This window comes from Vanessa tameamea, chromosome 2 (assembly GCF_037043105.1).
Source record: "Vanessa tameamea isolate UH-Manoa-2023 chromosome 2, ilVanTame1 primary haplotype, whole genome shotgun sequence".
NCBI classification, from domain to species: domain Eukaryota; kingdom Metazoa; phylum Arthropoda; class Insecta; order Lepidoptera; family Nymphalidae; genus Vanessa; species Vanessa tameamea.
In genome coordinates, this window is record NC_087310.1 from 7,846,684 (window position 1) to 8,135,041 (window position 288,358).

General features: G+C 31.4%; 14 protein-coding genes across 26 annotated transcripts; 7 read left to right on the top strand and 7 right to left on the bottom strand.

Moving 5' to 3' along the window:
• Nucleotides 1-584: 584 nt before the first annotated feature.
• LOC113398989 (sphingomyelin phosphodiesterase) lies at nt 585-20,607 on the bottom strand. Of its 3 annotated transcripts, XM_026637976.2 has the most exons (13): nt 20,267-20,607; nt 7,575-7,664; nt 6,782-7,263; nt 6,452-6,683; nt 6,211-6,371; nt 5,827-5,999; nt 4,257-4,451; nt 3,763-4,016; nt 3,579-3,688; nt 3,283-3,467; nt 2,025-2,216; nt 1,393-1,451; nt 585-912 (listed from the first exon to the last, which is right to left on the bottom strand). In XM_026637976.2, the coding sequence occupies exons 2-12, from the start codon at nt 7,636-7,638 to the stop codon at nt 1,430-1,432; spliced, it is 2,070 nt and encodes a 689-aa protein (XP_026493761.1). In that variant the 5' UTR covers nt 7,639-7,664; nt 20,267-20,607; the 3' UTR covers nt 585-912; nt 1,393-1,429. The 3 variants fall into 3 exon arrangements, with proteins under 3 accessions (XP_026493761.1, XP_026493760.1, XP_026493762.1); XM_026637975.2 differs by lacking the exon at nt 1,393-1,451; XM_026637977.2 differs by lacking the exons at nt 585-912; nt 1,393-1,451 and having other exon boundaries at nt 2,021-2,216.
• Nucleotides 20,608-22,912: 2,305 nt separating this feature from the next.
• On the top strand, nt 22,913-25,734 carry LOC113398990 (atrial natriuretic peptide-converting enzyme-like). The gene is made up of 4 exons (XM_026637978.2): nt 22,913-24,009; nt 24,534-24,734; nt 24,841-24,960; nt 25,394-25,734. Exons 1-4 carry the CDS (start codon nt 22,953-22,955, stop codon nt 25,621-25,623), a joined length of 1,608 nt encoding a protein of 535 aa, XP_026493763.2. The 5' UTR covers nt 22,913-22,952; the 3' UTR covers nt 25,624-25,734.
• A 1,208-nt stretch (nt 25,735-26,942) lies between these two features.
• LOC113398988 (serrate RNA effector molecule homolog) lies at nt 26,943-36,391 on the top strand. Of its 3 annotated transcripts, none has more exons than XM_026637970.2 (16): nt 26,943-27,228; nt 27,778-28,029; nt 28,256-28,441; nt 29,213-29,279; nt 29,516-29,705; nt 29,958-30,043; nt 30,125-30,278; nt 30,810-31,132; nt 31,311-31,451; nt 31,858-32,067; nt 32,241-32,528; nt 32,633-32,746; nt 32,833-32,976; nt 33,145-33,269; nt 33,343-33,444; nt 36,132-36,390. In XM_026637970.2, exons 1-16 carry the CDS (start codon nt 27,089-27,091, stop codon nt 36,208-36,210), a joined length of 2,601 nt encoding a protein of 866 aa, XP_026493755.1. In that variant the 5' UTR covers nt 26,943-27,088; the 3' UTR covers nt 36,211-36,390. The 3 variants fall into 3 exon arrangements, with proteins under 3 accessions (XP_026493755.1, XP_026493756.1, XP_026493757.1); XM_026637971.2 differs by lacking the exon at nt 36,132-36,390 and adding an exon at nt 35,553-35,982; XM_026637972.2 differs by lacking the exons at nt 26,943-27,228; nt 27,778-28,029; nt 28,256-28,441 and adding an exon at nt 28,760-28,928 and having other exon boundaries at nt 36,132-36,391.
• Nucleotides 36,392-40,440: 4,049 nt separating this feature from the next.
• Nucleotides 40,441-45,574, top strand: LOC113398939 (collagen alpha-2(I) chain-like). The gene is made up of 3 exons (XM_064220901.1): nt 40,441-40,663; nt 41,566-44,979; nt 45,364-45,574. The coding sequence occupies exons 1-3, from the start codon at nt 40,570-40,572 to the stop codon at nt 45,375-45,377; spliced, it is 3,522 nt and encodes a 1,173-aa protein (XP_064076971.1). The 5' UTR covers nt 40,441-40,569; the 3' UTR covers nt 45,378-45,574.
• Nucleotides 45,575-55,290: 9,716 nt separating this feature from the next.
• Nucleotides 55,291-64,520, bottom strand: LOC113398978 (uncharacterized). 2 transcript variants are annotated; one of them, XM_026637951.2, is made up of 4 exons: nt 64,305-64,520; nt 62,149-62,325; nt 60,003-60,105; nt 55,291-55,589 (listed from the first exon to the last, which is right to left on the bottom strand). In XM_026637951.2, the coding sequence occupies exons 1-4, from the start codon at nt 64,420-64,422 to the stop codon at nt 55,463-55,465; spliced, it is 525 nt and encodes a 174-aa protein (XP_026493736.1). In that variant the 5' UTR covers nt 64,423-64,520; the 3' UTR covers nt 55,291-55,462. The 2 variants fall into 2 exon arrangements, with proteins under 2 accessions (XP_026493736.1, XP_064072779.1); XM_064216709.1 differs by having other exon boundaries at nt 62,149-62,322; nt 64,305-64,428.
• A 5,646-nt stretch (nt 64,521-70,166) lies between these two features.
• On the bottom strand, nt 70,167-73,608 carry LOC113398977 (translocating chain-associated membrane protein 1). The gene is made up of 9 exons (XM_026637950.2): nt 73,449-73,608; nt 73,197-73,352; nt 72,925-73,113; nt 72,691-72,844; nt 72,339-72,516; nt 72,084-72,199; nt 71,664-71,809; nt 71,292-71,406; nt 70,167-71,216 (listed from the first exon to the last, which is right to left on the bottom strand). The coding sequence occupies exons 2-9, from the start codon at nt 73,329-73,331 to the stop codon at nt 71,116-71,118; spliced, it is 1,134 nt and encodes a 377-aa protein (XP_026493735.1). The 5' UTR covers nt 73,332-73,352; nt 73,449-73,608; the 3' UTR covers nt 70,167-71,115.
• A 1,814-nt stretch (nt 73,609-75,422) lies between these two features.
• LOC113398975 (ATP-dependent 6-phosphofructokinase) lies at nt 75,423-83,746 on the bottom strand. 3 transcript variants are annotated; one of them, XM_026637945.2, is made up of 15 exons: nt 83,612-83,746; nt 83,185-83,497; nt 82,890-83,094; nt 82,516-82,670; nt 81,687-81,795; nt 80,470-80,658; nt 79,976-80,119; nt 79,742-79,876; nt 79,035-79,198; nt 78,032-78,173; nt 77,769-77,951; nt 77,608-77,677; nt 77,173-77,397; nt 76,263-76,464; nt 75,423-75,846 (listed from the first exon to the last, which is right to left on the bottom strand). In XM_026637945.2, the coding sequence occupies exons 2-15, from the start codon at nt 83,466-83,468 to the stop codon at nt 75,705-75,707; spliced, it is 2,349 nt and encodes a 782-aa protein (XP_026493730.1). In that variant the 5' UTR covers nt 83,469-83,497; nt 83,612-83,746; the 3' UTR covers nt 75,423-75,704. The 3 variants fall into 3 exon arrangements, with proteins under 3 accessions (XP_026493730.1, XP_026493733.1, XP_026493731.1); XM_026637948.2 differs by lacking the exon at nt 81,687-81,795 and adding an exon at nt 82,039-82,147; XM_026637946.2 differs by lacking the exon at nt 81,687-81,795 and adding an exon at nt 82,260-82,368.
• Nucleotides 83,747-84,045: 299 nt separating this feature from the next.
• LOC113398976 (potential E3 ubiquitin-protein ligase ariadne-2) lies at nt 84,046-89,446 on the top strand. The gene is made up of 8 exons (XM_026637949.2): nt 84,046-84,468; nt 84,553-84,799; nt 84,939-85,114; nt 87,349-87,534; nt 87,880-88,065; nt 88,583-88,699; nt 88,860-89,012; nt 89,141-89,446. The coding sequence occupies exons 1-8, from the start codon at nt 84,247-84,249 to the stop codon at nt 89,309-89,311; spliced, it is 1,458 nt and encodes a 485-aa protein (XP_026493734.1). The 5' UTR covers nt 84,046-84,246; the 3' UTR covers nt 89,312-89,446.
• A 3,883-nt stretch (nt 89,447-93,329) lies between these two features.
• LOC113399000 (DNA-directed RNA polymerase II subunit RPB1) lies at nt 93,330-102,228 on the top strand. The gene is made up of 7 exons (XM_026637991.2): nt 93,330-93,471; nt 93,755-94,024; nt 94,110-94,416; nt 96,350-96,641; nt 96,719-100,146; nt 100,305-100,496; nt 100,589-102,228. The coding sequence occupies exons 1-7, from the start codon at nt 93,391-93,393 to the stop codon at nt 101,692-101,694; spliced, it is 5,676 nt and encodes a 1,891-aa protein (XP_026493776.1). The 5' UTR covers nt 93,330-93,390; the 3' UTR covers nt 101,695-102,228.
• Nucleotides 102,229-105,756: 3,528 nt separating this feature from the next.
• LOC113398972 (acetylcholine receptor subunit beta-like 1) lies at nt 105,757-110,401 on the bottom strand. Its single transcript, XM_026637943.2, has 9 exons — nt 110,314-110,401; nt 109,319-109,455; nt 108,946-109,100; nt 108,706-108,796; nt 108,221-108,568; nt 107,858-108,051; nt 107,620-107,778; nt 107,242-107,506; nt 105,757-107,170 (listed from the first exon to the last, which is right to left on the bottom strand). Exons 1-9 carry the CDS (start codon nt 110,399-110,401, stop codon nt 107,006-107,008), a joined length of 1,602 nt encoding a protein of 533 aa, XP_026493728.1. The 3' UTR covers nt 105,757-107,005.
• A 779-nt stretch (nt 110,402-111,180) lies between these two features.
• Nucleotides 111,181-118,482, bottom strand: Nachralpha7 (nicotinic Acetylcholine Receptor alpha7). 2 transcript variants are annotated; one of them, XM_026637919.2, is made up of 11 exons: nt 118,048-118,482; nt 116,093-116,232; nt 115,563-115,607; nt 115,322-115,431; nt 114,786-114,966; nt 114,534-114,609; nt 114,252-114,446; nt 113,972-114,168; nt 113,641-113,852; nt 113,243-113,345; nt 111,181-113,155 (listed from the first exon to the last, which is right to left on the bottom strand). In XM_026637919.2, the coding sequence occupies exons 1-11, from the start codon at nt 118,124-118,126 to the stop codon at nt 113,003-113,005; spliced, it is 1,491 nt and encodes a 496-aa protein (XP_026493704.1). In that variant the 5' UTR covers nt 118,127-118,482; the 3' UTR covers nt 111,181-113,002. The 2 variants fall into 2 exon arrangements, with proteins under 2 accessions (XP_026493704.1, XP_026493703.1); XM_026637918.2 differs by having other exon boundaries at nt 113,608-113,852.
• Nucleotides 118,483-128,384: 9,902 nt separating this feature from the next.
• On the top strand, nt 128,385-163,429 carry Bbg (big bang). Of its 3 annotated transcripts, XM_026637876.2 has the most exons (9): nt 133,879-133,900; nt 135,456-136,286; nt 136,362-137,214; nt 151,499-151,563; nt 159,204-161,506; nt 161,595-161,720; nt 161,895-161,976; nt 162,089-162,268; nt 162,405-163,429. In XM_026637876.2, exons 1-9 carry the CDS (start codon nt 133,891-133,893, stop codon nt 162,557-162,559), a joined length of 4,605 nt encoding a protein of 1,534 aa, XP_026493661.2. In that variant the 5' UTR covers nt 133,879-133,890; the 3' UTR covers nt 162,560-163,429. The 3 variants fall into 3 exon arrangements, with proteins under 3 accessions (XP_026493660.2, XP_026493661.2, XP_026493658.2); XM_026637875.2 differs by lacking the exon at nt 133,879-133,900 and adding an exon at nt 128,385-128,804 and having other exon boundaries at nt 135,456-137,214; XM_026637873.2 differs by having other exon boundaries at nt 135,456-137,214.
• A 2,811-nt stretch (nt 163,430-166,240) lies between these two features.
• Nucleotides 166,241-184,629, bottom strand: LOC113398961 (serine/arginine repetitive matrix protein 1-like). The gene is made up of 5 exons (XM_026637927.2): nt 184,400-184,629; nt 169,791-169,950; nt 168,257-169,083; nt 167,339-167,483; nt 166,241-166,494 (listed from the first exon to the last, which is right to left on the bottom strand). The coding sequence occupies exons 2-5, from the start codon at nt 169,942-169,944 to the stop codon at nt 166,364-166,366; spliced, it is 1,257 nt and encodes a 418-aa protein (XP_026493712.2). The 5' UTR covers nt 169,945-169,950; nt 184,400-184,629; the 3' UTR covers nt 166,241-166,363.
• An 18,399-nt stretch (nt 184,630-203,028) lies between these two features.
• LOC113398955 (uncharacterized protein) lies at nt 203,029-238,894 on the top strand. Of its 3 annotated transcripts, none has more exons than XM_026637915.2 (21): nt 203,029-203,366; nt 214,834-214,942; nt 219,168-219,272; nt 219,716-219,837; nt 222,756-222,853; nt 229,484-229,604; nt 230,027-230,114; nt 230,196-230,348; nt 231,086-231,240; nt 231,330-231,427; nt 231,765-231,840; nt 232,558-232,749; nt 232,969-233,118; nt 234,245-234,320; nt 234,430-234,515; nt 234,917-235,099; nt 235,256-235,396; nt 235,675-235,914; nt 236,678-236,948; nt 237,744-237,964; nt 238,319-238,894. In XM_026637915.2, the coding sequence occupies exons 2-21, from the start codon at nt 214,856-214,858 to the stop codon at nt 238,332-238,334; spliced, it is 2,679 nt and encodes an 892-aa protein (XP_026493700.2). In that variant the 5' UTR covers nt 203,029-203,366; nt 214,834-214,855; the 3' UTR covers nt 238,335-238,894. The 3 variants fall into 3 exon arrangements, with proteins under 3 accessions (XP_026493700.2, XP_026493701.2, XP_026493702.2); XM_026637916.2 differs by having other exon boundaries at nt 203,030-203,366; nt 236,678-236,723; nt 238,319-238,893; XM_026637917.2 differs by lacking the exon at nt 237,744-237,964 and having other exon boundaries at nt 203,030-203,366; nt 236,678-236,723; nt 238,319-238,893.
• The last annotated feature ends 49,464 nt before the right edge of the window (nt 238,895-288,358 follow it).

The following is a 288,358-nucleotide window of genomic DNA, read 5'->3' on the forward strand; positions in this document are numbered from 1 at the left end:
ATTTTGTAGTAATATATTTTATTAATTGTTCATTCCAATTATGATGCCATGAGAATTGTCAGTGCCTTTAGTGTGAAAAGCATTTATTATAATTTTTTTAGATGTGCAACGTTTGTCTACCTGTCTAATTTCAAATATTTTGATTTGTAAAGACCTATTTCATGTACATAGATATGTAACTCTTCTACCGAACCCGTTGCTCATGTAAACTTATTTTAATTATTCCAATAGTAAATTTAAAAAGGCACCTTAAAATTAGCAGTTTACTTGTTTTTAAACATTGTCACGAGCATTTTCATTTTAAAATAAGTTTATAATGTAACGTTCGGACACTCATAACGTTCGAATTTTATTGTAGTAATTGATCGGGTATTTTAATTTATTCTGAATATAATAATATTCATATTTGATAATGAACACTGATGTTGCCTCAATTTTTGTATTATTTTTCCTAAATGTATCTCTTTTTAATTTTAATTGCTTAAAATGTTTGTACATGACATTTAATTTTATTTGAATGCAATTAAATATGAATTGCTTAAGAAGCTCTCTTATATATTTTAATTAAAAAAATAAAAGAAAAGTTTCATTTGTATTTTTTATTAAGAAGATATAAAGTTCCTACAGAAAAAAAAATAATTACACAATTTACAGAAGATATTTACAGAAACTTATCGATGACATTTTAGTTTTGAAACTAGTTACAGACTAAATATATTATATGGTTAAGTTAGACTAACTTTTGTTTTTTTATAAAATTAAATATGTACTTGAACGTCTTTGTTCTAGTACAATCCAGTGGCGTGGAGACTATTAGCCTTAAAATTTTATTTACTTAATTTTCAACCGAGACCCATTACAAACTTTGGTATTTGATAAGCAACTTGTGGTATTTGCATCAACATCGATACTCTGTAATAAATAAAAATTAAAGGTTAATTTTATTGAGTTTAAAAAATACAGATAATAGCACGAACATTGGGATAATTTGATAGACCAGTGACGGAGTTGGACATTACCTATGGGCAGTTACGATACGACATGAAATATTGAAATGAATAGAATTTTTATTTAAGATTTATGTTCAAATAAGACCGATAACTATTAGTCGAATTTGTGCACAAAAAAAACCATCACCAAACAAATAAGCATCATTATACTAGCATCTAACTCCACAATTGGTAGGGTCGTCGTAGCGATGGAACTTACCATGCCCTAGCTTCAAGATAAGCATTGGTGTTTTTTAGATTTATTAGATATTTGTACAACAGAAGTTTTTAAAACGTAATTAGCAAAAAGAAAAAGCTGTAGGCGTTGTTCGTTTGTTTATTGTATTACACCAGTTTGCTATAAGACAATATGTATTTTTATAAAAAACCTCGACCCACCAACCTTTGTCCGAGCAGCATCTAAAATATTTCCACCACCTTTAAACTTGCTGTACACTAGGTCTGTGAGATATAAAAATAATGATTACATAGCAGGAATATTAAAAGCAATCATAAGCGTAGCGTTTTATTTTATAACTAAAAGTACCATCAGATCTAAACCATAAGCGAACTGAGAGAGATCAGTAGAGTACGGTAAATGGTCATGCAGAAGTCCAGAAACGAAGAGAAACTGGAATATTAGTCATAGGTTAAGCATTATTCTTTAAAGTAAAATTAATGCGAATAATCTGAATATAATTCAATAGCTTCCCAATAAACCTGTGCGACGTAGACATAAATGAAACTAAGTACTATTTAGGTAATAATTTTCAATATCAAAAATATTTTTATTAAAGAAAATGCAATAGTTACTTATAACATATTCACAAAATTTATCAACAAGTGACAGGTGATATGTGAATTTAACGTTTATGAAGTGATTCGAACGCGATGGGAGTCAAATTTTAAAATTGAATTATACTGCAAGACAATGTCTCTGACGCAGTTTTACTTTTTGTCCGTTTGTTGAAGCTGATGAATTAAAGTAAATAGAATGACAGGAATGTAATTGGCGAGTTAGTGTTAGCAACTCACGAGACGGACAGGCCATTGTAGAGCCAGGCGCGCCACGTCTGCGGCGTCGGTGCGGCGCCGTCGATTCGCGCCTCGATGTGTCCGCACAGTGCGCGTCGGTCGTGCGATCGTCCGGAACGCGCATCGCAGATGAGGCGCTTGCGACATTCCCCGTCGCATGTCCCACGGCGCGGACTATTTTTCCAGTAATGTCTGGATAGCAAAGGCAACTTTTTATATGACCATATACCTAATATTCAAAAATATATATTTTGTTTTTTCGTCTTCTGGACATCTAATTTTTAATAAGTTTGTATATTTAACTGTAAAAACATTAAAGAATGAATGATTTTTTTTATTAAATTTTTTATATATTTTTTTGTCATTCTATATGGAATAAATATTGAGTCATTGGCCCGGATTTTTGTCATGCCGTGTACCAAAATACGAGTTTGCAATTACAATTACAAAAATCTTTTTAAAAATATCGTAGCTTAGTTTTATAAGAAATTTTTTTTAGAATACATATAGGCTTAAACATAACTTAAAAATGTTGATAATGACAAATTCAACGGTGGCCATTACCATCAGAGACTAGACGACTGCGCAGGAGATATTGTGCGAAAAAATAATTTCACTCTATTACTACCGACACGACCAGAGAGAGTTCAGGTACTTTTCGAGGCTCGGCAGTTTAAATACATCGAAATTCCAGCCTGATAACTTTTTTACAGAAATACATCAGTACCAGGTCAGGTATAGGCATGTAGCAGGGATATGAACGCAGAACTTGCTAGTAACTAAAACGTGCCATTCAAGGCAAATTAATGCTATTGTAAGCTCATAAAATCAGAATAATAATATCCAATGAAAATTATCATGAATTAATGATTTAAAATCATTCGATTGGTTTCGCTTTTTCTAAGGTTTCCTAATAAAATAATTGAAAATATCAATTTTTATTAATAAAATTAGTAATATAATCGTTAAATATTGTGTATGAATAATTGTTTCTCTACATTCCCTCTACGATAGATTTAACGAAGTTGTCTACGTAATATTAATACAATGTTATGTATTGTGTAAATACTAGTAACGCTAAAACATAAAATTATAATATAATAATGACAACACGTACAAAATGCATTTTTTTTAAAATTATATGCACGTGTCAAAAATCAAAATAAGGCACCTCTCATTATTTCAGTTACGTCACAAATATTTCCGGTAGCCTCAATATATATAAGTATTAACCTAAATAATAGGTAGGTGTTCTTACTTGTGATATAAGTTAAATACATCTTCTTTTGAAGTCATGTCGTCTATAAACTTGTCCCAATCCTGTGGGCGAAGTGATGGCATCATGTAGGCTGACCGCGTTGAGTATAATTTATACCATATTGGATAGCCAAATAGATTAGCTTCCTTTAAATTCATGATCCAGGTTTCGTGATCAACTACTAACTGAAATGTAAAAATGCGACAATTATTGTTTAAGATTTTTTAACTAAAGTATTTGTTAGAAAATAATTAATGGCAGGTATTGAACCCAATATATTTTAAATAAATACTCACTCTAGTTGTAGCATCGTGATCACCATCAACATAATATATTCTATATCCTAAGTTTAAGTCATAGTATGGTGATACAGAAGGTCCCACATAAGCTATACTCGTTGCTCTCCCTGTGATAAAATAACATATTAATGTATACTTATTAACTATCAAAACTATTTTATTGCTTCGAGATTATACACACCTAAATCATTTGGATCGTAAAACACTTCAAATTCATCGAAGTGCGTATGGCCAAAGAACTGAGCGGTTATTGTTGACTCATATCTATTAATTATAGCGTAATAATTTCTGCTCCACACCTTAAGACAATCGGAATGTCCGGGTGGGATGTGGCCAATTATGTGGACCTTTTCACCGTTAAATTCAGCCGATTGTAATTCATAAATAAACCACTGCAATTCTGTAGCCGGGTCTGTACTGTTTAGTAAGAGCCACCTGAAAACAAAAATTGTCACTCAATTATTGTGTCAGAGACAATGAGTGTTTACGCCTTGCGTACGTCGAAGAGTGGAAATAATTCATTGTTTTAAATTTTCTTAAACTTTGAATCATCATCATAATTAACTTACGTCGGACAACATAAATTAAAACATTTGATGCACCAAAAGGCAGTGGCTGCCTTTGTCTAACAGTAAAATATTTACAGCTTTATTCTGTTTGTTGTATAATAATTACCAGTTTTTGTTATTGCAATAGTTCATGTTAAGCGATATAATGCGGAAGCCGGGTCGGACGAGCACGGAGTAGAAGGCACCACGACGGACGGTGTGGGACACGCCGGCGGGCAACCAGCGCCGCCACTGTGCGTCCAGTTCATTATACAACCACGCGATATTCGATTCTGAAGACGAGATGTACGGTGGAGGGAAACTGGAAAACAATTATTCGCTATCTATATATCTAGAAATAATTAAGAATATGATTAAATAAATTAATGGGCCGAATCCAAGTACCGATTAAATATAATTTAGATTGATTATTTTTTTAATCAATTTGTTTTTGGGGCTTCGAAAACCATTCCAAGAAATCTCAGAAAAAAATCTTGATTTTAAAGATTATTACATGTTGTACTTTTATATTGTTAGTGGTTATTGCTCGAAAAGTACAATAGTAATTTCACACAATTGTACACAATTGAATTTAAACGAAACCCACCTTCTTCACAACGTAGTTACTAAAATTACTCGAAATGAGGGCTTTTGCTATCAATTGACTCATGACAAACTGCTACCCGCATTTTGTATAATTTTTCATATACATATATCATCAATGTAGTTATTTATTATTGCAAACATAGCCTTAAAAATGTGCGGGCTTTTTCAAATTATAATAGCTGTGTTTTTATGACTAGTTGTGATTTCAATTAATTTATTTTATTTCTTTTCACATTGTATTTATAACGCGAGACATATTTATATTTTTATTATTGGTACAGTGACATCCTCGTTGCGCTATAAGCGTTTATGGGTACTGGGTCGGGCCAATAAAAAGTTTTTGAGTGTTTCTGTTGAGATTTCTCAGTAGCTGCCCGAGTCAGAGTTAGTAGTTTTTTCCAAAAAAGCGAATTAAATACTAAATAATGTATACATGACTTTAATAATGGCCCGGTGGCTAGTATATATGTATAGGCAAACACCAACAAGTTTCCATGTGCTTATTTTAGGTATATAATTCGGCATCGAACTTTGTGAGGAACCTGCATGAGTCAAATGAAATTCTGCCAAACGTGCATTTACCTATCCACTGTCCCGCATAGGAACAACATGGTGGAATAAGCTCTAAACCTTCTCCTCAAATGGAGAGTTGGGGTTTGCCCAACATAGGGCCATATAGGGAAAAATCCCCGCCACTTAGGTTCATTAGTAATACTCATACGGAAAAATACTAGATCTGTTGTATTTCTTTGTATTTAACCTCAAGACCGTAATAAATAATAAGTAAAAAATTCAAACCGGAAACAATAGTTACTAGGTATAATTATATCTACAGATTCATAATGTTTCTATAATAACAAACTGTTTTTAAATTCATTTACCTTTCGTTATTTTATTCAACAAATAATATTACGATATAAAAAGTTTGTTATTTTTATATTGAAAATCTTAACTTCCATCTTGATTCAACATTACATTAACAAAGTTTTAACTTATTATAGTGTTATTAACAAATTTAAGTTTATTTATAAGAGTAACATTTTTATTTAAAACATAAGAAATAAAAAATATACTTGTAATAATGTAAATACCTGTTAACCGGTGAAGATTCGTGATTACCAAGGGCAGGAAAGATCGGTACACCAGGGAACATATCTGACATTTGAGCAACAGTTTCTTGAAGAACTTTAAGATTTTCTTCCTTCGTTTGGTTCCATACATCGTGAGGTGGTAGATCCCCGGTCCATAATATGTAGTCTATGTCCTAAAGTGGGAATATTTTTATGTTACAAAACGATGAAATAACTTACGTAAATAGATAAATATTATAATTCAAACAAAATTATAAAAAGTATTTATAACGTCGTCGTTATATTATTAAACATCGACATTTATATACATATTAACATATTAGTTAGATGAACACTTTCAACTTTTATTTTAAGTAGAATAACTAGTAATTAAGTTTAGCTTACGGTATGTGTATCAGCTATATGTTTTAACATATGGTCGATGGTGCGTTTAGGCGTATCACACTTGCGGTAGTCGCCCCAACGGCCTGCTCCACCTCCCGGGGTCAATGCGGGACCGCTAGACGCACGACAGCAAAGAGGCTCATTGCATTCGGCGTTTGCACCTACGAGTAAAAATTAGCAAATAAATAATGTTATTATAGATTAAATAATTGTATATGCACACATACTTCAAATAAATTACCTTCAGCGTAGTATGGGTCAAAGTGAGTATCAGAAATTTGCAGAACTTTGAAGGTTGGAGCCTTTTCAATTGGTGCTTCGAGGGGACGCACTGCCGGCTTCGGTACCGGAGGGAAGGCCACCTCCCATTCGTGATAGGGATTATAAACGTCACCACAAGCATCTCCAATAACAAAGCTGCATATTTCGTCCGGACCGATTGTGATTCTTTTTAACACGTAAACTACTTCACTCTACATTGAAGAAAAATATTGTAAAGAATAGTATAAAAAGTTTAACAAATTATAATTATTTAGTAGCGTTAATTTCACAATCATCATTTTCTACTCACCCCAAATAGTCTCGTGATTCCTTCACAAACTCTTGCAGACTGAATATTTAATGAGACACAGAATTGATATATCATTTTATTGATTTCTTCTTTGCTTTTACCGAGTCTCATGTAATGCTGCAATAACCCAGCGCCAGCTTTGCATGCAGTGCAGGACACTTTTGACATAACGGAATGTTCGACTTCATAGTAAACTTGTTTTAAATTAAGCAATTTTAATGCTTTATCTACGAAGAGGGGTAAATTTGAACTTTTGTCGCTATCCCATAAAAGTCGGGAGTAATTTCGTTTTAAGGCTGCCATATGAGCAATCAATTCTGTTTCATTAGCAGATGGAGGTAGTTTGTGTGTGAAGTTTGATGGCTTGAAAAATGGTTCATCGTTACGAGGTGTCTCGGTCCAATTCCAAGTATCCATAGGTGGTCTCCATTTTATAACAGGTTTAATATTTCTGCCCGATTGCTGCAGAAACAGGGGATTACCTGTGGAAATTAAAATAATATTGAAGTTTCAAGTTCATAAATAATCAGCAATAAATAAAGAGATATTAAAAATATTTTAGATTTGTCTCATTCTAGTTCTACTTTCATGAATGACTTAATAACAAAGACCCGATACAGTGCCGATCGTACCAACCAACCATGTAGCGCTATTATCAACTATGCAGCTCAGTAATATGAATAATTTAATATTTGGTTTTGTCCTTAAATTCTTTTAAAAAGGACGTGTAAAATTGCTTTGATCGAGGCTATTAGATTAAAGACTTGTTTACGTAAATGTATGTATCACCTACCTGATATCGTCGAAATTAAAAAAGCGATTACTATTTGTAAACGCCATGGTATTCTTATTATCATCACTGAAATTAATGGAGAAAGATGATCTGTAAAGAAAAAAATATTTAAAGAAAGAGTATACATGCATGATATTATGTAATGTATTGGTAAGTTCATCTATACTTCTATACTGCCTGTTTATATGTTACGCTTTCAAGGCTAAACCACTGAACCGATTTTGTTGATATTTGGTATGCAATAAACTGGAACTCCAAGTACATAGGCTTTTTTATTTTAACCTTCAAAGGGTGTAAAATTGGGGAGCACGAATTATATAAATGAGTATATATGTATGTACAACAGGCTATTGAAAAAAGTTACATACGGGATAGAGAAAGAGTAGCGCCGCATATGATGTTGTCACATTTTATTCAGAAATAAATTTGCACACATTAGTGTATATTAATTCAGACTTTTCAGTACGAATAACAAACATAGATAAAATAGGCTTTAAATAGAGAATTGGGACGAAACTTAATAAATTAAGTACTTACTTAAAATTAATTTATGAAGATAGTAATGTGTAAACTACTTTATTTACCTCATTCTTCATCATTTATATAGTATCTAAGCAGATATGATACGTGATTTAAAAGTTTGTGTCAATTTCACCCTTAATATTTAAACGTGATAATATAAGTTAGTATGGATGTAAGTTAGTATGAAGTTTTCTTTGTATCAAATAAAAATTTTTGAACAATTATAAATATTTAAATTATTTTTTGTAAACAATTAAAATAATTAAATATATCAGCAATGGCCTATTCTTAGAATTGGAACAGTGAGGCCATAATCCACCACACTGGCCAAGTGCTGGTTGAAGGCAAGGGATCGATTTTTTGCGTTGCAGACCAACCGTCTGCACACTAGACTAATGCTGCATCCTAATAATTTACATATATATATATATATATATACACATATATAATTCAATTCAACGCGAGTGAAGTACTTAATATTCAGAATAAAATATAATAGCTATAAAACCTTAAAAATAATAAATACATACAAAGTTTCACTGTATTTAATGCATTATAATGATCTTTCACTTCAAGAATGTCCAGTTGTAAACAGTCTAATACTGTCCACATTAAAATATTATCCATAATAAAGATTGTCATAAACTTATTGCCTTTCACGTGAGATACGTAATAAAAATCTCATAAAGAGATTTTTTTTCTATAATCATTTAAAGTATTAAATTCGTCAAGAACAAAAATCCTAGAGAAAGTAGGTCAAATTGATGATAGTTGGCTTAAAAGATAATCATAAATAAGACGAGAGTTAGTTACGATATATCAATATAGATTTGATACATATGGAAATTGGCTTTTGTTGAATTTCATAAGCACACATTATTTTACATGGAATATTAATTTAGTCGAGAAAAAATAAATGACAGTATTTTTTAATTATTAATATACACTAATATTTTATAAATTTTATCAAATTGCTGCATGTCAAAATAATGAGATCCAGTAATAATAAATCGTTACGATTGTATTCAAGCCATTGTTGTTTATTTTAAAAATCAAGAAATTTGTTTTAATCTTTTCAATAGATGGTGAAAAATAATCAATAAATTTCAATACACGAGTGGTACTTCTGATACATTGTAGGTATATATAACTTATGACTCGATATAGAAATTAGCTCTATTTCTCAAACACTTTTCTAACCAATAATGTAACAGATGACATAATTACACGATATTATTTAAAAATATAAAATACTATTGTTTTAAATGGATACAGCTTTTTTTTAAATTTTAATTTTAGAATCTTATTCAAATGCTTGACAATAAAAAAATCATGAGTACATTAGTATGGTAGTTAAATAAAATAGTAAATACTTTGGATACAACAATCATATAAACAAATTGAATTCTAATCCAGAATTACCGATCGAACAAATGCCTATATACCGAGGTAACTAGTTATCTAAAGTTTGATGTAGGTATATTCAATTTTAAACTTTAATATTTTTTATTTTATAAATATAACTATTATTATTACGTGTCATTTCTTTTACTTCGTACAAGGAGTGTGAGTCAGCGGTTTTTACAGATACTACGAGTATACGGACGTGGAGGTCGCCACTTTCTCCTCGCTTCATTGACTTTACTGGAAAGAAAGTGACGGTGGTATCGCACACACGTTTTGCACTTCGTAAAATATCTGCACAGAAATCGCTGTAGCCAAAATTTTAACCGAGCTTAATCATGATACGAAGACGCTTCGTGTGCTCTTTCACATTGTTGTGACCATTAAATTATGTCGAACGTTTAGCATATAAAAACTTATGCGTTCCAACTTCACAAAATTACAACAAACGGTTCACTTCGATGTATTTATATAATAGCTATGAAGCCAAGGAATCTCTTTGCCTGTAGTCACTAAGATAGCGTAGCCATTTAGCGCACATCCTTTTTTTTTCTTACCTTTTTAAGCATCTTGCAAACTGTGTTTATTAGCATTTTTTTATTTCTATACAATTAGTATGACTATTTCTTTATACTTCATTGTGTCTAATAATTATTAATTTATTTTTCAATCCCACTAGAATTCAGATATAATGTAATAGATGAGAGTTGTATGTTTTTAAAAATAATATTAGTTAGGAAAACACTCGTCTATAGAAAACTTGTACAGTGTTCATGATATAATGAATTATTAAATTATTAAACCTATACGGTAAATAGTAATATGTTTCATTGTTATTTCTAATCAAACGATTTAATTTTACATATTCCTTGTTTGCGACCAGAGAATAATAAATATACTTTTGCACGTGTTTATTGTTAAATAGCCATTATAATACAAATATTTTTAAAAAGGTGCGAATTAAAAATGACCGGACATAAAGAAGATTACAAAAGCCTTACATCACATTTGTAACTAGACAGAACCATTCATTCAAACCACTTTCATTCGGCAGCTTGCCAGCTAAGATACCAAATCGTTTCATCTTGTCCACTTTCACTGGGTTACATGTTGTCCTGTACTTTAATTTACCGAGATATCATTCGCTCTTATTTCATTCACGTATCATAATGATAAATAATTTTATTATTAATTAATTAACACTGATAACGCTAATTAATAATTAATATGATTTTTTTATGGCGTTATCCTTTTCTTGGTTGGTGTTTTTCTTACTAATTACCCAAAGAGTGCACAATATTCTTTATTAGTGACCTGTCCTTCTAGTGTCTATGATTCGGATTTCTAGTGAAAAGAGGTCCGATGTTTTCGCTTCCTATTCTAGTTTAGATTTCTAAAATAGGTTCTTGAGCAAAAACTGGTTTTCAATAATATCACTTATAGGCGAGTTTTGAGAGAACTACAGTTAACCGGATATATGTTTCTATTGCCATAATCAAACTATTTTTGTACATACATACTCTTAATCATTTTTTTTTAAATATTTAAATCAATATTTACAATAATGAAAATTATAAGAAATTAAATAGTATAGTATTACTTAATAATATTTTATAAAGAACGGTATTTTTACAATCAAAGTCAAGTAAGACATCCATAAAAGGGGTCAAATCGCAGAATAACGGACAAGGCTGCAACGAATGTTTTTGTAGACCTTTGGCTGCCTTCAAGCCGACTAAGGTTTAGCCAGTATATAAATATAACTTCCATTATCGGTAGTTGAGTTCAAAACAATATTAAGCATTATTTGCTTAGTACAAACGTAATTGTTTAAATATAATTCCTAAGAAATAAACAAATAGATCAGATACTATTAAATAACATAATGTGTCTTTGAAACACGTATCTTGGATAAAGCATTGGATTCTGAATAACACTTCAGTCTCGTCAGATAATTATAGTGTAACTGTTTGTTGTATTTTATCGTTTAATAGTAATTTATTTTGCATTATTTTTGAGTCAATTTTAAAATAATTACTAAAGGAAATCAGCCTATAAAATAACAGTTTTGACTTTTATTTTAAAACTCCTTTTGAGTACCTAAATAAATGATTATTACGTAACTAGCTAAGTACCGGTTCCGTCTTCGCGCTTTTATCTAAAATTAATTTTATCTAATTATATTTTATTAAATCATGACATTTGATAAAATATAATAGCACCATGGTTTGTGATGTAAATAATATATACAATCATATATATAACGCTGCACCAATAACACTCAAAATCTATGATTGTAACACTGGTGCGTGAATGCGTGAAATTATTCAGCACTGCGATGGAAGACGTCTACAAGACATTACAAGGCTTTATTACACCCCTTCGATTTGTTGATGATATCATCGTAATTTCAGAGATCAACAAATAGCCGATATGATGAGTAGCCTTAACGTATCTCACCGGTCTAGGTCGATATAAACTTGAATAAGATCAAGGTCCTGTTCATCAGTCATGTCGTACTGGGACCGACGTCAAACTAAAGTACGTCTACTAACCGTACTTAGTGTATTTTTGAATTATTCTGAGGAGAATTATAATTGAGTTGAGTAGAGTAGAGTGCGTATGATAAAGGATCGATGACTGTTAAAGCAGACGAGGGCAAGAGTAACAGACCAGAAGCGATAGATGTACCTCACGACTTTTAGCCAAATGGACCGATTACACCCGGCTGGATGCAAATACAAGTTTGCTATGTATCTATTTAAACCCTTTCAATCTCCCGGGAGAAAAAACAAATGGGCTATATTATGCCAAGATTGAAAATTTATAGTTTTAATATTGGTGGTTCGTTTTTTTCCTCAAAATTGTCTATCTAATTTTACACTTTCAATGCAGATTACTTTGTGTAGCGATTAAAAGGTTGTCCAGTCAAAGATATTCAAAATTTACATTAACAAAACTGAGAAGACCGGAACTTAAAAAAGGTTACTAAAGACATGTTACGAAGTCGTATTTAGTACGAAAATTAAAATGTAGTAAAAACGTTCTTACCGCGCATCGGTTACCTTTTGATTATATTTCTCACCATAAATCATAAATTAAAAACCTCTTTTATCGTTGATCCCTATATGTGTTATATGTGTATAGCTAGTGATCCAGGTGGATATATATGTACTTTCGTTTGGTTCATCGAACTCACTTTCACCTTACAAAACAACCATTGTCGTTTGCTCTCATCGGAATGCACTTCTATTATATTCGTTAGCAGCTTCCACATGTTTCCTAATGTTGAATACAAAACGTCACAAAACACCATTCAACATACGTATATTTTTTTCCAAGCTATAAACTTTCCTAAGCCATAAAATGTAAATATGATATCGACGGCCCTAAAATGACCTATATGTTATATTTACAAATATTTCTTTTAACTAAAATTTGTAAGTATTTGAGAAAGAACTTCATGGCCGAATAATACTGCTTAAGAAACCAATAGTAGCGTTTTAATTTTTCTTAACAAATAGAGGACATCGAAGTGTTTTTCTTATAAGCACATATATAATAGTTGTTTAGAATACCTACGCTTTAATAGACTTGGTAAGGGGCAAGGCTGGTCACTGAACGTACGTAGATTTTCTCATTTGATATTCACTGCTCAGGACGGTCTGTGCAATCTATCTATAACATTTGCCACTCGCGTATTAATAGTGTTAGTTCCCGCTCTGGACGCCAAGGAAAATTTTAGTTTCATAAAATTATTAAACTCATCATACAAATATTAGATAATAGTGAAATAATGACGTGCTAATAAAATATACTATGATCCGAATGTTATGGTAAGTTGTCCTTTATCAAATAGACAGAAATAACGAGTCCGCTTCGAACACAATAACTAATAACACACTGCCGCATTCCCTTTAAGGACGAAGTATTGTTTCATTATAGAGCGTGATATTATTAATTTATGTTCAATTCTACTTATAATATATTCAAATGTAATACTTTCACTGAGTAAATCTTATAACATCGAAATATTCCTGTAGCAATTCCTCAAATAATAAATATATTAAATAGATATTAGATTAGGTACTTGCCTAAAGAACCAAAAATATTTTAACAAGGCGCATTACCCGTATCACTTTTTAATTTGAACTAATTATTAATATGAAGCGCAAAACATACAAATATTAAACGACCGCACTTACGTATATATGGTAAAATCGCGCTCATATAAATACGAGCAATAATTGAATAATACTCATGACGCTCTAAGAATATGAGACGATAATTGACCCAAGTGGCCTGTATAATTGATAAAAGAATATTGGCCTCGAAATATCTATAAGCTAGCTAAGCATTAATTCACAAAAATATTTTTAATCTTATTATTTTATTTGCTCGGATTATATTAATTTAAAAACGATTAAAACAATATCGCTTTGACGAATACACTTAAGATGATTCTTATTTTCGAAATGTAAATAGTATATAATATGTTTTTGATTAGTATAAACAATTTAATATAGAGCAGTATGTCATTCTAATGAATTAAACATCAATATAACAAACTACTAATTAAATTATAATGTGGGATTAGTTTAATTATCGAAGTATTTTTCCATAGTTATTACTCTCTGAGGTATGTGCTATAAAGTATTTTTCGTAGGTAGCTAAAGCATATGTATGTAATATATCCATTGTAAGATAACATTTTATGTTACTACTGATTACGGAAATAAATAAATCATTGCTTCTGGTTTTTAATATTTAATAATATATTTAATTATTATTCAATAATAATTTATTATTGAATAACTGTTAAGTTTATACAGAAAATATATAATACTACTTTTATATTGCTATCTTATTATAGATTAAACTGGTTAGTTACAAATAAATAAATACATTGTCTAGCGTAATGTGTGATGATTTGAGATAAATAACATAGCTAAATTTGAATATCAGTGGCGGGTTAACAAAAGACAAAGAGCTGAGTGGGTCCTTCTAGAGCGCTGCTCAGGACGCTTTCAGTGACCATATTTTAAACCATATATTAAATAAGTGTATTCACACGTACAAATTATTATTGTTTAAATACAATCGGTAGTATAATATAGACACAACAGCATTCTCAATATACTTATATTTCTATAAGTATTATATTTATATATCAGTATTATTATTAAAATTTTGATTTCGTTGTGCAATAGAGAAAATATGATCGAAATCCGCTTGAAAGTATTGCGTGATGAATAATCACACGAAATTTATGTGTTTACTCAGCAAGTTTTCCTTTCTTTTTAGAAACAACAATAAGAAATCTCTTGACACTGTAACTATTCTTACTATTTCAAGATATGCACGACTATAATTAAGATTTTGTAATGATTCTACAAACAATAGAAGATTGTAACAAAACAATGAAATACAATTATCAAAGTATATACCTAAAAGTGTTCAAATAAGTTGAACTTTCGACTTCCTCTTGTAGCAAGTTTAACGCGATAGTTCTCGTAAAAGTGTGTTAGTGCATAGATCTCCGATTTCAGTATTAATGGTCCGCGACCATTAACATAATATACTTGTGATCTTAATAACGCTTGACCTCCGAGACGCTTTCCTTTTGCCGGCGACGTGTTACATAAGATAAGTTTATTAAAGAAACCTTTTATGTTCCACTGTTCGTCGTATATGACGATCGATTACGTTTTATATGTGCAATCATGCAACCATATACATATAAACGTCTTCATGCATATTTAGCTTTAAATTGTCGTAAACTAATTGTAGCTATATCAGTAGTGTATTATATTTGACAACACCTAAAATAGTTGACTCGTTGGTCTAATGGCTAGCTTCTTCATTACAAGATAACACTGTAAATTTTTAGCTTTTGGATTCAAACACCGATTTCTATTTCCTATCAAAAAATGTCTCAAGCTGTCTAAAGTTTGAAATCTGTTCACACATATTATGTACCTGTTTGCACACCTGTGCCTCGAAAAGCGTATAAAGCCGTTGATGCTACGCCTGAACTCTATCCGATCGCGACGGATGGTATCGGATTATGAGAACAAGTGAATAGAGTATGCACAACGTAGTCAGGACTGTGCTCAAACAAAAAAATCTCCTGCGCACTGGCCTCTCAAGACTACACTCCGTTGAATAGTCGCACGGAATGACGAAATCGGTCAGGAGAGCATCACGCTACACGATAGATTGCACACTAGATTTTACATAGAGTAATTTTTCTGCTAGTTCAGAACATGACAAATCCCACGTTCATTGCGTACATATTTATAAATAACCTTATAAATTAATCAATCGCCTCCAGTTTCATTAATATATTAAAAATAGTAATATTAAACGAATCGCGGTTCCTTTATGGATAGTTTTTCTCAGGCCTGGCTGTTTTATTATACAAATCACTAGACGTTTTGACTCGGATTTACAATTAAAAAGGATAAAGGAAAATAATAATAATGCTTTAGTTAAATTACTATTGACTTATTACCCTAGACTCTAAATGATGATGAATAACGATTTCTACTAAAATCCACTAAGACAGTTGCAGTTCGTGACGCTCTTATACATGTGACTTCATTATTGAATAACAACCTCTGTTTTTCAGTATACAGAGTACAATAATTGGAAGTAACGCGAGCGACAATGTAGATTTTTTTTCAAAATAATCAATCGTAATTCATAGTTTGAAAATATGTGACAGAAACCAGCCAATAGCCAAGTATCCGACTCAGTCTGAATGACATATAAACAACTATTACTTGTTGATTATAATGACTAACGACATTAGCCTTGTGATAGTTGATATTATTTGTAAAGGAAGACATTTACGATTTAAAATGTTCTCAAGAGATAGTCAACAGTGCATTTTTAATTCCAATGTCGCCGTAAACTGTTTTGCTTTCAAACACAAAAAGATATATAACAACATAATAATAAATACTTTGAACTATCAGTCTACGTGCTTCACCAATTTGATGCGATATATATGTATGTATAACTTAAAGTCAATTCCTAGTTGAAATTCTGTAGTCATCGAAAATCGCCGTTAACCTCCTTTGTTCTGCCAAAGAAAGTAGGTTCGCTTAAGGATGGCACAATAAAAAACACTTTAGGCTACTTGAAAAAGATTATTTAAAAAAAAAAATTAGTATTGTTTCAATATAATATATAAGTATACTTAAAGAACTTGAATACGAAGTCGAAGTAGCACATTCGACATTCACCGTTGGCTACAGGTTTCTGGATGAGAACAACTTGAATTGAATTTAAAAATAAATGCAAATTTCATAATTTTGCAGCGTAACAGCTCGACACCGATGAACTTAATTGATCCTTTACGAAACAGTTAATAAGTACCTAATAAAGAACAAGGTTTAATCTTTATCTCAGTGCAAAATATAAATGTGAACATAATACTTTATTATACGAGCCAGACACTTACATATATTTTATAAAGTAAGAATACAAATTATTTATAAAAGACATCCTTAATTCTCCCAATGCATCCGAGAAATACATTATACATACAGAAGTAAAGAAAAGTTAACTTCAAGGACTACATTTTTTAATGCTTTAATTCCTTTATAAAACTATACAATTTAACTTGTTTACGCAACGTCGATATGTCCAATATTAATTATGTATTTTATTTGACTACATACTTTGTTTTCATATTTAAGTAAGTGGTCGTATATAATTAAAGTTAGTATGGGACAGTTGCTATTATTGAGAAAAAAAAACATGTAGAAACCCTATACTAAATAATGTAGTTGGATTTGGATATTTTATTTAAAACATACAAGGTAAGAAAAGGTAATTTATCCCTTCTAGTCTGAGCAGATATTCTCATTACCTACTTAATCAATCTAGTTCCTTAAATATCATATTTTATTTTTCACATTTGATACATAAAATTACAACGTGGTCTCATTTGTTTTTGACGCATATAGAGTTGTTTTAAGCACTTACATTTTATAAATTGAATATAATTAAAAAATATATAAACAGATTTTTTTTACTTAGTTATAATGTTAAATGTTTTTAAAGGCAACATAAATATTTTAACCACTCAAACTGGCTTTATCTACTGTAATAGTAACTATTCAAGGCACTTTTTTATATATATTTATTAAAAACTATCCAAAAACTAAAACTTTGATCAAAAACAAAAAAAAATGTAAGACAAAAATTATGAATTTGTATTACTCAGTTCAAAAATATAGAAACTGATTTATGACTCCATAAATATTAGAAAATTATGTCTAATTTTCGATTAACCTTGTAAGTACCCAGATGTCGAAAGTAAAATTTCATATTATTAACTTGTTTTCAATTTAATATTCTAATACAAGTATGATTACAAAATAATACCAGTTATATTAAAAAAATATTTTTCATTAAAATTTTCAAAATTATGAAAAATACGTGTCAATTAATATGAGTTTCAAAATAAACGAATACTTTTAACTTCATTGATAAAGTTGCTGCACGTGCATCATGCGCCCGCATGTTTGTGTGAGGATATTTATAATAAATCGGAACTGCTCTAATTTTTTTTAATTGCTCTTTATTCGTTTATCTGGGTTAATGTATGATAAATTGCTAGTAAAGTGCCTTATTTTTGTGCTACTCTTATCTATTGACAAATTAGGTTGTACATATTTTCAATGATTTAATCAATATCTTCAACATTATTTTCTTTGTTATAATATATTGCAATAACACCGAGTAATTGCAATTTATGCAATAGCATTTAGTTTATCTTGATGATATAGCGGAAACAATTTACTCGTACGAACAAAAGCATTCCCAACGAGGGATATTAATAAGGATGAGTGAATGATTATAATATGTCATTTGTCTTTATATTCATACGTGAACATATCCCGCTTTAAAATATTACGGCTTTTCTTTTTACTACATAGCGCAAAATATTATGTATTATGTGATTTGTAATATAAATGTAATATAAAAGACAGAAAACAAAACATTTAAATTAATCAAAGATTTATATTAGACAAAAAGAAGTTTTAAGTTTATTTGCATACAAAGGTTTAACGAATTTCGCAATTTTCTGCCTATGGAAATTTCAAATCCGCAACATTTTCGCAGCTTTTTCACTATTTGAGTAAGGACACCAAAATTAAGCATTTCTAGGAAAACTACGTTTAACGTCAACTTAAGATGAAAATACAAAAATTTACCGTGTGTCTCATTATTTAAAATACAAAATTGAAGTTTTAAGTCTACGTAGTGAGAAGTTTATGATGACTTTAATGTTTTATTATGATCAATGTTGAAAGTTTAATGAGGCTAGAATCCCTTTAAGTGCCCTGCTCCTGAAATGGTCTTCTGATATAGACTGGTAACCGAGCAGCACAAAATTGCAGGCTCTCATCAAAACTGATGATAAGTAGAGAAGAGTATCTACCTACTCTTCATTGGGGAATTCTACTGTCTCTTAAGCCCTATGAAGGAACGAAGGAAGGAAGCTACGCTCCGTATCATATTATTAGAAAAGATTTAAGAAGGAAGGTAAGTAGAAGTAATGGAATAATTAAGCATTTGCATAGACGCCCGCACGAAGCTACAAATCGGAGAAAATAGGTTCCTGACTGTGGCACGGTACGTACCTACCGGTTATTTAGAAGAGATTTGTACCTTTCGTAATAATATATAAAAATTATTTCTTTTCATTTATTATAACAATCGACTCCAAAATCACTAAGTTCGCTATAAGGGATGTATCAATACAAATGATTTAGTGACCAGTCCGGCAGAGCTTGTTTTGAAGACACGTTAAACAAAGTAATCCAGTGTCCGAAAACACAAGAGACCTTGAAAGTTGATGGTGTTAATAAGGTTAGATTTGTGAGCAATTTCAATACACTCAAATAAAGCAGTCTTTTTTTAGCCTTCCTCTATATGTCAAGGAGTTTCGGCGTAATAATATAAATAAAGAAGAAACAATAAAATATGATTAGAAATCGCATAAAAAACCCTAGTGTATAAAATAAAAATATTAAACATTATTACTGTGATGAAGGCTGTGACAATAACCATGGTTTAATTGTAGTTCACCGTCATAATAAAAAAAAATATTGAATAACATCAGGCAATAAACGGACACGGAAAGCCTTCACTTCGACACTTGATGTCGTTTCGATTAGTATCAAAAGTAGGACATAACTCTACTGGCCTACTCGCACATTGATGACACTTTATTTTTTAAATATATGCACAAAATATTAATATCAAAATATCCTTTTTTTAACATTTACATAACATATCTAATAAATAAAAGTTTGTTTTAAAAGTAAGGAATTTTTTTTTAAATATTAATTATTTAATTTATTTACTTTTATTATTTACATAATCAAAATGTATTTATTGTTATTACAATTAGTGGATAATTCTAAGTAATTTTAAGATTTTTAATATCTGGGTCTTTAACATATTTTTACTCCAAATATAATATACAATACTGATGTACCTATTTCTATTTAAAAAACATGTATGCACACAAAATCATGTTATATAACATAAATTTATGTTGTATAACATACATTTTTAAAAAACTACCATAAAACTCAACTCAACTCGAAAATATATATATATTAAATAAAATAGTCAGCTACTTACTTAACTATAAAGTATCTCGACAATCACGGTCACGACAATTGCCTGTAGGCTCAGTTAAGTGAAATTACAAATTACTTTATGAAATCTATTATGCTCACCTCACTTTAGCAAATTATAAACAAGCAATTATCTCCTCATGAAGGCTGTTCGAAATCGTAGAGAAGTAATAAAAGTGTAGATTAGTACGCCAACAACAACATTTCACTGATTTTCGTGTAGAACAAATAAAAAAAATAGCATTCACATACTAATTTCGAGAGAAATTTTGCGCGGTTTACGAAGTTACGCGCATGCAGATGGCTGTGTGCCAGAACACTGACTTTATTAAGCGACAAACTGAAGAAGTGTGAGCGAGCGTCCACAACCGCACGCGGCGCGCGCAGTGAGAGTTGTGCCTTCCTCCGGTTACGTGTCGTAGACACCGACGCACCAGTCGCAATACAGTGATGGAGACTGCGGCTGCATCCACGGGATGCATAACGCAGAGGCACCTGTGCCACGGTGGTACCTCGTGGCAATAACAAACTAAGATATGCGTGTTTGGCACGCAAATGAAATCAGATAGAATACCTAGATAAATAATTCAGCATCTTGATGCCCAAGGCTCATCATACCTAAAAGTATCAGTACGTAACACTGCGATAATTCCTTATTTACTTCTATTACAAAAAGCATGTACATAGTAGTTAGAAAATCACATATTAGAAATATACACGAATTAAATCTACAGATCTAGCAGATATTCCAATTTTTATTATTATTTTGTATTGAAAAATAAAAGATAAGGAACTTATTCAAATTTATTAAAGCTAATAAAAACTACATGTTTTTCTACAAATTTTACCATAGTTAAAATTTAAAAAATAACATGTTACATCCGATTCGGATCACTATATTATAACAAAAATACATTTAAATATTTTATATTTATAATATAAATAAATAAAATATATATTTTCCAATTACTATATTACAAAACATATTTCACAAAAGCTCAAGTTGGCGAGCTTACATGTTTTAGAATATTTCTGATTATAAATTGATTTATTATTTTTTCTTGCATACTTTTATTAAAATGCTTCACCTTGAGGACAAATTGTGTTAGTTACACGCTATTTTCCATAGTAAATAACCACCACTACTACTACTACACTACATGAGTGTACAAGAGCATAAAGAAGGGTTGTGAAGGGAACAGATGTTCGTTCAGTTACAAACTGTTACTCTTGGGTGAACACGGGAGGACTTCAAGCGCACCATACGCTGTTAACCCTATTATTTTTCTTTATCTAACTAATAATGTATTATATTTACGTCTCTTTTACACAACGGTTACGGTACTCAGGGTGCTGGTGTTGGTTCAAAGTTGTTTAGACGTTGTCAGCGGCAACGGTAGTCCGATACATGGCACATCGCTACCCAGCACTTAGACGTGTTGAAAGTTTTCTTCCTGTAAAACGTTTATATAAGTTAATAAATGTTCATATTGTGAATTGACAACCCATCATCCTTATGCAAGTAAGTTTTGAAAATGTTTTCCAGTTTAATTAGGTAGGTTTAATTTTTTTGTAAACTTTAGATGTATTTAATATCTTAATTTTTATATGACCTAGAAAGATTTCAGAATATTGCGGTTACTACAATTGACTTGCGACGTTGATTAGTATACAATTTTATTTTATTGATATATGTATTATGTAATTGTTGTAATAATATAAGCAACATAATTTAAAAATAATATTATATACATACTCGTTACTTAGTTCAAATTATTAACATAATATATGAACAAATTTAATTTAGGTAATACTTAGGTATTATTAAAATTATTTAGATGTACACTTTATTTTATCTGAAACAATCTAAGCTGTGTACCACGCATATAGGTATTAGTCTAAGCATTTTTTTATCATCAAAACCAATATTTTATATCCGTAATAAAATATTATCCTAACGCTCTCAAAGAAAAACAAATATATCCCTTGAACAATTTAAACTCTTTTGAATATTTACTAAGTTAGCATGCTTTACTGCTTGGTACTAAACCGTGCAATAAAAAATCCCCTTTCAAGTTATCTTTTACTTCTTGCATTTTTATTAAACCGATTTTTATATAAGAGTGACTAGCTAATTTTAAAATCTTAATATCTATGAGAATAACTCAGACGTCAAAACATGCTTAAAGACTTATAAATACGTTTAATTGAAATTGTAAAGATCAAATTACGAACAGTAGACACGCAAAGTGAAACAAATGGTCGTTTACCTTTTATGAGGACGATATCAAGTAGCCGCGTGCGATAAATATATTATTTAAATAGATAAAATTGTTGTTACAAGTTAGCATTACAGTACGATTTTCCTATTTGACTCGTCGAAAATAAAATAATAAATTACACGATATTTTTTTAATAATTTAGATTAATAAAAAAAGAATCACTTTAAAACAAAGATTTTAAGTTTCAGCGGTTCACAAGCATCCTAACAATAAAGGTTTGACCCTGATAAATTGACCTATACTAGACTAAGCTGTAAGCCTAGTTAAAGTAGAAATAGATTATATTAGTATTGACTTAAAAACAGGCGGTACACGAGTTTGGTTTTTTTAGGAGGAAATTGCGTGTACAACATTATTTCATTTATGTCTTCGACTTTTACCTTTTTTAATTGAATACGTTTCAAAATATCAAATATGTATAATTGTGATCAGTATATTAGTAATCCATAATTTTGTTTTACAGGTAGAAAATAATACGGAAAAATGATTCCATTTATTTAGAAATAATGACTTTAACGAGTAATTTTGGTGAAAATACGACTCAATCGAATTGTGCGCTTGATGAATCTTCAAACTGGAATACACTTTATTGTTCGCATCTTTGGGCAAATAGTAATCTTAGGCAAGCCATAATAAATGCACCTTGTAAGGATAATAAAATAAGAAAATATTGCTACACTTGTAGAGGCAAGATAAGAAGTTATGGTATTACGCCCCCAGAAAATAGTTTCTTACCGAATAATTACTCTACACCAAAATTAGAGGCACAACCAGCAAGGTCAGAAATTCAGAGAAACAATATTTATAAGAGTTATATAGATGATTCTAATAATTTAGGCAACTGTTCCAATATAAAAGCATCAGTTAATGATATAAGCATAAATAATGATGATTTTATACAACATATTCCAACTATATCTAGACAAATCGATACTAATTTTCGCCATAAGTATACAAGTACTCAACCTGATATAAGTACTACAAATGTAAATCAAAGAAGACTGAGAAAGAGCCTGAAAGGCATTGGGTGTGTAGTTAACTGGTCTTTGACTGGAAGTCCAAAAAAAAGGAGGACACAAATACAAGCCTGCTCAATAAGTGTGATGATAATAGCAATAGTAATCATAAGTTTGGTTTTAGTCAATTTTACTACATTAAATTTCACTCAAGTGAAAAATGATACCAGTACAATTCTAGTGCCAAGAGATACTATAGAAATTAATGAAAATGAAAATTCGTCGGCCGTTGTGAACTTTTACACAGACCTATTTGTACCTCGCGATACGGAAGAAAATGAAGAAATGTACACGACTCAAGCATCCCTATTGTCAGCAACAAAAAATAGTTCTATTATAAGCAATATTATCTTAAAAATACGAAAAAATATTAAAACGTACCCGAAGGACGTTCAAAAGTTAAAAGAAAGAAGTAGCGAGAAAGAAATCTTAAACAGAAATATATCAAATAGTTTTTGTTCGTGCCAAACAAATGAAGTATGTATGTTAGACGAAATCAGTGGAAAATCGATTTGCAAACGGGCTATTGATATGGATGATCCAACAGGTAATAAAAAGATAATCTCGTACTCCTAATATTTATGCAATCACTCTTAAATTAAATAAGTCCTGTCTTAAATTATAACTAAATGTCAAAATATGTATACGAAAATAAACGGTTGGGTTTGTCTTAAAATGTCTTAACATGACAAGATACATTATTAACATTTTTTTAATAAATTCTTATAAAAAAGGAATATTTTTTTAAATTTTCATTAATTTTCACAACTATGTATTTTACTTGTGGTGAACTTTGTTAAGGGGGTACCTGACTGAGGGGCTACCATCCACTTAGATTACACTTTTTTTGACCCAACAGTCATAATTTGTAATATGTTCAGTGTTACGTTTTGAAAAAAGAGCGTGCCAGCGATTTAATAAGCTAACAAGGACAATGGACATCAAATCTTAGGTTACGTGGTTGGGGACTAAGAAATATTAAAAACAAAAGAAATTAAACATTATCAATACTAATAATTCCCTTTAGGGTAATGTGTGTTTTAGTATTATTCAAATTCGATTTTACCTAAGGTTGTGGTGGATTGTGTGCAATGGAAACAGAAGCTTGCCAACTAGTTGATAAAAGTCGTGGAGTCCGTGTTTGCCGTTTACTAACTCAAGTATCATGTTCGCCGCAAGATTGGCGATGTCGGAATGGTTTTTGCGTATCTTCAGAAGCGCGATGCGATGGATCTATACAATGTTACGACCGTTCTGATGAAATGCATTGTGGTATACGAATCTAAACTTATTAATGAATATAAATAAAAAAGATAAATGATTATTTAATTAATACCATCTTACTTTATGACTACATATGTATTATTTTCGTTTCCAGAATGTGATTTAACAAAACAATTCCGATGCGGACATTCAATTTCTTGCTTCCCGAAAAAAAAAAAATGCGACGGTTTTATTGATTGTTGGGATGGATACGACGAACTGAATTGTACTATGGGTGCGAATATTTTAATTTTTTTAACTCTAACTGATATTTTTAAGTAAAAAGTGTCCCATAAAAAACGAATATACTTAGTATTGTCAAATAACAATATATACTAATAAGTTTTGTGATTATTATATGATACAAAAAAGTCTGCTATTAGGGTATATGACATGGATTCACTATTCTTTACATTAAGTATTTGTAATAAACATAATAAATAATATCTAATAGTGTGTCATTTTATGAATCTTGAATTCAACATGTAATGTAAATCATTGTAATACCGTTCAGTAGCCCACAAAACTGGGTTACGAATGTGCTCGCTCACCTAACGGGGCTTTTTATTTGCTACTTCCTATACAATTGATAAATATAGAAATAAAAATTTAAAAACCCCATTAAAATCTTTGAAGCAAATAAATACAATTATTATTTTGTTTTTTAGAATGTCCAGAAGATCAATTTACATGTACAGACGGACAGTGTATACTGTCATCAAGGTTTTGTGATGGCTTGGCAGATTGTGCTGATGAAAGCGATGAACCGCAGGGGTGCGATATTTCTTGTAGAACTCATGAAATGCAATGTAAAAATCGACGGTGTGTACCACTTGGGGCTAAGTGCGATGGCCGCGACGACTGCGGAGATGATAGTGACGAAATACATTGTTCTTGATACGAACAAGTTGTTTACTTTAAGCTAGTTGCTATTGATTCTGTATTTCTTTCAAAGATAATTCATATATTTATTACAGTTTTTATATTCAAATTAAAAGAAATTAACACATTTCAAAGTTTTTTTTTTAAATTATATTTATTATTATACTTAGGATGTGCCTACATCGTATCGGTGTAATTGTAAAATAAGACAAGATTAATTACTATTTTTATATACTTTTATTATTTACTATTTATTAATTACTATTTAATGACTATATTTATTGTAGTAAAAACATTGAATCCATATTTATCGACATAAATAACATATAGTTGAAAAATCCGTTAACGCTACTTTAAAAAAAATAATTATTAAATTGCAAAACCTTATGTCACACCCAACATTATTTAATGTCTTGATTGCCATAAAAGTTTGAAAAATCAAGATTTTCTTTTGAATGCTAGTAAAGAATAACTTATTTTTTTAAATATTATTCAACGTGGTATCTTTACAACAATATTTAATAGTTACATTTAAACTGTCCTAACAATTAATACATACTTGGCATTTCCTCATTTTAAAACTTGCCGCCCTATATAAAAACTAATAAAAGGCGCGTACAGTGGAGAGGTAACGAGAAGGAGATCTGTGTGAATAAAAAAAGTGCCTCAAAATGTGTGAAATTTAGATAACGCTGTTGGAACTAGAAAGTGAAATAGTGATATTTGAACGAATAAGTACACAGGTAAAACTGGTTTGTATAGATGAAGATAGACAACCGCCTTGAAAAGGTCATTTTTAAATTATTCTGTTAATTATAAATTCCAATAAATGTTAATTTTAGTCCCTTAATTTCAGACCCTTATTTTATTATTACATTATATATTATACACCACACTCTTTCAAGTGTCTTTTATACGTCATACTTAATAAAATATAAACAAATTGATATAGATCAAATAGTTTTTTAATAAAATATTTACAAATATCATAACAGTACAAGTGTTTAATCCAATTTTATTTTATTTGCTTAATATAGATTATGTTTAATCCGTTTGTACAAATATATAAGTGATCAATTCAGTAATTAGAACATTATACTGAGCTATTTTTAATTGAATATATGATTAGTATTAAAGTTTATAACTATTATGACGTGCACGTGTAACACTGCAAATAAATCAAATTAAAATGTATTAGAATAATGACACTGCAACGTACATTTCATTTGCCGAATAGTGTGTACATTGCCTTATGTTGTATAGCATCGTCAATTGTCTATGACACTAATCTCACAGTAATACAGCATCAAGTGTTTTATCTATGCCCAATTGCCCATAACTTTCTTCGTATTGCACGTATGCGTTTCGTGACGAATCACGATTTTTGTAAAATTTATATATTACTTACTTGTGATAAATAATAATACATTTTTGTAGAGTCTTTGTTTTAAATTAATAAAGCCAACCATAAATTTATATTAATGGCTGACAGTGATGATGAATACGATCGCAAGAGGCGCGACAAATTTCGTGGTGAGAGAGGTGCTGCTGAAGGAAGCAGTTACAGAAGTAGTGACAGGCGGGAAGAGAGAAGTAGGGGTCGAGAGGAATGGTCGGAGAGGTAATTATTAATTCTAAATTTTAACAGTTTGTAATATAGCTATTCCCAATTTGCCATGTACCTATTCCATGCTACACTATTAAATGAGAAACAAAACCCTTTTCCAGATCCCATCCTCAACCCTTTGAATCTTCCACATTTCCTAGCCAAGTCAATAAAAACATGAAACGAGGCTCATTTGCATTTAACATGAGGTACAAAGTTGCTTTAAAAATAGGTATCTAATTTTATAATATCAAGAATACAGCATTTACTGATTTCTTAATATCTATTATCAATTAAAATTGCATTATATATCTCTTTATTATCTCATTAATTATCTATACTATATACAATAATGTACAGCATAGCTTACAAAATTATTCTTAATCTTATAAAATAATATTTTATTCTAGGACATCTTTCAATGAGACACAATCTGTATGTATTATCTTATTACATATGTAAAATTAATAAAAAATATAAATGCATCAACGAAAACTTAAATGTTTTTATAGTGTCATACATTAATATTTTTAAATATAACATTGCAATTTTTGGCCATTATAGGTCCCGTGGTGGCCGTTCTGGTCCCGACTATAGAGACTATCGTGGAGGTGCCAGTGCCAGCAGAGGATATTCACCAGTTAGGGGTGAAGGTCCACCCAGTAAACGTATCAGACCTGATTGGCCTGTAGATGATCGAAGATATGGAGGAATGCCACATGATTCATATGGATCATATGGTTGGGCGCATGACCACTTTGGTCCTCATCCAACTCACCAAGGCTATGGTCAACCAATGCCTCCAGTACCAGCAAGGTAATATATAATCTATATTTATATTTTAGTAAAAATATATTTTTTTAAATACAAATATCATTTTTAAATAGTACATTTGAAAAAATTTTATGTTCCAACATAATGTACACATATTTACTTTATAGCAACTAATTTATCAAGAATTTTTAAAGCCGAAATTTTATCTTATTTAAAATAAGAATATAGTGGGCTCTGAAATGTAATCATTAAAACTTTATAACATCAGAGATGCTGTGCTGCCAATGGGTCCAACAGATGGTCCTCCTACTATGATGACCTTCAAGGCATTCTTAGCAGCTCAAGATGACTCCATTACTGTAGATGATGCAATTCAAAAATATAATGAATACAAGCTTGAGTTCAGAAGGCAGCAATTGAATGAATTTTTTGTTGCTCATAAAGAAGAAGAGTGGTAAGATACATTCAGTTATGTTTCTTCTATATTTCTTCATTATTTTTTAGAAGAGTGAATAATCTTATTTAGAATACAATTAAAATTGAACAACTGTAATAAATATAAAAAAACTTGTCATGGTTAAAATTTGTTCAAAAGTATTGATGGTCATTTTATAACATCCAGTTTCAATGATTTGCTAATAATTAAAAGATTCTATGCCATAGAAGAAAACAACTAGAATAAATGCAACAAATGCAGAAAGTTATCGATAGTAGACTATGCTTAGAATCTTTTAAATATGCAAATTTTAATAGAAAACTTTTTTCCCTACAGTCTACAGCGTATGGAATTGCTGGACGTCGTTAAGAAAATATTCGAACTTTATGCAAATGTTAAAATGCTGTGTGTAGCTAGTTAAATTCGCGTTGACCCGTAGCGCGCAATGCTACGGGTTTCGTTACTGTTAGGGGTAGGGTTTTGTTATTCCACAAATGTGGAGCAGGTGAGACTATGAAGCTTTTTAAATATTACATAAGCAATTTTTATTTTTGTACCAATTTTGGAAGGTTTATTTAGACAGGTATGTTGGCCCAAATTCCGAACTCCATAATAAAGACATCATTTTATATTACTTGAACTATCCTTGCTATTGGAGAGAAAAAGACATCAAATATTTGATGGAATATTTTTCGTAGAAATTGGTCTATCTTACATGGATTATTGTTCTTAGAACATACTTCATTGCTATATAAGATTAATACTATGCTTTTTTTTTTTGTTATGTAGGTTCAAGATAAAATATCACCCTGAAGAATCAGTGAAGCGTAAAGAAGAACAGTTAGCTGCTTTAAAGGTAAGATTCCTTTTTTTTTTAACTTAAAATTTCCCCTTTGGCATGAAATCGAAAAACTTTCTTAATCTATCAGTATATCTGATAAAAAAAAATCAGTAGTGGAACTGGTGGTATTACGATAAGGTCCTAAAAAAAAATGTAGAAAGAATAAATAGATTTTATAACATTATTTGTATAAGTTGTGAAATATAACTAACTAATAATATAATGTAATATATTAAGTGTATAATTTTCAGAATCGTCTCAATGTATTTCTTGAGCTTCTAGAGCAAGGTGAACTAGACAAGGTCAGTGTGGATGTAGACAAATCTGAAAAACTGATACGATTACTAGATACTGTGGTCATAAAACTGGAAGGTGGAACTGAAGAAGATTTAAAAGCTCTTGATGACCCAGCACCTGTCGAAATTACTAATGACAAGCCAGGTAAGTTATTCTTCAAAACATCTATTTAAGTTCCTTTAAAATATTTGTCAATATTTACTACCTTAACCTTATTGAAAAGTACATTACATATAGCTTTAGATATATAGGCATATGGAAATCTAAATGCTTATAACTGATAGAATATTTATAGTATATTTAATATAAACTATCTAAATTTATACTTATAGGTTTTGACTTAAACATTTGTGGAAAAAATATAAACCATATTATAGAAAAATATTTTAATTTTAGATAAAAACGATTCTGACAAAGGCCTTGTTATTGATGTCGACGAAATTAAAGTCAAAGATGAAACGGAGAACCCGGTGAATGATAAGGTTAATTTCAATTTTTAATTTTTATAAATGTAGTTTTAAAATTATCTTTATAAGACATATTGATATACTAATTTGATTTAGGAGCAAAAGTCAGATTCTCCAAAGCCAACAGCCCCACTTACTATGGAGATTGATCCCCACCTCCGCCAACTACAAGAACAAGCTAAATTATTTTGTCGTTACAACTCTGCTCCTGGAACAGAACCTGATCAAGAAGTACCAGAAAAAGAACCTCGTAAGCATATTACACAAATTTATAAAATTTAATTACTATTCATATAAATTTCAGTGGCACTAAATAGATTTTTATCCTTATTCAACCCGTTACTTAAGAGTTACCCTTATGCTATTCGATTTAACTTTGATTGTTGAAAATTAGTTTACTTTTAAGAACATGCAGAAAATCTAACATTGCAAATTATAATTTTAGTCAATTGTTAGCATTAGAACTGATAAAAAAAAGCTGAAACATTTGTGATTAAATAGTTATTCTACTGTAATGTGGTGCCCTAAGAGAGGAATGAAAGCCGAGACTGCTGAGTAGATACTGACTTTATTTGCAATAGATCATACGTTAAATAGGTACAAAAGTAGGTTACATAATGTATAATGGTTAATAAGTATATTTAGTTAATATAATCTATTCACTACATCTCACTACATTCCTATATAAATATAATAAAAATTATATACTATAAACTAATACAATCAACTCAGTGATTCTGAAATTTTGTATCTCAGGCATAATTCATTAATTATTTGACAGCACCACCTGGATCTTCTTCAAGTTCCTCGTCGTCAAGTTCTTCTTCATCGAGCTCAGAAGACGAAGGTGAAACGAACAATCGGCGTCAAAAGTCAAAGTCGAAATCAAAAACACCTGAAAAATCTCCAAAACAAAAAGAACGATCCAAGTCACCAGTTGAAAAAATCGACGATAATAAAGAAAAAGACGAAAACAATGACAACAAATCTGACACAGCTAATGATGTCATTATAGAGAAGAAAGAATCCCGTGCTTTACACAAAACAACTTCAATATTCTTAAGAAATTTGGCACCAACTATAACAAAGGCAGAAGTGGAAGCTGTAAGTATGGCAGCAGACTATTGAAACTCAATTTAAATCATAGAAAGTTCCTTTGGTGAATCTTTCCAAAAATATTTTTTGTATAACTATATAACATATTAAAAAATGTTGCATTCTTATTTATTATATTTTACTTGTTCTATTCAGATAAAAGGTTGTGTTTTATTTATCTCCGTAGATGTGCAAGCGTTATGGTGGATTCCTACGTGTCGCATTGGCTGACCCGTTACCCGAGCGACGCTGGTTCCGTCGTGGCTGGGTCACCTTCCGCAGAGAAGTCAATATTAAAGACATCTGTTGGAACCTTAATAATATACGGGTAATGTTTACTACAATTTCGGTAGGGGGTGTATTTCGGTAGTGACTTATCTTAATAAAATGAGGGGTCTAGTATAATCTAATATAAATTAAGTTATTCCAATCCATGAAACAGCTAAAAAAGTAAATGACTAAGCTCATTGATGGTTCGGGTGAATAAAAATAAAAATGAAATTATTTTTAATCCCTAATTTTTGTGTAATTATTTTCATATGAATGCAAAAAAGCCTTGTCTAACTCCCAACAAAGACTCGGCCTGACGTTGTTTGAAACGAGCAAAACTCAACCAATTAAAAACTAAATACATATAGAATCTGGCTGTTTAAATCATTTATACTACTCGCGTATATAATATTCGTCACTGATTTTAAGAACATACATAACGTACCATATTATGTTCTATCCAGTTGCGCGAGTGCGAACTTGGCGCGATCGTGAACCGCGACCTCCAGCGGCGAATCCGCGCGGTGTCGGGCGTGACGCTGGAGCGCGCCGTGCTGCGCGCCGACGCGCGCCTGGCCGCGCGCCTGGCGCACCACCTCGACACGCGCACGCGGCTGTGGCGCGACGCGCGCCCCGACGGAGCCGACGACGCCGACGCCGATCGCCCCGACGAGGTCTCTACTCAGTTTTAGATTTGAACGATCGCATTCATTAGTCACTTTTTCGTGTACACACTGTGTTCTTTCTTCGCACCCTCGCGAATATAAATGTGCAAACGAACACTACTTTGCAAACGCAACGTTTACGTTTAAATGTTAATAATCTAAAAGTAAAACATCATTTACAGAACTTTAGCCTGAACTCCAAAAATCCTGTACTTCATAAAATCACAGAACACTTGATAGAAGAAGCCTCCACTGAAGAGGAGGAGTTGCTGGGCTTGGAAGCTTCCTCTGAATCAACAACACAGGACCAACAGGACCCTGAATTGATTCGAGTGTTGGATCGCCTTGTGTTATACCTGCGCATTGTGCACTCAGTGGACTATTACAACCATTGCGAGTACCCATATGAAGATGAGATGCCAAACCGTTGCGGTATTATGCACGCGCGTTCGGGACCACCTGCTAATAAGGTTTAATTGCTGTTTTTTAATACTGAATATTGTGAGAAATAAATTAAAAAGTATTGTCTTTATCATAACAGCAATAATTATAAACTAAATCTATTTGTTTACAGCCTACTCAGCAAGAAATTCAAGATTATATCAAGACCTTCGAAGGGAAAATGTCTGCTTTTCTCCAAGATGTCAAACCACTTAGTGAAGAAGAATTGCATAAACTTGGTATCAAAGTAAGAGCAACAAATAACAATTTATCTTACGGGTAATAACATATAACATAAACATATATCATTAAATTCCTATTATAACTAAACAGGATCCAGATGCTGAGGTAGAAAAATTCATACAAGCTAATACGCAAGAGCTATCTAAAGATAAATGGCTATGCCCGCTCAGTGGAAAAAAATTCAAGGGACCAGATTTTATAAGAAAGCATATCTTCAACAAACACGGAGAAAAGGTAAATTTAATATAATTATTTATTAAAGTTGTATATTTTTGATAAATATAGAATTATTGTTTAAAAAAAACCCTTCCAAATGTTTCGCTTCCCATGATAAGTAAATCTCAACATCGATGATATACTCAAGTAATAAGTAGAGAGTAATGATAATTATCGTACCCGCAGGTGGACGAGGTGCGCCACGAGGTGTCGTACTTCAACGCGTACGTGCGCGACGTGCGGCGCCCGCAGCAGCCCGAGCCGCCCGCGCGCGCCGCGCCGCCCGCCGCGCACGCGCCGCCGCCGCACCCGTGCGTGTCGCTGCGCGCTGTGTCACGCTTCGGCGGGGCTCCTTGTCACTCTAATGGTATCGTTTCCGTGCAGGTACGGCGGCTCGGGCGGAGGAGGCGCGCGCGGCTGGGGCTGGGGTGGATGGGCGCCGCCGCAGCCCTACGCGCCGCGACACCCGCGCTTCTCGCGACCCAGGTGACCCACGAGACCGGGCGGCCGTGGTGGTGGCGCGAACTTTGAGTGCTTTCCTTTTTTTAATTTGAATATCAGTATCATAAATACGAAAGGACTAACTCATGTGGAAATCACCATCTTACATGTATGCCTAGAATATGATGTTCAGTTGCTGAAATTTTGTGACGATTACTTGATTCTAAGCTCGTTTGTGCTAAACGAGAAGCTGAAAGAGTACGTTTTTATCCTTTTGAATGAAAACTGTAATTTAAATGATATTCAAATTAAAGAAAGTGTATCTAAAATAGCCGAGCACCGAAACTCCTACGGCCGCCACTTTATCAATATAAAGATATTTACGAATAAACGGAGCACGTAACGTAAGATATAAGAATTTACACCAAGCGATTATTTTACAAAAGACAACATGTCGTGATATTGACAATATAAGAAATAGTTTGTACTTCTTGTACGGCACATGTATTTATTATGCATGGGTTGGTAGATGGGCCTTAGCATTTAGAAAATTACAACTTCCCATCCTCTTCCACCTTTATAATATACGAACAAATATTGTGGGAACGCAATCTTATATTTTACGTTATTTGCTTCGCTACATTAAATATGTGTTTTTTTAAATATATTTTTAGGTGCCTTATAAAGCACCTAGCACATTTTAATATTTAAACTATATGTGTTCATAGCTAGCACACTTTATGCCTTTTACATCGATAAATTATATACATTTAAAATTATAAGCAATTGTACCATTAAATAAATACAATGTTTTTTTTTAAATAATACCGTTATGTACTTTAACTGTGACCATTTTCTACGACAATACGCACAGACACACATAGTATGAAATGTATAACATTAAAATCGATGCAGAAGGTTGCGCATATATTCACAATATTTCCGTGATTAATTGTAACTAAGTATATTTTATAATATCTTCATTTTATCCTTTTTATATTTAATATATCATATCCCTTATCCTTCCTACTATTTTTTTATTAAAAACAACAAAGAACACTATTTTCGGTGTTTTAGAATATTATAAATAAAACAATATAAACTTCTTCGCCTTAATTACTGACATCTTAACAGAAAATATTACAACCAAGTGAATTTTTCATCTATAAACACATCTGAAGTAATATGTATTATTAAGCTTTTTTATTTAATCTCTACGGAAGCTTCTATGCCTTTTTAGTTTGGCCACAATTAAACTAATAATTTTTGAATTTACATTAAAATACTATTAACTATACGATTTAAGTTAGAACATGTAATTAAAATACTTCAATGCCTGTTCCTCTTTTGTATTATTAGAATGTTGTTAAGACAGAAAACTCGTTTGGTGTAAGTAAAGCTGCCGAGCATGTATGACGCATTTTATATGTGTATTTAACTCATTCTGTCGCGGCAAACTGGCAGAATAATAACAATATTACACGTTCTCGACGTTCTTTAACACATTATTCCACATGTATTTTTCATACAGAACATATATAAATAGGCAGACAAAATACTTCATTACCATTTATTTAAAAAAAAAAAAAAAGTTTTTTTATGGTTACATGCAAATTCGTGTTTTCCTCAAATTTTCAATAATGATCACTAGTTTTTATAAATACAGAAATAGAAATCTAAAATCCACTTATTTGTAATAGGACTCGTTTATAAGAAAATAATAATATAAAAAATTAGAGAATTCTGAATAAATATCTAATTTATTTTAAGTTTATTAATTATATGCATCAAGAGCATATATCGTTTAAAGAAAAAAAAAATGTTGCAATTAACGAGAAAATTTATTGGAACAATAAAATAACATTTATTTTATCCTTTATCCTAACTTGCATATTTTGCATGGCGGTCGTCAGCCAGTCCCACCCAACTCTCGTGACCTGCTTCAAACGACCGCTTATTCTTATTTGTATCGCATGACCTTAACATTTGCTTAATCAGATGTATTGTTTATGCACTAAACACTTTATGCTATTTAGATGAATATATGGAGTATTTATAATGTTTTATGAATTATATAATAGATTTACTGATGTTATTTTTTTTTAAATATTCTGTCGAAAACAAAATTTTGAGTTGAAGGAATAAATTTGCAGGGAAAACGTGGATCGGTCCCGGCCTATTATTGCTTACAACGATCTCGACTTCCCGGATAGCGGTGATATTTTTTAAGTTTTATTGTAACGACATCATTTACATTGTAAAACAATTGTAAAATAATCATTCGGACATAATAGTTAAATGAGTACAGAACAGTTGTTGAAATCATTGTAATTTACAAAACAGTAATAGCTCATATTAGAATGGATTTTATTGATAAAATGGGAATTGTTACAAAATATTCTATCTTTATTGTAAATTGTATTTTTTTATTTCAATAAGTTCTCTTTACATTTGTAATAAGTATAACTAAGAATAAATATAATTAAACCTATCTTTTAAACATTTCTTGCTAATATGAATCCCAACTCAATAGATACATAATGTATTAATAATAACTTATCAAATAAAGTGTCCGAAAATGAACATACGAATTTTCTTCAATTTTCCTCATAGAAGCCCTACAAACAAGTCTCCCGGGAAGCTGAGATTATATTCGCAGTAAAGATTCGTGTGGCAAGTGTTAGTGCCCCTTTGTGAAACGTCGCCACTAACGTGGGTGTTGATTGTTAAAGGGGCGGCGGCGCCGAGTTCCGTCCGGTCATACACTACCGAGACTTGGACGCCCCGAGAGAACCTGACGAGTTCGTTTAACCTGGACTCGCAGCTTGCCGATGAAGTGTACTTATTATTGTCATAGTAGACCAATACGACACTTGTAAATATGTTACTAAAGTAACTTCACTTTTTGCTTAGTTTTAATTAGAGTATTTTAGGTTCCGAGCCGCTAGAAACGATATATATTTTAGTAACTTTATAAAGTAACCCTTAATAAAGATTTATTATTACATTGGTAGTTTAACTTCGTATACACTATCACAATATTTTAAAGTAACATTTTCCTTTTATATAACAATGTGTATGTACGCTGAATACACATGATTTAGATTCAAATATAAAAAAAAGCTTATTTGCGTATAGAACTTTATTCCTAAAAGAAAAACCTACAGCAACACAAAAAAATTACACTTATGTATGTATGATGGACGTGCAAGAATTTTAAATGGTTTTGCCTTACCAATAAAAAGATGTACTGGGTATTTTCGAACTAGCGAGGAAGTGTTAGATCCCTATTGTTAAAGAAAACTCAAGTTTTACTTCATTTAGAGTAAGGAAAAACAATCATAAATTATTTTTAGTGCTGACAACGAAGTCTTCATAAGGGATTTTACTAGTTCATCGCAATATCGTTTTGTGGTTGTTATTAATTTCGTATAACTTTAGAATCGTGCAATCCTTTCTATTAGTGAGTAACAAACAACCTTGTATTGAGTTCTCCGAAATTATCTTTAGGAATAAATAGAGGTAAATATTATGACTAACATTTCTAATATTTGGTGTTTATTACATTTAAGAAATACAAAGTTCAGTTCATTAATGGCTTAAGGGTAAGGCTATAACGAGATATTGTAAAATGACTGCATAAATAATGTCATATCCTATACAAGGCAGGTAGTTACGAATCCTTGACCTCTAAAATGAACGTATAGCTTAAGTTACGTTCCGTCTGCAAGTAATCATTGTTATTATTGATAATATAAATTTGTCATATATTTTCCTACCTAACTGCTAACTCAACTACCGCTCAGGTAGTTAATATAATATATAACTATGCTCAATACTTTATAAAGTGGAAAATTGTGCTAATATTTTATAGTAGGTAATCAAGCCGTTTAAGTGAATATCAGGTTCATGATGTATCTCTTTGAGCACTTATATAATGGAATGTGGAGATTAAACCGATGTGTTACCCGGATGTAGGTACATATGCATCCAATGTGTTTTTTTATAAACATTGTGGTCTCACGACATATATGTTACCATACACGCAACATATCGGATCTAATAGTTAATATGGTTTTCCGTTTAAAATTTGCATTGTGCATACGTAATGACACGTCCTTACGATACTTACTCGGTGAATAAAATAATTTTACTCTGGACGAAAGAAGTATTTTGTTTTACTAATACTAATCGTAACTATCACAAATTAAAAATTATATTAATAATAAACATGTAGCTTATATATTATATTAATAATAAACTAAGGAGTGCAGTGGCTATTAACATGCGAATGATGAAATTATTTTGGTCATTTTGATTATGATGTTTTCAAGTTACCTACTTAATATTTTTACAATTTATTATCGATTAATTATTAACATATAAAATCTCCTTATTTGTTTTTAACGGATTCACACAAAAATACTAATCCGACATATTATAGGTTAGAAAGTCAGGACTGTTTATTATCACTATAAATTTAATGTGTTGTTTAATTACTAATTATTAGTACCGAGCCCTCCGGCATACACATTGCTCTAACATAGCCTTACCAACATGGCGTACCCTACTGTCAAACATTATTATATTTTATAACAATGAAATTTAGACATAGACAATTTTACTAGTTGTTATATTCCTGACTATAAGTTGTGTATTTTTTAAGATACACTTCTATTATAAATACCAAGATAAGCGCTATCCAGACCTATACCAGGTATAATTTAAAAGATTCTGTAAGTGTGTTTGAAAATGTGATTTCTTATAGATGAGACAGTTTTTGCTTAAAAAATAAGTAAACTAACAATTATAACTACATCATACCAATTTACTTGTCACAGTGTAATATATTACAAAATTTGAAGCTTTGCCTGTAAATATTAAAATTCCTACTAGTTACTAAATAATGAAAGGATTAACAAGTCTCAATATATAGATTAGAAGTTGTAAAAATTACAAGTTGAACAAACGCATGGAAAAAAAGACAAATAGTATTAGCTAATGTCAATATTAATTAAAAAACATGTTGAAAACCTGACTAAGATTGCGAATCCTGGAACATAAATGGGATACCAGTCACAAATTTTACATATAACCCTAAACACCACATTCACCTGGGTGTAATATTTATTGAATCCCAAACTAAGTATATCAAAATAGATAGATATAATATGTGGTTAATCGAACGAAATAAAAAAAAATATTTCATGAAACCTATAGACTGCTTAATGCTCATTTAAATAATCGAAAATATATTAAATAAAATTCATATATCGCTGTCATATACATAATATAAAACCAGCTTTATATATTTAGTATTTTCCAAACCTAGGTAGTCACTGGATCCAGGTATAATAAATAATGTATATTTTGATTTAATCTAGAATACATAAATGAAATAAAGTGATTAAAAAAAGCAATCGATAACGATAGGTCAGAACATTCGGTAACATTTACTTATTTTTAAAAAGTATAAAAAAGACTTAAAATCGCGCTCCTAATTTTGCTGCAATCTTTTTTTTCCGTTTATATACCGTCTTAATTAATGCGTGCATCTTAACCGACGATCTTTATTAAGCAAAGCCTCGGACTGGGGCCGGCTATACCTTGTCCAATTCAACCACAAAAAGAAACAAGTTTGCGCGTTAACCGCTAAAAAATCATCATTTGTCTTATCTTCACACTTTGAGAACATCCCCTTGTTGCCACAGCCAGTAACGGAATACTTGGCGTTGATATTTCCGCGGTCAATTAAAAGGTAATTCCAAATTGGCATCTAAAACTCACCTCTGGGCGGGAACTTTCCAGTACCAGCTTCTTCCATTTGAAAGTATTCAACGCAGAGCGACTCAAATTATCGATAATCAAGCCCTTTCCGAACCGCTTGACCCTTTGGCTTTGCATAAAGATGTACATCACTGCATCTTCTACTGCTTTTTCACGGGAAATGTTCCGAGGAATTGATTGTATTATTGCATGTTGCTTCTCTTACCTTCGGACATTTCGTCAGTATTCCAAGTTTCATCCGCACTATAAAAAAGCGATTTTTAAGGCATTTTCTGCCTCACTCAAAGACTGGCGGTTTTTCGGAATCGATACGACTTGGAAACCTTAAAGAAAAGAGTACACATTTCTCTAACGCCAGTAACACACCTGCAAGCCTCCCGTGTTGATGTCCATGGGCCGTGATATCCATCAGTGAACCTTCTGCTCGTTTGCCACCTATACAATAAAAAACACATACATATATAATATTATGTTAAGGTTGATATCTGCTTTTAAAAAAGATATAATATCCGTGGGTTTTTACCCTTATACTTAAAAGAGAGACCATCCATTTTAATGTTTTTCCTTATTTATTTTTGTAAATCACCATTTACGAGTTTCAATTTCTTTTAACGCAGTATAATTCCTTACTTCAATAAATGATCTTAATATTTCAATAATAGGTAATAGTAAAAAAGGAATTTTATAGGCATAAAAATGGGAATGTCACATTCTATTTAATGGTTGTTCAAGTTGGCTAGGTAGATGAATAATAAAACATGACAGGGTACAATATTTTAGTATAATATTAACAGAATGCTAAATAAAAGACCAGGATTAAAACTTACACATGCAAAGTCGGGGCCGACGTAAATATCTACGAGTTATTTACAGCTGTCATTAAAGCGAAGCCATAAAATATTAATTTAAAACTGAAATTAGAACCAAGATTTCGGCAAAATATAATATACCTATCTACAACATTATAAAAAAACTTGGCAACAAACCTAATATTTAAGAATATAAAAAAATATTGTATTCGTATTACAATCACATATAATATACGTCAATATTATTATACCGCTGTTAATACCATTCCGGATATACGAAACGGACATAGTATATTCCAATGAGTGTCTAAAACTTGAGTGAATATTAAAAGGCGTGAGTAATAAGTTTTGGCGGTTCCTCTCATGTTTCGTGTTCCATTGCTATGTATGAGTTGTAAAGCACTTGTATTACGAGTACGGGAAACAACGTCAGCTACTTACATTAGCACAAGTTCAAATTCACAGTAAACGACAACAGGTTTTTGTTTAATATACGACTGTCTATTTGTGTTTCGCTTTATAAAGGCTAAGCGTTCGCAAAACAATAACATTGTGACCGGTAAGCTTCACTGAGATGGAGGTCTCGGGTGTTTTCGTGCTAGCCCTTGTGAGCTTTGTGACAGGAACACCACATGGATATGGTGTGAAAAGTGGAGCAGTGGCAAAAGGTCGGTATTTAAATCATAATTTGTTGTAAAGAGATTACTTATTTAGAATGGCATAGTGATATTTTTATTAAAAAAAGCTCTATAAAAGAGTACTATAATTTATATTTCATAAAATAGAATTATTTAAAAACAAGCAACCGAAATAGACGCTCTTCATATAATATTTTTGTTAACGTTGTACAATATTTTAGACATTTAATAAGTCATTCATTAAGTATTTTTGAGATATCCATTATTTATTTTTTGTTAGATTAGTAATGCAAATTACGAAATTCATAATTCAGGAACACACTATTTAATTAAAATAAAATTGTTTAAAGTTAATTGCGGTCAAATATTTATGTTGTTGTACATGATAAAAAATCTTCGATCTTTTAAGGTTAAGGTGCGTATTTACGTATTTAGGGTTCCGTACGTATGTATGTCTCTAGTTAATGCTTATTGAAAATAGTTTATAACGATTTGGTCATATTAAGTCATTAGTGTGACGATACCTTTAAATCTTATTAGTTAAGGATAAAGTAATGTATAAAATAATATTTTATGTTCATAAAATTATATAATATCAATTTAAAACCAAATCATATCTCGAAGAAATTCACTTTAAATACAATATCATACGTTGATCTCTATACGTCTCTAATTTAATGTTGTAACTAGGGTTTTTATTTTTTTATTTAAAGGTTATTTAATTATTAATTAAAATATATCAATCAATATTTATTCTTAACGGGACTTTGTATATTATTATGTTATGATTAATTGTAACACTAAAAAAATGTTTTATTGCGAACGATGATAGAAATAATATACTCACAATTGCTATTTAATAAAATCACTATTTGTTTAACATAAAATTTATAATAAATATTAATTAATTTAGTCTTTTTTTTTCATTTTAGCTGAAGCAAACGCTGCAGCGGGTGCATTCGGCGTTCATCCTGCTTTGCCCTTAAGTATACCCAGTGGTAGTGGCTTTTCCGGTAGTTTTTCTAAATCATCATCGTCAAGTTTTGCTTCGGCGAGTTCAAGTGCAAGCTCAAGTTCCAGCTCCTATACTTTTAGTGGTAGTGGTACCAACGGAATTGCTGGATTTGGTTGTCCCACTAACAATTGCAAACAGAGTGGAAATTCTGTGGGCATCCATCCACCTAGCAGCGCAGCTCAAAACAACGCTATCACAAACGGAAATGGAGCCAGTGCCGGAATAATTCCTTACTCAAATAATGGTGATAGTACACCTTGCACAGGAAACCAATGTAACGGTTATAGTAACAAAAAATGTTCGACGGGTGATTGTAATGGCATAACTGGAAATCAACAAGATGCGCCTTACGGTAAACCTTCCTCTAATGATAATTATAATACAGGTACAGAATTACAAAATGGGAAACACCCAAATGGATACGAAAATAAATGTATTTCGGGAAATTGTTCTCCAACTTCTGACACGGACTCCACAAGAAATTCTTATGGTTATGATGGAGACTCTACTGGTAAAACACAATCTAAGTCGACGTATGATTCGAATTATGATAAACCTAATTTAGACAGTAACAGCGGTAACGGCCATTCACAGTCGGACGACTGTTTTCAAGGCAAATGTGGACCTAATCCATCGTCTAGTGAACATGATATTTTTATTCCTCTCACACCTTCTGCTAATGGAGGAAGGCCGACTTATCCTAAGCCCGATACACATTTAAATACTCCTAATCTAGGCCCAGCTTGTACGAGTCACAGTTGCAATATACCCGCTAGCGGTCCAGATTCGATTAACGGAAAATTACCAACAAGCTACAATGTCCCAATACTTGGTACGAACCCAAGTGCAACATACTCTGGCCCTGGTACTAACAGTAATCCTACAGGAAATTTATACAGTTTACCAAGAGATACTAGCATAAGCAATTGTGGTTCTGGCGTTTGTCCCACTGATAGTGCATCCCCAGTAAATACCGCATCAATTACGCCAAAACCATCAATCCACTCTCATGGAAATTATCCATCCCAAGTTGCACCTGTTGTATCTCCAAGTTGTACTGGTCCTTTTTGCAAATCGCTGAATACACCAGATTCTGAAATACCCACCTATCAAACTAATAAACCATCAAGTTGTAATACTCCTAATTGTGCCTATTATCCAGGTGTTGGCAGTAGCGCTTCAGGACAACCTTCAAATTTTGATTCATCAAAACCTTATGCCGGTCCACCATCTCCACCAGAGTCAATTAAAGCTTCAGTACCTACTTCAAAACTAGATCCAAATCATTATCCCTATCAGAATACCTTTCCTGGATACGAAGGCACACCAGGAAAACCAGGGCATAGCAATGTAAGTCCGATTAATGCTGGTGGTTATACGACAAATACGGGTTCTTATAACGCTGGAGCCGACCTTGGGTCCTTTGATGCTAAATTTAAGACCTCTAGTCAAAATTTACCGACACATTTTGAGGTAAGCTCTACTACCCAAAACACTCCTATATATACCGGTGGTTTTGGTGGATCACCGGGTTCATTTGAAACAGGCGCTCCAATTGGTACACAGTTTGCATCAAAACCAACTCAGGAAAAAGCACCATCTACTAATAATTTGCCTCATACTAGTGGTATTAGTGGACCATCAGGTTCAGCTGGAGAGAATCCAAAACCTAATTCATATCCCGGCTTAAATGGAATATCCAAACCAAGTGGCAATCTTGTTCCTCCTCATCACAATATTCCAACAGGACCTGGAACCTTGGTCGCATCACATGCTCCATCTGTTTTGCAGACGGGATCAACAAATTCACCAAAACCAATAGACGATAAAACCAAGTTACCCCTATATACAGGTGGATTCGGTGGATCACCGGGATCGTTTGATACAAGTTCTGCAATTGGCACACAATTTGCATCAAAACCTAGCCATGAAAAAGCACCATCTTCTAATACTTTCCCTCATACTAGTGGTATTAGTGGTCCAACTGGTACAGAAGGAGTGAGTTCTGGATCTAATTCATATCCCGGCTTAAATGGCTTATCCAAACCAAGTGGTAGTGTTGTTCCTCCTCATCACAATATTCCAACAGGCCCTGGAGCCTTTGTCGAACCACATGGACCATCTGTTTTGCAGACAGGATCAACAAGTTTACCAAACCCAATAAACGATAAAACTAAGTTACCTCTGTATACAGGTGGATTCGGCGGATCACCGGGATCAATAGATACAAGTTCTGCAATTGGTGTACAGTTTGCATCAAAACCAAGCCATGAAAAAGCACCATCTTCTAGTACTTTCCCTCATACTAATGGTATTAGTGGTCCAACTGGTGCAACAGGAGTTAATTCAGGATCTAACCCTAATCCCGGCTTAAATGGCTTATCCAAACCAAGTGGTAGTCCGGTTCCTCCTACTCAAAATATTCCAACAGGTTCTGGAACCTTTGTCGACTCACATGGATCAACTACTGTTTTACAAACGGGATCTGGAAGCTTACCAAAACCAACAGATAAAACTACATTACCTCCATATACAGGTGGATTTGGGGGACCAACAGGAATTTTAAAACCTAATGAATATGAAAACCCAAAATCACCTGCATCACCTTCAAATAATTATACTCCTTCCTCATGCATTACGGGTCGTTGTAATGCAAAAGAAGTAAAAAATGTTAATGGTGCTCACCAAACGACAAATGGAGTGTCCGGAATAACAAGTACTTCGATTGATGCTAAAGCCGTTGCTTACTCTGGAGGTTTTGGTGGTCCATCAGGATTCTTAAAACCATTTGATGATGGAAAGCAGTCAAAAAGTGGAAATGAAGGAAAAGAACAAACTGGCCATGATTATTTTGCTACCAGTGTTGGGTCTAAACACAAACCCACTGGTGACTTTAACCAAGCAAATTCCGGTGCACTGGCTAATACCGGCGCAAATTCCATTGCAGGAGCACAGGCTATTGCCGGAGCACAGGCTATTGCCGGAGCACAGGCTATTGCCGGAGCACAGGCTATTGCCGGAGCACAGGCTATTGCTGGAGCACAGGCTAATGCTAATACTTTTGCTAGCTCTGGTAGTTTTGGAACAAATCAGGGTGCAGGAACAGGTTGCAAAAGCGGTTGTGAAGCTAATTATAACCCTGGAACCGGTCAAAATTTGGCCACTAGTAGGAGTTTAGGTATTTCGCAATCAGGTGGTTTTGGCGATTTACATAATAGTGGCACTGGCGCTGTAGCATCTGCAAAGAGTATTGCTGGCGCAGGTGCCGGTGTACATGGAGCAAGTCATAGTTTTGCCAGCAGTTCAGCTGTAGCTCATTCATCTGCAGGAGGTAATTTTTCAGTTTTCATAATATTATATAATGTATGATAATTATTTTTTATAAAATTCTTACTTTTTTTATTTTTTACAATAATTTTTAAAATAAAACATCTCATTAAAGACTCAAACAATTGATTATTTAGCATAATATTATATATGTTTTTAAACTTAACTAACTAACCGGATTTGGTTACTAATTGGCACTCTACATTAAGGCACGTTCTTACACTCCGGAGAGAGATTGTCACAATAGCGCTTTTGCTACCAATAATTTTCTTACCTTTTCGAAGCATGAATTTTTTTTTCATAGATATAGCATACTTAAATCAGTACCTTAGTGAAAAGAAAATATTTATGTATACTAAACACTAATTCCATTTTACTTTCGTTTCAGGTTATGGACGATGAACTTCGCCCGAAATGAAAAAAAAAAAAACGTAAACCGTCCGATTAAACCAGATCTTGTGAGATCTAAAACGAAACAAGACTTTTTAATTTTGCTGCAATATGATCTACTTATGTGTGATATTTTTAATGTGAGAATATAGTAAGTTAATATACAATTTAATATGAAAAAAATATATTTTATTTTTAACAACTCGAAATTTATTTTGACAATTTTATTCTATTCGTAACAACTCAGTAATAACGAAAAGAAAAGATTAAAAAAGGCTGAAAAAGCAAGAATAATGAAAATATACTACTCTCTACTACTACTCATCATGTTCAATTTTCCGATTCATTTGAAAACCTTTATTTAAATTAAGCAATAACAGACGCCAGACCAAATTAGCTTTAAAGTTTCCCAAATCTATAAATAGTCTTGGAAATTTTATAAATAATAATAATTAGCATATTTTATATCGTGTCAATCAAAATGAACTCACGCGATTGAAGGATCATTCGGCTGTATATTATAAATTTCATACTTCTATTATGATTCAAATATATGTTAATTTGTTAAAGCGTCTAGTCGCCTACGATTGCATTCAAAAACAATAGCCTTCAGCGATTCAAGTCATAATGTATGTGAGATAGAACTGATCAAATTTTGTTAAGTCATGTTTTTATCTTTGTTCTTAAGTATATAACAAATTAAATTATGAGTAATAGGATATAAAAAAAAGGAATTATGATTAGAAGATATTTTAATACTTACTTTTATCATATCATATGTAAAGCGGAATTTTGATAGCACTTAAATTGGTCATAACTATATAACCTTATATTAATATAAGTTACCTTGAACGTCTTGAGTTAAGGAAACATAAACAGCGTTATAATTTATATTTTTGTCAAACCAAAAAACCACCTACACATACCATATACTCGATCGTTTTAAAGATTCTCCGCTATAAAAATGCAAGTTTATTATCTTAAGACATAGCGATTTTTATTTGAGGAAAACATTTATAAAAACTTATTAAGTCTTTAAACATTGAACCATGAATATTTTTCTAGAAGTATCATCAACGGATATATTATAAAGACAGTCAACTACATACCAGTAAGCATTATGTGAGCTATGAAATAAATTATACGATCTGTAACGGTCCTGAGTCAGCTTACATCCGTGTTCCGTATCACTCACCACTCAATGTCAATAATGACGATCATATGGATTTTATTTTCACCTTAGATTGATATTATTAGTTTTTGAACTCCTGCTGAACTTACTTGCATTTTATTAAGCTTTTTATTCATACCATCTATGATGTGAATCGGTTTGTTGATTACAACATGAAGTCACTTTGGCTATAATATTTATAAAATGATTTTTTTTTTTAAAAAGAATACCATGTTTTTATTAAATTTGTCGTAGAATACCTATGAATCACTAACGTTTAACAGTTTAATTTAAGCAACTATTCGTCAGTATAGATATTTTTATAAGCTTGGTGGAACATTTGGTTGGTAAGGTTTATTTATGTGCTTTGCGAATAAATAATTGAGTGCACACGCACGATATGTCATCCGAACTGTATTCAAATTTAGAATACCAATACAAAATTAGTACTATTTGTATGCATAACCTGTTTTATGCGATGAGATGACGATATCGTATCAACGAATCTAAAAATCCATTCAACGTATAATTTCTCATAATTCTTTTCGCAAAATTTCATTTAACATTATAAAATATCTATCTAATGAATGTCTCTAGATTTCTTTGTTTGTCATGTGTTTTATATACTTACAGTTTAACGCTATTTAATATTTACAATTATTCATGAAATCGCCTAGTAAGGACTTACTATGTCGTCCTGTACACTTGTCGTATCCGTAAATCAGTCAGGTTAGCTCATAAATGCAGATAAAATCATTCATCACCTCCAGTCTCATCGCATCTATTGTTGTAACAGTATGATGTAACTCGTCACCTACGCCACAATAACAGCTAGTCTAATCATGTTAAATATAATGTTATATTTATAATAAGATTATTTACGAGTTAAGAGATCCCTGAATACGGTTCTATTGTATTGCACCAAAACTATAAAATACATATAACAGATTAGAAAGCATACAGAAAATATCACATAGCGCGGAGTCAGACTATCGAACGTTTAAATTTATTGTCACTGATAGAAAACTGATTAGAGACCAAGCGTTTTTATTTAAATTAACAAGAAATGTTGTAGACTTGTGTTAGTTTCAGATATCCTAGAATAAAGGCACGCAAGCATTTACAATTAAGACATCCGTTATCTAAAGCAAGTATGCGCAAAACATTTTTGTCAATTGAGCCTACACTATCTATAATAAATAAATAAATATCTATAATACTATCTATAATAGGTTAGTAAGGTTATTTTTTTTCTAGTATAAATGTCGATAGTCTTATAAATTATATAATTCTAATTGTAATTGATTTCCGATCTTATTAGTATTCTATAATTTTTATGATTGTATGATCAAGTGTTATTTTATGTTAACTTTATATTTTTATTTTACGGTTTAATTGAAATTATTTGATGAAATTGTATTCTCTCTCTCTCTCTCTCTCCACTGGTTTGACTTTTGTATTATTTTTGAATGCAAACTTTTTTGGTTGGTTTATGTCCTAGAATTAATTGATTTATTTAATGTGGTACTATACTGTTTGTTTCCCTAGTAAAAACAACATAAAAAAGGCAATGGTGCTTAAAGTTAACCATGGCCTTAAAACATATTTTTCTCTTCGTGACATCTATTATGAATGGTCCTGTATTGTTATACACACATACACTAATACTTAGTTTCTTATATAAACCTTCGCGTCTGTGAATACTTAATTGATCAATTACGTAAACTCGAAGTTCACGTACAATAGGAAACATCGAAATTATGTTTTCTGGGGTATTGTGTATGGAACTGGTACATTATTTGTGTATTTCGAAATAAATAATTTCTTCATATTCGTTTTATCCTACTATACTATATTGGCTTTTTTGTTATATTTACCAATAATTATTTAACCTTGGTATTATTTGTTAAGCTTTACAACACAAACAAATGATTGGAATATTAGAATTACGAACTACTTGAATGCTTAAAATATTATCCCACGCATTGTTATGGAATTTTATAAGAATCTATCTACTATTAATGACATTAATAGCAATAGACCCTCATTATAACATTTGAAGATTCGATATTAATTAGAAGACTTGTTTATATACATTTAGAAGCATATCTCCAATCACACCTCCGCATATTTCTGCCGATTTTTTCCGAGCTATGTTTTCCAAGCAGATAACTCGTATGACAACGTCAATTTACTAAATTGCGTTTTTTACGATATTTTTAGATAAAAGGCGTATCACTTTTTGCATCACTGGCTTTTAATAACGATTGTATTTGAACCTTTAGTTCCGGACGTCGAACGAAGTACAAAAATATGTGCTTAATAGGTATTTGTAATTATTTATAAGTACTTTTTTATTTATAGTGAAAGTCGCTGGTATGATCCAGATTCCATAGGATATTGTCGTTCATCCCCTCCTGACACAAGCTTCACGCTTAAATAGACGGGAAAAAAAACTATTGGAAATTCCTTGGCAATTAAATATAAAGAGGCATTGACTTGACTGACTGTCAACATACGGCCAAAACTACGGAGCCTAGGAAGATGAAATTTGAAACATAAGTTTATTTTATAACGTCGGTAGGGTATATACGGGTATTATACGGTAGAGGTACGTAGGTACTATGTTAGAGATGTTTTTGGATATTTCAACTTTAAGGACAGGTAACGGGAGTGGGATGTAACTTTAAGTGAAATCGTTTTGTATTACAGCTGGTATTTCATAAATAACATAATGAGTAAACTAGCAATAGATAGGAGGATGTTAAAGTGTGTTTGTACTAGCCTTAAACATTAATAACCATTGCTTTAAAACAGTATTATTAAAAAAAACTAACTGGTTCGTGTAAATCGGATACGTTTTTGCTTTATTCTGAAAATTAAATAAACTTTATAACATACGTATGACAACGTATTAACAATCCAATCATTGATATCAATAATACTAATGTATTTGTCATTGTCTACTAAAATACATTTCAAGTTACGTCATGTAAAATCCCAGTCAGTATATTGCTTCGATATTACTTTTTGAATGTTAAGTATATTTATTTAAATGTCATATTTTATTCATTTCAATTAAAATGTAGAGTTGATTGAGGCTTGGGATTTTTTGCGTCCGTTTATAATTACATTTTGACACATTAATTGCTAGGTAATAAGTTATCTATGAGGAGTTAATTAACAAGTTATTATATTCACAAACAACATTTAAACTTTATTCCTCCTCGTTTTGAGGGATAAAAAGTAACTAAGTAAATACATAATATAGGAGATACTGTAGGTTGTTAATAAAACTCAGAGGAATTTACAGTTAACCAACTTACAACTATTTCTTTAAGCATGTATGTAACATAAAAAAACTCGTAGTATTTTTTACTTTATTCCTGTGTAAAAGAAGAATAAACCAACAAACACAATTTCGCGTTTCTAAAACAATTAAGAATGGATGGACACTTTTCGAATAAAAACATTTACAAATTAATATAATAAATCTACCCATTTTATTCCTTCAAATATATCAAAAATCCATCTGAAATTTGGTATGTAATATAACATATGACATCAACAGCAATTATAAATAATCGTGCTTGAAGGGTCCGTACCATTTATATTACATACCATTCCGGCAAAAAAATATGTCTGTTGTATGGTAGCCCCATTAAATATTTATTTTATTCCGTTTATTAGTTGTTATTTGTTGTTATAGCGGCAACAGATATAAATAAAATTTCAAGTGCCTATCTATCACGGTTCGTGAGATACAGCCTGGTGATAGACTGATAGACAGACAGACGGACAAACAGCGAAGTTTTAGTAATACCGTCCGTTTTATCATTTGGGCACGGAACCCTAAAAACAGCCAAACAGGTTAAACTAAAAAGTTTTATTGTACCATTTATTTATTTTTGTAACTTTTCAAGGAATGGAGTAACTTGTTTCAGCTTTAATATTATATTATAACAACGAACTGGATATTCTTAGAAGCATTTGAGCAATTTGCAACTTATTTTGTACGTAACTTGTCCGAAGACCTTAAAAAATAAGTAGTTTATATATTATCATTGTATTAATCATAATTAAAATTGTTATAACAAACACAGTTATATTCAAATATAATCTGTAAATAATACTATAAATAAACCCCTCTTTGTTGTCTGTTTCATTTATTCCTATTATTAAAATAATTATTTATGTTTAAAAATATTAAAATTACAGTGATTACACATCATCTCATAAATATCATAAACCGTTGGCATGTAATATACATTTTATTTTAATATATATTTTATTGTTCGCAGTTATTATAACAATATTTAAAAATAAATAAAAAAAATATTTAATGTAAGTGTGTGTGACGCCCGTGTTTATACACAAATATACTTTACTTGGTGGCAGGGCCAAAGCCCTGCACAAATGCCTTGCACAAATGCAAGCCCGCCTGGATACCACCCACTCATCAGATATTCTACAGGCATAAGGTCCATAACATCTTAGTTCCCAAGGATGGTGGCGCATTGATGTAATGTAAGGAATGGTTATTATTTCAATGTCTATGGCGACTTTCGTTCGCGATCAACGTTGGCGGCCACTTACCACCAGATGGCCTGGTGGCATTTGCCCGTCCGCTTACCTATAACATAAAAAAAACTTATATAGCTAAGTACGTTGTATCAAAAATTGTACTCAAAGAAATAAGTTACGATTTTGATGCTTAGTATCTAAAACTATTTTTTGATGATATGATGAATCTTTTATATCGAAGCGCGGGAAAGATGAGGTAAAATATACTATAAAACTATAATAATTAATGAGAGTTAGACGACGAAGTGACATCCATGCTGCTCGTTTATGCTAAACGATATATTCATAAATGGTGTCTTTATATCGCCTATTCATAATGACCAAGCAAATTCATTTTTAATAAGCACGGCTAAGAATTTTAAGCCAGGGTACTGCTAACTGAAGCCATATAAGCTACTCACTTAATCAACAAAAAATACTATAAGTCCGAATAAAATACTCACTAAGTCAACAAATAATAATATTTTATTTCACTCAAACATGCACGGATATATTCAAAAAAAGAATAAGACAAATAACACATTTACGAGCTAGTTGTAAATAAATTTCTAGTTTGAATAAAAATAAAAAAACGCTCAAACAAATACCTTTATTATATTATTACATTATTGTCGGTTTTGTTTTCTAAGTTTTTTTACGGTTTCAGATTTATTTATGAATGTGGGTATCATTAATGGACTTAATTGCACTGACGGGTTATCTTTTTTTCTCTGCTACGTTACACTTTTGCACATAGAGACCATCTCGTTCCAGCACCTCTCATGGCGGTTATCACGCTCGGCAACGAGAGGTATCCGTCGACTATCGCCGCCAAGCAATGTCTCTGGAGCTCCCAAACGGCACACCCCATCAGGGTTACCTTTGCCTCAAGCAAAATAAAACTACCAACAATTTAAAATTAATTCTTTTACTTTTTAATTAATTTATATATTTTCTACAAATATGACGATTTGAGTGTTCTCCTATAATTTATATTTAAAAGTAACATAATTAGTTCACTTGCCAGTTCTATAAATCCGTGTTATATATATAACATGGAGAGGTAATAATAATGAGGGACTAGAATAAAATACAGATACTTACCTAACTTTAATTTAAGTATTTTTAAAGTAAATATAATGTTAATTAAATTTTAAAGTAAATATATGTTTTTGAAGTAAATATAAGCTTTTATTTAGTGTCATCTTTTAGTATTTAGGTCAAATCTTGCACACCAATTCAATGTTAGCATACTAGATGCTAAACTTGTTATGTTAAACTCATTTAAATTTTATAAATAATAATTAATAATAAGACTTCATTCACACATTTAAGCTAAATACACATCTTAATTTGACTGGTTAAAAATCAATCAATTAGTTGATAAATTTAAAAAATTGACAAACTTGTCGATAAATAATAGCATAATAAATTGCTTATAAAAGTGCTTCTATATTATATATATACAGTTTTAAGTTTTACAATATATAAATACGTTTTAATTAAAGTTAATAACACTATTTTATTCGTAAGAAAGAAAACTTCGGTACCTACAAGCTATACTGCTCCTGTCGAAACGATGTTTTATTAACGTCGTGTACCTGTTTTTTAACTCATGGAGATGTACATTAAAACAACTATTGCATAATGAACGGATTGATACATTGCAAATATTTTCTGGACTTAATAACTCATAAATATGCAGCTGGCAACTTACGCAGTTGAAACTCGCTTATTTTACACATTACACAAAGTGCATAAAATTATTATCATATGCAGCTTTTTAAATATCCGATATTGTTACTGGTAATGTTAAGTAATCTTTCATACTTAATTGAAACTTATTTTTTAGCATTGAACTTTCGATCAAAAAGCAATACACTGCCATACTAAAGCCAAGCTCAAGTATTTAAATGATCTAATTTATTTAGACTCTGTAATGAATTTTAATAAGTTGTATCAAAAAAACTTTAAATAAGATGGTAATACTGATGTTTTGGTGACCACACCCTGACTTAAATTACCGCATATGTCAGCGGGTCAATAATTATTTAAGGTGAAAATATGACATAAACGGAACATTTAATATTAATTAAAATAATCTCATTAGTCTCTTAACTTTCTTTTTTCAATAATTTAAAGCCATGGGCCGCTATTAATGTTAATGTGAATACTCTAATATTAATTTTATTGACGCAATACGTCGAATAGAAATAAATAATTAATTAATGAGTAATATCTGGTCATTTTTGTATTCAATTTGTTGTAATGTCACGTTAAACAAGTCGAAGATTGACCTATTGACCATTTTCCTAATTTGTTAATCAAATTGAACTTTAAGCTAGATCTTAAGATAAATTCTGATTAATGAGTTCCAAATGTATTCAAATAAAAATATCGTAATATATAAATAATATTAATATGTTTTTCTTTATGTAATACAATTTTATACTATATTTACATAATTGTTATAGTTCTACGCGCTAAATACGATTTGTGTAAAGCTATATTGATGATTAATTCTCAATATGATTAATTGATACCATTTTCCATTGATTACTTTGAGTAAAGCTCTGGTATTGAGCAACGTTTTGCAAAACGCTTCTGTGCTACGTAAGACAATACCGTGACAGCTATCGAAGACAAATACTTGTTATCTTATGAATAATGCCGATTATGTTGAGTAAACACGCACGAACGCGTTTGAGTGAATTTTTCACAAATAGTTATCGTATACAGCATGTGCGGCAAACGTTAATAAGTAAATAATAATATTTAATTTATAATACAGACAGATTTATTTGAATGCATTAAATTTTTATTCCGTTTATAACAATAAATATATTTTACGTTGGAAGATCTGTGTAGCATTATATCAGAATTTTCTATATATACAAATTCGCATAGTAAATAGCAGGTTGTAAATTCATGACCTACATACATATACCTAATTATGTATTGAAATGTAATCTTACGTAAGTTACGAAACTGGTCCTCTCCGTTTTTATTATGTACATGACAGCTTCTGCGTATCGATCACGAAAAGTGTATTTTGGTCACAGCCTGTGCATGCCGACGGCGCACGAGTCACCTAGATGTCGCGCCTATTGTCCACGGCGTGCCATCCGCCGGCCGCTGGGTGAGCCGCTACCTCACCATGCATTACCTCATACTTTCAATATTGGGTTACGAGAATTTTTCTTCAAGGCCCTCTTTTAGGAGTAAACAGAGCCAGTATAAAGGCCATCACCGGCAACAATGACACACAGTCGAGGTTCAGTAAATCGTGCGAAAATGAATGCATCTGCCATCATTTTGTTCTGTAGTCTCTTAGGTATGTATACGTTAAACTCTATTAAATTATTGTTTGGAAATTAATAATCTTATTTTTTGTCATTTTTTGTATTTAAGTAATTATATTATTTTTAACATTTAATTATAATCATTAAATTGGTTTTTATTGTTTTATTTTAGGAAGCGTTGTAAGTTACAACGTACAAAGAGAACTAGTCTACAATACAGGACCTAATGATCCATACTTTGTGGAAGTCAACCCAAATTTTGGATTGGAACCATCACAGCGTATTTTTTGGGGCAGTGGAAGTGGAAGTAATCAAGTCGGTGGAAACGGCTGGTGGTCCAAAATTACTAATAAATTTCCATTTTTAGAAAACATGTTCGGACGCATGAAGCTGCCAGCTCAATACGGAATACCGAATGTTCAACAACAATATGGAGTTCCAGACAATTATCAGCAACAATTCTATAATGGTCAATACCATCAGCAGCTGTTGCCTTCTGGACGTGATATTAGTTTTACAGACGATGCTGTGATTGTGACACCACCTCACGTGCCCATTGTCCCTCAGCCGATAGGACAACCTTCTTCTGATCATTCAACTGGATACAATTACAATAAACCACAGTACAGATTAGAATTACCGCGCAAGTAATTTTATCTTCATTATAATATGTTAAGCTTCCCAGATAAACGTCGCTACGTACTTTCGTATTAATTTTATTTAATGTGACCGATATTTTGCGTCATGTGTGCTCACTCTCATAACAACATTGACAGCACAATAAGAAAATTATATCATTTTTTATTTATTTATTACGGGTATGTTTTAGAGGCTCTCTTACCAGTATTAGTTGCACTGTAATTTTAGCTAAAATAAAAGGATACATAAAAATACATTTTGTTTTATTTAATCAATAAATAACATCCATCCAGATTTTATATTTATAACAGATAATTATAAATTAGTAATAAAAACATGCAAAGATATGAATTTAAATGTATTTTAAGGCACAGCTACAGTTGTCTTAGGAACTCTAAAATAGTGTATTACTGAGTATTCCTTTAATTGGTAACAGATGTATACTGGTCATAATATCCCTTGCCTGAGGAATCGAGACCTACAGAGGAGCTAGCACTTACTGAGCGTCCGTTCAATATAGGACCATATTGACGTTGAGTTTCTCCAGCCCTGGAACAAAAGTATAGTTATTATTCTTTTATAAATTCAAGGTACTTTGTTACAAAAATACTTTTAATGTCTACATATTTATATTTTTACACATCATTTGAAAAATCTTTTATTCGTTGTATCATAAGAATATATTACGAGCCGAGATGGCCTAGTGGTTAGAACGCGTGCATCTTAACAGATGATTTCAGGTTCAAAACCAGGCAGGCACCACTGAATTTTCATGTGCTTAATTTGTGTTTATAATTAATCTTGTGCTCGGCGGTGAAGGAAAACATCGTGAGGAAACCTGCATGTGTCTAATTTCTGCCGCATGTGCATTCCGCCAACCCGCATTGGAGCAGCGTGGTGGAATATGCTCCAAACCTTCTCCTCAAAGGGAGAGGAGGCCTTTAGCCCAGCAGTGGGAAATTTACAGGCTGCTAATGCTAAAAAAAAAGATTATATTTCGCCATTCCACAAGAATAATCTAATGCATTACTGCCCGTTCGCAACTTAAAGTTATGATAATTTATATAGCACCGCTATTGTTACGGCAATTTTTACATCTGAAGAGCATTTATTAGTTAAAATGTCGTAGTAATGTATATATGTATGTTCTAAAAATGTTGTGTAATTAAGTATGCATTCCAATTTTATCATTTTAGTCGAGTACAAACCACAATATAATACAAATAATGCATAATAATATATACATATTGATATTTTTTTAGCTTCAAATATTTAGGTCATTGACGTCAAAGTTATTGATAGTGGTCTTAAGCATAACAAGCGCCCGGATGCAAGCATTCTTCTGGTGACTTCACTCCTCCCCAAAAAATATTTTTAAGAGAACTTCCAGGACAACAACTCGTTTATGGTCCAAAGCTTGACCATTAACAGTGAGGCGTCCCCAAACCCGCGGTGCTCCGGGTTTTTAAAACGCCCTGCACCTTGGGTTAAGACCAACCAGGACTAACTTAATTGAATAAAGATATTAGAATATGAAATAAAAATTGTAAATTTTATTTAATCTTATAGTATTCAGTATATTTTATATTCTTACAATAATGTCATTAATTTCATATAAAAATTCTGTAGTCTTTCAATTTAGACGGAAATTTATCAACGATGGCTCGATACGTACACGAATTTCAGGCAATGTAGTCATTCCTAAAAATGACTAGACTGCTACGAACGAGACTTATTAAATACATATACCAAACGATGATTTGTTTAACATAAGTTAAACAATTCTTAGATTTAAATATTTTTTGCAATTTTCAATTCTGCTATGTTTTGCAGTTTTTGATTAATATATTTTTAGGGTTTACATATACTACAACACTATACAACTTCGCCCACAATTCGCCACTTTTTCGCGAATACATAGTTAATATCATCAATTATTCAATATCTCGATCAATGCAATCACAATCTCTTGGTGAACATAGGCATCTCGATAAATGCTTCAAAGCTCCCGGTTCCGATACTTCCGCAACTAGTCGGGTCCCACCACCTTGTTCTCGCTTCAGCTGCGTTTGCTGTACGCGGTCTCCACTCTAGAACACTTCTGCTCCAACGACCATACCACAGCCAATTCAGTCTTCTAATCATGCAAGCTGTCTTGGTAACTCCGGTTCTTCTTCGGATAACCTAATGTCCAATTTTATCCTTCAAAGATACTCCAAGCATAGTTCGCTCCATAGCACGCTGAGCAACTTGAATTTGTTTCATGCAGCTAGTCTCCATGTTTCGACGGCGCATGTCATGGCAGAATGTCATTACAATAATATCCTGTCATTATTATTCATCATATTTTCTTGTGGACTTACGTCTCTGGCTCGCTAAATGTTCAAAACCAAATGACAGCAACACTGTATTGCAATTATTATTGATATTTCGCGGTAGAATAGCTGGTAATTTTAACTTCGACTAATAATAAGTATGTATAACGCTTTTAACGCTTTATTTCTAATTTCCTTAATTTGAAAGTACTCTCTGTACTCACAAGTAAGTCACTACTCTTTTGCTTTATCTTTATATGCATCGTTAAATATATCATAAAAAGATTATATAAGGTGGATGGACCATGGAAGGCCACGCTCATTTGAAGGCCAACTATTGAAAATTCGTAGTTATTGACATGTAAAGACATATTCCTTCTGCTATACACTAAGATGCATCAAAATCAAGGCCACAGATGCAGCGGCAAGTCGCATGCGCCACTACTGTGGCTGTGCGATCTCATGCTTCGTAGACTTTGTCGTCGACGTTACAATTGTTAATCGCGCGCACAGGAAAACAAAGGTTTTTAGTTTAATAACGTATTATTATCTCATATTTGTTACTGTAAATTATCGTATAAGGATATGTTTATGGTATTTCAGAAAAATAAAATAGTTTTGCCTCGATATATGTTAAAATATTGGTAGTGTTTTTAGGAAAGTCGTTGGTTCCTTATAAGGCCAATCAAAAGTTTGACGTTGTTGGACGGTTGGCCTTGCTAGGGCCCATGGGCCTTACAAGGAACTTCTACAAACTATATAACATATGAACAGTTACTTTTTAGTTATAAATACGTACCGTTACATTTTATATTTATAATATTTTTATTTATAAGGTTTATTAATTTTTTAAGTCATATTGAATAGACTCTTTTTCAAATTTATTTTGACAATTAGAAGAGGATTTATCATAGCGAATCAAACGTTTTGCAAAACTGGGTGTACCGCTTACGCCTAAATTGATCAGGAAACAAGCCTTTTTATTTTTTAAGAGGTTTAAAATCAAGAAAGTTTTCAATATGTATGAACAAGAATGCTCGGACACAAATGGCTCAATATGTTTTTGGCTCGAAACCCATCTATTTCAAAAAGAAAACCCCAGCTAATGAATCCAGCTAGAGCTCAAAAAATAAATAAGCCCATTGTACAACATCAATTTGAAGAATCTCACTTTTTAAAAAAGTAATTGATAATTATTGTTAGGTTGGCCTTCTTAGGAACATTTTGGCCTTACAAAGAACGGACCCATAAGAAGGCCATTATAGGTAAAAAAAAATTAAATATTATTATAAAACGCGTTAGCAAGTCATTTGATATCAATATAATACTCATTAATACTATTTTTAAATAATTCCCATTAATATATTCTTAGTTATAAGATGGTGTTCAAGTAATGTTCGTTGAGTTTTTTATAGATGATAAAAACGTATTGAGCATTTAATATTTCGCTTAGATGAAAGAGCTTATTATGTAATTTTAGTAAAAGCAGATATATCAATGTTTACAATTCTATTTTTAAGTTAAACGACTGATGTATAATATTGGCCTTGTTTGGAGCCGTGTTCCTTGCAAGGCCATTTGGAAGAGCTTAATAAAACTTAATTTTAATAAAAAGTGATTAAAGCTAGCTTAAAAAGAAGTGATTTATATGGTACACAATAAAACAAAGTATTACTTGAAAATTTGGTACCGTCATTTATCCAGTTAATAAACGAATAAAAAGTGTTTGTTCGTTAAAGTGGCCTACCATGGTCCACCCACCTTATATGCCAAATCTATCTAGAAAATTCTCTAATATCTCTTACAAAATTTTAAACGACTACGACCTTTACCTATATATCTTTTTTCAATTACGCCTCTTTCGTGGAGCCCGTAGCAGCCTAATTTTAAATTATGTAAAAATATCTTATACAAATAATAAAGTCATACATAAGAGTACTTTAAGCTTATGGTTTTATTATTATTGTATCTAGCAACGATAACATTGTATTATATTTACTAAAACAATATACATGTTAGTTACTACTCCGACCGAGGTAATAATTATTAGCACTGATGTATTTATTATATTGTTTCGAAGACGATTGAGATGAAAATAAAGAATGCTGTGTAACAATTAAAACACCTTTATTAGTACAGAATATTAAATACAATAAATAGATCTTCCGGCAGTTGCACGGCGATGCGCAGGCCGAAGGCGGCGCGCGCTTGCAACTGATGGAAAATACGTCTGGATGGATGAGCCGACACCGTGTAGTTAGTTTGTTCTTTATATCATTTTCAGTTAGTGCCTATGAAAGACAAAAATTGTTAGTGAGGTAATATACTCCTATTAATAAAACATTTATCGGTTTTTATTGTTACAAGAGAATTACTTTAGAATTTTACGAAAATATATTATTTACGATCTATTACAACACATGTGACATTAAAATATTTTTAACAAAAGCTAGAACAAAATGATGATAAAAAATCGTGTAGATTTTATTGTAAAACAGAATAAGTGCCAAACCAGATGTTACGCCCAAACTATGTGAAGAGGTTTTTATAGTTTCTTAACTGTCTTTTTATTGTTTAATATATTTTTGCGTATATAAAGGAAATAACTAATAAACGAATATTTTTAAATTAATAATATAGCATTAACCTGAGAGCATTGGGATTTCCAGAGCCGTAAGCCCAAGTAGGTAGTTGCCATCCACCAGTGGCGCGAGCGTTGGCATTTGCGTTAGCATTTGCGGTAGCTCCCGCTGAAAAAAAAAATTAAATAAAAATCTATATTGAAATAGCTTGAATGAATTTTAAAGCAAAATAAAAATAACAATTAAAAATTATTATCACAAAATATTTGCCAAATGAACTACATAAACAATAATGTTTCAAAATCAATATTATTGTTTATGTACTTATTTCCAAAATTAGTAATGTATGACTATGGCTCATTTTTATTTTTAATAGATCGTTAATAAGATCTAAAAGTTCAAAAAACCTTCTTTACATTCATATAAATTCACACGATTTATAAATTGGTTACTTTTGCAGATATTTCAGTTGTGCATTAAATATTTTGTAAATTATAACTAAATAATATACCAAATTGTAAGTTATTAATTTTCGCCATCGATAATAATGTTTTAAATCAGTTTTTTCTTCAGATATATAGCTATAGAATGTCTAATAACAACGATATCAATACGCTGGTCTACTTTAAACGAGAGCAAAACACTTTTTATGCAGGCCATAGATTTAATAAGCGGCGATCGGTGATGTCGAACCGTTAGTCGAACGGAGACGGTCGTCGCCGGCGGCAATTGAACTTGCTCTCCACGTTCTATTCTACTGTTACTGGAAACCTCAGAACACAGTGTAATGGAATTGTCATATGCACTAGCATGCAATTGTTAACTTCACAACTCTAATCTAAGACTCTGTAATTACAAATTCAATTGAAAATATCTAAGTAGAAAATGGTATTGTTCTACTGTTTCCATATTACAAACAAATTGATGTATTGAATACTTATTCTATACGTTTGTTTCCAATTATTCCACATTAATATTCTTGATAACATTTCTAAGGTACATATTTATATTCGAAGTTGTGAACTGCTCCATTATACAGCGTTTCAAGCGACAACTCAAACACGAATACGAATGCGTTACCATGAATTGCAACTACTGCATTCTATATATAAACTTAAAAGCTGTCTTCACGCCATGTTCTGAGAAATGCGTGGTATGCGTAATTAGTTTTATAGAAAAACTGAACGTGTTTGTTAATTAAGTTGATTATATTTTATTATTCAATTTTTGATAATTTTTATTAAACTAAAAAGTTACCTACTAAGAAAAACTACTCAAGCTTTTCGCTTGTCATTTCCTGTAATTAACAAACTTAACGGAAATGATTTTGTACTTGAAAACCATTGTCTAAGTAAAACAACACAAGTAGAGTCAGATGAGCGATGTACCATAACAAACACGGAAGTATATATTTTATAAATTATTTTTTGTATTGTAAAAACGCGATTGGTATCACGATGAACACAAATATATGCGTCAAACAACCAATTATCAATTAGTTACAGAAATAATGTTGGAAAAATGATGGAATCAATTCTACGGTTTATTACAATTAAAATACATCTATGTTCAATAAAAGAGTAATAAAGCTATTTTTATACCGTTAAGATGTTATTCCTATTAGTTCAAGTATTATTTATCTTTATCAATCATTTACGAACATAGATATTATCATAATCATTTATCATTTTTATCTCTGATGCCTATCAAACAATTTCATGTTCTGAGAGTGGAATTCTTGTAGCTTATTAACACCCAACGGGAACATAAACTTGAGTGAATGGACACTTACATGACTTCTAGCAGAGTGGATTGCAAACATGCATAATATGTACTCTAGGTCCAAATGCCAAAGGCATACGAACAAATGTACGAGAGACTGAGAGATTCATCATGAAAATAAAATTTTTCATGTGATAAATAAGTTATAAATTTTATTATTGGTCAGATATTTTTCTGTGTTTAATACCGTAATAATTACGAATAATTATCAGTATACAATTTTAGTAACTAATTTTTAGTTTTTTAAATTTGATATAATTTTTCTGGATTTGCTTGCTGGACTTGCTAATTAAAAATAGGTTTATAATAAAATATTTATTTAAATTAAAATGAATTATAAATCATCATTGGATGTCTGATGGCTTGCAAATTAAGTTCGAATAGTAAACTAATTTTATTGAGTGTTATAAAAATATAATCTATACTTACAGCCATTAGAGTCAGCGCGAGCGTTCGCGTTTGCATTCGCGTTGGCACTGCTACCGCCACCGTAGGGGTACGGGTAGGGGTTCAGGGAACGACGTAACCTGCGCAGGGGCACCGGGGCAGACGCGTGACCCTCAGCATCTATTACGTAGTAAGATCGGGGAACATAGTACTGCCCTGCTGTAATACATAAATACGTCATTTATACATATTCCATTTTTTCGCGATAAAGTTCCATATTTTTACAATATAAAACCGTAGATATCTAGTATAATTTTAGTAACAGAAACTTTAGAAATTATAATGAATTATTATGATAGGTTACCTACGCTTATGCGAGAACAATTAAATAGATTTTTTTCAAAAAAATGTATATTAGGTACTGATAAATCTTAGTTTTTCTCTAATAAAATTATCTTGACAATTTTACGTATGAGAATTAATTTTATTAGTTTTGAGTTAATCTTAATTAATGAAAGCAACTATTAAATTAAACTTTATCGTATAAATCTTTACTGAATGTTTGACGGTTTCGAATTAGGATAAATACTTAGACGGCTTAGAATTTTCTTGTACCAAATTTATGAACAGGATTATATTCATGAGTTCATCGCTCAATAGACACACCGTAAAGAAACCTGCATATTAGTTAGAAGAAATTCTTAGAAACATTATACTCACCAACTGTAGGATAGTGTAATTACTCTTCGACTGTTATACGATGTAAACAAATTTCAAAATAACATACATGATTTGATGAAAGAGAATTTGAATAGATTCATAATACACACTTTATTATTATTTTATAAATACCCATCCAAGGATGTGCTAATCAGTAAAGCCATTGAGATCATCACTAACTTAACAACAGGCAATTCGTGAGGTTCAATATAATGACCTTACGTCTATAACGACTTCACCGGTGAATCGATATCCAATTATATTTAATTAATAATATTATTTGAAATATTCGCTGCTACATCTAAATTGTCCTCAGCGCCCAAAATACTATGTATTTAATTTAGAAACTTTCATATAAATTACCAAAGCAGTTTACCGAAAATTATTGAACGGAAGGTTAAAAAATAAAGTCATAATTGACAAAATTATCTATAAAGTTAACAAATTATATTGAGTTCTATCTATAATTATATATAGTTACTGTTAAAACAGTTTATTTGCTAAAACAAATCAGTACCAGCAGCCTATACCTACTTTATTAACATGATAATTATATACGTAGTTACTTAAATTAGTATATTTTAATCAAAATTAAGAATTACCCCGTAGAATCGCAATTCCTATTCTCTGGATGAAAATAATAGCAGTCCTCCAGGCAATAGAGATGTATTGTTTAAAATAACTGTATTATTTAATCAACACAATCATTAATATTAATCACACGCTTAACTTACTATTTGGGTTTTCTCAATTTATGTATAATTTTTATATACTAAAACGGAAATTTCAAAAGAAAAGAAAAGAAAATATAGATAGTAATGTAACCTTCTATAAAATTAGGCAATTTTTAACATAATAATATTTGATGTAAGTGTTGTCTTTTTAAAATCATATGTGAATTTCCAAACAAAACTTAATTAATAACTAAACATTACAATTTCAATTATCTTTCTTTTCGTCATCGGAAGCTACCAATAAGATAACTGCATCAAATAATATGTCCTCCTAAAATGAATGTCTCAGCACCCAGACGGTGTCCCGCAAAATCAATGCCATTGAACTTACAAATATAATTCTCTTTGTCTGCTTTTTCAATAAAATAAAATATTGAAAACGTTGATTTTTTGCCTAATATATAGTTTAATTATGCTTTGAAATTAGTAATTACTTAATTTTTAATTTATAATATTGCCTATTTATACTTAATTTACTAACTGGTAAGATAAATGAGTATATAGCTTATCTGAAAATACGGAACTCATAAGCTAAGCTTAACGTAGCAGCTTAATGTTAAGTAAATACGTCAAACATGATTATTCAATAATTATTCAATAAAAAGTTAATGAAAAGGGATATATACACAGATTACAATAGCCTTAACTAAACTAAATCGGATATTACTCATATAAATTCCAAATAAAAAGGAAAACACAACCATTGAGTCAGCCAGAGTGATAGAAAAACTGGGGGGCACTAACCTGCCATAGCCATGGCCACGATGGCTGCGAACACAAACAGAGTGATGCGTTGCATGTTGACGTTGTACTTCCACAGATGCCGGGATAAAACTGGCTTTTTCGAGTCCATACTTAGCATTTATATACTTTACCTACCAACTTTGAAGTCATGTGCGCGGATGCGAACATTTTCGTAAGTACGCGTGATAACGGTCCGAGCTAGTAAGAGCTAATATCTAATTTATAAAAAATGTAGAGCTCAATAAAGTAAATTAACTAGTACACCAATTTCTATAAATATAATCAATTTCTTCCGTATTATATTATGATACATAGTACTATATAAAATTTTATTTATTATCGTTCAATTGCATTTAAAAAAAAGAAATACTATAACACCTTTTTGTTAAGTTTCCAGTAAGTAATTAAAAAATGGCTATAACAGAAATATCAATATGAAAAATCAAAATGATGTCTAAGCCGATAAACGAAATAAATTATTTTACTTTAAAATTAATAAAACATACATTTTACTACTCTGTTAATAAAGGACTAGTTTATGTGTAATAAAACTGATTATCTATTATCTTGAGCGATACGAGAAGATATATTATTTATTATTATTTATTTATAATTTAATTTATGTGTATGGTAAATGAACACCTGGTTGTAAGTGATCACCATCACCCATAGACGATGACGCCGTAAGAAATATTACCAATTCCTAAAAAAAACAATGCACTAACAAGCTTGTGCACTAAGATTTTTCTGATATTTTATGACCCTTGTGCCTGCAATTGCAGTGGCTCAGTCACCCTTCAAACCCGTAAATAACAACATTGAATATCGGCGGTAGACTATGTGATGAGTGGGTGATGCCTACCCAGATAGGCTTGCACAAAGCCCTACGACCAATTAAGGTATATTTTCTTGTCATTTATGAAAACCTTATTAAGGAGGGGCCGTATTTGAACAGGTATAATTATATTATCTTTCTACTATATATTTATAAATCTAAATTTGTGCCAAACTTTCGTGATTTCCGAACGTTTAAACAAACATAACATTAAAAAGCAACTTTAATTACTTTATCACATATTCTGAAAACTTATAAAAAAATTATGAATAATTGTGTAAACTTTAACAATCCGCAGCAATTAGAATGAGAAAAAACTTCATATAATTTTTCGATTAAGGAAAGATAAACTTCTAGTTCAGAGTACATAAAAAATGTTCAAATCATATAATAATTATGTTTTTTAATTTATTTATTAGTTTTTGATTACATTAACAATATTAAAACTATAACAAATAATATTGTATAGTTAGTCCGTAGTCCGTACATTAATATTGATAATAAACCTACGTCCTTACGTATTAATACCAATGCCTATACTTGAATTATAACTATATATTATATATGTAAAGACTTAAAATAGGCCAATATTGACACATCACTTCTGCTATACACTCTTCTCTAAAGCAAAACACCTTCGAATAAGGAAATAGATTAAACGTTCAGATATGTTTTTATAAACGACCTTTAACTATTAGTTAAAAGAGAGAAAACCGTCTTGGTCATAATTGATATAATGTAAAAGATGAATTATTCTCAAATATAAAAACGCCTACAGATTAGGCTTGTTATGCTTTTTCTGGTTCGAGGTACATATATAGTTTTTATTATTTTTATTTTACAATATATGAAGCGGGCGGTCACGTGGGCCACCTCTTAGTAACGACCATAGACATTAGCATCGTAAGAAACGTTTAACCACAACTTGCTTACGAGAACAATATGAAGCTTTTATTGTTTTAGCTATTGGGATCATTTTGGACATATTTGCCAATTGATCAGAATTCCCTGCAAATAACTTTTAAAAGGAGCCGAGATGGCTCAGTGGTTATAACGCGTGCATCTTAACAGATGATTCCGGGTTCAAACCCAGGCAGGCACCACTGAATTTTCATGTGCTTAATTTGTGTTTATAATTCATCTTGTGCTCGGCGATGAAGGAAAGCATGTGTCTAATTTCTGCAACATATGTATTCCGCCAACCTTCATTGGAGCAGCGTGGTGGAATATGCTCCAAACCTTCTCCTCAAAGGGAGAGGAGGCCTTAGCCCAGCAGTGGGAAATTTACAGGCTGCTAATGTAAAATATGTAATGTAATGTGACTTTTAAAGGTATGCAAGGTAATAATGTAATTTTTATTAATGTCGCTCGAAAAACGTATTATCATGCTTGCCCAACATGAAGTAAGTGGGACTCGACAGTGTTGAGTATACCGGAACACCCACTAAAACTCAACTAGTCCACTCCGTCTTTTCAGGGGCCAAACAAAACCAAGAGAGCTGGATACCCGGAGTTCAGAGAACCCCTAAGACACTAGGCGGGGGAAGAAGGAGCTCATAACGCCGACGCCCACCCCTAAAAGGTGAGGATGATCGCTGTCGCTAACCAAAAAGTTAGACGAGGATGTGGTTAATTTGATGTCATATTGTATTCAACTGCAAAAAAAAATTTGTAGTATATATTTTTTTTAATTAATTGAAATTATATGGTATGTTTTTTACAAAATTTATATTTTGTAAAAAACATTATATCTTCGCAACTTAGTGGCTTGACAAATAGGCCACAAACCTAGCGGCAAATTAGGTACCTACTACTACTACTACTAACTAAATGAATAGATTTTTTTCTCAGTTTTCTGAAATGTACACTTAGTAAATATAAAAAGTATTGTTTTATGAATATTTAAGAATAATCAACTTGGCTATAACTGTAAAACAATGAACTATAAAATTAAACAGTTCTAATAATTAACATGAAAAAGATAAAGTTACTTGTCTCGTAAAAATAAGTAGGTATATGCATGAGTAAAATAGTTACTTTAATTTAGGTATTATAAAAAATAACATGTATTGCTTACATATGAATATATACAAATATGAATTAAAAATACATAGTTACTGTATAAATTTTGACCGTGTGGAATGGCGGCAAAATGCTAGCATAAATTACGATAGGATTTAGGTTTTGTAGGAGACTTAACTTAAGTAGCCCATGAGTAGGTATATAGTATTTATAAAATAAAAAAATATATTTTTATCTCGGTTTTAAGTTCGTTCATCCATCATCAATACTCAAAAGGTTTGTTGTAATTAAAAAACGCAGCGCTCGCTCGCTTGGAATTCAGTTTGTTACGAAAATCCTTGAAAACCGAAAAAAAACATCGTTTCATTGTAATGTTTGGCTATTATTATAGTTTAATAAAAATATATATTTAAATTATAATATAAAACTACAGTCAAAATCTCTTATAACGACATTGAAGGGACTACTCATATTTAGTCGTAAAAACCGATAGTCGTAACAACCGGTGATGCTTATTTTTTTATTATTGAACGTGTAGGTCATAGGTATTAATAGGCTAAATATGTATATTAATGTATGAAATTAAATTATATTTCGTTTATTTCAATCAAAACATATACGTATTAAGAAAGAACAATGTCATTTTCCTGTATGCATAAAATCTGTAATTTTAGTTTGTTTGGAACACTTCTGTCTTGTATACACATTTTGTAATTCACTTTGGAGTTTAATCAGCGTATCGTTATAATGCATGTGAAACTGTTCATTAAAAAGAACAATCTTGCGTAATACACTAACAGCATTGAGACCATCATTCAAAGTTGCCACTGTAAATTGTTCATCAGTTCGTCTTTTTCTTCTTGAACTTCTCGTACAATATCATCTTTCGTAGCCGGTGCACAAATCGCATTAGACCTATCTACATCAACGCACTCGTCTGCTTCAGTAGTAATTGTTTACAATACGACTCAGCTGATTGTTCTACAAATATAATTCTCAAAAAACATTAGCCAAACGTTTAATGCGGTATTTCGTAGTAAGCAATGTCGTACAAAGCAATATTTTTGATAAGACAGTTATATAGCATTCAGCCGGGACCTTTGATTTTGGTCAATATAACCGATATGTTGTTCTAAACGATGTCGCCATAAACGGTTTTAACTGTATTTACATTATTAGGAAGCAACGATATAGGCTGCTGTTGAGATTGTTGGACTGAAAGGCATAAGATCCTAAAACACGCACTTCGGACTTTTCGTTATGGTTCGAATTCATATCTGTAAAAACTATGAAAACCTTGTACTAACTTACATCCACCTCTGAGATGTCTGTAAGCCACCCTCAGAGCACATACTCTATGAACATTTTCAACTTCAAAATTGAGGAACTTATTGTAACCCATTATTACATCCTAATTATTTTTTCTAGAATAAAATAAAATTCTAAATAAAGTAATTTTAAAGATCTAAGCATACATAAGAAGAGACAGCGGTAAGCGACTAAACATATAAATCACATGCAAGAAAGATGCACTAGTGGCGGCCTTATGACTAAAAGAGCGATCTCTTCGAGGCAACCTTAAGGCAGAAGAAACAGAGGTAAGAAAACGTAGGGGTATACATAGCATTGATAAATATATTCTATGAATACATTACAATAAAATAATAATATCTAAAAAAAATATATTAATGCACATTAATTAATGTATATAATATTAATGAACCTAGATACAATTTATGTATCAAATTAAATGAAATTCTCGCGAAACATACAGCAATAAAGTGCAAGATACTCTTGTTTTAAGATGGTTTAAATGAAACATGTGATTTTGCATTTCTACTTCAACAGGAAAAACATTCCACGTACAAAAAGCTTGAAAGGTATAGGAATTGGTATAATATAAAGTCGAATGAGGAGGGATTTTTAAAAGTAAATTATCTTCAGAACAAAGAGTTCGATTATGAGTAGAACTTAAAAATTCAAAAGAAGATGGAGAATATTAGCAACGAGTGATTCCTGCGAGAGCGAGTTGGGACCCAATTGAACTTTTTACGAAAGTCGGACATGTGACCATATTTACGAATACCAAATATAAATAGCACAGATTTTGAAGACACTCAAGCTTGTTTAACTGTTCCTCTTTTAAGTCAACATAACAAATGTTAGCATAGCCGTGAATTGGTAATGTGAGGCTCTGTGTTAATTAAAATTTGATAGAAATTGGTTAAAAAAATCGCAACCATCGGAGCGACCCTACTGCAGAAAATATTTTTTTACTCTAATTATTTATCTGCGCTGCCACGATAAGTGTCGATCAAGTGAAGTAGGAATAAACCTTAGATAAACGTATTTTCTGCGATTTGCTCTAAACTCTTCTACATTGTGCACTACTAAGAGTTTATGATTATTATCTACTTTAATTTTACTTCCAAAATTCCGGTAACAGTTTCGTCGACGTTTAAAACGTCATTTTTTCGCAAATCCATAGTGAATATCATAGATTAATCAAGTTCTCGACCAATGATATTGCGTCAATCTGCTTGGACCTTGGAATATTAGTGCAAAAAGGTTCATTATTAGTATTACACCGCGCCTTATCACAAGTGGAGGCACCACTTGTGACAAGAGGGCAGGTTCATTTTTTGCTTAGAGGATCGGATTTGCAGAAATACTGCTAGCATTCTTGCCACCGACGCGTTCATGATTTATATAGTAATTCATTTTGTATAAAATTAAGGACTAAATATTAATAATTTTTATGTGAATAAAAATTGTAATTAGTAAGTTTTAATTTCTTATTTGTTATGAATAAAATAACGAATGAATTAAGTAAAAAATATTTAATTTTGAATCCAGTATTGTGGATCAGAATAGAAAAAGTTGATAGCACAATAATATTATATCACTAAACCATTGCTTATATTATAATTTGTATTAATAAGGACATTATTGAATACGGATAACATAAGATATGCAACGCTTCCTTATTAAAATCAAAACAACCATTTTGTTACCAAATTTTATTCAGAAATAAAAGTAACATCAAGCTTTTAAAAATTGACATTCCTCGTGGAAATTTTATAATAATTTATGAGCACAATTTAATTTTAAGAAGAATAATTACATAAACGTCTAATTCAGTTACGAGTATAACAACAATCATGGATTCACTCTCACAGTTTAAAATTAATTCATCTCTAAAATAACTGCATGCATTAGGTCCTGAATTATCGTTGACTAAATATATAAACAGTATATATTAAAATTGTTAAGTATAATAGACGAAAAAAGCACCGAAATATCATTGTGAAGTGCAATAGAAAATTTCTATTGTCATAGAAAAATAGATATGGTCAAGATATCGAAGTATAAAGTCTATAAAAAATAAAATATAAAGTATATAAAAACAACATATTGGAATTCAAGATAAAAAATATTAATAAAAATGCACAAATTATAACATGGAATTTTAGTTTTTTTATGTGTACAAACACAGTACTGTAAATTTCTTATCAATATATTCATATAAACAACATTTTAACCTATACTTTAAGATTTTTTTACATTTTAAAGAGATATTTTTTACAACCCTGTTTCCACTACACATAATGACAATAGTGCGCTTTATAGTCTAATGACAGTTTCAATTATCTCGACACCGCATTACATTCATACAACTGTTACTATAGGGTGGTTAAATCAATTGTCATGAACTCAGACATGCATTTAAAATAATATAATTACCAATCTCAGAGAAAAATTTCATTAGACGTTTTTAGGATGTCTTTTTCTAGGTATTGTTATTATAGACACATATTATAATACACAGTTCCCTTTGTGCATAGACATTCAAGGAAGTTTAAACTAAAAATATTTGGGAAGAACAAATGTGTATTTAAAGTCTGAAGGGGACCACCTATATTATTCCTAAGTTGACGGGTACAATATGCGCGTTTACTTAGTCTTGGCAGTAGCAGCTTGCCGTTGTCGAAGAGTTTTATTTGTGTTTTGATCAACCTCGGGCAGGTCTGAATCCTCGTTGTGGATTTTTTTTACTGCAAATATATAAATGTTAGCCACATTATAATTAAGTATTGTAAACAATTGTCTTTAAAGTGAAGAAAACATACCCTTTTCTTTCTTAGGTTTTTCCTTTTTCTCCTTCTTTGGCCTGGCCTGACCAAGCTGACGAGCCTCTTGGCGTTCCTTAATAGCTTCCGAAATGAAATTGAACATCAAGTAAACCTGTAACAATTACATTCATTTGTTATTCAATAAATTTATCATATTTTCATTTTAGTGACAATTTTCTTTAGTTAAACTGACATATATTTTTTAAAAACTTTATGTATATTAATCTGGTATATCAAACAGAAAACAATTCTACCACCTATAATACAAATAATTGGTAGAGTACCTCTTTACCCTCTGACAGGTACAGAGATTCAAGTAACAATTGTTACTTATTGTGTTATTGGATATTAAATATGATAAATAAATACCTGGAATGAGACAAGAACTGATAGAGCACCAACACGTAGCAATAATGGTGCCGCACCAGCCACTCCAAAGTAGAATGTCAACACTCCGAGAACCAGAGAGCAAAGACGAACAACAACAAATACAATGCCGTTTAATAACCCCATGACTAAAACAAAAAAAAATTTGCATTCACATTTGATTAACTTCAACCATGACCATGTGCATTATTACTTTACACATTTCAATAAATCCTATACTGTAATATTTTCAAATTGTATGAACAAGATGTAACCTAAGCTATATAATTTAATATATTACTTTCTAGTGCAATATAATTTATGTATGTATAAATTATGGTTAGGCTTAGATAATTCAATAAATAGAAAGATGATTAATATGATAAAACTTGTAAGAAACATTGAAATGATGTAATAACTTACTTTTGTCTAGATAGTCTTCTTTTTCACCTCGGAGGATGTTGTTGAGGCGGTAGGTGTGGCTAACAAACTCAGATAGTGAATGCAACACAACCAGACAAACACCAACCCTCTGGAATCTGAATTTAAAGAGAATATTTTAGTAAATAATTACAATATTGAACACATTAAAAACAAAAAGCTAATTTTTTTAACAATGATATTAGTGTTATTATTTAGTATATATATAATATTTTAGTAAGTAACAATAATACTCACTGGAAACAATATGCCATAGCTAAAAATGCAAATGCTACAATAGCGTGTCTAATGCGTCCCGACCATTCATCCTTCTTGATACGCAGGAAGTACAATTCTGGGATTGTATGAATCCAGTAAGATGCTTGGACTATCCACCATAACTTCAAAAGGAAGCTCATTGGATGGTTTGGGTAACCTGAAAAAAATTTGAATAGTAATCTTCTATTTATACAACATACAATTTTAATTTCAAGATTAACCTAAATCATTTCAAGCAAGCATTCATCCAAATCAATCATCAATATCTGAAAGTATTACTTATTCATAAAACATTCGAAAATGACCTAGATTAGAAATTTTTCATTCTTACCATCCCACAGAAGTGAAATATTGAATATAAATCCTTCCCGAAGGATTGCATCTCCACCCCAAACCAAAGTCATAAGTTGAAATATAATAAGTTGACCTGATTCATTGAGAGCAGACAATCTTGACTTTGACAAATGAAATTTCTTTGATATTTTCTGAAAACAATATGTTACATTTCTAAGTTAATAAAAACATAACTTTATTTACCATGTAATAATTCTTTGTTATTACTTACGTCTAATAAGTACTCCTGGAGTATAGCATGCATAACGATGCAAACCAAGGAGTAAAAGAATATAGCACAAGCATCTTTCCAACCAGTTTCGTATAAGAAAGGTTCTCCTCTTGGTGTTTCACGTGACGGTTCTACCCCAGTAACATTATGGTGCAGGCTGATAAATAAACTTGCGACTGGACTTGTCGACTGCAAAGTAATTAATAAAAATATATAAATTAAGGAATTTCCCTAACGACAAGATAATTACGTGGCATTCACTTGAAACATACCTGCACCATTAATCCCACAAGAAACACCATCACTACACATGAAACAATATCGGCATGATTTTGAATCACGAAATCGTGACTGAAAAATGGGGGGTTCTTGTTAGATTTTCTTCCAATTGCAGGTTTTACACCCATCTTCCCGGTTTTAACCTAAAACTAAAAATAATGTTTGAACAATATATACTTTAATTATGTCTACGATAGTTTATTAACTACTAGTTCGAATATTTATAAAATAAAATATTAATTTACCAGAACTTTAAATTAAAATGCAGCCAACAAATATAAAGACTATCAGGAATCTGACAGTATTTCGACTGACGTGACACTTTCACTTGCTACGCGGTCAAACGTCAACATATATGAAAATAAGATTCTTGTTTGTTGATAGTTGTGTTGGCACTGAAGAAGTCAAGTAAGTTCCGTAAAATAAATAATAATCTTATTTTTGTCTGTTAAAACAGTATATAAAAAAGTAATAAAAAGTAAATAATTATTTTTGATTTTATACTTTCTTAAATCTCATCATTAATTTTTCAAATTTACAATTTAATTTAGTAATTGTATTGTTGAACCGGAAAATCTAGGCCTGTTGACTGCAATTTGAGATTTAAAAAATATATACCGTAGACGATACTTCCGATAGTATAAAGCTCCGGTCACACGGGCTAAAAACTATACAGGTTATACTACCATTTTGATGTATGAATGCCAGTAATAGATTTATAAAATGTAAATTAAAGCATTAAAGCGTGCGTTACTTCATGTTAAATTAAAAAATAAGCACAATCCAATTCAAATTAATCGCTGTTGATACAAATGAGGATGCATACATAAGATAGTAATAGCTATTACGATTTTAATTGATACTGATAACCTATTAAAATCATATTAGTATATTTGATATTATAACCAAATTATTTAATTTAGTAAAAGTTTTTTAGTAAGATAAAAAATCATTCTGCTATACCGAAGACAGAGTTATTCATTTGCCTTGGCTCCGAGTATCATGGAAATGGAGAATTTACAACTCGTTTTGCAAGAAAACAGAAGAGGGACATTTATTTTGTTATTTAGTAAAAAATATTTTGACGTAATATGATACAATACCATTTATATTTTTAGTACAAATAGAAATAAGTACTTATACTTCCATTTAAATAGCGATCTCTTCAAGATGATTTTAAATTTATTATTGTAATGGAATTGAATCCTGATTGCACCTCGATCCCTTCCTCCCTTAGGAGGGATCCCGTGATCCGTCCTGCCTGCAAATTTCCTCCTCCCCCACAGAAGAAAAAGCTCTGAGCGAACTAAAACGATTCCCTGAGATACTCGAGAAAACGACTTACGACGACTGAACATGATTTCCGATGCCCCAATATAAAGGCGACAAAGAGCTTTGACGGAGAAAAATCAAGAATCAAGCGTTCGTTCGCAAGTTGGTCAGGCCTCGATTAATGCAACAAAAGCTTCATGCGCGCTAAAATTTAAGACGGTCGTTACCTGCCTGAGATTGTGAGGGAAGTCCTTTTTATAGGCAGTTGTAACGAGCGCATCCCTATTACGCAAGTAATAACTCTGGAGTAGGTGCGGTTGTATTTTTTTAAGTAATTGTAGATTTTTCAAAAACAACTTCATAAATGAATAGATTTTTTTTGTTCGGCCATCAAACCTAGTAGATTTAAACCATCACACGTGATGTACAGAACAGTTAAAAGGTGAATATAAATTATTTACGAAAATTAACTATATTCCACATGCCAGCAAATAAAAAGACAGGGTTACCACATAAAATAATTAAAAAATAAAATATAGCAAAAAATAGTTTAATAAACATTATAAAAACATGTCTACATTGATTTACAATACAATACAGTAATAGCTACTACTTTGTATTTGAATACAGGATTAAAAATATATCAACCGGGGCAGTACACATTTTTTTATGTCGTAAGGATAACAAAAATTAGCAACTTACTAGTTATAAAATAGGTAAAGATGCAATAACTATAAATATTAAAAAGCACAGTTATTATAACAATTTTTTATTTATTGAATCCTCTATAAGTAAAATATAGATAAGAAAAGCTATTCAATGATTTAATTGATTATTACTTGTATTTATTATTACCAAAATAAAATACTGCTAGTCTGATATCACTACATTGGTGTTGAAAAGGTTCCAATTAAAATAATAAGTATAAGTAATATATGTCTGGTAAATCTCTAAAACATCAGTATAATCTCAAAATATTTATAGATATAAAATCAGCTTGCACAGCCCCATTACAATAATATAACTTACGAGAGTTTATCTATATACTAATAATGAATACATTTTATTCACTACTCAATAAAAATAATTTAGTAAACTAACTACTCTTTGAATACTAATATAATGTATTTATCTTAAAATGGTTGTCAATAATATTTTAATAGCTTTTATATTTAAGCATGGCAACATTAAAATATAGTTGTATGAATGCAACAAGTAAAGGACTAGAATTAAATGACATGTTCTGAGTCAATCTCTCCTTGTTCCACTGTCATGTACATGCCCTCTTCTTCATATGTGGAGTCGTGCTTGGCTAGAATACGCAGGAGAGGACGAAGTTTCATCCACCATTGCTGCTTGGGTATTCTTTGCCTGAAATATTATGATAAATTTATACGATTATATAATTATGATTTTACAATATTATACTTACCATCACCATATTATAATTTGGCCTGTGCTTAAGGCAATTTAACATATATAATGAAGTATACTTTTTGTTTATATAACTTTCGACTATGTATGTGATGACTTACATACTTGATAATTCATATTCTTATGGTTTCCTTTACACCTGATATTAAACATAAGTAAGTCTCTTGTGCCTATAAAGTCCTACCTATATCTTATTCCAACTACAACAGAATTGATGAAATATCATTTGTCTCGCACGGAATACGTAAATTTAAGGTTTGGTTATCTTTATTTCGTCTTCAATTGGAATGGGCTCTACCATATAACAAAGAGTATGTTTAAGTGTAAAACCGTTACTATTTTTCTGTACTCACGCAAAGTTCGTTTGAGCTTTGAGATCTTCAAGTGGTGTGAATTTGTATTGTCTCTTGACGACACCAAGTAGACAGGCGGAATCTGGACCATTTGCTGAGCCTTTTCGAATACTCTCGACAAGCCAGTGCAAGCATTTAGCGGCTGTTTTAGTTCCCATGTTTCTATCGAACGGGGTCGGGGAGCCACCTTGTTGCATATGACCTGTAAAATTATTTAATTTTATTAGTATTTTTCGACAAAGAACGGCTTTATATTTCAAAGTTTACAAGTTGAAAGTACTATTATAAAATATATTATAATCCATACTAATCAGCAATATTATCCTATAGGCTAAGGTCCGGACCTAGAGCAACAGAATTAGGGCCCGACAAAACTTCTTGAGATTTTTATTTTAGTAATCGTGTTATCCCACGTGTCAACATTTAAAAACTCGAAAAAGAGGCATCGCAAAAATTACTCCTATGTATGTATATGTATAGTCTATACCAACCACGAGAGGAACAACCTTGGACATCGAATTAACGCAATATCATCGAGGGCCTGAATAATTTATAATGTTCATTATGGTTTTAAAAAAAAAAGTGTTTTGAACGTCGACGAGACTGCTATCGGAACTTTGAGAGTAAAATTAAAGTGGATATAAGTATGTAGTTTAATGGAATAGTGTTGAATTATAAATAAAGATATATTAGTCAGGAACTGTTTGTAATGCACAATGTAGCTGAGCTATAAGAAAATCACGTGGAAAATTAATTTAATTATTAAATTCAAGATAACTTTCAATTAAGTAGGGGGACGGCATAGGCCTAGGGCAGCCGAGGTATTAAATCTGTCATTAAGTCTTGAAGTAACAAAATTTGTCATAATAATTAGTGATCCTTTTGTAATGAAAGTCATGTAATAACTTACCAAGAACATTCATTCTAGCTGTAAAGAGACCCTTGCCTTCTTCAGAATATAAACGATAAATGAAATCAGTGTTGTAGTTTTCATTGGCTTTCTCATTACGAAGGATAAGCCCTCGCTGGATACCTCCTGTCATTTTTGAAGCCATATGATATACGTCCTGTTGTAAGTCCTTAATGGAGAATTTCTCTTCGTAAATATAGGCAGCATCGGCACCTCCGGCTAACCCTGTAAATTTTATCTATTTTAGTATTTCCCTTTGCACACGGGTCTTTGTTATTTAAAATAAAGTTATAGTCTGCATATGGCAAAATTCCAAGATTTGCAGATTATTAAATGTAGCAGATTTTCGTCCAACTTCATTTTTACTAGGTCATCTCATATCTATATTAAAATTAATTAATATTGCTATAGTATAACTAATTACAATTTTTTTACCTGCCAAAGTTGCTAAGTAGCCGCAATATCCACCCATAGTCTCAACAACAAACACACGACGCTTAGTACCCTGCAAAAAGAAATACATGTTTTTATTAGAGAAGTTTTTGAGTATATTGTGAGTACTATGAAAATAAATCTAGAAGTATTTATTTACTTACCTGAGCAGACTGTCGGATGCGGTCGCAGATCTCGGTGATCTCATTAAGCGCAGTGTCAGTGCCCAGGGAGAAGTCTGTTCCGGGCACGTTGTTACTGATCGTGGCTGGAACGACTACTAGAGGAATACAGAATTCTGGGAACTGAGCGCGTGACTCGTACAGTTCAAGTCCTGCTTGGTAGGCCTAAAAATAAATTATCCAAATAGATGAATTAGATAATATAGATATCAATGGACATATTTAAAAATCTAAAGTACAGGCACCTCAAATCCTCCAATGATAAGTAGTCCCTGGATATTGAATTGTTTGATTCGTGCGGCGATTTCGCCTTTCTTATCCCCGGGGAGAGTTCGCTTGGTTCCAAGGAACGCACCGCCTTGAGCCACCCAACCGGTTACGTCCGACCTTTAATATTATTCAAGGTCAAAATACATATAGTTTGTATGAATCACTATATATTATAAAACAAACTCAAAAATTACCGAACAGATTTTCATACGTTTTTTACTAATTGGCGGAGTGATTCATAAGAAAACTCAAGTTGTATGATTTATTTTTTACTTAACTGTCGTTCACCGTAGTTTATGCTACCAGTGAATGGACGGGCAGCTTGTTGGATATAATTTTAACATTTACAATTAACATAAAAACGATGATCATTAATTAAATTAATGACTTATCGTTGTTAATTCCATTATTTAAGACAGTGTAAAATACATATAAGTCCTATGAGTATAAACATTTTTAACGATTGTGTTTTACTCTATGCATCATACTATAACATCCTAAAAACTCCAAATACAGTGCTGGTAATATTTACCAAAACTGTCTTCTAAAATACATCCAAGCAAGGTTTAAACGTGAACCATTGATGTAATTGTTACCATTAAAGTTTCTGTATAACCCGATAAACGAAAGGAACTAATCATCACTAAAGCTTGGGGGAACACGAAGACTATTCACGTCCCGATAACAATGACGATTGGATCACAATAGCCAACGCTATATCAGTAAAGGCGAGACTGAAACAGACACTAAAATGATATCAAAATCAAAATATACTTTATTCAAATAGGCTTTTGAATCGTCATTTAACAAACTGTATTAAATTAAGCTATGCGTCGTCGCTATGATCCCGGCTCGTTCTGTCTGGCGCCTCCTACATTCCGGTCACCGTTCTAAATCGATGTGTTTTTCATCTCTCTGAGAACTCAACCGAAGTGACCTTTGCCTAGTCGGAAAATAATTAGAAAAAAAATACGAGACCATTCCATCTTGACGATGTTCCCGCTGATGAACCCCTCCATGCCGTCGTGGATGCCGAGCACGGTGTCCCCGCGGTAGATGCAGTTGCGCACGAACGAGCGCACGGCCGCGTTCATGCCGCACGCGGGCGCGCCCACGTGCATCACGGCCAGCGTCAGCCCCTCCTGCGGACAGCGTCACGCCTGACTCTCTTGCCGAACTTACCTACACTCGGGGGAATCTACATTCAAAATTAAATTACTGAAAATATTTAACAGCAAGGGCGGCTACGTCATTGTAATAATGGATTCCATGTGTGGCCGCAATTACTGATCTGTAGTTTTAAGATTTTCACGATATATCCTTATGTATTTGTACGTATTTTTTACCTTTCGGTTCGTACTGGTTTACCTAAGAACCGAGAGAGCTAAATAGAAACATGGTATGGATCTCAACATAAGGTAGCAGATTTTATTCCAAGAAAACTGATCACATGTATTTTCGATATACTTTACGCTTAGCAGTAGACTATTGCAAAGAGGCTTATAACGGGTGAAATTCTGCCACATGCCACAGAACACTTCTGGGTAGAATATGTTCCAAAACTTTTCCTTAAAAGGATGCTATTCCAATCTCTTAGGAGGACAGGCTGTTGTTTAATGTTTAATCATGATTGATGATGAATCATGATTAAATTAAATACCTCTATTATTCAATTATATACTAACTGCAGGTTTTCCAGATGCATCGAAAGCTTCCTTAGGAGGCTTAAGGCGAGTCAACATCTTGTATGTTTCCAAGTTCCTCGCAAAACTACGCCCGCGCAGTTGCACTGCGAGGTCCCAATTTTTGTCTGCCATAGCCTAAAACATTTCATCGATTTTATGGTTATTGTATTAAATATACATTCTGTTTAGTTTAACGTTAGTGCTTAGTATTGATTCTTTACGTCATTTTCTTACCTGAGCGACCGCCTTAGTACGACGCACACATTCCATAAGCGGTAGTCGTACTGCTTGATTTCCATCTAAGGTTACCACACACGGCTCTGTTTCAGGTGTGGCCTCCATTAGAGCCATTACAGCTTCGGCCCCCATTCGACATCCCTGTGAAATTATACCACAGGTATAAGTAGTATTACAAAAACACATAAGCTTAGCTTAAGCTTAAAAATTTGTTTTCAAAATCTACATTAGTCAAATAGTAAATATTAAGGACTTGTAGATGTCAAATCTCAATAAACTAAATAACATAACAACAAAATGAGAAATATTACTTATTTAGTAATATTTCTCTGAATTATTATTGTAATCTTTATTTTGTTGAAGTATTTTTAATTTTTAATCAAACAAGACACAGAAAATAATCTTCCTATCAATAGGAGAGGAGGTCTGTACCTAGACTTGCATTTATAGGCTGTTACTTTTGAATTTTACAGAAAATATATATGTCTTACCAAAATTCTATCAAAAGCAGAAGGTGATCCTCCACGCTGCACGTGACCGAGGACCGTGATGCGGGTGTCCTGCTGAAGGTTTTCCACCACCACCTTCTTCACTAGCTCCGCAGTGATCGGCTTACCTTCGCGGTCAATCGCTCCCTCCGCGACGATGATAATGTTCAAACGTTGACCAGATTTACGTTCCTTTTACATAAAAAAATATTCTTTTTTAACATTATACAAAAAAATCGTTCATATTTCATAATGTATTCTCACGTATTATGTATGTACTATGTTCTAGCTCTAAAATTAAGTACATAGTTATAAACACCTCATGCAATTAGTAAATTCCACTTTTTAAGAGCGTTTATGCCGGTTTGGCCGGTTTCACAGATTTTCTAAAACAAATATTTATGAGTGAGATAAACAAAAAATACTATACAATATATAAGAGACTGAAAGTCTTTTATTAATATAATTTATTGAAAAATTCCTAAGCAAAGGTATATATTTTATTTAATTTAGACGGCAAAATGTGAAAATAAAATTAGTCAAGAGCACCGTAAAATTTACTATATGCGACAATCGATTTTAATATAGTGTGTATATCCGATATATTATAAATATTTCAGTAATTTATTATTTAATTCAGATTCAGTGTGATGTTATTTTATTTTCTATACAATAAAAAAAATATAGACGGAATAGGTAATGTAACATCATCACGATGTTTTTTATCGATTGATTTGACTTTATTAGTTGTGATCATACACAAATACGCAATCACACGCAAACAAGCTGAAGAATCACAAAAAATTACAAGCAGCAATTGGGATAAACACTCTTAATAAATTACCACAGAATTACTACATAGGCTCATTGTATTAAAAAATAATGCAATTCTATTCGAAAGAAATATTAATGAATACAAACCATATTATCTTAATTATTTAATTAAGAAGAAACAATAATGTGCTTAAACTAATGAGGAAGTATAAAAGGGGAAAAGATGAAGAAGATGCAACTAACTACAATATGAAAACAATTGGCATACATTCAACATAGAACCAATCCACTTCTGTAAAAGCATGTTTAAAGCGAGTCGTAATATTAATTGCTCAATTAAGGAATTATGAATCATTGTATTTTGTGATGTGAAACTTATTTTTAGAATGCTGCTTTAATAGAGATTGTCTTATTGTTATCATTGCTACTCAATCCAGTCAGCATACCTGTTGCAAGCGTTTGCAAAGTTTTTCAACCCAATTATTGGGAACAGGGTCTTCGGGAATGAAAACTTGATCAGCTTCGCTCGCCAGAGCGGCCACTAATGCCAGATAGCTGCAACAAGCAGCACCCAAACGTAATGGACCATGGAAATGACACCAAATTTCGTATTTAAATTTTTACAGAAAAAAGATGAGCTCTTTACATATCCAAAGTTAGATAGATTTTAAAATGCCAATTCAATTTTCAGGTAAATGAAGGTAAAGTATTAATTGTCAAATTATTTTGCCAATTAAAAATGAAGTGAAAAGTATAAAGTTATCCTGCTCCCATATGGTAATAGAATTAAATTCTTGCCTCTTTTATTTTTTCACATAATTTTTTATCCCAATTGGGAGGTGCTGGCTCTTCACAAATAAAATTATAGGTAGCATCCGTACTGAGTGCCGTGAATACTGCAAGAAAACTAATGAGGTGTTTAAATTAAGCACTAAAGAAGTAACACTAAATGTGAAAAGAGGAAAGGTAATTCAAACCGGGCAGGTAAAGGCAAAATGTATGAGATCAATAGCGCTTGCCTGTTCTAACTTATCACAAAGCTTATCTTTCCAATCCACTGATGGTGGGGCCTCTGGGATAAACACATAATCTGCTTCAGATGACAAGGCTGTGACCACAGCAAGATATCTATACCAACAAACTATTAATTATCAATATATATTTTGACATAATTATAACATGAATTGGCTTTTTTTTCTTATTAATTATGTTCATTATAAAATGATAGTATCATTAATATTTAATTAAAAAATGTTTTTTTTTTCTTCTTCTTACCCACAATGTCTGCCCATAACTTCCATGATAAAAGTCCTTTGATGAGAATATGCGGTACTAACAATTGCATCAATAGCTTCAATAATACGATGCAATGCTGAATCTGTACCGATTGTCATATCTGTTCCACAGAAATCATTATCGATTGATCCAACCTAATAAAACACAACAATATAAAGTATCATATTTAAACTATATATGAACACACCAATTACAAGAAAGTTTATTTTTATTAAATTTCTTGTTTGTAAATTTGTCAATAAAAGTGTGATAAAGTTTTTTATACATTAAGTTACTGTAATATCAATTTATGAAACCTGTGGAGCAGAATGTTATAAAATCATTAAAGTATCTTATTTAGTTAAAAAGATTACCATTCCCGCAATATGTAAGAACTTATATTTTTCTCTTTGATCTTTAGTGATTCTATTGTTTTGTAGCAATTCATCAAGCAAGCTGGACCACTCTTGTCGGAATAGATTGGCTCCAGTAAGTGAACCATCACCTCCAATTACTACCAAATTAGTAATACCTCTTGTTACTAAGTTGTAAGCAGCACTAAGACGTCCCTCTCGTTTTCTGCAATAAAGTTTGGTTGTTATTAGTTTTAGTTGCTGTTGTAACTAAATATATTTATAAAAAAAAACAAAGTATTGGATGATTACTAACATAAAATCCATACATCTAGCTGATCCAATGATGGTACCACCTTTATGAATAATTGAGCTAACTGATGACCAATTAGCTTCTTCAATGTTGTCTCCACCATCAACCATACCTTGATAGCCCTCACGAATAAAATATACTTTACATCCTAAATAGATGCCCATTCGCACTACAGAACGCACAGCGGCGTTCATTCCCTGTGAATCGCCACCGCTTGTAAAAACTGCGAGACCCTTCCCTTTATGAGAGCCTCGCTCAATAAATCTTTGAGTGGATGATCCATCCATTTTTCTTGAAATTTAGATCACCAAAACACCTAAAGTTTATAAAAACAAAATGTATTTAATAGAAAAATTATGTAATACTTCACTCATAAATTCGTTACGGAATTCCAGTTTAAATTTAAGTTAACATACAAAATCTAACTCACTTTATAAGTAATATTTAAATTTTCAAACAATTGTTACTCTTTATGTTTGAATGCCGGAGAAGGTGAACTTTATCAAGGTGACCTTTAAGTTTGACACAGTTTGACATCTTGACAACTGACAGTAAAACTCAATGTACTTTTAGATCTAAAATTGAGTGAACAGCGTGATTAAGATCGCTTTATCTTCTATTTATTATCTTTAAAAATATTTTAGATAGCATAGCTTACCAAAACGTTTTTTTATTAAATATTTAAAGTGTTACAAATGAAGGTGGCACTTTTATTTTTATAAAGTTAAATTGTTATTAAATTTAATAAAATATAAATTTATTTTTTAATTTTACATAATATGCTATTCGAAATAAAAAATAGGTATATTTATAAGCTATTTCTATAATAATTATTATCTGCTATTCCAACAAGGTCTGACAGTTAAATCGTTTTTTTTTATCTGTATTTTATGTTTTTCCGAAATAAATAATTTGATATTTTCGAAACATTAGATTTATTTCATATTTTGTTCATTCCAATCAAAATATTTTTATATTTGTGGTTGTAACAATAAACTTCTCATTTGTGAATCACTGTAAATAATTCCTCCATAAAGACACAAAAACTGCTAAATCAGCGTCAAAATGTCTGCTGAATCTGATATGGAATATTCGGATAATGATGGAGATGACTATGACTACTACGGCGGACAAGATGATTGCGATATGGAAGCTGTTGATCGTAGTAAATCTGATCCCGAGTTTTTTTTATTCTCATGTCTACGAGTGGAAGAAGTAGAGAAGTTGTTAAATGAATCGATTGAGTTACTTAGCAATAGCCTTCAAATAACGCCCTCGCTCGCTAAGGTAAAATAACTTATATTTTGTATTTAGTCTATTATTTTTGATTTTGATATTGTCTAATATAAAGTTACGTGATATTCTTTTTAGGTAATGCTACACGCATATGAATGGAATGCTCAAGAAATTATAAAAAAATATAAGGAAAACGCTAATGAAGTTTTGGTATACAGTCGCGTAAAACCTCGTATGTCATCAGTACAGGGAAATTCAAGTCGCTCTATTTGTGCAGTGTGTGCAAGTACCCCACCATTACAAAAATATAGTGCACTAGCTTGTGGACACTACTTTTGTAATGATTGCTGGGCAATGCACTTTGAAGTACAAATTATGCAAGGTAATAATCTGAAAACTGTAATAAGTGGTCATATTCAATAATTTAATCAATATTTATTAATTATTAACTTTTCACATACAACTATAGTATCTCAGTATATATATTAATTTAATAAAAGAGACAATCTTATTGATTGTAGGTGTATCGAACACTATACAGTGTATGGCTCAAGAATGTGAAGTAAGAGCACCTGAAGATTTTGTGTTATCTCATGTGACAAAACCAGCTTTAAGAGAACGTTATCAACAGTTTATGTTTAAGGATCATGTGAAATCTCATCCCGAACTCAGGTTTTGTCCAGGACCTAATTGCCAAGTATGAAATGAAATATTATGAAACTAGCCCAAATATTTAGTGCAGTCTAATTATATGTAGTTGAATACTAAACTTCTTAAAAACACTGAAAAAATATTAAATATTTTTGAATTAATCTGAATGTTAAAACTACTTAATGAAATACATTTGCACAACTTTTAATTTGGAGTATCAGTGAAAAAGCATTTCCCATTTACATGGTATTTTATTGTCGCCAATAGTGACAGGAAGGCTTAATATTTTTTTTTAGCCCAATAAATTAACATATTTCAACAGAGAAGCATTTGTGCATCATGTGATCATGATTTGTACAAAAGTTTTGTTTCAACCCGATGTGTATATATACAGGGTTATTGGTAATTCGACGTATTCCCGTTAGGAGGTGATAGGGGTAAATATTTGCGATAATTTTAACTCTCATATGCATGATACAAAAGTGAACCATTTTTGAGTTATCACGTTTTCTAGATTTTTTCAAAATAAGTCAGAATTGCAACTTCAAAAATTTATTAAAAAAAAAGTTTCGATTAAAATCTGCTTTTTTCTTCTGATTTATAAAAACGATTAAACACTGGATATTTTTCAATGTTTAAACAATAATTATCGATCCAAATTTAAATATTCGAGATGGAAAACGATGTCAATATTTTTTTTATTTTTTTCCCTCAAATGTGCCTGAAAAACAAAAAAATCATTATGAAACTTGTTCTGCAGATTATTTTAAAAACATAATCGTTTAATTAGCTTTCCGAAAATATATAAAAACTAGGAATTTATTTCAAAGCAACCGAAATTAAATGATCAGAAAGGACGCTGGTGGAAATTCGTATTCGAACATGACCGAATTCGTACTAAAGGTCGCTCTTTAAAATTCCCACAAAATTGATTTAAAATAATAAACAATGTAAAAAAACTTACTTATTTACTTAACTTACTTACTTAATACAAATTTAAAATAAAATTTAGATACGTACACATTTCAGTAGCTAAGTTACAATTAAGATATTTTGTATTATCATTTTAATCCTGTGCACGTTAATTACGAAGAGGATGCTGAAAGAAGAGTTGCTTTCTGTAGATTCATGCTTAATAAGGATTTAGATGATGCATCTTTTTTTAAAAAATCCTCTGGACCGACAAATTCAAATTTGATCAAGATGGTATTACTAACTACCACAATAAACATTATTGGAGTGAAAAAAATACTGCAGCTTACGAAGATTTTTTGGCAAAAAAAATGTTTGGCCTCCTCGAAGACGTACCTTTGGCTACTAGGCAAAATATGATATACCAGCAAGACAGATGTCCTGCACATTTTGGTATCAATGCTAGGCGATAGCTTGATAGCCATTTTCCTAATCGTTGGATAGGCCGAAGTGGACCCATCCCGTGGCCCGCGAGGAGTCCGGACTTAACGCCGGTTGATTTCTATATTTGGGGTCACATTAAATCCCTAGTTAACGACGTCTCGCCTGTGTTATCCGCGGAAGAAATCAAAATAAGAATTATGAACGCTTCAAATACAATGCGAAATAATTTGACTAGTTCGGTAGTTAAGTCACAACTTAGAAAAAGAATGCGACTTTGCGTTCGCAATAGGGGAAGTCACTTCGAGCAAGAACTAGGCTAAATTACAAAATATCTTAATTGTAACTTAGCTACTGAACTGTTTATGTATCTAAATTTTATTTTAAATCAATTTTGTGGGAATTTTAAAGAGCGACCTTTAGTACGAATTCGGTCATGTTCGAATACGAATTTCCACCAGCGTCCTTACTGATCATTTTATTTCGGTTGCTTTGAAATAAATTCCTAGTTTTTATACATTTTCGGAAAGCTAATAAAACGATTATGTTTTTAAAATAATCTGCAGAACAAGTTTCATAATATTTTTTTTTGTTTTTTAAGCATATTTGAGGGAAAAAAATAAAAAAAAGTATTGAAATATCGTTTTCCGTCTCGCATTTTTAAATTTGGACCGATAATTATTGTTTAAATATTGAAAAATATCCAGTGTTTAATCGTTTTTATAAATCAGAAGAAAAAAGTACATTTTAATCGAAACATTTTTTTAATAAATTTTTGAATTTGCAATTTTGACTTATTTCTTCTAACGGGAATACGTCGAATTACCAATAACCCTGTGTATTAAACTCTCTATTGTAAATAATTCTCATTTCAAAAAATATATTACTTTAAAAGGAAAATATTATTCTGCCTATATATAATTCCAGTGGATTTATCAAGCATGGGTTAGAGAAGGTGCACGTCGTGTTGAGTGTCAAGGCTGTGAATTATTAACTTGTTTTTCTTGTGGTGCACCGCACCATGCACCAACTGACTGTTCGACAATTCGTCGTTGGCTTACTAAATGTGCTGATGATTCAGAAACAGCCAACTACATTAGTGCTCATACAAAGGTAACATTCCCTACATTTTCAAGGCCTTTTATTGGGAAGCTTGATAAATGTATTATACATTAGAGGCACTTCCATTTATTTTGCTAGCTTTAAACTTTATATTTTTATATGTGTGAGTAATCTTGCAACTGAGTTTTAATTCTACCCTTTTATTTACCCAATTAAGCAAATTTAATTCATTCTAACTGTTAAAAATTTTGCTATTGTACTAAATATAGCAATTTATTTTAAGTTTCTACCAAATATAAGTTATGTTTTAAAAAGTTTTTTATTAATTAATTTAAAATTTTATTATAACTTCAAAAGATTAAAATTTATTGAATATGAATATTTATTTCTTTACAGGACTGCCCTAAATGCCAGATTTGCATTGAAAAGAATGGAGGTTGCAATCATATGCAATGTGGTGCTTGCAGGCATGACTTTTGTTGGGTATGCTTAGGTGATTGGAAAAATCATGGTTCTGAATATTATGAATGCAGCCGTTACAAAGAAGATCCAAATTTAGCTAATGATAGTCAACATGCACAGGTAAACAAAAATAATTTGACAATTGTTTAATCCAACAGATGTTTTAGAAACTATTACACCTGTGTTGTATAAATACATTGAATATCTTTTGGTTTCTTCATCAAAGTCATTACAATCAATTCAAAAATAGTAAATGTTAGGGGAGATTGTAAAAAATAATAAGTTTTATGGTTATTAATTAAGGCAACATGCATTTCTAACCTGTTTTTACAGACATAATGCTTGTACTAAACACCTATATATTGCTTTATTTTTAATTACTTATACATATTTTCAATAACAACAATTCAGATCTTAATAACTGACGTGATACCCAAAAGTAAAGACAAAATGAATTCATTTAACAAAGTAATGTGCTTATTACAATAGCAACAAAATGTGTTTATAATTAAGATGGTATTCTGATCAATAATATCAATTTTCCTCTTTACCATACATTATCCAAAGTTGATTATGTTTTATAGATGTTTTTTTTTTTAAATTATATTTAAATGCTTTAAATATATTACTTTTAAAGGCAAGAGAAGCTCTGAAAAAATATTTGCATTATTATGAAAGATGGGAAAATCATGCAAGATCATTGAAATTGGAAGAACAAACCCTTGCAAGTTTAAAGAGTCGTATTAATCAGAAGGTACACTGAAATTATCTGACTAATTTTAAAGTGAGAGTATTATTAGTGTAATTAAGTTAAGCAAAGTTGGAATTAATATTTTTAAGAATATTCAGCTAAAATTCAATAGTTTCATCCTGAACAATGTATAATATATACAATTCCATTTAAAAAATACTAGGTTATGGCTGGTGAGGGTACATGGATTGATTGGCAGTACCTCTGGGATGCAGCTAGACTATTGAAGCGTTGCAGATATACACTCCAATACACATATCCTTTTGCTTATTATATGGATGTTGGACCGAGGAAAGAACTCTTTGAATATCAACAGGTATTTCATTAAAAATTATTGCTGCTAACCTCACATTAATACTATCCAATTATATTGTTAAATTAAAAGAAAACATTTATTCTATATAAAATTATACATTCAATATTTTGCTTTGGTTTTTCTTAAAGGCACAATTAGAAGCAGAAATAGAAAACTTATCATGGAAAGTAGAGAGAGCTGAGACAACAGACAGGGGTGATTTAGAAAATCAAATGGATATAGCGGAAAAAAGACGAACAACATTGCTCAAAGACTTTTTAGAATTTAATATTAATAGCGCCTCCAGTAGTAAAATATAAAACAAATGGTAACATCGAATGAAAAATCAATAAAATAAAGGAAGTAAGCACCTTTGTATAACTTCAGCTAGGTATTTTCTTTTGCCAAAGTATATTTATTAACAAGACTTTGCAATAAAATAGTTGAAAATGAAAGTTGAGTTTTCTTTATGCAAGGCTCAGACCAATTAAAAATACTGGTATGCGCCCAGTGGTCTAACATCTATTCGTTATTGAAAATTTGAATAAATATATTGTACAAATTAGCATGTTTTGAATATTTGTTCTCTTATTTCTAATTTTTTTTATTGATATTGCTCAAACTCCAAACCAAATCTATCAAACAAAAAAGAAATTGGCTGACAAACAGAGGAAAAGATTATGTTATAGACAGCTGTTGTATGCAATTACGATAGTAAGGACCCTACCAAGTTACAACCGCGCTATCTCAATATAGTATTTCAGGCGTTTTGCTACAGTTCCCAAGAATGAATGGTCTTTGTATTATATTAATTAATAATATAAAATTATTTGTTAATTTATGCATATATTGGTTATTTGTAATTAAAGAAAATTTAATTGAAAAAGTGTTTATGAAATTTATTATTTTCACAATGCCAATAAGCTTCAGCTTTGCTTTCAAGCAACATTGACTTTGAATTGACATGGTTGATATCTTGAATAATGTTATTAGATTCATTTTTCATCATCAAAAAATGGCGTTATGAATGTTGGCGAAGTTGTTAAAGAAACAAGAATTAAAAATTAAATCGAATGGAATATTAAGTCCAAGGTTTGTAAAGTTTGTATATATTTACTTCAAAGATTATTATCCAACAAAAGGCACATAAAAGTGTCAGTTTCAAATTTTAACTACCAGTGATATCGAACTGACTAAACGACCAATGTTGGATGACCAAATCTGAAACTATATAAATACCAGTAATTAGCCTAAAATTCAACCTACTTATAGGTACTTATGTAATGTTCTATGTTCAAACTTTAGATAAGAATAATGTTTAGTACAAATTTAAATAAATAAATAAAACTTATATTATTTTTATAAAGATTCGATGATCTGTGACAATTTTGTTTTGATTTTGAAGAGTAATTGATCTTCTTTTTTATAGTATTAAGTGTATGGAATATCATTTCTTACTGAAATAATAACAAACCTCTATATTTTTTATATACAATTAAAATAAAGTAATGATAATAATATGAAATAAAAATTAACAAAAAACTAGAGGTGTCACCCGATTAGAACCATGTATATTATGTGTTAAATAACAGACAAAATAAAGAAATTAACAATGTTTAAGAATAATTATGCAATTACAAAATTGTTATTAAAAGTCCCGTGGATATTAAAACATTAAAAAATAAGTTAAAATAATTTGTATAAACCATATAAAATAGGAAGAGACAGAGAGAAGTAGATAAAGTCGGGCGGAGGGCGCATCACTTTCTATATGACAATTTCTGCCATTTCACTTTACTTTACAGGACTTTATTCTAACAATATCGAAAAATTGATATTGTTTTGCTATAACAATTAGATCAATGATATCGAAAATGGGAAAACATCCCAAATATTTTTAGACCCACCTTAAAAAAAATCTGTAATGCATTTAAATGATATTAAGGCTACTGAAGTAAAATTCATTTGTGAATTATTTAGGAATCTCTTTTCCTCGATATACGCTATTGATGATAGCGTGTCTCATTACCTTGATTTCAATATTACTTGTCCATACAATGAAATTGGAGATTTTAAAATTACGTGAGAGGATGTCTATAATAAAATAAAAAGACTTGATATAGCCAAAAGACCTGGACCTGATAATATTCCTGCAATATTTCTAGTTAATTGTGCAAAGGCAATATGTTTGCCACTATCAATAATTTATAACAGATCATTAGAAACTGGACAATTTCCTGAAGTTTGGAAAGAAACACGCATTGTTCCTATATATCAATGTGGTAAACATGAGTTAATTGCTAATTATCGCCCAATTTCAATAATTTGTAGTATGGTTAAAGTTTTCGAATCCCTAATTTATACACATATATATAATCACGTCAAAAATTATATAAATGATAATCAGCATGGATTTATAAATAAACGCTCTACTTTGAGCAATCTGTCGCTTCATGTTTCTAATATTTCTGAATGTATTGATAGTGGCCTTCAAATGGATGCCATATATACAGATTTCTCAAAGGCCTTCGACAAGGTTAATCACTGCATTCTTTTAAATAATTTGAAATCATATGGTATTTCAGATCGACTGCTGGAGTGGTGCAAAACTTACTTAATGGGTAGAATCTCAAGAGTGGTAATCCATGGACACCACTCTAAACCATTCGTTGCTTCCTCGGGAGTCCCACAAGGATCGAATTTAGGGCCATTTTTCAATATATTTATTAATGATATTGTACCAATATTTAAAGATTGTCACGTGAGTTTATAAGCTAAGCATCTAAAATTAACTAGAGTAATAAAACAATTTTCTGATGTTGTTTTATTACAGGAAAATCTATGCAAATTAATTGAATGGTGTATGTAATATGATGATGAATATTGACTAATGTTATCACATAAAATTTACTCGTAAAAAAAAAATTATACCATCCAAATATTATATAAAAAAATATAGAATTAAAGGAAGTTGACAGGATGACTTAGGCATCATATTGGATAATAAATTGAATTTCAAACTGCATATAGATAAAGCTCTTGATATAGCAAACAAATCACTAGGCTTTGTTCTAAGATGCTCCAAAGACTTGAAAATGAGTGAAACTGTCTTAAGTCTCTCTAATTATTTCGTGCGTAGCAGATTAGAATATTATTGCTTAATTTGGTCACTGTGTCAAAAATTGCACATTAATAGAGTCAAGAATATACAAAAAAAGTTTCTTCGTCAACTATCATATAGATTTAGGATAAATTCAAAGTCTTATAATGAAAGATGCAATCTGTTCAATATACAAAGTCTGGAAAATAGATGAAAAATATTGTCAATGAAATTTTTATTTAATTTATTTAATAATAATATTGACTGTCCGAAACTTTTATCAAAATTCTATTTAAACGTCCCTCACATTAATTCCCGTAATATGAGCCATTTCTTTTATACCCGATTATATAAAACGCAACTAGGTAGGAATTCCATCATATCAAAATTATCATTATTATACATCACCATCAGTATTAAAAAGTTTTAGACATATGTCACGATAGGTGACCTCAATTCAATCGAAAAATAAAGAATTTTATTTGTGCCCAATTCTAATCATATGGTTTATCTTATTAATTATTATTTATTATATAATAGTTTAAAAAATGTATTGTATTTCTTATTTTTAATTATTATGCGTATGTTTAATTCATATTTTCAATAATTACATTGTATAATATGTTAATGCATGGTGAGACTACCTGTAAGTAGTAGAACTTTTGCCTTCATAGTTTTGAAATGTATTTTTTTTATTTTGGATGTGATATTGTATCTACTGTTGGTTGTCCTAATGAAAATAAAATAAAATAAACATTTCCTACATTTAGCGTAGCGATTCTGATAGGTTTATTTGTTGTCTTGATCTCGCTCTCTCCATTTGTATGAATGCTAATGTAAGCATGTTAGCGTCTTTTTATTTATTATTTTAATCTCATAATAATAATCTTATTACTAAAATAATAGTACAATTATAAATCTCTAATAGTAGTAGCAAATCAAGAGCAAAAATCCATACTAACAATTAAGTAACAACTTTTCTTGAGTCGTTGACGCGAGTGTGGCGACGCTACTAGTAATGGGCGGATAGCGCGTTTCAGAGTTCGAACTTCCAAAAAGATACTTAAAGTGAGGTATTTTCCTATCAAAATGTCGTGTAAAGAGAAGCGTTTCATATTAGTCTTCAACCGAAAAAGCATCCATGAAGTATCAAAATCCATAAACAAGAGAAAAATATCTTTGGCTGTTTAACTCAATTGTTTATACACTCTGTGGTTTAACTTGTCGTTGAACACAAAGCTACAATTTAGTTAAAATGCTGCGATTGTCAAACGTTGTCATTATCATTAGTCGTCCAAAATGGCGACCACGAACGATTCTAAGGCGCCTTTGCGCCAAGTTAAAAGAGTACAATTTGGTATATTATCCCCAGATGAAATCGTAAGTTTAATTTGTAATATGCTTGTGTATGAAATCGAACTAAAATATGTGGAAACAAAGTATGCTTAAAATATGTTGTGCAAGTGTGCACCTTTGACGACTGCGTTGTGTTTTTCTGGTTGTGTTACTTTCAAAAAGGTTGTTGAAATAACTTTAAGTCTTTTTATTTTTAAATATACTCTACAAACAATATAAAGATTTTGTAAACTGAATGAAGTATTTTTAAATCCTTAAAATTTGACTGCATTATTGTGTTTCATTGCATTATGGTGTTCTGTTATAGCGACGGATGTCAGTCACAGAGGGAGGCATTCGCTTTCCAGAAACTATGGAAGGTGGAAGGCCCAAGCTTGGTGGGCTTATGGATCCTCGACAAGGGGTAATTGACAGAAGTTCCAGATGTCAGACCTGTGCAGGAAATATGACAGAATGTCCAGGACACTTTGGACACATAGATTTAGCAAAACCAGTTTTTCACATCGGTTTTATAACAAAAACAATAAAAGTTTTGAGATGTGTTTGTTTTTATTGTTCAAAGCTGCTAGTCAGTCCGGTAATTATCCATTTAGTTTATATAAATATTGAAATGCACTTGGTATGTAATAATAGTTGCACTATATATTAATTTTATATTACAGACAAATCCAAAGATAAAAGAAGTGGTCATGAAATCAAAAGGACAGCCACGTAAAAGATTGACATATGTGTATGATTTATGCAAAGGTAAAAATATATGTGAGGGGGGAGAGGATATGGATATTGGAAAAGAAGGCGAAGAAGGTAAAAGGGGATCAGGTCATGGAGGTTGTGGACACTATCAGCCATCTATTAGACGACAAGGTTTAGACCTGACTGCAGAATGGAAACATGCTAATGAAGATACACAAGATAAGAAAATAATTATTACAGCAGAAAGAGTTTATGAAATATTGAAACATATTACAGGTATTTGAAAAGTTTTGATCAGTATATAGAATTAAAATATTTTTGATGAGAAAAGATATTCTGAGGAAGAAGATAAAGGATCACAGTGTAATGTTATCATTTAAATGTAATTTTGGATTTATTTTCTACATTTATGATATATTAATTATCAGTGTGTATCCATTATTTTCGAGAAATCATATTAATGATCAGCATGTATCCACATTGTACATGATATTAGCATAATTATTTTGGAGAGGTAAATTTTGTTTGTAAATTGTATTTTTTAAATTCATGTCATTATTAAAATATAATAATATTTCAAGAAAGACATGCCATTATGTTATATTAGAAATAAAAGGGGTTGAAACAACTTTCCAACTCAATTTTTAGGAAGCCCTCATGTGAAGTAAGTTTGTTGTGTAATCATCCTTGTCCAAGTACTTTTTTAAAGAAGCTTTATGTGGAATCTCATCAATTTCCTACAAGAATCCAAAATTATTTTATTAATGATTTCGTCATAAGGCTTCAATAGCTTAACACAATGCTGTCATATGAAATTATTGAAAGTGTCTAGTGCTGTAATTCTGACAATCTTAACTTCGTGAATTGCATCATCTTTGTTCAACAATTGAAACTTGTCAGTATGTTTCTATTTTAAATCAGAAGTATCTGATGAAACATAAAGAAAATTAGAAACTCAAGTAAAACAATGCCTGTAAGGAAATCAGTGGAAATTGGCCGACCATTACTGGGGTACTGAACAGTATCATACAGCAGTATAACCATTTACTTTAACTTAAGTTTTAGTGTTTTATCATTATCAAATTTTCAGTGTGTCAGGGCTATATTTAACTCTTACTATAAAAAAATATGTACATACTGTATTATATTATTTGTAATATTATACATATTAAAGAAAAGCAAAAAAAGGAATTGTATTTCAAAAATATACCTATATAAATATATAATAATATAAATATTTTTACTTTAGCTAATTTTCGAATAATAACATGGTATGAGAAAAACAAAACTTTAAGTTTTTACTAATACTGATTAACTAAAATTTGAAGACAGTACATTGGACTGGAGCTGTTGGACGATTTTAATCTTCCATCATCTTACCATGCAGCCAAATGTCCTATATTTGACAAAACAACTACCTGTTTCATCTTTATTAATATAGAAAAAACTAGAGCAGATATAACAAAATTTCATGTAAAACAATACACAAATAAATTTAGTAAATAGTTTCAGTACTGGGTAGAGATAAAAGAAAACTTAGCTTTTAAATATTGTTGTAATATTTTTAGGTTTAAAGAGAATTTCTCAAAAAACATGGTTTCTTGAAAGAGAAACTTAATTAATTGACAAATAATGTAAATGTTTCCTTACAATGCTTAAATTTCTTTATATGAACAATAGTTTATTGTACATCCAGACTCCCTCAAATAATTTTGCATGTGTGCTTTAGAGGTCTCATTAATCCTTTTGATGAGTCTTTAGTCAGTTTTGTTGCACTTAGATTTGTAATTTAGTTGTGACTCTGTTGGGAATAGCAATTATATTCTTTGGTCAAGGAACTTTCTACAAAGATATTACTTGAAATGGACAGTGTAATATTTGACATTAATCAATTATAATCACTAATATGTGAATTTCATATTTATTTCATATTACATTAGTTGAATGTGCTTAATCTGTAATAAGTTATAAATGAAGTGGTTTTATCAATTTGCATGATTTCTTATTTCTGTTACTCACAAGCTATATAGTTTTCGAGCCTTTTGTTTACAGAATAAAAGTCTGCTATGTACTTACTTTTTGAGTTATACAAATATGTTTATAGTGATATTACTGAGGTTGTGCTTATTTCAAATTCATAATATATATTATAGTTTAGAATAAAAATAATGCTGTGTGGATAATGTTTTTATACCATTAATTGTTTCAGATGAGGAGTCATTTATCTTGGGTATGGACCCTAAGTTTGCCCGGCCTGACTGGATGATTGTAACAGTTCTTCCAGTTCCACCATTAGCTGTAAGACCAGCTGTTGTAATGTTTGGTTCGGCAAAAAACCAGGATGATTTGACCCACAAACTTGCAGATATTATCAAAGCAAATAATGAGTTAATGAGAAATGAACAATCAGGGGCAGCTGCTCACGTTCTTACAGATAATATAAGAATGTTACAATTTCATGTGGCTACATTTGTAGATAATGATATGCCTGGAATGCCAAAGTAAGTAAACATTGTGTAGTGAAGATTGTGGTCCACTAGAAAAATATTTTGGTATTTAACTGTATATTTACTTTCAGAGCTATGCAAAAGTCTGGGAAACCACTTAAAGCAATTAAAGCTCGTTTAAAAGGTAAAGAAGGAAGAATTAGAGGAAATCTTATGGGAAAGCGTGTCGACTTTTCTGCCAGGACTGTCATCACTCCTGATCCTAATTTGCGTATTGATCAAGTGGGAGTTCCGAGATCCATTGCACAAAATTTAACATTCCCAGAATTAGTGACACCTTTCAATATAGATAGGATGCAAGAGTTAGTTAGACGTGGTAATGCTCAATATCCAGGAGCTAAATATATAGTGCGGGATAATGGAGAAAGAATAGATTTACGATTCCACCCTAAACCCTCAGATTTACATTTACAATATGGATATAAAGTAGAACGTCATTTGAGAGATGATGATTTGGTTATTTTTAATCGGCAACCAACTTTACACAAAATGAGTATGATGGGTCACAGGGTTAAGGTATTACCATGGTCAACATTTCGGATGAATTTGAGTTGCACTTCCCCATACAATGCTGATTTTGATGGAGATGAAATGAATTTACATGTCCCGCAGTCTATGGAAACACGTGCAGAGGTAGAGAATATACATATAACCCCCCGGCAGATTATCACCCCACAAGCAAACAAACCTGTTATGGGTATTGTACAGGACACATTGACTGCTGTAAGAAAAATGACAAAAAGAGATGTGTTTTTGACTAAAGAACAAGTTATGAATCTACTTATGTTCTTGCCAACATGGGATGGTAAAATACCACAACCATGTATTTTAAAACCACAACCACTTTGGACTGGAAAGCAAATATTTACTCTAATCATTCCTGGAAATGTAAATATGGTTCGAACTCATTCCACACATCCAGACGAAGAAGATGATGGACCATATAATTGGATTTCTCCTGGAGATACAAAAGTTGTAGTGGAACATGGCGAGTTGCTGAAGGGTATTTTATGTAAAAAATCATTGGGTGCATCAGCAGGTTCCTTGCTTCATATTTGTATGTTAGAACTGGGCCATGAAACTGCTGGAAGATTTTATGGAAATATTCAAACTGTGATTAATAACTGGCTCTTATTGGAAGGTCACTCCATTGGTATTGGTGACACTATTGCTGATCCGCAAACATACCAAGAAATTCAGCGCGCTATAGTCAAAGCTAAAGATGATGTCATAGAGGTTATTCAAAAGGCGCATAACATGGAGCTAGAGCCAACACCTGGTAACACACTTAGGCAAACATTCGAGAACCAAGTAAACCGTATCTTAAACGATGCTCGTGACAAAACTGGAGGTTCTGCTAAGAAATCTCTAACAGAATACAACAATCTCAAGGCTATGGTGGTTGCAGGTTCCAAAGGATCGAATATTAATATTTCTCAGGTTATTGCTTGTGTCGGTCAACAAAACGTAGAGGGAAAGCGTATTCCATTTGGTTTCCGTAAAAGAACATTGCCTCATTTCATTAAAGACGATTATGGTCCTGAATCAAGAGGTTTCGTAGAAAATTCGTACCTTGCCGGTTTGACGCCTTCAGAATTCTATTTCCATGCTATGGGTGGTCGTGAAGGTCTTATTGATACGGCTGTAAAAACAGCTGAGACAGGATATATTCAGCGACGTCTAATAAAAGCTATGGAGTCCGTCATGGTTCACTATGATGGCACCGTCCGTAACTCTGTGGGTCAGTTGATTCAGTTGAGATATGGTGAAGATGGATTAGCAGGAGAAACAGTAGAATTCCAAAATCTACCAACAGTGAAACTGTCTAATAAAGCATTTGAAAAGAAATTTAAATTTGACCCAACAAATGAAAGATATTTAAAGAGAATCTTCAATGAAGATATAATAAAAGAATTGACGGAATCAGGTTATGTCATTGGTGATCTTGAAAGTGAGTGGGAACAGTTGTGTAAAGATAGAGAAGTACTTCGTCAAATTTTCCCCAGTGGAGAATCTAAAGTTGTACTGCCTTGCAATTTCAAGAGAATGATCTGGAATGTACAAAAAATTTTCCATATTAATAAAAGATTGCAAACTGATTTGAGTCCAATCAAAGTTATACAAGGTGTTAAAGATCTTTTAAATAAATGTGTTATAGTAGCTGGTGATGATCGATTATCTAAACAAGCCAATGAAAATGCAACTCTACTTTTCCAATGTTTAGTCAGATCTACACTTTGTACAAAGTTTGTTTCAGAAGATTACAGACTTTCCAGCGAAGCCTTTGAATGGTTGATCGGAGAAATAGAAACACGTTTCCAACAGGCCCAAGTTAATCCGGGTGAAATGGTTGGAGCTTTAGCTGCTCAATCACTTGGAGAGCCTGCTACTCAGATGACATTGAATACTTTCCACTTTGCTGGTGTGTCATCTAAAAACGTAACACTTGGTGTTCCTCGTCTAAAAGAAATTATTAATATTTCAAAGAAACCAAAAGCTCCTTCACTAACTGTTTTTCTTACTGGAGGTGCAGCTAGAGATGCTGAAAAAGCTAAAAATGTATTATGTCGATTGGAACACACTACTTTACGAAAAGTTACTGCAAACACGGCTATTTATTACGATCCCGATCCACAAAATACAGTTATTGCTGAAGATCAAGAATTTGTTAATGTCTACTACGAAATGCCCGACTTTGACCCTACAAAGATTTCTCCGTGGTTGTTACGTATTGAATTAGATCGTAAAAGAATGACAGATAAGAAATTGACTATGGAACAAATTGCAGAAAAGATAAATGCAGGATTTGGAGACGATTTGAATTGCATCTTCAATGACGATAATGCAGAGAAACTAGTATTACGTATCCGAATTATGAATAATGAGGAGAGCAAATTTCAAGATAATGACGAAGAAACTGTTGACAAAATGGAAGATGATATGTTCCTTAGATGTATTGAAGCTAACATGTTATCTGATATGACATTACAAGGTATAGAAGCCATAGCAAAAGTGTACATGCACTTACCACAAACCGAAGCCAAAAAACGTATTATCATTACTGATCAAGGTGAATTCAAAGCTATTGCAGAGTGGTTGTTAGAAACTGATGGTACTTCATTAATGAAAGTACTTTCGGAACGGGACGTGGATCCAATAAGAACGTTCAGTAACGACATTTGCGAAATATTCCAAGTGCTAGGTATTGAAGCTGTGCGTAAGTCTGTCGAAAAGGAAATGAATGCTGTATTACAGTTCTACGGTTTATACGTGAACTATCGCCACCTTGCCTTACTTTGTGACGTAATGACTGCTAAAGGTCATCTTATGGCTATTACTCGACATGGTATCAATAGACAAGATACAGGAGCTCTCATGAGATGCTCATTCGAGGAAACGGTAGATGTTTTACTTGACGCCGCAAGTCACGCTGAGGTTGATCCAATGAGAGGTGTATCTGAGAACATAATTATGGGTCAGCTACCCAGGATGGGAACTGGTAAGCATGATAATATACTATTTTATTTTTTAAGGTCTATAGTTATTCATCCCGTATTTGCCTTACACAAAAGATCTTTTTAACATTATGGTATTTTTTTTTATAGAAATATGTTGAGGATGAGATTGATTTATTGTATTTACTAAATATTTTTTTAGGCTGTTTCGACTTATTACTTGATGCTGAAAAATGCAAACATGGAATGGAAATGGGAGGTCTCGGTGTAGGCATGGGCGTTGGAGTTGGAATATACTTCGGAGTTGGAACTCCATCTATGACTCCGTTAATGACTCCGTGGTCTAATCAAAATACCCCTGGATATGGAGCATCTGTTTGGTCCCCTGGTCAAGGTAATTTTTTTCGTAAAATACTGAAATCAAAATTAGTAAGTTTTATTGATTCATAATTAATTTAATCTAACTTTTCTTTTAAATGTTTACAGTCGGCAGCAGCATGACTCCTGGGCCATCCTTTTCGCCGTCAGGTGCATCGGACGCTTCTGGATTGTCACCAGCTTACAGTAGTTCATGGTCACCACAACCCGGTTCACCTGGTTCTCCTGGCGCTCCTTTGTCTCCTTACGCTTCACCTGCAGGTGCATCTCCGTCATATTCACCAACTAGTCCAGTCTATGCGGCCCCATCACCGAGCCTTACTTCTATTTCCCCTCATTATTCACCTACCGGTCCTTCCTATTCTCCAACATCTCCAAACTATTCACCAACATCTATTTATTCTCCAACTTCTCCAAGTTATTCTCCGACTTCGCCAGGCTATTCTCCTACGTCCCCGTCATATTCCCCGACATCGCCCAGTTATTCGCCAACTTCGCCAAGCTATTCTCCGACGAGCCCAGCATACTCGCCAACATCTCCAAGCTATTCAGCCACTTCTAGTTATTCGCCTACAAGTCCGACCTATTCACCAACCAGCCCCTCATATTCACCAACAAGTGCGGCATACTCTCCAACATCTCCGGGATATTGTTCATCGCCTAATTATTCTCCGACATCTCTTGTTTACAGTCCAGGTTCTCATAGTTATTCCCCATCGTCACCAAATTATACAGCAACACCTGCTCAATACTCACCTACAAGTCCTTCTTATTCCCAAACATCAGCTTATTCTCCAGCCTCGCAGAGTTACTCGCCGTCAACACTCAAGTACTCTCCATCTCCAAACTATTCCCCTACCTCGCCATCACTGGCAGGGAGTCCCAGCAGTCCGCAGTATTTACCTAAAAGTCCACAGTACTCACCTTCGAGCACAGCATATTCTCCTTCATCGCCCCAACATCCTGGAAGTACACAATACTCACCTTCCTCATCGAACTATTCTCCATCTTCACCAAATTACTCCTCTACTTCACCAGGCTATTCGCCTTCTTCTACTAAATATTCTCCGACATCACCGACATATACGTCTACATCTACAAATTATTCACCCACGTCACTAGCATATTCGCCATCTTCGGCTGGCCCATCGTACTCACCCACAACACCAAACTATTCCGCAACATCACCCACACATGATGATGATGACGATTAAAGTAAAACAAAGATAGTTTTAATATAAGTTTAGAAAGTAAGATACATTAAATGTAAAAAAATATTTTTATAATTAAGTAAATGTTTGTTCGTGGAAAGTATAGGATTTACATAATATTTGTTCATATTTTTTTCCACTTTTTCTTTTGAACATTACCATTGTTATACTGATCAAGTTATTTTAGCTATTTGCTTGTATTACATAAAATATTTTATAATATTAGAACACGAATGGCAAGTAAGTGTGTATAGTGGCCAATAAATAAAGTATTTATAAATGGCTGAGGGTACTTATGTTAACATGTGCAAAATATGTTTTTTTTATTTATTGCTGATTAAGCTCACTATTTCAGTTACATAGAATAAATAAATTTAACTACCTATATTCATTGTAATGTAAAATACTTATTTAGTGCTTATTCTGGCGTTACTAAGTTGTGAATTAAATAAAATAAAAACATCATTATCAAAACAAAATATTAAAGAATTTATTAGCACATTTGAGTATGTAATGTTGCTGTAAATACTTGCAATTGGATTTCTCCGACATTTATAAATCTTTATCTTTATTCGTTCCTATCAAATTAATAATTGGTTCTTTATTGGTTATATGATTAACATTTAAAAGATATTACTACTGAAAGCTACATGTCAAAGATCATAATCTTTGACATGTAGCTTTCAGTAAGTAAATTTTTCAGTTTTAGTAATTAAATATGATTATTAGAAACAGACTTTATATTTTGTATTAATTGTATCATAAGTCCTTTGTATGATTGGATTCTTACCAATTGTTTTTAAACTATAGTAAGATACACGAAATAAATATGATTCAAAATAAATTATTTATTTTCTTTTAAAACGAAATAATGTTACTTCTTTATTAAGTACTTATTAAAAGTTTAGTTGCCTAAGAATGGAGTAAATATATTCAATGAAATCCGAGTAAAAAATGTACTCACAGAAATTTCTATTGATGGCCGATGCATTTTAACATGCTGATCATGTTGGGAGCAGTAGCATCATAAAAATGTAAGGTTTCATTAAATAAAAATGTTTGTAGTCTAAAGACAGTTAAATATTGTTAAGGAAAAATAATTATATTAAGCTCTTATATAAGGAGCACTCGTCATTATATTTTGGAGCAATCCTTGCTTGATCTTTTAATAAGATTAATTCATGTAAGTAAATTTGATAAGTTCTGTGTTTTTAATTATCTTAAATCATAGAAGGAAACCCAATTGTTTCATAATTTATTGGATTATTATAAAAAAAGATATATTTAAAATCATTTTAAATTTACAATGACTTCGTCAGAATATAATAACTATATATGATATAATTATAAAATTTAAACTTACGAGCTCCAATAGCCAATAACTGAAGCATTTAATATCAATCGCCCCAAAAAACAGTAAAGATAAATACAATGTAATGTAGGATTTAAGTTGCCCTAAATGTATAAATATTCTTTTAATATGATATCAATAAAAGCATAAAACAACTAATAGCGAGTTTTACTTAAACGTTTTTGTGACATGTTGAATATCGATTTACGGTGATACGATACTTTATTAAAGCTAATGACGACTTCGGTGAAATCTTTAGCCGAAGTCGAAGGTTTCTTGTGAGTAAAATTTCGCTGAATATCTTTCGTCTATTCTTCTTACATCTGAAGTATTTCTTTCCGTGTCGTCGTTTCTCTACGTTGCCAATGTGATGGGGCTTGTCCGTTTTAATTATTTTTAGGGGTATGACGATAAAGCTACTCACGCTTGATTGGCTTAAGATGAGAATACAGACCAAGAGAGATACAACCCAAGCCAAGGTGGAACAGCATACGCCAAGGGCTCCATATCTAAAGTGGGGCTAAGTCCTAAGTTTAGAGATAAGGGGACCTCTAATTTCATTTAGCCTTATCACAGTGAACGCGGGAATTTGCTTGGATTGACTGTTAAATCCCTAGCTACTCGTGGGAATAATATGATAAAAATAAAATATGCAGGCAAATGTGCCATGGTTAGCAGAACAGATCTCACAGATTTACTTATTCTCCATATCTTTATTTCCATCAATTCCATCTTCAGCGCCATTTTGTGTGCATCTTCGTCACACTCATAATTATTCGGTGCACAACAAACGAATGTTGCACAGGAGATAAATATTGTCAACGAACTCGTGCCCACCATCAGTATCGTAAAAACCGTAAAAAATGTAGTCCAGAATTGAATGAGTTTATCCCACTTACCTACCTCTATCTTACAAATTTAGAAACAGATACAAACTTATATCTTTCCTCATTACATGTCAAATTTATAGTCAAATATCTACATATGGAAGAAAGCAGACAGAGAATTGGCGACCAGCGTTTAGCTATTATACAAAAAAAAAAAAAATAGCACAAGACACAATAGATCAGATTTACGATGAAATTTGAATATTGTTGTAAACATATTACATATTGTGAAGCAGCTGTAAGTATATCCACTATATTAAAAACATCCCGAAGGGAGGCTCGAGCTCCTAGATTGTAAATAGACCTAACAACTCCTTTTTGCAGTATGAAAACAGTTTTACTTTCAATATCCGCAGCGTTATCCCGAAGTAAAATGTCGTAACAGATAAAGTAAGCAAATTAAACTAATGGAGCAGTATCAACATCTGCTAGTTGTCTAACTTTTTTAACTGCGCATGCTGCGGAGCTGAGTCTACCCGTCAAGGATGATATATAAGGATTCCACTGAAGTTTTGAATCTAAAGTGATTCCTAGAAATAAGAAAATTTCTGACGAATGCTAATACGTTAGATATTTATTAATATTTCATGTAATGTTATTTCATTTAATTTTTTTAAAACTCTGTGTTCATTGAATGGTTTATTGATGATTTGAATTGTCGAAGTCCATACTGAAATGGGGAAATGTTTATTTGTTTCTATATATCATCTATTTATTTTACTTAAATTTTTTCTAATATTTTGCAAAGGTTTCATGCATACATATATCCCTAGATATAGGTCAATAACTTAGGTTTTTAGGCTTTTTACTTTGTTAGACTTTAATGTTGGCTCAAGTAAGGTTTTTTCCAGCTATCTGGAAATACCTTTTTTCTCATATAAGTATAATTGTAAAATTTAAGTAAATACTCAAGTCCATTGACGTGCAAGTGACAGGTTAGATATATTATCTGGTCCTGGATTAGCGTCCTGGACTAGCGGTAGTGTTGTTTAACAACAGTTCGTGCATTGATAATAATCTTTATTAATTGGATTTGAGTTACCTATCATAAATATCGAAATTCATTTAGTTTTTTTTTAATTTTATTTTCTGTATTTTTATGACAATTAAAGTGATCATCATAATTATCATAATAATTATATCAAAAGGCTGTAGTTGATAAACAGAAGCGTATATGTACCGAGCGAATATTTCTGAATAGATTACGATGTTGGATGATACCCAATTTTCCTAAAACCTCTCTCTACTGTCTTTGAGGAGACTTCATAGTAAGTTATCTTTTTCTTATATTCAATTTTGTATATTGAAGTCGAGTCATTCTTTAAAAAGTTTTAGAGCCTTTTTCACAATAACAGATTCAAATTAGATGTTTAATTACTTAAGAAGACGATCATCATTATATATACAAATGTATTTTAATATAAACATGCTTTTCTTGTATCTAAAGTTATTAGTCAAGGTTTTTTTTATTATATAAAAGTTTTCAGAATAACAATTCCATTTTCAGAAGTATGAAAATATATAAAATTATTCTAACAATTATTAGAAAGATAATATAATACAATAAACGCAGATGCCCATGTGGGGGTAGACTTTTTCGGATTACGAGGTCTTTCGTGCCCAAGGAGTTCAGGTAGACTTTTCCGCGACGGTACTCTTATGATACAATATAAAGGGGTCTTTCCACCATCTCAATTCTAAATATAAAATATTTTTAATTAACAATGTTTTGTATTGGTTCAGATATTAACTGTATTTATCCTATTTTACTATGTATAGGAAAATCAAAGATACGTTTGACGCAGCTCAATAAAAAAAAACAACGTATTAAAGTTATTTTATCTATTGTTAATTTATAAAACAATGTTCGTAATGTGTTTGTTAATTTATTTATAAATAAGAACAAGCCTTTCAACATTCTCAACGAATACTGTGAATTCGTATTGAAATATATTTTAAATGGTGTCTACTTACATATATATCAATAAATTATTTGGAAGATTCTTCTCACAACAAATTATTCTAGACATAGACTAGATATAAGTTTTTTATTACAACACAGTCACCATATCTGTACACCTCGCTGGAATGTAGGTATTCATTTAAAAAATAATATAATTTGTAAATAAGATTGTGTTATTTATTTTCCATCAAATATTCATTACAAAACAATATTTCTAGTTATGTTTGTTTCTCGCAACGCACCAGAACGTCGATATGACGTCATCGACGCCGGGTGCACAGATGCTGTGACCGGGTTGTACATTTACATTGGCATATAGGTAGTCGTATAATATGCTTCATTAATTTTATATGATTTTTTAATTAAGTTAACATTATTAAGTCGAAGATTAACGACGACTTGTGTATAAAATAAAATAACTTAAGAGTAATTAGTTCCTAGTATTGTATAATTTTGTCGATCGAATTGAATTTTGAAATTTATAAAACGAATATATAGAATTCATAGTAAGGGGCAATCAATTGAAGAATTTAATGTGATCAATTTAAGAATCTGGTATTACCTATACATTTGTGATTAAATTATCCTAGGACTTAGGGTAATTACTTAAGAATACAGAATTTAGTCGCTGATGATATACAAAATTACATAAAAATTCATTTATTTCATTAATATTGTGCTTTTATAAACATCGAACACAGCCATTTTATAATTCTATCAGTAGGTATTTCTTAATTTAAGCTACGATTCATTAAGGTTATAGCATATTTTCTAAAATCTAAGACTCTAATACAGTAGTCATGTCTCAACTTCTGTTTTTTATTTAGCTGAGCAATATATGAGCCAAGAAGACCTTATATTAATGGTAAATATTGAACCCTCTAATTTTTTTTTATTACTATGTTTTTATTTAAGCCTCGTAAACCGCCTTTGAACATGATGTTAAAAGCAGTATCTAGTACGCTAAATCGTAATTCGTATTATATTCGTAATAAATATTTATGATTTGAACAGTGTCTGTAATATTTAACCTTGTTAGGAAATAATTGTTTTAGAAAGATTATAGGTAAATCATATTTCTATCATTCACAATCTATAGATGTGCAGTAAAGCTTATTTTCCTCTGTATATTTCAATAATCCTATCTTGATCGACATATTCAAAGATATGAGGCGCGTCCATCAAAATCCCAACAGTTCCAGCAGTAGTTACAAAAAAGAAAATGTAAAGCTGCAGTCGGTCGATCACCATAGCTACGTATTTCCAATCTTCTCGGGTCTGAAAACAATTTACATTAATAAAATATATTACAAAATGGGACACTACTCGCCGTTGAATAAAGTTTTTACCTGAATATAAAGATCTTCATTTCGTAAGTGTTCTGCTATAAATTCCACTGCTTCGGTAGCCTTTGCTGCTTCGGGAGACAACAGTAAAGAATCAGAACTTTCTGATTCTCGTCTTTCACCAAGTCCGAGACCGCCAAGGGCTCCTAGTCCACCCAGTGCGCCAACCTCACCCCCTCCACCAGATGCTCGATTTATTTTGCAGTTAGGGTGATGCAGATCAGATAGTTCCATTGCCTCCATTTTACTTTGTTTAGCTCCAATCGCACTGTTTTAATATATAAAATATAATTATTAAACATATTATTTTAAAAAGGGTTTCGATATTAATACATTAAACAAATTGTTATCGATTGCTTTATATTGGTAACTTAATCGTACCTTATATGTTTTGGTAAATCGTGAGGAGCCGCTGCATGTGGTGGAGCTCCCATTCCTGGCATTTCCATCATCCAACGCAGACGAGTTTTACGTGGTCGACGCATGAGTAGCGCCGCTGGTAAATAGTGCAAAAAAACACTTCGGATCCAAAGTGGCATTCTAAAAACATATAAATAAGACCATAGACTAACTAAGTACATCTGAGATTTTATACGTGACGTGATAAAGAAAGTAATACCTATGTGTCCTAGGTCCTCTGAAGTTCCAGTTAATTATTATAACAGTTACAAGAATACTGACGGTATTCATTATGAATGTAAACAGGAGATATTTTGCGATGAGTGGCAGCACCAGAGATGTCGGTGGAAGAATTTTTGATACCAGAAGTAGAAATACGACCAGTGACAGCAAAATGCTTATGCCTAATGTTACCTGAAATGATAAAGACTGACTGTCTTAAAAAAAAAGATGAATGTATAAATCCAAATCTTAAAACTAAGTATTGATACAATTATATATGTATATAGTGTAAAAATATACTGAAGGAGTAATATGTTTTAGGAATAATATTGGAAAATAAGGGGACTTAAAATTTACTTACTTTTTCACCAGCTTCAGCGGGCAAGTAGAAGACAAGAACACAAAGGAATGATATCAAAACAGTTGGTAAGATTAAATTAACGGTGTAAAACAAAGTTTTCCGTCGAATAATTATGTAAAAGGTTATATCCGTTTCAGTGGGGTGGTTTCCTTCATATATATTCAAATACGCTGGTACTTCGATGATGTCCCAAGTACCAGATTTCCAATAATCTGACAGATCAACAAAGTTTTTGTTATTGTACAATGCAAGCGATACTTGATCACCATTGAAAGTCCACGATCCAAACTTCATGATGCATGTTTGTTGGTCAAACGGAAAATATGTTACGTCGATGGTACATGAACTCTGTAAATGACATTGTTTTATGAATAGTATGCTTTACTCTTAGAATATTAAAAAATACTATAATTCAAAATCCCTTGACGTAACGTTTTATTATATAATTATAATTAAGTAAAAATTTCCAATATATTATTTTATACCTGATAAATGGCTGGCGGAACCCAAAGAACTTCTCCGTTTGGATAAATTAAAACATTAGATTTGTATCGTACTTCATAATTGCCATCAGCGCTGTGAAATTGTAACAATTGATTATTATGTACTTTGAGAAATATAATTTATAAGCTTTTGTTTATAAAAAAGAGTAGAAGTTTCAATGCATTAATAACTATTTAATAATTGATTAATGAAAAATAATATATGTAAAAATGGACGTTTACTTGTTAAAGAGCACGATGTCTGGTTTCCAAACTTTGTCAGGGGGAAGTCTTAGCACGCCTATGCCTCCATAATCTGCCTCGTCCCACATGAGCTGATAATCCATCCAAACAAGCCGTAACCATACGTTCGATTTCATAATTTGATTTTTTTCGTTCTGAAAATAGCATAAAATTAAAAACCTCCACGAATTAAATTATTAGATACTAAAGTAAATTAATAATTTATATCCGTGAGTTAAAACTATATTCATATTTAGAACCAAAATTATATAAAACCATCATTGGTAAGCGTTTTCAAAAAAAATTGCATATCTGTATTGAAACCAAATTTTAGTATATCAATTTAGAAAATGTAATTATTATTTTAACTTACGACATTAATAAGCTGTACAAAGGCTAGACCAAATCGAACATCGACTTTTTGTGTCATATTTTGTACAGGTCGGATGAGTTTGTTGTAACCTCGGAACAGGTCTCGGACTAATCGCTCTTCGTCTTCTGAACACCATCCTATATAATACAAATAAACTTTTATAGTAACAAGAAATTAAAATAATATTAATGAGTTAATTTGTTATTATTTATGATTATAAATTATATGACGTATCACAAAAAATCTACGTTGCATTAGCATCTATGTCAAATAAAAATACTCGCTATTTGTTTATGCGCTCCTCAAGCAAAATGTCTTGAATGAGAGATACGGCTTTTTAATTTCTTTGTAGGTTCATTGATTATTTTAAACTGTATCTTATAAAAACTGAAAGTTAACCCACTATACAATAAAAGATAAACAATTGTTGCATATAGTCGTGGTTATAGCCACGCAAACGAATACACACATTAAAAGATAAGCCACACCTTTTAGGAACATCAAATTTAATCTATATTCTAATGTTTGATTCTTCAGACAAGCGCTAGGTAGGTACTACGCTGATGCTGCAGCCGCGATCAATAAGGACCACTTCGCGAGATAAGCTTTATAATATATTTATATTCATCGCATCATCGAAAAATGATTAAGATTAAATTAAAATCGTCAATTTTGGCGATTTAAAAACATCTTTGGATTCAATTACTAAATTGACTAAATTAATGCAAAAAATAAATTAAAAAAAAACAAACACTGTTGTTACCATGCATTCTATATTTAAATGAAGTAGACAGAACTTTACAAATTTGATAAAAATATATTGCATTTTTTGAAATATACAATTATAAAATATTTTTTTAATTATATTATTGTGAGATTTTTTTTTCAATTAAAGACAAATTATCACTTGATCGATCGTCGAAAAATGTTTATTACAGATAATATTTTACATGAAATATATTTTTTGCGGTTATTAAGTAATTTTTATCGCGTACCTGAATAAAGTGCTGCAAATAGAGCGATGGCTAACAGGGGTGCGCGCGACCCTGCCGTCATGGCGGCGGCCACTGCCGCACGCGGCATGCATGGCCCCGCGCCGCGCCTCACGCCCGCGCCCTACGCCCGAGCCGCCACCGCCCGCCCCACACAACTTTACTTTTAAGAACACATTCAAACTCAGTGCCTATATTTTGTCATTTACGATATCAATATTTTCAATATTAAATTATTGTAATATAGAAGCATACAAATCAATCCCTTCTAACACAGCTTGAATATGTTACTAATTGCTTTACTTTTGCGTAATTACTAATATTGATTTAAAATTTTGAACAGTAAATGTAAAACATATTACATGCCTAAATTGAACATAATATGTTATTAATGAACTAAACTTTCTTATTTATTATATGCCTATAATATTTTCATTTTATATACCAATAATATTTAATTATATATCATATTTTTTATCTTATAAATCAGTATCAGTATAGAATTCGATCATGGATGGATTTGCAGTGTAATTTATAAAGAAATGTTATTTGTTTATGTATAATAAATTTTAGTTATTTTTGTCATATAATTGGATTTTTAAAGAAAAGTAATCATTTTGTCAAGGGACAAATATTAAAATCCCTCAGAGTCTAGTGTAGTAGTCGCAGAGAAATATGCCTTAGTCGCTTCAGCAGTCTCAATGTGCGCATGTGCAAGTATCCCTCGGGATATCATCGATTGTCTACAACTACTCAGGCTGCTCCCAAAAATCCGACTAGGAATATATAGGTCAGGGCGTATTTGCGCATATTGACTTAGTAATAAGAACTGTAAAGGTAACTAGAAGAAGTTTAAATAAAAAACATATATTTTCATTCGTTTATATTTAATAAACAAAGTGCAATTCAGAGTATTAACCCTAACAATTGAACAAATTACGGGGACAAACATCGTCCCAACGCCGACGTGGATGCGGCGCATTACTGCACTATCCAGTACAAAGATAGTTACTGCAACCAACAATTAGATAAATAATGCGCCTTATCCTCCGCACGGCACTCCACGACCATAAGATTGAGGAGATCAGGTCGTATAACAATAAATAAATAAAGATAATTTAGAAAACACTGGCGAATAATCACATCCGCTCCGCAACTTCCAAAGGAACGTCTCTGATTATTAAAAAGCATAACCTCAGACAAGGAAATCATCATCTAAAGGAGGACTGCGAGGGTACAATCGACACGGTTTATGAGTGTATCCGCGCAGCTCCAGCAATTCGTTTTATGTTTTCCTTTTAGGAGGTGTACAATGTTTTCGAAAACAATAGTAATAAGTAAGACATTAAATGATTGATATAAATTGGATGACATGATATAATAAATTAACTTACAGTGATTCTATCAAATCGACTGGTTTTAGGGCCTTAACTTTTGAGAGGTAACTTAATAATTGAGATTTGTAAAAAATCGATGTTTGGTATTTTTCTGTCGCTGGTATAAAGACATCTCAGTATAATAAAAATCACAAACGGATATATTCCGATTTTTTGTAGATAACCTTGAGAAGTGATCAAAATAATGTGAGATATGAATCCATTGTTCATCGTCTATTTTAAAGTATGGATACCTATATACTCTTTTGTATACTTTTTAACTGAGAAGCTTTAAAAAGCTACATCGTTTCAGTGTTATGATTGTATCGATAGAAGTACAAGGTACAAACGTGATATCACCATGTAATGTAATAATGTAATTATTTGTATAAGTTATTCCGAAAGACCAAAGTATGATTTTAATAAAATAATACTTTAACTACAACTTTTAACGAACGTTTTATTAAGCTATAGCTTTGGATATTTTACCATTTATAACAATATCGACCCGTTCACAACGAGGCATATCACAACCTGTACCAATTGAATCAACATTGTTTGTAAAGTTCTATACTAGCTACTGACTCAAATACATCTGAAAATAAAGTTAGGGATCATAACCACGATTCACGGAATCGAACAAGAAGGAAAGAAAGGGCGATTGCTCCACTGCCCAAATCCTAAACTGTACATAAATTTTAAGATTTGAGAAAGATCTAACAGAGTTTAAATTTTAAATGCGACAGGTCGTTCAACGGTAAGAAGGAAGACGTTTTTGTGCTACAAATTTCAGAATTAACCACAATCATAAATTCTAGACCAAAATGGCGACTATTCTAGCGTGGATTACTATAATAAGCCCGGTCAAGTGCCAGTGTCATACCACATTTATTGCAATGTTAGTCATTTAAATACAATTTTTCTTACGAAAAATGTACCAACGTTTAATACAATTTATTTTAACTGAAAATTAATGTTTTGACTTGCATATTAATAGTGACTGTATGAGACAAGATGTTATAGCGTCTCTAAGTAAATTTATCAGTCGTTAATTTTTGGAAGAGCAAAGACTAAGCCGCTGAAAGAGAGGCCTCAAAGATAAAAGGACAAGAGACAGAATAGGCAGTATTTGGTTCATGCACAGGGATGGCAGTCAGCGGTAACTTATCACTATAGGGGGGCGTGGGCGACGAGGCAAGCGGCGGCAACTCCAACGTCGCAGCGTCGGCGCCCAAACCTCTTCACACATCACAACTTAATTTATATTCGCGGTATCACAGAACGTTACGCATGCGTAGCCGCAAGCGGGCGGGTCGCTACGACACCATGATGTGGGGTGCGGACAGTAGCACGGCTAGCGTGGCAATGATTGTGAACAGGGTAAAGATAATAAGGCACAGTCTGTCCACGACCATGGCAGCGAATTTCCAGTCGCGCGAAATGTCCGCATCTTCGTCTTGCTTGCGCATCTAAAACAAACATACATTTAGTATTATTTCTATTTGGAAATAATTCTGTAATGAAAAGGAATATGTTATATATTTCAAAATATGCACCTGATCTGTGATGACTCGAAGCTCTTTAAGTATGAGAGAGAGCTCGTAGTCGACACCGAAGCAGCTATGCGCCGCTAGACCCGCGCCATTTTCTTCGCCACTCCTACGAAATTAAGACTTTGTACTCTCTAAAAATATTTGCAATCTAATCTACGGGTTCGGCAAAGGGAGTATTGGGCGCTACGGGAATAATGCTGATTCGTGTCAAGAAAAGACCCAAGACTCAGAGAATTTATCTAAATTAAAAAATATGTGAATTAAATTGTGAACTTAGATGAGTTTAATGATGTTTTTGAAGCTGTTCGGCCGGGTTTGACTGCGGAACGTTCGAGGCAGGGGTGTAATATTGTAACCGTGCTATTTACGGCGAGTAGTGTTCGTGTAGATCGTCGAGGGACCTGTAGTATCGGCAGCAAGGCGGCTGCTGCGCGTGGGTATGTCGAAAGTCGTCGTCGATGTCGAGCACGTTAGCTAGTAGCGATTTCGAAGAACGCTCGCGCAATTCCAGATCTGGAGGAGGAGGGGCGCGAGCGGGTGGCGGCGTGGCCGCGTCACCTGGTCGTGACATACGAAGGATCCAAGGCAGCCAGTAGAGGAATACACATCGGATCTACGCAATTTAGAATAAAATTAATACGAGTTATAAGCTAATTAAAACGTGTTATAAGCTATATAAAAAAATATAATCCCTTAAATATGTATGTATAGATATTAGTAGTTGATACATACCCAATCGCTCATCACGTGTGTATCTGAGTGTCGGTGGTGGTAATTAAGAATAAGGATCGTGGATACGACCGAAGAAGCCACCATAAACATAATGCAATTAAAATATGTGCCCAATAGTGGAACAGCATCTGATGTCGCTGGCATGGTTTCCGCTACCATATTCAGAAACACAGTTAGGGACAGCAGAATTGTAACACCTGTTCAAAATGAATGAATTAGTCAGTTTTCGAGTTGGATGTTATATATGTACATATATAGTAAGGTTACAAATAATGCATACCTAATGAAAGCTTTTCTCCGGAGTCAGGTGGTAAAGTAAAACCCAGTAACGCCATTGAGGCAATGAGCACGCATGGTACGATAAGATTGAAAAAGTAGTATAAAGTTTTTCGCCGAATTACCACCGCGAACGTTATATCGATGTACGGCTCGGGACAACAGTTATAGTATATTTCGTTACGCTTCCCTGGTACTCCTGTATAGAAATGAGTCATTCATATAAATATTTATAAAGTTAGTTCCTATTAAATCATTAAATATTCATCATTATAGCGAACAGTACCTATAAGTTCCCATTCTCCATTTGTAACAAAACTACTTATATCTCCACCTCCTTCGTCTTGTAGTTGAAGATCCAGCTAAAACAAGAAAAACTGTAAGGCAAGAATTTTACATTTCTTTGTCGGATCGTAAATGTTTTATTCGATAAATATCAAGACCTGATAAATGTAGTAAACTTTATTGGATATCTCTAAGAATGGAACAACAAAATAATTTAATATATTTCGATAAAGAATTAAAAAGTAACTCTTACTTGGTAACCATCGTAAGTCCAGCTTCCAAACTTCATTTCACATCTTTGATCGTCGAAAGGAAACCAGGTGATATCTATTTTACAAGTACTTTTAAATATTCCAGGTGGTACGTATAGACATGAGCCGTTGTTTCGCACAACCACGTTGGTGGGGTAAGTACTGTCGAAGCCTTCATCTGCACTGTTTTATTAAAAACATGTTTTTTTTTAAATTGCAACATTTGTATTATATTATATCATATGTATATTTGTACAAAATATTGTTATTGTTGTATTATGATCTTTTAAAACGTTAGCTACCGTTGTAGTTGGTATAAATATGTGACAAATGAAACCAAAGGGAAAAGACTAAACAACCATCTTGCGTATCTTGTATCGTCGTGGCCAATAACAAATAAAACACTTCGTGTGGGCACACGTATTACATCAGAGGTTACTTCCAATACGGTGGGCAGTGATTGTTGTTTCCAATTACAGCTGACATTTTTAGATTAAATTGTAATATTTCTAATTTAAATTGTCTATCCTTTATTTACCTGTTGTACATAAGAACATCTGGTTTCCATAATCTATGTGGCGGAACTCTTAAATCTTTGACTCCGCCGAAGTCTGAAGTGTTCCATCTTAAGTTCATATCATTCCATTCCTAAACAAAATAAGTTATATTTTTTTTCGGTTGTAAATATTTATTGGATTTATATGATATATTTTATTTATATTTAAAGTTTTATTAGCACGACTTTATTTATAGGATGAGTTTATGGCCACAATACTTACTAGTTTAAGCCAGATGTTAGTTATAAGTAGCTGGTTCTTTTCATCCTGTGAAAGATTATTTAATTAGAAGATTTTAAGTTTAGCATTAGTTTATTATTTAGACATGAAGCACGCTTAATTATTTTATAAATATTTACTGCATTAGGCGAGGTAATAAAAGGAATAAAAATACATTTACTCAAAGAAATACATACATATTATTACAAAAACAATACGCTAAACTTTATTTTTAAAAGCATTTTGTACGGGTTGGATAAAATTAAATATTATGATTTGTATATTACGAACCATTTTATTTTTATAGTATGTATGCAATGGTGGTTTGATTTCAAATTTAAACAACTCACATACATGTGAGGATATTTAAATGTTTTATTTTATTTATCGTGTAACATTATGTGTGTGATAATTATGATTAGAAAATATACCAATTTGTATTAAAGATGTTTACTTTAATCTGTAAATGATTATTTAGAGGATTATACGTATTAGGAAATGTATATATATACATATATGTATAAATATTTTACCACGTCTATGATCTGCATGAGCGTGAGGCCGAAGGAGAGCTGGAGCGGATCGCTCTCGTTAACCACGGGCCGCTCCAGCACGTTGTAGTGGTCTAACAGATGGTGTAGCAGCCGCTTCTCGTGGTAGCCACAGCGAGCCTCTAAAAATGCATAACGCTTTAGAGACACTGAATATTAACTGATCAAATATAAACAATACATGTAATCGATATACGCAATTTATTGCACATCTATTTCGAATGATATATGGTTTTTCTTTGTCCTGTATAATGAATATTAAAATGTACATACCAAAATGTTCAGTTTTAATTTTGAAAAAACAAAAAAGATTTAACCTGACATTGAATTATTTGTTCCAATCTTGCTTAATAGCAATCCATTTTTGTTAATACAAAAATGGATAGATCAATAAAGAAATAAAGGATATGCCGTAAAAATATCACTGAATAAATGACTGTGCTGTATGTGTTAGTCAGACATAAAACAAGCAACTTTTAAACGGAAATTGGAAACTGCTCTATACAAGGTGAAAGAAAACGCTTTGCTATCTTTGACTTGACCGGTTTTATAACATGTTTCATGTAAAATGTAGAAAAGACAAATCGGAATACAACAATGTACATTGGTTTTTCCGTTCTGCTTTCTTAGTAAAAATGAAACAACGATATTTTAAATAAAAACAAACTTTATGACTTTTTTTAAAAAAAATAAATGTTGTAAGTTGGTTTTCACGAAATTCAACTTTTATTTTCATTTTAAAATGGTATAAGACAATTTTGGTATAATTATACTAAATAAAATTACGACCAATTGTAAAAAACCCGCATTTAATTGTAAAGATAATAAATAAATCATACTAGAAAATATTCTTATACGTCTATAAAGAAAAGCATGCAATAAGTAATTCAAATGGTTTGTTCCATATCAATAATTTTTTTATTAACATTATTATTAAAAAAATAACAATAATTTAATGTTTAAAAAAAAATTAAATTAGTCGCGTGATTTATATTTCTATATATTAATATGTATATTATTTATTGCTTTAACATTAAATAACTTTTGTGGACATGATAAAACAATTTCAATTATAAAAAGTGCCATTATTGACGCTAGTTGGGGCCACTATTAACCCCAAGGTACGTACATCGTTACTCGAGCGATCTCGCGAACTCTCTCATACATGTTACGTTATCAGACGATAAACGCTCTCGAGATTGCCTCCAATAAAATGCCACCGCTTAAAAGCACATTCTTTTGTGTGGAATTTTCCCCTCTTATGTTTCAACGGGCAGAGATCTTTCATGGTTTTTCGGTACTCGACTAAGCGTTTGTAGGCGGACTTAAATGTGCTAGACGTGGGTGTAGAAAATTCTAACACGAATAGATAAAATGGGATACTTTATTCGTCTTTGAAGAACGTGCATTAATTATTGTCTATACATAGCAAAGTTTTACCTAAACTGATCTGGTCTTATTTTTTTTTATTATTCATTTATGCTTACTGTCGAAGTTACTAAGCTTATAAAATATTTTATATAGGCATATTAAATAATTGAAATTAAAGACTGATTTTTATTACGTTACGTGATTTTTATTATTTATCTTGAAATTATTTAGTAACTTAAAAGTTTTTAAAAAAAATGAAATAAAATATTCATAAATACATCACATAAATAAGTTATATTTCTCTATAATAATAGATCTGTTTAAATTTTTTACATTTCTATAGTGACTAATGTAAATAATGATTGCAAATATAATGGAAGGATAGCAGCAACATAAAATAATTGTGTTGAAAACTGTTTTTGCTTATTTAGTAATTTACTTTTATATATTTTTGTTTTAAAACGAAAGTTTTAATATTTTAAAGGTGCAATTATTAATAAACTACATGAATATGGGAATAAAATACTCGTGGAGGCGGATCGTGGAGGGTAGGCATTGAGGCTTACCCCTCGGCCACAGCAGGCCTAGCAGCAGCAGCAGGCCCGCGGGCGCCGCCAGCAGCGAGCGGCGCGCCCGGCCGGCCATGTCAGCGCCGCGAGCCCGCGCCGCGCGCCGCTGCGCCGCCGCGCCGCGCCATCATCCGCCCGAGCCTCGATCCGCGACACCCGCGACACCGGCCCCCGCCTCCCTTCGCCGCACTCCTGCCCCTCTATTCCGATCCGTCGAATACGATCAGCTTAAAAAATAATTCTGTTGTGGTTTTCATAAATCAAATTTTCTTCAGGACCGCTCGCCGACGGCCACGCGTGCCGTCCGATCCTCGAGCATTGCCGACTACGCCGCCGCTGGGTCTGTCGAGTTACGTTGTGTTTTTAAGCATTGTTGTTCAGCGGAGTGCGGCCGACCGTGGGGCAGCGGAGCCGCCGGTGTGCGGACTGGCGGAGGTGCCGCAGGCGCGCAGTCGCATCGCCGCGCCGCCGCCGCCGCCCATTCACGCGCTGCGCGCCTCGCTCCCGTCGCCCGCCCGCCCTTAGCCGTTTCTTGCAGCCGCAGCCCACACGCCTGCACGCTTGTTCCAACACTCCTTTCGGCCTCAATCTAATTATGTAAATTTTGTCCCTTTTCGGAATCTGTCTGCTTGTTTTGGGGTTTGGCATTGAAGTGAATAGAATTATATTTTAGTGATACATTGTATTATATTTTTATCGAAAAGTCAACCGCAGAGTTTTAAACTGAGATCCATTACCTTCCTTATTTCTTTCAATAACTTGTTTGAGCCCTTATTGACTTTTTAAATAAGTAAATTTATCAATGATCATTTATTTAAAGTAATAAATATAGGTAGTATATAGATAGGTATTATTATTGTCCGCGAAACTTTGTTATTTATTTTAAAACTAAAACTTAATTTTAATTTAATTTTTCTTAAAATTAAAAGTATATGTATATATAAATATTAATTTTAATAACTATACAATAAATATAGAATCATTGTCACAGTAGTAATAAATATAACGCTTACTATAAGTTTTGTTAATTATAATATAATTTTACACAAAAATATGTTTACGCATATAAAATTATGAAGGTACTCAATGAGGCCCATACTTTTTAACAGAACGTTAAAGCTTCTAGGTATTTTGAACCTCGTTAAGATGCCTAGTAAAAATGAAAACCGTAAACCACATTCATTCCAATCAGTCACGACTTTAATGGGGTTAAGAATGAGATGAGCTTTCGAATTCCGACGATTGCAATTTCGAGTGTTGAATTTTGTGGTTGTGTCGAGCGGAGAATGCGGGGCCGCGGTGCGGGGATGCTGCGCGGCTTGCGATCAATGAGGGACACTGCCCTACCTCGCTCCCTTCTCCCCTCATCCCCTTTCTGCAACCTAGTACCACGAACCGACTTTACTAATTCGCACATTGACTCTAAGTTCGCTTTACCATCGCAAATATTATTATCATGATATTCATTCATCAATGAATAACAATCTTATACACAATCTTTATCTATTATTTTTTTAATTGTGAGTCTTTGTTAAATATTAATCGCAACTTAACATTAGAAATACCAAAAACATTTTAACCATTACTTTTGTAACGTGGCGAATAAACTAAAAACAAAATGTATGTGAGAGGTACATAACTTTGCTTAAATCTTCTACACTATGCCTAAAAGTACCGACGGTAAAATTGATCAAGTACACCAACTTACAGTGACGTATACGAGGCGTGATGATTTAAAAATATCATGATTTTCGATCATAATAATTAATTCATGAATTATATGAGAAACGAATATATTTATATTCTGTGACTGGCTATGAAATTGTGCGGTATAATAGCTACCTATACCATGCGATTCCATTAATGGTAATGTCGGCAATAATTAATTAAATCTGCTTTCAATGAGGAGTAGAACAATGCTATATTCGGTTCACGATCTAGTTCAAAGCTTATTGGGCGGTTTGAATATGGTATAATATGGTAAATGTGTTAAACCAGGAAGTTTACGAAACTCAGTGAAAGCGATCTAGGAGTATGCTGAATAGAGTACTAAGAACAAAGGAAGTTCATTTACTAGAAACTAGGCGGAATAAAGAACACCTATAAGTGAAATGGCAAAGTTGACGTTAAGATTTAACTATACGAAATCTCCTTAATAGTTGCGCGTGGGCACGAACAAATGACAAAGTATATTATTTTTTAACTTTCACACAAAAAATATCTTGCATATTATCGTATTATATTATAATATCTTTGTTAAATTATTTTGGATCCATATGGCGCGCCATCTGACACGGTGTGATGGAATGTGCCACATAAGTTTTTCAGAAGCATAATCTAGGTTTAATTTCCATATTTTGAGATGATTTCTGTCAATAAATTTTTAATAGTAGCCCGGAATTCGGGATGCCCTATAAGTAAAGGAAAAGAGACTGCACTTGTGCGCCTGCGCACAAACTTTTTTGCTTTAATAATTTCTGCGTAGTACGCCAAACGACATTAAATCCTTATCATATTATTTTTCTTTTAGTCTAAGGGAAACTCGGGAGTAGCAAGTAATCCCTGTGACTTGTACTAATTTCGTTTTACTTTTCACTACGACTGCGTTGCCACAGTCACAGTCTGTATGACATGGATTCGTTCTTTGACAGTTGTTCCTAGCAAGGCAGCTAGCGCCAGCTATACGTGTACAGCTTCCTTCTCTTAACAACTTTCAAAGTTACCAGTTTATTCTCAGTTTTAACAATCTTAGCATTCAGTAGAATAGATCCTGAAATAATGCATAGGATAGATAGATGTTTTAATTCCAATTCCAACCCATTAAACTTATTCCAAAATAGAACCAAACAAACGTACCAACGAAATGAATGAACGAAATTGCTTATTATTTATTTATATACAAATATACAGATACGTAAAGTCAATCTGCAATGTTGTGGAATTAATTACAACACGTCTACATTCACAATAATGTATGTCATAATTCAATTAAATGAAAGGTAACTTTATACGAGAGTATTATAAGGACTTCTTAGTTAATAATATACGTTTGATATTTTGTAATAATAACAGTTTTGTGAAGTTTAGATTTAAGCATTTCATAACTTTAAAAAAAACGTACTGTATTATGGTTCATTTTTAAATAACAGTTTATTACATTGGGTGTTAATTTGTTTCATTAGTTAATATACCTTTCCACAACAGCTAGTGCCATTGTAAATAAGTTTTAAATAAATGGAATGAGTTTTAGTGTTAAAGACTTTGGCAACCCCTCTGGCAGTGCATAAATTTAAATGCAAATTGCAAATCATCGCAGAGAGCAACTAGAATTTTCATACGGTGAAGTATTGTTGCACTAGTGTAGTAACTAAAATAGTGCAATTTACTATTTAAATATTTTACATTTTACAATAATTGGGCTGTTATAATATAATAATAACAAAAAAAATAACTTTATCATAATTAGAGATTAAACATAGTTATTTTTGTAAAATAGGTTTATGTGTAAAATAATTTCCGATAAAAATGGACTAGGTAGTTTGTTTGAAATATTCTAAATATAAAAAAAATATATCTACAGAGTAATTTAAAAATATTAAAAGAAGCATCTGTGAGAGATAGATCTCTGTACATAGCATATTGATAACGATGCCTTGATAAGGATTTTTAACATTAAGTATTTTATTGTAAAAAAAACTCTCAATCTTGGTAATGAGAACTCTTTTAAGCTTTGGATAATTTAGTTATTAGATAATATAATTTCGAAGATTTTAATAATATGTTTATAAATCTGTCCAGTTTATTTTTGTAGGATCATCGGATTGCAAACTATTTGTCGTAAATATTTAAAATCCAACCAAATGAAATTGTGAAAAGACAGAAAAAAAATAAACGGTCGTATTTTAAATTATTCGTATGATTGATTTGAGAAATTTGTACATTATATGAAAACTTGTAATTGTATCAATTTATCATTTTATCAATTTTGATTAGATTGTAAAAGTTTCATATATTAGTAGATTTCAGAAAAAAATCTATTATGGTCGGCACAGTCAGGTTAGAATTAAATATAACACATCCATATCTCTATTCAGTATAAAGTAAAAAAGAAATCCCAACGCTGGGCTAAATTTTGAAGCTACTGCAATGCGGATAGGTGGATATACATATCACCTCAGCATATAGGTGTTTTGAAAGTTTTTTTTTTTTTTTTCGCGGCTGAACGAGATATATGTAGGTAATGAAATAGATATAAACACAAATTAGGCACATGAAAATTCACCGATATATGGATTTTCTAATTTTTGATTAAGATTCACGAGTTCTAACCGTTTGTTCTAAATGTTTGTTTATTATTTTTAAATTAGTTTTAGTGATTTTAAAGAATAAATATTTTATATTGCGATGGCATCGACGTTAAACCGAAGCGCGGCCATCGCGTGACTATAGCATTCTCACTCGCAAATTGCATATTACACGCTGTCCAACTGCAATCGATCATTATTAGTACATTTCCACCGATTACTACACTTCGAAATTAACCATTAAAATTGTAACGCCGATTTTTATATTTGTCGAAATCTAAATTAATATCGAAATTTTTAGATATCTTACTCAAGCTGTCACAAATTGTACTAATAAAAAATTAATGATGACTGTCTGATTAACAAAGGAAACTAAAAAAAAATTTTAACAATTTAATAAAATAATGATTATGAAGAATTGTTCTAAATTAGGTAATTGAGCATAGTATGTTGATTCAGAACGTGCTACATATCGTAAATTTAGAACATTCGCCACGTATATTATTCATTTTATATATGATGTCTGGTTTTAACCACGAGTCAGCTCGTGGCTACGACAGATGGAACTCTGTCGGGAAAAACAATAAAAAAGGTACGATCGTGGTTAAAACCCCGTCTAATATATAAAAAAGGCCGATAAGATAGACGGCAAAGATATACAGATCGAAATTAAAAATAGCTTTTTTATAAATCTTGGCTTCGTGAAATGATGACAAGAATATTAGCAATAATCCCCATTTTAATCGGAATTCCGATTGGCGATAACCTGGGCGAAAAATGAGCCCTCGTGTCAACTCGTAAAAGTAATAAGACAGGGTGCTATTACGTCTATAAAATGTATAAAACATGTCATAGTATTCATATAAAACGTATATACTATTCAAGGAATGTCAAGTGATTGATAATCAAGGACACTGATTACAAGTTGACGACCATCCATTACCGCTCGAGTATAATATTTAACCTAAATATTGTTAGTGATTGAAACAAATTCGTTTTGTAATGGTTTTTCTTGGGTCGTTTTACGTTTGTAAATTGTATTCCGTAGTAATTCAAAGTATAAATTAATGCATTTTTTTTGACGTACATTACAAACATTTGTAATGCGGGATATAATAATAAAATGAGTATTAAAAAATTAATTATTTGATCGTAAGTTTTGTCGATTATATGATGCTAATGATATTTATGAAAAGCATTTAAGCAGAAACGGTTTTATCATTTATATTAACGCACTAAAATTATGAAACAGTAACATCTGGAGACATTTTTGACTTTTACTGAATTCTTATAAAGATTTCAAAAAAATAAGACATATAAATCAATGACTTTTTACTTTTCGTTGGTGTAAGAAAGTAAAGATTTTTAGAATACACGAAATACTATTCATATTTGATAATTAACTAGATCAAACTTAACTTTTAAAATAACGTATGGTATACTGTATAGAGAGTATTTGATTTGGCTTTTGTGATAACTAGCTGAGTACCGACAGTATATTGTTAAGAAGAATATATTCTTAACTTTCTAGAGGTAATTAAAAATTCCTAACAGTAATCTTGATTTTTGTACGCTATAAGTATTGCGCAATGCCATATTTATAAAATACTTATAAGTTCAAATTCATATCACCAGATTAAGGCTGTTTTGTAAGGCGCGTCTAGCTTTAATAGAAATTAATACGTTGATAAGGCGAATATGTAACCCTTTGTGCCCTTTCCACTTGGCGTACCCTGTGAGTTACATCATTGCTCTAGCACTTTAACATACTACGTCTATTTCTGGCGATATTATGTAGAGGCGTTATTTTAATTTTTGTTAAAAATTGCGTTTAGAAGCAATATATATTAACGTTTTATAAACTAATAGTATATACTATAGCTAAGTTGTAATTTTTTTGTGCTCTCTTTTCCGTTGCCGACATAAATATCTGTTTAGCCTGAATGTTTACTATCCGAAAGTATATCTGTATAGCATTATGTCTACCGGCTGTACTTTACAATTGTTTGAAGTCAATAAAGTTAAATAAATTAGTACCTTTCCAACTTTATTTTTCAAAAAATACTAATAATTTTTAGACATTTGTATTAAGCATGGAAGTTCTGAAGCAAAAATAAAACACTACGAAATACAGTACTAATATTAAAAATGCATGTTAAAGGGCAAAAATTGCAAAAATCTTCAGGCGCACTGGTTTTTCTTTGGAACGCAAAATATAATCACGCATTTAATTTTACCGCAGTAAATTCAGTCACTAGTAATTATTAAAAAATACTCATCACAATGTTGAATCTATACACTAAGTAGTAAGTTTAATCTTTGCCTTTAGGTCATAAATATGCGCCGACACGCTCACATAAGATCTTTAGAATTATTAATTTAATAAATATTTATTTACATAAAATATATCGTTCCTCTCGGCTACTACAATGATTTTCTATGAAAATTGGGTCACGTTTTTTACGTCATTGGACTTGCAAATATAAGTGATTTTAAGTGGTCACTACTGACTATAGACATCGGTAGTAAGATATAATCATCATTCCCTTATAATACCAATGTGACATAAACCGTGGTGAATTAGATGTTATATTCCTTGTGCCTGTAGTTAAATTGGCACACTCACCCTTTTAGCCGGAACATAACACTACCTGAATATCGCTATTCAGTAGTATCTTCGCCCAGGTCTTGCACAAAGAACTGCCAACTAAGTAAAACCACTTGGAGGGAACAAACGATAGCTTAATGTTGTTGAGTATTTAATACAATTTAAATTGCTAGTAGTAAAAGTCAATAAAAATACTTATTTGAAAAGAATGTACTGGAAAATCGGTACATAATTTTTTTCACATTAATTTAAGAGATAATTTACGACCGTTTTACTTGACGTAAAAGGTTTTGTTATGTTTGTAGTTGAAGTCTCGCAGTGAGACGAGTTTACGACTCGTTACCTTACCAGGTAATTAAGTGAACTTCTTGTTCTCCGGTTATGGATGAAAGCGGTGATTTTCATTAACCCGAAATGTAAAAAATGTTGTTCACCATACATTTAACAACTATTTAGTGGTACTTGTACTTGTTACTGCAAGTTTTAATTAGATAATTGTTATATTTAATCATCTATACTAATATTATAAAGAGGAAAGAATTGTTTGCTTGTAAGTGATAATCTCTAAAACTAATGAACCGATTTTAATAATTAGTTCACCATCAGAAAGTTACTCTATCCAGAAATATCGCCTGAATTAATGAATAAGCGCTACTGAACTGCTATATCCGTGTGCGCGTGTGTACTCGTAGGTGTGTACGAATTCTTATAGTCACAAACTGAATTTATCATTAAATTCTTAAACATTTAAATGAAAACTGATCAACAGCCGTTTAGATATATCTACTAATATTTTAGCTGACTTCAAAAATAAAAGTTATCTATTCTCTTTCTATTTTCTTAGTATCGATATACATATGTTGCGATTCCGTAACATGTCGATAGAATCAAATCAATTATTTATTGAATGTTGATGAATTGTACTCATTAATTGCCAAATTAACCACTACCACGGGTTCGGAAAAGAAAATAACCTGGCCTTAGATGAACCGACTTTTTTTATTTTAAATGTACTAAAATTTAAGACTTAGATTGATATCCGAAGAATTCCAATGTCTTATATTTTTGTTGCTTACGTAATATCTTCATTCTTTTATTTTATTGATATTTATTAAATGAATGATTATTAAATGACATCATATCACATGTTTTGTCTGTATCTGATTTTGAGCCATAGATTGTCTCTGATTTATATCTTTTTTCGAGTACCTAGATCATGTATACAGTTTTTTTGATAGACTATTCTTCTGTATAAATTCAGCGAATATTTCTTTTGGAACAGTTTGTCATCTCTTGCCTGATTCTTTAATTCCAAAATTAGATAGATATATACTTCAAGTCGTAGTGCATAATTAATTCAGTTATTGCTTTTTTGTAACATTTTAAAGAAAAACGATGTCAGTATGCTATTTTAAAAGCGTATTCTAAGGTCATTTACTTAAAACAAATTTCACGGTGACACAACTATACCGTATAGCCCACGATGTCAACTCTTAATACCTGTCATGTGCCGTTTAGTGTTCTATGAATAAATGGCCACGTGCGTACTGCATTAAAAACGACAATTGCAAGCGACTGACGTAAATTGTTTTGTCGGGCTAATGCTACCTTTTATGTTAGTGTTCTTTTGCCCTTCTAATCTTCTGCGTTATTTGACATCCTTTTTCCATGTCTTTGTACCTCCTGAATTATTTTTCTAGTATATTTGCCAGACTCTATATTATTGTTTACTTATTATAAATTATAGTCCAGTCAATAAAGCCCAAAATCCCTAACAAATTCGTAACAAATACTAACAATACCCAATTCGTGAAAGCAATGACGATTAAAACCTTTTTGCGAAGAAGAAAAAAATCTTTAAAGCTTACATGAAATAGATTATTTGGTAACAATCCGTGAATAGTTAACTAAATTTTGACGTCGTTCTTCGTTCTTTATTTATATCTGAATGTAATATATAACATTATATTTTTAAATGCATCCTGAATTATATATTTTTACTATCTCAATTACGTTTTGGGGTTTGAAAAATCATTATTATAAAGATTCAAGTGCAATATATCAAGATATGCTTTACCCCAATTCTATTAACAAAGAATTAGTTTTAAAGTAGGAAGTTCTTATTGTACCTATTTATTTTCAAAATCTTCTTGGCAAGATCTTCTTTATTTTGACATTTGTTTCACACTTGAGTTACTATATATGGAGGGTCTAATATCAATCGTTGGTTCAATATTGGTTTCACCCAAATCAATTGTTTTTTTGCCTTGATTCAAGTGTATTACAACTACTGGAACATATTCGTTTTTATTCATATGAGGTTTTTCTAAATTGTTATCTTTGATATTACAGGTCCAAATCGCGAAGTGTATAATTTTTTTTACAGAATATGTTATTCATTACGAGGATAGCTTTAAAAATTGCATCTATTTAAGCAAAATTTACTTTTACTAACCCCTATATTCATATAAAAAAAATTTTTCATATATTTGTCATGGCATTTGATTAATAAACATTAATCAACAATTTACTTCAGACATTGTCCGATAAGTTATATCCAAAAACATAAATATTGACTATCTGTGTGCTTTTTATGCCTTAAATATAGAATCTGTCATAACATGAATGTTTCATATCAAACTAATACATGTTTTTTTGTATCCTTTTGGAAATAACAAACAAACAACCACTTCTTTATAATATTAGTTTAAAATGATATGCGTTATGCGATATATTTGAGTGTTTATTTTATTGTGTATTCATTCGTTTAGAAGATCATTCTTGGGAAAATGAAACTTATATAATATGGAAGATATTGTGCCGTAGAGGAAAGCAAACATATAAAATATACAAACAATATTACAACAGTGGAGTTTAAGTCTTATAGTATAATAATAACGAAACACCGAACGAAATAGTGATTACCTACTTATTATACGTAATGATTCATGATAAGTGAACTCATTCACACTTATGTTGAGATTAATGCATCATCATGATAATGCCATGTCCGATATACACGTGATTTTAATCATATACATATACTGCTTGGTGTTTTAGAACTTAAAAACATTATTGGAATATATCTGTAACAATAAACTGTATTTTAATTAATGTCGATTGTTTTGTATGACGTGAGTGACCATCAATTCAAATATTATCTCCCCGCTTATACAAGTACGGAGATATCATAATTTAGTACTTTCACTTTGCCTCCTTTCGATACTCGCTAAATTGCTAAGAAATCAGGTGCATACATCTACATCGTGTTCGATAAATTTTAAATCAATACGCAGAAAATCTCTACTGAGACCATACGAAGCCAAATAGGTAAGACCTATGGAATTACCTAATTCAATTATAATTGCTTAGTCGGCTTCGTGAAGAGAAATGGCGCCAGTCGTATTCGATCGTCGCATGGAAGCCGAGAGTACTCTTTGATTTCTGAATATCTTATTGAAGTTAAACGTAAATGACATAGAAACGGAACTTTCTTCAAGATCGCACATAAGAACGCGGTGTCAAGTGCGATTATAGTGAATATTGTGGCAGGGCGGCCGAGTTGGTGAGAGCGCGGCCCGGTTGCGACCGGTCGGCCCCACCGCCAGCGCGCGCGCACACGCCGCTCTGCGCCGCCGACGTCGCGACGCACCCGTGTGCAACACACCGAACCGTACCGCTGCTATCATTTAACAATATTTTATTATATCGTAAATTCGCGGATACATATATGTGAAGAAAACAAACATGTTATAATCAGTGTTCTTGGACTCATTAAAGTGATTTAGTATTCGTGAATTTATATATTCAAGCTGAGATTTGAGAGCTCCCTATAAATTAGGGTGAGTATTCGCAATATATTAAGGTAAAATTTGAGTCGCCGGATGATATAAACAATAGCAAGGTGAGCCAGGCATTATGCGGGTTCCCATGTCAGAAAGCGGGCTAAGGTCGAGGTAGGCGCCGCGTGCGTGTAATGAGATTAGGGGCGGGTGTGAGGCTGCGCCGCGTCCCGGGCGTCCCGGGTGCGCTCCACTCCCCGCCCTACTTGCCCTCGCCTCGCACATTCAAACGCTGCTGTTTCCCGCGCCATATGCGCTTACTGGTTTCCTATTTTCTTTTTCCGCCCGCCTTGACGCGCGCGGCAATTAATATTTGTTGAATTTATAAGCTTTTCTATAAAAACATAAATGATAATAAATTTTGTAATAATAATACATTTTGCTCTTATATATTAATAAAATTTGTTATCAAACATCGCAAATAGCATAGTAAATAGTCAAAAGAAACAAGAGCAAAGCAATCGCTTAATATTTTTAAAATTAGCATCTGTAAAAATATTTAAATACGGTTCCACTGTGTTTTTGTAATGACGGCAAGTGAAATCATTATCTAGTTGATTTCATACGGAAGTACCATCTGGGCTTTGATTATTATTAAGCACTAGAACGGAGGTACTGATAATTGCCTCAGTCGATTAAATCTTTCGAAAGGTCTACGATTATATGTAACGCAGTTCCGCCTTGCCGACATCTATCAATGTACATGTACAAGCATATAACATTATATTAAAATCTATACAACTGTTGTTCTTAAAATAATTAAGTCAATTCTGTTATATTATAACTGTATTAGGTAATATAATACATTGATATAATAATAACGTATGTTTTGTTACGACTAAAATATGTTTAATGCAACTGATGAGACTTATACTCAGAAAAGAGAAAGTATATTTACAAAAAAGGTTCACATGTGAATCTTATTTTCAAATAATAATTCCAAAAAGTATACAATTCATTTATTTTGAAAATAAACGGTATGCTTATAAGAATGGAAGAACTATATTAAAGTTAATTGCTATGTTCGTAGGTTTTATTTCAAGTTTTTAAAAATAGGTAGATAGGTACTAAAACAACAATAAACATCAAATAAAATATTATTACCGCAAGATAATAAACAAACTTGTACCGTTGTTTTAGGCAATAAACTTTTTGCTCGCTAGATTTCTGCATTTACCTAATAGTTTTTATCATTTTGCTGCATCGATAAAATTTCTCTATGAAGCGATGATCTTGTGACTATAACTCTGGAAGTAAACGAGGAGAATTTGCATTTAGTTTTTGGATATAAAATTTACGGTTACAATATGTATATATTTAAATTTAAAAAACAAATTTAAAACTATCATATCATTCATGGACACCAAAACCAGATATTCAAATGGTTTCGTCTGACATAACGTGATAGAAGGCAATAATTTGGCGTCCACCTGGCTTTTTATTGTTATTAGATTTTGAAATTGATCTTATTGGTCAGACACGGAAGGATGTTCACCTCCCTGCGGCGCGACCGTGGCAAACGTTGTCTGATGTCATGCTTATAACGCCCACTTCGCCTCATAATTTGGATTCGTTTTTTTCAATAAACCCTATTCGTAAAACCATCACTTCTTCAGAGATTTATATTACATTACCAAAATCGATATTTTAAAAGGATTTCGAATTAATTTTCTGCAAAACGATCTTCCAATGAGGCGTCAAATCGTCTTATGCTAAAATGATAAATGAGTTAAAATGAAAGAGGAAGTTGAATAAATGAAATTGGTATGCTCGTAATTTTCAATCAAATTTAGTTCTCAGATTATTATGAACATCGTTTTATTTTTTTAATTTGATAGCTAATGAAATTCCGTTTCTTATCATCACAACATATAAACTTGCTCCTATTATTTATACGATATGATGGGTTTTAGTTGTGATGTTATTTTTGGAAATATATATATTGTAGTAATTCTTCTTTATATTTTAATAGTTCCGATAAGTATCCGTCAGCCATTAAAAATAAAATAAAGATATTTTTTTTCTATCGAATATAACACATGGTTCGAAAATACAAGGACAAGTTCGAACTCTGTAAGCTAATTTATAATGCAATATCTCTCTTCTCTTTCTACATATCTAGAGCGGGAGATTAAATTGAAAAATAGTCACATAGAACTCAACTTCATTTCACAAGACCTTTTTTAACCTCGCACCACGAAACTCGATGGAGTGAGTAATAAAAATTTTCACCCTCAACTTAACATATGGAGGATGAATTAATGTTGACTTAACACGCGTATAACATATATTTATATTTAAAATTATTATATATTGTTTATAAATTTATTGGAAACCATTTTTTATACCATTTGGAGAATTTTATTTATACTGTTTTAAAACGGTTTAATAAAGTAACTAAGCGCTCATGTTAAGAGTATAAACGCACGATGTTTGCCTGGATACTTTCATTAAAGGTTTATGTTATTTTATTAGATTTAATAAAATACAAATAATTAAGTTACATGGTTTTTCACTAAAAATATCTGGTAAACTTACTTAATAAAATAAATATATATATCGTACTAACAAAGCAGAATGATACGCTTTTTAATTAAAATTTGGTATCTGATCGTGAGGTTCGTTATCGCTTTCTTTCCTTTATTCGGAGACACTCTACGTAGATAGAGTCGGGAGCACTCGTTCGGCCACTGCACATCAAAGCCAGTTTATAGTCGCTAGACGGACCCAAATTACTGCAAAATAATTACGAAAAAACTTGTTTTACATTTTTCACTTACCTAATTAGAATTTATCCGATGAGATAATGACATATGTTTCCGTTCGTAAATTTGCAACTATTAAAGTTTTAATATGAAGTAATTTATACATATGTAGAACTCGTTAAGTATTATTTGATTGGAATGACCTTCATTAAAAGTTTTATCGTGGGTGACGTCGATAATATGTATCAAAGTATAGATTATTAGGTGACAATATTTTGATCTTTTGATTGTTACCAGCTATGACGAGACTTACCGCGCTATGTAAATGTCGCATGCCAATAGAGTCATGGGTTCGAAAGCTAATAAATTGCAAAACGTTTAGAAAACAGGATATTTTACATAATAACGGATGTGGCAATGTATTCTCGAGTCATTTCTTAAAATACATTATGAATTTTGTACGTAAACAGCGATAAGGCGAAAGGAGTTATGAGATTTGACCTTGCACCCGAGAATATTAATTGATATTTATATAAAACGAACTGCACATCCCAACTTTGTCCGGGTGAAATAAGAATATTATTCCCGAACAATCAAAACCATACAGGTTCCTGTTCAGATACACACAAAAATCATCGAAATCGGTCTAACAGTTACATACACTCGTATAGAAGATTTATAGATATAAAGATAAATCTTATTTTTTTAATTTTAATACATTTCTAAGGATTTATCCATTCAGTGACCAACGTTTGATTTAAAATGATTCTTAATTTTTTTTATTAACTAACGGTTGTTCGCCTTTAACACACACATTTAAGTATTTACACACATGTAAGTCAAGTTTGGATTATGCTAGCCTGTTTTATTATACAATATTATATATTTGTGGTTTTTATAGTTACTGCTCCGCTTCTTAAATTTATAGCATTTATTTATATAGCTTATAACCTTCTTCAATAATCGGACTATTTAAAGCAAGAATTAGTATTAAAACTAGACCGCTATTCTTGAAATTTACGCGTTCAATCATATGATCGCCACTAACTTTAGCTTTATAATATAAACTAGCTGCTCTACGATAATTCACCCATATTAACCGTTGCTACTGCCCTGTGGACCGTAGCGTGATTTTATATAGCCTATAACTTTTCTCAATAAACGGACTATATAACGCTTACATATATTTTCAAACAGGACTTGATCAGAAAAACGGATTGCATCCTCGATAGTATTCGATTGTTTTACTTATTGTGTATAAATTATATTGATTATAGATACTATACAGGTACAAATACGCAATATTAAAATCATATCGATTATTAGGGCATGGTCTAATTATATTTGAAGAACCAGTAGCTACACCTACGAGTACGTTACAAGTAAAATCGCATGTTATGAGTACATTGGCTCGTGGCAGGTTTGCAGGTTAGTATGCTGCTTGCACAAGCGCTGTACAAGGATGGTTTAATTAGTCGTGCTACACCGATCCGCTACTATTTACTACGAAAATTATGCCACGTTACTCGCTGGTATTTTATTATGCACGAAAATGTAGGATGCATTGCGCATAAATATTACTAGGTACCTCCCTAGTTCTTTTTTATGGTTACTTTGGTTAATTTATAGTTTAAATAAATAATATTTAAACATAAAAAATGCTGTATCACGTGAGCCCAACGATACTCTTATAAGATTTTGTTTGCCAATTAAGTCACGTTAATGAAAATGGACCATTTAAATTTGTATTTTACCAATTTGTTATTTGACCATTTAAAATTGACTCTTTAATTGGTATCATAAATTTTAAAGACATTCATTTTTTTTTAAATAATGCATGCATATAGTTTTTTTGGCATATTATGTATTTATTTTAAACTTGTATTATTTACTTATTTAGAAAATGAGAATGTGAAAAGAGAGATAAGATTAACATAATTTTACGTTTAGATTTATTAATAGTAATGTACTATTTCATGTTTTTCTGCTTCTTTTGTACGTATCTGTAAAAGTTATAATTAGCTACCTTCATATTATTTACGTAATTTTGCACTGTTAGTTTAAATAATAAATAATTAAGTAAATACAGTAGAAGTAAGTGCTCAAAATATATGCATCTTCATATTTAGAGTATTTGGGATTATTCGATTTGAGACAATCACCGATAAGAGCATGATGTATTTGATAGCCGTGATATCAATATTTGCATCTTTGATCAGTACAATAAAAGTGTTATTGTTAATATGGCATGTGTGTTTTGTATTACATTCTAGTTTGAAATTAGTGAAATTGTATATAAAAAAGGTAATTAAACTTATTTATTCAAAATGGGTAATTGATACTATTTACGTAGTTGGAACTGCTGGTAAAGTTGAAGATGAATGATGTCAGGTAATCAGTAACTGGGACGTTTTAAAGTCAATGGCTTATCTTTTCACACATAATGAAAACGTGTAATCAATCTCTCTATGTTTAGTCGTCGCTTTACACGTACAGAGACACAAGTCGACTCCATTTTGTTCTTTTTTAGTGATCATCAATTGTTTCTCGAATCGTAAAATGTTGATTTAGGTACAACTTTTATTACTTAAATTATTTATGATCACATAAAACCCTTTTTTTTCAAATTATTTGGCTAGTATAGTATATTTAAGATGTTAATGGGACGCAATATTTAGGGAATATTGCATGTAATAAAATCGAATTCAGGTTTTATCAGTTTTATTTTTAAAATCCATATGTGACCTCTTAATAATATAACGTTAATTTACTCCAATCATGTTAATTACGTTAAAAGGTTATCAAGAATATTCATGGTTAATGTTACAACGGTACAGTACAAACGGTTAAAAATTTAAGACGGTCTTAAAATTATAAATAGTAATTTTTAAACTTCAAAAACGGATAAGTTTATAAATGTGTAAATACAATCTTTCGTATTATACTTCGTAGGTTACGGTGTGAAGATTCAATTATGTGATATCGCAGAACAATACTATACGCATATTGTGCGGCGTTTTTTTTCTTTGTTTACTTGATAACAACTAACGTCTAACAAAAACATTCGCTCTCTTTTTCGAACGAAACCAACCGAGGTCAACCATGATCTGTAATGGTCTACCGAACAGCGATTCCTTTCGAAATCATTGTAGAGTAATTATTAGTGTACATTTGAAGATGTGTTATTAAGATAAGTATGACTTATGAGCAACGATATTCGCCATAATGAATGAACTATTGGTGTTTTCATTGGTATTGGTAATGTAAAGCCACACCTGAAAATCCATACTTTTTTATTGTTAAGTAATTGAAAAAAACTTTATTATGTGCCAAAGGCAATTTCGAATATAGCGTTTTACATGAAATTGTCGAGAAACGTGAGAATGATAGGCCCTTAAACGGAACTCGGGAGTAACGGGTCGCAGCCCCGGGCGTTATGCTAATTCGTCGATCTTCGTAGACGTGCGCGAGCTCCAACGCTGTCTTTGGTGCCACTAACCCACATCTCTGCCATCCAACGATGCGACTGCTTGTTTCCGAGGCGTTCTCGAACACGCTCGTTATACTTTCATATTGATCTACGAAAGTACGCAGAGATCGTGAGTTGGAAATAAGCGTCTATTGGATTTGTTAATCGTTAAGAATTATGTTACTTACTTTTTCAAAATACATTATTACTTAATTGATATATGCAACAGGATATACAGATATAACGTAACATAAATGTTAAATGGTAAATACAACGTAAGTATTTAACATCAAACTGCGACTTAAAGGTTATTTAATGAGATTATGATGTGATACTTGCTCATCTGCAGTTTTGATTGAAGCGCAACGGTGAAAGAGAGAGGCTTTGCGCAGTTTACGCGTATCTTTCATCGACTGCGCAGCGTTAACCATTATTGCATTTAAATTACAAAGACTTATATATACTTTTTGTTGACAGATTCCAACCCGACAGCGGTTATTAAAACTGCACGGGAAGGCGTTGTACGCGGTATGGAGACAGGCGCGACTGTCGAGGAGTTCATCACAATAGTTCCGGTGGGCGAAAATAAGCCTGCCGTTCATGATCCTGCCTTTGTAACAGTACTCAACGTGGGTCCTGAAAGTGGCGGTGTAGAAGTTACAGTACGGAGGCCTCGTGGAGCTCGTTTAGGGTTAGGGCTCAAATTTGAAGGTGGTTCTGCTGCTGCAGAGAAAGTAAGGAGACTTCTGGTGCAATCATGTGCAGAGGATAGCCCTGCTGCTAAAGCCTCTACCCCTTGGGGTAAACTTATACCTGGAGATGAAATTTTAGCCATAGATGGAGTGTCTGTTTCTGAATTAACAAGAATCGAATGCGTTCGTCGCTTAAAAGATTCTGATGAATCTTTATTACTTGTAGTACGACATTTGGATACCGATAATAGTTCGGAACAAATCAATATGGAGTCTAAAGATGCTAGTGCGGATGTAAAGCTTATTACAGAGTTGAGTAGACCGACAACGTTACCTCCACCAGTTCCTCCAAGAAAGCTAGGTAAGAAACATTCTTTTAAAGATAAAACTATTCTTCAAACACTTGGTGAACAAAATGCCCTTGTTAATATTGATTCATCGAAAGACTTTGATAATGTTAAGGAAACACAACATCAAATTATTTCAACTATGAATAAGTTATCAAGAAAGTCATCCTTCGATTCTCATATACATCGCCAAAACAAGGAGAGCTTTGCATATTTGAGGAAAGGATCACCTGAAGAAGTTCGACGTTTGGTACGACGATTATCAGATGGTAAGGCTATGCCCCCAGAAGCTGATATTTACATAGATTTGCTCTCTAATGAATGGGAACGTTGTCTCGTTTTAGCAGATGCAGAATCAGACGACACTGGTAGTTCTATTTCAACAGTAGTCGATAGGTTAGGATCAATGGCAAGTTCTGTTGAAAACAGCATCCCATCTACACCTATAATGCAACCGAAATCTATAGACATTCAAAAAGTATTAAATAGTATTGAAAATATCGATACAAATATATATAAAGACATGCAAAATAGTTCAAAGTATTTGGATAAATCAAAAGAAGTTAGTAAAGATAATAAAACGGAACAAAAAAAGGTAATTTCTAATGTAGTAAAAAATCAAGATATAATTATTCAAAACACTGTAGTATCAGAAAATACAAAACCATCCTTAAAAAATGTAGAACATAATGACAAAAACAATAATATTACTGAAATATCAAAAAGAAAGACAGAGGCAAACGAACCAATTAAAAATAATGATAAAGTAATAAAACAAGAAATTGTGCCTGAAAAGCCTAAACCTATGCCAAGAAACACAAAAGTCGAACGATCAGCTAGTGAAAAGAAACGACGGCCTATTCCAATTCCAGAATTACCTTCAGCACCAGTACCCGAACCATTATTAACACCAACAAAAAAAACATGCATCGAATCATGGTTGCAGCGATCTGAAGCAGAAATGAATAATAAGTTAGAAGATAAGTTGGAAGAAAAATCTGTCCCAGAGGTACTACCACGTCTTATTGACTTCGTGCCTAAAACACAATATAAAGAAAGCGGTACAGAATCAACAGCATGTATACGGCCTACGGCTCCACCACCACCACCACCCGCAGAAACAAGAGAAGATGGTTCGGGGGCATCACTTGACACCATTGGTGAACTAGATGAATCTTGTGACGTCACTGATAATGCGTGAGTACTTTTACCATAATTAATATTAATTAAATTAGTGGTTGTGGGTAATCTTTGTGTCAAGCTTAAGATTGCTTGATGAAGATATATTATTAAATATCCAAAGATTATTTGTGATACAGACAACAATATTTAATTGTACTTCTCAATAAATGAGCGAACAATTTCCATAAGTGCAAGTGACAATAAATGTTCCATAAATTTTAAATGTGTGACAAAAACATTAAAATTAATCAAATAAATGAAAAATTGGACTAGCCATATTTATCAAGAGATTATAAACATTATTCAAACATCATGAATGCTCTTTAACAATGCAGCCTATTTACCTAAAGTCTAAGTGCTAAGATAAGACCTAGCTATTTAAATAATACGCGAGTACGTTACCCTTTCGCTCCTTTTGCAATTACTGCAATAAAGTGACTTACCACAAAAGCATTTTCTAGTGTTCTTAGTATTTATTAAGAAATTTAAAATCACGCATTTGATTAAAATTACGTAGACTTAAAATTTGTTAGTTATTTTTTTCTACGAAAAATTAACTAATTAATTTTAATTGTGTCACCCTACATCCCTACAGTGGGTATATGACAAAGTGGACATTAATGACAAAAATTTGTACTCTTTTTTGTTTTATCATTAAAATACAATATAAATAAATATAATTCATCAATTACAATTATAAATAAATGGAAAATTTATGAAGTTATCTGAGTCAAACTTTACATCCAAGAAGTATTCGAAATTGATTTTTTTTCAATTTTATACAGAATATAGTATATTGATCTATTAACTCGCGATAACTTACTAGGCTTCATTATTAGTGCTTACAAGAAAGCAAAAAAATTACAAATTAGATTATATTTGTTAAATTTATTTATATTAAAAAAAATTTAACCTAACGTGGGCCTTCGTGTATCAATTGATCCATAGGACCAAATTAATTACAAACTCAGTGCTCAGCATACTATTAGCCAAATAATAAAACATCAAATTGAACTAAATTACTTAAAAATTATTATTCAAATTATATCCAAAATATATATATCCAAAAGAGATAGTTTGGATACCGTTGGATGGATGGTGTTTTTTTCAATGGATTGTCATGACCTGGATCGTATCGTCGGATGATTGTCATTCCGAAATGTATAGGGAATAAACATTACAATCATAATATTTTTTTAAATTGTAGCTTGAAACCTGGAAGTACGAATTATGTTATTTTTCGTGTTTCACGTAGTATTTACTTTCTATTTAGAATTTATTGTAATAGATCTTATTTTCGAAAAAGTCGTTTTAAGTGCCTTTAGTTTGGTTTTATAAGTTGTAGGGAGATTTGTTTTTATTTGAATGTTTATAGGTACGTAAAACGGTTATATAATAAATTTCGTGACATAAATAAATATGTACAGCAGAGTACGTTAATTCTACAAGATTTAAATTCGCGGATTAAATTTCAGTAGGTGCATAAATGTTTCAATCTTGCGAAATCGTCGAGTTTAATATTTTGGAACAGCTCCAATACAAAATCTCATTTCAGTGATAATAACAATTTGGGCACATATAATAAATATACAGCAGATTTTTTAAAGCTTTTTCAACCTTGATTTTTAAAGTTAAACCTTATAATTACCGGAAGAACCTTCAATACAATTTAAGGCTTAATTGTTTATTGACAAAACCTTAATTATAAAGATAAGATACTTGACCAGAGTAAAATAAAATCCAAAAAAGTTCCATTGTCTCTTCTTTTGAGAAGAAGGTTTGGACTTCCAATACGCTGCTCCAATGCGGTAAACCATACTTGTAAAAAATATAGTTAATTAAATCTACATATAAACATCAACGAAGGAAAATTAAACGAAGTTCCTTATCAAGTTTGTCTGTCTGAATGCTATCAACTAAAAAAATATCGAACATATTTTCATACGGTTTTTATCAAAGGATGAAGTCATTCATAAGGATTTTTGGTGTTTAAATACATAATTTAATTATAGTTTTAATATTATAATAAATAGTAAATTGTTCGAAATATTACGGTGATTGTTGAAGATGTCGAAAAAATCATGCTGCCTGGTGGTTTTACTAATGGGCGTCTCATAAACCAATAGAATTATATATATTATGATTAAAACTTTTTTATATTCTCATTCTATCCGTGCGAAGCCGGGACGCGTAGCTAGTTATCATAATAAAAAATAGAAGGAGCATTGCCTTAGTTGATAAACGTAACTAGTTACACAACGTGTGCATTGTTTTTAAACAGATAATACTTTTACTAGTTGCATGGGAGTAACGACTATAAAGAAAGAAAAGAATATTTTATTTTCTAGTATTTTCAAGCAAACTAACGTAACAATGGCAAGCAGCGAGGACGGGTGGATAACGGCCAACTTCACCCCCGCTCTCGCCCTCGCCGCTCACCCTGAAAATGCATCGGCCTGTACAACCTATTGTGTAAACTCTCTGACACGTATAGACATTGCATGTATGTATGAACTATTCTGATAGCGAGAGCTTTGAACTCGTCAACTTTTCATTTTAAAGAATAAGAAAGAGAAATAGTTGTATGTTCAATAATAACAATAATAATATTAATTGATTAACATTTTTGTTACGTTCAATTATAAGTTGATATAAATACAATTAGCTTCGTTTAATATGTTTTAATCAAATAACCGTTATAATCTTTGAACTAAAATTTATTATGACTATCATTCAGTTTCGAACCAAATGATTGACATCTGAACTTCCTGACCTGCTCGACAGGGACTGTTAGGATAAGGTTGTAAATAACAGTTACAGTAGCTGCGAGTGACGAGATTGTTATTTGCAAAAAGCGGTACTAACCAAGAGCTTTGAAGCATGAAGAAATGTTATGCCATAGAGTTATGAATTCATCTAAGTGACGTTGAGTCACGTCAGCGTAATTTTTCAACAATGACTCAGATGTGTCATAATATGGAACATATTAATATAAACATTTTGTCATTTTACAATTATATTTTTATTTCTTTCATCTTTACCTAGCAAGTTCTTTGTTTATATTAGTATGTTTCACATCGCGCAATAATAAGAAACATTTTCGTATGGTTTTCTCTGCAAAATAAGCGTTGTGAATTAAAGTAAATATATTTAAGGCAAAAAATATAAAAAAATATTATTTCATGCGATTTACTTTAGTAGTATACTAATGTGACACATCCACAATATAAATATTATTTAAGCTTAATGTTTTTATTGCAAAAATAAATACGTACGTCATTTTAGTAATTGAGGTTATCTTGAAAGTATTTTTGTCTCATGAATCCTATTGATAAAAGACGGTAGCAAAAAAGATCAGCATAAGTAAAAAGACCGTTGAAATATAACACTAACATTCCTTGTTACATTAATACGATTTTTTTAAAATTTAATTTAAACAGAGTATTGACTCTGCTCATACCAACCAAATTTATATTAATTAAATTTTAATACAAAAATATGTAATTTAATTAATATGTAAAATAATAAGAATAATTTCGCATTTAACAGATGAAATGATTTATATATTTTCTTACAAATTCAATTTAGTGATACTATTGATAACCTAAAAATGAAAGGCTAATCTTGGTGAATTTTTGCCGATTGCGTTTGACAAACAAGCGAAGATGATAGATAACAAATGGCCCAGAGACATAATGAACTATTATGAAGTGCAAGACATGTCCGAGCTGAATAATATATTATAATGTTTGTAGCATCATCTCATTGTTAGTACATCAGTATGATTAATGAAGCTGCATTTTTCATTAATAACGTACCTAGTATATTGCTACATTTTACATTATTTCGTAAAATATTTACTATGTATTATGAAACAATTTTCTTAGTAGTAGAAGTAGTAGTTAAACTAGATTTTCGAATCAGTTATTCTATGTTGTGAATTTTGTTAGTGTTAGTACACGTAATGTAAATATTTTTTAAATTCTATTTTAAGTATTTTAAAGTTCAACTTATAATTTAATCAAGCAAAGTTCAAGTTTCAATTTATTATTTATAATTCATTAAACTTTGTCATTTTTGTAAACGAATGTCAATAAAGGATTTGCTAATAGTTAAATAATACTATCTTAAAAATCTGTCACAGTAAATTGGAATAAGCATATGTAAAATTTTTTAATCTAAAAATACGATAACGTTATAAGTTTAAATACATTTATCACACTTTATAATTATTTTTCAAAAACTTCGATTCAAATGAATACCTATAATAATGTTTTTATAAATATTAATTAAAATAACTTAAATAATATTTCTTATTAAACATTTACTAATATCGTTAAAATCGAAACTTAATTGGAGCAAAAAAAAAAAAATACAAATCAAAGCAATCACTGATGCTTTGATTTGTTAGAATAAAATCCACAATCGTAGATAATGTCGCAATATTGAGCTCCACCAAATAAAAATAAAAAACATGGTAAATATCCCGTTTTAAATACTGTTAGTAATAAAAATAACCATGTTAATTTAAAATCTTATATAAAATCCATAAATACTGGAAATTCTCCTTTAAAGTAAGACTTTATTAATTAAGTCTGATCTTTTAAATATGTTAAAGGAGATTTCCAATATCAATCGATTAAATTGATGTTTATTATACAAGTTCAGTACAACATCGCCTCGAATTGAAGTAGTTTACAAGTAGATCAATAGATCAATTAGCTTCTTGTAGCATAGCATTCCAATTATTTAGGTCACCGATATACACACCAGACTGCTATAATTGCTATATTTGAAAACGAATAATCATTATCAATTAAAGAACACAAATTCTGAGCCAATTAAATTTCATTTATGTCTTTCGTCGACTATAATTATGATACTAAAGTATCTCTTATAAACACGTACTATTATCGTATATCGCTTAGCAGATATTAGTATAATAGTTCCAAGTGAATGTGTCTCTTGGCATTTCTAATTGCCACCGTGTTACACCCACTCGGCAACTGTACATATATACTATAGGACCGGAACAAACGTTGACCGTATGTTCTACAACAAAGGCCTACTTTCAACTTCGGGCGTTTTAAATAATTACTTTTATTATAAAATCGTCTATAACATAAAGGTGAATATCGAATACAGTTTAGACTTTCTTAAACGGTAATTTTTTCATTAAATTTAATGTTTACAATGTGATATGTGAAAGTATGCCGATACAATCGTAAACATATGATTTTAATTGGTTAATATCAAAAGACGTTGTTTTTTTGAAAAATAATCCAGGTCAATTATAAATAAAGTTTGTTATCAATAATGTTTATTGAAATTCAATATTCTGTATCACCGTCATTCTAGCCAAAAGATATTAGTTTACACTCACTTATTTGTTCGTGATACTATTGCATAATTCTAGCGCTTCTACAGCGATCAGTGCCAAATTGCATTCGAATTAAATCTTTATAGAGTCAGAGAATTCCACTTTAGTTATATAACGACGGAATCAAATTTGGAGCCACAGTTTAAAATTAAATAAATAAAAGTGTTGAACGATTTTGAGCCATTTCTTTTAGATTTTCAAACTAATTATTACAGAGTCGAAACAAGAATTTGATAAGTAGCTCACCTTTACTACAGAGCGAAATTACAGGCTGATTTAATTACTGCAGTGTCTTTTGACAATTTAATTAAACATGTTTATTTTTGTTTGAAAACAATAATTAATAATTGTTATTTAAATTGAGAGAATGTAACGTAAAACCAGCTATAAACATGTTTTACACTTGATTTTAAAAGCACTTGTTTTCATTTATTTTGTTACCTAATAAAATTGTAATTTATTGCGAAGTTTCTCAAAACGATATATGTACATATAAACATTCAGAACAAGAACACTTACAACGAGCATTTAAATGTTCGTATTGCAAATTATAATCGAATTCAATACAGTCGTTTATTTGTACATACATAAACGTTTTCAAGACAAAGTCAGACCATTCTTTTATCCAATAGCAAAACAACTGCCTTAAACTTTTCTTAAAGCAATTACATATGGTCGAATTTCGTTAGTAAATATCTTTACACATTAATTTGCTTTATATATTGTGTTGTTGCTTGAATATTAGCTAACTTTTAGTTTATGAAACGGTAAAGTCCGTAAATACGCTTAACTATTATCGCTGACCGCATCTGTTGCAGTAGCACATTTTCGTTCAAGATAATCAAAGTAATAACGTTCACGCTGTGATTGTGACCCACATTCCGATTTTCGAAAGAGAAAACGTGACTTATATGAAACACTACAATATCGATATTAGTATCCATGTAACCCTCTTCTTAGCAAACAGATATAATGCAATTGATCGTTTTGTAAACACTGAAGCTTTTTCATATAATTGCTAGGCTTGGTCGTTTATTTTCATTCTCGTTTCAATTATGACAATTTAGCAAGGTTGCCTATTGAACCAAGATGCAAGTCATCTGAGCCGAGACATGGTTGCAATTTTCGAGGTCACATACTGATGTTCTCAATAACGGAACGCCTTCTCAGCTGTGTTGATATATTCTATGTGCGTACGTGAAAGACTTTGGCATTAGTTGCGATGGTTTGCCAAGAAGCAGTTCATGACTCTATATTTTTCTAGGACATATCGTATGTTGTTATCGTTTGTGAATTCCGTGAAATTTGCTTACGAGTCCATTGCTTATCAAGTCTTAATTTAGTTAATAAATATTTCGGTTTTTAATGCGATTTTAAAGATTCATGTGTAGATACTGATATTGTAATTCTTCAATGAGTTTATTGAACAAAATTTTTACAAAATAGATGAAAGACTCAATAACTATTTTTTTACGAATTCCTTTAAATTTTTTGGTTGTGAACACACTCGATGTGTAAATCATTCAATCGAGAGTTTAATGTTATTCGACATGATTTGAAGATTATCTCGAGACTAAGTGGCCTGATCGTGTCGCCAGCGCTGGCGGCATGCGGCGAGCTTCGGCCGCTAACGGTACCCTTGCGCTAGCGCCGATTGGCCCTGCAACTCGCGGACGTTGTCTCAGCGATCCGATACATCTAATACTGTTATTAAATTTATGCATGTACCAATCTGATCGTACTTTCTCCCGTTCATTATAATCATAAGCATCAGTCATGACGATCGTATCGTTGGCTTGTTTTGGGTGTGTAAGATTATTTTGACACCTACAGCAAGTAGTATTATTTTCGTCTATAAAATATAATGTCATGTAGTTGTCTCTTCTAAAAGTAAAGGTGGCGGTGCAGCTTTACGTTCACACTAATTAAATACTTAGGTGGAAAGCTTGCGAAATTGCAATAATGCGGCTACAGATCCGCAAACCAGTAAAATTGTGTTTCGACGCATAGAATTCCACACGTAAGAGGCGGAAGCGGAGAACAGGGCCTTGATCTTGACTGTACTTATGTATGTGTTCACATATTATGTGAACAAATGTATATATAAAAAGCATATGTCGCGAAGTGGTAAAGAGAGAGACGTAGTGACAATAGCACGTTTGACCCTGTTCGCACGCTCGTCCCTTTCCCGAGTTATTGACTAGTCGACCGCCCCGCTTATGAGAGGCGATTTAGCTATTTGCACATTTACATAGATTGTAGTTCAAACAAAATTCCTGTCTAATAGGCTATTTACCTAATGTGCTTACTCGGCGAAATTGCATTAGTGTGTAGACCTATAACGGTTGCGAATACAGCTACTTAAATACGTGCTATATAATTATTTGAACTTTAAAAAAAAACAAATAGAGATAAAAATATTTTTATTAAAATATCTATGTGAAGGATTCACTTGTGTTTTTTTTTTAATTTTTGGTTTATTTGCCTTGGTGTACAAATTATATTTATAATACTTTTATGCTTATTTATATATTATACAATTTTATACACACGCTGTAAGAACGATATAAACGTTGTGATAAAGAAATTAGGAAAAGTATTTCAAAATCGAAGATTATGTAAATTATATTGAATTAAACTTGAATTAGAATTTTTAATTTCAACTTATAAATATAATATTATATTCCTCTCAGACTTCTGTAACATGAATTATCACCTGAAATTAACATCTTCTTATATGTAACTTAATAGAGGATATTTATTAAAAAATAAATTATTCACATCCTATAATTTATTTTCGAATTGATCGATTTGTTTAAATGAAAGTAAACCTTATCCCATATAAAACAAAACTTAATTTATGTAGGTTGTGTCGTGTTGGGTAAGCTTAAAGTCGAAATGATTAAAACTCATTGGGACAAAAAAATATATAACAAGCAACGGTACAGCGAGTTCCAGAGATAAAATACAAGCACATTATATTATATATATGTACGTATAAGGGTGTAACAAGAATGTTACCGTACGTTGCCGGGCAGAAACATGTAGTGTGGGAGCGAACATATTTTTTGCAGTGGATCTGCAGATAAGCCAGGCTATAGGTAATGAACGATGCGAGGTTCTGCGAAGTGTCGCCCTCTAACGGTATTCGCTGCGGACAACACGGACGAAAACCGTACAATATCATATCGATTTTTTTATAGTGAAAATAAAAAGTAGTTCAATTATATTTTATCTTATTAGTCTGCTTTTATTTTCCATTTTCAAAACTCGTATAACATGTTGTTTTATTGATATAGATTGAAGCATATTATTGCTATGATTGAATTTCGTTTTAAAATGTCGTGAGAAGATTTTTATTAAAATTGAAGACATATCATTTCTATTTAAGAAATTGTTACGTTGTAATTCAATTTCGAAAATCAGTAGTGATTAATTTTAGTATGCTTGTAATTATTAGATTGTATAGGAAATAATTTATGATAGTATTTTATAACATATTATAGTTACTTCTAAGCTTAAACCAAATAAACAGTTTCCATTTAAATTGACATCATAGTTTCAATTCTGGGAATATTGACAAAATATACATTATTTAATAGCTATATTGGAATCAAGCAGAGCTAATTTCACGCACGAAGTCAAGTAAGCAACCATTTCGGTTTAATATAATTGTAAATGTTTTACTTTTTATAATATAGAAATGGATCTATTTCTATGAGAAACGTAGTTATTTCCTTGAGAACGTTTCGAATTTTAAATATAGGCAAATTAATTGTAATTCAAATTAAGTTTAAAAGAATTATTTTCTTTTTATTCATTTTCAAATAACTCCGTTTAACACAATGATATTCTAATAAACTAGAACTTCATTGATTTAACGATTATAAAATCGAATAATTGACTTTACCATAACTTTTATATTGTTTTCTAATAAAGCGTTGTATTCACTTATTGTATAAAAAATAGTATATGTTACATTATACAAAAATCTGATACAAACAATGAGGTAATAATAAATTAAATGAATTTTAGTGTAGTAGATTGTTTTGCCGCTAGCACCCATTGTGTGTGAAATTTCTAGCTCAATCGGTTGAGTGGAACTAGCTTAAAATTCATTTGTAACATTCGACCATAACACTAACAGGTGATGTTAAATAAAAGCTTGTAAAAAATAAACAAACACTATGAAAAATGTTTGTTTTTAAAGCCGTTTTTTTGTATCAAAAATGGCGGGTTGTAAACAATAACAACAAGTATTCTATAAAACAAATACGCTATTTACGGAGCAGATAAATAGACAAAAAGACTAAATAATAACCAGTGTAGAACTGACAGGCTCCGAAAGACATGAAAAAAAACTGGTGACTGTGGTTGCTATTTATAACTAAGAGGTGAACTAAAAGGGAATGTTGCACGATCAATGCTATCTACATACGATTATATAAACTGGACTACGACCAGTTACTCTTAATAAGGTATTTTATGATAGCATATTAATTTGTTTGCGGCCTGACAGTATAATCGTTAAATATAAAATTCCTTTATTTTGATATTAGGTTGTTAAAATAGTAAATATATTATTTATATAAGTTTATGGTAATGGGCCAAAAAGGTTTTAAGATAGTATTATTACTTATGACGTCATGAAATATGCTTTTCATATATCTTTGGACTTTAAAAAAAAGCTATGAGAGTTAAAGAGAGATAGTAAGAGAGCCAGAGAATAAGAAATTTTAATCTGAACGAAGAAATTTCAATTCTTTGTTTATATATTGTGATACATAAAGTAACAATTTTAGTAATTTTTAAACAAATTGATTTTACTTTTGGAGGGCTAAATGCAGGGTCTGGTTAGATAAAAAAATAACATATGTAGACAACTTTGTATGCAATGATCGTGATCTGAGAGATGTTTTCGTCCACACACGGACGAAAACATGATGATGAAGTACAAAAAGTGATATTACATTTAATTGTTTTGTGTTGAAATAAACATAATATATTTAAACTTTATTCTATCACTTTAACAAAAGCAGTTAAAATCTTAATATTAAACAATAGAAGCGTCAACTTGCTTATGGTAAATTGATTATCAAAACCCTACCGTTGGTCGAATAATATTACATTTTGTTTAACAATATAGTTATGTGATTTCAAATTATAAAATAGTAAGATATGTACATGTTCATATTTAAGTACATCACACCTTTCAGCTATAATTTGAACAATTAAATGCTCTACAAATGTTTACAAATCGAAGCAGAGCCTCAAGGATCAATTAGCTTTATTTAAACGTAGTGTTTTACATGATTCATGGCAATGATGTATTAATTAAATATTTTTACACCTAAAATCATATGTTGTCGTACTGAAATAACGCTAAAATTCGATGTATTCCGCCCTCGGTTGCCTTAACCTCAAACTTGATTATATATTCCACAAAAACTAGTCTTGGCTTAAAAGGCATATTGTATATTTCTATATGAATAGGCAGTAGACATTCGCGTCCAAGTTTAAAAGTACGTTTTGTTAGTAATTTTGTGAGTTTAATAAATGAAATCTTCTCTTAGACAATACCTAATTAAAATTTGTTAGTCATTGTTTGTTTGTTTTTAGTTGTTACTACTATGATATACATATATAAATAATACTGCAAGAAATAGTTATAATGACATTTTCGTAACTGGCCATTCACGAGAATGAAATACGAGGATTTTAAATGAAGGCTGTTTAAAGCCAGTAGCATTAAGTTTGTTTTGTTTTTATACTCTTTTTAAAATTAAACTTATTGGGTAATATGAGAGTAAAATTTGAAGGTCGAATCTGTGTGCAACGTTTCTGTAACGTTTCTTACGCATTAAGAAATTTCGATCGTGGTCTTTGCTCATTGAATTTTAATATATTTTTTCCTATTCTTTGGCAAATTTGGATATCCTTCAATATAAACTTATATCAATTCACATCAAATGTATATTATCTTTTTTTCAGAAATACATATTTTCCGAAAACTAATCAAATACATTTTTCTTGAATAGATAATACAAGGAACCATTTCTCAAGACATAAAAGAGTTTTAGTTAATATGTTTTTCATTACTAATAATATAATACCTTTCTGAATATGTATAAGACTGCCATTTCAAACCATCGCATTAGATAATGTAAACTAAATTGAATTAAAACTTAAAACATGCATTCCAAAGCGAATATCCGTATTGCATTGAAAATACGGTATTAGGGTCTGACGACTGTTACGAGATCACTGCAGCAAAATAGTTCCGTAATAACTTTTCTATTTACACTGCAAGTGAATTATATTATTTTCATTAAAATTAGAGGAAATGGGTTACCATAACAGTATAATATACAGAAGTGCTGGTATGGTCGTAGGATATTATAGATTTAAAACATTACAATAAGATATTCTTTCCGTTACGACTTTCGCTCCATAATTGGTTATAAAGAATTTAAAAGGTTAAATGAGACATGCATTGTTCCTTTAATATGAAGAAACTTTGATCCAATATCGACTATCGATGTAACTGAATATAATCGTGAAGGTTTTCCGGTGAGCGACGGGCGACTCTACAAACTGAGCAGGCGCATGAGGCGCGAGGGGGGTGGAAGGGGGGTCACGACGTGGTTAACCTAGGTTACACCACGCTCTAAAATGCTAACTTTCGCGCGTCACTTTGAATTCCCCTGTAATTTTTATTTCGTTTGTGTCTTTGTTCGCGTGGCATGCTGACACCAAAACTTCTTTTCGATTCCGACGTTTATATCGACATTCACAAAATATCAAATTGTTGCTACATGCAAAAAAAAACGACTTGACCAATAAAAGTTTCGTTCGCATATTCAAAGCAGGCAGTGTTTACACAGAAAAACATTAATAAATAATTGTGATAATCTTAATGTTATGTGTAATGCTCGATATTGTACAGCTTCAAGGCTTCGTTGCGCTTATTGGATAGGTATTTCAAATTGTGAGGTATTCAAGCTTCGGTAGAGTATGTTGGAATTCTGATTGTTGTTGTTGCTAGTTTATGCGCGGACCCTGACATTTTGATAAAGGCAGCTGACAGGTTTCGCTGTTATTGGATTCATTTAGGTGACAAAATTACTTAGTCCTATATACTTCAACAAAAAAACAGATTATATTGAGTGTCTTATTTCATAAATCAAGCATTTAATCGTTCATGTAGCATTTTTTTTTATTAAAAGCATTTTTGTTCATTCGTACGCATTTTTTAAAAGTGTTGATTCGCAGAACATACTTCGTAATGGCTTATACTTATAAAAATATTTTGCTTGCATAAAAGGAACTGACTTAGAGCTAATTAAAAATAAAACAATTTCATACTAAGCTTCGTGTATTTGTCTGACTCTATTACATTATAATTACTCATTAAATACAATAAACAATGAGTGGAAACATCTCATATTAGAGAATTTTCCTTAAGTATTCGTAATTACGTATCTCTCTGTTTGTGTATGTGTTTTTCGGTAAAATTTAAAACATAAAGCATTATGAATTTATTAGGCTTATAAAACTTAGGTATTAACGTTATTATAAAATCAAAAGATTTATAGAGCCTTTGAAAATGAAATCCTGTTAAAGTGAAACAAAGTCAGGTGCGATTGGCAGATGACTTAGTCTTTACGTGTATCGAAATTAGCAATTTAGCAGAAGCAGAATAATTATACTTTTTATCTTGCTAATAATGATATTTGAAATTAGTACTACTTGATTGTCTAACACATTTTCGTGTGAAATGACACAAACTCAAGGTTGAAATATGTAAACATGAATGTGTCATAAATGCTCAGAGGCTACGAACAAACTTTATTAATCGTCCTTTTGACTACGGAAATATAAAAATTCGTGAGATCTTAAAAGTTCTATAAAATAGTTAATTGTTAGTCACGTTAGCACCACTGAATTATTGTGCTTAAGTGTGTTGTAAATAATTGTCTGCATGTATCGAAGAAATTCGGCCACAGATGTAACCTATCCGCATTGGACCCTTTGCCCAGCAGTGGGATATTGACGTTCTCTTACTTTATTTAGTAAAACCTCGTAGCCGTGCTTTTTGATAAATGAAGACTAGACTCATTAAGTGCTCCGAATAAATATTCGTACTTATATATTTTTATTCGGCTATTATCGTTAGTATAAATACAAATAATTATTAATTAAGTTATCTGAACAATAAAACAGCCTAATAATAGAGAATAGAATATTCTAGAACGATTTCGTTTAAATTTATAACTCACGGATTTCAAGATGCACTATATTGTGAATCATACGGACTTGCACATGAGACGCGTACAGATGTCAAGGATATTTGAAATATTCAAACGAATCAGAAGTTTCGAAAGGTTTTTTAGGTGAAGGTAAGGCGTGTTTAATCATTTAAAATAGCTATATTCCTAGAAACGATGTTAATGACCATAAAAATTGACGCGGTTAGCTATGCTCCTCATATGTCACTAGTTCACCTTTGAATAAGTCGAACTACAAAACTTTTTTAATTATGCTACAATTTGAATTTTGTAACGTCGTCTGATCTTAATCTATATTTGAATCAATTTATGATATAGTTTTATATACAAACATTGTACGGAATGAAATGTTTAATTTTAGTATAGCGTTATTTATACTTAAGTCCATTTATCTATTGTTTGGTCTACTGCGGTAATTTCGAATAGACCTCGGATAGACCATTCACTAATAATTGTACTACCAAAAATATGCTAATCAAATAGTATTTAGATAATTTGCGCAATAGTACATTGTTTATGTAAAGATAATACGTTTTCATTAAAATTGTGATTGTAAAATTATTTGAATTAGTTAAATCATAAATAAATCGAATAATTCAATACTTAAATCAATATTTATTTAATTTTACAGGAAGCCACCGATTGAAAACGAACCGAATAAACGAAAATCTTTGTTCGAGAGAAATTTCTGGGATGGTAAGTTTTATTTAATAATAATCTTCGCATGTTATTTAATTTTAGTATAATAATAATTGATGGCAGGACTTTGTGCAAGACCTTGTTGATAGTAACATCTACTCATTAGTTATTCTACAGTCTAAACAACGAGAGGTACTTTGATTTGTTGTGTTTGAAAGATGTTCCCGTCGATTTCGGCCACGTCGGCCGATATCAAGAGATAAGCTAACTACCCAAGACATATTATAGTGCACAAATGTATGTGCAGATACAGGTCCACTCTCTATTCCCTCACTGTTATAATCCGATGGGACGGCAAATCCGACACGACCGCAAACAGTTCAGGCGCTCACATCCAACTTGCATACTTCGGGCTGTTACTAAGATTTTTTTTAAAGAAAACTCCAATAAGTTTTTGTTGGCAATAACGGGTACAAGAGATATAATTTAAATCTTAGATTTCAAGTACGGAGTAAGGAATATTACAATTTCTTGCCATTGAAATGTCTGTAGGAGTTGGAGACCGTTTCTACTAGTATGCTTTCCTGCAATATTTTTTAATGTACTTAATCGTATCTCTATTTTTAAATTATATTATATAATTATATTAATGCAATTATAGTAAGCGAGATATTTGAAATATTCATTTTATTTTAAGCGAGTACTTAAGAATCGTTGAGCGAGAAATATAATTTCATAATTAATGAATGATTACGTCTTTACAATCTACTTTAAAACTATTTATTGCGTAATAACTAATATAATAAATGGTCAATGCAAAATCACGTTTGGATATGCAAATTACCTAGCGGACCAAGAGTTAGAGAGAAATTTATTTTGATCATAGTCCTGAATCGATATTATAATATTGGCATTAGGTAGGAAACCTTACGTGTTCAAAGTCGTGAAAGTGCACCTTGCACGAACGCCCGCTTTGTCGCACCTGTTCATTCCTTGCACATGGCGTAATAGTTAGATTCGATGCAACGGTCATTTCCGGTGCGTCGAAATTGTTTTTGTTACGAGAATTATATCACATCGATTATATTAAAAATTTAAAATATTTTTGCACATAGAAATCGCAAATAGAATAAATAACAATCATTTAACTGCAGTTTTAAGAATAGTTTCGGCTGATAAAGTGCTATTTCATTAAACTGAATGGAAATTATCACGACGTTCAATGGTAATTTTACACAAATAGGTTTTTTTTGTAGCGGTCAACATTTCGCAATTCCAAAACGATGTAAAGAACTGTCTTATAAACAAATTTATTTGTTTAACAAAAATTCCACGCACGACACCTTAATTCTGTGAACATAATATATTACGTAAGACATTGAATAAAACCACACGATAAGCAAAATTAAACCAGTCTCACATAAAATTATTATATGAATGAATAAAATGATCTTTAATTACATCGTTCTCATGATGGCGAGAATGAAAGCTTTGTTTTCTTAAACGAAAATTCCAATTATAAAATGTGCACACAAATGAATTCCCCCGAGGAAAGTAAGGTGAGCTGGAATCCCGCTGCACGACCATTAAGGTAACGACCGCGACCTGCCCGTCAGCTTTCATTGTTCAGGCAGCACTTTGCATGCTGCGACTACAATTTCATGCAGCCATTTTATGATTGAAAGTGATTGCCGATTCTTTACATTCGCAAGACCTCTAACACACATCCTTAAACGTAAAACAAAATATCAACGTAATCACAATAGGATGTAAGAAAATGTACATAAAAAGTTTCAATGATTTGACATTTAGCCAACCGGCTTCCATACAAAATTGAAGTCTTGGAATTTCCTGTAAGAAACGACAAAAAGCTTTGCGATTTCAACAATGTCTTAGTAAGTAAAAGATACAGAGTCGACATTTAAACATCCGTCGAGATAGAGGCTTGCAACGTTTAATATAATACATTTTGGCAAATTCCGGAGCAGGTTTGCTTTCAGTTTGCTTACATACCATCAGAGGAGCGTTTTATTCGACATGCAAGCAACACATAATTTTGTCACATCTTATATTTACCATTTACAAACGGACAATAGTTAAGCGATTTCTTATAAAAGGATAGCTTTTTCTTAGGCTCATGTTTCATGTTATATTGATATTCTTCGTGATTTTAAAGGTAACTGTGAATATGTAGTTGTACTTTTGTAGTAGGTAAGAGTATTACATTGATATTATTTATAATAGAGAGTGATTATAGTGCGTGGATTTTGCCCGATGACCTTTAGATCGAAGCAAGATATAAATATTTCTGTTTTGATCGTTTTATCTTTTAGATATTACATAAGGCATGTCACTGGAGAAAGTTAAATTAGTTTTGAAAGTGAAATCGATTACACTTTCTTTTACTTTATCCATTTCATAGACCGATTCGGGGTTTGCATTATTTGTATAATAGATGAATCCAACAAGTCACCTTTTAATAGTTTATTTATTAACGAAGACTAAACATAACGCAGACAATAAGATAAATGATTAAATATCTCTCCGTGAAAGAAACAAAAAATATGATTTTTCGAAAATGTAATTTTTTTTGCAAATCTCTTTTACATTTACTATTTCATCATTCAGTATTGAATGTTTAATTATTTTTCACTTGTATATGTATATATAATGGTAAAAGATTTGTCGAATAAAATTGCATTTTTAATCACAGATAATATAAAATTTGTAACTTATCCCGGAGTCCTGATGCTACAGAAGTTAATAAAAGAGGGGAATGTAAAAAAATGTGCAAACAACTTCACAAACACGTCGGAGCGGTTTAAAGGCCGCGTCCGGATTGTGAGGGGCGACGGCGGAGGGCACCGGCAGCATTCCAGCCTCTGCGGCCGCGGCGACGTCACTATGAACATTCCCAGGCTCTGTTGGTTCTATGCCTGTACATACAACAAGTATGATCTTGCAGAGCTTTGTGAAGTCGCCTGTATTGCAAAGATGTTGTTAATGTTTTATTGAAACATTATAAGCATTTAGTGCATTTCAATATATAGCATTAATTGAAGCTATAATTTTTCACGAAGGCGTTTATCGATAATGATGTAACATTTTCCGCAACCTTAACTGTTGTAGTAAAAGGTTCGTATATAACTTTTAAGTACGGTCGGCGCCCTCTAACGCCTTTATACGCCTAAAAATAGCCTAAGATAAAATCGCTCTTTGTATATCTTCGTAGTCAGCTTCGATATTCAAACGTGATTGATAGTGAAATCGGAACAGTTAGTTGCGTGATCTTTCCATCGGAATGTTTTGTGCTTTTACTTAGTTTATAGTAACTAATCAAATTTAAATAAATTAATAAATTAAACATTCGATGTAAGCGTTCCATTATATTTTATCTAATATAGCGAAAGTGTTTTTAAATTGAATATAAAAGTTTTCTATGCGAAGTGAAGTGACTTAATTATAACCTATTTATTATGAAATATTTTGGCATACAATAAAACATAGATGTAGTTAAAATCCAGACCTACAAAGGGGTCTGCAAGGCGTTTGACGGGTTGAGGGATGCGGGGAAGTCGCGTGCGCAGCTCGTTGTCCGTCCCTGCCTCGGAGCAACGCCCCCGTCAAGGGCGGCGACGCTGCAAAATTCTGCAAGTCCGAAGCGATTCAGTGCATCGCGCCCCGCCGCGGCGGCTCCGCGCACGCCGCTCGCTGCTTGAGAGTTCGCACGCTGCGCCGGCGCCGTGGTTGCACACAGCACACGCACCGTCCTATGTTAAATAACTGTTATTTCGGTCTTTAATACCAATGTTCCGCATTCTTAAACCGATACTCATTCATGTCAATTTGTTACATCAATTCGCTTACTCAAGTGGTTAGCCTTTTGTTCTCGTAACGAATATTGTGAAAATGTTTTAACTTTTTTTGTTTTAAACGATGAAAGTAAACGTATTATGAATGAGCGGTTGCCCAAAACTGGTTTTATAAATGTAAGTGTAGTGTTTTGGATTTGTACACATGATGTTAAACATGGGAACTGATCAAAAATACTTTACGATGCTGGACACACGGAAGCTGCCCAGACGCTCTATCTCACTCATCGGTCCGTAAACAATCAAATGTATTTTTAATCGCTTTAATTGCATAAATTACTTCATTAAGTAAATTTATATTTTTAATTGAAATTGAAAGTTTGGTATTGTAAGATAATTATGTATGTCGTAGAAAATAAAAATTCATAAAATTATTTTCTAACATTTAGAAATCAGATGGAATAATTTTCTTCAATCTAATGTATGTAAAATTAGAAAATATTCAAAATTGATATTATGTGTACACAAACGAATATTTAAACTGTTTAAATGTATTATGTTTATATCCATACATACCATACTCAACCATAATATATTTTATACTAATATTTAGATTTTGATATGAAAAAAAAAAAAGATTTAATCAAACGGTTTCCATTACTTAAAGGTTATATTTAATTGAATAGGTTATTTTGAGGTTTTCTTCTTACAAGCGGCAACTTCGTTTCATCATGGGCATCCCTACTTAAATACAAACCCTACGTTTTCTTAATTGGAAGCCTTCTGCTAAGGCGACATATTATTGCCATATTAACAAACCCATCATATAATAATATTAGCTTGTTTTTTTTTTTATTATAATTAGTAGGTTACATAAAAATAATAGAGTATTTTTTATGAGTACTTACTAATCTGCTTCGTCCGTCTAGTAATCACTAGACCGAAGCAGCTAATCAGCTTATAAGGTTACAGAAGTCGAGATTCTGAATTCAAATTCCAGACTGGCCCAATAACAGTCATTGAGTTTTTTATTAAGAATTTTCTATAATAGCTTATTTAGGAAGTTGGCAATGTTTCGTTTCGTTCAATCAATGTCCTAACTTTAGAATCACATTTATGAATTCACACTAAATTAAGGTGCTATATTTATAGTTACCAATCGTAAGAGTAAATCGTCAATTATGTGAATTTGTAAAACGACGATCCAATCCGATCCAGGAGTATATTTTGATAAATTAAATGATTCAAATATATACATGTTCAAGGGGAAGTTCTAAAAAGGAGTTTTTTGTACATACCAAATACTAGTGGTTAAAAAAATGTAATTTGTATTTGGTGATACTTACGGTGGTAATTCAGAATATTATTCAATACTTAGCTTAAAATTTCAAGGCTTTTTAATAACGATAATATGAATAGTGCTTAACGAATTAGTAAAAACTGAGTTCGTTTATGGAAATGGAGGAGAAAAATCCTTTTTTTTATGCAAAAAAATATTTTGTATATTTACTCAAGATGCCTTTATTAATCGCATCAAATTGGTAATAAATGAGAAAATGGGATATACTGTACCATTCAAATTAGTACCTAACTGGATAAGAACTACCTAAAATAAAAGCGTTTATCTTATTAACTTAACGACTTCTTTAGCAATATTTTTATAAGTAAGTGACAATTTCTTCCAAGTCCGTTTTTTTAAGGAAAGAGCTGAAAGCCCTTTATTCTCAAACTATAAACAGAAGCGATTGGAATCTATCATTTTAGCTCATACGAACTTTAAAATGTAACATCAAATCTAGTATCAAGTAATAAGGTTTATATGGAATTTATTTTTTAAACAAATTTAAACCATTAAAATATAGTACTTATAGAAAAGTAACCAGAAAGATTTGAGAGAACTATTCCACCATATTTTAATATCATCAATAACTATACACATAAGTCTTACTTACTTCACTAATCAAAGACTATGAGATTTAGACAAAGACAATTTAACAACTTTTTAATGATATAATATATTATATTCCTAACACACCATAAGTTATTTTCAAATATATTACTCTATCGATTTAAAGTTTGCGCCATTGAAGTTGCGAGACGGAATTTTTGCCTACTTATTCGGTGAATACCATTCTAATTAGTTTAACTAATTTGCGCAAAGTATTCTCAAATGCCATAACATAATTAATTTATTTATAATCAATTGGTGAATATTCGGACAATAGTTCCGGAGTTTATTGCATTCATACATACATGCATCAATAACTAAAAAATATTAACTTTGTCTCAAACATTAAAAAACATATTTTCATTCAACTTTGTATAGCACAATTTTAAGTACATTTCTCTTATTACAAAAACACATAATCCTTTTTTGATTTTGACTAACTTATATTAATTATATGCAGTCTTAATTTGCTTTCAACTAAGTAAATAATTTCAATGTTATTCCAAATAAAATATCTACTTTTGAGAAGGACACTTTAACACCAATCGGATTACACAGCGAGTTTTCAGTGGTCTCCACAGTTGTGCAAATACGCTGAAGCGTGCCATGGCTGTATAAAGTTGACGTTATTCGTGAATACACACTGTATATTATATATTTACAGAATTTAATAATTTTTTGCAGTTTAAATTCGATTATCTTTCCGTGTGTTTCTATAAGCGTATTTTTGTAGTTGTGATGTATACACAAAGAGTTCTTGTAACTGACACGAAATTTTATAGCCTTATCAAAATTCGACATTCTCGTTTGTTGCACTCAATTGATGAAGAAGGTATTTAGAATAAACCTTTGCAAATTTGAAGAGATTTTTTAAAAATAATTTATTGTATATCCGTTATTAGTGATCTTGTTACGTTTAACTTTGTTTAGTATTTCGATTGTGTATGTGATGTAGGTACGTATATATATACTTATATGTATTTGCTGGACTTACCTTATATAAAGGCGTTTCTATTGGTACCTCATATTGTTATAATACCATGTAATGTAGTTTTTTGTTTTCAATAGTGGTTTAAAGAGTGTGTAATACAAAATTGTACAAATATAACATAGGCAGCACACACCCATACAAAACCAACGTTTTAACGATCAAATGTATTATTTTTGTACACAGCATAATTAAAATTAAATGTATAATTTAATTAGATAAGCGAATAATGAACCCCAATACCCACAGGAGTTAGGAATAAAATGTTTAAAACGGTTATACAGCGGAATAGATTATCTGAGTGACCCAGTGTTGTTGCACATGGTATATAAACATCTTAATTCCAAAAATTTGTGGCACGTTGGTGATTTGAGAAATGATATATATTTCTTATAAATCTATAAGTAATTAATTTATAAGTACCAATGTCGAGAGGCAGTAGTGATCATTTTAACTATAAGATTGCCCATTTGCCAGTCAACCTAACAATATGACATAAAAAAATTTTTAGATACGAAATTTCTAAGTTATGAACGTATTTTAACTGATAGATCAAAAAAATCGCTAGGATAACTTATAGCTCTACTTCTAATGATAAAGTTTCGTCACTTTTATTAAAAATCACTTAAACTTTAATAAATTCTTGATAGAAAATTGTCTTTTGTAACCTTACTTGTTTTATAACTGTTAAAAGAGTTATTGTCAGGTTTTCGAAAAATAAATGAACGTCAATATAATCTTATTTAAGCTTAATCGCGTCATGTTTTAATGTATGTCCGTTGCAATTGTGAGTTACAACCGCTGTTAACTATTCTTTTAACATACGAGATTAATATATTTAAAATGATATTACTGTGTAGAATAAAAGCTTTACGAAACTATTAAAATCTACTTACTTAATTAAACAATGTTTTTTTTTTTAATAACACAATTTATTTATTTTTTTCAGATCGAGTCAACAAGAGTGATGCTGAAGACAAGAGTCTTTCAAATGATGAGACACCAATGCCATCCTGTCCGCGACAACCTCCTGACGGAGTTGAGACACCATCAGATGCTATTGAAAAAACTCCTGATTTACCTACTAGACTACCACCCCGAATTTCATCCGGCTGGTCTACCAATCGTTCTCGGTATTCATACTCATCGCGAACACAAGATGCGAGAAGTGAAGCAAGTGTAAAGGATAAAATTGCTATGTTTTCTGTTGATCTTGCGAATTCTTCAGATCGTCTGGACAAATGTGGAACTCTACCAGTGAGATCACATTCAACTATAAGAAAGAATTCAATTCCTTATACCAGTAGTTACGAAGTATCGTCTTTAGATAGACGTTTAACGAAATCTCAGGATAATTTGGATGAAACACCTCGATCATTTCAGCGAAATTCTGATAGACCTGAAGTTCTTGGCGCCTTGGAAAATACAAATACTGAGATAAGAAATAATAGATTTAATCAAACCGAAATAAAGAATAAACCATTATTTTATGGAAGTACCACAACTCTGCCCTCCGATACTTCTTTTACGCGACCAACGTATCATATGCGAAGTGTGAGTGACGATAATAGCAATAAAAATATTTCAACACATAAATCTAATCTAGAGTATTTAATAGAACAGAGAAAGAAATCTATGTCAAAGCTGAGAGGTTTAGTTATTCCTGAAGTTCAAGCTCCAATTGTTGATTTGCCAGAAATTAAAGTCCATGATCCGGTATCTAAAACATTTCTGCATAATTCATTAAACAAAGAAATTAAAAAAGACAGTAAAGTTAGCAATTCCAGTGCTTTTACAGATAACAAATGGAAAACAAACTTTTTACCGAATAACATACCTAAATATTCTCCAGCCTTTAAGCGTAAGTCATTACAAGTTTATACTCCATCTTCATTATCTAAGGAATCTACTCCAGAACGCAAATTTATAGAAAAAATTGAAACACTATCTAGAGTTAATAATTACAATAATCATATCACATCTAAACCTATAAAAAGTTTATTTGAATTTTCAAAAACTTCTACGTCAAAATGTGCCCCGGTGTTCAATCGCGATTTGCATAAAAGGAATTTCAATGGCAATATACAAGATTTTAAGAACGTTGAAATTAAAATATGTACAACAACAGATATAGTGGACAGCGATAATGATTCTGCTATGAGTTCAACACAATCTAGCTATCGCTCGTCAGCTTCTTCACCGATGCATATTATTGACAACAATATCGAATCGGACAACTCCAGGCTATCTCCCAGAATTTCGCATTACAACTCTTACTCACGTATTAAGTCTGAAATACCAAACAAGTCTATTACTGAAAAGAATTGCGAACAATACGTTAAGAGGAGTGTTTTTCGATCTGTTTCTTCGGATACGAACATATCACTCAGTTCTTCTGCAGGCTCCGCAGCTACATCAGGATCCCAAGCAAGTTGCAGTTCATTAGAGAGTTCTGTGGCTGACTCAGATAAGAGGAAAGTTTCGAAAATATACAATGTTGACAATATTAACAGGAGAAATATCGTCGCTTCGGCGAAATGCAGAAGCGGTAGAGATGTTAAACTAGAGTCACCGGTTGTAGAAACGAAATTCTCACATGAGTCTTACAACAGATCTCCCAGTCCAATACAAAAAGCGTCTGATCGCCTTTCTACGCTCACACCAGCAGTGAGTGCAATAGCGGCTAAAGGTGAAAACAGACGACGTAATAAAATAGTTGTTGACACCGATTCTGATTCAGATGCTGAGATGAATGTTCGACAGCGAAAACCAGATTATAAAAATCCGAGACTAAAACGCAACTCTAGTACATCAAATAAAGTTAAAAATAACGAGGTCCATCAAGAAATTGAGAAGGTAGAAAAGACATCAGTGCTTGTTAAAGATGATAAACAAAAAGATATTCCTGTAAAATACTTGGAAAATCAAGAAAGGGTTAAAAGTGCAACATTACATAAAAAAAATAGTTTCAATGGTAATAAAATAAATAAAGATATTAATTCTGAAAGGCTGAAAGAAAAAAACAGTGGAATTGTATCAATTGAAAGCAAAAGGGAGGTAGTCAATGTTTCTAACAACATTAAGTCGGTGGTTGATACCAATAGAGATGTAAAGAATTCTTCTAAAAACAATACATCACGCGATGAACCTGTGAAAGTTTCAACAGAAATATTCCAACTTAAGAAAGGCACTGGGTCAGGCGTAGGCCTTATATTAGCTGGAGGTGTTGATTGTGAAGCTAAAGATGTCACTGTAAGATTTTTTTAGTATTTGCATTTAGAGATTTATTATTGTATTTATGAAAAATATTGAGATTATTTTTACATCATTTATTTTTTAGGTTCATCGCGTTTTGGACGATGGCATAGCAGCTAAAGCTGGAATAAAAAGAGGTTCCAAAGTGATTAGCATAAATAACCACTCAATGTCAGGACTAACGCATGCACAATCTGTTTCCATTCTTAAAGTAAGTAATTATTATTTTCGCCTATTTATTTTTAAATATGAAAATGTAAATTAATCAGTTTCTTATATATATATATATTTTATAATATTGAAATTAATTACATAAATAATATTTGATAGTTATAAAATAATGTATTCTATGTAAATGTTTATTATATCACTTTTAATAATTTAGGAGCAGCGCTGTGAAGTTGTTATTGAAATAGAAAATGAAGTAAAAGAAAATAGAGGAAATACAAAATGCGGCTCTGAACATGGTATGAATTTAGAATTTTTTTTTTTTAATTAACAATGTTGTATAAGAAATAAATTTAAAAAATATGTTAACTAGTATTTGCTATTGAATTTAAAATGCTTTTTATTTTTCAGCGGAGTCGAAAGGACATCAAGTTGATGAAGTCAAGTATACAAAGGACAAAATAGGCTGTTCGATAGTTACTGTATTATTAGAGAAAGCTGGCGGAGGTGCTGGCTTAGGTTTTGGCTTAGATGGAGGTCGTGATTCTCCTCAGGGAGACCGACCGTTAACTATTAAGAAACTTTTTGCAGGTAATATTTTTTTCAATCCTCTCAAACTCCAGTAAATTAATTATTAAAAGTAATTCTATATAAAACCTCAAAGATGGATATAATGTATTAATTTCTGTTTTTAAATATGTTGATTTATATCTAAAATAAATTTTAGGCGGAGCTGCTGCACAAAGTGGTCGCATTGTTGTTGGTGCAGAACTACTATCCGCTGGTGGACAATCTATGGAAGGATTTACACGTACCCAGGCATGGGCTGCTTTGAAAGCGTTGCCAGCTGGTCAAGTTGCTTTAGTTCTTAGAAATCCATAAAAGTAATACAAAATCGTTCATATAATGTACAGAGGATCAAAACTCCATTTATTAAATAAATGGGAGAATATTAAAAAAAATATATGATCAATCAATGAATTTAAAAAAAAAGAAAGTCGAAATTATTTTATAAAAATATCTTGATGTTAATTTATTTTTGTCGGAATGTATTTTTGTAAGTATTACGGATCTTCTATTTACTCTTATTAGTCAGCATTGGTTAGATGCATTGTACATAGTATTTTAATAACAATATCATTGATTAAGGTGGTGTAGTGTATATTGTGCTTGGCATATAAGCTATAAAGACTGTATTCCGATTTGCTTAAAATTATAATTTATTATTTTAAAAAGTAACTAGTCTCGACGACAAGTGTAAGGAAGTTGGATAGTATGTTAGTCTATAATATTATGCGTATCTGTATTGGTGTCAATTATAAAATAAATTTTCATTCGAGTGCCATTTAAAAATTACATTACAAACAAATTTCGTCTTCATGAAATAGTATTAAAACGTTGGATTAAATTTATATAAGTAAAAAAGCTAAACAAAATGGCTTATTTTCTCTCAATACAATTTATAAAAGTTCTCAATAAAAACATTAATGTACTTCACAAATCTAAGTTCATATTTAACTAAAATGTATTACTATATTTTTACATTTTTTATCCTGGTAACTTGCCATGTTTTCTATTAATGCCATTACCACTAATTTCTAGATTAAGGAGTTTGTATATATCTTTTTTTTGTTATTATTAATATTACTAATTAATATATTCGTATTACTTGCTATTTATGAATACTCTAAGTATTCATTAAAGCTATTTATAAACACGTATATTGTAGTAAGCTTACAAAATATATTCTTTTACATTATTGGGCATTTTATTTTTCCTCCTTAGATTAATAATATTTAAGTTATTCAGAAATTTAATTATTATAATAAATTTGTAATAGATAAGATATAAGAAGGCCTTATGTATATATACAATAAAATAATGTAAATAAAAAAAGGCTATTGACGATAGTCGCGGCAGGAAATGCTAAAACTAATTAATTTCAATTTATTTAGCTGTGCCATTTACGGGTGAAACTAATGAAACTTGAAGTAATGGTGCACAAACATTTCAATATGATTCTACTTAATGATACTGGCTAGCACATTTTTTGTTCAGAAAAACGGATTTGCGATCAAATGATGGTAGAATTCCTACCTCCTTTCCACAGTAATTATTAGGTACATAGTTGGAAATAACCAATTAGCGAACATCACAACAAAACAGCTACTTTATAACTAAAAAAGGAATTGTCATTTATTCATTAGAAAATGAATACGGATTGAAATAATAAAAAGAAACTATCTGACTAATTTTACATTTTATTAAACAAAATCGCTTATATTTTGTACAAAAATGCAAAAATACTTTATATTTTTTGTTTTACACCACAATACATTCAAAATTAGAAGCCAAGAATAACTTTTTATACGTCACAATTTTATGAAAAATACAAATTGGCGCTCCATATATTATTATAGTATATAAAATATTTTAGCTTCAGTGTAAGAAATTATTAACATTTATTCGGAATTCCATTTTTGATTGCCAATTCATATACATAACATTAAAAATATTTACAAAATATTGATCTATTTATTTAATGTTGCTTCGGATATTCGTCACACATTTAAATATATTTTTCTATTTATCGCGTGTTACTTATAAAACTAGTTAAAAAGTCTATGAACGTTATAATATTATTAGTTTCTCCTAAATTCATATACATTTGTAAGTCTAATATCGATGCATGTACAGGCGCTATAACAATATTATTTATTTATAGGCGTATATTCGCTTTTTAATCTGAAATAATCAGCCACATATAATGCTTGCCAGTAAAGTTAGTTCATTCCTAATAATTACAATCCTATTATTTGAATTAATAATATTTTTTTTTAAATAAATAGTGTTTTTCCGGCAGGGAAGAACCCACTTCAACGTTGTAGACGTTGTAAGACCTATTGTGTGCTAAACGCTAGTTTTGTAATTCTGTTACTGGTTTGCGCCTAAACAGTTCGCGATGATGGTGATGATGAAAAACTTATTTAATGTTATTCTCAATAAATTTCAAAAACATTTCATCGCCTCTAATTATTTCTGTAAACCGAAATTTATTAAGGAATAATAGACATGGAAACTCAAATAAATCTCCAACTCAAATTAAACCTGAAACGTGAATGAGAGATCCTAATGAAGAAATACCGATACATATTATCATTTTGTTATCACTTTTAATCTGTCTGTTAGATTTCCTTGGATTAAATCTATAACTATATATTTCACAGGCCGGCAAAGAGGGACGGAAAAAAATGATTATTGGATAAAGTTAACAGTGTTCTAAGATATGGGCACGAAAACAATTTATGGTTTATCATAAATTTTAAATGTCCAAGTTATATTATGTATGCAGAATAATTAATTAAATATATTTATAAGAATAGCATATACTGTACAGCATGAAATAAATGATAAAATAACATTGAGTTCGTATTCGTATCGTATTCTTATATTTTTGGATTAACGAAAAAAAATTAATATACAATCTTTGTTCTTCACTTCATAACCGTATCTAATATCCCAACCGATGGTAGCTTTACCTTATAAATCTTGTAAAATGCGATTTCAAAAGTTCTTCAAAGAGCCCAATTGAATTAAGTATAATTTAGTTACACACGATTATATAATATAAACGCATTTTATTGTTGATTTATATATCTTGGTTATTATAAAGTTTATATTATTATAAAATACATACAAATTTAATTATTTCATTAATTATTAATCATCCGATTGAGTTTTTTTATACGGATTGACTTGCTTGACGGTTTCTATCAAAAATCAAAGTATATATATGTATTGCACGAGTCATATGCGACAATTGTTACATGCTAGGTGGTATATATTCTAAGTATGAAAATATTTGTTTAACTTATTTTCATCAGTCATTACAATTAAGTAAGATATATTTTAGGATGATAACTGTTAATAGTAACATTATACTTGTTTAGTAAATACAAAACTTGCCGCACAACTTGAACAGCAAGTGTTGCCTTAAAAAAATCGAAGGTATATTTGAAACGATAAAACCTCATATCGAGGCATACATAACAAATTGATTTCTACATGTTGACTGCCCTTATCTGTTTTTGTATTACTTTTCATCTTATTCCGTCCGTCTTAAAATAACATGATAATTTATTAGCATACAACTATTCTAAATGAATTTTTAAATACATATAATTTTTTACATTCTTACAGAAATTTTAAAAATAGAATAAATAAAAGCTAGTTAGTAGCCAGTGAATTTTAACTTTCGTCATGAATCATATTATCACAGACTAATATTTTTGTCTTCTTTAATAATTACATATATATTAAATATAATAAAATGTGCTTTTGTGACAGCAATAATAAAAATTAAAAGCATTCTATTTTTAAATAATGTTCTTAAGCAAAAAGTGCATAATATTACAAACCTAGGAATAGTGTAGACGTTTGGTCTTGCATGTTGTCATGTAAACTTTTTAGTATCCATCTTTGGATTAAGTTAATGAATTTATGTTAACTACAAGAAATACTTAAGTTTACAATGCAAATAACAATTTACTAAAGTCAAAAGTCTGCTTAAGCATCGGGCATCACATTATTTTACAATATAAAATACACAGTAATTATTTACAAAGTGGAGTAGGATGAGACGTTAGTTTGCGCCTGAAGCGGATCACCGCAACAGGCGCAAGGCAGTCAGCGCGCGGGCGCCCGTCTTGTTACCCGCAGGATTACAGGACCAGCACGCACATCTTTAAAGAGTCTGATTGCTTCACTATGTGTCAAACCAGCTGTGCCTCGCCCATTCACTGACAATATTTCATCTCCTGAAATGTACAATATTTGTCATTAGTTTATTTAAGGAAGACGAGCGAATGGACCAGATGACAATATGTGGTCAACTTGGTCCATGGATGCTAAATTAATAATAAATATAAACCACTTGTCACATCAGCAATGCACCATAACCACGGGGTCTAAGATGTCATCATTTGTTCGTCATTAATTTAATAGACGATGCCAGTTTAAATCTTAAATAATTGTATTACAACAATGTAAAATGAATTTATCAATAATTTTAATAATTATATATAACTATTCTCGAGCGACAATGAGTCGTTTAGAAACTTTAAGAATCTTTATTACAATTTTTAATTTATACAAAAAAATATATTCTGCAACTACATAATTGTATTTTTTATTAAGCTAAGCTATTTTCAAGTACCGAGAATTATGTAACCTTTAAACAAGAGCATTGCATGTCGCAGGTGAATAGAAGTCATTTTTTATTGCGCACAGCTGTTATTAAACCGTTGCAAGGGAACATTAGTGTCTATAGTACCGTTAAAATGTAAGTACAATTAAAACGTATTTTGTAACGTAAATAATCTTACAATTTTTATTTATAACAAAAAAAAACTTTTAGTATATCGATCAAACGTATGTACAGTAACTTTTCGTTTAGAAAGTATATCCACACAAGGGAACTTTAGTTTTAATCCCTTCAAAGAGCTGTAGTTAGTTATTTATAAAATAGGTATAAATATGACCTAAATTATGAATATTGCTCGTTTGATGTCGGTTGATCTAATGGTTGATTTTATGCTGTAAACTTTGAAAGTTTAGGTTAACGTTTAAAGTAGTAGGTATATAAAAGTAAATGAAATGTACCTTCACGAAGTAATCCAGATTCTGCTGCTTGTCCATTATTGAAAATAGTTTTGACGAAGATACCCATGTCTCCTCGCGGAGAATCACGTCCGCCGACAATACTAAAGCCAAGTCCTTTGCCTCCGGCTGATTTAGTAAAACGTACCTGGAATTAAACATAATGACATCAGAAAGAATTAATCAATGGTTTTGTTAATATAATAACATTTATAATAAATTATTAAGAGTTTTTCAACGGTTCTTTTCAGGTCAGGGTATTTTCTTTTCCGAACCGGTGGTAGTGTTTAATTTAACAATCAATAAGTAAGTGAAATGCTATTTGTATATTGAATAAAGGAATTTGATTTGATTTGATCATTGTAATGTTGGTCACTACACTTAAAAAGCTATTGAAAGTATCTCTTAGGAGCCATTAATTTATTACGTAAGACGATTTAGGAGGGGAGGGGGCTCGACCATGTCTTATGTATTCTTACAAGGGGGTGGGAAGGAGTCTCGATAGTTCTTACGTAAGATAAAAAAAATGCAAAAAGTTAAAATTATTTGAAAAAGGTTCGATTGTCGAGGTTCGCTCGGGTGCGTATAGGTATAAAACTATATTTTTATTTCCGTGGCAACGGGCCGATCAAAAAAATAAAGATGATTAGTACCTTTGAAATTACGAATAAAAAAATCATAAAATTGATTCTTTGAAACATAAATTAAAGTAAATCAAACGTGTATTCATTTTTTCCTTTAGAGTGTTACGTAATAAATATTAAAGAGGGGGGCAGGGGTCCGCCTATTCTTATTTTTTCTTATAATAGGGGAGGACGGCGTCAAAAACAAGCGAAAATAGTCTTACGTAATAAATGAATGGCCCCTTAATAAGTGACAATATGGTTATATCTAAAATAAACAAGAAATTAAATTGTTTACCTCGAAAGTGTGGGTATCACGTGGTTCAGGTGCAGGTGGTTTTTTATTAGTTTTTGGAGTCGAGCCAGGTGGCGCAGGAGGGGGGCGAGCAGATCGAGGAGTAGAGCTTACTCTTAACTCAGCTACAGATTTACGCAGTTGTTGTATAGGTTCTTGGCGCGCATGGACGCGAGGTAGTCTGTAGGGCTCTTCCCAAACCCTATCTGCAGTTTCTGATGTCAATCGGTTAAAGCCGTTTCTGTATATATTTTCTACTTCAACATTTTCACTGTATGGTCTACTTCTAATTTCTTTAGATTTTTTTTTACGCTCTAACCCATAACTATAATCAACAACATCACGACTTTCATCATCTTGATTTATGAGAGGTGTTCGATCGCGAGGACTATCTTTCGTTCTGTAAACGTTAGGAGAGCTGCATCGCCTATTTAATGTGGCACTTTGCCGAGGCGGCGATGGCGAAGATGGTGTTCTTCCATTGCTTGGACTAGGAACGTAAAAAGTCGAAGGTTGCTGCGGTGGTGGTGCAAGAACATCGTGAGCTGATAAAGCTCGTCTTCGTAATCCACCACCTAATTTTCCCAACGCTCGAAGTAAATCTGGTGCCCCACTAGTCACACGTAGAGATGCTGTGGTATATACTTTACCACGATGTCTGAAAGACAGCTTTGAAGGCGGTGCGGGTGAGCAGTGTGGAGGTGGTCGCGGGGGCGACGGTGAACATCGTACAGGGCTGGGCTCGCGATTACCGGATCCGGGCCGCAATCGCGAACATCGACGTCTTAACTTTCTCCATCTCTGAGATAAATTTGCGTTCCAGCTTTCTTCTGAAAAAATGTTTTGTATGTTAAAATTTAACGTGTTTGGTAACAGTGCTTAAACCGGTATATGATTTTAAATTTCGCTGACATCAAATTGAATATTATACTACAGAATTAAACATAATAAAAGTTTTGGCCATTATAAATTAAGGTCAACAATGGTTCTACGAATAATACATATGTTAAATCTTAAATCTATCAATCTTTTGTTGTTAAACTTAGAATTACAATTTGGCGTTTTTAATTAATAGACAACAATTTGAAAAAGCCATGATACTTTTATATAGATTTATATTTTTAAGTTAACAATATAATTATTAATTAATAATCCGTAAATGTCCCACAACCATTCCAACGCATGTTGGCGGAGTAACCATGTGTCAGAACATCATCCGACATATGCTGGAGACCTCAACATTGTGAGGAGTGACGATATTTTACTTTACCACCGTAGAATTTGGCGATTGATTAAAATAAACACATGAAATTTTACCGGTAATTGCCCGGGTTTAAAAATTTTCAGTTAAAATCCACTCTACTAGGCCAAGTGTGCCGAGCTAATTAGTGTATGCACTAATCCAAACTTTTTAGTGCCGGATATAGCTATTGTTGGCATTTTAATTTAAGACTTTATTTTAGAAATTAGTGATATTATTTTATTTTGTTAATGAATTATTTACATACTTTTGTTATTTACACAGTTTTGTTAGTACCTTTTTTATTGGTATCGGCATCAGATGCATAGTCGTGTGTACGAGGCGGTTGCGCGGGCGGCGTGGCGGGTGCAGCAAAACTGTGACGTAGGGGCGTCATTCGCAGCAACCGCGGTCGGTCGCCACCGCGGGACCCCCACGCAGGTGCTCCCATTGTTTACTGAAATAGTATCAATAGCTATATTAATCATTAATATATTATTGTTACCTAATCATTTGTTTCACAATTGTGATATAATAAATTTAAGCTTAGCTGACGGTCGTTTATTTGTAATAATAATGAAAGGTATACGTACAAACTTTGTATACTAAATATATTCTGCTTAGTACATAAAAAAATGGTTTATCCTTAATTTTTATATAATAACTATACATATGTATACTATATACAAGTTACAATTGTCATTACAGACAAATGCCACTTTTTCATTATTTATTTAAAGTGAACAACCGAACAAAGCGATATAAATAAATAATATAATCGGAAAATACAAATAAGCAGACGTCTAGGCACATGTAAAGAAGGTTAAGCACCTCGCTTATCTCTTAATGTTACTTCGCGTTGATAACAAAATTTTATGTTATAGAAGTACCCAATTGTTTTGCAATATTTAACCGAAATAACTATATAACTAGAGGACTGCATAAGTTGAACTCATCATGTCATTTGGTTTTTTTTTAAGCGATCGGTAGGCTGACGTTCATAAGGTAAGTGGTCACCACTGCCTTTAGACATTGACATCGAATAAAATTTTAGCCATTTTGGAAACTGAGATCCCTTATGCCTGTAGTTACACTGGCAATGTATTACTGCTTATCAGTAGAATATATGATAAGTGGTACCTACCCAGATGGGCTTGCAGAAAACTCTACCACAAAATGACTTAAAAATTAATGTGAAGAAATATTAATAATCATAATGTATTCCAGATTTTATTAGAAATACATTGTATTATGTTCGAAATTTTTATCTGAAAATATTTTAATGATTCAATTTGTGTCCGGTTCAGTTGAGTGACCAGCATGGTCTCATCTCAATTTTAATGGTACTGGACATTGTTAAGTTATATCTGAAGCATACAATTTGGTGCGAAATTTTTTAAGACTATATTTTCTTAATTTTAAGTATTTATTATCGATGAAAATCAATTCTATTATATAACTAAACTAAACAGCAGTCGTATCACTTGTAGGAATAATTATAAACAAATGGTACTTAAGAGTTGAAAGGGTTCCTATTATTAGCCGAGTGTGGTTTGCCGGGTTAGTTCTAGATATGTGCTTTAAATGTGAAGTACTTCGGCGTATGAATACAAAAATAAATTTCCCTTAAATAACATTTCCTAATACTTTTATATATTAAATAAGTTAATTAAAAATACTTGAACGTTAAATCTACATTATGAAATGATAACGTCAGTTCTTTTGATTAATCTTATAAAATGAAGATTTAAACTGTATATAAGAGTTTACTTGAATGAAGAAAGTTTCGTTGGTTTTTTGAAAAAAAAAATATCACCAACATAAAGTGTTTTAAGCCATTGTTAGCACAAAAGTAATTTAAAAATGTATGCCTTAAACGTTTAAGTTCAGCAAATCAGTCGTGGTACTAAACAACGTTGTTAATGTCTTTAGCCTAATATAGTTCTTATAGTAATTGTAATAAATTTTAAAATAAGCTGCTTTTGTTTACTTCGCTAAGTGACCAAATAGAGATTGACCACCATAACACCCACTCGGCGTGGGCTTAGGTAGGGCAAACAACTAACATCCGGAGATCATCGGGTACCTTATATCTTAGTCGGTCAGAACTTTGGCTTTTCGTAACATTGCATGACAACGATGTTGGTTCGAATAAATAATATGTTGTAGTTACGTAACAATCGTAATTTCCCTTAATTTTACAATACAGGTTTTCATTTCGTTTAATGACGATTATCTTATAGATTGTCGCCTTTGTCTTTATGTATACGAAGAACTTGGAATATTATTTTTTCTTAAAATCAAAATGATCGTAAAATAGAATCTCCACAGACGGTGCGTCAAATATTCCGCGCCGCCGCCGGTGCGTTACGGATATCCGGCCGAGAAACGGCTGCGTTCTCCCCATACTGAACACGTTCATTATCCTATACATAACTATTATACATCTGGCCATGAAAATTAAGAATCTTACTAGGCCTTGAGCGGTAGGGATCGCGTGTTCGGAATAAATAAAGTCCGGAATGTTTTAAATGAACGCTTTATTACTCTTTTAAAGCGATAGTTGTTTGAGCATTAGAAATTTTAGTGTTTTTAAAAAATATTAAATATACATGTTTTTTTTAACGGGGTTAATCGTACGTGCTAATGAAACTTAAAATACCGGAAAAAAAGTATTTATATGAGTTCTAATATTCAAAAATTCTATGAGAGATGTCTAATAAAATGAGCCTAAAAATACTTTTATCAATAATTAAATTACCTGTAACATCTACTAATACAATAACGGATATATGTATATGTAAGTTAAAATATATTCAACATTAAAATTTAGCTCTTAATATTATTATTTTAATTCGGTTGATTGGCCCAAGTGAAATAAATTGACAGTAACGAACCAAATGTGGGACAGTATGTCGTTAGGATGTAGGATAATGGCGCCGATTAATATTAATTCTATGGCAAGAGTTACCAACCGTAAAAAATATTACTGGTTACAGAACTGTGGTCACCAGGGAGAAATAAATACAGATGTGTAATTAAATTCCCGCTATACCTAAACAGGGGCGATCTTTAATATCCAATGGCCCTGCGGTTGAATTTTAGTAGGGAGGAAAGATTTATTGCTAGTGGCAAGGAATGCCTACCATTGGTTCTGTACAAATAATATTATACTTCCCACAAAATGATTGCGATTAAATCTATTTTCTTTTCTTGTTTTTTGATTTTGTTATACTCTATTTATCGACATTAAATAAAAATTATGTTAAGCCGTTTGATTTCGAACAATTAATTATGCATTTTTTCTAATATAAGAGCTGTTTAAACTTTTTTGTAATAATAATATACTTCGCAAATGTTTAAAGTATATTGCTGTTGTCTATCAGTGTAATGGTGATAAATATTAGATTGTGTTTCTATGATATTAAAGCAAGAATCAGAGTAGCCGGTCTGAAAGCATTGTTAATTTGCGCCGGTCGGTACCGTTGTGAGCCGAATTCGGCCGTCGGTGGTCACTGCTCTTCCGGCCAACAGTTTATGCAAGTCTAGCATTTCCCGCTAGTCTAAATGAAGAATTAAAATGATACTAGGTATTGATATTTGTCTAGAATTGTTCTTTTTAAATAAATGTTTCTACCTTTTTTTTCAGAGTCCATCGTTTTATTTAACAAATTTTTAATTTTGAGTCACTAGCATTTTATACATGTGATCTTTGTTAACGTCTAGTCCATTTTATGATTTTCATTTTATTTACTCAATGTGGTCTTTTTAATATTGCTTGCATCTTACTTTGTGAAAGCACTGTCACAAATCTGACAATAATGTCAGATAAAATAAACACTAAGTCCAAATCCCAACAAACCTATTTATAAGAAATTGTTGTTTTACAAAAGCAGTAGTAGTTTAGTTTTTGAAAGAACCTCAACACGACCGCCAGATGTGTTGAATGTTGAATTTGTAACATCTGTATTTGATCACATCGATTGGATATCTTATACTGTGGCTACTAAGCCAACATCTAGTATTCAACATTTTACGATGTAAGGTCAAAAAACTTATAATATTTCTAACGCCATTAAATTCGTCTTTATAAAATTTTTATATAATATATTTATACTTGATTGATGATTTACAGTAATTAATATTACCATATTTAGATCAGCTCTAAATGAGGTTCGTTTACCTCATTTCCCATAATAAAATGTGTGAATTAGTTAAGAGAACAGGGCTTCCGTTATTTGTGAGCTAATTAACAATGCCCAGAAGGGCGTTCGCAGGTGTTAAAAACTTTTAATCATCATTATTAGTGCACCTACTTTGTTATTGCATAAAGATGATAACTAAAACTTCGGAATATGAACTTTTTGAAAACTGGACCCATTTTGTAAAAACATATTTTTGCTGACTACCTCACTGGTATAGTAACTAGGCTGAAGATCCTATGGTCCCGATGTCTAGATTCAAACCCAGATAATCTCAGTAGCGTACCAACGAAGCTGTTGGTTATGGAAGTTGGAAGGGTTAGTACTGTCGTGCCTCGGGTAGCAAATTAATCCCTAGGCCTTATGCCTGAATTATTCCAGTCGTTTCGAATTCCAATCACAATATAAGATTGCGGAAATAGATATTGTACTTGTGTTTGCACACACATTTATGGAGAAAATCCTAGCCTGCGCAGAGAGCTCCGATTAAGATGAGAATGCCCGAGAGTCGGTTAAAAGCACAACAATATCGTGCACGAATAAATAACATTATTTAAAATTATTTAATCGTAACCACAAAGTGTGGTCATTACAAATCTTGCTGATGACATTCATTAAGCTTACAATTACGAACACAATGAGTATATCACAAACCACAATAATATTTGTCATGCGTTTTTGTTACCTACAGCCACGGCGTTAAAATACCAAGTAAATGCTGAATATTAAGACATTTGATAATAGTAAAGTTAAATAAGTATTTATGTTGCGTGTAACGGGTTCGTGTCTATACAGCGCCCACACTTATTAACGAAACTGAGATTTATGCGTAGCTACGAGGGCGATAGTGGTACAACAGGGCCTGTGGAATGTGGCCCAAGTTTAGTATTGTTTGTGTAGACACATTCGAAAGATTCACACTTTTATTTGTATATAAATTTAATGCACCAGCTTATAAATATTACATTGCTGGGCTTGGTCTACTCCCCTTGAGAGGAGGTTTAACGCTTATTTCAACACGCTGCAAAGCACGTGGAGGGTTCCTCACGATGTTTGGCTTCACCGCGCAGCTCGTATTGGGTTATAAACAAAATATTAAGCAAATGAAAATTCAGATACGCTTGCTTTCAATTTTGATAAGATCACTGGGCCATGGAGTTCATAGTAGTAATTCATTTTTATTAATCGGTATTTAATGTTACAGATATCATTCGGGTTGATCTAACACACCCAGTAGCGGCATGGTGAAATAATCTCCAACAAACATGTGTTAGCCTTATCAATTTTTTTGTGAATATCAAGCATTTCACTGAAAAAATTGCGAACAAACAAACAAGTGATAAGTGAAGTGAAGGAAAGCTACAATATTATAAAAATCAACGAGTCAAACAATGTACTAAAGCATATGATATGTACATATATATAGTATTATAAGGTCTTCTGTAAAATATATACCTATTATAATGTGAAAGTGCCATATCAATCCGATTAGTATTTTTTGCACAAATACGCAAAAAATAAAAAAACAAACCTCTTAAAATATAACCAAGAAAATAATACTTATGTGATATGTTTTGTCTGAGTAAAAAGTTTATTTGAATATACTATTGAAACTAAACTTAATGAATGTCAACATTTGTAGGTCTTTTAGAACGAAGCGAGATATAGCTACTAATTATTTCTACCTTCTTTCATAGTGTTATATGTTTTCTTAGCGTAAGTAGGACGAACACGGTACAATTGTCACAGCAAACTCGCAGCGATCGCACATTAGGTAATTTTTCTTAGCTTTGACTTATACTATCTCAGATTCATCGCTATTATTTTGTTACCCATAAATACACGCTTTTATGTAAACAGGTACGCATTAGGTTATTTGAGACTAGTTTTCGCATGCGACTTCGCTCGCGTTTTAGGTGTTAGGCATAAAAAAGTAGCTCCTATGCCCTTGCAGTTCAAGCTTGCTTCTACCAAACGTCATCAAATTTATTTTAGTAGTTTGGCCGTGAGTAAGCAACAGAAAGACAGAATCGATTTCGAATTTTTAATATTTGTCTAGATAAACAATAATCTCACTGATAAATCCACAATGTGCAGTTAAAGTACACGCAATGCTGTATAGCATCTTTTCATCACCGATGTTCTAGATCTCATTCAACGTATCTGAGAAATGATGGTTTGTTCTTGCCATTATGTTGTTCAGTCACCTTTATTAATTTTTTCTCAGGTGAAATCGTTTGTTCTAGTTATACCAACATTTATTTTTTAATAAGAAAGTACGATGCTATTGTGTTTAAAGTTACTGAAATAGTATACCAAGAATAGTACTTTATGTAATAAACACAGTGGTGGCAAAATCGAATGTAACCTGATTAAGAAGCCCACCACAGGGCCAGATAAAACCCAGTAGTGATCATTTAACTGAGGTCCCGACACTTTGGAATGGAAATAGTTACTGGGTATAATTAAACTTTTCTAAATGAGATTTCAATGGTCACATTTATTTATCTCAAAATAATTGGCACTTTGTAGCTTTATTATTTTGAATATTTGTCTGGAGAGGTTGCGATTCGTTTGACTACAAATATTTGAATTTCTTGTGTATTTATTTGTTCTGCTCTTCTTTTATAGACGACATTACATAAAAGTTATATTTGCCAGGATTTGTTTAGTCAGTTGCTTGCTATAGCATTGACTTTTTTAGATCGTAAGTTTCATTTGGGAGACTGGGTGAATAAAAAACCTCTTTTAGTAATGAAAAATCCTAGGGCCCCTGAGATCCCAGTTATCCAGCTTACACTGTGTAACAATATTTGAGTATTTTTGTAGTATCTACTTACCATTCAAATAAAACTATATAAAGTTATACTTATATGTGAAATTAGATTAATAGATATCTGAAATTTTATTAGTCCACATTTAATTTAGTTTTCTTTATAATAATTTAAATTCTGTAAGTCAAAGTAAACAATATCACAAAAACAAATCATACTGAGAAATATATATACTGTATTTTTTAAATAAAGTGCGTGTGTAAATTGAAAATCGAGGCGTATATAGACTATGTTGGGTAACTATTTAAACAATGATGTAAGGGTCTTCATTGGAACAGATAGTATAAAGCATACGACTATGAATGCGGTGCGTTTAATCAACGTTTGAACTGTATACGTTGTGATTAATATAAAACAATGTTTTATTTCGAAATTGTACGTGTATTTTACTAACATCATTGATTCGTTTACAAACAGTGCATCACGAAAAATAGGAAGATTGTGAGTATTTCGAATGTTACTGGAAAATTACACAGAACTTTATTGCAGACTAATGAAATTTAAAAACAGAATATAGACCAGTAATATGTTCAATGGGCCTTGTCGCTAAAGCGACATTTAGCCTTAAGGTATAAAAATAGGAAAATAACCAATACGAAGAATTAAAATATTAATTTCGAAATCATCTGTAGGCAAGCTTTGACTTTGACATGTCGCTATTGGGATTTGCGAGTGAATGAATTAAATGGTAAGAGCTTTCATTCCACCAGATGCATATCTCGTATGCTTTATAAAGCCCTTAGAAAATCAGATAGTATCTGTATAATGTTTGCGTACTTTCTCTTGATAAATGTTTAAGAATTTAATTAATGAGAAATAAACTATTCAGTATATTCAGTAATTTTTTTAAATATTATATATACAAACAATTTAATTGAAAACCGTTTGAAAATAGGTTTTTTTTTGGATGATGTCGCAACGTACAAACATGATTGAATTACTAAATAATTCGAAACTTAGTTACAGCACATTCATAAAAATGTATTAAAATATAAATACAACTTCATAGGTCACTATTATATAATATGATTCAATTCAAATTAGTTTCTTATATGTAAAAAGAAAAACCTCCATTTAATTATTGCAAATAGCACAGTATACAAATGATTTTATTTGAAATATAAAAACTTCTTTTGTAATATCTGTCAATCAATAAGCAAAGGAAAGTAATATCGAGAACTAACTTTCTAGTTATTATTACAGCAGTCTATTTCTGACTGATTTGCGCCGTTGGTATTTTATTGTGATTTTAATTATAAACAAACATATTAGTTTATGTTTAATGGTTATTTTCTATATACGAGGTTGATTATACACATCAGCCCGCATTCGTCCACTGCTGGACATAGGCCTCTCCAAATGCACGCCACTGTGGTCTTTCTTCGGCAACTCGCATCCAGCTCCTGCCAGCCGTCTTGCGCAAATCGTCACTCCACCGTGCCTGAGGACGTCCTACACTACGTTTGCCGAGACGCGGTCTCCACTCTAGAACACGTTTTCCCCAACGGTTATCGGTTCTACGACAAATATGGCCAGCCCACTGCCACTTCAGCTTACTAATCCGGTGGGCTATGTCGATGACCTTGGTTCTCTGACGGATCACCTCATTTCTGATGCGATCCCTCAGAGATACTCCGAGCATAGCCCTTTCCATAGCACGCTGAGCGACTTTAACCCGGTGGACCAGCTTTGTCGTGAGTGTCCACGTTTCGGCTCCGTATGTCATGACGGGTAGGACGCACTGGTTGAAGACTTTCGTCTTAAGGCACTGTGGGATCGACGATGTGAAGATTCGTCGTAGCTTCCCAAATGCTGCCCAACCTAGCTGAATTCTTCTATTCAACTCATCCTCAAAGTTGTTTCTACCTAATCGCAATGTCTGCCCGAGGTAGACATATTTTTGAACAACTTCGAGGACGGTACCGTGTATCGCAATCGGTTCCGGTAGAACATGTTCATTGAACATGACCTTGGTTTTATCCAAGTTCATCCGTAGGCCGATGCGCATAGAAGAATCAGCCAGCTCATTCAGCATCTGTTGCAGGTCCTGCAGCGTTTCTGCCATGATGACGATGTCGTCTGCGAATCTCAAGTGAGAGATGTACTCGCCATTGATGTTGATGCCACGCCCTTTCCAGTTTAGCGTCTTGAACATGTCCTCCATTGCATTAGTGAACAATTTGGGGGAAATAACGTCCCCTTGTCTCACTCCTCGATGCAATGGTATGGGATTCGTTTGACGACTCTGTACTTGGACGGACATGGTGGCGGCCTTGTAGAGACATCTCATCACTTGGATGTATCGCCAATCAACTTGGCAACGCTGCAGGGACTCCAGAACAGCCCAGATTTCAACCGAATCAAACGCCTTCTCATAGTCCACGAATGCAAGACACAGGGGCCGATTATACTCATGGGACTTCTGTATAATCTGCCGCACTGTGTGGATGTGGTCTATGGTGCCGTATCCGCTCCGAAATCCGGCCTGTTCCGGGGGTTGGAATTCGTCGAATCTTCGCGCAAGACGGTTCGTGATCACTCTTGAAAACAGCTTATAGATGTGGCTCATTAGGGATATGGGTCGATAGTTCTTCAGCAGGGTCTTGTCTCCCTTTTTGAAGAACAGGACGACCACACTCCTACTCCACGCCTCCGGAGTTCTCCCTTCGAAGAGGACAGAGTTATAAAGCTTCTGGAGCTCCCTCAGTACGGGTTTACCTCCTGCTTTCAATAGCTCTGTTGTAACGCCGTCCTCTCCAGGGGCTTTTCCATTTTTAAGCTGTTTAAGAGCAATCTCAATTTCGCCAATACTGACTTCTGGCAGGTCTTCGGTGAAATGGCGTGTTAATGTAGCTCTAGGATCCTCATTTTCGGGATCAGGTCAGGTTGATTATAGTTTTATATAAATTATAACATATACATACATATAATACATAAAAATAAAATAATGATAGAACCGTACGCAAAATAAACGAAATAAAATAATGTGTCGAATAAATATTAAATAAATTACTTGTCAACGTGGTGTCTACGGCTCAAAAAATCTTTACAAAGAACAGCTTTGTCGAGTGCCGGTTCAGGAATTCTTCATCTATTCAGTACTGTCGTTGACCGTCCTCTTATATATCTCGATACATAAAGAAACCATTGTCCGCATGCGGGCTTCATTATCGGACGTGGGAGACCTAACATATTAGTTTTCTCGTATATTACAATGTACTTGTATCTATCTTTTTTATCTAAAGACAATGAATTTCAATTATATTAAATATAGTTGTTAATTGGTATCTTCCACGTTTTATTTTTTTCTTTACTCTAGTTTTTAGTTGTATTGGGTAATTTTATCAATCCTTCGTAATATATTTTTTTGCGCATGCTTTTGAGACTTTCAAAATGTTATTATTTAAAAATTTAAAAAAATATGAGTTAATTTAAAAATAAGTTTTACAACTTGTCTAAAAGTTTATTTTGATGTAAAAATTGAGATGTGAAGGATTGTTTGAGTATCAATAATGTAAGAATCAAGTCAGAATTACAGATTTATATGATATTAATCAGGCTTGAATCTTAAGCTTGCTAAGCAGTTCTTTATAACCTTTATGAATAATCAAAGTGAATTTATAAATAAGTAACACTAAGACATGGCAACATATTATACAAACATACCATGAGCCTTGAATTCTTGTTAGTAGGTACAATAAATATAAACATATAATATTATGTTAAGATGGCTAACGCCTGTGGCTTTGTATGGAAATGTATTATTTTTTATTTATTTACGAAAATTAAGGTTATATAGCAAAAAAATTGTAATGATTATAAATGTTTTTTTTTTTTTAAGATCTGTTCACTCTAAAAGGCGCGCCCACGATAATTTTTCGTCTTGCATTAACAAATAATATAATCCAATTTGTTTTTTTTTGTCTATTCTTAGTCTCACGCACACTAAGGCAGCTTGTAGGTACGAGCGTCACTCCAAAGCACGCCGATACTTAAGCGTGGAGGGGCGCACCTTCGTCGGTGAATAGATCTATACACTGTGTTACAGTTTTTAACGCCAATATCTGTTGTTTAAAGTCAATTTAACTACATCACTTAAATATTATTGACAAAGATAGCACAGAATACGAAAAATTAAATTTATGAAGACCACGTAGATTTTTATTATTAATTTCGATATATTTATTTTATGCTTGTTAAGGATTTGAGATTTAATCAATAAGTATTCAGAAAATGTTCAATGAACAAAAAGGATAAGAAAATAGTTAAATCTATTATTGCGACTCAAACTTTTTTGTAAGAAAAATGACAATTAACTTGTCCTTCAAATAGTCAACTAAAATTTAGTGCAAGAAAGACATCAAATAAGTAAATAATTGTTCGCGACCCTCAAGAAATAAATGAAATGAAATGTCCAGTTTGTGGGAAGTTTCGCGATGCGGTTCTTATTAAGAAAAAGAATTCTTCTTTTTTAGAATTGAGCAGAACTACCTAAAAATTAAGATTTAGCTGGCTTAAAGGAAACATAATTAATTACAGAAATTGGTAATTAAAGTGACAGCACTTTTGACGTATTTAACAAATAGACGCGTCGTATCGCACTTCAAATCACACAAATCAATCATACTTTTGTATTATAATTTGAGATTAATTAAGGTAAAATAGGCCAAAAACACTTGCCCCCAAAGTTGATATCTCAAGAGTCAATAACTTTTTAATTATTAGAAAATTAGACAGAATGCTCGGCACTTTAGCCAATGTTTTAGTTGGCCTAAGCTAAAAGAACGTAAATCTTCGGGGGGCGTACATTTAATTATTATATAAGTAATATTATGTTATCCTCTTTCTATGAATTTAAAAAATATAATCAAGTTTATTTTTGGTATGTGGCAATATTATAACTTTAAATTTTACAATAATAACTGTATTGCTATAAACTGGATATTAGTGCAGTCTTTTAGTGTTGAGTGTCGTGACTTGTAATAACGTGAAAGGTTGCAGAATGTAGATACACGTCAAATGTTATCTTGGTTGTTATAGATCAAGGACTTCGCTGATTTGGAATAAAGCTGAACCCAACATCAAATTTTCGATATTTATTAAGTTATGTCATCAGCGAGTCTAAAACAGATCACATATAATCTTTTTTTCAATTATTTTATTTCGTAACAGATAAAATGATGGTGGTCTTGATGCAGATAGAACGATTATAATACATACTTCCTTTAAATAATTCTATACCTTATGATGAAGCATTGTATTAAATAATAATAATTTCGTTTAAAACATGCCAAGTGTAAGGAAAAATATACACACGGATAAATACTTTTAAACTCAGTAAATATGACGACTACGGAACATGCGATTTACGAATAATAATTTGAAGACATTGACATTTGACAAATGAAAAACAAAACAATGTCATTATAATTTGCATTTGCAATTTTCCAATGATCAAAATACTTATATATAGCCTATTCCAATCGAAGTAGGAATAAAGATAAACAAACCTTAGATTTACGTATTTCATTCGATTTCCTAATAAGTCAGCTAAACTGTTCACTACTAAGAGTTTATCATTAATATTGTTAGTATAAAATACTATTACACTTACCTACTTATATCCATTTTAATTTTATAGATATATAACAGTTTCGTCGACGTTCAAAACGCTATTATTGCGCAAATCCATAGTGAATATCATAGATTAATGAAGCTCTCGACCAATGATATTGCCTCAAATTACTGTCAATTGTTGTTTATTTGGTTTATCTCCTCTAGTGGTTGGAAAAGAGTAGGTATATGAATATATTAAGTTTACTACAAAATGATATAACTAAAAGTTTAAATGTCATTTGGAATATATATATCATGGTATCAACATGTAAATGTATCTTCTTCTAGAAATAGAGGAATTGTTGTTTAACTAAACACCCTCAAAATAACGTTTATAAGTAACGCCGTTACGTGAAAACAGATGTTTAAGTTACTTTAACAAATATTTTTTCTTGTTGAGCTTCAATTAGTTTGCTTACTTATTGCGCCTAGCAACACTAGTCTGCCTTTTTATATTCATAAAATATGCCTAGGTCAGGTTTTTCTTTTATTAAAATAATTCTTTTATTAATACATGCAATTGTAATTTATCAAAATATTAAACGACGATACAAGAAAATAACAGAAAAATAATTTAGGCGAATGAATTTTGTCCGGCTCCTTTTAGAAACATTTTAACTAAATTATCATACTTATGTACTTACTTACTATTAAATAATACAACTCGCAAAAAAATAAAACTATTTTTACTTGTATAGAGGTGTACATATATTCAAAATGTCATGACTTTTTAATTCACGGAACAGTTTTTGGTGTTGGATCACGGAACAACTTTAATTTAGTCGCTATATGTTTAATGTGCAAATAATAGGGCCATAGATAATTAGATATACCTACTGAATAAAGCGTTGTCTGGTTGTATTCAAATCTGCTCAATAACAGAAACATTTGTTAATAGCTAAACCCACACATTGCCATAATTGGTGGATCTTGTTTATGTGTTGTGGTAATGACCTAACGCCTTCTTTTCAATAAGGAACATATTATGTTAAATTATAAGCAAGGATATGAAAATGACTCATATTTAAATTTAATTAAAAACGATATTTTACGATCTACGACAGCCTCGATGGTCTAGTGGCTAGGTTATAGTGGTTACAGACCTCGAGGTTCTGATTACAAAACCCGGGTAGGGTCAATAAAAAGTTACTAAATTTATTTCTCAGAAAGAGCTTCTATGTTGGTACTAAATGCCTGGAATGGAAATTGGCAATGCTTACAGCTCCATACCTCGAATAGTATTTAAAGACTGGCAGAAACTTTGCCAGTCGTGTTAGTTTCCGTCCGATTTTAAATGTGAATGAATTGAAAGTGCACCTACTCGTATGTTTCAAATCAAAATATTGCACGCATACTTATGAACTAACGTATGCACAGTTGTTTCATCTTAAACGAGATTAGCTACCGAAATCGGTCTCAATTAAATTATCATAAACATAATCAGAAGATTCAAACTGTCTTTAATTTATCATAGCAGATAAAATACTGTAATATTATGTTTGTTAGGTAAGTGGTTAGGTAATCCGCAAGACATCATTTGCACAACAAAGGGTGTTATAACAATACTATGCATTGATCGTCTAATGGATTGATGTGTGTTACAATAGGTACCGCAATATGCATGCTGTATAGGTAATAAACTGAGGGTGTTGGATGAATACACTGCGAGCTGACTGATACTTCCATGGCCCAGTACAAAGGATTATATCCTTTATATTATTGTAATAAGAGAACAGTAGGTGCAGACGGAATTTTGGTACAATTGTCTACCGGAGTGTGGAGACTGTGAGGGGCCAAGTTATAAGGGGACGAATTACCCCAATGCTATGCACTTTCGCTAGACATGTTTTTTAAAACATTTACGTATCAGTTTTCCAGCTGACTGAAGAGTACGTTAAATTTCATTGATTGAGAATGAATCGAATATGTACAACGCACTATGTATTAAAGTATTTCATACATAAAGAAGTATGTATAATTGTAAAGTATTGAGATTAAGTATTTTAACTCATAATGTATGCATTAGCAATAAGTATGAATTTATATAGATAAACATTATTTGTTAATTTTGTTTTAAATTAAAACAAATATTTCTCAACGAGATTGTGATTTGAAAATAGCCGTTACATTCAAATTGAAATTTATAATTAAGTTAATAGTTTAACAAAATCGATAAAAACAATACTATGGTATTTGAGACAGTTCATTTAAATAATATTCCAATAGTAAGTTTATATATATAATAATAACATACCAAACAAATATTTAACACTGTGATGAAATCCAATACAACGATTAACTTTTCTCTGGGATCCACTGTCATTCCGATATGTTCAATATCGTATTAATTTCTCGGTTCAAACTTCGTTCGAAGCACAGATGCACTCAACTTTACGCGTATCGATCCTACGGAACCGATGCACGCGATAGTGACACCCGTCAACACGTTCGTCTCCACCAACGGCTGAATTAATACTAGCATAACCTTAAAAATTACGCAGCTACGCGACCGTTGAAGAAATTGTTTATACTCAGTACGGTTGTAAATAGGGCGTTAGAACCGAGACGAAAATATTATGACTCATAGTAAGGAAAAGGACGACGATATGTTATGGTAAATATAGGTAGAGCCCATTCGTATAACTGATAAATAATACTTTGAATTAAAGTCTAATTTTGGTGTAAAATTGATTAAGCATATTACGAAAATTGTTGCCATGTTATGTCAAATTAAAAGTAAATGATAAGACTCTACGCATACGAGATTATTTATACCAACAAATTGGATGATATAAACTTATTTTGGTGCACGTACTACTTTAAGAAACTTGTTTTAAATTTAATCACAACATATAACAGCTTTCGTATATCTTGAAATAATGTTAATTACATACATCAGTGGAAAATATGTATATTTACTAAGTTTTGAAAAGTAAACCATAAGAGAAGAAATGGAATTAACAGTTTCTTCTATAATTATCTTCATAGTTTTAACTGATTTGTTGAAAAGAGGTTTGAAAAAGTATCGTATAAAAATCTTTCCTAGTATTATAAAAACACCGTTTTATTTTTTCATTTATCTATGCGAAAATAGAGCAGCAACAGGTACTCAAGAATGTCTCGTCTTTGTCTATGAAAAAAAATTGTTAATAAGAAGACTGTGTACCTGCGCAACGTATCCCTAGGACCCTTTTATCGTATGAGGAACCGCTTAAAGGAATGAATGATTTTAAACAGCTAACAAAAACCTGCTTTGAATTCTTGCCACTTGTCGTACGTTTGATACTGTTTGCTTTTAAATAAAATTTGTATAAGTATTTAACACATTCTTGTTAGGGTTCGGTACACGATATTATCTTTATTTAGTGTCATTCATAAAGTTAAGTTAAAGATGATCTTAGTCAAATTTAAATAATACGTAAATCGTCTCTACATTAGCGATATTTAAACGGTTCAATTATATCCAAGTTGATTTGGTTATTATTAAATTACAAGGGACTTAATATATTCGTTTATTTTTATAAGAGTTAGTAATTCTTATAGTGCCAATTACCATGGGCGATGGCGGTCACTTACTGTAAGGTGGCCTATTTGAAAGTCTATTTACCTACATTCAATTTAAAAAGAGATATTTTTTTATTTCACGATCAAAATGTGACCAAGGTATGTATTATACATGAGTCATACATCAGTGCTCAATCGAAGAAATGCACTGCAGTTCATATTTAAGGCACGCATTCGCATACTCGTATATTTCATTTTAGCTGATACACTATGAAGTAGTGATGTTATATTACGTTCATAAAATTTTAAGCTTATCGATACTTTTCGCTTTTTTAAATTTAGAAAATGTTTATTTAATTATATTATTTACATAAATCTAAAGTAAATAATATTTATTCAATAATGGCATTACAATCCACGATATAAACAATAACTTTTAGTGCGTATAAATCTAAATATTGCTGCATACGAGAAGCAATTGCTTGACATATAATAAGTCTATTATAATATCGAATGCTGTCAAGGTTCATAGGTATAGTATATAATCGTACCGTCTGGCGCCCAAGCTGGCGTCTGCAAGGCTGCCGTTAAAATTTCCATACCGAAATTCCTGTTTTATTCATGCTATCAATATTATTTAGATTTCAGTAAGTTTCGATTTCAGATTTGTATAATTGAACATAGCATTACTTTATCTTCATAACTTTACATTTTAGCTCAAATTTTTATGAACAAAATTTTAATCCTTTAAATTAATAATTATTATAATTACAAGCGGTATTTTATTTTAAAAATTAATCTCAATTTATATAAAACTAAGTTAAAGATTTGCAATTTAGTTTTTTAACCGCTCTTTAAATACGAATATAATTTTATTACTTCTAAGGAATATATCAATGTATAAGACTTGATATTTGTAGTAATATAAATGACATCTATGTTATCACAATTCTATTTATATATAAGATGGCTTGTTCTACAAACTTTTTAAGGCGTTTGTCAAGTCCATAACTGCATGGGGCAAACGGTCGTGGGTTAGCGGCGCGTGTTTCCTGCGCGTGCGCAGTCTGGAAGGGGCACGCGCACGACTCTTGTGTGTGAAGTTAGGTATGTTATACTGTGGTTTAACCATATCATATACAGGCTGGACACAAATAGCGTTAGCGATTATAAATTAATATGACCTGATGGTAGAGCTATTTGCAAGCCCGTCTGGTTTTGGCTTGAGGTTATGTAGGTTAATGTAAATAAAGACACAGGGGTCATAGCATATTAAATTCCATGGTTGTAACGCATCGATACTGTAAGTGATGGTTGAAATATTTCAAATGATGCGACTATGTTCTAAAATAAAACAAAATTAATATTTTATACACATTTAATATTACAAAATTCAATCAAAATAACAATACTTTTTATAACTGTAGTTTCACTATAAAATGGCTGACGGTTTACATTTAGTCAACTTCCAAAAAGTTACACATTCTTTTGTGTATATAAAATTTTATAATTTATTTGTTAACTATATTAGCATGTTGTAAATTCCATTGATTTTTTTTAAATACTACGTGATAATACACAATGCTATCTTTTGTAGTTAGATCTTTTTGTAACTAAATTCTGATAAGGGGAAATTAAAACAAAGGTATTCCTAATCTGTAACGATCTTTAAAGATAAGAATAATCCTATCAATAGAAAATTGTGATCCTTGGTACCTCAAATAATATACCTAAAATATAAAATAAGGGCATAATATACCAAGATACTCCTATTCCAGATTAAACTTCTATATTTTGTCCAGTACCTACTAATTTCTTAATGTATTAAATGTTTTTATAAATAAAATGAAACGAAAAAGTTATCTAAATTAAGAATGACTATATAATCGTACTGTATCGTCCCGTATTTCGGTCTGGCACATGATTATAATAGGTGTGTACGTTTGTTTTGTTTTGGTTGAACTCTAGCTAACGACTTTTGAGAAGCCTCGCTGGCATGTGAAAGGTATATGCAATATCAAAAAATAAATATTTATTGCTTAATTAATACGAAATGACGAACGTAACACAAATGTTTATTTATACGATAAATAATGCGACTTAAACCATCACTCAATGTGATCAAGAATATTTTTATTGAAAGAAGAAGACACTTAAAAATATATATGTATATATGGCCGAAAGTCGCCTTTTATCGCCAATGGTTTAAAATATTAATTATATAAAATAATAATTATATATTGTCAATTATCATTTTAATGTTTATATTTTACTATGTAAATTTCTAAACACTATTATTCAATAAGTAAAACTTAATTTGGATTCGTCTTGCAGCGCCACCTGTAATGTGTCATAACGGACTATGTAAAAAAAAAAAAAATTAATTAAGAGCTATATTTAATAATAAGAATCTAATAGATATTCATTTTTAATATTAAACTATATTTTAAGAATGAATTTTCAGTAATTGCATTAATTTATTATAAAAAGTTGTAGTTGTGAATATCCGTTTGATTTATTCGAAGAGGACGCGTTAGAAACGGGCATTGTTATAGCAACGCCATATTGCATTGACACATTTTTTTAAAATCCAATAAAGTGTTAACATAAGGAATAAAGATTATTTAAATTGATTGCGTTTCACTGCGATGGAAGTTGTAAACCCAACTACTTCTCCGACATATACATAAAAAAATATATTTTTTATAGAGACTGACAAATGCTAATTTGTTATTTATACTTACTAGCTATAAGCTCCTCAGAATTAGAAATCTAGTCGTATTTATATAGGTACAGTGCTTTCCAAGATTAGTCCTAATAAAGAAATTGAAGCTGTGGAACTTTAGGTCACGTTATAAACTATAATAAAAATAAAGTAAGCATACATTTTGGGGAGAGTATTTGCGTATATTTGTTTTGTTATATCTAGAGAATTATCTATGAATGTATTATTTATGTAGTATGTTGAAAATAAAGATTTTCAACATACAACGGCCATATCAAGGTAGGAATATATTAATTATATACAATTTATAAAAAAAAAGTTATCATAAAATGTAAGTATTGCAATTTAATTTTAAACAAGTTTCACTTAACCGAGAACCCAATTTAGCTGAAATTGTGCACACACTTGGCACGTCGAGCTAATAACAATACAATCTATTATTGAGTCCATTTTATTCCAGTACATGGATTAAATAGGCTTTCTCTTAATTTAATCAACCACTGTTGAAATAAATTGTATTGTGTGGTGGTTCTTGATTGCCATAACTCGCCAGCTACCGTTCATGCTATTGGCAACTATAAATGAAAAAAATCATATTGTTCTTGTAGCTGTTTATGTTATGTATACAAAACGAATGATATAATATATATACATACAATACACTTTGGAATTAAAATTGAAATTTATAGTGACCTAGTCTGATATAGATCTTGTATATAGACTGTTGTGTAAATTTACTTATTGTTTAATTTTTTAAGCTTCAATATTTGTTTAAATCAAAAGGTTTACTGCGATACTGTGGTATGTTATTGTTCTGGCTGGCTGCGCAGTGCGGAAGCAGTTTGGAATTATAATAACAGTTCACACAACGGACTCACGGCTTAGGTATAGAAACGAATGATTCGTTGAACTTGTTATTATTATATTAAATTGTTAACTCTTTTTATTGTATTCATGTACGTCCTATAAAAACATATAAGTGTATTATTTTAAATAATAATACATTTTTGTTGGCAATATAACCAAACAATTGGGCGAATTTTTTTTTATTGTAATAGTACGTAAATGATGTTGGGCAAATACTTTTTATCTTAACTCTTATTAAATTTGGATCTTATTCCAAGACGTTTGCGAATCGGTGGATCTACGTATGGCTAGATTTCATCCCACTTTTCAAGAAGATTATTGTATTAATTCACGAGATGAATTATTAGACATACAAAATGAACACTAGAAATTTTATTTATGTTTACCATGGATTGAAATCACGGTTTTTGATTAAGCCCCAAGCGATATGTCCGATCTACTATGTAGTCAAATATACATATAAACAAACCTAATATTGTAAAGTGCTTACGAGGAATCTCTTGCTGGTTGCTTTATTTAACGGTCTATTTTAAAAGTTAAATTGATTTTTATTATTTTATATTTGATTGTAAAGTTTTCACTATTATGAGTATCTCCAAAGGCAAAACTACATTTCCATATTAATAAACGAAAAATATTTCAAATGCAAACATCCATGACAGTCTCATCACCACAGCTCTTGAACTCCCGTTCATTACACCTTTCTTTCTCATAAGAGTTGTAACAACAACAAAGGGTTCCTTATACAAACATCTGAGTTCAAGTTCTGAGAACGACACGCCTTTTGCCACTCCCGTGGAATGTGCAATTACTAGTCAGAAATAACTATACTTGCAATAGATTCGGTTCGCAGTACATATTGTACAAGAATTTATATTGCTTATATACGAATACACATTACATAATATATCATCTTATATTATAAATGAGAAAATGTGTCTGTTAATTAATTACGCTTTCACGTCTTAACTCATGTAACTCACTAATATTATCATTTTATACCTCCCCCCCAGCACGCAGACGAAGCCGCAATCAGAATATAGTAATACAACGACTTAAATTATAGTTACTACTCTTTTAAACACATAAACCTCTGGTGACGAGGTAATGACTATTTTTTTTATTAATTGTTATTTAAATTGCAAAATCTATCTCTATTATTTACGTTTCAGTGACTATCTTTACCGTCCGATAAAATATACGTATGTTAGTAAAGTATTTAATACTATATAGGTATGTATATAGAAGAATATGTAATCCTACATACAGTCGAATTCGTACTCAAAAGTACTAAGTATTATATAATAGCAATCAATGTGAATTTAATTTATTACTCTTTACAAAGGAAGCGAGTTCCTCATTCAAGGTTACAATATTGTTACATGACCTTCACGCTGCCTGACGGACTATTTTCAATCCGTGGATGATAGAATTGCAATCAAATGAATACTTCAATGTATATCATTAGACTATTCAATTAAACGTGAGATCCAATTTGAAGCAAATTTATAACGTCCAATTTAACTTTATTGTTATCATGTGGCAAGATCCTCTGTTTTTTGACAAAGATATAATTTAATAGCAATATTGTTGTAGATCACATGAGATCGATTCTAGTTTTTATACAAAAGTATTACATCATAACTAATTTAAATACCTACTATACGTACAAAACAATTTATTCTGTGACTATCAATGCACGCTAAAACGACTGATTGTAATAAGTTGAAATTTGGAACATAAGCCTTACAATTTCCGCTAAGAAAATGTTTTTGGTCGTAACAGCAGGCGTAACTTTGTATGAATTTTAATATGTATAAAAAGGTATGTTTTCTTTGTTTAATATGTTCGGATTGATGCGAAAAATTAATAATGTTAAACTTATACGTGTAATTTCATTTGGTTAAAAGAGTATAGGACTTTGCAAGCCTGTCTAGGCTACCTACTTATCAGATACTTTACCGCCAAACAACAATACTCAGTACTGTTGTTTTTAGGTTTGTGGGGTGGTAATAAACGAAAATTAAATAATGCAAAAACGGCACAAGCAGGCTTTCTCGCGAAGTTTTTCTTCACCGCCGAGCAAAAGATGAATTATAAACCCAAATTAAACACATAGTAGAAGCATAGTGGTGCTTGCCCGGATTTTAATCCCAAATTTACTTAAATTGTTAACTTATTACAATAATTTAGGTAATTTTGACCAGTATCCAAGATATTTGAATAAATGCAATAGAAAACATATATATGTGGTGTTAGTTAAGTTTATACATGTAGCCATCTATATGTAAATATGCGAGGTTCTCGCCGTTTCTTCTTGCTTTAGGTTGCTTTCTGTAACGGCGATATTGTTGAAATATTGCTGCATCTAACATGCTTGATTGTAAAGTGTACTTGAAAAAAATACATTTGATTTGACTTATTCTATCTCAGTGTAACAAAAAAAATGAGGTAAAATCTAAAATTAAATTTCTGTAGCAAGACAAGATGGTGACATCAGGATTTAAAAATGTATATAAAATAGTATTCGTATAGATTTTTGTAATATGTCACTATATGTGTGCTGTTTATTGTAATCTTCGTTCTTCGTGTGTCTGTATTTTTAATTAAAGTTATTAATGTGAAGTTAATCTTATACCATAATTATTAATTACATAATTGTTAGTATTTGTATAAAACATTTAATTTACTTTAATCAAGTATAATGTTGTTGTTGTATGTTAAGTTGTTATTGTAATAAGATTAAAATTAGTAATTTTAATAAAGTTCCTTTATATTTAATCTTTATTAAGATTTATTAGCTGTAACGTTGTCCCAAACCATTCAAAATTTTTGGTATTTTGTAAAACTGTAAAAATAAAAAGAGTTTGAACTTATTTTTATTTTTTTTTAAATATCAAATTTAAACACATACTCGTATATAGATAGCACCTTATTACCGTCATATATAATATAAAATTTACTAATATTAAATTTAAGTTGTAATATGTTAACCAGGAAATTTATTAAGAGTGTTTATCCCACGCCTACGGTACACGAATTTGTAATCACAGTCTAAATCTAGATGATATCATACCCGATCCGGGTCGCCTTGATTACTCGCTATTGTTTTCATGTCGTTTTTAATTGTGATGAAAATTTTACTCTTGAAAGAATAATTACTATTTATACTCTACTAGCTAAATTTCATGCAAGTAAAGAATAATATAAATCGCGAAACTTATAAAAAGCTTTACCTGCACCATACAAATCGTCAACCTACATTTTACTTCTACGAGGGGCTTAATTAAAAAAGGCAGCCAATGTCCTTCCCTGGGATTCAAACTATGGCCTTACCAAATTTCATCTAAATCGGTTCAGCGGCTTAATCGTCAAGCGGTAACAGACAGACTTACCTTTGCATTTATAATATTAACATAGATATAAATATATACAGGTTTATATTGCATCTTAATATTAATTTGCTTGATTTGTGAGTTAATATGTAATGTTACTTATATAAACATAATTTCGATGCGATGTGGCAGACATATCTAAGTTAGGTATACTGCCACAGGACATTCCGCCAGACGGAATGTAGTTTTTATAATTTGTTACATAAGTATGTTGTTAAGTTTGTATGTAATCGTCTATTTCAAATGAAAATGTAACATATATGTACTTAGAAATGGCAATATTATTTTAGCTTATTAGCATTCGACGTTTTCGATGTTTAATTGACTTCAAAAATTGTTATTATGTTTGACGCCTATTGTTATTTTTTTTTCTAAATATTTCGTTCACAGATTTCGCGTAATTGGCTTGACCGATAGGTGTTGTATTAAAGTGGATCCTGATATGATTTAAATGGAAACGGTTAATTTGTCTGTCATCTTTTTGATTTATTTGTTTTTTGCGTATTTTAATACTTCATGCAGGTTATGTAATTCATCAAATACAATCTACTTATAATTTTAAGTTATATTTTATTAAGTTTTTTTTCCTACCCAACAGTTACGCTTCCTTACATTCTTCCGCTTCCCAAATTTCTATTACATCACATATAAAAATATTCTGCATTAATATTGTAATATTATATTATGATGTAAGCTCTTATTTGGCACTTCTTATTAGACGTAGATGAACACTAAGGAAGCATTTTTCAAAATTTATCGCAGGAATGACAGTTAGTATAGAAATTTGTCATTTTTGACGCTAGAAATATGGAAATCGGTGTGAATGGCTTCTGTTAATGAAATTTCTAGTTCTAGTTCAAAGAAATCGACAATTAATTCGTATTTTTAAAGTAAGAAATAGATTTTGGTGTTTTTGCTTTAACTTATGAGTAAAAGACAATTATTACAACGTTTTCGAAAATTCATCCACTGAGGTGAATAGGGGATGAAAGATTCCAAGTGTCAATATTATATATATTATTTTATTCAAAGAGCAATATTAATTTCAGCTACAACGGTTGAACACAAAAGCAAGTTATTCTTTGATAATATATAATGATAATTTGTTAACTAAATTACCAGACGGAATACTAATGCAAGCTACTTGTTTGACAATTGTTATACAGATTGCAAGGGACTATGCAAAGTAGCAAGTGACTAATAACACAGCAATCTATAACCATATAGAGTGAATAGCGGATATATAACTATACCTAAAATAGATATACTGTATATCACTGTATTATATCGGCTTTTGTATGTTGAGAGGAACATTTATTTTAGCTGAATAGGAAATTGTTAAGGTTCTTTAATGCTTATTTAAAATAAATGTATCAATTAATCGAAGATCTTTGTTTTAAAATCTAATTATTTATATAATAGTACTTACTTTTGAGAAGAATGTTTGAAGCCTATTCGACCACGTTCCAAAGCGGGTTGGTTGGTACAAATGACAGAATTTTATCTAACGTATGAAAGTTTGCGCTAGTTAATCTCCTTCACCGGCGATTATGTAGATGAATTATAAAAAACAAATTAAGTACATGAAAACTCTGCGGCGTTGGCCCGCAATCTTCAGTTCACTGCAGTTCACTTCAGTTCAGATTCACGAGTTCTAGTCTCTGGGCCATCTAGGCATTTCTTTAAGATCTAGTTGGCGCTCTCGCTTTCGTTCGTCTTAGTAGTTGGTCGTTAGGTGTTAGGTCCTTCCTTAGAGTTCAAGCTTGCTTCATACCAAATATTATTGAATTCAGTTCAGTGATTTGGGCTTGAAAGAACAACAGACAGAGTTACTTTGTCATTTATAATATTAGTATAGATTAAAAAAGTAATATTAAACGTTTCTTCAACACATATTCACATGACCGTTTAATTCTGATGTAAAAGTGTCTATTTAACATATTCTCGCTAATATGGTTACTATTTAAAAATGCGCGAGAATGTTATACATGAGTTTTCCATCAGCGGTACATTTACAGCGATGTCGTGGGAAAAATTTACAACTATTGTTTCCTCTGACCTGCTAACAGACGTTTTTGTACATAAAGTTTTGTAAAAGTTACCGTAGTTTTGAAGCTTTGAGTAATACCGTTTTGCATTTTTAAACATGTTTAATTTTAATTACATTAATAAAATTAAGAATAATGTTATGAAATGGCATAGAGATTACAAAACTAATCCGTTTTTGTTATACCTAAGGGTGATTCCTCAGCGGGTGCTCGCATTCATCTGTTTTTTGCCAGTTCAGATTTGAGAGTTACCGTAACTCTCAAATCTGCGCAATCTGAAAATATACAATTAATAACGTTATACCAGTGAGAGAAAAGAACCGACAGTTACATTGCGCAACCTTGCAAATTTCGCCAATTTTGAAATAAGTTGTAACATTTATATCGTTTCTTTTTGCTTTTTTTTACTTAAATAATCTAATTGAATCAATTTTATCACGGTCAATAAGACCTTAATGAGACCGACTGTAAAAATGACTCACACTAATTACATACGAATGCTCGTCTGTGTGATACAGGCTGCCTAATGTCAGGTTCATTGCCGCAGATCCCGAATCACTGGATTGAAACCGCAGGTTGGGCCGATAAAAAAATATTGGGATTTTCTAAAGAATTTCTCAGTAGCAGTAGGAGTCTGGAAGCTGGAAGTGTGTATCCTGTGACCTATGCCTTGGGAGGTACTTAAAGCCGTTGCTCCTGCGACTGAACTGTTTTCGGTCGTGTTGGATTTGTCGTCGCATCCGATTATAAAAGTGATTAAAATAGAGAGTGCACTTGCGCACTATAGTACCTATGGCCTGCCTAATCTCCTTTAGGATTGGCCGCCGTGCACCATATTGTCCACACTATCAGGATATGCACAAAATCGAATCATAGATTGTTACATACTACTGTAAAATATCGATGCTGTCGATGACGGACCTTAGTTACGTTCATAGAATATAATTTTTGAATTAATATAAATATAGACGAATATAAGTAAAGTACGCTCATAGTCAAGTTACAGGATTAAAGCTACCACTAGTTCAGCAAGATATTTAGTAGTTACCCTTATCCCATATTGAAATTCATAGTCTCCTAGTTCCTACAAACAGTTAAATCTTGTACGTACATATGTCTTTTATATGAAACCAATAAATAATAACTTAACGCTTTTTTATTATTTATATATAATTGTATTGTGTGATAAAACTTATCTATAAATGATTTATTCTTGTAATTATACAGTATTTTGCCCCAAGAACGATACCTATATTCACTGTACATTTATATAGTTTTTAAACTGTTTGCAATACTATTTTCGGACAATGTTTTCTAATGAAAGACTTTCTTAACCCAATGTTATATAGACGTAACGTTTTCTGGATTGCAATTTTGCAATTAAAACCTTTAGATGACAGCTTCTGAAATGAATCGCTGTTTCAGAAGAAAAAGCATTTGTATAAAAAAATATTTTAATTGACTTCACTAGTTCTTTACAGAGCTGTGATATGTTTTTTCCGAAACTGTCGTTGATATATTTTTACCATTATTTATTAAATAAGAATGCGTTGATATTATAATAACAGCTTGACTTAAGTAATTTACAAATCAAAATATGTATTATTTATTCAAGTAGGCTCATAAAAGCATTTTCAATCGTCATGTTATAGTATTGAATTAAATATAAAGTCACTACCGGTTCGGAAAGTAGATTCTACCGAGAAGAACCGGCAAAAAACTGAGTAGGTACTCTCTTCTACTATTTTAATACAATTTTCTATATTACGATTTTAAACTAGAAAACCCAGTGCCTTGTTTTCCTACGTTTCGTTTTAACTTGAAACATTAGCAAAGGGAGGTTTCTACGATTCAATTTACACCTCCTCCAGTCACCTCTTGATTATAGCGGCAAGAGTCCTTCACAATGGTATACAGTTTCATGATGGGAACGAGGCAGAAGTTCCACTCGAATGAGCGCTATGATGCCTATCGACAAGTGTCATATCACCGTTATAATTACATGTACTTACGGAGCGCCCGCATCCGATTGCTATCGAGACTGTGTGAACGTTTGTTTATAAACGAGGCATTACAATTTAAATTTCATATTGGTAATATGATCGATAAATTATCTGTATGTCTTTCGCTTATCATGACTACGTTAAGTTCTAGGGATATACTCCTATTATTCTCATTTAAAATAAATAACCACTAAAATTATATATAAAATAGTAATTTCACATGAACGAATTAACGGTTAAGAGTTAGTTATTGTAAATTTATATTTATAATAGCTATTTGCAACGACTTAATTCGCATCAATTTTTTTTTTCCATAGGACCTGTGTCTCTCCGCAAATCCTGTAATTTATATGCGAATTGCATTACTGACGGTTCAGTGGTTTAGTCGTGTTGATAACAAACAGACAAGGTTTACTTTTGCATTTATAATATCATTCTGATTATTCATCCCGAGAGTTCATTTTAAGAAAGTCGAATTGTCTTTTTATATCAAGAACTTATAATACTCGTAACGGATAATAGATAAGGAAAAGTATGGCAATAATGGCGTGTTTATAAAGGATATGTATTTATGTATGTATAATAATTCTCAACACTTCATTTTTAACGTAAAAACAAAATCACATTGATTCAAACAGGTATGGCCTTGGTTAGGCTTCAAGCTTATTTAATACTGATTTATAGCTTCACGCGAAATTGATTTGAAACAGATTTAAACAACAGCTTGAAGACATCGCTGGAAATGAGTATTTTTCTATCGATCTACAGTTATTTTATCGTATTAAATAAAAATCTATATTAATTCTCTATGCGTTTCTTAACTATTTATCCGTTTGTGATAACACTTTTGTATGTAGTTCTGAGCACGCCTGCCAAGGTACCTGGCCTAAAGAAGCATGATTTTTCTGTAAATATTTATACTTCAATATAAATGTCGCATGTAGATACTTATTTTACCGCAAACCTGGGATGATAGCAAGTAATTAATAAAATCCAAGAAATCTTTATATATATTTTTAAATTTATATAAATTAGTTACAAAACACAACGAAAATTATTATTTTTATATATTATAATTAAATAACAGCCAATATCACATGATATAACTATTTTTTTTCTAACTATAAAAATTTTTCATCTTCAAAGTTCTTTTAAATATAATTAAATTTTCCAGCCCTAAGGAGCATTGAAATACCAACGCAATTAAGGACCCTTGAAACAATTTACTTCTAATTGTTCTTGTTCATTTTGCCCGCAGACTGTCTGCGATTTCGCTTTGATGTGACGGAATAAAAAAGGAAATTTTACTCCAATTAAAAATCATTTAATATGCATAACAGCTTTTCCAAAATTATAAACCGTAGTTGACTCTGCTAGAAGTTCTTTGTTAAATTGTGTACAAAGTTAGATAGATAAACAAAATAATACAATAAATAGAGTATTTATATTTTAAGTCAATTCATATAGATTAGGTATAGGCTGTTTTATAGTTATTCTCAATGAAGCTACTCCTGTATTAAATTTAATATTGATGACTAAAGCCCGTATTCAAAAACAAAGCATGAGCATGAGGATTCACCGTGCGACCGAACGCTTAAGGTCCGCAATTTTAATTCATAAACTGTACTTGAGTGATGGGCAATAAATGTGTCGTTTAAAAGGACGCTTGGGTAAAGTTACTTGACAGTTATAAATATTACGCAACGCAGTGTCGGTCATAGTGAAGTGACAGTTGTCGAGTTGCCGTTTTATTTTATACTTGAGATTATTATTATTTTTTAATTTATAATTACGAGTTGTATTATATATACGACGCAATGTTTGATAATTATATTGAATTTGAATTGAATTGATATTACACAATTATAATCAGAGGCATTACAATGATTCGACACTTTTAACAATCCTAGAATAAATCCTTTTTTAATTCAAACTTTGAGGATCGTAACAAAAAATATTATTTTGTTTAAATTTCTTCGCTTCGATAATTATATAAATGAATATTCTATTAAGATATATATTTATTTTAATTCATGCAGACAATCCGTAGTCGTCTCGGTCTGTAGTTAATGTATAGTTAGTAGCCATACATATGCGAAATCAGATATTATTATAGCTGGCTCGTTAGTTTAGTGGCCAGTTTAAGCCTGCAGATCCTGAAGCCTAACCAGAGTAGTAAGAGCCTACTCTAATAACGTATATTCCGTTTTTTTTTTAATTTATTTTATTATAATTTAAAAGACTCTTATAGACCCAAACTATAAAAAGGGCAATACGACTTTTAAATTAGCCGTAATGACTAACTATGATTATTATGTTTGAATGAATCTCATTAAACCGTTTGATGAACTCTAATATTATCCTTATTAATGACGCATTTGTCATTGTTTGTTATTATCAGTATTGCGATACACGTTGCGGTCACAATACGTATATCGTAATGAACGTATAAAAGAACTTGCTACATGCCCGACTTTGTTTGGGTCAAATTAATATTATTTTTTTATATCACTCTGTTTTTGTCTTTATCAATATCATAAACATAGTAAATATTTATGCCTGTTATCTGATTGAAGTAAAAGTATCCCGGGGTTATGTTATAGGTATATCAATTTTTCAGGATATTATGTAGACTCTAACGTAGTTGCAAGGTACAGGCACCTATACCTATATAAGCGAATACTATAAAAAAAAAAAAGTGTCCCACCAAACAGGTTTTACTCTCCCTTTCACGATTATATAATCAATAGTTATAAAGACTGTCTAAAGTTCTAAACACATTGAGCTAAATCTACAAACCATTATTGCTGTTTTACTTAAATTTGTGTACTGTGACGAACTGACAATATTTATAAAGTAAAGAAAAGTAACAGACTCTTAATTCTCATGCCCCTTTGAGGAGAAGGTTTGAAGGTTTGTAGCTTATTGTACCACGCTGCTCCAATCCGGGTTGGTGGATACACATGTGGAAGAATTTCGTTGGAGTTCACATGGAGGTTTTCTCACGATGTTTCCCTTCATCGCCGAGCACGAGATGAATTATACACACAAATTAGCAAATGAAAAATCATCGGTTAAGATGCACGCGTTCTAAACGCGTGCATCACTCTGGGTCATCTCGGCTCTTTATAAAAAGTGGTAACAAATATTTTCCGACACATTTGCGATGAATAGAGTTTATTATCTACTCATATATTTATACCGGCTACGTTCAATTATACACAAGCACAACAAACAAACCTTCTACTTATAATATTAGGATTATATATTACCTATGAATACTTCGTTTGTGCGTTCTACGTATTATTTGTTCATGACGCGGAATATGTCTCATCATCTACTATAACATATTATCATTATATATATGCAAATCATTTAATGAATGATATTTTAACCGATTTTGTATGTGACTAATGAAACTGTTTTTCAATCGAATAGGACAATGAGAAGAAGCGATTTGCAAATGCGAATGTAACAATCTAATTGTCGCCTAACCGATTTCTTATTGCGAGAAGGTTTTCATTCTATTTTTGAATTAATGGAATTCAAAACCGTTATTCGAATACAGTATTTTTTGTTATCTTTTATATTAATAATTTCGTGCAGGACTACGATAGACCAGATCGAAACCTATCCACAATTACAGGTCGTTAAAAATAATGATTTCCAGTCGACAATATATATATCAGCAAAATTCGTATAATCGAGATATTTCGATATTAAATCCCGTGTTACATGACCGTACAACTATGTGGCGGCTATGTTTGACGTTTACGGTTGCGTTCAAAAAGCTATGTAAAGAATGATTATCGTTAGTTTTCACTTTTCGCCACATTATAGATATTTCTATTTGATAATCATAAATCAAATAAATGATAACGATTAAATGAAAAGTAAAAGATAAACCGTATTTGTTAAATATCATATGTTTCACTCAAGCGAAGCTTGGTTTTCATCTAGTATAGAATAAAATTATTTGTATATTTTGTCTTATTTAATAAACCAATTGTGGTTTTAAACATTTCCAATATTTTAGTTACTTATTAATAACGACTTCACAAAATGTTGTTATTTATAGCGTTTATTGTGTTTAAAAACAATATTATTTTTCTTAATTTAATTTAAAAATAGGTCACAGTTTTATATTATAATTTATAAGTTTTTAACGAGTTAGTAATTATAGAAACAGTTACGAAGCTCGTTTCAACTAATTCTAAGATAGCCTGTATAATTTTCGTATAATAAGTATACTATTTAAGATTACATAGGTTGGACTAGTATGTACCTAGACAAACTTTATTATTAACCAAACCAAAGCCATCCAATAAAATGGAATTCAAATAGAATTTTAAATCTTAATCTTAAAGTTTTAGTTTCGTGAAGTAGTTAAAAACTCAATTGGCTTGTGGAAGGATAAGAGAGAAAATTAAATCGTCTAATTAAAAGTCTTCGCAAGCATCGAACATCTTAATTACCAGAATATCTTTCATGGCTGATGACGTATAAGTGAATCTAGGCCGGACGAAGTTTCTGGACCAGAAAGGACATTACCCAGCCATTGTTCTACCACTTGAGTTGCATGAGGCGACGTTACGTAAATAACAAGCCATTCCGTCTCTGTAGTTTATGCGTCTTTTAATGCTTATTTAATGTATCTGTAGCAACAAACATGACAATAGTTGTTTGTTTTGAACCGTTTCGCTTTACTAATTGACAATTTTTGAGATTATATCATTCTTCCTTTGTTTAGTCTATATGTTGTTGCGAAAGAATAAGATATATAAATTATTATTTTGGATATCTGATTTTGATATTATCGCATAAATGATTACGTTTATCAATAATGCTGGAGGAAAACAAAAAAAAAATTAATAAGTTTGGTCCTTTAATTTGCAATCCAATTGGGTTTTATGTTCTTTGAATCTTTTGTGTCTCTAACTTCTGCGATAACAACTGTGATCAAATCTTGAAAGTTAGATTGTTGTTCCGTAATCCATTACACGTTGTTATGAAAGAGGACAAAACTATCATATAGATTATACGTTTACTTATTCTATTAAACATTTGCATAACTTGCAATCTTATAATGGCTATTACAATATTATATCAATTTAAGGTAAGTTATTCCATTTGTTTTTTTTTCTTAAAAGTAGGTGAACGAGCCAAATTGGCAACCATCATCCAAAGATGAATAAAGTCGATACGATCAACATTATACTTCTTACATTTAAGATGCTTGCAATTACACTGGATCACTTCCCCTCCAATGCGGAACATAGCGATTAAAAGTATAACTGTTTGACAGCATCATAATAGTGGTACCTACCCAGGTAGGTATACACAAAGCCCTCCCACCGGTAAAATATATTCAATATATGAATATTGTTAAATGAAAATAGCAATAATATTTTATTAAGGTGTCGGTTTCTTTATTGATATTATGGTTTAAACTTTCTGTTAAATAATATCACGTTGTCTTACCTACATGTGTGTATGAGTCAAACCGACCTCACAGGGATTCTCATCAGAATATTAATGAACTATGACTAATACGGTAGCACACGACAGTTTTTCAGTTGAAACTCTTCATAAATAAACCTTCAAAACACGATCTTGCTTATAAAATTAAACACAAAGTTTATAAAAATAATACTTAAACACAATCTTAACTTTTAATAATTAAATATAATCTACACTATTACGTTTCATTTTTAATAATACTTTATTTTTTTATTTACATCAGGGTGACTGTATGATTTTTTTTAAAATTTTTATAATTGCACTTATAGGATTAATAAAAATGTTCAACAGTTTATCTTATTATTTTAAATGAAAATAATTATAATTCAATTAATAATCTAAAGGAAAGAGAACTCCTTCAAAACAACTAAATCAGTAATTTAAAACTTATTTACGATCTTTAAAAACAAAATAAGTTTTAGTCATGCCATCTCTATTTCGATTACTTTAACTTTAAAACGACATAGAGTAGTACTAATCAATTTAAAGACTCTACGTGCTCAAAGTTGAAACACTTCCACCGAATTCTAATGTATTCCCCGAGATGGCGCTGTAACACAAAAAATATTAGATGACACTACGAGGAATGGAACTTTTACAAAGCTTTAGAGAACTTTTTTAACATGTTTTGCCTTTATCTTACTGTCTATTTGAAGGTCAAAATCCAAATGATTCATACTTAGCAGTTTCGTGTCCGTAAAGATTTGCTTAAATGAATATTGTATTGATTACCATAGGTGATTATGATTTTTGTTTAGGTTAACCTCGATATGTGAGCCCCGAGCTAAGTTGTGAACGCGGGAGCACGGTGGGCTCGCAGCCGCCGGGCCCGCCGGCCGGTAGTGCATACTTGTTCGCCGCGGTGACAGGTGGCACGACGCCTCTCGCACAAGTTACTTGCGTTCGCGTATCCCATTCTTTTGTTTATAACACTTGTTGTGCACCTTACTTTATAACTTTTAAGGAAGCTACTTGAAGATAATTACACAAAAAAAAACTTATCAAAATGTTAACTTAAAAGTGTTGTGAAAGTGTACTGAGAATACCGGCTTCACTGTCCGCAAGTACAATTTGAATGCGAAATTGTCATAAAACTATGTTCACTATTCTCACATGGATAGAAGTGTGAAACGGAGCTGAGTTTTTGTTCTCAGATTTAGTAAGTACCTAGTTATCGTATATTATCTTAAGTTTTTGTAGGCCTGTCATTATGTGTAATCTTTCCGTTCAGCGAAGCGCATTAAGTGATATAAACAGGGTACTGATGATTGTTGTGTTGTATGCAGTAGTGGCTTTGGCAGCGGTCGTGGTCAACTATGGCTGAGTTGAACGCCCGCCACCGTGGCCGATGTCACCGCTCATCCGATCGCGACCACAGTGTTACCTCACCTTAGCAGTAATGATTCTATTAGACTCGATTTATCCACAACTGCACGCACTGTTTATTCTACATATCAAAGATGAACTTGTAATCATACTCGTCTGTTTAGTTCCTTGAAAGAGCATTTGTTCTTAGTGTTTTGTTTAAACATTTTTAATTCAACGAGGTCTTGGTGGCCGACAACCTTTATTCAAGAACCCATTTCGAATAACTAAGTAGCTCACCGTCTACTTATTCAAGTATCATTCAAATTTCGTGATCCTAATTCTAAGATTTCTACGAATTTTAATTGAATAAAAATAAATTTTAATAACTCATGGAATTATTTTGCTTTTGAAATTCTTTAAAGCTTATAGTACATAATAAGATATAAACACGACGATTAAAAAGCTCAGTACAATAGATCTTCTATATTATTCGAAATTTTATCTATATTATATTGTTTCTACAATTCGTAAATTGCATTGAATATTCTTTTACTATATAAAAATACTTATTAAGAAGTCATTATTAAGTAGTTTACTTAAAGTAGGAATTTTCGATTATGGCTTACTATTTGTCACAAATTACTAACATACGAGTATTTTGTGTATGAAAATTATGTAAGTTACATATTTTTATAGATGTCTTACATGAACATACACACGGAGATCGCCCTTTTATTCTAATAAGAAATCTAAGATTAACTGATATTAAATATCTTAAAATATATATTTTTTTACATTATTATGAAATATGTACGTATTCATGGAAATTATAATTATTAACACGATCTTTATAAATGAAATGTTTGACTTAAAATTCAACTACGCAAGGTTCGATGCTTTTGTTTTACGGCTTAATCTGTTTTTATTACTTTAAAGGAAAGATAAAATTAGCCTTTAATCAATTCGTGAACGCCAATAAAAATGTAATTGAACTGTAAATGCGAAATGAAATAGAATAGATACAATTTTTAAATTGCACATAAAAAATAACTTATCAATAAATAAAGCGAATTAGTTTTCAATAAAGCTAATCATAGAACGTCCAATCCATTTAATATCATTATGGTATTACCGTGTTATATGCGACCTCAAAAATTTGTAATTTTTTGAGGTCTACGATTATTATTCTGCTATATACCTATTTAGTAAGAATTTTGTTGGGATCAAGTGTATCTTCGCCCGTGACGAGGACAAGAAAATCCCGATCCACTCATCGAACCCCGCACTTGAATTTCTCTTGATTCTTTTATCCATATAAATAAATATTGAGAGATATCGTGGCAGTCGATTAACGATTCTGTTAGTGAAATTCTGAGTTGATTTCAAAATTTGCATATTTGTTTATTCTTTGATGTTTCGTTTGCATTTACGTAGATAATAAAATATACAGTTTATTGGTTGTTCACATTTTCCGTATTACTTATGCTAAAAGAACATATTTGATTTTCTATTTACATATATATTTTTAAAATAATATTAGCAATGCCTCATTATGAGGAACTACTGATATTCCTATTTACCCCTCCATTTAAGCTTAAAGCTTGGTTAGGAGTGGGGAATATAATAACCCAAGGTTTCAGGATCGATGTTGCGAATTTTTAGATTGCGAGGCGGTCTTTAAACCATTGGGCTATTGACGCTTAGCTTAAAACTCGAGTTTTTATATCTTATTATATAATTTAATGACATATATTGAGCTGTTCCTTATTTTTAAGTTGGATTTAGGATTTCAATTGAGCAAATGGGCTACTCGAGGTGGTTTTTGGTTATAAACATTTTCACTTTAAGAAATCTAAACTACTTTTTACATCGGCAATGATCCGGCAACCTGATGAATCTTTGCTGGTATGGCCCTTGTACCTATAATTACATGTTTAGTGGTTGATAAAATTATGTCTGAATGAGTGGGTATCACTATGAACATTATACAATAGTTATCAAATACACGAGCATAGGGAACTGTGTGAACACTGTCTCCAACTATAAGTATTTCCACGTAAATATTTATAATATAAATTTATATAATTAGGACAATCCATAAGAACTGCTAAATTTTAAATTGTAAAGACTATAAAGACGGTCATGATAATTCGTGTTAATATACCTAAATGCATGTATTTCTTATTTTATAGAGCATAAAGTAATGAACTCACATAGTGCACAAGTAGATTACGTTCAATGTCAAATAACAGCAGTACAACAGTATCATGAAATAAGTATGACATTTAATACGATTTATATAGTCGGAGAGCATTCTCAAAGACAATGTTGGACTTACTCAAACATTGTTCAATAAGGATTATATTGTACGATAGAAAGCCTTTTTAAATGCATTGTATTAACTTTATATGAATATATATTATATTTATATAAATATATAAGATTTCAGTTGTCTTATCGATTTGAAATGTGTCAGTGCATATAATTAGAATGATAATAATATTTTGGTGCCATTAAACTGATCAAATGACAAAGCAAACGTGAATAACTGCCACTTCGAAGACTGTCATAGTTTAACCGTCGTCTTTGGAGTGGTTTTCTTTGTTTTGGCTAACACACATTACACTGGCAAAACTTGAATTGAATGTATTTAAAAAAATCTTGTATAACTATTCTAAAAAAAATTACGCAACACACTTTTTTGACAGCAATCTTATTAGAGTATACGTCGTATCGAGATGTAAGATAATAATCATATGAATTATGAGAAATGTATAAGAATCCCTTGTAACACTTTTATAAAAAAACTGTTAATTAGTTCCTCGATAACTCCAACACATCGTACTGAGAAGTATATGAGTAAATGATTCGAATATGGACATGAATATTCGCGTCCATTCGGCAGCGCGGGTGCGGTGGGGACGCCGCCGTCGCGGACAATAGAGCCTTTGTTGCACAATGCCCATTTCCGATTACCAGATTGAATCGTGGCCGTCAAAGCGCTCCTGTTCCAATAATCGCAGTATAATATAGAATCTGTAAAATATTTTTGTAGCATTATTATAAGAAAGCGAACCGAATAAAAGCTTCATGTAGAATACTTAAGACATTGTTTGGAAAAAAAATGATATATATTTCTTGTCAATTATATTAATATATAAGTCTCTGGAACTATCCCTGAAACATAGAGTCGGTATTGCTGTCGGTTTATTGAAAATTATCTTCAGAAGCTATACAAATCTTGACAAACTTGCACGCAACAGTGGACCCCTGAATCATTATTTCGTTCCTAGTCGAGAGCCCGTCACGAACAGTTTGCGGTCAGAAACTTCCAAGAGTGAATCGAACTAATATCACTTCATTCGCTTCACGCTACGCTTCTCAAGTCTTCGTAAATTCTCAAAGTTTAGTTGTTATTTAATAGAATCTAATACGGTCGGGCGCATCATTCGTACTCGGTGTAACGATACCCACTGCTTCTGCTCATTGTTGCGAAACTTTAGACGAATTTGCGACGATCGCGTTTCATTAAGAGGTGTTTTGGTGTGAAAGGAACGCTTTTATTTCACAAAGGAGTGAATATGGAGCAAAGTTTGAGCGAGTTCTTCGTTAGCTGCTCGTTCACAGGTGAAGCCCTGCGCCATAATATTTTAGCGATTAATTTTATAGCTGAATATTATTTTACGAACTTTCATTTAACTTCAGCCGTACGTGTGAGTCAAATTTATAAAATGAATTTTAAACATATTCCAGATACACGATTGAACTCAAGTTTTAGACATATAAAACGATAGAGCCCATTAAAATTTGAATAGTTTCAATAAACGTATCAGATTGTATTTAAAAATATTATTAAAAAACTCCATATTGTATACATTTTATCGCTGAAAAATTAAACTAGATTTTTTTTAATTTATTTAAAAATGTATTGCACAAGATATAATATGTATTTCAAAATGGGGTTTATGCATACAGTGCGAGGAACTTAATTATAGCAAAGTTGTTATCTAGTAGTTGAGTTACAGATTATAAGAGCTCTAACTTTAAATCAATAACCCTTGTCTGTGTAACATGAAAACCCATTCATAGTTAATAGAAACAATTAATCTTGTACACGGGATTTCAGGGGGCGCTTTAGGTCTCACACTCATCCATCGTTCATGTCCTAATGCGCTGTGGGCTAAGCGGTCGTTATTAAAATTCCATTTTGAACTGTCGGCCGTTTTACACGAACTCAACTGAGAATCCTAATTTAATAACTGCAACTTTTTAATTAACGCTCGTATTAAAACTAACGAAAAGGCTAAGTACTAAGTATTTCCTCAGTCTCAGAGTTTCTATGTTTTATGCGAAATGTGTCGCTTTATTCAATGTAAATGAATTCGGAATATGATTATCCAGAATCAATGTCATAAGGTTTAATTTTTTTAATACGAATTAATTATTATTAAACATAGCTTAGATATATATATATGTATATACGAAAATATATAATACTTCATTATATTTAATAAAAAATGGCAGACAGTCCTACTACTAGCTTGAATTTCTGTAATTATTTGTAATTTAAAACCTATACAATATTTAATTAAATTTAATATTAAAACATACTTAAGATTTTTTTAGTACAGAATAATTTCACTGCTCTATAATAAATACGGCAACGGAATAGTTAATTCCCAGACGAGTTGAATTTTTTTAAATAGTGGGCGTGGTAGCGACAGAAAAGGTAAGCCTTCACATGGACCGCTCATCTGAGTTCCTCTGATTGTTATGAGAGCGATATCGCCGCGAGCTACCTGAGGTAATTTTAGACTCGAGAAATTACTCTTAATAATAAATGTACCTACTAATTTTAGGGGAACCAAAATGCTTAACCTCTTTGTTGAAACCGTCAGGATCATGTAGTCAGAATACATTATTTCTGACTCATTCGACTGGGCTTCTCTCCGATTTAATGTTCCCAAGTGTCTTTCCATTCCCTTTTTAAAATTCTTTGGCACTTTTCGTAGTTTAACATTGTACGACGTATGTCGCCAACGTTATATCATTTGCAAGCAATTCGCAAGCTCTGCTTTTTGGCTCTCATCCAAGTAAGCACTTGAATCCAAGTCATCTGTTAAGTTTGTTTCAAGGTCTATATTGGTTACTTTTATTACATATCCAATAAAGTTTTAACAATTCAGATATGCTTAGAGATTTTAACAGTATTATATTATTGTCTAAAAAAATGTAGCCTTAATATGACAAAAGAGAATATGGTAAAATAAGACGATTATAAAAATAACACTGTCGAGGTTTTTTGGACTAGACGTAAAAACGCGCGTCCGGTAACTTACGGCCTCCCGGAACAATTTGTTTTTACCGTTTCGTCCTGCATCCATCCCACTCTTCGTTTATCTCTGAGGCTACACGTGAAAATTCAATAATAAAGACGCTATGACATTTACCTTTAAAACTTTATAAAGACGCAGACTGTAGAATTTTAATAAAAGTAATTAATTGTCACAGTCCCGACGAACTACGGAACTAATTAAACGCATATATACATTTATTTATTAAGCTCGTAGTCTGTCTCGAGATTACGCTGTGTAGGTACGTATTCTGCATCTGCATGTATACTTGTATATTCTTTTTAACAATGTATATGGAACTGACGAAGTTGCGTGCGAATTATTGCCGTATAAAATTTGAGCTGGGTCATTTGACTTAATAGGAACGTACTTACTGGCGCAGTCAGTTCAATTTCGTAATTCAAGACAATAACGGCCCCGAAATTTGGTTTCTTTATCCCTTTTACGTTAAATAAATTATTCATTTTCAGCAATTGTTCTCATTAAGTTGCTCAATTTTGACTTACTTCTGAGATGCTCATTGAGATCCAGCTTCGCCTCGAAAACTGTGTAGATATTATCTCCGTCTTTTGTTTTGCATGGGGACTTATCTTACGCTTCCGTAAATTATATTACTTTGAAACATCTGCTAACTAATTACATCGAATACACTAGTGTAAAATAACAGTCTGCAAATGTCCCACTACTGGGTTTCGTTTATATTATTGCAATTCTACTATGCTGTTCCAATCCGTGATGGTGGACGCATGTGGCAATTTGTTTTTAACGAATATACTACTCGTGTATTTTTCTTTTCGTATTTCTTTTGTCTTTTTTTAGAATGTTTCGCACTTATGTTGATAAATTGCCGAAATTAATTGGGTTGCTAAAATGTTTTTAACTGCTTAAACAAATATTTTAAAATTGTTTACATTCACCGTTATTTATTTACGATACAATTTTATTTTCTTTTATGTTACAAATTTATTATTGTTACATTATTAAAATTTTAAGGAATGTTCATGAATCTTAAGGAACTTAACCAAATAATATAATTATTGTAATTTATTTGTTTTATAATTATATTTGAATATTTTAATATCTATACTTATATACCTAATACTATAAGTATGTTTATGTAATCGACAAATTCTGAAATCATCCACAATTAATAACCAATATTAAATTGCAGTAACAATAATATATCAGTTTGAAATGATGGTATCTGTAAAACAAGCGAGAAAAAAAAGCGCTTCCGAGCTGTTTTAGCCGCGTGCGCTTTTATTAGAAAATAATAATACCCAAACCTTAAAATGACACGATGGCAGAATTAGAAGGACTGTCCCTACAAAATGAATACAAGGCGGGCGTAGTCGCATCTTTAGCTTGTTGTATAAACTATCTTCGTTTACTATGGCATATTCTTACTTGTGTTTTGACGTCACGATGCGTTGACATTCGGGAACGTATTCTCTAGTCATTGTAACGGGTTTTGATTGACAGCATATATAGTCTACATTTAAAGTGTTTGTTATGATTAATTGAACTTTAAGTTATTTGAAATATTATAACTCGTTACATAGCTTTCTCGTTATTTTCTATTGTTACTTCAAACATATCCAGTTGTCATAAGTTAAATGATATGTTGCAGGCTTACTGCGTTCAATAAGTCTGTTTTTGTGACAAAATAAAATATGATTGGCAATAATCGATAACTACTTATTTATTTTAGAACCGTTCTTTTTAATTGTCTGATTCAGTTCGTCATTTTGACAGACTATGTACAGAAACAAAATATATGGATATATAAATATTCACTAGATCAATTTTATGCTTCTGATCAAGTTGACTGAGGATTTAACACCCAGCAAATAATATTCCAATTTTTAAATCCGCCGTTAGTTTCAAGTATTGAAAACCGTGTCAAGCGGAATCCTTTCAATGTAACATTAAAAATATATTTCAAATACGTTGTTTCTAATAAAATAACAAAAGAATGCAATAAAAAAGAAATAATTACATGAGCAACGAAACCGCTAGTTAAATTAGCATATCCACTGAACTATCACTCTTGGACAGTGAATGTAAGTTCACAAGTTTACAATTGTGAGTTTTTGTCGTCTGATATAGAATTGTACATTAGTATGCGAGGTAAAGAGCACGTGACGGCATGCGAAGGCGTCCGCTCGCACCTTCGCCTATACTTAAATATGACTATAAATAACAGGCATACAAAATTGGATAACACATCAACGTAATTCGTAGATGTTATTAAATTGATTTAACTTTCAACACATACAAGTGCTTGTAATTGCTAAATAACGTATTTAAAAAAAATCAAGTAATATGTATTATTTCTAGTTAATATTAAAGTTCATTTATTTCGCTTCTTCAATATTGATAGTGTGTAACTGAAACTGGAAAATGACAGAGGCGAAGGTACTAATATAGTTTACGTAAATGTTCAGTTCTTATTGGAATTCATCTATAGAGCAGATTTTTTTTACGTATCGTCTTTGCAACAACAGCAATATATGCTAAGAGTTTCTGCTTGCAATAAGTGTAATACAAACACTTTAAAGTTTTATTATAGAAACACCGTACTGTAGGGCGTCATGGTGGTTTGCATTGTGTAATGATCTGTAGAATAAACAATAAGTCCGTGTTCTTCAGCTGTTTATGTCTCGTTACGTTAAATGGGTTAGTTTAAAACATTTCTATCAATCTGTTTAAAATTACGTATAATAATGTACAGATGTTCCGAACTTGGTGTAGATTCTATATCCTATAAACAATTGAGAGATTTATCTGTAAAACCCTATTTAAGTAAATTGTTTTGCTATGAATTTATTTTTCGATCTTTGACAGTTGTTGATAATTTCTCAAGTCGAATAGTTCCTACGAAAGCTATGTAGGAAATCTATTATTTTAATACAATTATTTGCGCAATTAGTTTTAACTTTATATTTAAATTTATTGTTTTTTGGTTTATTTTTCTTTTAGTTAAATGTAGTCGTCGTAGTTACATTAGTTATTAAAATCAAGAAAATATTTATACTGAAAACACTGTTCTATGCAATATTTTTTAATGTTTTTCTAGTGCAATTTTTTCAAACACCGTATATTCAAAGATTCATCTTACACTGGTTTTAATTTCAAAACATAAACGATTAAAAAGTAAAGTATTTACAAAAATGAAAGTCGTTGTCTTCTGTTCAAACTAGTGACAGAATTTTCTATTAGCGCAGCCAAATTTAAAACAATACTTGTAGTATTATAATTACTTACGTAAATTATGATAAAAGAAATTAGGTTAGATTAGTGTAAGAGTATAACTTTTTCTATCTAATCTATTTATTCTTCTTTCTATTATGTAGATATATTAGTAAGAAAACAATCGATTTGTTATAGTAGATTTTAAATTTATTTCAGTATCATAGAAAAATTTTTTTAGGCTTAGCGTGTTATTTCAAATTAGCCGAAGTCGTGATTCATCCGTGTTAAATTTAGATTATACATGCCTATTTTGTACACATGATGATTACTTGCCTAGAATGTTATTTATGCATTGTGGTATAGTGGCTAGCTTATGCGACAGACCCCGAAGACCAAGATTTAACTCCGAGTGGGCCAATAAGTTATTAAATTTAGATAAGATAAATTCTCAGTAGCAGCTCGAAGTTGGAAAGTTGACAGTGTTTTAACTCTCGTACCGCGAAAAGCACGAAATGGCGATTTTGAATATCAAAAACCGATCTGTATTTGGCTCGTGGTTTACGTCTTAAAACAATCCAACTCTCTACATACTTAGTGCAATACATGCAATTTAAACGTTTTCCATTATATTTATAAATAACAACATTTGTAAACAAACAATCAATTAATAAACACGATACACGATAAATATACTGAGTTATTTATAACAATGATAATATGTAGTCTTTTTTCTAAACATATTTAGTCGAACAGAACATAAATATGCAATCTTTACTGCTTTCGTTTCACTTTAAAAATAGGCAGCACACAGCTCACGTATAATTAAACTTTAAAAACTTTATAACGTTATTTTTGGATACTTTATTATAACAGTAATTTACTTTATTCTAAACGAACCAAATATATTTTTTACTTTTCTGCAGATGTTTTCGATATATGTGTGTAATGTATACACCGAATAGTTTTGGTATACCGTTAATTTTACCAAACAGTTGATTCATTTTGGTGTAATTTAATAGTAATACCGAAGATTATTTTCGGAATATATCGATACAAAACCTTCATATAAGTAATATTGAAACCAAAATAAAATTTTATATCAATCAGAAAAGTGAGTTTAAAATTAATCAGCACGAAAAATCTTACCTTTTCACGCTATCGCAAATTGAATTCTTTATAAGATTTTTATTATGAAATTGAATGTAATATGGAAATGTAAATGTATACGGATACTTTTACAATAAACAATTCGAAAATAAAGTTATGAAACTGTGTACATAATTTTATCACTCAGATAATACAGTTTGTTTATTCAGGAAACATATTAAAACAGAGCTCGTTTCACCGATACACATTATTTCCCATGAGTATGTACGTGGGAACGTAATGATAATTGTTAAACTGTATTAATGCGATAGTCACAGTTTTTGATGCATTGTTCCAACAGCATAGACTTCTCGCATACATCACTCTGACAAAGGAGTAAAACAATTTTTGCGCTATCGCGTCTTTATTCATCTTATTTTCTTTAGTTTTCCACGTCTTTGCGAAATTGACAAAACAATAATTTGGATAAAGAATTTTTTTTTCTGTTCGTTTATTTATATATGTACAAAGTGTTATGATTACATTTTATTTTTGGTTAAAATGTTGTGGTTTGCAACCTCTTTGTCACTGAGCTAGTTCGTTAGTTACGAGTATGTATGGGATTTAGAGCCACCTACTCGTACACTGTGTGATTAAATAGTGATCTCCACTCCGCTGTAGCCACGTTCGGTGCAAAGCTACGTTGTCAATCGCAAATCTTCTTTTTATTTTCCGATCAGACAATGGCGGGAAAATGTTTTCTACGTGTGGGGGTACCGGGGGTCAAAAGAGGGAGCACTAATCTCCGTCGGGGTCGTTTGGATTAATTGTTCGTATTGCCGTCTTTGTTTGTTTCGAAGTTTTACTTGTTAGAAGTTTGACCATGCACTAAATCCTTTTTACGGAGATTCCGAATGTCTTTCGGCATCGTCCATTTATCAGACTATCAATTACATTACATTTCTTGTGGAGCCACGAAATACTTTAATAGACAACACAGCATACGTTATTATGTACGAATAGGTTTAATCTAGATCTTAGATCTAGCGTAGTCTCGATCCAATATTAAAATCAAAGTGAAAAAATAAATGATGCTGTGGTAAGCATTCATTTTAAAAAATAAGCTCAACTTTGAAAGAGGCAAGTCATTACAATGGACGTCCGTCAATACGGCACAACATTATAATAGTACACGCGGCAAAAAAATCCGTCAAATCAAATACGCCTATTAGAGAGGGCGCGTAACTAATTAAAATAAAATTGTTAAAACAGTGAACGTAGCGCGTTCACCCCGGACTAACTTTTAACGAGGATATATTTGGTTTCGACTAACCCTTTGGTGATTTTACTATTGAGTCTCGTTGCAAATAACTCAGTAATTGCCTCCAAACAACTTCTAGCTTTGTGGAGAGAATTGCGATGTTGCGTCTATGATTGAACCACCAGCTTAATTACAGTAAAATTTAGCTAAAGATTAAGGTTAGGTAAAGTTAATTTTATGTTCAGTTTATTTCTGAAATTAAAATATAAATTAATCAAAGATGGCGACTAAATTACGTACACAAATAAATAAGAGTATCACGATCAACACTAGCTCAAAATAAAATGCTTACGCATTAAATATTTGTTTATAAATCCCTTTATGTCTGTCAAGTGCACTTTTTAAATTGTATTTGTTTACAGCGGGTGCTGACAAACCGACAAGATGATGGAATGCCTCTGTCCCGCGCCGCGCACGCTTGCTTGTCGCGTGGTGCTCCTCGACGAAAGAGAACTGTTGCATGAGATGCAGGTAACATTATTAATTGCTATCAATTACGTTATGTTTCACGGTTTACATGACGCAGATTTTTGCTGCCATATAAAAATGGATTATATTTATGAATATCCTGCCTCGTACTTTTATTATAGGGAAAAGTTGAAAGCGAGCTGTAAACAAAAGCTGAGTTTGGTCAAACACCTTTCCTATAAATTCTTTAATACATTTCTATATCAGAAAATGGAAAGCTTATTTCGAAGCCGAGCTTGCTTCGACGGACTCCCGACGGACGCTGTCGGTATTTTCAATTTCGCCGTATGATGAAACAACGCGTGGATTTTTTTTCCGTTTCTTTTCCCGCACTTTTGAAGTGCAGCTATTCCGAGACGAATTATTTGAAGTACACCCAGGGGCTCAAGGAAGGTCTTTTATATGCGGGGCTCGGGTCCAAGGTGCGGGCGATGAATTCACTGAATCGTACGTCGACTCTATGAATATTAAATTCTATTTGGTTGGCATTGTCGCCGCGTGGTGAATGTGAGAGTGGTTCGCGAGCGTCGTACCCCGCGTATTACTCAAGCTTTCCTCGACGCCATCTGTCCTTACATATATTTCAAATAAGGTTTGTTAAATCATAAAAACATTATAGTCTGTTTTTAAAATTATAACTTAAAGACGTCAAGTAAAGCCATAATCTCTAGGATACACAACTGCTACTGCCTACCGGAATAGTACTTATGAATTCAACATAACATCTTAATCTTTTGGTATTATCTCACATGGCTTCAAACTTAGTAATGTTGCCTCAAACTTATATAAAGCCGAAAGTCATATAACTGAAAACAAGGTTAAACTTGGCGAAATACTTTTATTTGCCTTGAAATATTAAGGAAACTTGTTCTTGAAGCGTTCGTAGATATGTCGGGTTGAAATCGTTCAATTCAGCTAAAGTGGAAGCGACGACAGTTCGACATTTCTGCCAAATTGTATGGTTATTTTAGATAAATCGGTGTCCTTTCCTTCCAGTTTCCCCGTCTACAAAGGGACATTTGTCTCAAGCGGATTCGGTGACAACTTTTCTCCCTCCACATTACCAAATATATAAAGATTTATTTGTTCTAACTAGTGCCATTCCACGCCGGAGCGAGAGAGTGATTACACTCGATAACAAATTGCGTGATTAAACGAACCTTATCAATGTTTGCGAGCCAATTTATTTGAGTGTCCTATCATTTGCGAGATTTATATATGTTTTCATCGCGAATCGAGGATTAAAAGTGTGCCACATTATCTAACATACCATCAAATATCGTAGAATTATTAATTAATTATCTTTTTATTATCAAACTTTGCTACAGCTATTTTGTATTTAACTATTAATACTTACAAATAAATTAGATTTTAGTCTGTATACAAATAATTTAAGAGCATAACGGAATACGAGATATTAATATTCAAAAGAAGTCGTTTAACGCGTTCAAGATAGAAATTATTAAGCACGTGGGTCTGTATATTAATTTACTAATCGTTCATAAAAAAAAATACTGTTAGCTATATTAGTTTCTCGTGTCAGATAAGAATTAATATTAACATGCAAGATTTAATATTTTTATATATTTGGTAGGTTTTAAAAGCTATCTTGAATCGTCGTCGATTTGGAATGTAGATTTTACAGAGAAAAATCAGCGAGAAACTCAGTAGGTACTCTTTTGCATCAATTAAATTACATGGAATATATGTTAATTAAATGCATATGAATCATTATTTTCCCGCATTAAAATCAACGAATATTAATTACATGATTTTTAATCATCCAGTCGACTAATAACCCTATTTTATCAATGTATTTTAATATAATATTTAAAATTGATATACCAAGTTTAAAGTTCCTCCCTTTTTTTTGACCCATTTAAAAATGAAATTAAAAAAATAAAACGTAAAAGAATTGCTCAGCAATTTACGATCGGAGAGTGAGTATTTGTAAAGAGTATTGTCGCAGCAGCAAATTGAGTCGACAGCATTTCACGGTCTACTGCGTAGATGCATCGCGTTCTCGTACCTCGTCTCTGCTTTATTATTGATGTCTTTGTTGCCTGTTGCTCGCGTTGATATTATAGCTGAGAACAATCGTCTACAAAGGTTGCTCGTTTGAACAATACTTCATTAAAGATTTTTTTACAATGAAAATGTAAATAAGTTATGGGCCTTATGTATACTTAAACGAGTTCTAACATTCAATCAAACGACTTCAGTGGTGTAAGAGAGTTCTCACCTTATAATTAAGACGACTGTTAAATTTTAATACAATATAGTCATTCTAAAATAAACTAAGATTTGTTATAAAAACACAATATATTTTATAGTCGAATGCACGTAGCTGTACACTAAAATTAATGAACTCTCGCCGTAGGGCTTAATTAACGTGCAATAAGGCACAAAAAGATTGAAAATTAAATACTGCCATCGGTGAACTGTTTGTCGTTTCATACAGGCTGAGAGGCTGGCCCGCGGCTACTATTGCGTGCATGCGTAGGTACCTACTGCTATCGCCGCCAGATTTTCAAATCGTTTGTTGTTTTTTGATCTGAACATGCTCTGTTGGAAGCAAACTGACTCTGTTATTAAATCATTTATTATTCAACTCGACGAACGTTTCACATTTTCCCACAAACCGGCATAGTCTATAATGTTTGTGTTATTGAAACCGTGTTCAGTGCTCGTCTGTGAATGATTATAAATTAACAATAAATAGTTGCGTTGACGATATATCATATTTAACACATGAACGACCGCATAATTGCAATTAGTTTTGTCAAATTGTTATGATTGCAATGAAATGAATATTGAACGCAATTTCAATATATTAATAGTGTCTGCTTGACAAGCCGAGATGGTCCAGTGGTTAGAACGCGTGCATCTTAATCGATGATTTCGGGTTCAAACCCAGGCAGGCACCACTGAATTTACATGTGCTTAATTTGTTTATAATTCATCTCGTGCTCGGCGGTGAAGGAAAACATCGTGAGGAAACCTGCATGTGTCTAATTTCAATGAAATTCTGCCACATGTGTATTCCACCAACCCGCATTGGAGCAGCGTGGTGGAATATGCTCCATACCTTCTCCTCAACGGGAGAGGAGGCCTTAGCCCAGCAGTGGGAAATTTACAGGCTGATTATGTTTATTTATGTTTATGTCTGCTTCGTTCTTATATAACTGGTGCGTTAGGATTTCAGCTTTCTTTATTTTGTAATAATATATGGGTTAAAAAAATACACTTATGTGTTTTCGTCTAAAAATATGAAAAATTATTTTACCTTCTATTAGTGAATTTTATAGAAATTCACTGAAGCAGTTCTTACGCTACATTGCGTCGTTATGGACGAAATGTTTTAGTTTCTCGACGGATCGTGGTTAAGCACTGTAAGAAAACGATTGATGACATCTTATTGCTTACGTACTTTATTAAAATTGCAGTTTCATTGCTACATAAATTACACAGACACGATTACGAGTAATATTTACTATTATTAGTATTATTTTAATTGAAATCTAAAGCGCTCGATATATATATTTCGCATGGCAATCAAATCGTGTTAAATATTTAAAAAAAAAAGAAAAAATACACCGATGGTTTTATGATATTAGGGAATAAAAATAAAAAACGTAATAGGATAATTTTTAAACATCACATTATTGGCATATTGATAAGCACAAGCACGCATATCCCTTGAATGCGTGAGAGTTCGGATGCGTTCCCCGTCATTATACTGCCAGCATCATCATTGACTACTGGTCTTACAAGTTGCGTGGAAATAAGCTTAATTGTGGAAAGCCGCCAAGAAATGCTAATTGAAGATAGTTATGTTTGTATCGTGGGAGATCGGTTTGCATTTCGATGACTTTCTAACTTTGAAACTCTTTCGATATTCTCATTGATTTTATCATTGTTTACCGTTACTACATTATCTGCATAAAAATGTAGGTCATAATTTGAAAGGGGTTGCTATAAAGACAATTTTTGGTAAAACATTAGTATTAACACACATTTTAAAATAAAGTTGTTCTTTCCTATTCGTGCACGATTCTTACAAAAAATTACAAAGAACGTAACGTAATTTTTTTTATATTTAATTAAACATTTTGCCATATTTTATTACGATATTGTATAAAATAATTCAATTTTATATGTAACTTTTAATCTTTTTAATTTTAATTAGTTAGTAGTTCAGAAATTAGCATAAGTATCTTGTTCGCAGGATAACAGTACGGGCCAAGCTCTACTAGACGTTGTATTCAGGCACCTAGATCTTCTAGAGACGGCTTACTTTGGTCTGCGCTACGTGGATCAAGATAACCAGACGGTAAGTGCGCGTCTGATTTATTACGAGAGTGAATATTCTTGTTTCGTTCGTGTAAATTAGGGTTGGAGGAAGGCACGATTTGTGTTACTTAGAATTCCTCTTCATAGCAAAGCATATAAAAAAAAACATTATTTATGTAACTGATAAATAAATAAGTATTGTGTTGTAATACTTCAAAAAATGTACATAATCGACTAAGTGTATTCCACCAGGTCTTCTATACTCCTTTGTGTTAAGCGATAATGAGACACTGAATAAATATTTTTAATTTTGAACTCATTGATCATAGCAGACCCTATAATTGTACGGCGGTTTTCGAACTAAAGGTTTTCATATCCTTCCTAGTGTTTTCGAGGTATATTATTAGGGAGTGTTTATACATTATTTATGATTATCTTATTATGGAATGTATAATTATTATTTTTTTAATTTTTTTTTAATAGCACTGGCTCGATGCTGGAAAACGATTACGAAGGCAACTCCGCGGCTCTGATACACACACATTCTACTTCGGTGTTAAGTTTTACGCATCAGATCCGTGCAAATTATTGGAAGAAATAACCAGGTACCTATAAACCCTTAGTTAATAATTAGATTTATTTATTGATATTATCACATGTATGGAATGTGGTTTAATTTGACGCTTTAAGTATGTTTGTGAACAAAATTGATTTTAAAAGAAAAAAAAATAATGGTGTTTTATATCAAAAAATTAAATACACATTTCATTTACTTATCTTGATCTTTCACAGGCAAAATTCTTGTGAGGCTAAGGACAAAATATGAGAGCTTCTTTTTCGAAAATTATAAAAACAAATGTTCACAGATTTTTAAAATAAATAAGAATAAAGGGATTATAAATAACCCCCAAAAATTATTAAACACAAAAACGCTTTTTCATTCATTCGTTCGTTTCGTTCTTTTCATTCGCATTTATTTCGAATTGAAATGATTAAGGTCTTTAAAGCATTTGAGATTTACGAATAAATTAAAAAGTAGTTTTGGCGTAAAATAGTTAATTTTAGGATTTACCCGGCTTAACCGTGAAACGGGTTACAAAGACTGCTTTCAAAAAAATCTCAAATACACTTAAATATTCTGGACTTCAGGCCTGGCACAACGTTCTCGTTACTAATAATTTTGATTCATTTCATGTACATTAATCATTCAGTCATTCAGTACTTAATTAAGTATATGATAGAGAGAGACGAAACATATTTAATATTTGTGTAAATTCATATTTAATGAAAAAATTAAAATTACCAATTGTAAATAACGATATTTTTATTAAAAATGCTCGATATATTTTTTGATATTTATATAACAGTTATGAAAAAGAAACAATTGAATGTTTGATTCGGATGTTATTAAAAAAAAGATTAAAAACACAAATAAAACTCAGTATAGTAGAGTAGACTTAGTACTTTGGTTAAGATCGCGCGTTAAGATCAGTGTTCACAGACCAAAAATGATTCCTAGGTATTTGGTTAATTGGTTTAAACATGCTAAAATTCTGTCATCTGTAAAACATCAGTGTAATGATATACAACAAATATTTTAATGAATTGCACGTTCAATTTTAAACAGTATACATTAAGTAATAATATATAAAATTATAGCCGTATTTACAACTGAGATATGGTAATGCAGTGCATTTATCGTACCGTATACGAAATATATATATAATACTGAGGTTTTAGTCAAAGAACTCGTTTCGAGAATATTCTGTGGACATATTTCGAATTTAGTATAAGCATCAAAATTTAAATTAATACTAATACTTATATTACGTTTTATAAAATATTGGAAAACTACTTTGGAAGATAAATGATTTTTAAAGATAGTAATAATTTCTAAGCATTAAAATGATTGAATGAATTAAATTGGGAGAATAATATATCGTATAAGACAATACTAGAATAGTGTCTCAGACAGAGGAATGTGAGAATGAAGATAATAATAAAAAACATCTGCGCCACAAGCTCCTACATATTCGCATGTTGTGTCAGCATCGAGATGTCCCCAAACTGTTTCCATTTCATTATCTACTTACAATGGCATGCTTCAATGCAATATTGAAAAATCTACGAACGCTGCAAATTAAATAAACGTTCTAAATGCAGTTGAATCGTCTTTTTGTATGAATAAATTATGTTTAATTACATCAATTGGGAGTTAAAAGCTAATAAAGTGCCGTAGAATAATAATGTTAGATAAGATTATATACCCTCGAGACTCAGACTTCTTTAGTGGAGGAAATGTCTCACAAAACTTGGACACAATCCTGTTCTATCACAAAGGATTTTCCCCTTTTGACGGCATCAAGCCAATTTTTTAAGTTACAGATCCTTATTAAAGTCACAGACTTCATTGTTAAAGTAGATACACAATTGTACGTCTTTATTCCTTTACATTTATTGAGTAGGGAAATATACTGAGATAGCAGGTGGACAAAGTTTTACACTAATTAAACGCTGTTTAATACTCTCGGCGAGCTATATCGGGTAGATTATACTACAAGTAGTATAGTATGTCTTACGAAAATTGCTAGTTCTCAACCTAAACACTGGAATAGAAATTCAATCATTTGAATTATGTTTATATAAATTATATTATAGCCCTTTGTACTAAATTTGCTAACCTAAAGATATGTACAAGACATAATCTTATCACAATAAATTATAAAATGTTATTAAAGTGTTCAAATTTGATGCCCTTAAAAGTAAATTTAAGAGTGGGTGAACAAAGAAGGACTAGCACACTCACAGTTAACCTGACGAGGCTGTAAACAGGCCTGGCTATGGTGTGAATGAATGCACCACGGCAATAGCATTACAGTACTTAAAGTATAGCTTTGTGTGAAGAAAAAGAGTCGCAGTTGCTTTCATTAAAAATAATTAGATGCACTTTCGTCTTACTACATAAATTAGGTAGCAACTCGATCTTAAAAATGTTGTTAGACTAAAATTACTTTTCATAATATCTTGTTATGTGACAAGAATATTTCGTTTGAGATTAAATCAACGGTGATAATTGAAATTGTTCAAGGAGAATGTTTAAGAAGTTTACTCACCCTACGACATCATAGCTAGTAGAAAGAAATACCAGAATATTTTATTAAAATTTCGTTATTACGATGTTGACACGACCCCCCACGTCGCTCGCTGTTTCTTACATCGAACGGTCTTCCCTTTAGGTAGAGCGCCACATTTTAATATTCGTTATATCTTTTAAAATCTTTGTTATGATGCTCTTTTAATATTTAATTTCCTTTTAAGGGCTATGCTCCCCTAACGCTTTTACTCATCCCACAATACTTTATCGTTTTGGTAAAAATTTAAAAATAAAATCGCGGGGTATTGTAAATTATGAAGTAACATTTCACGACAGGAAATATGGAAAGAAATTATCGGAGTGAAATATTGTTAAATTAAAGGAATAATTCACATTGATTAGTATTAACATGATTTTTAATTTGTCTAGGTACCAGTTATTTCTACAGTTAAAACAAGACGTCTTGCGTGGTCGGCTACCGGTTAACTTTGACCTTGCTGCCGAGCTTGCCGCCTACGTGTTACAATGTAAGTTTTACTATTATTACTTTATTTTTTTAAATAATTTTCTGATGACTTCCTGATAAATTCATCTTTTGTATTTTATTAAAGATATATAAATATTCATAAACATTTCATTGTAAGTTGAAGTCTATATTTCGAACCGTTGGTAATTCTACATTCGTTTTAGTCTTGGGACGATTCAAAGTACCTATATAAATATGTTATATATTTTAGTTTGTTATTAATATGGCATTTTACTTATATATTAAGATTATTTATGTCTTATTACATAGAATTTTAAGAGCGTGTGAGGACATGAATTTAAAGTACATCTTCAATTTGCCCAGCGCTTTAGTGAGCTTGCACTTGTACGAATTGGAGCGACATCTCCTGAGACTCCTTAGCCCGTGAGATTCGTACAAATTATAAATATGAGTACATTTTCCAAGTTTGTTAACACTATCATAAACACAGTTACAAAGTTACAAAGGTTAAGGTTCATTATTTTTTACTTACCTTTTAACGTAAAACATAATAGATAAACAGAATTTTACCACGCACTACATACTTAAAAAATTACGCTTTAAATTTTTAAAATAAAATTTAAAAAACAAAGGACATAATATATTAATATTAAATAAAACGTATGAGCGGTATTTAAAAAAAGTTTTGATCATATTATAAACAGATTTTACTCTAATTAAAATGTTTTTATGATAATATAATAAAATCTTGCCATTTTTTAGAATAGAATAAAAGAACTAGGTAGCGTTTGGTTTCACATAAAAGTAATCGTTATGTTTGAGGTACGATAAACAGTTAGGGCTCTATTGTTATAACCAGATAAGCTCTGAATGGCGTTAGGTTATTAGCCAATTTGGTCATGGCTATCATGCCTAGACCGGCCAGTGATGCGTTTTAGCTAATAGATCGGGCAATCGCTTTCATCGCTAAGTGTGCACTTATATTAATGCAACAAACAAACAATGAAATAGTTAACATTTTTACCTGAAAATTTATTTAAAGTTACAATTTTTGAATGTCGAGTTTGTTTCGGTAGCAGTTTATAAACTTGGAATATTTTTCCTGTTTGGGTGTTTGTAGAACCAAACGGAAAAGCGGTTTGGTCGGCCGCACTGTGCTTGATTCCACAACTTTAATTTTGTGGTTCTTCAGTTCGGTACCGCCATAAAATGTTCTTACTTTGTGACTTTGAACTAGTTTGAAATATTTATTCGACGTAGTTATGGTTGTACAGTCTCTTTAAAATTTAGATGTATCATTTTTAAATATCAGATGAATATGTGTTATGTGTCGGTGTGTTGTGTTTGTTATATGTTCTATACTTATTTTTATTATTTATTGTACAACCGTTTGTAACGCTTTTCTTATGGACTATGTTGTTTCTTTTTTCTTGTGTTTTGTGCGCATAGAACTAGAAACGAATTATCATATACACATTTTCTTAATATTCTTTGTATATTATACGAATCGGTCTCGTTTTCCTGTGGAGAAATTTCATCATTATATATACAATTTTAACTCTCACAACCTATACAACATATTTACACAGATATATGACAGTGACAACGACAACGTATAAGTTATTATATTTTAATATTATATTATTTTGGAGATAATTTCATCTTCCTTGTTCTTCATATACGTATGATACTTACCGGCATAACCTTTGCGAGCGATGTGATGGTTAAAACAATGAGAAGATAAATAAATGGTAATGATCAAGTTAAGTTCTCCACAGAGAACCATTGCGTTGCTAAGTTCTCTGTATCTTACAAATAAAAACAAAATAGTGTAACAATCTGTTCAACATTCCGTGTCATAATTGTGCCGTGCACGCAACGGAATAACGAATGAAATTGTGGTGCCTCCGGCTGAGTGCGAGGACGTTGACTCACCGCCAGAGGCACTACTTCCAAATGACCAGTTGCCCTGATATTAAAATGTCCAACCTATCTAACAAGCGTATAAAAGAAAATATATCATATTATTAAAGCGAAACGGTTTGTTTGTTTGTGTATCTGTAAGTTTTAATAATAACCTTTTAAATAATTGATTGTAAGAACATGAATATCATCGGTGGTACGTGAATAGTCTTAATTTAAGGTAGATAGAACTGCGTAGCGTATAATATTAAAATTTACTGAAACCTTCTCCGAAACTTGCTGTATTTTCTGCTAATAGTTTTATGCACGTCGTCTAATTTAATAGATAAATTTAGATACTACTATAATTTATTAAAAATCACATAAAATAGTAAAGGACTTTTCCTTAGAACTCATGTTAATTGTATGATACAAGAATTGTTATTATTGCTAATTAGCTATGAGAACAATTCTTGTATCATACAATATAGCCATCTCATCCAAATACTCAAAATTTGAGAATTAAGATACACGATCTAGTTAGATGTTTGCAGCTAGCATGCAAAGATCTATAAAATAATTGTTACATAATATCACTGTAAAATATATATTACTATAAGATAGTTTAAAATATAGTAATTGTATATAATTATACTGTTGGTCAATTTTATTTACAAAAATTAATATTATATTTATTTCTAGAAAAGATTACTACAATTACAATTGAATCGAAATAAATTATGGTATATGATGTCAGTTATTTAAAACTTCTTACTTGTTTATGAATAATGATAAATAAATGATATTGGGAACACTTCCGTGTAACATGTAGAGATTTGCAAATCTCTTATACAAAGTGTTCGTGTAGCTGTTATGGCAAACGGCACGTTTACTTGTAAGCCTCCCGGGCTGAAAAATTCACTCTATTTACTATTATGACAAAATAAGCTATATCTCAAGGAATACGCAAGTTATAAACGTACAAACGTACAATATAGTCGACGTCAGTCTTGAACCTAGAAACACTAACATAATATGAAAGTTTCATATCAATCAGATTAATTCCTTTTTAGTCAATCTTTAGGTATCGTAGTGTACATTTTCTTGTCTAGAAATATTCCATAATTAAATAACTACATTATATCGATTATTATACAACAAAATAAATTGAATTAACGAACAGCGACGAAATCTCTACGAAATTATTTATGATAATATTTGTGTGCTGTGTTGACAGAGCTAGTTTTATTATTTATTTATAAAGACGAGGGAATATCAAACTTCAAAGTCAAGACCGGTCTTAGTTTTTTAAACACGAAAACAACTACTATCGCAATAATGAAATTACTAACATTTGCCACATACAGTGATTGTATAGACGCACATGAGTATGTATTTAGAAATCAATACTGTATAGTATATGTCTTTTTTCAATTCATTCAATTGGCTGTATTATCCAATGGACTATAGAGTCTGGTTCAATTCCGCCAGAGCAAACCGCGGCAGCTATTGTTAAGCTATTTACTCGGGCTGATAACTGCAAAAAATACGAGACTGTTTAAACTAATTTGAAACCTATTCAGCACAAAACATGTTACTATGTTTTTAATATATATAATACTATATATATACATATAGCAAAAAAAAAACAGAAAACAATCCTCAGGACCCAATATGAAACATAATATTTCTATAAAATATTATAATATGTAAAATTTGTTCATTTAAGTACCATGTCTTATTAAAGTGTTTTATGATGTACATGTTTTCAAAATTGTATATTTAATTTTGTTATATCTTGTGCCATGTTTGTCTATTTTTGTTTTTTGCTCGTAGAGGAAATTAACGTCTTCCTTACCTTTGAAGATCCACGTCGTCAGTTAATTACCACTCCAATCTACTTCTTGCATCAATATTTATATATTAATTATGTGTCTTTCTGTATAATTAATTAGTATAAGTAATATCGTCGGGCGAAACGAAAATTATCTCTGTTTTTCGTATTATTTTAAACAAATTCGTGTTTGTTATGATACAAGAGGGTAATTTAAAAACAAAGGCTATGTGTGTAGTTTATGTTTTGCTACTTTTTTGTTTTAAATTGGTTATATTTAATCCCTATTCAGTAACGAATTTTAGTAAGTGAATAAGACCCGAGAGCTATTTGTTCATTATAGTTAATATTGTAAGGTACAAAAACGTGTCCTACTTGGGTGAAATTTTACAAAACCCAGAGATATGAGGGTGAGGTATAATATCAATGCGTTATTCAAGAGGTAAATTAGCCATCAGCGGCAAAGCATCGTTTGCATCTAATCTCGTCTACATCGGCCCCTGAGGCCCGGGGGACACATATTAACGGCGAAACGAGTAGACCTGCCGTACGAAATTACCACACACACCGTCACACAAATGAAACTCATAAGGATATTCAATACCCTTCGTAAATATTTAATTATTAAGGAAAACTATGACTGGAAAATGATGATGTATGTAGAACAATATCATGTCTTTATTCGTTGGGATTCCCGTTCACGATATTTGTAATAATACGTTCCTGTATTGACTTAGGCGAGAGGATGTATGACGTAATATATTTTGGTCTTAAAACAATTTAAATCAATTTAAATCATTGGTTTTTGAAACAAAAAAAAAACTTTTGCGAAAATATCTATAATATATATATTAAAACAAAAAATAAACAAAAACAAAATCTTAGCATTCTTAATATGATACAATTTAAAAAAAAGTAAATTTATCGCTTTACTGAGACTGAAAAATGTTTTATCTTAAAAAACTTTAAGTCGAAAAAAGTTGTTCGAAAGAGTGAACAGCGATATACTATTTGTCACTGCTCGAGGCTATCTATTTTAGACGGCTCTCGGTAAAGTCGTTTTCTGTTTGGAAGTATCGTGAATGTAGACAATGGTCCGTCGTTGGCAACAAGTTAGTTGGCCTGAGGAACTCCTTACATTAATCAACAGGATGGGCTATCGTCCGGGCGCTTAGTTGAATAAGACTATATATTTGCAAGGTAAGAATGCTCTTCAGAAACAATTCTATTCTGTATACATGAAGTTCACGTAATAAATGTAGATACAAGAGAACATTCCTTAAGGATGCTTAGAGCCATTTTATCGCAAACGTATAAGATTTATTTTTATATAGAAATATTTTATCAAATTATTAGCATCCATCCACATAAAAAAGTTTTTGATTTGACGTAAAGCTAATTACTTTTTTAGATGTTTCTTTTTAGGTGTAAAATTTAATGCTTTAATTTAATGGATTGCTCCGAATGCGTGTAGTGTGATACGGTCGATTTTTATATTAAACCTAAATACCATAAAGCGCAATATTTTTATTACGACAAAATCATCAGTCTAAGATTTTTTCAGTTTAATGTTACTTATTTCGTTATAATTTCCTCGAAGTAATCGAAATAAACGGCTTCAAAGTGGTATCTTGAATATAAATAAATAATAAGATCTAACGTTTTACCCCACATAAATACAATATTTGTTAGCTAAGTTACCGTATGTCAACATCTCCGAGAGTGCTCGATTCACGCTTCCATGCATCATGATCTGTGAGCCTGTCCACACATCGTTTACACTCAAATAGTGACGGAAAGCAGAATTCAAATTACTCACTGTATAATGGAAATGATGAAAACCAACCACTTTGATATTCTAAATAATATGAACACTAAATTTTAATGCGTTCATATATTCATTATTCAACTTTAAAAAATTGTTACGTAAATGGACCGCTTATTCCGAATGTAAGGTGAATTCATATTGTTATTCGAATCCCGTTTCGTATTGTTCTGTTTTAAAGTGCCCGTAACAGTACAAGTGTTTAAATATAGTCGTTTTAAATTTATCGTCGTCCAACACAACGAGCACTGAAGTACAATGATAAGTGATAATATCTTTACGAAATATTAATACATATGTCTATTAAATTTAAATAAAATAGTATATATTAAGTATATTTGCTTATAAAAATAATCTTACATCACTCACACTATCATTTGAAGAATTTATTATAGCGAATAATAAAAAAATATTAATGTAAGATCTCTCGTATTATATCTGTGTTTTCTACGAGTTTACCAGATGTTGCCATTTCCGAGGACAAAAAAAATGACATACGACGGGAAATGAGTGTCAGCTTCGTTCGCTACACTTAGTTTTTTCTTTTCCAAACATGGTAGTATATTTTCTTTTCTCTTTGCTAAGTTTTCTTCGATAATTAGCCCAGTGTTCTATTTACCCTGATATAGTAATGAAATCTAACAATCATACTGAATAAACTTAAATATGTTTATGTACAATGACGGGTTTTGTTTACCCATTAACTTCCTTATTACCACTTGTGTTTACACATCATTCTGCGTATTTATTTAGGACACGTTTCACCCGCTTTAACTAAATTAATTACGATTTGTCAAAAACGAGGTCGGCATTACAATTGGTTTGCTAAATATGATATATGTTTCACCTCCCAAGAAACAATAGTTGTTTTGAATTTGCTCATTGATTTAAATTTGTGTAATATATTTTACTAAATCATGAATGTTATATGCGTAGTATATATGTATTTATATATTTTTTTTATATATTATTGAATTGGTTAAAATCAACATTCCGAACCAGTGGTAATTTTCATTTAATATAATCTTGTAAAATGAGAATTAAAAATAATTTTAATTTCACAATATTTATATAATGCTGTGCTTAAAAGTTTTAAATATTTACAATAGCGGAGTTGGGCGACTATGATCATCGGAGACACTTGCCGGGCTACGTATCAGAGTTCAGACTTCTAGCTCATCAATCACCCGAGTTAGAAGCAAGAGCCGCAGAAATTCACCGAACACTTACGTAAGTCTAATACAAGTATTAGTAAAATATCTTCATGGAAATTTCGATTTATAATATCGAAAGGAAAAACGATTGAAGGAGAATGATTTGTTGTGTTTTATAAAATTAAAAAGCAGTAACATAAAACAACCAACTGCCCCGGAAATCTAACTTTTTTCGCGTAATTGAATGAATTTTTAACTATGCAAAGATGCAGTCTGCGGTCCTCGCCGTTGGCACGTCACAAAGCCTCAATTACATGCAAATTATGTGTACCTCCCTTCTTAACTGGAAGTGAGCCGTTGCCTGGGCCGTCGAGATTATTCACAGTTAGCCTTCTATGATAATTACCAGAATATTAAATAAGAAAAACAATTAACTTAATAAACGTTAAAAAGATTTCTTTGTGTTCTAATGTCTTAAGTGTTTTATAAATGTTACAGAGGTATATCACCAGCCCAAGCGGAACTCAGTTATTTAGATAAAGTCAAATGGCTCGATATGTACGGTGTAGATCTACATCCTGTTTTGGTAAATTATATTTTTTATAACTTTTTTTTTGTCAACACTTCTTTACTTGGTAAAATAACAACGCCAATTTGTTTAATTCAGGGCGAAGACAGCGTAGAATATTTCTTGGGACTAGCGCCAAGTGGCCTGTTGCTTTTACGTGGAAAACATACTGTCGCTACCTATTATTGGCCGCGTGTCTCAAAGCTATATTATAAGGGACGATATTTTATGATTCGCGTAGCTGATAAAAATGTAAGTATTTTTTATATAAAGTATTTTTTATATATTTCTACGCTGTAATGACAAAAATACGAAAAGACAAGACGTATGACCTCATTCTCGAAACAGATTGGTTTCAAATGATAAGAGCAACTTTGAATAGTTGTGTGGAATGGAGTCCATCTTACGTTGCTTTCTTAAAAGACATTCGCAGGCAGGCAATTTTAGATAAGTCGCGTTGAACTGAGCGGAGTATTTACCGCGTTCTGGACGAATTGCTGATAACACGTGCTAACCGCTCGCAGACCCGGAGATACCGACTTACTTCTGCGCCTTTGAAGTGTCTTAAAAAATAGGGAGGGTTTCGAAATTGCCTTAAAATACGTTCTCCTTGCAAAATGAACGTTGATCAAAGGAAACTCCGGAAAATTGCTTTTCTTATTACGTACACGCGAAAAGTTGGTGGAGACAAAAAGTTACTTTCAATATCACGTTTAGAATTTCATTCGCTTTTTAAAGTTAATTAAAATAAATATAAATTTTATAAATATATCAAAAATTTATTTAATAATATTATATTAATACACACACTTTAGCAGACATTAATACTTCAAAGGGTTTAAGTAATTTCCCACAATTGGATTTTAATGAACAACGAAATGTAACTTTAATTAGTGAAAGCCTTACAAGACGGTAAGTTTGAAACTTAGAATAAAGTTAAGGAGCCAGGGATTTTCAGTTTTGTGGTTAATCCCTAATGTTTGTTTCAGAATGACACATCTACTTACGGTTTTGAATCGCCCACCAGGTCTGCGTGCCGTCATTTATGGCGCTGCTGTTCTGATCATCACACATTCTTTAGATTACAACAAACATCTCCTGCATCTGCGGACATCTTTGCTATAGGTTCAAGACTTCGAAATAGGTACCATCCTTATTTTTTTTTAATTTGACACGTGTAAAGTACAGAGATTTCTAAAAATAGCTATTTAAAATAATAAATTTTTTCAACAGTGGCCGAGGTTCGAGGCCGCGCCCTCCGCCCACGTTTACACGAACACCCTCGAGACGTATTGCTCGACCACAAAATTCATATTCCTCACTTCACGATGGTATTTTGTTATATATACTCCAACTTAATTGATACATGTTATAAAATGCTATTATTTTAAATGGTAGATTGTGTGATTTGCAATTTTTCATTAACGTTTTTAATAGGTGTTTATGAGGTTTTTTTATTAAATATATTGTGCGTTTATGATAAATTAAAGCGATTAAATACTTTATTTTTCATGTGAAAAAAAATAATGTTGATCTGCTTAGACGAATAATCTATAAAAAGTATGTGTCTTTCACAGATAATAGAATAATTGCTAAAATGTTTATATTTTTAATAATCTTAGTGCGACCTTTTTTAAAACATACTCTTACGCTGTTCTTTTATTACAGTACCAAAGTTAGAAGACTTGAGAATAAAAGACTGTCCTGAAATGAAACAACCTACCTCAGTTCACCGGCCTAATTCGTAAGTATGCTTTTATTTTTCGTAATGCTTGTATTTCTTCGCTCCCTCGGGGATTATTCTGTGGTTCCTCGTTTTTATTAAGTAAGATCACAGAAACTTTTTGAACGAAGCTGATTTTAGCCGAATGTTTTATTGATATACATACAAAATTAGCTCTTCAACTTCCTTTTTAAAATTAAAATTTAGAAAAAATCTTACTTAGAGAGCGTCTACGTCGCGAAAGAAGTACCTATGCTAAGTTTGGAAATCAGAATCTGATTTAGTCTTGTACGACGATTTTGTTATAGATAATAAAAGTTACAACTTATTATAATATATTTTAAATTGTTTAATGCGCATTTCACCTTATACAGGCGAATATTAAATAGCCTCCTTATATTTTTAAACGTGAGCTGAGATGCTCCAATTTTAAGTAAGTGCACGTGAATCTTAACCGAAGGTTGCGGTTTTCCCGGGCAAGTACCAATCAATCTACATGTGCTCAATTCTGCCGTGTGTACTCGATCTATATCATAGCCAACCATAGATCAGCGTGGTGGAATGCTCAAAACCTTCTTAAAACTAGAGGAAGTCTAGTCCAGCATTTCTTTTTCAGACTGTTACTTTTTATTTTTAATCCTAGGTCAGTTATCGATCCTGATAATAATTCTAGGTCCTAGTGAAAGAACGTTATATTTATAGATAAATATACAGCTCTCTTTATATTTTTCGTGTTAGATTAAGCGGTGAAGTTGCTCCTATCGTGGCAACTAGTGGTCCTGGAGGATCGCCAAGATCGACGCGGTCAGCACCTACTAGGCGCGGACTCTATTCTGCATCACCAACAGCAAATAGGCCGCCGCCAGTGCCTCGACATCGGTCGGCATCCGTAGACTCCCAGAGTTCAAATGATTCAAGATCAAATCGAAAGTAAGCAAACATAATAAACATAATCATTAAATTCATGCATTTTAAATGAAAAGTATTCTATAAAATTGATTTATTTTAATTTATACACAAACAAATTTATTGTTTTGTGAACTATAATCAGATATTAATTTTTGTTTAAATTTAAAATTAAAATATGCAGAGATCGTATTTAAGTAAGTTTATGAGTTACGTTTTTTCACAAACAACGTGTAACGTTAGACACAGGCACCGGTCTCGAAGACAACAATCCGATGCCGAAAGCGAGCTGTCCCGCGGGTCAGGTCGCTCTGGGCGTCGACACCGCCGACATCGTTCAAGACACAAGCATGAGTCGGGCTCAGAGAGAGACGAATCCCAACCTGACAATAAGTCAGTTTTTATTTATTTTATTAATTATAGACATTTCATATAAAATTCATTACTATTCCCGTTTACGTTATCATCACATGTGATTCATATAAATGCTATTAGGAAGGGACCTTGTCAAATTGCATAATTCGGAAGGGATGTGTAGTGTCAGAAAAACAATATGTATGTATATTTATATATGAAGATAAATATATAAAAATATATAGTTTAGAGTTCTTTTAATAAATCACACAGTGAGATTATTTATATTATTCTTCTATTCTACTCATAGCACAGATCTCTTTCAAACAACACTTCAGTTTACTCTAGCATTTTTGAACACGTATAACTTCAGTACTCATTTTGGTCGAAACGAATTAAAAATGATAACAGAAAAATAAATAACTTTAACATATTGCTAACGGTACCTACAGGTGACGTCACGTTTTATTCTAAATAACCCATCCTAATAGCTTTAGAAACGTATATATATATATACTCGTTGTGATAACCTAAGTACCCAAATAACTGTAGATATTACACAGTTCGATTATGTGGTCCATATTTTATAAGATATCCTATAACGCAGTAGGAGAAAGATTCCAAGCATTTTCGTAGCAAACTCTGGCAAAACTACAACAGATACAATAAAACTTTGTATGAGGAAATCGCAGACTTCAAAATTTTATATCGAAAAGTTTGCCATCACAGTCGTATTTTATGAATAAGCCTGATGTAACGGTTTCTATACAAAAGTCACCTTGGCTTATCCATTAATTAATTAAAAAATAAAAATTATACAAAATGATTTTTAAAATAATTCCCAAGAATAATTGCATCAAGCATGTGATACGATCTATTTTCCTGTATGTGCTGAGTGTATAGATGATTGATGGATTATTGTTGCGATAGAGTAAAACATATCACAACGTATATATGGTGTCATATGTTTTATTGTTTAAAAATATTTCGAGCAAATCATTTTCGAAAAAATATTATATGTATATTGTAATGTATTGTAAAACAATATACACGAATCGCAATTAAATAATGAATTGTCATGAAATGAAAAAAATCACATTCAATTGGAAAAATATTAGTTGAATTTCTCTTCAAAGTTCTCCTTATAATGGCTACAATATTTCAGGGAATATGAGCTGGTCGATTCCGAGTCCCAATGGAAGGAGGTATTAAGACAAACAACGGCCGGCGGTAGCGTTCAAGTGAGTGGCTCTATCGAGGAAAATAAATACAATGTTTAAATAGAAGTGCACTTTACCCTTTGCCGTTAACTTTATTTTACTCTCTCAACACATATATTTTTAAATACAGGTAGCAAATGTTCGTCGGTCCCAAATGGAACCAGAGACTGGTACGCATCGATCGTCTCATAGACCGCGAAGACATAAGAAGCATAGGTAAATTAAAAGGATAGCAATATTTGAAACGAACACTATAGAGTTCATTTTAATGTCATAAATATGTTGTTAGTACTTTTGTCATTATTTAATTAATATTATAATAATCTGTCTTTATAAGCAAAGCTTTCTAATATGCCTGCTTGTTTATCTATACGATAAAAGTTATGCAATCGATTTAAAATTAATTCCCGATTCGTTAAAGACGAAACTTTAAACGAAGCTCAGAACTGGATGACAATGCTATAATTAATTACTCGCTTTTTTATCCGTTTACTTTTTTTGTTTTTTTGTCGGTTCGGCACAAATATTGCAATAAATTTCAATTAAAATGTGTTAAATATTGGTATTATTTGTTGTTTTTTTAAGTAGTTATGCTTTAATTAAAACATTTTTACTAGATCACGGTCTCGTTCACCGAACGAAAAGAAGTGGCTACCTAATGAACTGAAGCAACACCTCGAATTCTCTCTAGTCGATACTACAGGAATGACTGAGGCACAGCTCAAAGAAATACCGTACACCGTCGTACAAACAAGCCACGCACGGCACACTAAACTACGAACGACATCGAAACACAAACAGTAAGATTTTTGTTATTTGATTAAACAATTTTTCATTTTTTCAAAATAACAACTTGGTTTCAGCGAGAATTAAATAGAATATTTATTTTTTGTTCTATCAAATTGACGACTTGCGCCATGATGTAAAAATCTTATTCAAATCTTATTATAACGTAGGACTGAACACGGATCACTTGCGAGACGAGAGAAGAGCTCTTCGTCTCACAAAAGTGACCATGACAACCACAATCAAGGATCTCTCAGATCGAGCTCAAGCACTCTCAGTACACACAGAACGAGCAATGAGAAACATGGGAGGTATGATGAGGATAATTAAAATTTTGCTTATTAAAATATTATGTGTATAATTTACGCGCAGTGCTCACATTTAAGTTCATTTGCAATTTTATTAACTACCAGAGTTAGAAGTACGTTTGTGTTACATTATCTAATAGAAAAGAATACGAATCATATCGAGTCACTTTACGTTTTTTATTATTTAATCAAATATGTTATTACGTTTACTTAGGTTATATCTGTAACAATATTAATTGAAGCGTAGTTTGTATAATTAATAATATTGAACCGTCTTTTAGGCGTGTTTACCCAACATTCGACGAACCCGTCGGACGATCTGGGGATGATTTCTTAACGAATAACGGGTATAAAAGCACTGTTACGCCAGTTTCACACAACAACAACCCGTACAGTCCAGTTACCAATAGCAATAGCAATAGTTCAAGTGGTGAATTAATATCAGGAAGTGCAAGAGTGTCGCACGAACACACTGATTCTGGATTAGGTGCTGATCAGGACTATGCTTATTCTTCCGAGAGGTAATTAAAACATTGATTAGTAAAGATAAAATAATTTTAAGATTTTTTATTTGTTATTATTACATTGCTTGCAATCATCGGCCATTTTACACGTTATGTCAAATCGCCTTAATTAATATTTAGGTACCATGGATGTATCGTTTTTTTTTTATTTAATAAAATCTTTCATAAGTAGTTTGATCTGCAAAATTTAAGTTGTAGAATTAATTGTGTTTTTAAAGAAGTTTGTATTAAACGTTAACTTTTTACATAGTATCAGTAGGCTAAATATTTTATATTAGGAATTTTCAAAGCTTAAAAAAATATTTTTAACAGTCGTAATCAATGGGTGGGTAATTAAAAACGCTAAAAAAGTTTGACAACTGTTTGATTTACCCTTCAATCGGGCAGCGTGCTATCGAGCATTATTAACACTGCCGAAAACTAACCATGTTCACCCTAAAATAACGCTAATTACTAAATATAATAATTCATTTTGACTAACCTAGATTAATAGCAGTTATTTATATTTCAACTAATACTTGTTCTTTTTACAAGTTTTTATTTAGTTTCACAATTTGTATGTGGGTTAAATCTTGCAACTGAATTTTACAACAGCAAACTTGCTACAGTTTCATCTAGCCGATTAAACTAAAATGTTGTATTCTATTTTGGCGCCTTCCTGATTTTTTATATTATGATTGTCAACTTATGATTTATAAGAAACATAAATTATGAATATAATACTAAGAAATCAGAATATCAAAAGTGGTTTTGTCACCAGGTCGAGCGACAGCGCGAAGTGTGGCGCGGGCGGGTCTCAAGCGCCTGTGAGTAGGCAGTGGCGGGCGGGCGGCGGCGGGGGCGGGGTCGCGGGGGCCGTGGCGGGGCTGACGCGGCGGCCGCCGGCGGCACCTGGCCGAGCTCGGCTCACCGCGTCAGGCTCGCAGCGCTCGCTACTCTCGGTCGCGAGCGATAGCGCCACAGCCCGGCGCCCGCGCGACCTCGTGCCCCGCTGTTATCCGAGTCCCGCGGATGGTGGCTTTTCACTTTTCGTGAGTGGGCGCTTTGCTTCCTAACATACTTCTGCAATTCGGCTGCCCTCGAAATCCATTCTATGACTAAAAGGAATGAATTTGATTTAGCACAAAAATATTACTTTTTTGCCGATATAAGCCATTTAATTCACTTCAATAAACACTGACGTAATTTTATCATAAAGTTAACCTATCGAATTGTTTAAATTGATACAATTGAGAATCATAGATAATTTAATAATTAATTTCTACAGTGAATGGATTTACAGGGACTCCTGACATTATTCGCAGCTCCAATTTCTGGGTCGCTAAAGATTTAAGATGTAAATGGCATATTTTATTTTAAGCGTTATCACACAATTTTCATAATCCAATAGATGATGAAAAATATAAATTTACTGCCTACAATTTTTTCTATGAAAGTAGTATTTTTAGTAGAATAGATATTCTAATTCACTGACGGCATCACTTCTTGTAATCTGTTTAATTCCCCATAAAAATATATTATGTAGAATTTTGCTTTGAATGAAAATTATAATAACAAGATTCTACTTCAAAGATATAATGAATAACTTAGCACCTACTTAATACGCAGATAAACCAAAATTTAAATTACTGTCAATATTAAAATGATGTCTGCGTCCACTCTACTAAACTAGGATGTAGCAGCGCTTATAAGCTATGCCGTATTTTTATGGGAGTTAAATATTTTATGTATAAATTGTACAAATATAAATTACAGTATTCTGGTTGATTAAACAGTAAGGTTTGCATCGGTAGCTTGATAAGTGTATATGTAATTGGGATACGCAGAGACATGCTAGCAACAACAACATAATGGTGGGAGAGAGCGGATCGCTGGCACGGCGGTATATGCGGCCATCAAGAGAATCGCGTGACTACAACGCAAACTTGGCGAGGACGCACACGAGACTCGCGCACCACGCGCATCACGCGCACCACGCGCACCATGCGCACATGCGACACGACAACACTCTCGACATTATCTTAAAACCTCTCATAGAAAGCACGCAGTAAGTAAAGCTCGCACGGAGGTTTCAGCAATTTGTGTCGCAACAGGTAGCGGAATGAAGTAGCTGCACGTACATTGGTTTGTTCCCCCCTCCCGGTTGCTCGCGGAGGCATCATTGTTTGTATTTTGTTTTTGCATGATATTTTGTTGGGTTCGTGGGTTAGAAGGTGTTGATTAACATACGTTGACTAACCTTTATTTATGTATTATATTTATTTGTTTGTTAATTATTTGTGTGCAATGTCTTGTGAATAATTTTGTGTTGACACGACTTAAATATTTGGAATTTAATAAATACTGTGCGTAATATTTATGTAAATAGTCTTACTTTATGTGTTATTTTTTATTAATGCAGGTTACAGAGCAACTGAACTCCACGAAACCATCCAGTAACTCGGACATTATGTTTCACAAACACGGGAATGTAGGAAAATCTCCAGGGGGGGCCGAGATGAGTACCGAACTATGACCGGAGCATTCAAACTTCAATAATATTATGATGCGTTTTCATTGAAAACGTTGGCAATTTTAATTATTGCAAATGCTTACTATTTGTCAGAAAGTCCCCAACAATTATACAACATCGTAACAATTTGTTGGGAAATAAACTTTTCATAATTAAATTATATGAGTATTTTGTTTGTGCAATAATATAAAAATGCATATGTGCAGTGACATAACACAAACGTTAAAAACTGCGCCCCAGACAGTGCTTGTAAATAAATGTAAATAGTAATTGTGTTATTGATAATGTTTCATGTGTTATTTTATGGAAAATGAAATGAAAAATGGCATAAAATACGTTTTGCGCCAAAGAAGACCGCTAGGTAGAAAACAGAATCATTAAAATCTGAAAATGATGATAAATATTAAGCTAAGAGATAAATTATCCTTAAAAACATTATATTATGAGCTCTTTACCTTTCAGTAATAAATATATTTTTTTAATATCTTCGTTCCTTAATTTCATCTAAAAGCTCTAATTTGCAGCTCGTTATGTATATATATTTATAAATACTGCGATTAAACCATCTGCTAAAGATCTGATCATAAAATTTGAAATGGAAAACACATGCTTTTCACTTAATAAAAAATATATTCTGAAAAATAAGAAAATCGCTGAAAATCTATTTTTTTTTATCAATCGATTATACGACGTTTTATTGAAGGATTTTTTATAACTACTATTTTTGCCCAATGCGCACAAAAGATCAAAACTAATTTTATACATAGATACTCAGATACATATATTGTTTTAATTTTTAAGTCATAGACGTTAGTTAAATGACAAATGGGTTGTGTTTCATAAAATTGTATATATAAAATGACATTATAATTGTGCTTTGGATAGAATTCATCATAAATTTAAAGAAACTTCGTAAAAAAAATTGCTTTCGCATAAAATGTAAATTTGCATAAAATTTACTTAATTTCAAAGACGGGTATAATTGTATTTTATCTTTAAGCGACATAAGTTAAGATGTAAATTTGTTATGTAGCTTAGGATAAATAAAATAATACTCAATTTTCATAATAAGAAAAATGTAATCCAATAGCATTCTTGTTTGTATGATGTAAGTATTTTAGGATTCCGACTATTATTTTGTAATCTGATATTTATGATGTTTTTTAATATATTGTATACAATATTTTTAGCATTTTTATCATAAGACAGAGTCGTGTGCTAATAAATAAAACTATCGGTCAATTTATATTTCAGAAAGACTGATAAATACACTTTTCATGTTCTACAATAACCCGATAATTTGGAACTGTTTGCAACATAATATTGTATTTTTTCAGAACTATTTCCCTCGTTCGTAATAAAGAAAATAATCGAAATATTTCCAAATTTGCTTACTTTCCCTTTTCGTCCCGAATTAAAATAGATAATTTCTAAGAACAGTACTTTCTGATACTTGAAAATAATATGAGCGTTACGTTACTTTTTGTTGATGTAGTTTCGACGTACTGCCATGAATAGAACGTAGCTGCGTTATTTGTCTGAAAAAATTAAAAACTTATAGTGTGCTTTGGGTCATTTTTACATATAATATTTTGTTTCATTATCGAAGACGCAGGTTTTTAGTAAAAATAATCAAAGTTTTATTTTGAATGTTTTACAAAATCTAATCGATATCATATTGATATTATAAATGCGAAATTATCAATCGCAATCACTCCAGAGCGACAGAACGGATCTGGATGAACTTTGTCACAGAAATAGATTATAGTCTGAATACTAGATAAGTTACTTTTTATTCCGAAAAAATATACCTAAAACAGTGAGTATCAGACCTCATATAGGAGAGAAGCCTCGCTCGGAAACTAGTACGTGTATAGTACAAAAAAAGCTTATATATAGAATGCAAAGAAGGTTCATACAGAAGTTTATATACAGTTTCTACAAAATGGCTGAAGTGTTTTTTTTTTTCAAATATCTGTTTGTACTTACGAACACATATGAATGATATGGATACATTAATGTTCCATAAAATTGTAGGTCATAAGAAAGCCTACAAAATGTGCAATGCAATATTTTCTAAAGAACACTCTTAATAACTATTGATATCTAATACAGATTATAAAAAATTTAAAGGTTATGTGCGAAGCCATTTTCTTTTATAAATAATTATTATTAATCCTATTTCAGATAAACTAGCTAACATATAGTATCTCGCATATTTAATATGGATTAAAACTGTCTGGTGCACTATATTATTCGAATGAATACTTTAGAAGATACCACCTATTCCAAATTATGTGCGACCAAAAATATACGCAACGGATGGTCAGATAATTGTAGGGATATAAAAATAAAATATTGACCTTGGCACTTATAATTACTCGAATTTAAATATAAGCCATAGACATATTTAGATCTATGTTTCACATTAAAATTATGATTCAAATTCCATACTTATGATACATTTTTATATATAAAATATTAAAAAACTCATTCGAAATTTGAAAGAATTAATAATTAAATCTTCTTGGCCACAGTCATAGTCCTTTAAGAAATTTAACACAAGCAATATAAAATATAAATTCTTATAATTTATCTTAAAACAATTCGTCTATAAATAACGATAATTATGAAGGATTATAATTTAAGATAAGAATACACTGAATTCAGTTTTGAAGGTAAATAATAATATCTGGTGCGTTTTACGTCGTTTAAAGAAAGGGAGCTGAAACGCCGGCATTAATTAAGATATTCTGTCTCGAATATCGAATTTGAGCGACCGCTATTATCACTAATGATGTTGGATTGGGATCGGTCCCAAGCCGTCACAAACAAATCTTTTTACCTATAAATATTTTCTGATCGATTACTTTGACTACTGTTGAAGCATGTCCCTAAAGCGTTTATTCAGACATTCGAAATATTATGATTTAAATAAGCGTATTCTGTACAAAAGTATGTTTAAACAAAACTAAAATAATATACTGTCTTGTATGTAATTATTGACCTGATTGCTATATATAAATTTAACAATGGCCGATACTAACACAAAAACCATCTCTTTATGAACTAAAAAGCTATACCCTAACAAAATGAAAAATACATTTACACAGATGAATTGTGAAATTTAATCAACACTTAAAAATCATACAATTTTATCCTAAACTAAAAAGTCGAAGTGAGCCTGATTCATTTCAATAATACATAAACCGAAATCATAAATTTCCATTTCGATCATATTCTCGTCTCTAAATAATATCGCAAAATTCACTAGTAGACGTGTTTTTGCACGAACGCTACCCATTAGCAACATGCAAATTGCATGCATGTTACATGCATAATGATAGCGAATAAAACCACTTTTTCAGTATAAACGTCGTTCGAGCCCAGTTTGGCGGCGCCGGCAAAACGACGAAAATGGTGCGGGGTCTGAAACACCGATGTCCACTATTCGACGAAGGGTGAAAACTCATTACCAGTGTTCAATGAAAGGGTCCCCGGGCGTGTATGATTACTCGTTAATTGAAAGGCGTAAAATCAGAGAGCAACGAGACAAAGCTGCCCAGTAAATGGGAAACTGAAATAACATTGATTCATAGCACATATTTTGATATACATTTTGTTGTAACGTGTTTAGGTGAACATATAATCAAGATATAAATTTACACCTCACAACAAATTACACATTTAAAAGAAATATATCTGTTCTTACTTATTAGATATTTCTTGTAACTATTTTCGTTCCAAATCAAATATCAATTTGATTTTCTATGAATTTACTTAAAATCACGAACCTATTAAAAAATCTTTTTAAAATCGATTTTCATTATACCTTAATTTATTTCTCCCTTAAAATAAAAGGTAGTTAAAGGATAACTCCTAAATTGTTATAGCACATATGGCACAGCGGATATAGTCATATTTCGACCTTAATATGATTTGTGGTCATGATATACGGCAGATAGTGATTAGTAGGACATAGATGTCGAGATAAATAGATACCTTCCACCGTAATCACGCTGAGTGCCTGTCGCCATATATTAAGTTAAGCGGAGCTTAGCCGGCGTAGATATTTAGTATTGTCAGAATTTCTAATGATATTGTTTTTTTTTTTTAAAAAAAAACTATTCAAATACAAAAATGTAGCAAAGTGTGTTTAAACTTTTTCTTAATTTTAATGAAATATACTTAGTTTAAAACGTTACGAGTACGGAATTTAAAATGTTCTATAAAATATCGTTTAATGCCTTAGGTCTACCTATTATGTACATAAGTACAAATTGTGATGAGTTTCTTGCAATTTACATCATTCAAATAGGATATATTCATAGTGTGGAGCAATTAGCCTTTGATACAGCTCGTATCTAAATCATATTTGCTACGTTTCCTCTCATGGAAGCAATTTAGTGAGGCAATAACGAAAAGGAAATTAAGCTCTCTTTGTAAGAGTTTTCAATATACCTTATTAAACATTATTTTTTATTTACTTCTGAACGTGTTACATTCTGTAGCAATAAATTTAAAACAAACGACTTTACAAGTAAATAAAATACTCTTAACACTTTAAATAAATATTTTCTTCGCTATCTATCTTTTTAACGGTGCAAATATGTACACGGGGAAATTTTAACAAGTGTTTGAAGTGCAATTTTCCTTAAGTGAAAAGGTAAAACATTTCCCTAAACAAGAAATAAATATACACTGCAAATGATACTAAGCGAAGTATTGCGAGCAAAGGTAAGAGTTGAAAGAATTTAAAGTAATGTAAACACGAAAAGTTTGCTTTCGAGTTGAAGCAACTCAAGCCGGAAGCACATTCGAAGTCAACTGCGTGGAAAAATTAATTCGAAGCTGCCGCAGAGACGAGAGCGACCCTCGCTGAGCCGCGCCTGCCTTACCTTTTCACGATCACTCTTATTCACTCTGAGTGAACGAAATTATCGCACGTTTAAGATATCCCTCTAAGACCTTATCTCATTGTAATCAGCTTACCCACGCCGAAACAAAGCCTGTATTAACCGTAATAAATATAAGTAGGTATCACAGATAAACAAAATAATATTATAAATTTGGTAAAAATAATTAAATTTATTAATACCTTCATTGTTTCCATTATATTTGCAGTGCACTAATTTGAAATGTAAGTTTTGTTTGAAAGCATAGAGTTCATTAAATTAAGTACATTTATAAATGCAAATGCATGAGGTATAGCGCTTGGGGCGTGCAGTCGCAATTAGCACCCTGACAATGACATTCAAAACATGTGCAAATAAAGCAGGCGAGAATACCTGCCTCCCACACTATCCTCCCGTATCGACAGCTCGATTTACCGTCGCACAGTTTCGGGGAAAATTTTACACTATATTTTATAATACCGTAAATTTGATTATAAAAGTCTTGTTGATTCTAAGCCAGACGAGAACAGAGATTTTGTTCACTCAGACTAATTATTTATTCAGTAAGTAATTTGTATAATAATTAATAGATATAATTTTCCTTGTTTTCGCTGAAATTGTTACTGATAATTATTTAGATAAAATGTATTATCCAAATAAGAAAAATATATTTATCCGTACCCTGGCCTGTTTCAATAAACCTTCAATGTAACGTTCAGTTCAGCGTTACAAAACAGAATGTTTGAATTTTTTACCCTTATTTTCAGGGTTGTAAGAAATAATTCAAAAATCAATATAGGCAGCCACAACGAGTGCTAAAATTTTAATCCAATTACCGCGAGCCTTTGCTCCCCTCATAAAATATTTTACTGTCAAAATTAATTCAACAATAAATAATTTCGTTGCCTCAGCTTTATCAATTAAGATTGTTTTCGTCAAGTCTTTTCTTATTTTTCACCATAAAATTGGGACAGAATTTAGTGTGTATTTATTATAAAAAATATATTATTTTATGCAGAGATTTTTCAAAATGTAATTTTATATTTGTTTATTTATTTATTGTATGAATTACATTTATTAAAGAAATGGACAATGGTTACGTTAAATGACACTCTTTAAAATTTCTCTTTTTGAGTATATATTTGCAGCGATTAACACAGACAGATTGTAATTAAAATGATTAACATATCCATATACTCGTAAACTTACTTTCCATATTATTAACAACATTAACATGGTCAATTCACAGTAATATTAATAATAATATATCTTAGTTTTCTAATACATTTTCCGTATTAAATATGAAAGAATAGATGTATTTTAGTTTCAGAACAAGCGGTCCCTGCCTCTCTAATATCCGTTTTGTTATTAATGTCTTTATACGGATCTCTAATTATCTCGACAGAGGACACCTCGCCCCTGTTTCAATACGAGACAATAAACGCCATTTGTGCTCTGCCACCACACGCTCTTCAACATACTTAATAAATAACATTGTTGTGTTAATCTGTTAACTGAATTTACTTTTTTAAATATAATTATATTCGTATTTTTAAAAAGTTAAATATAAAATATTACGAATTTTATAAAAATACATATACAATAAGTGTCCGTCCGCCTCCCTAGACATAAAATAACTTCAAACTTAAAAGAAAAAATATGAAAATTGAAATTTCCAAAAGTCCTTTCTCAGTGAGTGTCTATGTCGCGCAAGGAGGAACTATTCTGAAGTCAGTAACTCTTCAAGTTAATTTGGCCTATAGTTTCGGATTTCTTGATGAGTCAGTGGTATTTCATTATATATGTATACATAGAGAGAAAAAAAATGACGTATGATTTATTTGGACTAAAACTATGAAAACGAATAGAATAAACTTCAATATGCAGACATACCATATAAATAGTATCGCTATTTATTAACAACAACTCATATAAAGCCCTTTTCCTAGAAGTAACATCTGATTGATACCAACCTGTTCTATATAGAAATTCTAATATAGATTCAACTGTTATGAGTTTCGGAAGATTGTTTATATATTCGTGATGGTAATTAGTGGCATAGAATTGCATTGTGGTCACTTGAGGCTTAATTAATTGCAAATTGCGATAATTGGCTATCTTGTCTGACATAGCGTCGTCGTGATTATCACACTAACAACAACATATTATGGTTTCGTTATTTCATTAAATTTATAACGAGTTTTACGTTACATATGATTACTATGAGTGAAATGAACATCTTTACGATGTCGGATTATATTTACGTCTACAAATATCTTATCGTCCCTTTACTTTCATATTCAACGTAAAATTTCAATCGGTTCAAAATTATTTTATCAGAAACTCAGCTATTATTTTGTATTCATCACATTACATAAATATTAATGAATGACTTTTTTGAAGTGATAACATTCAGGTGATATGATTCTTATGGAAAGGTAAGCCGCTTCGTTACGTAACGCGTTACGGCGCCAGTATGTCTGGCTTCCCTTTGTTTTTAATGTACATACACAAAACCTAATGTACATATTCAAAAATTGTAACTAAGAATAAAATATATTTCATAATTAATAAAAGATTGTATTAATAAGTAACCATTCCTTACATTATCATAACTCATAATAATATACATAAAATTTATGTAATACCATAAGTTTTTCTCAAGTTTAACAATTTCAATATAAAATAGTTCAAATCAATAGTACAACTCAAGTTCAAATCATTTAAACTGATCTACAGTTTAAATGATCACTTCTGTCGGGCGTCCCGAGACGCATTTAGTTTTTTAAATTTTTTAACAACGTAATTCTTACAAATGTGTCTTATCCATATACAATACTTTGAGCTATGTTACAATTTACTCGTTTTAAGGATGAATCGTACCAACCTCTGTGCTCGTATAGTCTGTATTACAGTAGTATTAGTACGTTGGATTATAATTATTTTACGAGAAATCTGCTCGCTTAATATTTTATAATGATCTCATACAAAATAAAATTTATATTTCTGATAGTTAGGATATCAGATATCAATAATCAATAATCTTTCAGGCATTTTATTGCGCATAGAATATAGATATGAATACATGCCCTATATGAAACAATATCGAATACTTAGCTTCGTTAACTTTATGTATTATTTGCTGATACTACCGAATTTCACTACGCAATCATAGATTTTATGTAATCTAATTAATGTATTTTTTTAATTTAACAGAATTATTATTAAAATCAGACGCAAAAACCTCTAGCTTTCATAAGAAGGTAGTATTAGTAGTAGTTAGTAGTAGATTTTATTATCCTTATAGTGATTTCCAATGTAAACATTCGAGAAATATTATTATGAATTGAGATGCATGTAACATTATTACAACGAACGAATAAACTCGTTACGCGTATAATATACTGCATGGAGTCGTTACAACACATAAAAACTGCTTCTGTCATTAAACGGTTTGTTCGTGAATATATCATTTTTTGTTTTCTACTTCTTTAACCGATCTTCCTCTATCAGTCTAGTCTTCTCAGGTCTCTGATTTATCTTTTAGAACCGAGAGTAAAGTTTTAATCAAATATGTGTTAGCTTTTGTACGTATTTTGTATAGATTAAGTTTAAGTATTGCCGTTTGAAGTCCGAAAATGCTATTATCGTTAAGATAGTGCTTTAATTATATTGTTTATAAGCTGCTAATCTCGTTATTTAATTTATTATCACATATCTGATCAACTGGCTATTATATAAAACTTCTTATATTTATGTCTCAACAAAAAGATTTAGCCGACGTTTGTTACGTAATTAAGATAACTGCCTGTAGTAATAATCATCTATTATTAAATGCATAAAAAAGTAATAACTGTTTACACTAATTGATAAATTAATGTTTTGGCAAAAAAAAAATGTAATCAAATTTGATACGTAACTTTGAAATATATTAAAATGTTGATTGACCGTCGTTTTTTATATTACGAAATTCAAAAAAATATAGCTATAACCAATAATTGTTAAAAGTCAAATAAAATTCTGTCAGTTGGTTTTCCACCAAACCGCGTTGGAGGTGGCAGGGTGGTGACGATTCCAAGCCCTCTCAAGAGGTGGAGAGCCCTTAGCGCAGTAAATGGACATTTAGAGACTGATACTATAACTAAAAAGGACAATCTTTTGATACAATTGCATTGTAATTAAAAGTAGAAGCGCGATCCTCTGATTTTCAACACATACGATTACGAATATTTCTAGTTCTAGTAAATTTCCGTGTTAATTGAACTTTAATAAAAATGTTTGTCAATTTGAGTAATACAATAGAAGTATCGATAACCGATACAATGATATTTATTGCATCGTATCGATGGAAATAGTCAAAGGAAAATAAGCACAGATAATAAAATAAAGTCGTACATATCGAAACATTTAACATAAATTTTAATAAAATTAAAACTGTCACTATTAGGATTATACGTTTATATGCTATTTAAAACAACGAAGAGAGAGAGACCTTTGACGACCCCAGTCTGCTATAGCTATTAAAATATTATATTCTGTGAATGTGCAATTATTTAGTCTAATGACTGACTAGCAAATTGTAAATAAAAACCAGCCAAGTGGGAGTAGGACTCGCGCACAAAGGGTCCCGTACCATTTTCTATAAAAACTGTAAAAAAAACCATGTCTGTTGTATGGCTCCCATATCCCTGCTCCCTGAAATATTTATTTTAATCCGTTTTTTAGTATTTGTTGTTATTGCGGCAACAGAAATACATCATCTGTAAATATTTCGAAATATCTAACTATAACAGTTCATGAGATACAGCCTGGTGACAGACGGAGAGACGGACGAACGGACAGTGGAGTTTTAGTAATCAGGTCCGTTTTACCCTTTGGCGTATGGAACTCTAAAAAGAACGGAGTCATAAGCTAAGCATTTCTATTTGTTTAGAGTAATAAAAAATATATACTTAAATTCGTTCATCGAGAAGCTATCTAAGAAATTGACGAATTGCAAACATTTAGTTACAACAGTTTAGCAAACAGATATATAATACAAAAAAATGTAAAAGAAATATTACATTTATTTTTGATTTCACACTAAGTGCCGAGCTCCAACGACTATTGATTCTTGTATATCGGGGATTTTAAAGTGAATTTTATGATGTAATGGAAAGGTATGACGTTGCAGACAACTTTGAACTATACTCGTAACACGAGTTCGTCTTCCCTTTGAGACTCTTTCACGCAACACTGTGTTTGAATAATTCATACGTTTCAATAGATATATCTGACATCGAATAAGAAAGTATAATATTTAAAAAAAGGTTTATATCCATATAAAATGTTATATACATATAGGATGTTATCAAACCCCTTTCTTGGTATATTACTGGTTGATTTCTTTGAAAAGCTTCAACAATACATATCGCTTATAATATAACATTAAACCCTCATTAAAGCTACACACCGCCAGTTCCTGCGATTGGAAACAATTTCATATGTTTACAGAAGGAGGTCACCGATAGGTTTATCGTAAAATATTGATAAAAGGTAACCTTAATATAACTAAAAGAATCCCGTGCGAAGCGAAAATGGCCTGATGGCCCGAGGGAAATAATACGAGGGAATATCAGTGATTCTATTATTCTCTTGTACCTGTGCCTTGTATTATGAAAACGAGATCAATATGAACCGTACGATGATAACGTACGCAAACAATGAAATGTAAGATAAATGTTATACGTATTGCTCATCTGTTTGTGTAATTTAAGAATATTGCCGTATTTACTAAGCTTTACCGATTTCTTTATCCTCAGTTTCTCTCCATGAAATCGCTCCATAAGATTATTTTTGTTTGTAACTGTAGTTTTTATTTTTACGCTTTTTTAAGGAATTTAAAGCATATTAGAATTATATTTCTATCATTTGTAGGTATATATGCGCTTGAATCGGTACTACCCACTCGCCATTATCGTTTAGTTTGTGTCGTTTATTATTATATGTTATAAGAGACCAACGCTTCGATAATATTGCTATACAGCGCTTTAAAGCTTTGTAATACGAGATATGGACCAACTGAGTTTTTAAAAAGACAAAGAAACATTTTTATATTTTCATAATTATCACGAAATCCCTTTAAGAAATTTATAACCGTCTTTATTTTACATGTGTAAAAATATATAATTATAACATTTTAACTTACAAAATAACAGGGTATATGAGTTATATTTAATTATTTGTGTCTAAAACGTCACCGTAATCGCGGTATAAAGGCGAAGCAAATTATATGCGCAGCAACTGATAGTACTGGAGCCGGTGAACTGTGGGCTCAAGTGCTGTTCATTTAATGGTATGGCGAAAAGCGTCACCGTTCTCCATTTCACATTAAAAATGTAAAGAGTAAAGTAAAATGAATATTGAAATTTTATACTGCCATAATAAAGTAGTGAGCTTTTATGTCGTGACACTATTAATTTGATTATGACGTTATATCAATTACTCTGTAGTTTGTTAATAAATAATGGCTTTATTGATTTTAACTGCCTAGTTCGTCTAGTTGCTAGCTTATAGGACTGCTAACTCCGAGGTTCTGGGTTTAAATCTCAGATGTAACCAATAAAAAAGTATATTTACAATAATTAGAAGTCGGATTAGTAATTTTGTTAAGCTAATGCAAAACACTGTAAATTGTTAAATATTAATATTGTAATAAACAATACTAATATTTAACATTACTCGCTAATAAAAAATATTATTCACATTTATAGTTTAGTATACCTTTGAATATGTTTGAAATAATGCTTGAGGCATACTAATTATTTTGTTATTCCGTTATATTTAATTAAACAATGTCGGAATAAAATACTAATTATATTCAATAAAATCTCCTAGAAAAGGAACCCTTTACTTCATTTTCATTTTGACACGCTCAGTGTGTTATGAATACACACATGAACATATCAAAACCGACTAACTCCTGTTGTAATAGCACATACATAATAAGGCAATGTCAAAAGGGAGAAGTGAAACGAAGTTACAAACGTCTTCGTGTATACCCCAGCGGCAGGCAGTTAAGCAACAATCTCACAAAGGACACGTATACAAGCAACATTCTGAAACTGCGCTGAGAAGGCAACCAGCCACGTGAGATTCGAGCTACAAGACGTGCCTCGCATGCTTTCATCTTACTGACCTGCACGCTTTTATAGGATACTCGTATTAGTAAGCTTTCGTACCCTGTATTATGCTCTGTGATATTTTGTGTGATTATTTAAAATATTTTATATTTAATTGATGATTATACAATAATATACATAATTATGATTATACAAATAAAAGCAGATAAGTTAGTGGTTTACCAGGGCTATCCACTGAACATCACAATCTCTATGAATTTAACTTAAATCTACGTATAAAACGCATGATTAATTTTGTTTTTTAATTTAAATTTTTAATTATTTTGATTATGATGATGATGTTTCTATTTTTTTAAGCTGATTTCTATTATAACAATGTTATTGATTTAGCAGCAGCAGTTTTAATGTTTTTAAGGTTTTTTGTAACTTAATTTATGAATCTGGAAGTGCTCTACTTGTAAGTGACATGCATATTTCGATCCTATTATTATTTTTTACAGTTAATTTGTAAATGCTTTGTAAGTCGTAGCTGTTCTTTTACAAATAAAATAAAAATAGAGCTGATAAGTATGTTAGAAAAGGATATTTATTTTATTTTAAAACTTTTTTGATCTTAAATTATACTGATTCTCTCACACTTCAAACTAAAATACAACAATAGCATAAATCATTGATGATTGGCGTTAGTAATAATTCTATTTAGAAGTTATTTAAATTTGTTTAAATTAGTATTAGTCAAATAAATTTAATAAAAATTTAAAAAACGTCGCTTACCGCTTTTTTGCGAATAAAAAATTATGTAACATAACTTATAATATCTACGATTTTGCCAAAGCTGGATTTAGTAAACAAATGACCGCAATTATTGCGGTGAGCTTGTGACAACGGCGTAGAGTGCCGAAACGTTGACGAGGCGGCCAGAGCGTGCCGCCAGACAGAGGCAGGCAATTACCACAATTTGCAATTAATTACTTCACAAGTGACCACAGCATACTCCTACAAATAATTTGATTTATATACAAATAAACTGCATATGCTTATTACTACGTTTATTCAAATTTTATTGTTGTATCTAAAATATATTAATTTTTCTCTATTCGTATAGTGATAGATTTTTATGATAGAATATTAGTTTTAAAATGAGTAGCAGATTTAAGTTGAATATGTATTGAACGTTTTTTATTAAATTTAATTTGAAAATAGACTAAACGAAATAATTCATAATAATATAAACATTTTATTTTTTAAATGTGCAATATACTTTGTACTTCACGTCTAAAGTATAGTAGAGAAAACGCTCGAAATAAAATATGCAAGGCATGACTTTAAAATTTACAAAAAATGATGCAACATTGGAAAACATGTTAATAATATTAATAAAACGTATACAAAGTTAGAATAACGTATAACGAGTACGAAACGTGGACGTGTACAAGGCAACAAGAAATTTCGAATAAAGTATGCCTATTGTAGAGATCTGCAAAAAAAATAATGGCTGATGATGTTCCTACAGATAGAGATGAATTAAAACAAATATCCATTTCTGTTTATATGATTAATACAACATATGGGTACGTACATAATCAATTGATGTAAAAAAAAATAACTGGTGAGTTACTTGTATGAAATGAGAGAATCATTCCATACAGATGGTAAATTTAAATTAAGTTTTGTAAAATAATGATTTTACAGTTCTTATAAGAGTCTTACAATAAGTACTTTTAAAATAAGACAATAAGACTTTTTAGGGTTCTGTAATTCTACAGGAAAAAAGGAAATATTTAAGATCACTTCGTTGTCCGTCTGTCTGTCTGCTGTCGAGATTCTTTCCAAGAACGCGTTGGTATAAAGTTGAAATTAATACACTTAGAGCTGAGAAAACCTCTAAGTCTAGGCTACAAACAAACCAACAAAGATATGTGCGATTATATCACATTTCCCTTACACTCGCAAAGGGAACCTCGAATCATAAAATCGAAGCAAGAAGCGATATCTTGTAGCACAAGTATGGGAAAAAATCCGAAAATCGTAAATTTGTTGTTATATCAGCGTATATTTATTTATCCGTCTGATGGTACAGAACCCTCAGTCTGCAAGCCCGACTCACACTTTCCCGATTTTCTAATTATATTAATCTCTTATTATTATTAAATAAATATTGTGAATAAATATGAACCTACAATAACTTTTTAACACTGATATGTAGTATCTAACATATATTATATAATTCTTCGAATAAATTATGTGAGCTAAGTGCATGAAACCGAGGAGGGAAATACACGTGAATCTTATCCGATGAATGCTGTTTCAAACAGACAAGCACCGCCATGTGCTTTATAATAACATCTCGTGCTCGATAGTGTAAGAAAACATCGTGAGGAAACTGGTGTACGTCGAATGTTAGTCTGCCACATGTGTATACTCCTGCATTGGAACGGCGTAGTGGAATAATACCTTCTCCTCGACGGAAGAAAATGTATTATCCTAGCAATTGGGCAATTACAGAGTATGCGTACTGAAGTATATCAATAAAGACAGGCACGTCCAATAATCACAAATAAGATTAAATAAGAACGAAATAAACATATATCTGTGTTGAGACAGTAGTTTCCGTGAAAAGTCATTCATTACCTCCAACAATAGACAATTCTAAAAACTTGTAGCGCGGAACAATGGTTCGTTCGTTGCGACAAAGCTCTGATCCCGCAATTGTTACTCTTAACATTTCCTAACTATACGTTAGGATGTGACCCAACTCATAAACTTAGGCTACAGTAGTTGCAATTTTTTTTTATTTATTTCTGAAAATACATAAAAAATAGAAAGCAACTGCAGTACGTATCAGCCAACGGCAAGACAAATCTGATTAGATACAAAAACTTGAATATGAATTGGAAATATTTCGTGTACATTGTTTTTATTGTATACAATATAGATTCCTTCTAATAATAAAAAACATAGTAATCAAATTATAACTCAATAAAATGAGTATCATTCAAATCGGTTCCCAATAGGCGAATATATTTTTACACAAACTAATTGACAAATTCACTAGTTTCGTGTGTTTATTCCATTATGGGTCACTATGAGATATTTCTTCTTCAGACGTTGTGGTCCAGTGTAACAAAAGTCCAAAGTCATTTTTAAGTAAAATGTATAAATATGAACATTTGCCAAATCATTTAAAACTATAAATTTGTTGTAAAACGGCTTAACATTACTAAGACCAACAATATTAAGCACAAATACATATTATATAAAACAACTAACATCTGTTCATTGTTTTTATTATGATTAACAAAATTAAGGGTCATTGTATATGGCTTCTTTCAGCATCAGTCCATGGAATTACATTGAATCTCACAATATAATTATTCGAATAAGAAGATATTTATAAACACACATAAAAATAAGGCTTAATTGATATTCTCCTTCTTCTTGAAGTCGGTTTATAACTAATAAGTAATAAAATAAAACATTAGAGTACATCCATCAAACATTCCTTCCTTAAAAGTGTTGCAGATTTCCATGGACGGTGGTATTTACTATCTATCAGACGGGCCTCCTGCCCTTTTACATAAAAAATACTGCACTAACTTCATTGTCGTTGTGGAATAAACTCCAAATATTCTTAGCATCTAAAGCATGTAGCTTTTTTACATCTATTTGAACGAATACAAAAGCCGCTTTGTTAATTAATAATTTTCACACTAATATCAGAAAAATGTTACTGTTCTGTGTAATTAACAAAATTATATTTATCAAATATCTTATTCTTAAACTTATTTATTACAAAATAATCTTGTGATATGTAGCAAATATTTGTTTCTATGAGTTTTATTAAGATTAAAGCCTTAATAAATCTCATAGACATATATAAACAAATAAAAATTAAAAATAGTTGATATACAAAGCATGGCCGTTTGGAATGACGACAAGAATCATAGCAGCATTTCCACGTTGATCCTCTAAAATTGAATCAGTCTTCCATTCACCAGTGGAGGCATATTATAATATTATATTATTATTTATATTTAGTAAGCATTTTTAAAATACTTTCCGCGTGAGTATTTAGTATATAATTAATATGGTATGTAAATTTTATATAGACAGTAATTTAACAATGAATGTAACGAAATAGAAAGAGTAAAAATGTGGAATAACACTATGGAATTTTTAATAAAAGCATTTTCTATCGTTAGTAAATTTATAAGGGAGGGGACCACATTTCAAATCTCTCTGAAGTTTAATATTTCGCAAACGCGGCAAAAATTAATCAAATGACAGATGACGATAGTATACCAGAAAATTATTCATCACCTTTTCCTTTAAAAATGTGTAATTTCAAACCAATCAACACTATTTTAATGCTATTTCATATGTTTTTTTACCATGAATCGTTATTTTATTGTTAAAGTTTCTTTATGTAAAACAAAACGATATTTAAGATTGTTTAACTAAGTAATTAGCGGGTTACTAAAAATTTCTTACTCTCAGGTTTTTTAATTTAGTTACAAAAAGTATTTAAATGACTAAGGTGACGAAAATATCTTCCAAAAAGATTTAATGTTCATAATATAATATTGCGTGTTACATTTCGAACTCCAATATCTAATTTCAACTAATACAATACACAAAAATACACTATACAGCCTACGTATGACTTGTAACTATTATTATTAATGACGAAATTGAAAAAAAAAATCCTACATTTTAAGTACATGAGAACGTTATCATAATCCCTGTTTTTATTTCGTTTTTATTCCTTTATTTTGCAACTTTTTTATATAATGATATTTCATACACGATCAGATTGTTATTTGCAAGTATAAAGACAAACGACTACAATTTACCGCTAGTTTAATTAAAATATTTAATGTTAATTCGATAGTGAAACTATAAATAGCAAACCAATACAGTAATAGAAAGTAGAGGACATACCGATAATTGACATTGCTTCTTAGCGAGACAACCCCTCAGCCGAAGCCTGGCTACAGGCTTTACAACGACCGACCGTGTCTGATTTCGACACTGCATTTCCTTGTCAATGGTATTTCCTTTGTGACACTAGCGACTCAAAGGCTTTATTGGAAATCTAATTCTTTGCCAAGCACGTATTAAGAAAGATTAAGTATTTCACGCTCCGAGAAATTACAAATTTACATAGTATTTCAAAGTCAATGTAATAAAATGAATTAAAACAGGGAAAATGGGACGCGAGTCTAAGTATAGCTCTTACATTGTCACTGTTGAGTTAATAGTAAAAACGTATTCGTACGCAGAATAGAACGTCGAGTTCATGAATTTTATTTGATATAGTACGAGTAATAAGTATTTTTCATCCAACAAATAATCCAATTCTGCGGTACATTAAGTAATATCGACATATCGAAGGCAATTTCTTATTTCCGGTAAGCTTATTTTAGACTTTCCGTACGCAAATATTTTCCATATGAAAATAGATTCGATTTGCATTTTAACGTACATTACGCAAAAAGATTTCTCGTTTCAACGATATTACTAGGCTATCCCGAAGAGATACTTTATAACTGGATTTTATTAGACATTTATCTACGGGAAAAGTATATTCACTTATACTGTGCTACCCGTTCCGACGTTTTATTATATGTATAAATAATCCATATCCATACTTCCATACTAATATTATAAATGCGAAAGTAACTCTGGCAGTCTGTCTGTCTGTCTCGCTTTCACGCCAAAACTACTGGACCGATTTAAATAAAATTTGGCACAGAAATAGTCTAGAGCCTGAGAAAGGACATAGACTACTTTTTATTTGGAAAAAAGTGCTGTAAAGGGTTGAAAGGGGGGATGAAAGGTTGTAAGTTGTTGAAAGTATTGTCTTTTTTAGAATTAGAAGCATAAAACTTATACTATAGGCACACATGTACACTTATAAACTAACATATCACAACTAAGGAGCGAATTTTGGAAATTCACTCCTAATAGGTGAAATAGGAGTTGAACGTTTGTATGGAAGTCCGTAATTTTTTAAGTTAGAAACATGAAACTTTATTTTTGAGATACTGATTAAAAAGGAGTAGATACTTATTTCAGTGTTTCTGCATATTTTACCCTTACGGGGGTGAAATAAGGGTTGAAAGTTTGTATAGAAGTCCGTCATTTTTTAAGATAGAAACATGAAACTTTATTTTTGGGATACTGATTAGAAAAGAGTAAATACTTATTTAAGGGTTTTTTGATATTCTACTACTGAGGGGGTGAAATAAGGGTTGAAAGTTTTTAAGGAAGTCGTCATTTTTTAAGTTAAAAATATGAAACTTTATTTTTGTAACACTTATTAAAAATGAGTATATACGTATTAAAACGTTTTTTGATTTCTCTCTTTGATATACCTCTGAGGGGTGAAATAAGGGATGAAAGTTTTTATGGAAGTCCGTCATTTTTTTAAGTTAAAAATATGAAATTTATTTTTGAGATACTGATTAAATACGTGTTTTAGTGTTTCTAGATATTCTACCACTAAGGGGTTTAATAGGGGTTGACATTTTTTATATAGGTTAGTCTGGAAGTCCGTCAGTTTTGAAGTTAGAGGCATGAAACTTTATTTATGGGTTACTGATTAAAAATGAGTATATACGTATTTAAGCATTTCTTGAGATTTTAGGCCTAAAGGGAAAAATAGGTGTTTACATTTCGTATACAGGTTAGTCTGGAAGTCCGTTATTTTGAAGTTAGAAGCTCGAAATTTTATGTTTGGGCTACCGATTAAAAATAAGTTGATTCGCATTTAAGCGTATCTGGATATTCTACCCTAAGGGCTGAAATACACATCAATGTGGTAAACAAAGAGGTCTTACATTAACGTAATATTGTAAGTTAATTTGTGTATATATTCATATTCGTTGCGAACAAAGCCGCGGGTAACAACTAGTTATTAATAAAATAAAATACTTTAAGATAAAATAATTCGCTTAAAACAATAGGTAACCGCGAGTACAGTAATCTCCATCCGTTTAAATTATAATAATGTCTTTTTTGGTACATATTATATGTGATCGTCCAAGGTCTGCGGAGGTAGGGCGAGTCAGGATTTTAGCCCTGATTTATATTGGAGGAGGGACCTGGGGTCCTCATCAGCAGGCCCAGTGACAGTGGATGTTATCCCCACTTGTGTCATTGAGTAGCGAGAAAAGGTGGCACACTCATGTTATCGGACATGGCTGTTTCGGAGAGTGTATACAAAAGATAGCGAGACCTGAGGTTTTACCCTCCTATCACAGGTGTGGTGCGCCACTAGACACGGTGCAACGGACCCTGGATAAGGTTTATCACTGCCGAGCATGGCGTTAAACATGCTAGTGGAATAGAGATGGTCTCTTTCTGCGAGAGTGTCATGTCGCAGAATAAAGCTGCGGGAGGGTGACAAGACTACCTCCGCTGACCCGCTCCGCCTAAGGAATCATCTACACTGTTCGTACCTTACTGTGACTTCTGATATTAAGAATTAATTTTTTTTACTCTGATATAGCTATACAGCTGTTAAACCTCGGAGCAAAAATAATGTATTCTTCGACCGTAGTAATGATACAAGTATTTTTCCTGTTTACAATATTGGTATTATATTAATATTATCATAAAATTGATTTTTTATACTTGGACATTTGTGTTTATCATAGGTTTAAAATATTATATATTGCATTTCGTATATTTTTAGACTCTTATTGGGACATATTTTTAACATTTTCTTCTTAAATACATAGCAAAGAGCTTATCAGACACATAGAGATTACCTCACGATATTTGCCTTTACCGACGAGCACGAGATGAATTATAAACACAATTTAAGTATGTACATGAAATCGCAGTCACTAACTAACTGACTGAGTAGGTTTATATATTTTATATCAAAAAATTATAATTAATTATAAGGCATATTTTTATGTTTTATTCAACATACTAAGAACATAGTTTAGTTTAAATTAATAAATTTACCATTTTCAAATTAATACATTTTCTTTATTACAAAATAATTGAACATCGTTTATTTGAATTTATTAGAGCAATATATCACTATAAAAAAAACTGAAATATATGATGCCGTGTAATTTATGAGCGTCACCGAGTCGCAGACTAGGGGTGACATCCATCAACCCTGTACATTCGTCACGTAAGCGAACCGTAAATCGTTACAGATGTCAAGGGCACTCGTATTGGTATAAAGATATTGATAGTATTTTTTATGTTATATTATTATAGCATAAATTCGCGCATGTCACCTCAATATTCTAAATTTAAAGCTTAAAGCGCTTGAAACTGCTAAGCTCAGATACTCATATAATATTCTAAAGCCTTCTCTGAAACACTGTAGTTTTTTATCAATTAAGAAATACAAAAAAGAACATCCAGACAATTATTGTTACAGATATAGATGACAATGTGTACACGTTTTTTTTTTTGCTTTTCGAGTCAAATATCTTATACACCATAGAGCAATTAAAATAACAGCATCTTTTTCAAGAAAACATTTCCGTTCTGAGTTACTCAAGTAATTCTCAGAAAAGCAATTCTAACTCCTCATTGTCTATATACTCGTAGCTTATAAATAAAGTTTTTTCCTTTTTCTTATGCACAAACGTCGAAGGATATATTATATGGGGAATATTGGAAAAGTTGAAGGCAGTATTTTGCTACGTTGATAGCTAATAAGCTCCGTGTTGACGTAGACAGAAGGCGGGGGGTTTTGCAACGTGATTATAACATTATCGAATATGTTTCGATGTTAATGAGCTTTGTACCGATATTAATGATACTACTTGTTATATATTTCTGTTTAATAATGTTCATTTATATCAACAACATGTACCCTAACTATTACCATGAATACATTACATAATAGGGCAGAATTTGTGTAGTTGTATTTAACTATTTATAATCAAAATATTCTTTATTCAAGTAGGCTCCTAAAAGCACTTTTGAATCGTCATTTTAAATTGTTGAATTTTATATAAGCAAAGCAATCAAATGTAAATTTTTAAAATTAGAATAAAATTATCAGTTTATTATTTTGTTTACAAATAAGTATCAGTTAAGTCAGAAGTTTTTAATAAAGACTCTTACAATAGTAACTGTCAGCTTCCAGCTCTCCTACTTTTTACCGTTCATGAAGTTTCATAGATAAGACCGTGGAACTTTTGTTTAAATAACGTCATGTAATTTCGTCCGACTTATTCTTAGACACCTTTTAATATATGTATGTATGTATGTATGTATGTTATATGCAAGTTAAGTTGATTAATAGATAACTAAATAAATTAGAAGTTTACCACAAAAAGATTATTTTAAAATGTTTTTTTTTTGGTATTACAATACAAATTTTCATTCTTTGTTTCGAGCAATTGAAACTAATATTTTGTAACAAATAACATTTGGATTACATTGCGCCTCAATCGCCTGGAAGATTGTTGTAGCAATTAGACGGCGAGGTTGGATATGTAAGCGATTTTCGCCGAGTGCAATCATATTACATGTCCTAGTGGAGCAGTAATAATAACTGCAAATAACTGCAATTGTCAAGTTAAAGTGCTTCCGGGGATACTATAAAGATCCCTTGTAGGCTTGAGTATAAATTGTAATGGCTTCCTTGTTAAGAATATATCAAATCATAAGAAAGTACTAAAATTATCTAAATATCATTGTCTTTGATTAGTATCAATTTATGTATTATCTATATTTTTGAAAGCCGGGGGTGGTTGGTCACGGGAGTAAGACCAAAACTTTATGCTTAACCAAGTCCACTTTATTACAATAAAAGTTAAGTTATAAAATTCACATATATTCAAATTGTTTTATAATCGACAAAAAAAATAGAGTGGGCCGTTGACGGTATCTGGTCGTAACTCTTAATTTAAGTCCACCGATCAATATTATATTATTTTGTAATATAATTTTCAAAGTATAAAAAAAACACTCCCTGTGAACCAAACAACTTTTATATATCTTACGTAAACACTAAAAAGGTCCTAAGACACAGACATAAGCAAGGATATGTTATTAAAATGGCCGGCAACGCACTTGCAAGCCCCACGGTGTCGTAGATGTCCATGAGCGGTGGTAATCAGTTGCCGTCAGGTGAACCTACTGCTCGTTTGCCACCTATATCATAAAAGACAACCCGCATAACGATAAAATGAACGACATAGACTGCGCAGTGCTGCCATGTCACAAAACGAACCGATAATTATTTTTAGACAATGACGACTCGATAAGCGAACTTTTGTTAATAAATCGATAAATTTATATAAAGATAAATAAATATTTCAATTAAATTTAAAATATTGGAAATATAAAAATTATAGGGTTTCAGTATAAAGTGTAATAACCTAATAGTGATAATATTATAGTCCTGACTTTTTATAATGCTATGCATTATACTTCTCCCTTGTAATTCTCTACGTTGATGTCAGTAAGAAATCGCTATTAAATGACAAGGCCGTCTCGTTATAAGCACTTTTGTGATTATTTATTCGTTCGGTATACCAGGAAAGAGTTACTCTTTATCCACATTAATTTAATTGATACTTTTTGTATGCCGTTAGTGACAGTTGACATGCAACTGCTAATCAAACTAAGTGTCATTAGTATTTTTAAATTATTTTATGAAACCATTAACTTGTGACAACTTATACTCCTAAAACAAAGCATACATTTGTGAATGTATAAAATAATAATACGTTACACCTTTATCTTTATTTGATTCAACAATAACAGCATAATTAAATAACAAATATAAAAAAAATCACAGTGTTCGTGTTTTATATTCAACTAGCAACCCGCACCGGCTTCGCAGAGGTAGAGTAGATATAGTGTCATTGACTTTTATTTACTTATATGGTAATTTATGTTTTAATTAGAACCTTACATTATTTTCATTTTATCGATAAACACAGTTTCACACTCTTGAAATCCCTAAAAATAAACGGTATTAACTTATTTAAATAAAATATTATATGTCATAGAGCAACCCTCCCCCTTAATCAAACTATATTTTAGTGAAAGCCAAAAATAGTAAATACCTACGAACAATCCCTTCATTTAAGTATTTACTTGTTCATATTCACTAGTATTCTGGAGTTATAATCCTACAGACATTCATACATACATACGGAACACTTTAATTTGCTATAACTATAATTGTTTGCTATTCCTCAATTATGTACAGATAAAAATTAAATCAATTCTTGAATTTGTTAAACATTGACAAGAATTGAATTGTTAAATCGCAATCCAGTTAGCAAAAAATGGATCAATCCTCCTGTCACCAGTGACGGGAATACGATAAGATGTTATACTATTATCTTACGTATTAATAACGTAAGCCGATGTTTGTCCCAGTGATTATGGGACGATAACTGCACATAAAAAAATCGGTTATGGTCTTATTTTGAAGAGCTCCAACCGTAGAAGTGCAGAAAATTAAAGATAATTCTTGATTGCTATTTACTAAATTGTTACAATTTAACGGTAAAATTTTACTGGTCGGTTAGAGAACGGTGCTATGAATGTATACGAAAAAAATTAAAAACGTAAACAAAATTAAAGCAAATTATTATCGACAAATTCCAATTCTAGATAAATTAATTTATACTATTAGACATTAAAAATTTCATGTCAATAAGTGTGACTTTGAAGAGTGACTTGCAATTTACAATGAAATTAAATCAAAACAAAACCTGTCATAGGTTTCGAAATTCCTAAGAAATCTTTTGAATAGACGCGATGTTTCGCGGGCGACCCACTAGTTTTATTTAATAGCAAGCTTACTAACATTTAAACTAGCTAAAACATATTTACATATTAAAATATCAAAGATTAATAACATTAAGATCAGATTGTAAAATAATATTTCTACAATCAAACTATTTCTTTTCATTCTTATTCTACATATATAAATTCTTATTTTTAACTACCACCTACCTACCTACCTACACTTTTTACTCTTTCAAACATCATCATAAAATTAATTTACATTTAAATTAAACAACGTAGTCATTGAAATTGAATAAAAAATATACAATTAAAACTTTTCGACGTTGCAAAATTTTAAGATTAATCCTTGGAAAAGAACCCTCTGTTTATGTGTTCCACGTAATAACTTCTAATGATGTCTGAAGTTTAGAAGGATGACAACTTGCATGCAAATAATGGCGTCTCATTTCTGTGTAACCGAATAACTACAGTTTTTTTTTTTTATTTACGATATACAAACAATATATTACAAAAGTTTAATCGCAAAGGCCTATTTTAAAATTTGACTATAGTACAGTATATATTTTTAAGCGGATATAGTTATATATAACTAATGAAATAACAATAACTGTAATTAAAATCATGAGAAACTACATTACTATAATTGTATCTACTCCTATGTTGTTCATGTTAAACATCACTGCTACTTAATGTATTTTCTTTTTATACCTATGGCCAAGAAACTAATTTTTCGAGATATCAATAAATAACGACCGAGACTATCGTCTTCGCGTTCGAAATGTTTCCAAGTTTTTAATAATTTATCTTTACATGTCTATGCTCTTTAGAGGCAACAAAATGTATTATATATGAAAGTCTATTACAAATGGCACGACACAATAATATTTTATTCAACAGTAGGTACTCTTTAAGGGAGTATCAACATTTCTTCGACTGAGTCCTTAGTTTCTCCCAGGAGTTTTGAAACTGAATATCCTAATAAATAAGTATTGACTAGTATACTAAACTATCGATTTAAGTTAAGTGTGCGATATTAGTCATCTATCTATCCATCTATCGAAATAATAAAATCGTAACAGATCGAAATCTGTACATGGAAGATATTTGAGAAAAAATAGTACTGTGGGTACTTTATAAACGCAATAGATCACATAAATTTGATTTTTAGACATTTTGGCCGTTTTTCGGTTTATCTGTTCGTTTGTTACTGCTAATCTCGGAATCGGCTTAACCATTTTGATGCGATTTTCACTGATTTTCTGTAGTGACCTTGGAGTAACATAGAGCATCTATTTTATTAAAATCGGGATGTTATGGAACCAGGGATGATGAGATTATAACCTTTTTAAAGAGTTCCAGTGGTATCAATAGGAACGGCGCATATGATTTTATGTTTATACCCCGTGGTATTCCTTCTCATTCCAAAAGACTTTGCGTTTAGTTTTAAGCGAGTCCAGTTTCCAGTGCACCCGGCTAACCTTATGTGGCTCTGTCGCGTGTTCGCAACTGCAAAAAATCTATGCTTTCATCCCCGACAGCACTACGTGTAATATACTGTTATATATACATTGCGCAGTTAGACAAATACAATGTTACAAGATTAAATTATAAATTTAGAACGTTCGGTTGTTTATGGTTTGATTTTTATCGAAGAAATATCACTCAAATAAGTCATCTATCAAAATAAAATACATAATCTGTCCATCCATTTCGGAAATACAATGCCACGACAGACGCAAAGTTACAAAAATATGTCAACCATATAATACCCCTACTTTTGAAGCTTAAAGTCACGCTAATGGAGTCACGGGCACCAGCCAATTATAAATAAATTTGTATACAACTGACAAATTACATATAAGATTAAGCTAAGTTTACTAGCACTAAATTGCCTTCATTATTAAATTATTTTTTTTCAATTTTTAATAATATATTCTAGCAAATCCCGGTACACTTTAGGCAGACAGAACGTCTTTATACATATACCACTTATTTTGTCGATCGGTTGAACAGTAAAAAAGATGAAATACTGAAGCGTCACTGATGGCGATCTAATGAAAAAATGCAAAAAAAAGATATAGAAAAAAATATATAAATATGTGGCGACTTCATGGCGATCGGTCAAACTACGTCAAAGTCTATTCATCTTAAACAGAATATAACATCTACATATTAACATCATGACGCCTTTTATTATATGACTTATAATACCAAACGGAAACATTAATTATTTCTAAAAGGCAAACGAAAAAAGAGAATTATTGTTCATAAATGTGTTTAATGTTACACCCTAAATATCTATTATTTTATGTTACAAACGTATGTAACCGCAGTAGATACTAAATAAAGGAATGAAATGAAATATAAACTTGGTGTTTATATAAATATTCACAAATAAATATAACAAGATACAGAGTGAATAGCGTCAGAAGTAAAAAGCGCTTTAGTTGAAAAATACTTAAAACTCTACACAAATATCAGTTTAACTCGTTCAGACCTTTAGAGGATTTTGACTCATTACAAAGATATTTAACTGGTTTTATGCCAAGTTACACTATACTTAAGGTTACAACTTACAAATTATACTTTTAGCGTGATTACTTATTTCTAATGCTATACATGTTTATAAGTTCATTTTTATGCTGTGCTCAAAAATAGTTAATTAAAAATGTTAGTTAAAAATAGATCTAAAAAAATGTTTGAAGAAGTTGAATAAATATAGTTAAATAGTTAATTATTCATTTATCGGTGGTTGTTTTACTCTTAATACAATTCTGTAAAATGATAATTCAAAAGTGTCAGAAAGTCTACTTGAATAAAGTATATTTTGATAAAACTGTAATAAAAATTCATAATCTACATAATAATTATCTGCTTATATTTTAAAAAGCAATATCACAAGTACCTCGTATCCTTACACTCAGTGAAGAGTTACCCCCATACAGTGGAAATAATTTAAACGAAGAATAGTCCATCGTATGAAGCATATCTCTACCCGAGGGTAGATAACTTTCTGTAATAAAAACACAAAACTCGTAACCGGCTTTTTGTGTCACTTCATATGAAAAAGGGCGAGGTAATTACGTTTTTCTAACTTTATGCATACGAGTATATTACAACAAAGGATATATATGTGTTTAATCATGTATGTAGGGATCAGTAAAACTAAAAGATAATATTTTAAACTTATCGAAATATTTCAATTAATAAGTAACTAGCTATCAGTCCCAGCTTTGCACGGGTAGATTAAGGGACTACATACAACGTTTATATCATAAAGTACTTATTCTGTTTTGACAACTTCAACAATTATAATGATATTTCGGTTAATTTACACAAAACCCTAATGAATTATAAACCTAAATCTTCCTCATTAATCGCTCCGTCCTTTAGTGAAAACCGTATGAAATACCGTTTGGTAGTTTTTGAGTTCACAGACGTGACAGATGGACATGGTTTTTTATTATATGTAATGATATAAATCGATTTAAAAAAAATATATATACAAAATAAATAAATACTTTATTCAAGTAGGCTTTTACGAGCACTTTTGAATCGTCATTTAACAAACTATATTAAGTGAAGCTACCACCGGTTCGGAATGTAGATTCTAACGAGAAGAACCGGCAAGAAACTCTGTAGTTACTCTTTTTCAGCATTTAAAAATACAGTCATATTAGTTAAATACAATTATAGATGTTTGTAATATATCTTGCCTTGAAGTCAACAATATTTTTATATTGACACAATAATTGAAATACAGTAAATAATCCTTACTCATTATTAGTTCCATAATAATGAGTAAGGAAAGTAGCATAAAATTAATGATCAATAATGTAACAGATTAACATTTGTTCGTATAATATTTAAAAAAAAAAAGATATTTTCATCCAGTAAATATTGTAAAACTTTCGTCATTACAAATAAGCTATTTATTTGACATATATTTAATATAATAAATAAATATATTGGACAACATCACATACATTACTCTGATCCCAATGTAAGAAGCTGCAGCACTTGTGTTATGGAAAATCAGAAGTAACGACGGTACCACAAACACCCAGACCCAAACAGCATAGAAAACTAATGAACTTTTTCTACATCGACTCGGCCGGAAATCGAACCCGGGACAACCGGTGTACACACTACTCGACCGCGGAGGTCGTCTTGCACATAGACAAATCCCATTGCAATAAATATTTTAAACCTCGTCGATTGTATCACTATAATAAATACAAACATAATCAAAGAAATACAAATTCAATTTTGTATTTCAAATTCAAGATGAAAGGAGTTGATTAATAACTATTGGCAATACTCCTCAAGTTTTAACGGAGACCTTCAGAGATCTAAAATGGTTGTTTACTTGACCCAATACAACGTATATATCTTTCTATTAATAGTTTAAAACAAATTCGCTTTCTTTTTTTGTTTGTATAACCGCTGTAAACCATTCAGTTTAAAAAAGAAAAACGGATTTTGATTATGTTTTTCAATAATAGAAAGAGCGATAAACAAGGGTGGATTGTTTACAAAATATTTATCACGATATTTTTACCATAAAACTGCTTTCGTATGCTTACATGACTTACTCTGGCTAATCCTTAGGAGATACATGGAAACAACGTGCCTACGGATAAGTTCGAAGTATCTATCTTTGGAGTTACACTCTTAACTATTTTTATTTATTACAAATTAGTAACAAAGTATACGTTTTATTAATTGGCAATTAAAACATAATCCAAATTTCGAATGTACATTTTGCTCTTTGTTTCACAATAAATTTTATATTTCTTATTTATAGATAAATAAAACTTATAAAATATATGTACCTATTAAATATTATTGCTAAGCGCACTTTCTTTAATAATAAGTGCGAAGCCGGCGTGAGTCGCTAGTTTATTAATAAATATTACTATAATATATATATATATATATATATATATATATTAAAAACGAAATTAAAACGAAAATCTTTTTTTTATAACTGTTACATTTATTAGATTAAAAAGGGTTTATTTAATTTTACAGTAATTCAAAGTATAACCTTCCAATCCCTGATAAAGGGCAAAAATTAGAAGAATGTTTTTTTTCAGAACTCCAAATTCCATTCCATCCTTTGCCCGAGCGTGACATTTTAATGAATGCTTCAATTTTGATACAATGTCAGCCTGATACATATGTATACGTACATAGAAAAAGAAGTTATTTTTATTCGTAAGCGGTTTGCTGTTGTGTTTTTTAAAAATCAGGATCGTACCCACTGACTAAAATACCATAAACAGTTTTGTAGTGAGCATTTGTAAAGCATTTTAATAATAAAAACAATTGAGTTCAATTCTACATTTTACTGCACGGTATTTGATTACGGTCAAATAATAATCATTTTATTATTATTATTCTGGATATACTCGCGTGTGTTATGTGTTGCGATATGCAAGAAATATAGAGACAACCGAAAACATTTTTTGCACAGATTAAGTGATTTTTGACAATTTAGGCATATTAAGGAATACTGTCAATAATAATCATCATCATCAAATTAAGGAAAATATAAAGCGGCAAATGTTTATTTTTAATATCGATCATTACTTCTTAACATTGGGCAAAGAAAATTGCACTCAGCCTAATATTTATTTCAATGATGATAAATTCATTTTATATTTTCGTCATTTGGGTATAAAATGAAACAAGAAATATTTTTTGTTACAAAAGTTGATGCAGTTGTTACTTTTCCCATGTGAATAATTTATATTTCCACGCCGAATTACATATTCCACTTTTGTTTGTGTTACGCTTGAATAAACTTTAAAAAATACGAACAGTATACGAAGTTTTATGTGAAAATATGCACAGGCATTAAGAGTCTGGGAAAAAATGGCAAAAATTTCGTGAATCGTATTAGTAATACATGCGACATGACCTGGAAAACACGTAAGACGAAAGATATTCACAAAAGAAATTGTGATATACATATATTGTAATTTAATTCTGGCAACTCTAGAAACAAAGAAAAAAACTAGTCTTATTTCTGGTTTTTATTTCTCGAACAACCTCGTGTTAATAATTCTACACGTTTGAAGTGCGAAAAATTTAGTACCCACTTCGTTAATTGCGCCTTTCTTATTTTTCATTTCAGTTTCTTTCTTTTCGTGTCTAGAAGTAATATCGAGCTTGTAAATTTATGACGTAGTGTTAGAATCGTCATTTTCACCGACAAAAATAAAATATAATCATTATTAATATTATAATCATTTGAGAAGAGTGGTAAATAAAATAGTAAGTAAATACATATATAGGATATTTCACTCAGATGTTATCGTTCAAAATTTCGCACACGATATTGTAAGATCTATATTAATATATTTGATCGGAAAATCTTGCCCCGCGTGATAATAATTTAAAGTCGCATTCATTTTATTTTTATTACGTTTGCCTTTTAACTCACGGACTGAAAAATAAAAGTCTAAGTTTGGATTAATAAATGAAAAATGTGTAGATACTGTAGATTGTCTGCTAGTCTACTGGATACAGTTTCGTGTTATCAGAATATTTGTGATCGCCTGCGGCAACGTCCGTCGCAATTTTGGAGCCTACGTTACGAATAGAAAAAAATCTCGTCCAAATATGAACTACGATCCCTTATATTCTATTTTCATATATCCTACAATGTTAGTCTTACGTTTATGAAATTTGCTCTGTGTGGCCCAAAAGACCTTTTTTATATTAAGTAAAATATATTGGAATGGTTAAAGAAATTCCATTCAAACATGCGTATTAAAAATAAAATGTTTCGAAACCTCTTGTGTTCTCACAGATTAAAAAAACTGTAAATTTTTTCTAAACAATTGCAAATGTGCTCAAACAAATAACTTTAAAAAGATATGGATGTGCCAAGTTGCTCTTTGAATGTGGTGCAATCTTGATAGTAGGTTTTTGTTTTTATAATATTTGGAAGATCTACCTAAGTAAATTATTGTTCTATTAGTTTTTAACATGTAATACGAACCTAGTAAAATACGAATACAAAAAAGTTTTACCTCTTATATGCAATATAACTCCGTTCAGTCTCCATGCGGGTCAAATTAAGGTGTCCCTTGATTTTATTTAAATAAATAAAATATAAATATAATTTTATAAACAGCAGGGAAAAAGATTACTTAATTCGAAGTAATCTTTTTCCCTTGTTTTATTATAACATAACATATTGTAAATAATAATATTGTCTTCATGACACATTTTAATAATGGACGCTGCTCAGAAAGTCATGCCTTTGGCACAGGAAGTATTATAGACGAAAACTATGCGTGATCACAGATGTAGTATCTAAACTCTTATTCTCAAAGTTCGAAGATGGTAATGTTAGACGACCTCGAGTTTCGACTAAAGAGAAGATCCAACGACATCGAGGGTATAAGTACTTTCGGAAGCACAAGCAAGTTGATACTAAGAATTCCTTGAGAGAAAAAAATTGATTACTTTTTATTTGCTCAACTCGAATTTTATTAACCCGGGACCTCTGAAACTGCAGCCTTATAAACTAGCCACTAGACAAATGATACAGTCATTAATTTATCGAATACTATGCAGTCAAAAGTTATTTTACTCTTTTTATTTTGAAATAATGTCATTAAATTCTAAAGTGGCCTTTATTGAATTTAACGTTTGTTCACGTTACAAATTTTACATTTGAAAAGTTGGGAGCGGTGCCGCTTCACTCACCGTGTTGATTTGAATAAGAGTTACGTGCTTTGAATGTGGATTCCAGTCATTGTGCAAAGTGACAGATTGCAGCCCCGTAACATATACATTACGGAGGCGCGATACTGACGACGACGACGCGACGTTTTGAATTTTATACCTAACAAGCAAAACCCTGCAGACGTGGTTCAGCCTGTGTAAATTATTATTAAAGTAAATTTTTCAAATATATTTTAGTCATACTTTATCAATTCGTTAGTCAATCGTAATATGTAAATAGCACGGCCATTTTTTGGAGGTATTCTTAAGATCTACGACTGTTTACGTTGCTTCTATATCTTTTTTTAGCACTTTTTATGCGTCGTTCAGATCGGTAAAATCCCATACACTCTACAGCTCTTGTTTAACTTAATATAAATCATATTACATCAAACAAGAACTTCTATTGTTTAGAGAGCAATCATATATTTCAGGTAACTTTCGGGTAAAACGCAACCGCTCGACCATTTTTACATCGACTTAAGTTGCAAAATTGGCCTCTACGAAAGAAAGTTTCGTTCTAGTTGTCGTAGATTACATCCTACATCCAAACTTAATTACATACAAACTTCACCTTTTTAAAATATAATGTTTATTGCAGACGTATAATTATGCAAAATTACCCTAACACTTTTTTTTGTAATCGTGAAAATATTCATCTCAAGTTTCAGGTGTTTTCAGAATTTATTGAATCCTCTCGAAAACAACTTAAAAATAAACTAGCTTAACTTTAAAAATGTAAATTTTAAAAATCCAGGCGATATACATTTTTAACCAAATACTATTTTAATAATATTTCTACCTCGCAAAAGATCAGCTGAAATTTTACTCAAACTTTTAATTATTGTTAAAATACAATCTAGTGTGTTAAATTGTGTTAGTTTACACGTATATCAAACAACCTTGTTTTATTTTTTAAACAAATTCCAAATTCAACTTTTCGAAAGTGCTGTTAGATTTTATAGCTAAATATTTTTTTCATAACAAAAAAAATATATTATAAACTGGGTAATGGATCATGTTTTAAAATACGGTAAGTATATAATTTTTTATAATGATTGATTACGTGATTAACGAGTTGATACCAAATTATTTGAAGTGACTTTTTTTAATTGAAGATTCCTTTTTTATGGCTTATTTTTATTAATGTCGCTGCCAAAACGTCCTTATACTATTCTGGACAGATACATATTAAACAAACAACATTCTGCTATGTATGTACTGTACATACATTAGTTTGCCAAGATTTGAGTAAAAAACTGACGAGCCTACGATTTTCTCTAAATAATATAACACAATAAGTAATGTATCTGAACTACAATATCATAATTTATCTATTCTGTGAGAATAAACTACCATAACATTAAAGTACCGTTACAATCGGAGTACAAAGTAGTTTTAACTAACTTACTATAGTCCTTTTTATTATCGCGCTGGAAATACGCTCTAATGCGTTTCCCCCATTTAAAGCGGGGGGGTTATTTGGGGCACGCCGGTACCTTAAACGAATAGTGCGCCTTAGAATACTGAAATACATAAACTAAATAAAAATCGAGCCTCTAGTAAGAAACTAGAGGGGATCCTAGATAGGAATCAACTTACTCCTGGTGATGGTAACAGTCTTCTTCGCGAGCCTCTGCGAGGAATTTGCTCACGCTCTAACTGCGCGACTTCCTTCTGCGCCATGACACTATCGTTGCTGCAGCCATGCCTTTATAGGCGCGTCCGATGTTGCGCCACACTCGTAATAGGAATATCACCTCTCGCCTCCTGAAGCAAATACCAACCTAAATGTGAGTGTGTACCGGACATACGTAATCCCTTCTGTGTTTAGAATAGACTATAACTTATATCAATATTTTACGGAACCGTCTTCTTGATGGTTTAAAATATTAATAATACAAATATATGGATAATTTTGCACTATGCGTAAATGACATTTTTATATGTGCATTTGTAATAATGTTAAAAGGGTAGAGGTAAGAACAGAAACAAACAAACAATACAAAGGCCGCTGACTCAGGAAGACCATCAATCTTAATAAGGGATGACACAAGGGTACACTTTGGAAACTCTTTTCAACAAACTTTTGTAACAATCGCTTGATAAATTGTCTGTGGGTTTAAATGATAATATTATTAATTGTGAAATGTAATTTAATTACATTTGTTACGAATATTAATCTACTTGCAGAGGTAAAAACAATAGTGTCAAAACATAAAACACATTTTAGTAACCAAAAATTATTCTTAGAAATTATTAGTTTTGTAGACGTCATTGTATCAAAGACATAAAATATTACGTTTGTACGAAATAGTATAATCGTGATGACGTTCCAGCAGAGTAGGATCGGATAGCCTAGCCTGTTTTTTTTTTATTTTCATCATACAATTGAAGGTTTCCTCGTGATTTTTCTTTTCCTTCATCAAATTAAGCACATGACAATTCAGTGGTGCTCACTCAGTATTAAGCTTTCAATCTTCGATTTAAACTGGCGTATTCTAACCAAATGAAAATTAGAATATATTATTTAAATCCTATTATTATAGCCTAGGATAGTCCCTTTTAGCTTTTCTGAAGTTATGACTGATAGGGAATTCGGCCCTTATTATGCTATTGATGTGACAGTGGCTGCATTACAGATATAGAGGTCCTAGGTTCAATCCCCAGGTTAGGTCGCATTAGGTTTTCCGTCGAGAATTTCTGTATAGCAGGCAAAAAAAGTTGGCAGTGTTTTCATTGACCTGTCTAGATAAGCATGTAAAGACAGTTTTCCTGCACCTAAGTGAATTCTGATTGTGTCAGATTTGCCGTCCCATCGAATTTTGGGCACTTGCTTTTATACGATATGCCTATCTGGCTAGTTTCTATTGAGACAACTGACGGTCGCTATGGCCGAAATCGGTCAGATTATTTTTAACGATAAGCATGAACTGATTTCTTCACACAGTATACAAACAAAAATCAAACAGGCTCCAGACGAGGGAACATCTCATGAGTCAACAATATAGACACGAAATTTTGTTTATAAAAGTTTGATTTGAGAATTTATTTTTAACTCTTTTTTTATTTAAACGTGTTTTCTTTCTTTATCACTGATTCCTGTTCATAAGCACGAAAAATATGTTTGAAATAAAACAAAATTTCAAATTCAATAAGATTTTATGTTCTATACGGATATGAAAATCTAATATTAGTGCAATGTTTATTTTTGAAAATACCGACGGTGTCGTAAGTATTGAAACTTTATGTATTACATTGTGTAAGGTACTTTGCTTTGTATTATAATAATCAAACTATAACAATAATATAAAAAATAATATATAAAAGAACATGAAACTTACGTTCTCCAAAATGCGCTCTATCTTCTGCTATAAGTTTTATGTATACTGGTTAAGTAATTTTATCAGTTAAGCATAACAAAAGAACTTTTATCTTATTAATATAGATTATTACTTACCTTACTACTACTAATAAACTTCTTTATGTTATTGCATATAATTAAAATTATTTACGTGAATGTTGTTTTTCTTGTAAGATTTAATTAATTTTAAATGAATTACAATGCTGTTTCGTGTTTCGATCGTGTTCTCCCCCAATAAACTTTTTGTAGACGCGAAGTTTTGTTAAAGAATGTTTTATTTATGTTTTTCTATTCATTCCAACCAATTTAAATAGGAATAGGCTCCATTAACTTTCGTATTCCATTTTCGCGTCTTATTTGATGCATAAACCAATTCACTGATCCGCTTACAGTCGTCACGAGCTTAGCTAATGGCCTGTCACCGACTTGTAAATAAAAATAATAATAAGAAAATACACAAGATCATATGACATTATAGCCTAGTTTTCGCGTTTAATTAATATAATACTTTAATAGCTAGACGGGATACAATGAGTGATATCATATATTGAAAGTATAAAAGAAATATGTATATGCATTCTATAGTAAATTGGGCTCCGTCTCCTAATACAGCTACCATAACTTTGAAGACACTTTTATTGAATGGTATACAATACAATTTTGGCTCATTTTAAATGAATAATTATTTATCTTATACTATCACGGTTACGGTTGGAAACGTAGTCACCAAAGTATTTTTTTATTGAAAATTAAATTTAGGTATATGTATAGGTAGCATTACCACCGAGAAACGTAACAGATAAATTTATATAAGTATATAACTGCCAGCCAGTGTTTATCATTCCTCGCAATGCTGAGGTACATTATTTTTAAATAAGAAAAAAAAACAACAATATCACATTTACGTATTAAATAATTATCGCGCAGACACAATCTCATACTAAGGTATTGATTTTGAATAGTATCGTGTGTACAAAGCTAAATTAAAAGCGCTATTCATAGCTCCGAAACCGATGAACCGAAAATTTAGACGCGCTGTTCGTCATTTATTGAAGTGCAAAGCATTGAGCGCTACTGTTCCACTTTCAGATACAATATATTGAACTCAAATGAGTGCTGAATGCTCACGCTCTGGTGACAAAATATAATATATTTATTTTATATTTACATATATATATATATATCGTATGATGTGAACATTACACGATTTGGAACATACCTACAAAGAAAAGTTTTTGACATATGAGCGACAAATTTACAGGTCATATAAATAGTTTACTTTAAATTAAAGCCGTCCCCGTAAATAATTTTCATGGTATTTATAAAAATAAAATAAATAAAAAGGACACTTTTAATCGAACACATAAAACAATGAAAAATTTCGATGGCTGCGCCAAAGCGACAACATCGCGCTATTAAAACATATGAACGGCCGTTTGATGCAAACTATAAAAAGACTGTGAAAAGGACTATGAAAACTATAAAAATACTATTTACACATTGATTGTTAACATACATTGGCCTGTCTATATGTATAAAAGTATATATATCATGTCTACATATTACCAACATAGCAGTCGTCTTCGATAATTACTCCTACCCAGAATGTCAGACTCACGCAAGACTTTTCGTTTATGCGATTGTACTATTTAGAACAGTTGTACTAACAAAATCTTAAAAGAAACACAAGAAAATGATGTGACGCCTTATTCATTACTTAACATTTAGTGGGAGAGTATACGCTTACAGACGGTATAAATTGCATATCAATAGTTGCTTCAAGTACTCAATATGTTAAAATATGTGTAAGTCTGTCCAGATTTTATAAACTAACGACCGAAAAAATGGTCATATAAATAGGCTATTTATTAATTTAAATCAGTCCCGGTATTATTTTATTCTGCATCATTACAATGATACCATAAAAAAATGGAACTCATATAAAAGTAATAAAAAACTATATAAAACTATACTAACATATAATACAATAGTCATCTCACAGTTTAAGACGTATTACTAAGTAAATATTTTGTAAAAAAAAGTAATTTAATTAAATTATATTATATTCGAAAACATTATATTCATTTTGACAGTAATTACAGTAATTTATATTTCGAAGCCGATTAGACGCGTGGGCACGGGGTGCTGCTTAATCGAACAGATAAAAAATTTATTTGATTTCCATATAAAAGAGTATCAAAGATATATATAGTCGGAGAAGTTTGAATAAGCCATTAGGTGAATACTGAAAATCTATAATATAACATTCATAAACTTTGCATGAAGAATTGAAATGACTCTACAATATGAAAACTTAAGCGCTACTCGTAACACAGTAAGAGAAATTGTATATACTTTAGTTAGATATTAGGAGTCAAATTATACTCAATTGAAGGAATTCAGAAAAAATACAACGTGAAAACAGGATGTATTAGCTCTGATGATAGATAAATTATTGTCTATATAAAAAATTAACATGTCTGTTCCTTCAATTATAAAAGAACACAAAACCTTATTATGTATAGCTGAGTCACAGGAGACATAAATCATTTTCAATGACAAATAAATACCCCATATTATATTTTTAAAGAAAATTACAAATAAAAAATTAAATATAAATGTGATATTAATTTTAATATTAAAACACCAGAAAATATATATCGGTATAAGCGATGTCTATGCGTCTGTCTTGATATTAATAAATGAAAAATAAATATGCTGGAATAACGTTATGTAATACTTAAAACTCGTAAACATAAAATAAATTCGCAAGCTTAAGTATATTTTAAGGTTTTGTATATTTTAGATAGCGGCGAATTGAATGTTGTCCGTTTGGAGGCTTATCCTAGACTATCGGATAGTCGGCTATTTTATGAGAATTTCTTTGGAACGGAGCCTGCATTTTCTTCGAGATTTATTTTCAGACATGTTTATTTTTATGTAATGTAATAACATATTGTAAAAATGTTGCTATATTTTATTACTTTTTAGTCATACAAAAACTTTCGGATTGTAAAATCCTTGGTCAAATTATACTATTAAGGAGAAGATATGGAGCTTACTGTGTCACTGTGTTCCAGGGTATATTGGTCAACAAGTATTTGGCCAAACATTGTATGTCAAATGTAATTATATTATAGTCAAACACACGCAAGTCTCCTCCCGATGTTTTCCTTTACCGTCGAGCATGAAGTAATTTATAAAAGAATAAAAACAAGAAAAACTCACAAATTTGATATATATTTTCAAAGTATTTTTGTTCCTTGTAAGCTTATGCTAATAATTTAGTATCGCATTAACACTGGGATAAAAGTTCAAGAAGGCGGAAAAAACGACTGTTTTTTTTTTTGTTCATTTTCTATATTAAGACGTGGGTACGTGATATGACAAAATTTGAGTTACACTGATTTCTTTTTTCTCGGTATTTTTTTTTCAGAAAACTTTAAAAATAGATATGTTAAAACCACGTGACTCATAACATTTCCTCTTCGTTTAAAATAAAATAAAAACAATTAGAATGAGTAGAATGAATATGCAAAGTACCCTCATGTTACGTTTTTATAACCTTTCTACCTAAGGTATTTTTAAAAAAAAATATTTTTATTTTCATCACAATATTAAAAAACACAATACCAAGAGAACCTTCAGCTTATTTTCAAAGAATATCTTTTAAATCATTTTTAACGATTTTTTTAATTTAATCGATACGCGCAAATTGCGAACCACTCATATGTCGCCTAAAAAATCATTGCAGAACGAGACGTTGTGCGGAACGGATCTGTGACACTTTTCTCTGCAGTTAAAGGGCACAGGGGTGCACTATTTATGAACAGTCTCACCTTCGTCCTTAGACAGTGACACTACTAGAAATAAATACCAATATTAAATAGACGCTGCTGACCATGAGATGTTAGGTCCCTTATGATATGACAACACTGGCTCACACAACCTCAAACCGGAACACTTAAATAATAAATTAATGGTGGTAACAATCCAGAGAAGCCAATTCAAAACTTTACAAGTTATAATTACTATTATAACTCGTAAAACTTTTACATTACGGTATATTAAAATATGTATATTGTATTCGCATGAAGTGAATATTGTTTGCTCGTTGAAAATAAAAATATATTAACATTATTACTAAATCATGTGAATTTACGAAATAAATATTATGTAAAGATATTTTTGTTATAAAATGTAAACGAAAACAAAATTACTCGATTTATAATAACCTATTCCAATTTCAAAGATAATGTCTACAATTTGCATTTAACAATACATACCTAAGCTTATAGCATTCCATTTGCATTTTTTATTGTTATTTTAAATGTAAATGGACTAAAACTACCGATGATGATTAAAATATGAGCTTCATAATTATGTCCAAATATAATTACGTCAATTTTAATGAAAATGGATTGGAACCAAAGAATTTTACGTAAATACGGTTAAATATTTTAAACACAAATAATAATATAAACAGTACCTTATTAAAACTTAATAAACTTATAAGAACGTACAATAACGTAAGTCTCTATGTAAAACTTTTAATTTGATTTTTCATTTAATATGATATCAAAACAATACATATTTATTAAGATTAAAATTGTGTTTTTATTAAAACATGTTTTATACCTTTTTCATATTTTTTTATGCTTTTACGTACTAAGGAAGCCAAGCATTGGTTTTAGAATGTATTCATAAAATAATTTTGTATTTTATCTAAATAAAACTTTAATTTTATTAAATATCTTCACCATGACATGTATACTTACCGCTATTAAAGAAATTTTACCGCCAAACAGCAGTACTCAGTATTGTTGAGAGTGAATGAGCAAATGGGCCTCCTGGTGCTAAGTGGTCACCACCGCCCATAGACAATGATGTTGTAAGATATATTAATTATTCCTTATATCGCCAATGCCCCACCAACTTTGGGAACTAAGATGTTATGTCCCTTGTGCCTGTAGTTATACTGGCTCACTTACCCTTCAAACCGGAACACAACAATAATACTAAGCAATGTTTGGCGGTAGAATTTCTGATGAGTGCGTGGTACCAACCGGGCTTGGACAGAGCCCTACCACCTAGTAGAATAACTAATAGACATGTCTACATCACATGAATAACTTCGTAATAGAGACTCGTTATCATGAATATATGTTGCTCATATTCATATAAGTTATTCAACTTCCAGAAGTTTCCAGATAGTCATTCATTACAGAGTTTTTATTTGCAATTATCCTTCAACCGTAACATATAATTTTAGAAAATAAATAGAAAACTTCGTTCCAATTCTCTGTTCATTAATAAGCATACAACTTTGTAAGTTGCGGTGCTTTCGAAGTAGTATTTCCTAAGAAAAACTCTTTAACTTCAGACGCTCTTTCAACTTTCCTCGATATTTAGAACAAAAACTCTGGTTCACTTTATAAGCTATTTTATTAGTTTGAAAATACGTTAATGTCACCATATTAAGAGTATGCTTATAGTATGAATAATATATTACTTAAAAAATATTTTAGGACATATAATAATTTACATTTTACATGCAAGCCCGTCTGGGTAGGTACCACCCACTCATTGGACATTCTGCCACCAAGCAACAATACTTGGTATTGTTGTGTTCCGGTTTGAAGGGTGTGTGAGCCAGTGTAACTACAGGCACAAGACACGTACATCTTAGTTCCCAAGATTGGTGGTGCATTGACGAAGTAAATGATGGTAATTATTTCTACAGCGCACTGGTCTATGGGCGGTGGTGCCCACTTTACATCAGGTGACCCATTTGCCGGACCGCCTAACTATCACAAAAAAAAGTAAATAAATCCTAATAAAAAACCGTTGACTTATTTATCACTTTTTAGTGCTTTTATGTAAATGTAATTTTGAAAGGATTTTAAATATTATAATTTATTTTTTTTATCAATTTTTCGACCTATTTTTCTTCTATGCTGAGCTCCTTCCTCTCCTCTTGACGAGAGACTTTGGTGGTTGTGTTACGCTGTTCAAATACCCCAATACTGATACGCATATTTCAAATTTCTGTTCATCATATGTAGGTTTCTATAGACCACGAAATAAATATTTAACCTAAATTATGCGTATAAAAATTAACACGTACACGTTATAATCACTGGGTAATCTGGGTTATGTGAAATCTCCATATGTAATAATATCGATAGCATTGTGAAATTCAAAACATTTAACCAATGTTTGTCAATTTTACTGCAAGTATTCGAGGCTGGGACTGAAACAAAGGACTGGAATGTTAACACAAGATCTTTAACAACCGTTGATTACACCAAATTTGCAAGAATATTCTGGATGGAAACAATTTCCCAACTTGAATCTGTGGCATAAACATCAACAATACCCAATTAACCTCCAAATCCGAAGTAGAATATTAACGGAAGTACCTTGAAATATATTCAGTAATCTCTGTTTATATAATTATGTGTGCTGTGTATTTGTCCGTTTGTGAACAGGCGAGTGTAAAAATCATCTTTCAAATTTATTTTCGTAATATTAAAATATTTCGAAAATACATTTGACAATATCGTGAACATAAAGAACAGTTAGTCGGCATGATATTTAATGAATGGAAATTATATGTATAGAAGGCATTGCTAATGTTTTCGAATGAAGTCGTCTGTAAAGTTGTAAGATGTTACAGAACAAAGGTAGCGAAGATGCCGAGTAAACAAGTTGCAATAAGTTTCAGTGAAGACTGATGTCTGTTGCACTTTTGTACCTCTAGTTCGTTAAATGCCATTACGCCGGCAACTTGCTGCCATTGTGCCATAAACTTATATAATATACTTATGCAACTAAAAGTTACTGTAAGTATAATTATGCAAGTAGGTACTATTTCAAATAATTTAGAATTATTTATTAGTAAATATTATAAGATGTTTAATTGAAAATAAAAGGTGAAAATGCCTTCTTAAAAAAATAACCTACATAGTTACATTGATGCCTTTTAAATTAAGATATCTATAAAAATAAACAATTAAATAAACACTTGTATAATATATAAGAAAATGTTCCTTACACGGTAATTAAATTGTTTATAGGTAGGAAGACCCGTGTCGTATTAATTTAACTATTTTGAGCATAAAGCAATATAATGAGTTTATGTGTCATAAGGACGAATTAAATTTGATTTCAACTGAGCCACTTAATCACCCTCTACCTTTTTGGTAAACTGAACCCGACGTGCGCGTTACGAATACGTAATAAGCAATCCTCACACACGAGTACGTTCATGAACACACGCACACCACATCGTGAGACTGTATTAAAATTAAATATTTTAATTTACAATATTTTTTACATAAAAGGTTATTTATATCATATAAAGTATACGAACAAAAATTAGCATTAATTTTTAGACTTACTTTGTTCCATGGTTTTACTTCAATTTGTAATATGGATAACATGGAATAAATAAAAGTTCTAATCCTAACAGTATTACTAGAAGTACAATTTTTTATCCTACCCCGGGAAATATGTTCCATACCTTAAATTACCGTACAATAATTACCATATTATCCATTGTAAAGATTAAACCGGTAAAAATGATAGTCATACGGATAAGAATAAAAATAAAAGTTATTTTGGTTTTGGTTATTATCAAATAACTATTACACATTATATATATTATTTACTTAAAAAATACAGTTATTTTAATGATTTTGAAATCATAGACAGACACCTACAATTTATTTATTTGTATAAATATATAGATAATAAGAAATTGAATATAAAGCTTGTATAAAGTTTTATACTTCATATGTATATTTTAAGAATGTATGATATAAGTACAGTTGTGGCATGAGGTTGGAATAGCAAATTATAATATTGATAGAAGCGCTATTCTAGCAAACAGGGTGCCTGGCGCCGAACTCATCTCAGTCGAGTATCAAATATTTTCCAAATAGGATCGCTTCGTTTATGATAATGCCTTATTACGATGTATGGATTTAAGAATATTTTATTCTTGAGAATATTTTCTTGCAATGGGGTAGACGACTTATTTTAATATTTACTTCAGATAAGAGCTTTTGTTAAAAATGGGAGTTCTTAAAAGTAAATTTTTAAAGATATAAAACAGTTTGACAAATACTTTAAAAATTATACAATGTTTGTAAAAACGTTATGTAATTGCTTAATATAATTTATTTGCTAAAACAAGATATCACGAATTTTAGTTGGTACAAGGCTCGAATTCATAATAAGCTTCTTCGTTATTTATCGGCAATTTATTATTCAATGAACAACTTAGATTGGGCGCCTTGTTAGTTAATTGACCCGTTAATAATCAGTATTACGAAATGTATGTTGACTGGTTAAGAAAATATGTAGGTACACATATATATGGTAAAAAAAATATTTAGAACAGTTATATTCATGTAAACCTGCTGAGTAAACTAGGTCTTTGTATCTCACGAGTGAAATGATGAATATTTAATGAAAATCGCGGAGGTGGCTTGGCTCCGACTTCAAACAGTTTTTAGTACATATAAAACATTTTAACTAAAAAATCCAATTGAGTTTCGTAGATCCTTTATACGTTTTCTGTTATTATTTAAATCAATTTTTAATATTCAGTATTTGTGTAGTCATAGAAGCAACTAATACAGTGGGTTAGGAAAGATTTTTAACCCATAATATGACTGAAGTATTTATAAAATATATTTTAGTAATTTATGTAACGTTATTATTTAAGTTTCTCGCACAGATAACTACTATATCATAATATATATGAAATAGTAGTACATCCTGATGTTTGTACAAATTGCGAAGTCTAAACGATGAGTTGTTAAATACAGTAATATAGACTAATCAATACAGGAACAAGGCTGTACGCTTATTGTGATAACAACGCAAGTACTAAAAGTGCTTTTCACTAACACACACATAAAAATCACACAATGGACTCACACAGTCACGATTGATACAAATACGAATTAATTATAAAAGAAATATTTTGTATATTCATTAAGGATTAATGTCTCCTAATGAGATTTCAAGAAGCTCCATATTTATAAAATTGTTTAAATAATTGAAGTATACATTCATTTTATTGAGAAATTAAACAAAATATAATCCAAGAATAGTTTACATTGGCATCAATCTATTAATTTTTTTTAACCTTATTTTCTGTAAAAAATATATGCGACCTAAATCAATACAATGAAGTTATAAAACAATACATAAATGTATTCATTTATAACAATAGTTATAAATGAATACATTTAAATATAGCTGTTTTTAAACAATCGATGACGAAACGCGCTGTGAACAGAAACGATGTTACATATTTTTTAAACGAACTTAAATATTAATGAATAAAAAAAATATATTTTTATACAACGATGTTTTAAAAGGATATAATGCTTAAATAGTATCAATGTCTTTATCGTGAGCCGAGATGGGACAGTGATCAGAACGCGTGCATCTTAACGGATGATTGCGGGTTCAAATCCAGGCAAGCACCACTGAATTTTCATTATTTATATCAATTTGTTTATAAATCATCTTGTGTTCGGCGGTGATGGAAAATATCGTGAAGAAATCTGCATGTGACTAACTGCAACGAAATTCTGCCAAATATAAATCCACCAACCCGCATTGGAGCAGCGTGGTGGAACAAGCTCCAAACCTTCTACTCAAACAGGCTGTTACTTTATCTTTATTGTATTTCGTATTTTCGACTATCCTATTTAAGGTTTGTTTTGCAGGCGCGATAGTTCGAACAGTCGAATATATAATTTCAAGGGAAAACGAGAACAACGTCAACAATGTTTCCAAAGTTTATTGGAATCCTTGAACCGTAACAATTTCCACTTGAAAGTCTAGTGGTGCTTTGTATACCAAAAAAACCTTTAATAAAATTTTACAATAAATAATGGAACAAAATTTTATTAACTTCGTAAAGATTCGGCCATTTTGAATGTCAAATTGAACAGGTGGATGTCAGTTGCTTTAGAATGTTACGTCTTTGATAATATGGTGCATTACTAGTAAATGTGCAATCAGAAAGCATACTATGAAAGAGGATCCTACCTCATATCTAACATGAATGCTTTTTGTATATACTACTACTACTAATACTTTTATTTTACTTGCTACGTGTTAGTTTGTTAAGGTCAAATATTGCAAGTTGAATTAAAGAAACTTGCTCTAATATATAGAGTTAAACATTACATGTTGATTGAATTTCGACTACAAAGCATTTTTATGGTATTTATGGCCCGATTCTTAAACCTCAGATGAAACTCAACTCAACTCACAACTCAGCTCAACCGTCAATAGACAATTATACAGAAATTTGTATGTAATTTGTTTTAAAAAATATATTTTCACTATTAATTTATTTAATAACATGAATAAAATATAATCATTTTCTAAATTTAATATTATAGATACTCGAGGTCAGGTCATATGAGGACGTGTGATGTTCCTAAGTTTTAACATCGTTGTTACCAGAACATTTCTCCTAAAGTTACTTGGTTGGAAAATTTATTAGCAATTCAAATACGTAACCAACGCATTACCTAGGGGGATTCGCGTTTACATAGCTGCTTTTCTAAATTGTCTATTGTTGTTGACCAACTTCTCTTAAATTTTGTTGTCTATAATAGGTAGGTCTTAATAATATGTTAAATATTCATAACTTTCATACTTTTGATAAATTGTGATTTACTAAGAATTAGATTGTTTTGTATATATATATTTGATAAATAGGTTAGTTAGGTAACTCATTGTAGGTGATTTTTTCAAGTGGGTGCACACTGCACATTGTCATAAGCAAAACGGCAACGATTCATGAGGAATATATATATGTGTATATAAGTACATATATCCACCTTTTGTGAAATATGAACATGATTGTTAAAGATGTCGGAAAAAACATGCCAAGTGGAAGCTTTATGGGAGTATGTGGCGTTAAGAGAAAGAAAAAATGATAGTAGCAAGGCCCCAAATTAATTAAGGAATGAATAATATTCTTTTAAGCTTATCACTCGTGTTAGGACTGGGGACGACAGTATCCCAAGGGGCCAGGATCGATCCTGCGTCTTTTAACATCGCATGGCAGCCCGTAAACTATTGCACTTTTGACGCTACCAACAACCCCATATAGAACCTTATCCTACCAAAGCTGATATTATATATTAAACATTACAACTATACTCGTTTACAAATTTTATAGCTCTTATTCTTTAGATAAAACAAAACGGTATAATTATATTATAATTATCTGTTACTTGTTGAACTACAACAGTTATAATTATAAAAGCATATAAACAGCAACGTTTAAAACGTCGTATTATATTATTAAAATGCAAAGAAAAGCGTACGCTCTCTTCACGGTAGTGTTACTACGTTAGCGAAACAAATTACAGTCTACGTAGCTAAATGACAAAACAGCTGGTGTTTCCTGTTTCCCGTCTTATATTTCTCTTTTATAAGCACACGTATTATGCTTAAATAACAAAAATATAAAAAAAGGGATTATCCTAATGGATTTTTCCTTGACGACTCGGGCTTATGCTATTGTAGACGGTATCATGACTGTACTGTTATAAGAAATTGATAGAATCGTGGATGATTTTTACGGGTAGACGTTCTACTTGGTAGGATTAGGATCGAACTGTCTCTATCCCATCTACAATAGTATAGGATATCGATGATATTATAGCAGATAGACTAAAGTAAACCTCACAGCTGTTAACGGCTTAGATATATTTTCTGACTACAAACTCATTTATGTTATATAAAGGAAAATAAGGAAATAACATTCTATTGCCACACAGTACACACTACAGAAGTAAGAAATAATGACAATTTAAATTTCACGTATAGTGTTGAGTTTACGTATAATGAGTACATAATTGAACGGCTGAAGCTTTGAGCGGGTACTTGGACAGTTTAGATAAGGCCCAGTAGGTTGCCATGCGACCGGGTTTTTTTATGGTATAGGTGGGCGGATAAGCAAATGGGCCATCTGATAGTAACTGGGCACCACCACTCATAGACAATGGCGCTGTAAGAAATATTAACCATTCCTTACATCGCCAATGTGCTACTAACCTTGGGAACTAAGATGTTATGTCATTTGTGCCTGTAGTTATCTGTTATAAATACCTCATTTCACGCAGACTCATATATATGCAAATGTTTTTACGGGTAGTAATGTATCGTAACCGTTATAGATATATAATAGATATTTTCGTTCTCTGTAAATGAATTATATAAAGATTCAACACAATTTATTCGCTTCAAAACATTCCATGATTTTAACAGGATATTTAGAGTTAATAAGAAGGATAAGCGAGTGACTTAAAAACATATGGCACTCGCTCCAATTCCCAAGTTCTTATAACTTAACGCGTCTTCCACGTGTGTACGCATATACATATTTAGATAAGACATCACGTTCCCCTCGCAAGAACTTTGGTTTTCACAGAAGTTTTTATACATATTTTTTCTATATTATATTAATATCCGATCATTATAAAGATAAAAAAATATAATAGGTTTTTGATATTACATAGGATACAAAAATACCTTATGTCTTTCAAACCGAATTTCGAAAAACTCTCAAAGAATAGCCTGATAATAATATATCTCCTAGTTGTACACAAGTGTGTACGAAAGCGTAGGCACTCTTTCATATATGGGACGAAAAACCAACAAGGTCGGGATATATCAACCACAGAACTAGAGAATTTATATACAGATAAACCATCGACTGGCTCTATTTGTCTAACCTAGATTCGAATCGGGATCCTCTATATTTACAGCCGTAATAACTAGTCATTGTACCAACGCGGTAGTGCAACAAGCGGTTCATTAATAACAATACATTTACATTATACTTTCGTAAATCAAAGATACTGTATATATTTTTGTTATTGCTGTAATAAATAAAATATAATACTTAAAGATAATTGGGTATTACATAAAAGTACCCAAAGCGCTCTTTCAATTATATTTGTTACAGACGCCAACGGTCGTCCTACGGATATAACGTTGAGGAAAAATTACAATCCTTATAAGATACAGGTGACTTCCTCAATTATGTCTCACAAAATAATATTCTACATAAAAATATTTTACGCCAACGTCTTGTTAAAAAATTGATATTCGTATTATTCAACAAAATAAATTCAACCGCAATCCGCAATGAAAATTGCAAAGTAGTGGGATTTTCTAAATGTGAATTGTAGTAATAAAGTAGACACTACAATAACCAGAACGATCCTATTTGAGAATCTCGGTATAGGAATAAGTTCGCCGCCAGGCAGGCGTCCCGGCTCCTCGGGACCGTTTGAGATATCAACTATATCCTATCATTGAGGTTTGAATCGGCCTATATGAACGTGATCCTGCATAATATAGTATTCATATAAATGTTTCTGCCTATTTTATTTTCTCACCCTACTTTACAGTTAACATACAAAGTTAAATATATATAAAATAATCCATTGCCACAATTTCAGAGTCATGGGTTATATGTCATATAAAATATGACGACATACATAATTCATATTCAATTGTAATTTTACAAGAAGATGAAATTTACGCTTGTCACGTCTGCGCGATGCATCGTCTGGTATAAATTTTATGTATATTTTTAGTTTCAGTCAGGCATTACATAAAAGTCATTTATTAATAAGGATTTAAAAACCATATCAATTATATCAAACTATTTTTTATATTATAAATCTGATTATTCTAATGTTGCTTGGTACGCATGTACATTTTGCGCTAAAAACGAACATTTTCGGTTTATATAATATACATTTATAGGAATAGAGCAAACCATTAAAAATACCGAGTTCTGGTTTCGAAATTCCTATCTGAAGATATATTTATATATGGTTTGCAGATATACGAAACGAAAATTCAATCGCATTTTTTTTTAGTCTGCTTTCTGGATATTTCTAAGAGTTCTTGCAATGTTATATATTATTTTAATTAGGTATTAAATAATGCTAATTTATTTGATTCCGTTTCACTTTTTATCTGTCTTTGTGGTATATAATATTACTTTCATAATATGTATGTAGACTGACTTTACATTTTCACGAACCAGAATAATTTAACCACAGGTACTTGGTGATCTTTTATTCGGTATTGAAGCATTAGACTCACTTATAGATTGTCAAATAAAAAACTACCAAGAACGACTACTGCTAGTCTGTAAAATTTTTAACACTTTTGGACAAGGAAATATAAATATAATAATAAAGATGAAATTTAGTAATGTCCACTATGCGTTCCCTCTCAATCTTCTTCTCCCGCATGTGATGAAACCCAAAATACAAGATTTTGTCTTTGTATGTCCTTCAATATAAACTTTTTATATAGAACCTTATTCTACTCATGTAAAGCCGGGACGAGTAGCTAGTTATAAATTAGAAAGACATCATAAATTGTTTAATTTATGTTTAACATACTTACAAAACAATCGAAATACCAAATTATTCATATAGATATGTAACAAGGTACTAAAGCTGTAAGTAGAAACTTGACACTTGAGACGAGTCTCTTTCATAAGTCCGAAGATCTCACTAACACGTCTAGGTTCTTGAATAGAACTTGAATTACACGTTAATACTAAGTTCAAAACCTAAGACTAAATACAAAGACTTTCCCTAATAAGACTGACTTTAAAACTAAGAGCTACATATATTCATTACGAGTTCTTAAAAATGACTCTTCTATTTTTACAATAGCTTAAATAAACCTTAATGAAACAGAAACAATATCACGTGAATTAAAATTTAGAATTTTAATTTTTAAATATAGTTATTATTACGGTATTTGCTTACGTATGGAATCAAGTGAGCTTGATTCTGATATGTTTATTATTGACTTATTGAATGACTGTACTGTTATAAGAATATATATTGAAACATCCAACTCTTAATTACACAGAAAATCATTTGATGGAATCAAAATCGGAATTTAAATATGAAGTAGGTATTTATCTTTGGCGATAAATGAGATCGACGAATGAAGAACCAACGAAATAAAT

What these genes read in the sequence shown, in the direction of transcription:
- LOC113398989 (XM_026637975.2), bottom strand. Translation starts at nt 7,638, where the DNA reads ATGATAATAAGAATACCATGGCGTTTACAAATAGTAATCGCTTTTTTA. An exon ending in TTTAATTTCGACGATATCAG is followed by an intron (nt 7,264 to 7,574) that starts GTAGGTGATACA and finishes TAATTTCCACAG; the next exon opens with GTAATCCCCTGTTTCTGCAG. An exon ending in TGACCCATACTACGCTGAAG is followed by an intron (nt 6,372 to 6,451) that starts GTAATTTATTTG and finishes TTTTACTCGTAG; the next exon opens with GTGCAAACGCCGAATGCAAT.
- LOC113398990 (XM_026637978.2), top strand. Translation starts at nt 22,953, where the DNA reads ATGACTTTAACGAGTAATTTTGGTGAAAATACGACTCAATCGAATTGT. An exon ending in TTCTGATGAAATGCATTGTG is followed by an intron (nt 24,735 to 24,840) that starts GTATACGAATCT and finishes TTTCGTTTCCAG; the next exon opens with AATGTGATTTAACAAAACAA. An exon ending in CGAACTGAATTGTACTATGG is followed by an intron (nt 24,961 to 25,393) that starts GTGCGAATATTT and finishes TTTGTTTTTTAG; the next exon opens with AATGTCCAGAAGATCAATTT.
- LOC113398988 (XM_026637970.2), top strand. Translation starts at nt 27,089, where the DNA reads ATGGCTGACAGTGATGATGAATACGATCGCAAGAGGCGCGACAAATTT. An exon ending in ATGCCTCCAGTACCAGCAAG is followed by an intron (nt 28,030 to 28,255) that starts GTAATATATAAT and finishes TTATAACATCAG; the next exon opens with AGATGCTGTGCTGCCAATGG. An exon ending in CAAAGGCAGAAGTGGAAGCT is followed by an intron (nt 31,133 to 31,310) that starts GTAAGTATGGCA and finishes TTATCTCCGTAG; the next exon opens with ATGTGCAAGCGTTATGGTGG.
- LOC113398939 (XM_064220901.1), top strand. Translation starts at nt 40,570, where the DNA reads ATGGAGGTCTCGGGTGTTTTCGTGCTAGCCCTTGTGAGCTTTGTGACA. An exon ending in AAGTGGAGCAGTGGCAAAAG is followed by an intron (nt 40,664 to 41,565) that starts GTCGGTATTTAA and finishes TTTTCATTTTAG; the next exon opens with CTGAAGCAAACGCTGCAGCG.
- LOC113398978 (XM_026637951.2), bottom strand. Translation starts at nt 64,422, where the DNA reads ATGCTAAGTATGGACTCGAAAAAGCCAGTTTTATCCCGGCATCTGTGG. An exon ending in TCGCGCTGACTCTAATGGCT is followed by an intron (nt 60,106 to 62,148) that starts GTAAGTATAGAT and finishes TTTTTTTTTCAG; the next exon opens with CGGGAGCTACCGCAAATGCT. An exon ending in GGAAATCCCAATGCTCTCAG is followed by an intron (nt 55,590 to 60,002) that starts GTTAATGCTATA and finishes CTTTTGTTCCAG; the next exon opens with GGCTGGAGAAACTCAACGTC.
- LOC113398977 (XM_026637950.2), bottom strand. Translation starts at nt 73,331, where the DNA reads ATGGGTGTAAAACCTGCAATTGGAAGAAAATCTAACAAGAACCCCCCA. An exon ending in AGAAGACTATCTAGACAAAA is followed by an intron (nt 71,810 to 72,083) that starts GTAAGTTATTAC and finishes TTTTTGTTTTAG; the next exon opens with TCATGGGGTTATTAAACGGC. An exon ending in AAAACCTAAGAAAGAAAAGG is followed by an intron (nt 71,217 to 71,291) that starts GTATGTTTTCTT and finishes ATATATTTGCAG; the next exon opens with TAAAAAAAATCCACAACGAG.
- LOC113398975 (XM_026637945.2), bottom strand. Translation starts at nt 83,468, where the DNA reads ATGGATGGATCATCCACTCAAAGATTTATTGAGCGAGGCTCTCATAAA. An exon ending in TTATCATTGGAGGATTTGAG is followed by an intron (nt 77,952 to 78,031) that starts GTGCCTGTACTT and finishes ATTTATTTTTAG; the next exon opens with GCCTACCAAGCAGGACTTGA. An exon ending in AAAGCTCAAACGAACTTTGC is followed by an intron (nt 75,847 to 76,262) that starts GTGAGTACAGAA and finishes ATAATATTTCAG; the next exon opens with GCAAAGAATACCCAAGCAGC.
- LOC113398976 (XM_026637949.2), top strand. Translation starts at nt 84,247, where the DNA reads ATGTCTGCTGAATCTGATATGGAATATTCGGATAATGATGGAGATGAC. An exon ending in TGAAGTACAAATTATGCAAG is followed by an intron (nt 84,800 to 84,938) that starts GTAATAATCTGA and finishes TATTGATTGTAG; the next exon opens with GTGTATCGAACACTATACAG. An exon ending in AGAGTCGTATTAATCAGAAG is followed by an intron (nt 88,700 to 88,859) that starts GTACACTGAAAT and finishes AAAAAATACTAG; the next exon opens with GTTATGGCTGGTGAGGGTAC.
- LOC113399000 (XM_026637991.2), top strand. Translation starts at nt 93,391, where the DNA reads ATGGCGACCACGAACGATTCTAAGGCGCCTTTGCGCCAAGTTAAAAGA. An exon ending in TATTATCCCCAGATGAAATC is followed by an intron (nt 93,472 to 93,754) that starts GTAAGTTTAATT and finishes GTTCTGTTATAG; the next exon opens with CGACGGATGTCAGTCACAGA. An exon ending in GATATGCCTGGAATGCCAAA is followed by an intron (nt 96,642 to 96,718) that starts GTAAGTAAACAT and finishes ATTTACTTTCAG; the next exon opens with AGCTATGCAAAAGTCTGGGA.
- LOC113398972 (XM_026637943.2), bottom strand. Translation starts at nt 110,401, where the DNA reads ATGCCGCGTGCGGCAGTGGCCGCCGCCATGACGGCAGGGTCGCGCGCA. An exon ending in ATTTGCAGCACTTTATTCAG is followed by an intron (nt 109,456 to 110,313) that starts GTACGCGATAAA and finishes TGTATTATATAG; the next exon opens with GATGGTGTTCAGAAGACGAA. An exon ending in TTGTACAGCTTATTAATGTC is followed by an intron (nt 109,101 to 109,318) that starts GTAAGTTAAAAT and finishes TGCTATTTTCAG; the next exon opens with AACGAAAAAAATCAAATTAT.
- Nachralpha7 (XM_026637918.2), bottom strand. Translation starts at nt 118,126, where the DNA reads ATGGCCGGCCGGGCGCGCCGCTCGCTGCTGGCGGCGCCCGCGGGCCTG. An exon ending in TCATGCAGATCATAGACGTG is followed by an intron (nt 115,608 to 116,092) that starts GTAAAATATTTA and finishes AATCTTTCACAG; the next exon opens with GATGAAAAGAACCAGCTACT. An exon ending in CTACACGAACACTACTCGCC is followed by an intron (nt 113,346 to 113,607) that starts GTAAATAGCACG and finishes TTAATTTCGTAG; the next exon opens with GAGTGGCGAAGAAAATGGCG.
- Bbg (XM_026637873.2), top strand. An exon ending in AATCTGTTTCCATTCTTAAA is followed by an intron (nt 161,721 to 161,894) that starts GTAAGTAATTAT and finishes TTAATAATTTAG; the next exon opens with GAGCAGCGCTGTGAAGTTGT. An exon ending in TATTAAGAAACTTTTTGCAG is followed by an intron (nt 162,269 to 162,404) that starts GTAATATTTTTT and finishes AATAAATTTTAG; the next exon opens with GCGGAGCTGCTGCACAAAGT.
- LOC113398961 (XM_026637927.2), bottom strand. Translation starts at nt 169,944, where the DNA reads ATGGGAGCACCTGCGTGGGGGTCCCGCGGTGGCGACCGACCGCGGTTG. An exon ending in TGCCGATACCAATAAAAAAG is followed by an intron (nt 169,084 to 169,790) that starts GTACTAACAAAA and finishes ACATTTTTTCAG; the next exon opens with AAGAAAGCTGGAACGCAAAT. An exon ending in ATCTGGATTACTTCGTGAAG is followed by an intron (nt 166,495 to 167,338) that starts GTACATTTCATT and finishes TGTACATTTCAG; the next exon opens with GAGATGAAATATTGTCAGTG.
- LOC113398955 (XM_026637915.2), top strand. Translation starts at nt 214,856, where the DNA reads ATGATGGAATGCCTCTGTCCCGCGCCGCGCACGCTTGCTTGTCGCGTG. An exon ending in TTATTGGAAGAAATAACCAG is followed by an intron (nt 219,838 to 222,755) that starts GTACCTATAAAC and finishes TAATTTGTCTAG; the next exon opens with GTACCAGTTATTTCTACAGT. An exon ending in AGCAATGAGAAACATGGGAG is followed by an intron (nt 235,397 to 235,674) that starts GTATGATGAGGA and finishes ACCGTCTTTTAG; the next exon opens with GCGTGTTTACCCAACATTCG.